Source organism: Capra hircus, chromosome 7, assembly GCF_001704415.2.
Source record: "Capra hircus breed San Clemente chromosome 7, ASM170441v1, whole genome shotgun sequence".
Lineage (NCBI taxonomy): Eukaryota > Metazoa > Chordata > Mammalia > Artiodactyla > Bovidae > Capra > Capra hircus.
The window spans coordinates 73,079,985-73,368,342 of record NC_030814.1 but is presented as its reverse complement, the minus strand read 5'-3'; the positions used below and the strand labels follow the sequence as shown (position 1 = coordinate 73,368,342).

The following is a 288,358-nucleotide window of genomic DNA, read 5'->3' as shown; positions in this document are numbered from 1 at the left end:
AAGTGATGTTTCTGCTTTTTAATATGCTGTCTAGGTTTACCATAGCTTTCCTTCCAAGGAGCAAACGTATTTTTATTTCATGGCTGCAGTCACTATCTGCTGTGATTTTGGAGCCCAAGAAAATAAAATCTGCCACTTCCACAGATGAGCCATCCCCCCGCCCCAGGTCAGAAGGCATCCAATATGCTACTGGGGAAGAGCAGAGGGCAATTATTGACATCTCCAATAAGAATGAAGAAGCTGGGCCAAAGCACAAACATTTTTCTTGACACTCAGCTGTGGATATGTCTGGTGGTGAAAGTAAATTCTGATGTTGTAAAAAACAATTTGCATAGGAGCATGGAATGTTAGGTCCCTGAATCAAGGTAAACTAGATGTGGTCAAGCAGTAGATGGCAAGAATGAACATCAACATCTTAGGAATCAGTGAACTAAAATGGACTGGCAAATTTAATTCAGATGACCATTATATCTACTACTGTAGACAAGAATCCCTTAGAAGAAATGGAGTAGCCACTATAGTTAACAAACAAGTCTGAAATGCAGTACTTGGATGCAGTCTCAAAAATGACAGAGTAATCTTGGTTCATTTCCAAGGCAAACCATTCTATATTACAGCAATTCAACTCTATACCCCAACCACTGATGCTGAAGAAGCTGAAGTTGACCAGTTCTATGAAAACCTATGACACCTTCTGGAACTAACACCAAAAAAAGATGTCCTTTTCATCACAGAGGATTGGAATTTAAAAGTAGGAAGTCAAAAGATACCCAGAATAACAGGCAAATTTAGCCTTGGAGTACAAAATGAAGCAGGGCAAAGGCTAATAAAGATTTGTCAAGAGGATATGCTGGTCATAGCAAACACCCTTTTCCAAAAATGCAAGAGACAGCTCTACACATGGACATCACCAGATGGTCAATACTGAAATTAGATTGAGTATGTTCTTTTCAGCCAAAGATGGAGAAGCTCTATACAGTAAGAATAAGACCTGGAGCTGACTGTGGCTCAGATCATGAGTTTCTTATTGCAAAATTCAGGCCTAAATTGAAGAAGTAGGGAAAGCCACTAGGCCATTCAAGTATGACCTAAATCAAATCTCTTATGATTATACAGTGAAGGTGATGAATAGATTCAAGGGATTAGGTCTCATGCCTGAAGAACTAAGGAGAGAGTTTCATAACATTGCACAGGAGGCAGTGAGCAAAACCATCCCAAAGAAAGAGAAAAGCGAGAAGGCAAAGCTGGTTTATACCCTCCCCAAATTCTTCATGGGCTGCATCACTTTCTGAGTAGCAACAGACAAATGGTACCCCCACACACATTTTCCCTCTCACTTCCCCACTCTTCCTCCTCCCTCCCCGGCCTGCCTCCTTCCCTTTCCAAAAACTGGTTTAGAAACCAGTACAGCATTATTTGCAGAATCAACAAATTAGAGTGCTACTAACTGAAAAGAAACCAGATCCCATCAAGTGCCTATGGTGTAACTGCATGTACATCAAGTTCAAAACCCAGCAACACTCGTGGATGATGTGAGAGGTCAAAACTGTAGTTTACTAGGTAGGGGCTGTGGCTGGGAGCTCTGAGGCACTAGTAATGGTCTCTCTCTCCATTTGGGTGCCAGTATACTATAATGTACTTTTCTGTATATTTATTCTGTGGTGGTGGTTTAGTTACTAAGTCATGCCCAACTCTTGCGACCCATGGACTGCAGCCTGCCAGGCTCCTCTGTCCATAGGATTCTCCAGGCAAAAACACTGGAGTAGGTTGTCATTGCCTTCTCCAGGGGATCTTCCCTACCCAGGGATGGAACCCAGGTCTTCTGCATTGCAGGCAGATTCTTTACCAACTAAGCTACAATTTGACTATAGAATAAATGTTTATTCTACTTGATTTAAAAAACAGTGAGGCGTTTCTGTGGGAACAAACTCCATTTCATCAATAAGACCCAGTTCAATCACACTAAAATGAATATTGTGTTCAATCCATTCCAAAACTGAGCACAGAAAAAAAAAAAGTCACAGGAGTAAATGAAAAAAAATCTATTATACCATCACATATTTAAATACCAGCATGAATGCTTATAATATTTCAGTATCAAATTATTCAAATATCTCAAACAGCAAATCTCAAATATTCATATTAATATGGGAGCTATTGCCTAAAATACTAGATATATGCAACACATGAGTTTAATTAGCATTTGAAATTTCTGACAAAGCCAAAGCATGGTCTGAGAGCAAAGGAGAAACTGAATTCTAATAGATCTTCTGAGATATATTGCTCAGAAAAATCCCACATTCTAACATTTCAACAAAAATTGTAATATAGGACCCAACTTCTCAGCCCAGATTCTGAACCAGTGAGTACAGGGGACTGCCTCTGCTGCAGTAGAAGAGACCATCTGCTCAGGGTAGCTGATAAGCCCCACCAGAAAGGAGGAGGCGGAGAAGCTCACCAAATAGGCAATTTCATACCCTCCTCCCCACCCCCAGGGTGGGAAGAAATGAGTGCAGGTTGAGATACCAAAAATACTCCAACTCCATCCTCATGGAAGGAAACAGCAGGTCCAAACTGCCTTACTTATGGATAACTAGATGTAATTAATAAATGTGAAAGCAACTTTGGGCTTCCCTGGTGGCTCAGCGGTAAAGAACCTGCCTGCCAAAGCAAGACACATAAGAGATGCAAGTTCAATCCCTAGGTCAGGAAGATCCCCTGGGGGAGGAAAGGGCAACCCACTCCAGTATTCTTGCCTGAGAAATCCCATGGACAGAGGAGCCTGACAGGCTACAGTTCATGGGGTCACAAAAGAGTCGGACCCAACTTAGCAACTATACAACAACAATAACAACAACAAAAGTACCTTTAAATGAGGTGTGTGCTAAGTCACTTTAGTCATGCCTGACTCTTCGCAACCCCATGGACTGTAGCTCCCCAGGCTCCTCTGTCCATGGGATTCTCCAGGCAAGAATACTGGAGTGAGTTGCCATGCCCTTCTCCAGGGGATCCTTCCAACCCAGGGATCGAACCTGTGTCTCTTGCATCCCCTGCATTGGCAGACAGGTTCTTTACCACTAGCTAAATGTCGTGGTTATTGCTAAAACCACACTTCATAATCCAAAGAAAACTGTGTTAGCCCATGTCACAGGCCCAAGTTCACAAAGAAGTGACTGAACCCCAGTGCTGCTTCTTCCTATGATTTGCCATGTGTCCCATGTTATACTGGGCTTGCCAGGTGGCTCTAGTGGTAAAGAACCCACCTGCTAATGCTGGAGACACTGGAGACCTGGGTTCGATCCCTGGGTCAGGAAGTTATCCTGGAGAAAGGAGTGGCAACCCACTCTAGTATTCTTGCCTGGAGAATCCCATGGACAGAGGAGCCTGGGGGGCTACAGTCCATGGGGTCACAAAGAGTCGGACACTACTGAGTGATTTAGCAGGCATGCATGTTCTATCAGACTTTACATCTAAGAACTAGTTAAGGCACACAACTAGCCCAAAACATGTGTGATTATGCTCACTGTACATGGGAAGTAACTGACTTGAGTTTGAGAAGTTAAGGATCGTGTCCACGGGTACTAAGCGGTGGGTATTCTCCTGTCTGTGGCACACCAGCCACTCTGCCTGGCTGCAGCCTCAGCACCACTATTTTAGGAAAATGCTGCAGAGGCACAAAGGAGCAAGGAGCTCCACGCGCAGGGGGGTGGAGGGCATGTTCATGGGGATGGTTAAACCAGGTGTCTCCATGGGGCCTGCAGGAGCAGCGGCTCAGGAGAAAACGGATGATTCTTTCAAGGACTGTTTCCCTGCCACGAGACTGGCACCTGCACCAAGGAAGGATCAGGCTGCCACTGCTGGCCTGAGGACCTCCATTCCACACTGCTGGGTGCAGGGCCACCCTGGCCTCAACGCAATTAGATAAATTCCTACATTGCTTCAAGGACCAACCTGTGTGATAGTCACTCAGTCGTGTGTTCGACTCTTTGCAACCATGGACTGTAGCCTGCCAGACTTCTCTCTCCATGGGATTCTCCAGGCAAGGATACTGGAGTGGGTTGCCATTTCCTTCTCCAGGGATCTTCCCGACCCAGAGATTGGACCCAGGTCTCCCACACTGCAGGCAGACTCTTTACATTTTGAGCCCCCAGGGAAGCCTAGATAAACTCCTACACTGCTTCAAGGGACCAAGCTAGAATACAGTACATGTGCCCTGGTGGAGCCCAGAGAGGCCAACTTGTCTACTGGGAAAGAGATCAGGTTATGAGAGGGCAATAGCTGAAAGTCAGGGACGGGAACAAAGGAAAGACCGTATGACATCATGGTTACAAGTCAGCCTTGGATGGACTTGGCCCTGCTCCCTCAGCTACAGCTGCACCCACACAGGCGAGATGCTGGAACTCTGCACCCCTCGGGCTGGCCATATGCAAAATGAGAAAAACAGAATTATCTCAGAGGCTTATTGTAAAATGTGAATAAGCATATGTATGCAAAGTATTTAAAACACTTGCTACATACAAAATGCTATGTAAGTTTTAGATGTTTATTAATAGAGATCATCAATAATAGGTAACATAAGAGTTAAGGCAGATTTGGAAGCCTAGAAATACACATACTTGGCTGTTTTGATTTGTTTTTCTGACTTATCAAGGGAGAAAGTAAACAGGGATGCTCAGAGTAGTATTACTTGAGCAATACGAAGTTGCTGATATTCAGCCAATTTTCTGTGCCTAAGCAATAGCAATTTCATATAGCTTGAGTTATGATTAATAGGAGAACTAAAAAGTTTGCTCTTCTGGTCCTTGAAGTGTCTGGACCTGCCTTGAATTTTAAGCTCAAGGGAATGCCAGAAGACTTCCTCCTGTCAGAAATTCCAGTCCATTGCTGAGAGTGTGGTGGCCAAAAGGTAAATACTCAGCCTGTTTCCGGAGAAGGCAATGGCACCCCACTCCAGTACTCTTGCCTGGAAAATCCCATGGATGGAGGAGCCCTGGTAGGCTGCAGTCCATGGGGTCACTGAGTGGGACACAACTGAGCGGCTTCACTTTCACTTTTCACTTTCATGCATTGGAGAAGGAAATGGCAGCCCACTCCAGTGTTCTTGCCTGGAGAATCCCAGGGACGGGGGAGCCTGGTAGGCTGCCGTCTATGGGGTCTCGCAGAGTCGGACACGACTGAAACAACTTAGCAGCAGCAGCAGCCTGTTTCAATGTGAACAGTTATTTTCTAAATATCCATCCATAAAGGTATAAAATAAATATGAAGTCTTTCTCTCCAACCTTCAATAACTGATGCCATCCCAAAATAAATAGTCTTAAGAGTTTCTTAGATATTTAACCAGAAAAAAAGTGTTGTTTTTACCAATATTGATTTTGATGCTTTTGAGAATTTTCACAAATGGGATCTTACCATGCATGCCACTCTTCTGCTTTATTTCAAGATGGACGTGGATGTCATCCCACTGTGGACACCATCCCACTGTGGACACAGGGAACCATCCTGGAGGATGGGAGGAGCGACCCTGAAGAGTCGGTCAGACCCGCATGTCTGTTTGGGAAACAGGTGTCTGTTGGGGAAACAGTTGTCAGTTGAGGAAACAGTTGGTCGTGTTATGAGAACAGTGACAGTCCTGTCATAAAATTAGCTAGAAGTTTCAAAGGCCAGAAGGAAAGAGATCTACCTGTGGAAAATCTAATTGCATAGATGTGCCCCTAATATTTTTTAAAGAAAAAAGTTCCTATTCATGACCTTTTTGGATCCTTCCAGTCCTTAGTTATGAAAAATGGGGCTGTAGTACTATCTTTGGCTCAGGGATGCACTAATTTTTTTAAAACCACCTGTTTCTTTGCAGGACATACCAGTTATTAGAAAAGGAACCCTAAAATTGACTAAATATCCAACACTCTTCGAGTTCAAAGAATTGGTCATAATTTATAATTTTAGAGTCAGCAAGACAAAGAAACACGTAAAACAATGTACTCTCAATTTGTAAGACACTGCCAGTTAAGTGTTTCTACATGTATCATGGGTAGACTTAACAGGTTCAACAGACAAAATACAGGGAACCCAATCTAACTTACTTTCAGATAGGCAATACTTTTTGGGGTATAAATTTGTCTCGTGTAATATCTGGGCATAATTATATTTAAAAACTGTTTATTATTTACTTTGAATTCAAACTTAACTGGTGCCCTGTATTTATGTGGTAACCATACTTCAAAGTTTCTTCCTGCAGCTCCAATTGTCCAATTCCCGTGGCCATAGGATTTTATTCCAAAACCCTCTAGCACTGGAACATCATTAAACCATAATGGAGAATTCTAGAGAGGCCCAGAGCTGGTCCTTCCTGCCATTACCCCATTCAGGACTGTGTCAGACATTTGCATCCATCTCATAACGACTGTGCCTCAATCACAGACCCATGAGGAAATGAGCAGATATTTGGATCCTCTCATATCAGAGAGAGAGAACCAGAGTAAAGAAGAATGAACATCTCTACTGTCTAAAAAATGTGTCATCAGAAAACAGCTAAACCAGCAGGGCTGCCTTGTGACCTCACTTCCTTTGGCCACAATTTTCTCCAATATAAAAAGAAGCCATTAGACTGGAATTCTTCAGGCTACATGTAACACAAAATATAATACTATTGCATTTTGTTTAATGCAAACACTAGGCTTTTATTCTTCAACCCTCAATTGAAGTTTCTTTTATATATGTACATATTTTTCATAACTTTGTCAAGCTGTTGGCTTATCTTTGACGCTTTTAGAGTAGCCAAAGTGGGCAGGTTTCCATAGACAGATCACATTGCCTCTCAATTAATTAATCATCAATTCAACCATGTGGGCTGGGGCGCAAGCAAAGCATCCATTTGTTTTGACACTTTAACTACCAGTTTGGATTAGCCATGTTGCTCATCAAATGAGTTCAACCGGTTGATAAAGAAAGGAAACAAACAGTTCACAGGATGTAGATTTGATTCCAATGCTAACCCATGAAAAGCGGTGATTAAGAGAGGGGAGAATGTGGAATAAAAGGGAAGCAGAAATGGTAAAGGAAAACGGGAAGAAATGGCTGAGATAGGCTGGACAGGGAGAAAACCAACAGTTCTCCAGACTCCTAATCCAGGTCGTTTCTATTAGGCAATTATTTTAATAACCCAGATAAAACAGAATCATAGTACATTTATCATTTGCAACTTCCTTTTTCACACCACTATACTTTCTGAAGACTTTTTTCATGTTAGCACTTACAGAGCTACCTCACTGTGTTCACTACTGTGTCCAGTGTCAATTTAAAGATATACCACAATTTATTTAGACCCCTACTAAGCCGCTTACCTTTACGGCTATTATAAACAATGCTGCTGTAAATATCCTTGTTCATTCTTTCTCATGCATATTCAAGAGGCTTTCTTCAGTGTAACTTCTGAAAAGTAGAATTTTCAAGTCAAGGAAAAGGAACAACTTTAACTTAAATAGACACTGCCAATTTGGAAAATGTCTGGAGGGTAATAATTTGTCTTCTGGGAGGGGACTGGGACTGGTGTCACAGCCAAAAGGAATTTTCACCTTATCTGGAATGCTTTAATTATTTTTTAAACAAAGGGAATGAGTTCACTTATTAATTATGCAATGAAAAAATAAATTTTAAAAAGCGATTTTAGGTACAGAACACATCAACATCTTAAATAACTTTGAGATTCAAACAGATTCAATCAACCTGCTCATTCTGTAAGGGTCCCATGAGGGGCAGTGTGTGTGGGGTGGGAGGGGAATAGCTGTCCTGTTGAAAGGAGGCCAAGCTTGCTAGATACCCATACACACACACACACAGAAATAAACACGCAGTCAAAAACGAACCCTTGATCAGGCCAAACACTTGGCTGCTGCATCTAAATCTGGTACAAGTTGCACTCCTTGGGGTCAGGGGTTTCTGAGGGAGCCACCAATGAGTGTTTCCCCACTCACGCTCTGAATATGAATAATTTAAACACAGAATTAATGGAGAAGCCAAAATGTCTTAATCGAATTGATTTTTTGTAGGTTTGAGGATGCAGATTCTATATGCGAGCAGGGGGTCCTACTGACAGTGATCCTCAGAACCAGGCAGACTTACTCACCAGTTGGGGGGGGCAGGGGTGGCGGGTGTCTGGAACTTGCAGCGGGGCTGCCCCATGTCACTGTGCCAGTCAATGAGGGTCCCAGCAGCGCTCAGAGGACACATTCAAATCTGGATAATTCAAAGAAAATCCATCAGAAGGGTGAGCAGGGAAAGTACTCTGAGCTGAGGAAGAGCACTGTCCGAAGTCAGTGCCCCAGGAAAAGGGCTCTGAAAGAGATTTAGCAAACAGGAGGTTTAGCGGGGCTTACTTACACTCAAGAGCTATGCCTGTTGCGGAGGGAAGAAGTGGAGCTGGGCCAGGGAGGTGCTGAATCCCTAAGAAGTGCCACCTAAAGCCTCATCTGACCCAGAGACTGGGATGAGCCTTCCCAGACGTCCTGCTTGATTGATGCAAGGAAGCTGGGCTTTTACCCTCATCACACACTGGATGCAGGCTGCCTCTGGGAGTGGAGTGTGACCTGCAGACATCATGACCTGTGGCTCTCTTTGCTGTTGTTCTTGTTTAGTCACGTCTGGCTCTTTTGAGACCCCATGGACTGTAGCCTGCCAGGCTCCTCTGTCCATGGGATTTCCCAGGCAAGAATACTGGAGTGGGTTGCCGTTTCCTTCTCCAGGGGATCTTCCTGACTCAGGGATCGAACCTACATCTTTGGCATCGGCAGGTGAATTCTTTACCACTGAGCCACCAGACAAGCCCTTCTGTTGCTCTCTTTGCTGCTGCTGCTAAGTCGCTTCAGTCGTGTCCGACTCTGTGCGACCCCATAGACGGCAGCCCACCAGGCTCCCCCTCCCTGGGATTCTCCAGGCAAGAACACTGGAGTGGGTTGCCATTTCCTTCTCCAATGCATGAAAGTGAAAAGTGAAAGTGAAGTCGCTCAGTCGTGTCCGACTTTTTGCGACCCCATGGACTGCAGCCTACCAGGCTCCTCCGTCCATGGGATTTTCCAGTCAAGAGTACTGGAGTGGGGTGCCATTGCCTTCTCCGTTGCTCTCTTTAGTGGAAGGCAATTCCCAGAGAGGCTTCATCTCAGAGGCACAAATCACTCCCATTCTCAGAAGCTGGGAGAATGAGCTCCTCTTAAAGGGGACCTGGCAGAGTCCCCAATGTACTCTCTAGGGTTCAGTCCTGAGCCACCTGGATCCACTTTCTTCAATAGTAAAATCTGGGAACACCTTCTCCAGGATTCTGGCTGGCCTGTTTTTCTGGGTCAACTTACCAGAGGAAGGTGAGTGACATGAAGTCCAGCTCCTGTTGCTGCAGCTGCTTTCCAGGTAACAGATACACACCATCCCTCCACTCTGCTCCTCATTTTAGATTCCTCTCCCCCTCGGCTAGCATCTCTGTGGGTCTAACCTGGCGGGGTCATCCTGGCCCTCATCAGCAAGATGATCTGAGCCCCTGGTCACTATGCCCTTCTCAGACTATGGTTACCCCTTCATCCATTTATTGTTAAAGTGGGCAAGGGGGTTCCAAGAGACACCCCAGTATGTTACAGCAGCCTTACCTCCTCCTGATCATTAGAGTCAAGTACTCCTACTGGGATGGAAGCTAGTTCCCTTGCTTGATAGACTGGCACAGGGTCAGCCAGTAGATAGAACTTAAGAGCTTATTGGGACACCCAACTGGATAGAAATGTTCTCCCTCTGGGAATCAAGCCCCCAAAGCCTAGAAATGCAGTAACAGGAAGCACAAATTCCCTAAGTAGGTCACTGAGAGTGATATAAGGAGAGCCACACCCACTTCTACGCCGATTCACGCTTGCTGCTGGGGACACTGCCCTCCATAACAGTTGTTGATGTAGGGTATATACTGTGTCCTAGAGGATGGTGCCAATCCTCACAGTTTAACATCTCTAAGCTGGATCTTCGTTAAGGAGCTATTTACACAGACAATTTCTGGATGATGCAGCGTATAATGAGGTCAGCAGATTCCAAGGTCATGTGCCCACAGCCACACCTCCTGGTCTATAACCGGGCTCTTCAGTTCACCGAAACCCTGTGGCAGGGAATCAGGCACTCTCTAAGTCCTCTGTCACGCAGATGCTTTCATGCAATTTCGTATCTGCTGTGCATGCTGATTCAGTCAAGACCGACAGCTGCTCCTTCCAAGAGCAGAGGGGTCTGATGTATTGACTTGCCACCAAGTGGCTGGTGGGCCTCTACAGGGGACGGTGTCAAATTAGCAGCTCAGTTCTCATCTCTGCTCCTAGAAAACTGGGCTTTCAGCAGTGGCAAACCAGCGTTGATGAGAGGAAGCCCATGCTGTTGAGTCAATGCACAGCTTTCATTCCTGATACCGTGACAAGAAGCGCACTTTGCCAGTACTGAGTATCCATCCAAGGACTGAATTCAGCTGGCTAAGTCACTTCACCACCTTGGCTGTTTAGTGCCTCTTCCATGGTTAACACATGCTTTCTGGTGAGCATTAATATCTGATGCGAAGTCTGTCACACACCATGCTCCAGCCCATGGATGCTTCCACAGGCTTCCCCAGCTCTCCTGGTCCTTAATCCTCCAATCTTCCTCTTTCCAGGCCTTGATCATTCAGATATTTGTTGTTACTTTGGGCTACTTCTCTTTCCATGCGTGAGTGAGTGCATGCTCAGTTGTGTCCCACTCTTTGCAACCCATGGACTGTAGCCCACCGGGCTCCTCTGTCCATGGCATTTCCCAGGCAAGAATACTGGAATGGGTTGCCATTTCCTACTCTAGGGGATCTTCCCAACCTTGGGACTGAACCCACATCTCCTGTGTCTCCTGCATCGGCAGGTGGATTTTTTAACACTGAGCCACCTGGAAAGCCCTCTCCTTCTATACATAGTGGTGGATCAGATACATCTCTCAAATCTCTGTTGGGAGGATTTCCCTTCACTCTTTCTTTCAGGGCCATCCCTGAATGGGACTGTAAGAGAGCAGCCCACTTTCAGTTTACACTCACATAAAAATCCAGTCCATCTATGAACCAGTGTGACCTTTTACCTTCAACATCAGATGGTCACAGGGGTCTCATTGGAGAAGGTCACAGAGAGGGTCTGACCTCCGGTTGACCAGAGAGATGGAATTAGGCAATGGGAGGCTCCCCACTCTCTGCCCCTCCTTGGAATGTAAATGCTATCCATTATTTCCATAGCTGGAGCCATTTTCATGAGCACAGCCTTGAAAGATCAATGTGTTTTTGAGACCCTCTGGATAGTATACATGGCTGTACTCAGTTAAGGCCTCCATACAAACTTTAGGATTCTACCTGTCTGGTTTGGAGATCTACTGGTCTTGACAAGCCTTCTATGTAAATTCCCTTGCTTGTGAAAACTACTACCTACCAATCTGTAGTAGTATGCCTCTTTCTTCTCTTTCCTTGCCCTGCCTGTTAGGGTGCTAGTTTGCTCATCAATAGACCTTCTCGTGCCCTATAGTCATAGATGTGAACTGAGGGAGAGGCATCAGTGGAAGGATGGGAGGGAACACACACCAGGCGACCTGCTCGTGTGGTTTCTGTGCCCCTGCCCCTGCTTGTGCCCTCTCCATGATGTAGCCCTTCCACTTGGCCATAAATTACAGTTGGGAGCGTAAGATCACACAATACAGCGGGTCTGACAGAGGTGTAAGGACCTCATGGATGTAGACCAGCCTCCTGGAGCTCAGAGCAGCATGGACAAGATTAGAGAGTGGATTTACAGGCAAACAGAAGGCATCGGGCATCCCCAAACCATGCCCACCCCAGGGGCAGAGCCTTGGGGGACCAGCGGAACTTGTTCTCAGTGGGTAACTCATTGCAAGTTAGTCTTCCCAAACTGACCAATCGGAAAGCATCTGATTTGCTGGAGTAGACTCCCTGGAGTACACTGAGTATAAAGAGGCAAACAGAGGTCAGACGTGCTTAGGGGAAGCCTATCCCGGTGGAAACCCAGAGTAGGACTAGAATGTCTGCTTTGATAGGTCTGGATTTCAGGCCCAGAAGAACTAAGTGCAGGCTACAAAGGGGAGGTCAAATTAACAACTAGAATGTTCCATCTCCATCGTTAGCCAACTCTTTTAGTGAAGTTGAAAACATGCTAGAAGCCTGTGCCGCCCAGAAAGACTGCCGCTAGCCACATGTGGTTACTGACCACTGACATGTGGCTAGTGTGATAGAGGAACTAAATGGTTTGATTTTATCATAATTAATCTAAATGTAAATGGCCACACATGGCTAGGAGCCATAAGAAAACACAGAGGCAACCTTGATGCTAGCAATAAAGACCTTCAGCAGCTCAATCATACAGGGTCCTATGGAACTAATGAAGCCACTGGATGCTTTACCTAAATCCCGTGAACTTGACATAGCAGACCTTTTTTGGACTGGGGTGTGGAATAAGCTGTGAAGTCTTTCAGGCCCCAGCCATACTAACCAGCTGTGTGATTGAAGGCAGGCTGCTTTATCCTTGACTCAATTTCCTCCCCTATGAAAAGAGAATCATACGTTATAAGGCTGTTATGAGTAGGAAATGAGAGGACATCTGTAAGGTATCTGGTTCTCAGGGGTCATTTCGCTAATATGTCTTCTGATGGCAGCCACCAGCCTCAACTCTCTCCTATGCCTCTTGTTTCTCTTTAGCAAGACCCCAGCACATCAGCTCCGTTCTTCGGTCAGAGCCTGCCATCCCACTGTGGAAGGGTGAAGTCCTCCACTGCGGACACTTGCGTTTACTGATCTCAGAGAATCAGTTCACGGGTGACTCAAGAGTATGAAATGGAGGGCAATGTGGTTACTTTGGTGGGGGTGGGGGTGGGGTTATTCTATTATCTCACAAACATGGCATTTCCTTCCATCACCATCCCAATGACTTGAACAACAAAATTGCCTAATAGAAATCAGCAGCCTCACTGCATCAGTGGAAGTGAGATTCTCACCTATTTTTGCTGCCAGCTCTTCAGAGTAAAAGTCTAAGATGAGAGGATGAAATTTGAAGTTGAGGGCCCTTATCTGGGAATTACGTAATTCCCTCAGGGCCCGCAGCCAGAAGCTAATTTTGGCAACTGACCAGGGCTTACTAGAAGCCTGTCCCGCCTGCCTCTGTTTGTGTGGCTGTTTGGCGCATTGCTTTCGTTTTGGTTTGGGATGTTGTGAGTGACATTTGGAGCCTGAGTGTTCTCAGGTCCGCCTTTTCGCCTGTTGATGGGGGAGGAGAGAGAAGCTCTTCCTTTGTTTGTGGGGCTCTTGATGATCTTGTTTCCTTTGTGGCAGGAGGGTCCTCGAAGTTCAGGAGTTCAAATTTTAATCCAGCTATGCTCTGGGTCCTGCTGATGAATTTACGTTTTAATTTTTCATCCACCGCTCGGCACCAGACATCACATAAATAAATGAATGCATAAATAAAATTCATGAAGCCGGGCTGGGGATTTGAAGCTGAGAGGTCTTGCTGCGTTTCAGGGACAAGTCTGAACATCAGAGCCTCCTCGTCCTGTTATTAATAACTATGCACAACCCTGTAACGAAGGGACAAAGTAGGTCAGTCCCAGCGGCACCAAAACAGAACAGTGGAGGACTTATCAAAGAAATTAGAAAGCCTGCCGTTGCAAGGCACGCTTTCACAGGCTTTCTTCTGGTGATAATCCTGAGAGTCAAACTCACGGCAGTGGATTGACTTTTCACCCTTTTCAAAACAGCAGCAATTCATCAGCAGTCAAGGTTTGTGTGGAAAAGGGTGGCGAGCGTTCGTGAAAATTAAAAGCATAGAGAAACTTCCACCCCAGTCTAATGTTATTCTTGTATCACTTTCTGCTCTTTCTCGGGGTTCTGTCTTCCTGTATAAAATAATAAAATAATTTCAGTTTCCTCTCAACTCCAAAAAGTCATTTTGTACTCATCTAGGGGAAAAAACAACACCCATATTTGGATAGAATAAGCCAACATTTCTTCAGATTACCCATATTTAAGTAGTTCTGGCAGTTTGCAAATCTTTGGAAAGATGAAGAAAAAGGGTTTGGTAATCTGCCATCTTAAAATAAGCTAAATCCCTGGAGATAAAGAAAAAGTGGGATTAATTAAAGTCCCAGTGTCTTAAAAGACAAACGGAATGAGTGAAGACCTAGAGCAAGCAAAAGGAAAGAAGAAATTACATCCTAACCAGATTATGGGTTTTCCACTTCAGAGGTTTTCCTCCAAGAAAAGCCCCACGTTAGAAAACATTTTCTCACAGAAGTTGTCTTAGCTGACCGATGCAGAAGATCCGAGTCCATCTTCTGGGCTGAGAGGAAGCAGACACTGTCCTCTCTGGTTCTAAAAATGCAGGTGAAACAAGGGGCCACATACCCAACATGCTGCACCTGGACAATACTTGTAAATTCCCTTCTCACTCATCTCCTTTTCCACCTCCATTCAGAGGGCCACCTGGGGGAGGAATCCTGCCTCTAAATAGATACCCAGAAAAAGCAAATAACAGTGCTTCTACAAAAACGTCTCTGCTAAGGACATGGGAACAAGTGCCCTGTTGTATATTTGCCCAACAGGCAGGATGGTCTGAGTTTCTTTTGCCCAAAGAGAAGATGCCTGCACTGTTCCCTTCCTCTACCTCCCCATTCCCACCCAGGTATCTGATAGCTCTATGCAATCAGGAGCTTATGCAGCACATAACACTAGTGTCATTATTCATAACACCTCTGCAAGATTCTTCTGCCTCCCAATGTCACTTCAGAGGGGAAAAAAATCCTCAAAGAGGAAAGGAGAGAACTAGGGCAGGTGGTTAGGAGCCGTGCCTGCTGAGCAGCAAAATAGCCCTTCTCACCTGTGTTGCTGTTCTTGGAGACTAACATATACACAAATTTAGATATATACATATGTGTGTGTGTATAGAGAGAGAGACACACACACATACAGCCCCTCCCCTGAATTAACCATCATAAGTGAGGGGCATGTCCTTTGAGAGCACTGGCTCCGCCCCTGGGCAGCTTCCTGTCTCTAGAGGCCAGCCCAGATGGTACAATCCTGGGCCAAGTCAGAAGTGGATCCTGTTTCAGCTTCTTCCAGATGCACAGTCTTGAGCAAATTACATAACCTCTTTGAGCCTTCTTTCTTTGTGTGTGGATAATAATACCTAGTTCACAGAGTTGATGTGATGTGCATTAGAGTGAAAAAAATAACAGGGTTGGCAAGAATGACCGTACCCGCCCTATTTCCAGCAGTCCCACTCAGGAGAGTGAAGACAAGTCTCCCTATCTCCACCCAGAAGCATTTAGGAGTCTTCAGGCCCTGGGTTCACGTCACTTTCTGAAAGTGAAAGTCACTCAGTCGTGTCCGACTCTCTGCGACCTCATGGACTACACAGTCCATGGAATTCTCCAGGCCAGAATACTGGAGAGGGTAGCCGTTCCTTTCTCCAGGGGATCTTCCCAACCCAGAGATCAAACCCAGATCTCCTGTACTGCAGGCAGATTCTTTACCAGCTGAGCCACCAGGGAAGCCTGAGAGTTCATGAGGCCCTGAGTTCACGTCACTTTCTCCTTTGGTGTATACAACAGCACATGAACACACCGAGTTCATCTCCTGCTACCCCTATAACAGCTAATTCGTCCATGCTAAGCAGTGAATGGAGGATAATCAAAGAAAGAGAAGAAAACATGCAAGACGTGTTTCAGGATGGGTGTCTCTCCTTTATCTTGAGTTGGAGACTGGAAGATACCTGGGTGGTAGTCAGAGACTAGGTGGTCCTGGAGAGTCGCCAATAACCCACCCATTCAGTGCCTGGTAGATATTTAAAGCAAGCAAAATTTTTTACATTTTTGAAAAGGGTGTTGACTTTTGAATCGAATTCAGTGTAGTTCAACAACATTCTCTCCCTTGACCTGTGTTGTCCCTGGGGGCAGGTGAAGAAGGTTGCCTTTAGTGCCTTTAATGCCTTAACTGGAAATTCACAGAAGTGGGGGATTTTGTTTCCTTAACTCCAGGCATTATAGGTGTTTGCACGCAGGCATGGATGAGCAAGGCAGCTGCACTGGACTCGCTTAACCTGCACATACCCCCAGTGAATTCTTGACTCTAGCCAACTAGCATCACATAAAAGCCAAACAGTTTTTTTGCTGACAGGTTGGGAAAAAAAAAAAAAAAAGAGGAGTGGTATTGGTTTTAAAATATGTTTCCTTCACTATTAAGAGTTCTTCCCTTTGCTTTTATCTCAAGTGAAATGGCTGTGCTCTCATTATAAAACTGCAGGAGATTGGGAAACAAAAGGAAATAAACTTCTGGTGAAATAAGAATTGCAGCAGCTTCCCCCACCATGCCCCCATAGCTGTGATAGAAGAAATGAAATACCTTTTACAGTTTCCTCAAATTATAACTCTGAGGAGGTTCACTTGACCCATTGAAAACGGTACCCCACTCTGCACACCCCACACTGACACACTGCACACGCCGCGCACACCCCACAATGCACACACTGACAGCGTGCCAGGCATCACACTGGAACGGTGTGACTTTGCAGGGAGCCCAGTGGCATGATTTTACTCTGTGCTGTCTGGCCTTTCTGTAGTGTGTACTGAATGAGAGAGCAGTTGACGGAGGAGTTTCCCTCCTTGGTGTGACCTCTGGGGCTTCTTGACTTCCTAACAAGGCTTGCAGAGAGGTCACACCACAAGATTGAAGAAGCTGGGTACCACAGTCCCTGGCAGTTCTCACCATTTGCAGAAGGAACACACATCCTTACCATTCTGCATGTTTGCCACTGAGTTCTCTGCACCCTCTCCAGGCAGATCCGGCTATTGTCAGTGAACACTGATGAGAATACCAAAGCCCAAACCTGAACTTTCTGCTAAACAAGAATCCATCTTTGCAGGGCTGGGAGGCCCCAGTCTTGGGAGCCAGATGAGCCTGCCTGATTTAGAGGCACTACCAATCTGATCCTTTAAATTGTTTCCTAGCAGAATGTAACCAGCTCTTTTGAAAGTCAGTCTGACTATAATTTGCTACTAATTGTAGTTTAAAATGAGCTGCTCTGAGCCCAGCTGATAGCCAAGCATAAATTCAAGTGGCTGCTCTCAGGATGTCCTTGGATTAAGGGGAGCTTGAGTATTCTCACAACTTGAGCTTCTGGAAACTGGATCGTTTCCATGTCTACCATATATATCACTTTACTCATCAAATTAAGGTAAGTCCCTAGATATTGGGAAGGCTAAGAATTATTTGGACAGTGTTTAAATTTCATCAAAAACAGCATCACAGTGGTGAACTGTGCATTTGCTTCTATTATACACGACTTCTGCTGGCTGCCCATCTTCTAAGTTTTTTCTGCTCCTTGAACCACTTACTCCTTAGGGCAATATTTGCAAAGTGTGGTCTATGGAGCACCCTGGCTTCTTGCAAAAATGCAGCTCCCTAATTCCTCCGGAACTATCCTACGGAATCAGAACTCGGGTGTGTGGTGGGGGACAAGCCCCAGGAATCCCCATTTAAAATGAGATCCCTGAAGGGGCTGATGCACACTCAAGTTTGAGAACCGCTGCTTTATAGAGAGATCAGGCTGGTTCATCACTGGGAGTTTTCAGGTCAAAAAACTGAGCGCTGATTGGAGCAAAGTTGAAACCTAGAGGACAGAGTGGCGTAGAGGTGCTAGGATGAGCCCCTGCACCTCCCTCCAACCCCACTACCACTCCACCTCTTGCCACACCTCGACCTTGGGCACTGAAGCGGCTGAGTCAAGATCACAGACCACCTGTCAGGGGTCTCCAACATTTGGTTTTGATCTCCTCCTCTCTCTCAAGCACACACCACTCCGGTCAGGCTGGTGGCCTCTCTTGTCCTCACAGCAGCCGTGTTCATGCCAGTCCCAGGTCTTTGCTCACTGGGTCTCCCCTTGCCACACAGAAGGTCTCACTCTTCCCTGTGATAATCCCAACCCCACATATCCCTCCTCACTCCATAGGAACCTTTTCTGTCCATTTCAGAACACTTTCATCTCTCCATCCTCTGAAACTTTTACTTCCCTTAAAACCAGTCTGGGGTTTTTTTTTTTTAATCTTTTCAATTATAACTTAATGATGATATTTGTATAAGAATTCATCTTGCCAGCTAGATTTTGAAATTCTCTAGGCAAGGAAACTATTATTCTTTTCAATATTTCCCTCAGATTTTAGCACTGAGCACAAAGTAAGCATAAGTGCAAACCTAATAAATTCTTGTGAAAGTACTGATTGATGGAATAACACCTCCCTGGCTGCCTAGAGGATTTGTGATAATTTTAGCCACCATGACCCCCCTACCATGTCTGGCCCCAGTCATCACCAGCTGAATCGGTGGTGCTGCCGAGGACACTGAGGCGCAAGAAACACGCATGAAGAGGAGGCCACTCAACCGGGCACTACTTGCTAGGCACCAACTCTATGCCAGCCATTGGGTTGGGTTCTGAGAACGCAGTGATCAGTAAAACATTCTCCTTATGGAGTTCTGGCCCTCAGGGTGGAGATAATTATTCAGGTGATCATAAAAGTCGATATAAGATGACAACATGATACATATTAGAAGACAAGGATATATGTGGGTTCTGAAAACAAGATGCAAGAGGACCTGACCTTCCCCATGGGGTCAGAAGCCGGGGCACCATCCTGGAACCAGAACTCTGAGCTTCCAGGTTAAAACTGTACAAATCTCCCCACGTTCTCCACCTCCCCTAGAATTTCAAGTAACATGACCTTCCCTTTGGGCGCATCCAAACAAACACATGCCTGAGTCCACAAGGCTGAATTGTGCCTGTCCAGTGATTCATCTGCCAATATTTGGCTCAATTCCTAGAATTCTCCTTGGACTTTCTGGCAGTAAAATGGGTATAATAGAGTCCTACTGAAAACACACTGTGAAGATTCAGGAATAAATGTAAAGCATTTGAACTCCTGGAAACATAAAGCAATCATGGCCCCAAGCTAGCAGAGATTTATTCCCAAATTTCTTCACTAATCAACCTCAGAAAAACGTGAAGGAATGAGGCTCAAGGGCTCTGGGTGTCTGCGTGTGTATGTGTGCGCACACATGCGTTTGCATATGTGTGCATGTGTGTACAACTAATAAATAAAACTCAGCTGCACAGTTCAGCTGCTCTCTTGTGACCTTCTGTGGTTGCAACAAAGGGACATTTCGAGGGTGCCACAAAAGAATTCTCTTAGGGAAATCTGGCCTCCTAATAGATGGCAGAGAGTATTGTTTAATCCTGAATAGCTTTGTCAGCAATAGGCAAATTCAACAAGACAGTTACCCTGAAAACTCAGTGTGTAGAAAAAGCAATAACATATGGAGACAGAAAAGTGTTTTTATTATCTTTCTCTGGAGCTTGCATAACATGTGCTCCACGTCGCTCTCCGGAGAGCATGTGGGAAGATAGAAGGGTGGCAGGGGGCCCAGGGAGTCAAGCAGGCCACTTAATATAGCCCTATCCAGTCAGGTGGTTGTGTGATGCAAACTCGCACATTGAAAACATTCTTTTCAACCTTTAAAACATGACATTCAAAACACCATTGTAATAAGACCCAGAAGATTTAAATAGATAATGCCTCTGATTTAATTTAACAAAAAACAAAACACTTTCAAAAACTAAATCTATTCTAGGAACATCTTTGATTAAATCTGACTTGCTTCTCAGAGCCATTTGACTATTAATCAAACTATAAAAGATAACTATTTTTACAAATATATGCTTTCCTGGTCCATCTGGATGTCTTTCTTTCCAATACTCAAATAGTTCACATTTACAAGACAATTTAATGATAAGAAGACGTGCTTACATTTTGCTTTCTATGTGTCCAGCAACTTCCAGAATCCTTGGGTATCTTGACTCATTTACTACTTGCAACAGCTCTCTAAGGAAGATGTGATCTCTACTTCCATTCACAGATGAGGAAATTGAGGCACAGAGAGGTTAAGCAGCTTACTCTCCATCGCAGAGGTGACAAATAATAAAGTCAGCATTTGAATCCAGGCGTGTGGATGCCAGCATCCATGTTCTTACCCTCTCTGCCATAGTCTCTTTCTGAGGCTTATTAGGAAGAGAGATGGCTGGCAGTAACTGCAATTGTCTTGGAATAGGCTGGAAAAATAGAGTATTTCTTGAGGCCTTCCATAGGTTAATTTTTAAAACTCTTGTTTAGCTAGATGGTTAATGATAAGGCGGCCACAAGTTATCAGCAAACTAAATGTCATGAAAGAACCATAGATAGCTCATTCGTACCACCTAAGTCAGAATACGCAATGAAAGCAAGGAGGAGAAAATGTTTGAGAAAACTGTCTTCAGAGAAAAAAAGCAATAAGTTAAAATTGACTCCCGGAGGTAAAAAGACTCTACTCTTTGCAATTTACCCAAGTGCTTGGAGGTGACTTACAATTCCCAGCCTACGCTCAGATCTGAGTTTAAAAGTGCTTCTTTTAGCAGCTCTTGCAGGATAAATTATGACTTCAAAGTAGAAATGTCTCCATTCACAAAATGGGTCGCTGACAAGAGCTCTAGGGTATGAAGAAGCTATAACAAGCAAAGAAATATGGCAACAAGAAAAATGAATTTTTAGCCCAGATTCTGCTTCCACTTATCTCTTTCACACTTTATTACAGTGAGCTTCATTCTCCCTCCCATCACAGTGGGAGGAGCACAGGAAAGGGAGCGGACTCAGTTAGAGCCCAAGGGTCTGGTCCACACAGAACGATGCTGGGAACAGTAGAGGCATCATGTATGTCTCCCAAGGCCTGGGTGGCTTTTGCAGTGAGAGCTGCTGGCCTGAGGCTGCATCATCGTGGCTGACCGAGACTTGAAGACCAAGCCTGGGGCTGGGAGCCTGGGCCAAGTACAGCACAGAAATACCCTAAGGGAGCTTTCCATGAGGTCTTTCTTAGACAAGAGATTCCAGGTCAGTTGAGGATCTGCACTGGCCTGCAGTTCTTGCTGTGTAACGCTGGCCACCTCTACATCAGGATGGACAGGAACAGCCAGCGTTGACATTTTTCAATGGTACACACAGAAATAGCTTTAGAAGTGCCAGTGTCTACAGCGTGGGTCTCTGGGCTTTATCTCTTCCCAGCCTGGCGCTGCAGCTCTTTCTGAGCATTGGAGCATAGCTGGAATTCACACCAGTTGGCTGAGGTGCTGACAGCTCATCTGGATCTTACCATTGTCCTCCTTTACCCTCCCAGGGTAAGAACTTTCTCTTATCCCAACGCCCAAGAAAGAAAATTTGTTGAAACAGAGCTCCATTTCATGACGTCTTGGTTCAGAGAGAATTTGTGAGAATTCCCAAGAAACCATGTCCTGCCTGTTGATGTCACTCCGTGAAAATCATAACCACCTCCAGACCGGGCTTTGTGCCAAGCACTTTAGTTCATCCTCACCTCTAACCTGGGAAAGAGATATTTTTGTTCCTGTTTCAAAGATGAGGAAACAAGGTACAAAAGGGTAATGATGTACCCTGCCCTAAAAGGTGCAAGGGTCAGGGGTCAAATCAAGAATTTGCTCTGAAATGGTACATTTCTTCCAAGGCATGCCGAATGCACTCCCCCACCTTGCTCTGCTTCCCCCCTGCCACACCCCTGCTTTTCTCCAGCCAAGGTACCTGCCTCAAGGTCACTGGGTAAGGCAGTAGAAAGAAAACATGATCTGATCAGTGAGTCAGTTCTGCAAGGCAACTGGTGTGACGGGAAAAACCTTCTCTTAGAACTAAGAAGAGGGCTTCTTTGGTGGGACAGTGGCCAATGCAGGAGACACAAGTTCGATCCTTGGTCTGGGGAGATTCCACGTGCTGCAGAGCCACTTAGACTGTGTGCCGCAACTACTGAGCCCACACTCTAGGGCCCACAAGCTGCAACTACTGAGCCTATGTGCCGCAATTACCGCAACTACTGAAGCCTGCACGCTCTAGAGCCACACACCATGACTACTGAACCCACATGCTGCACTTACTGAAGCCCTCTCACCCAGAGCCCGGGCTCTGCTACAAGAGAAGCCACCGCAGTGAGAAGCCTACGCTCCACAACAAAGCGTGCTGCTGCTGCTGCTAAGTCGCTTCAGTCGTGTCCGACTCTGTGACCCCATAGACGGCAGCCCACCAGGCTCCCCCGTCCCTGGGATTCTCCAGGCAAGAACACTGGAGTGGGTTGCCATTTCCTTCTCCAATGCATGAAAGTGAAAAGTGAAAGTGAAGTTGCTCAGTCGTCTCCGACTCTTCGCAACCCCATGGACTGCAGCCCACCAGGTTCCTCCGTCCATGGGATTTTCCAGGCAAGAGTACTGGAGTGGGGTGCCATTGCCTTCTCCGACAAAGTGTAGCCCCTACTAACTGCAAGTAGAGAAATGCACCGTGATGCAGACCCAGTGCAACCAGAAACAAATAAATAAAAATTTTAGAAAAAGGACTAAGAAGACATGGAGATATCTTCTCCAAAGAAGACATCCGGATGGTCAAACGGCACATGAAAACATGGTCAACGTCACTGATTATTAGAGAAAAGAGAAAGGGTTAGTTGCTCGGCCATGTCCGACTCTTTGTGACCCCATGGACTGTAGCCTGACAGGTTCCTCTGTCCATAGGATTCTCCAGGCAAGAATACTGGAGTGGGTTGCCATTTCCTTCTCCAGGGGATCTTCCCAACCCAGGGATCAAACCCAGGTCTCCTGCATTGCAGGCAGATTCTTTATTATCTGAGTCAAGAGGGAAGCCCACACAATTATTAGAGAAATGCAAATCAAAATTACAATGAGGTATCACCTCATACCAGTCAGAATGGCCATCATCCAAAGTCTACAAACAATAAATGCTGGAGAGGATGTGGAGAAAAGGGAACCCTGTGGCACTGCTGGTGGAAATGAAAGCTGATAGAGCCACTATGAAGACCAGTGTGGAGGCTCCATAAAGAACTGAAAATACAACTGCCATATGCTGCAGCAGTCCTACTCCTAGGAATATATTCCTACCTCTGGACAAAACCATAATTTAAAAAGATATTTAATGCATACACCCCAATATTCATTGCAGCACGATTTACAATAGCCCGGACATGGAAGCAACCTAAATGTCCATTAGCAGAGGAACTGATAAAGATTTGGTACCTACATACAATGGAATATTACTCAGTCACAAAAAAGAAAGAATACCATTTATAACAACATGGATGGACCTAGATAGAGATTATCATACTAAATGAAGTAAGCCAGGCAAAGATAAATATCATGTAACCTCACTCATATGTGGAATCTAATTTTTAAAACATGATACAAATAAACTTATTTACAAAAAGAAATAGACACAGATTTCAAAAACAAACATGGTTACCAAAGGGGAAACATGGCAAGGAAGTATAAATTAGGAGTTTGTGATTAACACACACACTACTATATATAAGATACATAACCAACAAGGACCTACTGAATAGTGCAAGGAACTCTGCTCAATATTCGGTAATGATCTATATGAGTAAAGAATCTAAAAATGAATGGATATATGTATAACTGAATCACTTTGCTGTACACCTGGAACTAATACATCATAAATCAACTATTCTCCAATATGAAGTTTTAAAAAGGAAAACAAATCAATAAAATGAGATTTGGGGAAAAAAAGAAAAGGGAGTGAAGAGTCTGTTAGCATGATTTAATATTTCCCTTCCCGTCATCCTACCTCCCCCCTCCACTTTCGTGGCAAACTAAGAAACAAAATAAAGTCAACACTTCAACCCTTCCTGCAATCTCGATTTAGCCAGAAAAACATTGAAATCAGACCCAGCTCTCTGGGAACAGAATATTATTGACAAGAGAGAGTGGAAAGAGTTAGCTGGGAGCCCAGCGAGGGGAAAAACTGGACGCATCAAGAGAAACAGAAATGAAAACAAGAGTGAGTTCTTTTATCTCTACTAACACACAGTGTCAAGATACAGATGGAGAAAAACATACGGGGAAAAATAAACAAGAAAAGTAAAGAAAGAGGAAAATTTTTGTAACTGTGTCTCCTCGGTGTCTTCAGCCACTGGCAGTCAGAGCTGATGCTCTGGTCTTGGTTGTGTAACACTGGCCAAGACTGCCTGTTTCTGGCTTTCCTTTCCCAGTTCTGGTCAAGCCGTAATCCAAACAAACATTCGCTCAGTTCCTCAGTCCACTGGCATCTACCCATCCTAAACTGCTCCTACGTTTTATGTCCATGACATACAAAGAAGCCAAAGGTAAGGACAAAAACTGCTATACTTCAGTTCAGTTCAGTCGCTCAGTCGTGTCCGTCTCTGTGACCCGTGAACCGCAGCACACCAGGCCTCCCTGTCCATCACCAACTCCAGGAACATTAGTCACCTGCTTTCTTGTTCGAAGACTTTTATTTTAATACTCAGGAAATAATTTAACAGTCACCTTTACATATTAACACACACACACATGCTTTCCCTGTGCTTTTTGAAAGATTTTGCTTGTATTGACATTCAAAAAATAAATGAGTAGGTGATAAACTGTAAAATTACTACTGCTGGAGTTCAATTCTGCCATCATTAACTATAGTCAGGCAGGATACAGACGGAGCTGACTCGGCATGTGGACTTGTCAGAAATAATGCAAATGTCACCTACAGGAAGAGCACAAATCATTTCCTGCAAAGGAAGCAATGACTGGGGGACTTATCTTACCTTTTTCTCTCTTTCTAGAAATTAGGAAACAATCTAGGCACAATCGTCAAGTCTGAGATCGCATCCCCAGAGTACGTTCTCACTTAGCTATGAGACCATCACCCAGTTTCTGTTAAATACACACACTGTAAAGGAGACAGGCACAACTATGGCACTTTGTATCAAAGTGAGTCTTTCTACAGTTAATTGGAACTTTGAAAATTCTCTGAACTCTGTGATTAATTTTTGATGAGAGCAGAAAACTCGAAAAATGGTAGATGATGTCCATACACTCTACCTTCACCTACAAGATGCGACGTGGAGAAACACAAGGAGTCGCTAATAACCTCCAGTGACATGTTCTTTATTTAATGCACTCAGCTACTTAATTAGTATGCCAATATCAATCTTTAAAAGAGCTGTGTGCAAAGTCAGCAGGGGGTCTGAGTCCTGATGTTATTTTTCCCACAGCTGAATAAATGATTTTCCCTACCACCACCACACTCGTAGGCTTGTCCTCATTAGTATGTATGAAATGAGTGGAATAAGCATCGGGAGATTTATACTATAGCATACCCAACTTAATTAATAAGAAAGGGAGCCAACTTTGAGAGGAGGAAGTACAGGTTCACAGGTTCCTATACTTCGGTGTGATTAATAATATAAATCCATCATAAGGAGACTCTAAAAGTGCCTTGTGCATTTTCTCTATTTAACTATTAACCAAACCTCAGTAACTTACAGATGTTCAGGTGCTATGATTCTCAGGTAGAGTTTGCAATTTAATCATAATATATCCTTAGCATCCCGACCCCACATCAACTCAGTCATTCAGGGAATAGTGAGTGAGTGGCCACCCTGGCCACTCTGCTGTGTACATGGGACACAGAAATGAACAGGAAGAACCAGATTTTTAGGTAACTTTCAGGTAAGTAGAAGGATGCATGCATGCTCAGTCGCATCCGACTCTGTGACCCCATGGACTGCAGCCCACCAGGCTCCTCTGTCCATGGAGACAAGGATATAAATAAATGTGATACAGGGAGGGGGGCTGTCGGAAGGGAGATGTGTGTATAAATTGCTAAAAAAAAAAAAAAAGCCTCAGGCAATGACACTAGGGAGAACAGAGCACAGAGGGAAGGTAGCTGGAGAAAGTTTCACTAAGGAGTAACTTTTTGCAGGACACGTGTCCATCTCAGCCCTTGATGCCGTGAAGGCAGAATTAAGTCTTGTCCGCCAGTGTATGCCTGCACCTAGGACAGAGTATGTGCACAACAAGATGTTCTAAATGAGCCAACTGTAAGTTAGAGTAAGTCTACCAGGCACAGAAGGATGTGACAGCATCTCAGGGCAGGTACACAGGCAAGGGTCAAACAGTTCTTGTATGGTCTGAGAATCACAAGTAACTTGTTACAATGGAGAATGTGGTTTGAGTGAGGAAGCGATGAAAAGTGGGACTGGGAAGGGATGATAAAAATCCTCGCTTATAAAACTGGGTAAAATAAATGGCCACCTTCCAAGAATTTTTACCCCACTAAAACCCAGAGGCATATCGGAGCTCATGTCAACCTCATACATAAATAAAACAAAATGCCAGCAGTGCCTTGATAGCCATTCCTGGGTTGTTCCTTGACCTGTTTACATGGCCAAAAGAAAACAGAGTCAGGAATCTCAACAACAAAAGCATATTTCTTTCAGTTTGGAAAAATGAAAAAGTTCTGGAGGTGGATAGTGTCGCTGGTTGCACATCAACATGGATGCACTTAATGTCACTGCACCGTACCCTGAGAATGATTTAAATGGTGAGTTTTATGCTACGTATATTTCACCACAGTAAAAAAGTGTTTTTGAGTACCAACCATGCACAATACACACAGATTTTATCTAGAATTCTGGTAATGCTTTGACACCAAGCTCATTGCAGTTAGTTCATTATTTTTTATTGAAACACACTCTCCTACAGGAAATCAATCCTAAATATTCATTGGAAGGACTGGGGCTAAAGCTGAAGCTCCAGTATTTTGGCTACCTGATGTGAGAACTGACTTACTGGAAAAAACCCTGATGCTGGGAAAGATTGAGGGCAGGAGGAGAAGTGGATGACAGAGGATGAGATGGTTTGATAGCATCACTGACTCAGTGGACATGAGTTTGAGCAACATCTGGGAGATAGTGAAGGACAGGGAAGCCTGGTGTGCTACAGTCCATGGGATCACAAAGAGTCAGACACAACTGAGTGATTGAACAACAACAACAACATACACACAGCCTTAAGTATACAGTTCAATGCATTTTTTTATATGTGAACACACCAGTATCCAGATCAAGTCCCCAGAGCAAGGTGTAGTCAACTGCCAGCACTCCAGAAGGCTCTCTTCTCTCCCCAGGCACTCTCCACAAAGCTAACTGCAGTCCTGATTTCTAGTTGAAGAACCTTTTTTCTTCCTTTGAATACACTTGTTCATCCCTCACTTTTGCCTGATTTTACTCTGTAGATTTTTGTGCCAATTGTTGGCACTGATGTTGAGTTTTCTATTATAGTATAAAGAGTCATCACAAACTTACTGACTTAAAACAACACAAATGTATTCTCTCTCAAAGCCCAGGGGTCGAAAGTCCAGGCGTGCATTAGTTGGGCCCTTTGGGCTTCCCTGGTAGCTCAGCTGGTAAAGAATCCACCTGCAATGCAGAAGACCCCGGTTCAATTCCTGGGTCAGGAAGATCTGCTGGAGAAGGGATAGGCTATCCACTCCAGTATTCTTGGGCTTCCCTCGTGGCTCAGATGGTAAAGATCCGCCCACAATGCGGGAGACCTGGGCTCAATCCCTGGGTTGGGAAGATCCCCTGCAGATGGGAAAGGCTACCCACTCCAGTATTCTGGCCTGGACTGTATAGTCCATGTGGTTGAAAAGAGTCAGACATGACCGAGTGACTTTCACTTTCACTTTGCTCAGGATATTGCCAGGGGCAGTCAAGATGTAGACCAGGGCTGCTGTCTGCATGGAGATGCAGAGCCCTCTTTCCAGCTCACTGCTTGGTGGCTGATTCATTTCTTACAGCTGAATTCCTGAGGCTCCTGGTTTCTTACAAAGTGTCAGCCAGGGATGGCTCTTAGTTCTTAGCTCCTAGATATCACCCTCAGGCCCTAGCCATAGGGCTCTCTCCTTTTCCAGCAGGGCACCTTCCTTCTTCAAGGCCAGGAGAATAAAGCTGCTGCTGCTCCTCCTCATCTCTTGTAAAGGCTCACTGGATTAGCTTACTCCCAGTCAAGGGCATTTCCCTTTTTGATTCAGTCAAAAATCAGCTGATATGGAGCCTTAACCACGTGTGCAAAATTTCTTTTGCCATAAAACATAACACAATGATGGGAGTAGTATCCCATGCTGTTCACAGCCCCATCCACACTTGGGGAAGGGACTGTATATAGCATACACACCAAGGGTAGGAGACTTGGGGCTGTCTAAGAATTCTGCCTGCCACAGTTGCTTTTCAAGTCATCTCACCTAATGGATAAGGCAATGAAATCATTATTTTTCTATGTAAGACATGATAGAAAACACAAAGGAAAGGAAAATAAAAAGTGTAATGCCATTTGCTATTATTACCAGATATAATCACTCTTAGCACTTTAGTAAATCTGCTTCCGGGATTTTCCTAAGCATTATAAATATACATATACGGGTATTTATAGAAGGGAGATCTCACTGTGTAGACTGTTAGTTATTTAAATTGAGTTTTCAGGCTGGTTCTTCACTGTGCACGTGGAGGCCTATTTTCATCTTCTGGGGTTTAACATACATTGCTGAGCAGCCCTACATTTATCTATGCAATATACTTGTATATATACATGTATACATATAATTCTAAATGCTGCCAAGCCAGAATGTGCAACAAATCAGCAAAGTATCTAAAAAGTCCTTCTTTCCAGGGGGCAAACATAGAGCAAATGGTCCAGGAAGCATCTTCTTCAGCTTACAGGTTTGCCCAACGGAGTTTTATTGATTGGTACAGGGGTCCCAACCTTTTTGGCACCAGGGACAAGTTTCATGGGAGATAACTTTTTCCCAGCTTGGGGGGTGGGGTAGTGGGTGGGGACAGTTCAAGCAGTCATGTGAGTGATGGGGAGTGACAGGTGAAGCTTCACTCACTGGCCTACCACTCACCTCCTGCTGTGGTGCCCAGCTCCTAACAGGCTGTAGACCAGTACCCACGTGAAGCCTCTGGGATGGCAGGAAGTGCAATGAATGAGCAGGTCAATGAGGTATGATAGAACTCATTTGTTACTAATTATTTTTCTCTTTTTCAACCTGTAGTGGTAACTGGGCTTTCATATAATAGGACCACTTAGGCCATCGGCACATAGGTTGGCCGAAGTGACTCATCTTGGCCACAAAATAGGAATGAAGGTGATGTGTGCCAGGGCATAACAAGAACTGCTCCGCGACTGGTGATGTTGGCTTCACCAGCTTGAAGAGCTGGTGAGCTGCTTCAAGATGGCAACTGTGTCAGCAGGGTCCCTGGACGACTAGCAGAGCATGCCCTCCCCTGTAAGCTCACACTGCACAAGGAACTAAATGTTGAGGACTTCCCTGGTGGTCCAGTGGCTAGGATTCTGCACTCCCAGGGCAAGGGACTGGGGTTCGATCCCTGGTCAGGGAACTAGATCCCACACGCCGCAATAAAGAGTTTGAGTGTCACAACTACAGATCGTGAGTGTCACAAATAAGACCTGGTGTAGCCAAATAAATAAATGAATTTTTAAAAACAGAAATGAAATGCTGTATGAAGCCACCAAGGGTTGTTTCCTACTGCAGCATAATCTAGCCTTACCTGAATAATACAAAAGGTAAAATGTGAGAAGAACTTTTTTATTTTTGTACATTGGAGCAGATTCAAGTTCATGCCTATTAAAATACCTCTCCCACTAACTTGCATTCTGATGTGTTTTTGTTCCAACGGAAGGGAGTAGGTAAAGGAAACGTGGATGTACTGAATGGTGCACACGGAAGCCTGTCCTCGGAGTGAATGTCTTCCTTCACATGTGACTTGGTAGAAAAGAAAAAGTTGAGAACAGCAGATTATCACACTGGGGCTGGCAGGAGGAAGAGCTGAAGTGCCTGTCCCCCTCAGTAAGTGTGTACCCACTGCTAATTTGTCAGCTTAGTTAGGATCTGAAAATGAATGTATCTCAACACATATCCAAGCTGTGAAAGTCTAACTCCACCAGCATTCACCCTTCAAAGTAGGACAACATTAAAAAATGACTTTAAAAATACATGAGTAAGTCTTTATGTACATTTAATTAGCCCTTTGAAGTTATGTCTAATTTAATTAGCAAAGGGTAGAGTCTCCTAACTTACTGCTGTGGCCAGTTACAATTCCAGGTGGCCAAGACAGGTATGAATTATGATATTTGCTATTAATATAAAAAGAAAACAGGTACAAACAAATAAAAACCTAGAACAAAACCAGTTCTTTTTAACATAATGAGGAGAGATGAGATTTTTAGCAGAGAGCAGAAAGAATGCTTTTAGACAAACTACAATCTAGATTCTAGTCAGGTGGCACAGTATTGTATTGGATAATGAACTCATCACCTGCCCCCAGTATCCATCCCCTCTCTTTGACTCACCTTTCTGATCTTTTCCCATGAGCCCTTGTGCTTTGAAGGAGTGAATGTGCCCTGCTCCTACTAGGTGTATAGCTCAAGCCTAAAATAATCAGTGTGATCCCCTTCCCTGGCTACAGTAATTGGCTCAGGTAAGGAGAAGGCAATGGCACCCCACTCCAGTACTCTTGCCTGGAAAATCCCATGGATGGAGGAGCCTGGTAGGCTGCAGTCCATGGGGTCGCTAAGAATTAGACACGGCTGAGCAACTTCACTTTCACTTTTCACTTTCATGCATTGGAGAAGGAAATGGCAACCCACTCCAGTGTTCTTGCCTGGAGAATCCCAGGGACGGCAGAGCCTGGTGGGCTGCCATCTATGGGGTCGCACAGAGTCGGACGCGACTGAAGCGACTTAGCAGCAGCAGCATGGATGGACAATATGGGAGTCAGTAAGACCAGAGGAGATGCTTTCTGCACCTTCCAAGAGAGAAGCATCCTTGCCCTTTTCTGAGAGCTTCTGAATATGACCATCTCTCTGGCTGTTTCCAAGGATACATGTTAAAGCAAGCATCCTATGAATTTGTCAGCAGCTCAACTACCACCACGAGGCAAGACCAGCCCCAGGATAAATCCACCATACTGGTGGGCAAAGAAAAGAAGCGGTGAGAAACCTGATGACGTTAATGAACCACTGAATTAAAGAATCCCTCAGAGTTCTGTCCCACCTGTAGGCTGCCAGCTCTACAGGCCAACGAATATGCTTCTAATGTTTCCTGAAGCCAGCTTTTGTTGGGCTTTGGAGTCCTTGTATCTAACACACACTTAAACAAATATAATTACAAATTGATTGGAAACCCAGCTGCCCAAAGACCTAGATGAAACCCCAAAATCATAAAGTAGTTGCCCATTTCAAAGCAATGGCTTTAAGCAGAAAAGTCTAAGCTTTCTAAGATGACAGATCATAGTAAGCTACCCTTGCAGTTCCAATTATTTTGAACAAAATGGTAAACTGTGAATAATTTTAGACGTGGTCTTTCTAGTGGCTTTTGAGTAAAAAGGTGTGATCAGGAAGAGAATAAGAGATTTAAAAAAAAAGAATATAGATCTGGCAATAAAAACAACACATTTTGCTTACCGTATGTCTGGCAGTATCCTAGGCAGTAGACAAATTAACTCACTTACTCTTCATAATAATTGCATAATACTATTACATTTACCTCCATTTTTTTCAGAGAAGAAAACAGAACCTTCAGAAGTTAAGCATGGTGCCCTGTCCCAGGTCCCATAGCTCATAAGAGCTGCAACTCAAGGGCTTCCCTGGTGGCTGAATGGTGAAGAATCCACCTGCCAATGCAAGAGACACAGGTTCGATCCCTGGCCCAGAAAGATTCTACATACCTTGGAGCAACTAAACCCGTGTGCCACAACCGCTGAGCCTGTGCTCTAGAGCCCAGGAACCGCAACTACTGAAGCTGGTGTAGCCTAGAGCCCACAGTAAGAGAAGCCACTGCAATGAGAGGCCCCCGCACTGCCATGAAGAGCAGCCCGAGCTCACTGCGACCAAAGAAAAGTCCGTGCAGCAACAAAGGCCCAACACAGCCGACATAAATAAGTAAAGTTTGTTTTTAAATGCTGCAGCTCAAGCCAGAAGCTGGCTCCAGTGCTGGCCCACCACCTCTGCTGCTCTTGCCTTTTCGGTCCTTAATTTAAAGCTGTCATTGAGATTTCCCACTACGATCCTGGGTGTTCTCTGTGTACTCTTTGTAACTTCCTTTGAAACTCAGCATGAGACATAACTAGGGTTCATCTGAACGAAGCACAATGTTCAGACAGGGACATACCTGGCAGAGCTAAGTAGACAGTGTTTGAAGTGATTCATGCCAAGGAATTAGGTAAACAGAGGGAGTTCTCCTGCCAGTTACTTGCACAGACTTCGCCACCACCTACTAACCTGTTGATGTCACTGAGAGCCAAAGTTTTTCTCTGTAAACAGATCCGACCTCTCTTTCTCACTCCTCTTTACAGACAAGGATATGAGGACAAAAAAGCACTTATTTGGAAGAGGATATATATATATATATTTTTTTGCTTACATGGTAACCTTGTTAGTTAAATCTAATCTAGCTAAAAAAGTTAACAAAACAAAATAATGCATTAAAATGTCTGATGGTAGAAATGGATGCTCTTATTGTTTTCATTGTACATGTAAACCATGAACTCCATGAGTTACATGAGACAGTCTTTATTAAGCTCTTTCTGCATCATCAGTAATCCTGGGTAAGGGACTAGAGAAAACAACAAAATATGTCTGCGGATGGTTACTCTTTTAAAATATTCACTTATATTTTTTTCTCTTTGTTTCTCATTTTATCCCAGTAAATCTCTCCCATCCCACCCCATTCCAACACCAGATCAGATCTCCATTCATTCAGGAAAAGCACACAATAGAGGAGAAAACAGGGCAAACCACAAGCTTTTGTGTCTTTGTTTTGTAAAAGCCCCAACCTATGGGGAGAGATTCTCTATTCATATCCTGAAGAAATAAGAATGGAGCCATTCCTCTCAACTCTCCCAGTTCCCGGGGCTTGGGGAAGCGTAGAAGAGGCGGAGGCCCAGGATCCGTCCCAAGGGCAGAGAGCTGCGCCTTGCATTAAGCAGTCCTCTAGGAAGGCTGCCAGCCCCCAGAGGGATGGCTACATTGTGCACACTGACAGAAATATAAGCAGCCTTCATGAAGATTCCTGGGCTCCCAGCATGACATGGGAACAGCAGACCATTAAAGCTGAGGACAGAGGCGACAGGCTCTCAGGCTTACCCTGTCTGGAGCGCTAACAGAGGGCCCAGTGTCCCCGGCCTCCCCAATCCTCGGCTCTGCGGAAGCTCCCAGAACCGTGGCACGGTGCCAGAGGAGGGGTGAGAGAAGCCCACGGAGAACTAAAATTTAGTTGTATTTTGCTTGTTGGCTCGTTTTTCCACAGGCTTCCCAGAATGGGCACATCATAGTCAGTTCTCAAGTTGAGCTACAGAAAGTGAGAAGTATTACTTGTGCAGCAGAGTTCGGGGTGTGGACCCCGTGGCTGCTAAAGAGAACTCAATCCCCTGCCCTAAGAGTTTATAATCTTCTAGTACCCAGAATACTGAGACCAATAACACAGAACGTAGCTTACATGATGACAATGTGGGGTAGGAGATGTGATTTGGACCTAGGCATCCAAAAGAAGCTCTCTGGAGAAGGTGGGCAGCTGACATGGTAACTCAGCAGAGGGTGTCACAGCAGGACGTGCAGGGCTGGGGGCAGACTCTCCAGGCCATGGGGCAGAAGGAGCCAGGATGGAGAGTGAGCATATATATTCAACCGCGACAATGAAAAGGAGATAATCTAATCAAATAAGTTGAGGGAATAGTGGATAACTAGAAAAATAAAAGTGGGCAGTCCTGTAGAAGGTCTTGAGAGCCTGGCTCAAGTCTGTACAACACAGGCAACAAAAGTCTCCAACTAGACTGTGAAATCTTTTTTAAAAATTATATTCTAAGAACTTCCCTGGTGGGCCAGTGGTTAAGAATCTACCTTGCAATGCAAGGAACATGGCTTAAATCCCTCGTGGATGAACTAAGATCCCACCTGCAGTAGAGCAACTAAGTCCATGCACCATAGCTACTGAGCTCGTGCACTGCCGTGAAAGATCCCGCGTGACGCAACTAAGACGCAAGGCAACCAAATAAATAAATGAATAATTTAAGATTTATATTTTAAGATGAACATGAAATTGATATAAAAGATTATTGATAGCCAAAACGGGGCTTTCCTGGTGGCTCAACAGTAAAGCATCTGCCTGCAATGCAGGAGACGTAAGAGATGCAGGTTCAATCCCTGGGTCAGGAGGATCTCCCGAAGGAGGGCACGGCAATCCACTCCAGGATTCTTGTCCGGGAAATCCCATGGACAGAGGAGCCTGGCGGGATACAGTCCATGGGGTCACAAAGAGTCAGACACAACTGAAGTGACTTAGCACGCACAAGTAATGTTACAGGCCCAAATCGTGTAATACATTGTGGCTTGCTATTTTAAGCTGCTGTTCACCTCAGTCCCACTGGAAATGGGTTGTCTTGGTTTGGGCTGGGAAAGAATTACAGGAGTGAAGAGAAAACAAGCGTTTCAATCCTCAGAATGCTTCATTCTTGTAACGTTCGGAGCTACTGCTGTTTTATGTCTTCTGACACTTTGACGCACTGCTGCACAAGGCAGCTAGGAAGACAAACAGAGCTAATTGCAGGAACAAAGCCACCTCAGAGTGCTTGCATCTGTTAGGGAAGGAAGAGAGAATACATACAGAAACAAGCAAGAGTTGTGCAAAAATTACCTCTGGAACATGAAATATATTCAAAAGGATTCAAGGAATTGCTTCAAAAAATAGCAGTCTTTAGAAGGAGAGTCCCGGGTTCAAATCCTGATCAGTCACTTAAAGACCACGGATAGCCTTGAGTATGTTACTTGCAAGACTGGCCCTTATGACCTCGGGAAAATTAGCAACAGATGGCCCTCTAGGCAGATGAAACTCCCAAGACGGCAGAGGGCCCATTTTCGACCCACACCCTCCCACTCACATGACTAGGTACCCACGTGCAATGAGCAATCCACACAGCTGTACATAGTGGCTCTATGACCCGAAATCTCAGAATTTTCATTTCCTCTTTATCTGCTGAAAGACTCTTATGGGGCTGTTTGGAGGATTACATTGCTACAGAGCAAACACAGAAAGCGTGCTACAAGTCTTTACTATTATTATTCATTTTTATTCATCTAAATCTTTCCTATTTTAGGGCAGAGATGAGCAAACTAACCAGCCCACCACCTGCTTTTCTACAGTTGGACAGGTAAGAATTGTTCTTATAGTTTTCAGTGGTCAGAAACAAAAGAAGAGTATTTTCTGACATGAAAATCATTGCTGTTTAGTCGTTAAGTCATGTCCAACACTGCAACCCCATGAACTGTGGCCCGTCAGGCTCCTCTGCCCATGGAATTCTCCAGGCAAGAATACTGGAGCAGGTAGCCGTTCCCTCCTCCAGGGGATCTTCCCCACCCAGGGAGCGAACCCACGTCTCCTACTCGGCAGGTGGATTCTTTACCACTGAGCTATATGGGAAAGTGAAAGTGAAAATGAAGTTGCTCAGTCCTGTCTGACTCTTTGCAACCCCATGGACTGTAGCCTACCAGGCTTCTCTGTCCATGGGATTCTCCCCTGGTCCTTTACAGAAAGGATATGCCGAACTCCAATTTATGCTGTTTTTTTTTTTTTCATCCACTCCAGGATTTGCTCTTCAATCGTTCCCAAGGATTAGAATTAAATCAAAATGATTTTCCAAATTCTGGAGCACCAGTTGAATATCATGTTGAAAAAGCATTCTTCTTATCTTTCAAAACACTGTCACCTCTTTTCATGGGTAATGACAACGTGCTTAACATTAATTCGCCTTCCAATATACAAAGATAGCTGCAGCACTGTGTTGGAGTCAGAGCAAACATGTGCCCATAGTGGCTGCCTAAGGGTTTGCTATATGTTAAATAGGTTCAAATTTGAAACCTGTTTTATAGTCTATGCAGACAGGTGCCAAGCAAACTTCAGCTGCCGCATGATGCAAACATCCAGATATTTGGAAACATCTGGATAACTGACAACGTTTCACTTTTCATCTGGATTAGGCAGTCAGCCTATTTCAGCTAATGAGAAGAGCCAAATATTATCAAGAGCTGTACTCTAGACACTAACATGGGGAAAGAGCCCACTTTCTCCCCAGCTTTTCCAAAATAAGATTCCTATTTGGCTTCATGCTTTTTAGCACATCCACTATTTCCCTCTTTGTTTCTTACCTTCTTTCCAGATCTTTTTTATTTTTTGGCCTTGACTTTCTTTCTAGCACAACCTCTACTGCAAAACTTATAGAGTATCACCTTCTTTCCCCATCTTCGGTCCCTTTTATCCCCAGAACAAAAACGACTGGCTTCATAATAATTGAAATTAGCCATTCAAACTCAGAGCTCAAGTCTCTGAAGGTGTACCTGGCTTTTCAACCGCCAGAGACTGTTTTGTGTCCAGTTGACTAGACTTCATCCATGGAAGGATCCAAGGTCATAGAGACAGCCTTTCATTTACCCATTCATACTTTTTCTATTATTTTCATATGATTTTTAATAGTCTGTTCCATGTTGTAACTGTATATAATACCTCTATGATATAAAACAGGCTTCTCTGGGCCACTTATTCCCAATTATGGCAATTACACCCTTTCCTTGACTTTGGCTATTTCAGGAGGTGGTAAGGGTCTACATTGGCCCACAGTCTTCTTTTGTGATAACATGGACCTTGCCAAGAAAATGCAACCCTCTCCCACTGCTCCCCTAAATTCTTGATTGATGCTCTGCCTTTATGAAGTCTTGCTGTGAACACAGCATTTAATCCATGACGCTCCTGTCAGGATGCCTTTTGCACATTCCCAGTGACAGATTTTGCATCTCCAAACAACCCTGTAGGGTTAGCTGTAGCTCCAGATCACATAAACAGGGATAGCAGCTGCAAAACTGTGAATTTTATTGTCTTTGCTCCTAAGTTGCCAACTTCATGTTTGAAGAAAAAGAGCAACAAAAGAAAATTGAAAATAATTTTTAAATAATTATTGCATGATTTCTGAAGGTGGTGAGGTGTGTTATGTTCATACAAACACTTGATTTCACTTCTGCTTAAAGATCACTATGAAAAATATAATTTTCCTGAACTCCTCTATATTTAAAGAAGAAAAACATTATGCTTACAATGCTAGATTGGTCCGCTTAATTTTAATGTTGACCAAGATCATAGAAAACACTAAATACAAAACTCCTAGAAGAATGTAAGTAGTGATGATGAAATAGCAACCAATCTGGTTGTGTAACAGGAAACTCAAGGAAGACCACTTTAACTTGCAGGTAAAATTACATGACAAATTATGCCATTACAAAACATTTCTGTAGAGCTAAATTGCCTTCCAGCACTTACTAGAGTCAGACTCCCACCCACTAAAGTCAGACCCCACTGAAACATAATCTGGATGCCTGTAGAGTTGTGTGTGTGAGCAGACAGAGTGGAAAAGAAGAGCAAGCAAACAGCAGCAATGCTAATATCAGTGATAGCAGCAGCTAGACAGTGCAAATGGCAAAACTGTGGAATTTGACCTAATTCTTGGAGCAATGACTCTGATTGATAACAATTAAAATGCATCAATATTTCAAGAAGAGCTTTGATTCAACTCCCATAAGAAAATGTCCTCCATGTGAAAGTTCAGAACTGTTCTGGACTATGTTGTTACTCCTATTTAGATAATACCCTTGAATCATAGTCCCGCCCCCAGGACAGTTATCAATAGTTCAGTGCCCACATGTAGATTGCATACTTTGAAGAATCTTCCCAAACTGCATAGTTGTGATCAAAACTGTAAAGAAAAGCCGACTCCAAGAAAAATGTAGGTCAATATTTAAACCCTCGATTTTTAAACTAAAAGATGGTTCCCATATGAAAAAAGAACAGTGTAAAAGGGAGGTCAATAGTTGAGAATTTAATTTGTATTAAAAACAGACCTAAAAGAATTATAGGTCCAATTAGTAAACTGGGTCTCAGTTCACATTTCTGTTTCCAGTGTAATGATGTATTTATTTAACTATCTTCAGACATTCTTTGCACTTGGGAAACAACAAATTTCTATAAACTATTGATGATCCTTCAAAGAAATAAAAGAATAATATGCAACTTTCTTCTCCTGTGTGCGCTGTGTCTCTGTTCCTGCTGCCTCAAATGAACCCTGGTGCCATCAGTTAAACCAAGCTGCTTCATTTACTCACTGTTCCATGTTCTGGGCGGTGTGCTCAGTGCTGCTGCTGCTGCTGCTAAGTCGCTTCAGTCATGTCCGACTCTGTGCAACCCCATAGACGGCAGCCCACCAGGCTCCCCCGTCCCTGGGATGCTCCAGGCAAGAACATTGGAGTGGGTTGCCATTTCCTTCTCCAATGCATGAAAGTGAAAAGTGAAAGTGAAGTCGCTCAGTGGTGTCCAACTCTTAGCGACCCCATGGACTGCAGCCCGCCAGGCTCCTCCATCCATGGGATTTTCCAGGCAAGAGTACTGGAGTGGAGTGACATCACCTTCTCTGGTGCTCATTGCTAGGGATTTAGAATTAAAAGGCACAGACCCTGCTTTTCCAGATCTCGTAAATAATACAGCCACTATGATAATAGTGTGATACAGATGAGCTGGACAGAGCAGCCCAGCCCTGGGGTAGTGGAAGGAGGAAGGTGGTGGTGGGATGCGTGGAGTAAACAGGCTTTTTCCAGGAATTAAGAAGCAGGAAATAGTGACAGATTTTATTTTCTTGGACTGCATAATCACTGCAGACAATGAATGCAATGAAATTAAAAGATACTTGCTCCTTGGAGAAAAGCTATGACAGACCTAGACAGCATATGCAAAAGCAGAGACATCACTTTGCCAACAAAGGTCCTTCTAGTCAAAGCTATGCTTTTTCCAGTAGTCATGTACAGATGTGAGAGTTGGACCATTAAGAAGTGCTGAGCGCTGAAGAACTGATGCTTTCCCATTGTGGTGCTGAAGAAGACACTTGAGAGTCCCTTGGACTACAAGGAGATCAAACCAGTCAGTCCTAAAGGAAATCAATCCTGAACATTCATCAGAAGGACTCATGCTCAAGCTGAAACTCCAATATTTCGGCCACCTGATGCAAAAAACCAACTCATTAGAAAAGACCCTGATGCTGGGAAAGATTGAAGGCAGGGGGAGAAGGGGACGACAGAGGATGAGATGGTTGGACGGCATCACCGACTCAAGGGACATGAATTTGAGCAAACTCAGGGAGATAGTGAAGGATAGGGAAGCCTGGCATGCTGCACCATGGGGTCACAAAGAGCTGGACACAACTCAGTGACTGAACAAGAACAACAGGGAGCACAAACTATGCTGGACAGGGGGTAGGGTTAAGAGACATTCAGGGAAGGCTGGGAACATGGTGGGAGACACCCAATAACACTCTTCAACTTGTACTTCTGATTATTCCCCCTCTACTAACAATACACTAGGCTGTAATGTATTCTTTTAAGATCTGTGTTAATATATATAGGTGCAGCACACTCACTCCAAGTGTTGTTATTATTTTGGCATCTCGGTATGTCCTCCCTGCCTATGGGTAGGATATCAGTTCCAGGATCCCCTCAGACAAGAAGACACCCAAATCCAGGGATGCTCAAGTCCCTTACACAAAATAGCATAGTTACCTTGGCTCTTGTACCCAAGGATTCCACATTCTAGGATACTGAGGGCCAACCATTTTTAATTTATCTTTTTCTCTATTTACAGACATTTAAACCATTTCCATTGTTCGGGTATTATTTCTGCTGTTAAAACAATGCTGCTGTAAACATTCTTACCACTCCTCCTTATCCACTTGTGAGAGATATTTTATAAGCAACACATCTAGAAGTGAAAATGTTAAGTTTTAGTGTATGTAAAAATTCAAATTTACTAGATAATTCCAGAATGTTTTCCAAAATGGTTGTATTCCCCCTTCACACTCTCTCCAATCCTACTGTCATTTTTTAATTATGAGGAGTCATACATGGCATATCACTTTTGTTTCAATTTGTAGAATTCTGGTCATTGATGAAGTTGAATCTTTTTTTTCAATACCTGTTTATTTCTTTTGAACTTCTTTTGATAACGATCTGCTTACAACCTTTACAGACTTCTACTTTTTAGTCTTTTTCTTATTGATTTAAAGGCATTGTTATAAACTATATTCTGGATATCAATTCAGCCTTTATTATATGGTATATACTCCTGCTAGTCCATTTTAACTTCAGAATGTTTCATATTATTTTTTATCTATATATTTTTCTTCACCATTGTTCTTTAAAATGAACCTGTTTAATAAATCATATATCCATTAAAATTAGCTCATTGGAAAACATACACACATATATTTTGGCCTCACTGTCAGAGAATCTTGTTACAGATTCAAATTATTTTTAGCATTACTAGACTTATGAAGCAGAAGTGCCCTTTGTAAAAGAGTTCTAACTGGACCATGAATAAGACATCTCAACATTTAGTAAAGTGATTTTCCCTAAAGCTTAATCACTATATTTTCAGCATATAGTTAAAATGTGCTTATTTATTTGCAGTAATTTTCAAAAAATCTTAATATTCTTTCTACATTAGTACATTCATTTTCAGCAGGTTAATGACATCTGCTTGAAAAAAAATCCAATACTTAATTTTTCTTAGAATGTGGCTAATTTTACTTTCTGAATCAAAAAGTAACAAGTTCCCATACTGAATTAATTTTTCTTATACCGCAACAGCGGTTCTTTTCAGTACACTTGATCTTAGCCAAAATGGCAAGAAATGATCATCATGGTTCTTTTAAAATGGCATATGTTAGCACTGACTTCATTTGATTAATATGTAACAAGCATATAGACCAGAAGAAATCAAATGTTCTGGCATTAAGCAAAAATGAAGTAAAATACTGCAGATAACAGAATCTTTCAATTTCCCTGGCAATGTTTAAACAATGCTTTTTAAAGCCTGTCTAAAAGATTATCACACCAGAAATGTCTACAGACCCTCCCTCAAGGAAATAGATGCAAGTAAGTGACACAGAATAATCAACATGAAATTTAACCTTTAGAATAAGGAGAATTGGTCAAGATAAATTTTCAATTCCCAGTTTGTCACTATGTAAAGTAAATCCACAAGAAGTGTTATTTTTCAGTCTGTATTTCAGACCCCTTTGTCCACTGAGTCTCTTGTGAGAACTACTTAGACTCAAAACACCCATGGTGGGTGGGTGGAAGGAATGAGCTTTGTTTTATCTTTGTTAGTGTACCAGTTTCTTTTAAAGGCTCTTCTGCAGAGCATAACAAGCCCAAAACAGGAGTGAACTGGCAAAAGGCAGATGAAGACTACATATAGGATCGTTAGCTCCTGAAACCTTAAGTTTTAAAGGAGTATAGATATACTTGTATCTAGAATTGAAGAGCTAGTTAATAACATCTGTGGGAGGGCTTGAACATGCAGGCATCACTATGCTCTGCTTCATTCAGTTAAGATTTGTATTTACAGATGGCTACCAGCCACACAAAAAGATGTTCAGCATCACTAACCATCAGAGAAACGCACATCAAAACCACCATGAGATATCACCTCACACCTCACACAGTCAGAGTGGCAGTCACCAAGAAGGCCACAAATGAAAAATATTGGTGAGGATGTGAAGACAAGAAAACCCTTTTACACAGTTGGTGGGAATGTAAATTGATGCAGCCAGTATGGCAAACAGTATGGAGGTTCCTCAAACAGAGCCAAAAACAGAACTACCATATGATCAAGGAATTCTGCTCCTGGGTATATATCTGAAGAAAATGAATGAAAACACTAATTTGAAAAGAACCATGCACCCCAAAGTTCATAGCAGCATAACTAAGATATGGAAGCAACCAAGGGCCTATCAACAGATAAACAGTAGATGTATACATATATGCATATATACACACAGTGGAATATTGCTCAGCCGTAAAAAATGAATTCTGCCATTTGCAAAAACATGGATGGATCTCAAGTATATAATGCTTAGTGAAATAAGTCAGAGAAAGACAAGTATTGTATTATCACTTACATATGGAATTAAAATAATAAATGAATGAGTGTAACAAAACAAAACCGACTCACAGATATAGAGAGCAAACTAAGGGTTACCAGTGGGGAGAGGGAGGGGTGAGAGGCCAGATAAGGGTAGGCAATTAAGAGGCACCAACTACTATGTATAAAATAAATAAGCTACAGGGATACATTATACACCACAGAGAATATAGCCAACATGTTATAACAATTTTAGATAGAGTATAATATATTAAAAAACATTGAATACTCATGCTGTACACCTGAAACCAACATTGTAAATCAACTATACTTTTTAAATTTAAAAAGAGATTTGAACTTAAAACATAAAATTGTAATATTTATGTTGAGATAAAGCTTGGATGGCAAGAAAGAGATGCGTGGCTGAAAGTTTCTTAGAATGACAGATTAAGTGAAGAGCTGGGCAGACTCCTTCATGTTTCCAACGGAGAAATGACTCTGTAACAACCTGTGATGACCTTTCCTCTGCCATCTTCTAGAGGCTTCTTGCTTAAATACCTCTTTCTCTATCTCCTCTTTAGGATACATTTCCTCAAAATATCTAGCTACCACAGGGGCATACACTGCCGTGAAAATACATGGCTATTTCATGCGACTCTGAGGGGCTCTCAGGTTCCAAACTATATGGAGAGAGGGAGCTGTGGAAAGAGCCTGCCACAGGCCTGAAATTGTGGGTCTGTTCTGTTGAGACTGAACAAATTTTTTACCCAACCTCAATAGAACAGCCAGCTCTATGAAAACCCTTGACTGAAGTAACTTACCACTTCAGCACGTTCAGTGGTTTTCTGAAGAAGTCAGCCCAGCAGCTCTGCATCCCAGCTCTAGGCCTTCCCCCTGTGAAGGCAGCTAATCTCCCTGAGTTTCCATTTTCTTATCTCTGAATCCCCTGTGCACACACTGCCTTTCAGCTCTGAGGGGCACAGCAAGGACAGTCAATGTCAAGTACCTGTTTGGCAGAAGGAGTGCTCCTGGAATCCAGCTCCAGTCAGTGCCTGGGGAGCATGCATTTGAGTCCCAAGCGGGTTGAGGACGTTCAGTGCTTCTGCCATCCCTGGAGGCAGTGTAGGCAGATGGTCAGCCACAAGGTGGACGAGGGCTGCTCACTCGCGTGGGACTGTGCGAAAGCAAGAGACGAAGCTTTGTGATCTTCAGCTCCTGAAATCCAGGAGTTTACTTTCTACTGCTGTATCATCTGGGTACGGGCTTGAAAGGTACACTGTCAGACCCCACCCCTGGCCTGCTAACTCAGAAAATCTGGAGATGGAGCCCAGGAATCTGTGTTGGAACAAGCTCTCAAGGTGATTTTGACATACTCTCATGTTTAATAACCATTGCATAGACATGCTGACTAACCCAATCAAGCACATAGTGACTATGGGAGAAATTATATTGGTTAAGTCACATGACTGGAGACAAACCAGCTATTCAGTTCAGTTCAGTCACTCAGTCGTATCCGACTCTTTGAGACCCCATGGACTGTAGCACACCAGGTTTCACTGCCACCACCAGCTCCCAGAGCTTGCTCAAACTCATGTCCATCAAGTGGGCGATGCCATCCAACCATCTGATCCTCTGTCATCCCCTTTTCCTCCTACCTTCAATCTTTCCCAGCATCAGGATCTTTTCCAAGGAGTCAGTTCTTCGCATCAGGTGGCCAAAGTATTAGAGTTTCAGCTTTAGCATCAGTCCTTCCAATAAATATTTAGAACTGATTTCCTTTAGGATGGACTGGTTGGATCTCCCTGCTGTCCAAGGGACTCTCAAGAGTCTTCTCCAGCACCACAGTTCAAAAGCATCAATTCACTGGCACTCAGCTTTCTTTATAGTCTAACTCTCACATCCATACATGACTACTGGAAAAACCATAGCTTTGACTAAATGGACCTTTGTCAGCAAAGTAATGTCTCTGCTTTTTAATATGCTGTCTAGGTTGGTCATAGCTTTTCTTCCAAGGAGCAAATGTCTTTTAATTTCATGGCTGCAGTCACCATCTACAGTGATTTGGAGCCCCCCAAAAATAAAGTCTCTCACTGTTTCCATTGTTTCCCCATCTATGTGTCATGAAGTTATGGGACTGGATGCCATGATCTTAGTTTTTTGAATGTTGAGTTTTAAGCTGGCTTTTTCACTCTTTCTTTCACTTTCATCAAAAAGCTCTTTAGTTCTTCGCTTTCTGCCATAACGGTGGTGTCATCTGCATATCTGAGATTATTAATATTTGATTATTGATTATTTGGTATTGATTATCAAGGTTATTGATCTTTCTCCTGAAGTATCAAGAAGCAACAGTTAGAACCAGACATGGAACAACAGGCTGGCTCCAAATTGGGAAAGGAGTATGTCAAGGCTGTATATTGTCATCTTGTTTATTTAACTTATATACAGAGTACATCATGTGAAATGCAGGGCTGGATGAAGCACAAGCTGGAATCAAGATTGCCGGGAGAAATATCAATAACCTCAGATACATAGAGGACACTATCCTTCTGGCAGAAAGCAAAGAAGAACTAAAGAGACTCTTGATGAAAACCAGCTATTACAACTAAGTAAAAACACTCCAGGTTATATTCCTCACAACAAAATATGTGGGTTATATTTTATAAATGGAATCTTGATTCCCAGTTAATACATGCTCCTTCCTCTATTTGGAAATGAAGATGGGGGGATTCTTAAAATGCTCCAGAATTTGGGATGTCATAATCCCATTGAAAAAGTCAAGTTTATCATCATGTGTGCATGCTTAGTTGCTCAGTCGTGTCGACTCTTTGCGACCCTGTGGATTGCATCCCAGCAGGCTCCTCTGTCCATGGGGATTCTCCAGGCAAGAATACTGAAGTGCATTGCCATGCTCTCCTCCAAGGGGTCTTCCCAACCCAGGGATCAAACTCAGGCCTCTCGCACTGCAGGCGGATTCTTTATCATCTGAGCCACCGGGGAAGCCCTTTATGAGTATAATCAAGTTGATATGTGAGATCCCTTGGTAAAATGTGGAAATGAAATCCCCTAAGTTTATAAATATTTCATAAACAGTTATGCAACACAGCTGAAATTACCAAATAGTAAACTCATAAGAAAAGTTGCAGTTGTATGGTGTTTCAGAATTTCAGCTGCCTAGCTTTCACAACAAGTGTGAGTGTGTGTGTCTGTTTCAGTGAAGCTGACCTTCTTTGATAATACTTAAATTTAACTATGAGATTTATTTTTAGTTTTTCCTTCTCACCTTTCCTTTGTTCATTAATGTCTGTTCAGACTTTACATCTTGTTTTGGCCGCACCATCGTTTTAGGTGCTGGAATAAGCAGCCTGTGATTCTCAACTGAAAAAAAGCAAGTTTTATGTGCTCAGGCTGAGCCATGAATCTGTCTTGTGATGACCTTGGACATTTTTAAATAGCCTAAAATCTTTACACTATGTTGTACAGAGCCTACGGTTTTGATTCCAAGATGATAATGTCTCACTTATCATGCCCAGCCTCATTAATTTGATGTGACAATCCATTTTTCTCTTAAAAGTACTGAATAACACATAATTATTTGTCCTTATTAAAAATGAATTAAAGCAAATTTTGTTTGAAGAATTTGCTGGCACCCATGGAGATTTCCCAAAGATCAGCAGAATCAGATTTAAAAACCACATTTCTGAGGGTACTGAAACTTAACCATTCTTAAGTAGCACACGCAAGAGCAAGAACAATGGAATTTTCTCCTCAAGGACTCTTTAAAAATTAAAGGACAATTTTGTACACTTATTTGGAATGTTTGATGCTAGTGGGAATCAGAATATTTCTATTTCAGCTGTACTAAGGAATTTTCTCTTTTTAAAGTATCAATAACAGGCTATGACTGTCACATTTCCATCATTATTCTCAAAATGTTGGACAGAATCCCCAACTAACAAATGGATTATTATAACATCTTCGAAACCCTATTTTGCTAGTCCTTAAAAACCCACATTTTCTCAACCTGGAGTTTCATATCACTTGCAGATTCCATTCATCAATCATTTAACAAACACATTTGCCCTCTCTTACTTTAGATATTTTTCTATTTGATTTTATTTCCCATGCCCATCCCTCCCTTGTATAAGCAGCCATTCTGATACATTTTGGAGAAGGAAATGACAACCCACTCCAGTATTCCTGCCTGGGAAATAACATGGACAGAGGAGCTTGGAGCACTAGTCCATGGGGTCGCAAAAGAGGTGGAGATAACTTAGTGACTAAATAACAACAATCCATGGCCATCCCTCCCTTCTATAAGCAGCCATTCTGAGATGTTTAACGTATGCCTTTTTATTTGTACCCTGCAGAATATGCATTGCTGTTCTGCATATATGTGCTATTTTTTAAGTGGCCTTGTATTATATATCAAATTTTCTTTTACCCCACTATCACTCAGCACCATGTTTTCAGATATTCTTGGGCTTCCCTGGTGGCTCACATGATAAAAAATCCGCCTGCAATGCAGGAGACCTGGGTTCAATGCCTGGGTTGGGAAGATCCCCTGGAGGAAGGCATGACAACCTACTCCAGTATTCTTGCCTGGAGAATCCCCATGGACAGAGGAGCCTGGAGGGCTACAGTCTGCAGGGTAGCAGAGTTGGACTTGACTGAGCGATTAAGCAGACACGATGCCACATACAGAGTCAGTCTACTCTTCCCAATTCTTGTATATTAATGGTGGAGCCTTTTTTCTAGTTATTAGGTATAAAGGGTCAAGCAAGAAAACTCATGGTTCCTGCTTCCACAGAGCCTGCATTCTACTTGGGAGAGTAGACTTCAAGGAAATAAACACACATGGTATAGTACAGTGTTCATCATTCATTTTTTTTCAATAAGTATTTATCAAATGCCTTCATGTGCTAAATATGATGTGAAGCACTAAGAGAATGAGACAGAAGAGACACTTGCCCTCAAGAAGCTTACATTCCAGAGGATTAGCCAAGACTTGCAGATGGTGGTAAGGATTTAAGGTCAATGGCAAATGGTTAAGTGGTTCTCTGCAACAGAATGATATGATGCCATTTGTATCTTTATTCCAGGTGCAGTATTAGGAATAATAGATTAGAGGGAACCAAGATGGGATGCATGGTCCTCCGTGGTGGTAAGGAATCTGCCTTCAGTGCAAGAGACCTGGGTTTGATCCCTGGGTTGGGAAGATCCCCTAGAGGAGGAAATGGCAACCCACTCCAGTATTCTTGCCTGGAGAATTCCATGGACAGAGAAGCCTGGCTGGCTACAGTCCATGTAGTCACAAAGAGCTGGACACGACCGAGTGATCAACACACACACACACAAGATGGGGTTCAGAGAAACTAGTTAGGAGGCTGTTGCAGCGAAACAGTTAAGAAACGACAGCAGCTTCAGCGGGTGTGGTGGCAGTAGAACAGGAAAGAAGAGAGGGATATGACAGATCTTGGAGCTAGAAGACAACATTTGCAAATGAATTACCTGTGAGAGGTGAGGAAGAATCAAGAAGGATCCTTGGTCTCTAGTCTGACAGGTGAGATGAGGAAGACTGAGTGAGACCCGAGATTAGTGAGAAAAGCAAAGCCCTATCTGGGTCATGCTTGTGCGGCATCTCAATGGAGGCGTCAAGCAGCAGTTGAGTGTGTCAATCTGATTTCCAGAGCAGAGCTATGGACTGAAGATGCATACTCCGGAGTCATCACATATGAATGGTCTTTAAAATCACAGAAATGAAGACAGAATCATCAAAAACAGGAGGGGGGTATTATAAAGCCCAAATGAATCCCAATATTTACAGACTGGATGGAGGAGGAAAAGGTCAGCAGGAATTGATAATGGAGCGCTCAAGGGGTCTCCTGTGTTTGAGCCACTTAGATGCCTACATGTTTCCCCAACGAATGCCTTGAGCCCAATCTCTTTCGGTGGAGAGCTGGGGAAGGATGCTGTAGTTGTTGTTATTCAGTTACTCAGTCATGTCTGACTCTTTCCGACCCCATAGATTGCAACATGTCAGGCTTCCCTGTTCATCATCTCCCAGAGTTGGCTCAAACTCATGTCCCTTGAGTCAGTGATGCCATCCAACCACCCATCCTCTGCTGCCCCCTTCTCCTTCTGTCCTCAATATTTCCTGCATCAGGGTCTTTTCCAATGAGTCAGCTATTCCCATCAGGTGGCTAAAGTATTAGAGCTTCAGCTTCAGCATCAGTCCTTCCAGTGAATATTCAGGGTTGATTTCCTTTAGGATTGACTGGTTTGATCTTCCTGCTGTCTAAGGGACTCTCAAGAGTCTTCTCCAGTACCACAGTTCAAAAGCATCAATTCTTCAGCCATGAGCCTTCTTTATGGTTCACCTCCCACATCTATACATGACTACTAGAAAAACCATAGCTTTGACTGTATGGACCTTTGTCAGCAAAGCGATGTCTCTGCTTTATAATATGCTATCAAGGTTTGTCATAGCTTTTCTCCCAAGGAGGAAGCATTTTTTTAAATTTCATGGGTCAGTCACTGTCCACAGTGATTTTGGAGCCCAAGAAAATAAAATCTCCACTGTTTCCATTTTTTCCCCATCTATTTGCCAGGAAGTGACGGTACTGGATGCCAAATGCCATGATCTTAGCTTTTTGAACGTTGAGTTTCAAGCCAGCTTCTTCACTCTCCTCTGTCACCTTCATCCAAAGGTTCTTTAGCTCCTCTTTGCTTGGAGAGTGGTGTATAAGAGTAACTGACAGTTAGGAAGCAGAGATGGTGCATGCAGACAAATCTTTCAAGAACGTGGGGATAAAGGGGACAAAAGAAGGCAGAGTGATATCTGGGAGGGAATTCTGGATTGACAAGAGGACTTATTTAGGTGGATAAGACTTGAGCATGATTAGAACATGACACACAGATGCACAGGATAATTGAAAGTGGAAAGCTGCTGAAAGTCTGAAGTTGGAACCCACGCCCTTGGGTAGACTCAGGCTGCTGGGGAGGGGAGCGGCAGCTCCCGTTGGATGGCACCTGTCGCGCACCTTGTCCTGGGTGCTACTGCGTGGATAAAATGTAATAAGAGGAGGAGCCAGCTTGAGAACTCTGCTTGAATGCGTTTCACAACGAGCAGAAGAAAAGGGGCCTCCTTGAAAAGCAATTTGCTCAAAGGTCACTGTCAGAGAAACTAGGCCTCAAAGCGAGAAAACGTCTATAGAACCCGGCAGAGACTCTGATTTTACATTGTCGCAGGGCAAATCTGAGTAGGAAGAGGCTGTCTGGTAGAAACCAATGACCCTCTTCTGTCCGGGAGGAGACCATAACAGGCCTCGACAGGAACCCAGAGAAACCATGCAGCCGTTCCTTGTGTCTGTCAAAAAGCTGAAAGCTCCCTTCTTTTTCCAGCTTAAAGAGACATACAGGGCAGAAAACAGATTGTCCATGGTAAGTAAAATTCAGGAATATCAGAATGAGCAGGCAGAATGATGAACCCAGCGGATGGTGGTCTGAAAACACTTGAACCCCTTCCCGCATTCGCTGGGCACAGACCAAGAGGAAGTTCCCTCTAAGACTTTATCTGTGAGTCTGAGAGGACCTGTGAGGACATTTTCACTTAGACCTTTGAAGAGACTACACACAAATTAAACAGGATTTAATAGCAGCTAAAGGATAGGTGCAAATATATCTAAATGTATTTCTTTCTTTAAATCGTAGGCTCAAGAGTACAACTGTTTAATTTTCCTAGGCATAGCATTCATAGCATTCTGGCACCTTCTGCGTTGACTTCTTATACACAGCAATAAATTTACTGAATCACATCCTGTTTTTCTGATCTTTATGCCATGGAGAGGTAGGTGGAACCCAAAGTCATAAACAAGAGGCCAACACTGACCTGGAGCAACAGTGTGGTGGGCAGAGTTGCCCAGAGGAGCTAAGCCCTCCTGCAGGGCTGGGCTCTCAAACTCCAGCTCATAAAATAGCATTGCAGGAAGTAAACATAGGCACAGTATACTGAGTTGTAAAGAACGCTTACTTGGGAATCAGGTTTTCAGGGCTGGCCCGCCACTCCCACCGTGGTATAACACTCTGCCACTAGGAAGTGGCCGGCCACCTGCCCACAGTGACTTGGGGCAAGTTACTGAACTCCCTGTTATTTCATCTGTAAAGTTCTCGGGAACTTCCGCAGTTCTTCATCTGCAGTTCCTCGGAAACTGTTAAGGTCTATCCCAGTTTCAAAAATCCCTTGACCTGATATATTAACCAGGGTTAGTTGGGTTTCAAGTGACAGAAGCAGACCTCAAACGGATTTAAATAAAAGGGGAGATTTATTGGTTCACATAAGTAACTGCAAAGCTACTGAGAGCCCACTAAGCACCTTCTGAGAAATGGAAAGAGGGACTCCTGTGTGAGGATGTGGCTCGACAGGCCTTTGTGTGAAAACAACAAAGAGAACAACAAGAACAACAAGATGGCCCTTCCTCTAGGTAGATGCTGACTGGCTCCTGGACCCACAAAATGGACTTTGGCCCCCTTCCTTGCTTTGGCTGGGAACCCTTTGCAAATCACAAGTTCCCTACAATGACTCCAAATCCAAGGAGAATCTGGTGTCAGGGCCAGCTGACCAAGGGGCTCAAACACTGTCACCAGGACTTAGTCTCACTTATTCTTCCTGGCTCTGCTTGCCTTTTGTTGAACCCGTTCCTCTGTGCGTATGCATGTGAGAGAAGATATACGTGGAAGCACGCTGTCATGTGCTGATTTTGGGATCTGAAGGTGGGGAGGTGCCATCAAGCCACATGGATTGAGAAAGCAGAGGAACTCAGGGTGCTGTTCCTAGAGAAAGGGCATGGATGCTGAGCTGGGAACAATAATCCTTGGGCTTTTATGCAACTCAAGAATTTTTAATCAGCTCACGAAGTAGTCTTCAAAGAGTTGAGCAGCTCCTCAACTTATTACATCAGCAGAAAGCTTGAAATGATGTCAGCTGGTGTCAACAATACTGAGGTGGACCTGGTATATTTGTGCATCGCTGGGGCCATCATTAATTGGCACAAGGCTTTGGAAAGCTATTGAACAATTTTAATCAATAGGAATAAAAACTGCTTGTATCATCTGGCCGTTAGCAATGCCTTTGAAAACTTATCCAAGAGAACTAACTCAATTTTAAAAATGCACTGTGTGAAAATGTTTACTCAACATTATCTGCGGTAAGTTGGAAACGGCTTAGATGCCAACCACGGGGGAACAGATAAGTAAATTCCAACACAACATAATTCCAACTGAATGAAATATTGAGAAGCCATTAAAGTGACAATATGAAGCATATATAACAAGTCTGATAAGTGAAAGAAGGTATGTACAAAAGTATATAACCCTTTAGTGACAACAGAAAATATATAAGCATATAGATGAAGCCTAGAAAGAAATACCTTCCCTACAAATGGAAAGCATGTTTTGTTTACAGTGGAGGGTAATCGAAAACTAGTTTGTCTAAGTTTTTTGCAATGTTGATATATTGTTTTACAATAAATAAAATTTGGTGAGAAAATTCTGCAAGAATAATTATCTCAATTTTCTCATAGGGGGTTTTGTGAGGATTAAATGAGATAATATATAAAATATTTACTGAGTGCCTGCCACATACTGAGATGAAATAAATGTTAGCCATCAGTATTAAGGTGATACAGAGGAAGGTGGTGAGAAGGAGAGAAGGGCAGTTACAGGTGAAGAGGGAAAGAATTGCCTCTAAAAAGTCAGTGTTTTATATAGCACATGGAACTCTGCACAATGCTATGTGGCAGCCTGGATGGGAGGGGAACTTGGGGGAGAATGTTAGTCACTCAGTTGAGCTTTCTTGGTGACTCAGACAGTAAAGAATCCGCCTGCAATGAGTGAGACCCAGGTTCAATCCCTGGATCGGGAAGAACCTCGAGATGAGGAAACGACAACCTACTCCAGGGTTCTTTCCTGGGAAATCCCATGGACAGAGGAGCCTGGGGAGAATGGATACATGTATATGGATAGTTGTGTCCCTTGACTGTTCACTTGGAACTATCACAACATTATTTGTTAATTGGCTATACTCCAATAAAAAATAAAAATATTAAAAAAATAGATTTAAAAAAGAAAAAAAAGTCAATGTTTTACCTACTATATATAAAATAGAAAAACAACAAGATCCTATTGCAAAGCACAGGGAACTATATTCAATATATATCTGTATCACTTTGCTATACACCTGAAACTAACACAACACTGTAAATCAACTATTCTTCAACTTTAAAAGCCAAAGTTTTAATTACGTATATAATATGTTCAGTTCAGTTCAGTTCAGTCGCTCAGTCGTGTCTGACTCTTTGCAACCCCATGAATCACAGCACGCCAGGCCTCCCTGTCCATCACCAACTCTCGGAGTTCACTCAGACTCACGTCCATCAAGTCAGTGATGCCATCCAGCCGTCTCATCCTCTGTTGTTCCCTTCTCCTCCTGCCCCCAATCCCCCCCAGCATCAGAGTCTTTTCCAATGAGTCAACTCTTCACATGAGGTGGCCAAAGTACTGGAGTTTCAGCTTTAGCATCATTCCTTCCAAAGATATCCCATTCCTTCCTTCAGAATGGACTGGTTGGATCTTCCTGCAGTCCAAGGGACTCTCAAGAGTCTTCTCCAACACCACAGTTCAAAAGCATCAATTCTTCGGCACTCAGCTTTCTTCACAGTCCAACTCTCACATCCATACATGACCACAGGAAAAACCATAGCCTTGACTAGATGGACCTTAGTTGGCAAAGTATGTCTCTGCTTTAACTGGAGCCGATTATACAGAGTGAAGTAAGCCAGAAAGAAAAACACCAATACAGTATACTAACACATATATATGGAATTTAGAAAGATGGCAATGACGACCCTGTATGCAAGACAGCAAAAAAGACATAGATGTGTATAACGGACTTTTGGACTCAGAGGGAGAGGGAGAGGGTGGGATGATTTGGGAGAATGGCATTCTAACATGTATACTATCATGTAAGAATTGAATCGCCAGTCTATGTCTGACGCAGGATACAGCATGCTTGGGGCTGGTGCATGGGGATGACCCAGAGAGATGTTATGGGGAGGGAGGTGGGAGGGGGGTTCATGTTTGGGAACCCGTGTAAGAATTAAAGATTTTAAAATAAAAAAAAAAAATAAAACAAAAAAAATAAAAAACAAAAAAACAAATCTATTTACCAGGTTTATAAACTTAAGTAAGATACCTGAGACTTTTTAAGACTCAGTTTGTCAAAGTTAATAATACCAGCCCTTATAGGGTTGTTCTAAAAAAAAAAAAAAAATACTATCTAGGTTGGTCATAACTTTTCTTCCAAGGAGTAAGCGTCTTTTAATTTCATGGCTGCAGTCACCATCTGCAGTGATTTTGGAGCACAGAAAAATAAAGTCTGACACTGTTTCCACTGTTTCCCCATCTATTTCCAATGAAGTGATGGGACCAGATGCCATGATCTTCATTTTCTGAATGTTGAGCTTTAAGCCAACTTTTTCACTCTCCTCTTTCACTCTCATCAAGAGGATTTTTAGTTCCTCTTCACTCTGCCATAAGGGTGGTGTCATCTGCATATCTGAGGTTATTGATATTTCTCCCGGCAATCTTGATTCCAGCTTGTGTTTCTTCCAGTCCAGCATTTCTCATGATATACTCTGCATAGAAGTTAAATAAGCAGGGTGACAATATACAGCCTCGACGTACTCCTTTTCCTATTTGGAACCAGTCTGTTGTTCCATGTCCAGTTCTAACTGTTGCTTCCTGACCTGCATACAGATTTCTCAAGAGGCAGGTCAGGTGATCTGGTATTCCCATCTCTTGAAGAATTTTCCACAGTTTCTTGTGATCCACACAGTCAAAGGCTTTGGCATAGTCAATAAAGCAGAAATAGATGTTTTTCTGGAACTCTCTTGCTTTTTCCATGATCCAGCAGATGTTGGCAATTTGATCTCTGGTTATAATATGTTAATACACCCTTATTCTAAAATATTAGAACATTATAGCTAACATGTCGGTTAAGTCTAAAACAACTGTCTTAGTCAGCTTGAGCTGCCATGACAAAATACCAGACTGAGTGGCCTAAAAAGAAACCATTTATTTGCTCACAGTTTGGAGGCTAGAAGTTCAAGATCAAGGTTCCTACAGGGTTTATAGGGTTTGGTTCCTGGTGATATCTCTTCTTCTGACTTGCAGAGGGCCACCTTCTCAGACTGTCCTCACATGGTGAAGACAGAGATAGAGGAGGTGAGGGTGGGGATACCAGGTGGCTCTCTGGTGTCCCTTCTTGCGTGCATGCCCAGTCACTCAGACGTGTCCAGCTCTTTTGTGACCCCCATGGGCTATCACCCTCCAGGCTCCTCTGTCTACAGGTTTCTCCAAGCAAGATCGCTGGAATGGGCTGCAATTTCTTCCTCCAGGTAATCTTCCTGACCCAGAGATCAAACCCACATCTCCTGCAGCTCCTGCATTGCCAGGTGTATTCTTTACCACTGAGCCACCTGTCTCTTCTTACAAGGACATTAATCCCATAAAAGTAGGCCCTGCCTTTATGGCTTCAATTTACCTTAATTATTTAATTCCAAATATAGCCGCCCTAGGGGTTAGGGCTTCAGCATATAAATTCTGGGGACATGGACATTCAATTCATAATAATATCATCCCCTCCATCCCACACCTAAATGCTTCTTCCCCAGTTATGTCTTCTATTATCAGTTCTCAGGTACAAGGACATTCTAGACTTTTTTCTTTAAAAAAAAAAAAAAACATAGACTTACAGGTTTTATAGAGAAAGAAAGAAAAGTGAAGTCGCTCAGTTGTGTCTGACTCTTTGCGACCCCGTGGACTGTAGCCCACCAGGTTCCTCAGTCCATGGGATTCCCCAGGCAAGAATACTGGAGTGCGTTGCCATTTCCTTCTCCAGGGGATCTTCCCAACCCAGGGATCAAACCCAGGTCTCCCACATTGCAGGCAGACGCTTTACCCTCTGAGCCATTAATTCTGACCAGTTTTTAAATCTTGTGTGTAGACCTCTTCAACTTGTTTTTTATAAAACATGCCTGGGTGAATTCTCAGACTGGTATACAAGTAGTTAGCTACTATGTTATTTTTAACTGCTGCATGATATTCTAAAATATGATTACCTGATCCTATCAGCTATTTTAAATAACTGCCACCATACTGATAAACATTTTAGTCATTTCTAGGATATTTTCCTAATTACAGTCTACCCTGCAATAAAAAACTTTTGTACCTGCCTCTCTGTGCACAAAGGTGAATGAATATTTTTCTAGCAGAGATACCCAGAAGCTGAACTGCTGGATCATGGAATATATACATTATCAATTTTAATAGATACTGTCAAACAGTCCTCCAAGGCAGCTATCCTAATTTACATTCTCACTAGTAATTTATGAGGCTGCTCGAACATACTTGTCACCATGTGAGAGTATCAAACTTTAATATTCTCTGCCAAGCAGATGAGTACAAAGTTATCTCATTGTGTAAATTTGTACTTCCCCGATTAACGTGAAGTCGAGCATTCTCTGAGATATATATCGGCCAATTGCATTCCTTCCAAAGTTTTGCTTTTTATGTGTTTTGTCCATTTCTTGTTATCAAATTATTTATCACTTTCTTACTCTCAATTTGTCTGGCTCCTTTATATGTTAGTTAGATGGCAGATACTGTCTCCCAACTTACCATTTGCCTTTTAATTTATATACTTTGAAAATGGTCAAAATTTCTGATTTTTTCGCTTAGAGGTCTTGCTCTTGGGGCCATAGAGGGCCTTTTCTGTCCCAAGATCAGTCCGCTCTCTTACGTGCTCATCCAGCTCGCTAACATTTGTGTATGTTTTGCTTTTAGATCTCTAATCCATCTCGAATTTATTTTTGAAAGTGGTGTGAGGTAGGAACTAACGCTACTATTGTCTGAATGGACAGCCAGTTGTTCGCATGTAGAGACTTGACTCTTTGTTAGAAGCTCAAGCTCTAAAAAGAGAAAACACTTTTGTGCCTCACTGTTTCTGGATGCAGCTCAAGAGGAAAATATACTGGTATGTAATGACATTCCCAACACGGCCCAGAAGAACAAGACCACACCCGTGGAAGCACAGACCCCAGGGTGCATCCATTCTTCATGCAACTAACACAGGTTAAGTAGGTGAGACTTCAGTAAGGCTAAACATTAAACCCGAATTGCTGCTGCTGAGTCGCTAAGCAGCAATTCAGTCGCTGCTGAACTGCTAAGTCGCTTCAGTCGTCTCCGACTCTGTGCGACCCCACAGATGGCAGCCCACCAGGCTCCCCCATCCATGGGAGTTTCCAGGCAAGAGTACTGGAGTCAGTTGCCATTTCCTTCTCTGAAACCTGAACTGAGAGCCGACTAAAATATCAGTGCCTCTCCAAAGGACACCAATGTTTCTATAAATCAAATTATCAACCCCTGCTTTATCTCTTTTACAATTAAGATTTTCCTCTAATTTGGTTTTGATTGAGTGAGCACACATTTAAACAGTTTTCTGAAATGGTGTTAGGGGCAGATTCACCAGAAGACACAAGTTACAATCAGGCTCTATTTCATCAAGTGAGCAGCAGTATTAGCCACCACACACCTCAAGGATGTTTTGGACTTCCATGTGTTTCTCGCAAGGGTTGACACAAGGAACCAGCTGAATATAACTCACATCCTTCCTTGGCCTGACTGCCCAGTGCAGCTGGTGGCCGCCACCAAAGGCCTGGCTCTGAATGCTGCCTCAGCCACATCGCAACTGCAAGACGCTGGCCATGTTTTCACTGGTTTCTATGCTTCATCTGTTGAATGGGGATAATAACACTACTCAGATATTAGAATTATTATAAAGACAAAATGGGCTAGTACCCACAAAGCTCTTAGAAAAGTCTGCAGCAAGACCAGTGTTCTACGGCAGAGGAAGGTTTCAGGCCTGCTGCTTTCATGACGCCCCACTCAATTTTCTCCTTTTTAAACTTTGTGTGTTGTCAGATTCACTTCCCTTTCCCATGATCAAGGACTTTCTTATTCACTTTCAAAAACAGAGTCTTTGTCCCGAATGTATTGTCGAGGCAAGTTGGAAAATGTCTTTGCTGCCAGCCTGAGGAGGAAAGCACCTTGATCCCCACATGCAGCTAGATCCCAGGGGATGTGCGATCCAGCCCCGGACCCTTCCATAGTCACCCTAGCTCCAGGTCCCAGCAGCCCTGCTCCTTCATGACACTGTGAGCATCTCGCCATGTTTACTGTCCAAGGACCTTTTCATGAGAGGCACTTTGCTAGGAGATTTCAGCTATCTATCCCAGATTTTAAAAAACTAAGGCTCAGGATCTCTGGGGTCACCTAGGTGTCCTGTGTCCCACCCCAGTGCTCTTTTACCACCCAGGCTTTCTCCCCCTCTCACAGAGGCCCTCATTTTATAGAATCTAGGCTTTAGTGTTAATTCAGAGGCTCCCCTGTCAACCCCACCCTGGGGGATGGTCAATTTGGGGGAAACCTCTGTATGTTTGGGGCTCTACCCTGAAACCTAAGAACGGCCTTAAAGCACCCAGGGTCCTTTGGTATGCCGTATCAGAGCAGAACCAGAGGCGGAAAGATTAGTCACTGAAGAGGCTGAGGACACAGGGGCCCTGCTCATTCTGCAAAAGTCCTGGAATGAGACAAGGACAATCAAGGGAAATATGGATGGGAGGAGAGCAGGGGAGACCCGCCCACTAAGCCCCAAGAAAGAAATGCTGGGAGGAAGAGCCAATATTGGATGACAACTAAGAGTAATAGAGATGGCCAGCAAGGCAGATATGGTTCCCCAGATCTAGAAGGCAGCCCCTCTGATGTTGGCAGAGGCAAGGTGCTCCATACACCAAAAGATAAGGCGTGCCAAACCAGGCTCATAAGCACTGTGCAAATATTTGATTTGTAAAATAACAATATAGAGGGAAGAGATCAAGTTTGCAGAGCTCACCTCCCCCTCAAACACATCAAAAATCCATCCACCAGAGACACAGAAAACGAAGCTATAGTTACCTAAAGGGGAAGAGTATGTATGTGCGCTAAGTCACTTCAGTCGTATCCAGCTCTTCGCAACCCTATGGACTGTAGCCCACCAGGCACTTCTGTCCATAAGACTCTCTAGGCAAGAATACTGCAGTGGGTCACCATGCCCTCCTCCAGGGGATCTTCCTGACCCAGGGATGGAACCTGCATCTTTTATGTCTCCTACAGTGGCAGGCAGGTTCTTTACTACCATCACCACCTGGGAAAGGGATAAATTTGTAATTTCAGTGAACAGATACACACTACTATATATAAAATAAACACCAAGGACTTCCCATATAGCACAGGGGACTATATTCAATATCTTATAATAACCTACCATGGAAAAGAATCTTTAAAGAATAAATAATACGCATAATGGAATCACTTTGCTGTACACATGAAATATTATAAATCATCTATACTTCAATCAAAAAATTCAAGCTAAAAAGATATATTTACTTGTAGAGAAATCCTCACTGAAAACAAACCAGAGACTGGAAGACTCTTTTGCCACCAAGCTTGTAAAGAAAAAATCCACACAGAGTCAAGGAAGAAGGGAAGAGAAGCGACTGATCACAGGAACTCTGCTCCTTGGAGTGGATACAGAAAAGGAGGGGATTACATAGACTCAGAGATCCTCCCCAGAGAGTGAGGGGTTCAAACCACAGAGTGGGCACGCCAGCCCTAGAGGCTGACCCTGGGAAGACGAGTCCGCTTAGCTGGTCTGAAAACGAGGGGAGCTCACAGGAGGGCTGTAAAAGAACTTGTGAAGAGTGCTCATATGCTTGCTTACTCCCAGGAACAAGGCTGAAGAAGCAGACGGACACTTCCTGGGCTCTAGCTGATATCCTGCCACCATCCCAGCACCTGCCCTGGCTCCTCTAGCTCCAGATTACAGCCCCCCACCAGGGTGAAGGCTGCCACTGCCAAGAGGAGTGCAAACTCAGGGAAGACAGAGCTGGCTCAGATCTAGTTCTGCCTCTGAACATGCGAGGGCAGCCAGTACTGCTGCTCACGAAGGCAATGGATGAGGAAACACCTAGAACTTTGACTGGCACACCAAGACCAACCCAGCAGGCTCCCTGGATCACATCTGGCACCTGCTCTGGGTCCTCAGGCTTCAGCACTGGTTCCCTCTGGGGCAAAAGGACCACTGCCTTGAGACGGGAGAATACACGCTTCACAGGAATAGAATCAGCTCTGACCTGACCCTCAGGGCTGCTCTTCCAGCATCCTGGGCTCTCCCCCTGCCCCTAACAGGGCACTGATAGCCACTGAGCGCAGGGGAAGACCTGGTTCATACCTGGCCCTGGCACTACCCCTCCACCTCCAGCCCCACCTCCCACCAAGGCAGTAACTGCCAGCACACCCTGGAGAAAGACATGACTTGTGTTCAACTCAGACCCAGCTTTCCCACCACAGCCACTGGGCAGACAGAGACTTCAATAAGAACGTTCCCTCACAAGGACATCCCTTCAAGACAGGGATAAGTAACTGGTTCTTCTAATTTCATAGAGATAGAGGAAGTTAAACATAATAAGAAAACAGAGGATTTGCTATAAACAAAAGAAAAAAAAAACCCTAAAGACGATTAATGAAACAGGTGAATAATTTACCAGATAGAGTTCAAAGCATTCATAATGAGAATGCTAACTGAATTTGAGAAAAGAATAGATGAACAGATGAAAATTGTAACAAAGAAATATGAAATATAAAAAAGAAACAGTCGGAGCTGAAGAATATGATACGCGAAATGAAAAACACACTAGAAGAAACGACCAACAGAATAGGGAACACAGAAGAACACATGAGTGATCTGGAAGACAGAACAATGAAAACCACTCAAAGCACTAAAAAGAAAGCAAATTCGTAAAAACAAATATACTTAAAAGGGCCTCTTTGTCAACATCATACTAAAATTCACATATTAAGGGTCTCAAAAGGAGAAGAAAGAGTAAGAGGTTGAAAATGTATTTGATTGAATTATGGCTGAAAACTTCACAAACCCAAAGACATCCAGGTACAAGAAGTACAGAGGGTCCCAAACAAGATGAACCCAAAGAGACTCACGACCGTCTAGACATACATGCAAGACCAGAAGCCATAAAATTCCTAGAAGAAAACACAGGACATTTTTTGACATAAATTGAAAATTTTCTGGGGGCTCTTTCTCTGAAGACCGACTCATTGGAAAAGACTCTGATGCTGAGAAATATTGAGGGCAGGAGGACAAGGAGGGGACAGAGGATGAGATGGTTAGATGGCATCACTGACTCAATGGACATGAATGTGAGCAAATTCTAGGAGACAGTGAAGGACAGGGAAGCCTGGCATGCTGCAGTCCAAGGGGTCGCAAAGAGTCAGACACAACTGAGTGACTGAACAACAATTGAAGCGAAAGGGAAAAAAAGCAAAAATAAACAAATGGGACCCAATTAAACTTTAAAGCTTTTGCACAGTGATGAAAACCACTGACAAAAGACAGCCTACAAAATGGGAGAAAATGTTTGCTATTGACAGGACCGAAAAGGGATAACCAAATACAGAAATAGCTCATACAATTCAATTGAAAAAAAAAAAAAGATAGGCAGAAGACCTGAATAGCTAGTTTTTTGAAGAAGACATACTGATGGCAACAGGCAAATGAAAAATTATTCAAGGTCACTAATCATTAAAGAAGGGCAACTCAAAACCAAAATGAAATATCAGCTCACACCTGTTAAAATGGCTATCTTCAAAAAGACCATAAATTATCAATGTTGGTAAGGATACAGAGAAGAAGGAACCTTTGTACACTGTTGGTAGGGACCTAAATTGATGCAACCACTATGGAAAATGGTATAAAGCCTCCTCAGAGATTGAAAATAGAACTACCATATGATTGAGCATTTCCACTCCTAGGTATAGATTCAAAGAAAATGAAAACACTAATTTAAAAAGATACATGCACCCATTGTTCATAGCAGCATTATTTACAATAGCCAAGATACGGAAGTGACTTTAGTGTCCATCAACAGATGAATACATAAAGAACCTGTGACATATATATGTAATGGAATATTAACCAGCCAGAAAAAAGAATGAAAATTAGCCATTTGCAACAACATGGATCTGGTAGGTATTATGCTCAGTGAAATAAGTCAGACACAGAAAGACAAATACTATATGTGATTATTTGTATGTTACATATCAAAAATGAAGCAAATTAATCAATATAATAAAATTAAAACAGACTTACAGAGAACAAACCAGTGGTTATCAGTGTAGAGAGGGAAGGGGGAGGGGCAAGATAGGGGTAGGGGATTCAAAGATACATATGACTACATATAAAATAAACTACAAGGATATATTGTACAGCACAGGGAATATAGCCAATATTTTATATTAACTTTAAATTGAGTACATGGTATAAGAATATGGGATCACTATGTTGTACAGTTGAAACTAATATTATAAATTAACTATAGTTCAATAAAATAAAATAATAAACAGTAGTTTTATATGTTATATATATTTAATAAACTACATATACCTTATATGCATATACATATTAAGGCTGTAGTTTTACCAGTAGTCATGTATGGATGTGAGAGTTGGACTACAAAGAAAGCTGAGCACAGAAGAATTGATGCTTTTGAACTGTGGTGTTGCAGAAGACTCTTGAGAGTCCCTTGGACAGCAAGGAGATCCAACCAGTCCATCCTAAAGGAGATCAGTCTTGGGTGTTCATTGGAAGGATTGATGTTGAAGCTGAAACTGCAATACTTTGGCCACCTGATATGAAGAGCTGACTCATTTGAAAAGACCCTAGTACTGGGAAAGATTGAAGGCAGGAGGAGAAGGGGACAACAAAGGATGAGATGGTTAGATGGCATCACCGACTCAATGGACATGAGTTTGGGTGAACCCCGGGAGTTGGTGATGGACAGGGAGGCCTGGCGTGCTGAAATTCATGGGGTCACAAAGAGACGGACACAACTGAGTGACTGAACTGAACTGAACTGATTAATATATTTTAATGTGCATGGTTATTTTTATTCATGTGGTATATGTATGTATATGGACATTATTTGAAGACAAAATTATAAAAGATCATGTGAGAACTTCTCAAAACATGAGACCAAAACCCAAGGGTTCTGCTGGGCACTCCTTTATATAAGCCTGCCTGGAAGACAGTAAGCATGAAATTTCCTAGTATTCAGCTCAACCTGGAAGGGAGGTTTTTAGGAATTAAATACTTATGTTCCCCCAGAGTCCCTCTGTTAAAGCCCTAACCCTCAGCAGAGCTCTATTTGGAGTACAGAGGTAACTCGGGTTAAATGAGGTGATAAGATTGGGACCCTGACCCAACAGGATTAGTGTCTTTATAAGATGAGACATGAGAGCTCACTGTCTCTGTTCTCTGCTCACACATCCCCAGGAAAGGCCATGCAGGGACACAGTGAGAGGGAAACATCTGCAAGCCAGGAAGAGAGTCCTCAGAAACCAAACCAGCCAGAACCATGATCTCTGACTTCTAGCCTCCAGAATCAGGAGAGAACATACTTTTATTGTGTATGACATCTGGTCTGTGACATTTTATTATGGCCGCCCAAGCTAATACTAAGGCCCACGGGGAGGCTGTGACGTGAGGCCAGCTGTCCTTTACCTCTTGGCCTGTGAAAGTGATCATCTGAAGTAACCAGCAAGTAGTAGCCAGAAACAGCCTCATCATCATACCAGGTACTTCTCATTCAGAACCTTCTAGCTCAGCATGCCCTACTTCTACTCTGACCGCCAAACAGCAGCACTGTATTAAGAGCAAAACACAAAAATGTACCAAGCGCTGCCTACTATAACATTAGACAGAGAAACTGCTAAAGGGAACTATGTATTTGGGAGCATTTCTCCAAAGAGACCTACTCACTTTGCTTTAAAAGTTACCTAGCATAGTCCCTGCAACCAGTGGTTCTAACATGATGACAACACACATGTTAAGGTGTGGCTATTCATTCAGTTACTCAACAAATAGGGATTGCATTTCTAGGATGTGGCAGGCACTGCTATAAGTGCTGGGGATACACTGGTACATGAAAGTCTGTTCCTGCCCTATTGAAGCTTAGTCTGAGTGGCAGGAAATAGACACTGTTAGTCACTCAGTTGCGTCCGACTCTTTTCGACGTTATGGACTGTAGCCCTCCAAGCTCCTCTGTCCATGGTGATTCTCCAGGCAAGAATACTGCAGTGAGTTGCCATGCCCTCCTCCAGGGGATCTTCCCAATCCAGGGACTGAACCCAGGTCTCCTGCATTGCAGGCAGATTCTTTGCCATCTGAGCCACCAGGGAAGCCCAGTGGACGCTAAACAAATAAGCAAGTAAATATATACATAATCACAGGGCAATAATGGCCATGAGGAAAATGAATTAGGTTAAGGGGTATCAGAGGAAGTATAATAGGTTGAGGATTTGTAACATTATATATGGTGGTCAGGGATGCCTGACATTTGAGCAAAGACCCGAACAAGGTGAAGGAGCGAGCACAAGGGATATATTAGGAAACAGTGTTTCTGGTGGAGAAATGAGCATAGGGCGTGATGTGGCGGGAGAGAGGTGGCTAAGAGGAGCTGAGGAGGACAGGTAGAGAGCAGACCACCAGGCGTGGATTTTGACTTTCACCCTGAGGAGGTGGGAGAGAAAGCCTTGGATGCTCTGGAGCAGAGGAGTGGCCAGACTTTACTGAAAACATTAACTTAATGGATCTTTCTGATGGCCATGTGGAGACTAGACTATAGAGGACAGAGTATAGCACATTCAGGAGTGGGACGACCAGTGAAGAGAAGACTCCAGATGAAAATGATGGTGGCGTGGACCAGTGTGATAATGGGGAAAGGAAGTTGTCAGACTCTGGATATATTCCGAAGGCAGAGCCAACAACGTCTGCTGATGAACGGGTGAAAAACATGGGAGAACGAGAGGAGTCAAGACGACTCTCAGTCGCTTGGCCTGAGCAGCTGGAAGGATGACGATGACCTAATGTGATCCACAGAGAGCAAGCTGATAACAGAGGCACCACAGCATCTGATTCACCATCCTTCAATAACGCATCAGTAGAAACCTGAGAGCCCAAGGACGACTCTCCCGCCACGTGAGTGGGTCAATACTACCATTCAACATTATTATATTATTATTATGTAAAATTATTATTACAGCTTACATGGTGTTTCGTAAGAAAAATAGCTAAACAGCTTTCTCCTCTCCTTCTCCCAAAAAAGTGACCAGAAAATGTATTGACTAAAAAAAAGTGAAAGTGAAACTCGCTCAGTCACGTCCAACTAACTCTTTGCAACCCCATGGACAATAGCATGCCAGGCTCCTCTGTCCGTGGAATTCTCCAGGCCAGAATACTGGAGTGGGTAGCTGTTCCCTTCTCCAGGGGATCTTCCTGACCCAGGAATCAAACTAGGGTTTCCTGCATTGTAGGTGGATTCTTTACCAACTGAGATAGACTCAGTTCAGTTCAGTCATGTCCGACTCTTTGCGACCCCATGAATTGCAGCACGCCAGGTGTCTCTGTCCATCACCAACTCCTGGAGTTCACTCAGAATCACATCCATCGAGTTGGTGATGCCATCCAGCCATCTCATCCTCTGTTGTCCCCTTCTCCTCCTGCCCCCAATCCCTCCCAGCATCAAAGTTTTTTCCAATGAGTCAGCTCTTCACATGAGGTGACCAAAGTACTGGAGTTTCAGCTTTAGCATCAATCCTTCCAAAGAAATCCCAGGACTGATCTCCTTTAGAATGGACTGGTTGGATCTCCTTGCAGTCCAAGGGACTCTCAAGAGTCTTCTCCAACACCACAGTTCAAAAGCATCAATTCTTTGGCGCTCAGCTTTCTTCACAGTCCAACTCTCACATCCATACGTGACTACTGGAAATACCATAGCCTTGACTAGATGGACCTTTGTTGGCAAAGTATGTCTCTGCTTTTCAATATGCTATATAGGTTGGTCATAACTTTCCTTCCAAGGAGTAAGCGTCTTTTAATTTCATGGCTGCAATCACCATCTGCAGTGATTTTGGAGCTCCCAAAAATAAAGCCTGACACTGTTTCCACTGTTTCCCCATCTATTTCCCATGAAATGATGGGACCAGATCCATGATCTTCATTTTCTGAATGTTGAGTTTTAAGCCAACTTTTTCACTCTCCTCTTTCACTTTCATCAAGAGGCTTTTGAGTTCCTCTTCACTTTCTGCCATAAGGGTCGTGTCATCTGCATATCTGAGGTTATTGATATTTCTCCCAGCAATCTTGATTCCAGCTTGTGCTCAGAATTAGGGCCTTTCAAAAGTTTGGTTAAACAAGAAAGAGGCTGTAAAGGGCCATTTGGAAAACAGAAATGACTCAATCGCTTTGAAGCATGGAAAGAAAGGGAGGGGAGCTAGGGGGAAATCGTCGTGTGTGTTTTTAGAAGTCTTAATAATACAGTTCATGACACAATATTTCTTAAGAAAACGGATGGGTAGGTTTTCAGTTCAAATGTTAAAATGGAGCATTCTAGTTTAAATTAATAGGCACCTGGTTATGAATAAAGGTATATTTAAGAGGTTTCACAAAGAACATGACATCAATTGTTCCACTTGTCTTAAATTCTGAAGTACCAATTAAGCGCTAGTACCTTGTGACTGAGTCATTTAAAACTCTGGGGAAGTGCTGAACAGTATGCTATTTATTTTAAAAGGTAATATTTAAGCTCATTTCCACCAAAAACTTATCTCTGGAAACATTAGTAAATATAGCTAGTTACATGTTGTCAGTGTTTTATAGGACTATTAACTAGAGACTTGCCCAGGTACAAAATCCAAAGTCAGCTTAAGACTTTAGGAAACCATGCTTATATTTTATACTTATAAGTATAGAGGCGTTTTCGGAGGATCATTTTGTATTCAAAGACATCATTTTTTTTATACTTCATTTAAAAATCTACATTAGATCCAAGTATATCATTTTTTTAAAGTGCTTTCATTGTCCGCAATCATCCAGCCTAAGTTTGACATTTAAAACAGCTGTCTTCTAAGATTTTGATGTTAAAACAAACAAAATACCCTTGGTTGTCTCCATCTCTCTAGTTATAAAATTTATCTTAAATACGCATTCATCATAAACAGCCTGGAAAAAAAATCTTTCAGTTGATATCAATTCAGTGTTTTCTCACATAATCTAAAAGCTAGATTTGGAGTGAATTTGAACCTATTAATAATTTGATATTAAGCTAAGCACAGGCCAGTGCAGAGCTTCCAGAGGCCTTCCACTACCTGGAAGCAAAGGCTTTGAAAACAATTCTCAAAAAATAAGTATATTTTACTTGTCATCATTCTTTTGGCTAAACAGCAAATTTCAAAGTGTTGTTTCATCATCTGGTTTATCTGGTTATGAAAATTTTAAATTATACTTAGCAAACTGAATGTTTAAACAAACTCATATTTAAAGCAGATACTTTTAAAAATCTAAACGGTAGGAGGAGGGACAATTAAAAGAGGTTAGAAGAGTAGAATAGAAAGACGAAAATAAGGTCAGACATAGCTTTGGCTCTGTTACATAACTAAACACTTTGATTAAATGTAAAGAGCTCTTGTGAGGGACAAAAACAGAGTTCTGGTTTACTTAACATTTATTGTTCATTCATGGCCTTCTTTCTAATCTACCATTCTCTTCACTTCCCAAACAATGATTTGATATCAGGAGGGAATGGAGGTCAAGCGGCCCTCTGGGACAGTGGCACAATTGTTACACATGGAGAGGGTGCCACCCGTGAAGCTATTCACGACGGGCAGACAGTAAATCACTGTTAGCAGACTCCAGCCTGCTGGGACAGTGGTCCCCAGAGATGGTCTTACATCGTCCCCAGGGGATTCAAACTATAGTTTTATCTCATTCCACCAGTGGTCTTTTAGGGTTACATTTCTATTCTTACTGCACCTCATTTTCGAGCATCTTGTTATGTAACTGTGATATTTACTCATCACTTATATCTGTAAACCCTTTTATCCTCATTCAAAAAACCAGTCAGACATCATACACTGAAAGTTCTATGATGGGGGGAAAGCCTAGATTTTGTTCATCTTGAGAACAGAAATCTCAAAATAATTTTCTTGTTTTCTTTTTTCTCCCTTTTTAAGTGGTGCTTAAAAGTGGTCCCATTCAACCATCTATTTCTTTTCCAACTGAATCCCTGAAAAAGAACTCATTGCTTTCACTAATTCACCCTGTCTTTTAGGTACCAGGCCCCTACTGTCTGCTAGGTGCTAGAGGTATAAGAAAAATGAAAGATATGTAGTCTTATGACTCAAGGAGTTTGTGATCTGACAGGAAAGAGAAGCATTCAATAAGCTACTGGACCAAAAATTACCTCTAGCTGTGACAGATGGACTGATTGGGCAGGGTACTTTAAGAACACATAGTAGAGGGGTTATGATGCCTTCTGGAGTATCAGGAAAGTCTGTTTCAAGCAAGAAACATTTGGGCTGAAACTTGAAGGATGGGTAGGAGTTAGCCAGGTAAAGAGGGGAAGATGATAGTGTTGCAGAGTAGGGGTGTAGTTACAAAGCAGCTTGGAACTTTCCACACCAGTGATTCTGTGAGGGAAGAAGGGGATGGGATCCTGGCAGAGAGACGAGACCAGAGAGGCAGGCTAGAAGTGAGTCCTGTACAGGCTTGAAGGTCCTATTAAGGTTTTGGGACATCACAGTGTTTTAAGCCAGGGAGTGACGTGATCAGACACGCAACTTTCACAGATCGCTTTAGCTACAAGGTAGAGGACAAGAGTGAACAGGATATTATTTATGTTAATTTGCGGGATAACCCCACCAAAAATATTTCTCTATATATTGGTTCTGGGTACATATGATCTATATATAAGTATAGGAAAAGGAACTATAAAGATGCGCAGGAAACTCAAGACCATGAGTAATATGAAGAAGTGGAAAGATAGTATTGATTCTGTGGACGCTAAGCTTTATACACCATGTTTTATTCCTTGCAATAAAGACAAGAAACAAATATGAAAGAATATGGACAGTTGCTAATTCTGGGATAGTAAAAACTGGGATGTTTTATTATTCCTCAAAATTTTCTGGATCTTTCAATGGCCTCAAAAGTTTTTTTAAAAAAAAGGAGGCAGGAAGAGAACCAGGAGAGAGCAAAGGCTATTTCCCAAAGGAAGGAGTGGTCGTGTGCATGGCTGCTAAGACTTCAAATACAATGAAAAGTTTAAAGTGTCCACTGGATTTACTGTCATGGATGTCACTGAAGACATAAGCAAAAGCCCTGGCAATGGAGTGCTTGGAATAGAAGCCAGGCAGGAACAACAAATGAGAGAGAAGACAGTGGCAATGGTGATCATCAACAGTCCTTCATCTTTGGCAGAGAGGAGAGGATACTGAAAAGCACAGAAGACCCAAGGAAGGCTTGCTTCTAAGGCGAGAGAGACTAAAGCCTGTTTACATGCAGCTGGGGAGATGCAGAAGAGATGGAGACAGTGGGGCAGAATTTCTGAGACTGTGTAAATGATCTGAAAACAGGTGGAGGGTTTGGCCTCAGATTGGAGGAGAGAACTGCCTCCACTCTAAGAGGAGATAAGCAGGAAATGACAAGTACAGAAGCAAGAAGCACCCACGCGATGGACTCTTTTTCAGGGAAGTAGAAGACACCGAAGGGAAGTTAGGGAAAAAAGTGACAGACTAACACAAAGAAAGGGAAGATGATGATGAAGCAGGTTCATGAAGCAAGTTAGGTTCACGACAGAGTGTACAGCCTGCTTAGATGTGTGCTTGAAATGTTTTTCTAGTAGGTTTCAGCTGCCAGACGCAAGAGCAGAGAAGGAAGGTATTTCTGTAATTTAGGACTGGTTTTCACTCGGATGGGCGTGACCAGAAGAACGAGGAGTCAGGGAGTTGAAAGTGTTCGCCAGAGAGACAGTTATTATGAAGCTCTCCTGGACACAGAGGGGAATGAAAGAAGCAGGGACTAGATGGACGGAAAGAATGGCAGGCGGCTTCCTGCAATTAGGGTGAGTGTGAGGAGGTGCGTAGGCAAGTAAGCTGGAAGGAGAGTCCATTGCGATTAAAGAGAGGATGTCAGAATTAGTGATTTAGAACCTGGAGCCTCTTCTGATAATAATGAAGTCCTGGAGTGGGAGGTAGAGGTGAGGAAGAACAAAGGACAGAGTAGATGAGGAAGGCAAAAAGCTGAGAATGCAGAGGCGTGGTTAGGTGGATGGCATGAATGGTGACAGGCGGTGGGACAGATGAGAGGACAGTAAGCCTGGTGCTAAAATCTTTAAAAAGTGGGGTAAAACAAGATCTGTGGACAGTAGTAACAACGTATTCATAGGGCACAGCCTCCAAAGGTCCAAGAGTTTCGGGGAGAAGGAGGAATCGTCTGACAAGCACCAAAGACACTAACTTCCCTTCATGATACTAACTTCACTTTGTGATAACAGCCTATTTGTACAAACTGTACTCCTCATGTAACTTCCAGGAACATCCACATGGAGTTGAGCAGTAAGTAAGCACCAGCAGACATTTCCTCCAAATTCACTACTCCATTCTGTGGTAAAGCTGCTGTGGTTTAGTCGCTAAGCTGTGTGCCTTTTGTGACCCCTCAGACTGTAGCCCGCCAGGCTCCTCTGTTCATGGGACTTCCCAGGCGAGAATACTAGAGAGGACTTCCATTTGCTTCTCAGCGGAATCTTCCCAGACCCAGGGATGCGACCCACCACTCCCACATTGACAGATGAGTTATTCACCACTCAGCCACCAGGGAGGCCAGAGGTTTTAGCAGAGATCATATCAAATAGCTAGATGTGATCTTTAAAAGAATCCTGAGTGAGTTCCCCTTTTCATTTCCTTTTCCTCCATCATACTTTTTCCAGGTGATGTGGGGGAAAGTAGGTGTGGTCTTTTGAGCACTGAAGAGGAGTTATGATGGGCTAGCTCCCAGCACTGACCCAAAGCAAGCCCCTTCTTTCTTCCGCCTCCGTCTGACCCCTGTGAAACGGTGGTGGGAGGTTTGAAGTGGAGGATGGCAAGGATGACAATGATGCTAGTTAATCTTTATAGATGCTAGTTAACCTTTATCTCTACAACCCCGCGGTTTACACTCTCCATCTCATTTAAATCACACAATCCCTGGGAAGAAAGTAATAGCGAATCCCCATTAACAAGTGAATCCACTGCTCCAGAAAAATTAGTGACTGCCCCCAAGGTCACCACCAGCTAGTAAGTTACCTAAAAACATCTGGCCTCCAGAGACTAAGGCTGTTCTCACTCCAGGCCACTTAACTACTAAACAGTCCAGGATTTCTTCTAGTCCTAACGCTTGGTGATTCTTTAACTCCCATTAACTTTTTTTCCCTGAAGGGACAGGGTAGACAGCAGACTTCAAAGGCTCTGGAAAGGCAGCGGTTTTACTTAAAAGTTAAGGCAGACTTCTGGGAGTCAGTCCGCGGAGCGCAGAAGGGGAAACGACGTCATGAGGTTTCTCAGGGCAGCTCCCCACAGGTGCTACCCCGAGGGCTTCAGGCAGAGACACAATAGCTGGCTTTTCTGCCAGCTCCCAGGGAGCATCTCTCCCCTGGCAGGTGGAAATGTCATCTCACCTGGTCAGGACCACGGGTGCCTAATTGGATGGTGAGACTCCAGATCTAGTCCATGCCAGGAAGATTCTGGGCGGTATTTCTCAGCCACGCAAAAAGTTAACTCAAATTCTTTTCTTCCTGTATTCTCTAATTTTAAATTACGTAAATTTAATCTCTTGCTTCTTGGCTCAGTAGTACTGCAAATTAAACATGCAAATATTAATAATGAAAATAATCCTCTTTAAAAACATATCTTGAAAGTCGATGTGGGGCATTTCCAATATATCCATAAAACAAACAAGACAGTTTAATTGTTTGTTTCTCCAAGGGAAGAAGCTAAACCCGGAATTAATTTGGTTCAGCCTGTGAAACAATTCGTTTGCTCTGCCTCATTCTGCCAATTAAAGAACTTTTCCCAGACACAATTAGCATGTAAACCAGGGGCAGAAAAGGAAGAAGGGGCCTCTGCGATCCCGCCCGGATGGAGACTGCCGGCGGCGAACCCCGGGGACGTCTTGGGCCAGACATGAGGGACCGCGCCAAGGACGCACAGACGAGCTCGGGATTGAACGTCGAAATCATGGGCGTTAAATAGTCGCGGCAGAGGATTGAGCGGTCACGGCTAGCCGGGATCCTTTCCCCGTGCCCGGACTGGATTCGAAAGGGATGTCCGCGAGCCAGTCGCCATCCGAACCGCAGAAACGCGCAGACAAGCCCGCCGCCCCCACGCCCCAGCCCCTCCGGGAGCTGGCGCCTCGTGAGGCGGGGGCTGCGCGCGCACCTACGGCCGGAGCACCCCAGCCCCCACCACCGCGGATCTCTAGCGGCTTTTGCCTGCGAAAGGTGGGGATAGCGGCCCCTGCTGGCAGTTTTGGCGAACAGCAGGGAGACGGACCTTTTTCCCTCAAACCATTTTCCTCACCTTTTCTAAATGGTTTGTGGACAATATCATACTGTTGTCACGAGTGCACTTATTTTATTCTTCATGAGCCCTCATTAGCATGCTTGTGCGTATTTTAGTTGCCTGTACGAAAGGCAAAAAAAAAAAAAAAACAGTGGGGGAAGGGGGTGTTATTAGTGGCCCTAGCCCCAGTTAGGGAACAGGTACAGTTTCTAATGCATTTATTTAAGGCAACTCGGCCTAAGGGGGACTGAGACCCTGATCTCCTTCCCAGTGCTTTCCTCGGCCTACCCCATAACTAGTAAATAGTGATCCGAAAACTGCTTGACCGCCCGCGCGAACCAAGTGAGAAGCCCCCTGGGGGGGGGGCGGGGAGCAACGTGCTTCTTTGCGGTCTTTGCGCCAGCAGGCAGGGAGCGCGCAACGGCCGGGACAGGGGGACGTCGTGTGGCCTGCCCAGTGGGCACAAGCCTTGTAACTGTAGGACTTTTGGGCCACTTAACTTTCAAGCGAACGGAGGAAGGCTGTGTCTTCCATTCTCCTCCTGATGGTAACACAAAAACGCCTTGGAAGAAGTTGCGATTTAGTTATTCCATGAAGCTGCTGGATACTCAGTGGGATTGTGTGTTATTTCTGAAGTTTACATAATTATTTCTAAGAACAGTGTACACAGTTTCTAAGTTTAAAAGCTGATGGTCGCTACCAGCATTCCTTGCACTATAATTTGCTTACTTAACATGCTTTATTAACGTGTGTTGTATGTACGTTAACTAATAGCCGAGTTCATATCGTCGAAGTGAATTTTTAAGTGTACCGGTTTCTATCCAACTCATCTGGGTGCGCAGAGCGTCCGTCACTTCTGGAATTTACCTCTTGATATAGTAATCAGAAAGGCTCGCCGTTCACTTACCCTCATCCTTTAAAACTTTTCCATTTAAAAAAATCGATGAACAAATCCTTTCTTGTAACTTGCTCCTACACTACGTCTATTTTTATTTATTTTTTTGATTTGGCAGGGCTCGGCAATGCTGTCGGAGATTTTTTCCCCCCAGCAAGAACAAATGCGGGGGTGAGGGGAGGCACGGACTGGGCTTCTGCGGGTGTCGCCTCCGCCGGGACCTCCACCGAAAGCGCCGCGGGCGGGCAATAGTGGTGGAAGGAAGCGGCGCTGACCAGTCGGTCAAGGCTCCACCTGCGGCCACAGCGCGTAGTTTCTCCCTCCGCCTCGCTCGCTCCGGTTCACACACAGAGACCGCAGCCCTCCTTCGGGTCGGAGAAGACGCCAGCCAAAGTAGGCGGGGTTGCAGGAGGAGAGTCCGCTTTGCGCAATCCAGTCCGGGACTTGGCTCCGCCCTGGAGCGGCGGCCTCTCCAGTGACAGAGGAGTAGTGAGCGGCACGGGGTGAGGCTGCAGCCAACTCCGCTCCCCGCGCACTCGGCTGCCCAGGCGCTCCGGACGCAGCAGCAGCGCTTCTCCGCGAAGCCGACCGCCCGCGATGCCCGCTTAGGAGCGGCGGTAGCGTCCGGCACCGCCACACCCGCGGCGTAGCGCTCCCGCTCGTGAAGCGGGGCTAGAGCGCGCACCCCTGCCCCAGCCCCCACCCCGCCCCCCACCCTGAAATGACTTGTTAATCGGCGCAAACACCACCGAAGGGACTCGCCGGAGTGGAATCCAAGTGAAATTTGGATTTGGAGAAGACTTTCTTGAACATTTCCTCCTTTCTTGTTGGTTTTTTTTTCTCTTTTTTCATCTCCCCGTCTCCGCCTGTCATTGGAAATGAATACGGCGCGTTTGCATCCCAGAAAGTAGTCGCTGCGACTGTACCCCCACAGAGACGAGCACCCATGTAGGAATGACAAAGGCTTGCGAAGGAGAGAGCGCAGCTCGCGGCCCGGAGAGATCCCCTCGATAATGGATTACTAAATGGGATACACTCTGTACCAGTCCGCTCCGAGCCCCGGCCGCCTGCCCGTCGATGCACCGAAAAGGTACGGCTGGGGCGCCCTGGTGCGCCCCACCTCCCTGGCGGTTCCGCTCCCTCCTGCGGGTCCCGGGGCCGCGGTCCGCACACCGTCTTGGCTTTGTGGTGCTCGCGTTTTATTTTGTCTTGTGTCTGTCTTCCGAGCGTTGCCCGGCCCTGGGGGAGCAGTCGCGAGCCCTGTCCGCCGCTCCTCTCCGCCCTGCGCCCCAGAGACCTCCGGGCTCCGCGTTGTGAGCTTCCCCACTCGCGTCGCGCACACGCCAGGCGCCGCCCGGGACCCCAACCGCGCGGATAGCTGCCTGGCCCTGGGAAGTGTGTGCAGTATCCCTGGGGGCTCGTCCTCACTTTCGGGCCAGCAGGCAGCAGAGAGGCCAAGAAAGGGTGAGATTCTCGGAAGCGCCCGGTCCTGGTGCGAAGGCAGGGGAAGGGGTTCTACCCTCGAGGGCTGGAGGAGGTTCGGTCCAAGAGCGCTGTTTTCGCTCGACACTAGGTTTGGGTTCGAGGTGGGAGGAGGGGTTCCACAGACACGGGGAGATGGGGGGGCGGGAAGCAAAGAGAGTCTTTTGTTGTCGACGCGGGGTCGGGGCTGGGCTCAGTGGAGTGCGGGAAACTTGTAATGGCCCTGGCACCCGCGCACCCTGCCACTTGGTGACATCCCGGCTCCCGCGGCCGCTGGGCACCAGAGGTTCCGGGCTTTGTTTGCTCGAATGAGTGGCCTCCTCCCGGTGTGGCGCGGCTTCCCCGCCCTGGGTCCTATTCCCCGCCGCAGCTCCCTCCTGGGCTGCGAAGACAGCATCTGTAGCGTCTGCGTCCCCCTCGGGCACAGAACCCCGTGTCGGGGGCTGGCGCCCGCTGAGCCCTCTTCCAAATACCTACGTGGTCCCTCTTTGGAAAGGAGGTGTCCCGGGAGGGGGAAGGGTGGGAAGACCTGGCTAGAAATGGCTCATTACTTGCTAACCAGACAAGACCTCTGCAGGGGCCCGGGGTTCTCGATTGTCCGGACTACTTGCTGCGTCTAGAGCGCTGCCTCGCTGGCAGTGGGGCGCTCCACTGCCAACCCAGCCCGACAGCGCCCACCCACTCTGCATGACCCCGCTGGGATGGGAAGTGTCTCTCCCCCCTCTCCCAGATGCTGCGCTTTTTTTCTCGGCTCCCCACCGTATTACACGGTGCATAGCAGGATCCCGTAGTCCGTTCCCTCCTTCCACGACCGGAACGGTACAGGGGGAGCCAGGGAGCAGTCCTAGCCTAGACTTGTGGGTATCGGGAAAGGAAACAGGATTCCGCTGTCTTTCCCGCTCCCTCGCCGCCACCACCCTCCGCCCAGCGTCTCCCCCTCTCCTTTTTTTTCCCCCCTGCACGGGGTCACTCGACCAGGCACTTCTGGAAAGTTTCTCTGAAAGCCAGGGATGGGGGGCACGACCGATTTCGGGCTCTGCACGTGCAACCCGCGGGAAAACGAACCCCCGGGGAGGTGGACAGACCGCCTAGGATATGGCTAGGAGGCAGGAGCCAGGAGCCAACCCTTCGGAGAGTGGCACCTCAGCCGATGGTCAGCTTGGTTGGGGTCGCGGTGCTGCACTTGCTGGACTGGTCTCTCAAGCAGTCGAACAAGGGGAGGGCGTGGGGAGGGGCGAGAAGGGGAAGTTTCCCAGCAGGACTCGGAAGCTGGTCCGGCCACTGTGGACAGCGGCTGGCGCGAGGGTGCGTGTCGACACCGGCCGGGGATCGCTGGCTCCAAGCACAGCATCTCCAGTGTCCTGCACCCAGCTCGCCGTTTTCCAGCCGGCGGGTGTTCAGGGAGGAGCAGAGCCGGGAGTCAGGTGTGCGTGGAGCCAGGGAGGCCCCGCTGTTTTCGCAGCCAAGGCAAGCACTTCCAAGGGGCCTCCCCGTGCCTGTATTGCAAGGAGCAGCCCCTCCAGCCAGTCCGCGTCGGTCCTTGGGAGAAAGGCGGCTGCTTAATGAATGTGGTCACCAGAGGAGATCACGGTGGGATCGTGGGATCGCTCTCTGCTTGGGCTGGATGGAAATTAAGTAGCAGCTGAGTGTGATCCATGAAAGGCTGAAAACACAGGCGTGTGAACACACACACGTACAGACACAGACTCTCTCACATGTACGCCCAACTTTCTTTGCCTCCAATCTGAAAAGACGTTTAACCATCAGCGGCAGTGTCCTGCCAGCAGGTCTCAGGAAAGCTATTTAATGCCCCCCAGCGCTGACTCTTAAGTCTTTCCGGGTAGGAAGGTCGAGTGCCTTTGCCTTGCCTTTCTCTAATCCTGATAATTGTCTGGTCTTCTTTCAACATACCTCTTGGGCATTAAGTCCATAGACTGCCATTCTGATGACAGCGAGCCGATTGTTGGTTCCAGATAATATGAATCTTTATTAAGATTTTTTTTCCCCCAAAGTAAACATGCTGGTACATATTTCTGAGTAGAACATCTGATTTTTCACACCCTTTCCAAATGACTACAGAGGTCAAGATTGCAAGTATTTTGTATGGTTTTTTAGTACCCTTTTAGTCTGCATGGAGCAGTTTTTATAGTAAGCTTTGATTAAACTACTCCAGGCATCAAAGTTAATTATTAACCTAACCTTAAATATAGTGGCAACACTGTGTGTCGCCACCTATTAACCTAAACTATCTGTTAAAAAATAATTGCACTATTTGAATTTGGCTTACGCATGCTTGTTTATATGGTAACTTTTATTTGACTCTTGAGTAACCACTACTCTCTATTATGTTGGTTTTAGGACCTTCCTAAATGAGGTGCTTTGCAAGCCAATCTGAAAGCAGAAATGAATAACCATCAGATTTAAACCTTTTTTGTGTTAAGCATTCTAGTTCATTTTTCTTATCTACACTGTGATGGCAATCTTCCCTAAATGTTCTGTTTTGCAGTTATTTCCCTTTAGAGATGGGCCACAGTCTCATAATGCATTTAATGTTCAACAGACACCTAAGATCATTATCTCAGGGGCTACTTGCAAAGTATACTCATTGGATAAAACCATCTAAGTTTAAATAAGTTAAAATTTTATAAGAACCAGTATAGAAACTCAAGTAAATGTTGAATGAGTAAAGGAAAGAAACAGTCCCAAATGGGTCACGTGTCTCCACTTGAAGGAGACCTGGGCACGTTTTTTTCCCTGCAGTGAAAAAGAAAAAAAAATCTGTGCCTTTAAGTAAGTGGTTATAATAAAGTGGCAGGAAGTGCAGCTCTTTATTTACACACACAGACACACACACACAAACATACACCCCTCAAGTTCTTTCAAAGTCTAGTGACTGCTTTTCCCATCATTAAAAAAATATAGCATTTGCATTTCGAGGAGGTGGATAAGATCGCCAGCCAAGTGTGTTGAATCAGAAGGATGGCAAGAATTAGGAAGACTGCTATCATCATTGAATACAAATAAGACACCCAAATTAAGAACTTGTATTAAATTCAGAATAAATCTTCCTGCTTTTAAAGGCTAATGGGTAGTTGCATTCCTTTATGAAATGGAAGGAAAAATACTGTTTTGGACAAGGAGGTAAGTCAGATACTTAAGGTTGTGTACATAGTGCTTCAGCTCTCTTCTGAGCAGGACAAAAGAGTAATGATGGGAGAAAAAGTTTTTTTTAGAACTAGATTGCCAAGAACTCATATATTCTCCCATCATATTTGTTTGCAGAAAGGAATCACAGAACAAGCCAAACTAATTGCAAATGCTTTAATTAGGCATCTGCCATTTGCAGCAGTAGAAAGTCTAGGAAAGTCTGCATGAATCCTGCACTGCCTCCCACCCTCCACACACACTTTTAAGTTCATCGCCCTCCTCCCAGAGCGAGTGTTCCTGGGTGTTCACATCTCCAGGCGAAGCCTGGAAGCCTCCTGTTGGGACCTCCCGGTGTCCCCCACTCTCTTGGGGTGCCCTGGAGCCAAGTTGTCTCTGAGAGATTTCTATTCCGGAGTGAAGGCTTTTCTCCTCTGCCTTAAAATATGCTACAAGAGCAACTGAGCTATTTCTCTACTGGCAACCACACAGCTGCCTCTTGGGGATATGGGAAGGGAGGGAAGGGAGGGAGGCATTTAATCCCTTTGAAATGGGCAAGTAAGATGTCATACCACACAAACCTCAAGGGGGGAAGGGAGATGAGGATACTTCTTAGGCTGGGACTATTACAGTATAGTTTATACACAAGAGTAGGGTATACACTCATTTCCAAGCAGATGAGTGCTTGCAAAACCTTTTTCTTACAATAATTCTAATTACACTAATGGAGAATGTCATATACAACTATTAATACTCTGATCTTTCCCAAATAACTCCTTCAGCACAGATCTTCCTCCTCCACATATGCCTTTCTTATCATCTTCTCCATCTTGGTAAATGGCAGTCCTAGCCTCTGAATTGCTTAGGCCAAGAAACTCAAGAGTTATCCTTGACTGTCCTCTCTCTGATGTCGTCACCTCACTGCCATGTTGTTGGCCCCACCTGCAGAAAGCATGCAGACTCCTTCCAGGCCTTCCACCTCGGTGGCCCTCGCACTGGCCAAACTCCTGTCTCCATCTGCCTGCCGGGGGATCTACTGGGCTAACCTCCCAGCTAGTCTCTCACCTTTGGTCTATGTCCCCTACAGTCTTTTCTCAACACAGCAGCCAAAGTCATATATATTTTTAAAAGCAAAATCTCATCAGGTTATGTGTTCTCAAATGCTTTCCCATCATATTCCATCAAAGCCAGAGTCCTTCTTATGGTAGTTGTGGACCCACATGATCTGCACTGGGGCCCCACCTTTCTGACCTCCACTCTTCCTTGGGGTCACTTGAGCATGCCCTCTCCTAATCTGGCCCTTTGCAGTGTCTTGCCCTTTCAAAGGCTTAGGGCATGCCTTTGCCCAGAAAGCTGAAGAATTTGCTTCTCCTCTCCTCCTGCAGGTTCTCTGCTCACATGTCGCTATCTCAGTGAAGCCTTTCCTGATCATCTTTCTTACTTCTCCATTTTCCCCCCAACACTCCCTATCCCAGTGGACAGCCTCAGGGTTTCTTTTTTTTCCTTAGGACTTTTCACATCCTGACAGACTGTCGGTTGTCCCCGTTTATTTTCTGTCTTTCGCTAGAACATAATGCCACAAGGGTAGACATTCTCATGTCTCCCTACTGTCTCCAGCACCTACACCTGTGCCTGTCACATCACAGGCCTTTCATAACAAGTACTTGTTGAATGAATGAAGAGGGAATCGTTTTGTGAACAGCCAATCTTTGTCTCTTTTGCCTGCTCCTGTTTCTCTGTGTGCCCATCAAATGAGACGTCTCTATGCCTTGATGAGTGTGTGTGTGTGTGTATGTGTGTGTGTAGCACTGTCTTCCATGTACACAGGTGATGTGTCTCATATGCCATCAGTGGAGCATCCCTTCGCGGTTGTTTTCCCAGTCTTGGTGATGGATTGGAGCCTGCCCATTCCCACACTCGCGCCCATCAGTCCCCGTTCTGTAGTTCAGAGCGCACATCTGTGGGACACCTGGTTGAAGCTGGAGGGGCTGTAAGTTAGGTGGAATCAGCCTTCTAAAAAACAGAGCTAAGAAGACAGCCAGCACTTACGGGGCTTGAGCTTTTGACCTTGGACTCATTTGTTCTGCATTCTAACCTCTGGCCACAGAACCTTCTTGCCTTTTAGGAGTTTGCTCAGAGTAGTTTTCAAAATTCAACTTTCCACCAGGAGGAATAAGCATGCCCATTAACTCACATTTCTGCCCGGTCCCAGTGCAGTGATGACTATTGTTGAAGATCCCATGCTTGAAGTCAGATGACCTGAGTTCTGGACTCATTACCACGGACAAGCCCCTTAACTCTTCTGAAGGTCGATATTGTAAATAAAAACTGTAAAGAGTAAAAATGCATGCTTTCTATCTAGTAGAAGTATAAGGAGAATAATACAAAATCATGAGTGTGATTGTATTTGGTAAAATATAAAATGCACTGTGGTTTGACAAGTTTGATGCTAACTCCCTTCTCATCTCCAGAGACCCCAGGCCTAGCAGAGACCCTGCTTCATTGTCATTTATAGAACAAAAGAAAGATTATACCTTGTGGATATCATTTTAATGTTAACCACATGATGAAATTAAATAAGGTCCTCAGACTCACTGAAAATAATCTAGGTTGTGTATGGATGGCAAATTTATGAATCAGATGCCAACCGTTTCAACTAGTGATTGTTTTCAATGTGACCATTAAATTAGGCAAGGTCATAGGACTATCACTTTGCCAGGCATTTTTTTTTTTTTAAGTAAGGGCATTTTTTTTGCTCAGGTAAGTTTTAAATAGTTCACATCAATGAAAGTACTGGGACCTCCCTGTGGTTCAGTGGTGAAGATTCCTTGCTGCCAGTGTGGGGGGTGGGGTGGGGCATGGGTTCCATCCCTGGTCAGGGAGCTGAGATGCCACATACTGTGAGGCACCACCAAAAGATAAACAAACAAAATTACAGACAAAATAAAATGAAAGCATTAATGCAGAACAGACACAGCAGGGTAAAGTTTTGATCTCTGCTATATACTATCTTCCCCATCAAAGGCAGGGCAAATTCATTAGGTTTTGTGGCATATAGTTTCTAAGAATGTGGAGGGACTGTAGACAGCTTTGGAGGTGATGCAGAGGTCACAGTCTTAGGCAGACAAAACACAGATCTGCATCCCCCCCCTTTTTTTTTTTTGCCATTTACAAATAGCCGTGACTTTGAGAAAGCTACATCTCTGTCTCAGTTTCCATTTGTCAAATGCTGGTGATGTTACAGTTGTTGAGGAGAGGAAATATGACAACATCTGTAGGATTCATGGTGCAATGCCTGACACACTACACACACTCATTAAATATGAGGTGTTATTTTTATTTGGGTGACAGTTGTCATGGAGAGTGCCCTGGTGGGGAGAGGACCAAAGGAAACAGCCTTTCACGTCTGCAACATGAGGAGAGGATGCAAAGGAAATGACCTTCGGACTGGAAAAGAACATTCACACCATAAGCTGGCCACGATGTCAGGGGTTCTAAGCAGAGGAGTGTGTGAAAGGGTCACTTGCGTGAGAAGAAGAGCTGGGATCCTTTGCCTAACTTTGGAAGTAGAAACATCACACCCAAAACAGGGAAGAAGAAAACAAAACACTGTACAAACAGCAGCAAACAGCTAAAGTCTGTATATCAACTAAGCACCCAAAGGACAGTTGTTTTTAAAAAATGATAGCTGTCACTAACACTGTGAAATACACAGCCGGTACCTACTAAGGAATCTGAGAGCACCCACATTTAGAATCTGAGAGCTGCCCATAATGGCCATCCAGGGATGAGCTGAATTGACCCCAAGGACCACACACGTGTCACAGAGGAGAAGCTTGGCTGTCAATCAACTCCTCCAGGAAGCTATGGCTGGGATCTGCATGAGTTTCTTCATGGTGGACATGTACTTGCCAGATCACTCTTCCGTGGCGAAACCTGACATAGTGACAGTTTGGGGGTGCCTGGATCTCCATGCCGAAGCAAACCACTACTTTGCCACGAGGTGGTGCAGTGGTAAAGAATCCACCTGCCAATGCAGGAGACACCGGTTTGATCCCTGGGTCGGGAGGATCCCTTGGAGAAGGAAATGGCAACCCACTCCAGTATTTTTGACAGGGAAATCCCTTGGACAGAGGAGCCTGGCGGGCTACAGTCTATGGGGTCGCAAAGAGTTGGACATGGAGACTGAGCACACCTTCCCCACCAAATGCAGAAAATAGTCAGCTGACCCCAGGGCAGAAAGGAATTACGCTACTGCTGATATGCTGATACACAACCTGAAATTTGACTCAAACGATAGCCATAGATGTCCTTATCAGTGAGAAGACGCTCACTCCTCAAGAGCATAGCAAAAGGGGCAATAAATTGTTGTTATCACTCCAGTTCCCTGAAGGAGTAAGAATCCCTCCACGGCTTAGAATTACAGTTATTTTCATCTAGGACAACATTTTTCTCTTAAATTTTGTAAGCAGAAAGAGGATGTACAGAGAGCAGAATAAATCAGCAATCCACAGGACCCAAAGACTGAAGGACCAGCTCCCGAGGAGCAGCCCGTGCGATGACCGGTGCTTTGAAAGTATTGTTAGTAATAGATGTTTCCACGTACAGCCTTCAGACCTGAGGCTTTCATTTAGTATGACTCAGCACTTTCGAGTGGTTTCCAACTAACCAGTAATTGCCATCTGCAGAAACTTTAATTCAAAGAATCCAAGCCAATTTGAAAACCTTAGCCTATGAATTTCTAAAATTGATGTTATTTATCCCTCTCTTATCCCTTCTGCCCTCACACGTGTTTAAGACCAAGCCTTTGGCCATCGTTTGATTTGAAGCATTTATAAAAGAGAAGAGCATCTGGCATTGAAACACAATGAAAACACACCACTGGAAAATAAGCATTTGAGGGACTGGGAAATAAAGAATCTGTTAATTATGGTTTCATGTTATATGAGAAATTTAAAGACAAGCTTGTCTGTGGATCCATTCTTTTTTCCTTTCTCCTATTCCCGAGTCTTTTTTTTCAGGAGCATATTCAATCTTTTCATTAATATTGCAGCGATTCCAGTGCTCCCCCGACTCCTGCCCCCGAGACTCTTACTGCCCTTGAATGAGGAAACTAAGAGAATACTGATGGAGCTGGTGAATGGAAAGGTTCCTTTCCTGAAAATGGAATGCTTTATGAAAAAATTGCACTCCGTAAAAGACACACAACAGTCCAGCGACGGTCTCTCCTTTTCACCCCAAGAGCCACTTGACCTCATTCATGTATTTTGGTGTATGAATGCATTTGTTCTCAGGCCTCAGAAACCCAGGTGGAAAACCAGCCTATAAAGCCTTGCATTATTCTAAAAACGTGAGCTCTGAGTTACTTTAAGAACATTTTCTGTAGAGTGAGCGCTAAATAGAAAACAAACTGTTTACAGCATTCTAAACTGGAGTCTACGTAGCAGGCAGGATGGCAGTTGGGTGGATTTTTATAAATACTCGTTAATGGTTTCCGAGATGGATTCTGTGCTAATTCTTCTCACATCATGAATGATGGCCCTAGCTAGACACTGTTGCTGAGATCTTCATCTATTAATCATGGAGGCTGCTTTCTTATTCGGTTGCCATAGTTTCAGGGCCTCAGATAGTGTTGGGGTGTCTTGGGAAAGGTTTGAGATAGACTAGGCTTGCGCGCCTCGCAGTGATTTTGGCAGCCATGGTCTTCTGAAAGCGCTGAAAACAACTTCTCATATAATTCAGTATTGAATTAAAAGAGGCGACTTCTGAGAGTGTCTCTCTGGACCTTGTTATGTGTGCATCCAGCTGATATTTACTCCAGGATCTGTCTCTCACTCAGTCTTGCTGGTAAAAAATTACGGTCCAGGGGCTGGTGTCACTTTCATCCTTGGACAAGCCAAAGGGTGCAAACCCTTCGTTAGGCTGTTCCTACACATGGAGGTAAATGAGGCCAGTCCTGACTTCACTCACATTTCAGTCTCATAATTGGGTTTTGGCTCTGCAGATGGCTAAATAAATAAAGTGACTTCAGGAGTGTTGAATGCTGTGCTTTGGTATGGCCATGTAAGCACTTAGTCCTTTCCTTCAGGTTTCACCTTCATTTTTTCAGGTTCGACACACATTACTGAAGGGCTAGGGACCATTTGACTGCGTTTTGCAACCCTGGCCCAGAGGTCTACTGCTTTGCCAGTTCTTGAGTGCATGAGCGATTTTTTTTCTTCCTGTAATTATAATATCTTACTATGTACAGGTGATGAGGAAAAGCTCTCGTCTGGGACACTGTGTGAGTGACCCAGTCAAGAGAAGATGTGGAGGAGTAAATTGGTACAAGAGGGAGATACACCACAATTTATGGGCTTCATGTGCAATAGAGAACACAGCTTTCCTTTTTTAGGTAAATCTGGCCTCATATGACAGATACGGGTACATGTCTTCCCGTTTTAGTTCCCATACTCCAAGTGGACTTTCAAGGATTCCTACCCATCTAAGCCCAGCCATTTCATTCCTTTGTAGATTAAAACATAAAACTATCTCACACTTGAAGCACACAGCACTGGATTCAGGATGTGCAACACAGCACATGAAAATCCAGATGGGTTCAGAAGAAGAAAACCTTGAATTCATTATAGATGGGCTTAATCTCGAAAATTAGTCATTTTTTTAAAAAACTAGGAAATGACAGGGCGAGCTTCAAAGCAGTCGTTTTAAATTTCCACAGATCCGGCCTGCCAAAATTTTTACTTACGATCAACAAGCATTTGTAATGCATGTGCCTATTAAATTGACCCCTCCCTTACTCAGCCACACTCAATGATTGATTTTAGAGGCCAATAATTTGAAGTAAATGAAAAGGATAACATGGCCTTAATTGCTACTGGCTTCACCAGGCTTCTGGGCACCAGAATTCCTTGTGGAAAAACACTTTAAAGTGTCACAGCAGTTTTTGATCATGTGGTCTGGCCTTACCCATAGGCCGCAATTATCCCCCAGCCCTTCCCCACCTCCCTCCAACATCCCTGGAGAAGCAAAGAAAACATGCGTGTGTAAATTCAGTATTACAGACTCTCGGTTATTTGGTAGGGTCAGAAAACAGGTCCTGCTCCTTCTATGGTGTTCTTACAAGATAGTTGTTGTTACTGTTGTTGTTTTTACAAAAGGCATAGAGTGGGAAGGACAAAGGGATTCATATTTCAGATCAGGAGCTTTTTCTGCTCCAAGGAGAGTTGCTGGGAATTGACTTTGCTGTTCTCTCGACAATCCAAGATGTGATTACTCTTCAGTATCCAGTCAGACACAACATCGCACACTATCGCACACCGGAGCCTGAAGAAAAGTCACAGGGCTTTTGTGAGGCTGTCAGTCAAATACAATGTAGACTTTAATTAACCTTAATTAATGATTTCTGATTACAGATTTTTTTTGGTGCCTCCAAGGCATCAATACCTTGGAGGCGGCATTCTGTTGGAACATTTTCAGACAGCAGGGACATGAGCATGCTTCCATTATCTTGTCGTGCAGACTGCATGAGGTTCCTACTTTATGAGAAACATGATTCTGTATCATTTGCAGAATAGTCATGTAAAGAATAAGATATCACTTGAGGGAGAGTTCAAACTGATAAGTGGTGCAAAGTGTTTTGAATCTTTAGAGGAACCATTTTTTAACTTAACAAATTGGTTGATATTTACTGGCACCTAGCTGGATTTGAGGCCATGCTTTACAAAAATAGAATGAGACTTTGAGTGGTGGACTTCCCTGGTGGCTCAGATGGTAAAGCGTCTGCCTACAATGTGGGAGACCGGGCTTCAATCCCTGGGTCGGGGAGATCTCTTGGAGAAGGAAATGGCAACCCACTCCAGTATTCTGGCCTGGAAAATCCCATGGACAGAAGAGCCTGATAGGCTACAGTCCATGGGGTCCCAAAGAGTCGGACTCGACTGAGCGATTTTCTTTCTGAGTGGTGGTGCCCCAGGTCTTTCAAATGAAAGCCATTGTATGCTGGTGGTGCAGGATCAAGTGGTATCTCCTTTGTCTGCTGTACAGAATCCACTCGCTAGTGCAGGAGACTTGGGTTCGATCCCTCGGTTGGGAAGATCCCCTGGAGAAGGAAATGGCAACCCACTCCAGTATTCTTGCCTGGAGAATTCCATGGACAGAGGAGCCTGGTGGGCTATAGTCCACCGAGTCACAAAGAGTCAGACACAACTTGGCAACTAAACGACAACAACCAAATGCTAACCATGGTGATTAAAACACTATAAGCGCTGGAGAAACTGACCTTACTTTTGGTTTACAGTACTTTTCCTTGTGTCATGCGTTTTAGGACAGATGTCAAGGAACTGAGCTATAATGTTAACACACTATTTACATTCAACTTTTAACCAGAGGGCCTAGTGAAAGTTAGGTATAATATATTCATGCCAACTTATGAGTTAAGTTTCTGTGTGAATAATCATTTTTGCAGCTTATCTGAAACTCTTAATAGCATATAACCTATCTGGTTGAGCATAATTTGTGCTTATGAATTACAAGTGCCTAGGTTTTACAATTAAGCTTACCAATCTAGAAGCATCTTTCATGAGAAATTACCTAAGTTAAACTGATTGATATTATTTGCTGTACTGTGTTCTAGGATAGTGTTTACCTAAAATATAGGCAAGATGGTTGTCCCCCCTGCATGCAATATGGTTTTACTTTTAACAGAAGTAAAGTCGACCCAGTGTCATGATCCCATGTTTGCCCAGACAAGAGGATATGCTACTAGTATCATCTAGAAAGCAGAGTAGTTTCCTCTGTAGCCAAGGGGAAGAAAACATCTTTTGGATACTTTTCTCTCTTAAAGGGATGTTCGGCCTACAGGGAAAAGTTTTCTATTAAAAAGGCAACTTTTATCTACAAGATGTTTCCGCTCATTTGTGATGAGGGGAAGTTCAACATGTTGAATATGCTGATTAATTAATTCTCCTGGGAGATCATGGAGGGTGGAGCTTTCGTTTTCATATTTTGTCCTGTCCAGAAACAAGACGTGTTAATACTACTCAAACACATCCGTTCCCAAGAATGAAAAGGACAACGTCACTGCCAGTACTGTTAGAAAACAGCCACTTCCAGTTCCCCAAGCAGATCCTACCACACGCCAGGTGTGCCAGCGGAGGCTTTAAAATGTTGTGAATAGCTTGACATTATCACGTTGTTATTGAAATGCAAATTCTCCAGCACAACTTGCAAAGGTTTTCAACATAGGCAATGTCTATTCTCGCTTATTGTCAACGATACCCAGCCTTCACTGGAGGGCTTATTCTAATAAAACTAATCACAGTGCATTTGCAGTTTTTCATTGTTTCTCATTGCCTATGTTTGAAGAGCTCGACACACCTCCCTGGAATGGTATCTTGCAGGGAGAGGACAGACTGACTTGCAACAGTGAGGTGCACACCCAGGACTGGTCTGCCCAGGAAGAATCATGCTGCTCAGATTTAGAAGTCAGGCTTACCAATGATGATCAGAATCAACAGTATTTAACAGTATTATTACTATTAATAAAGACCTTATTGTATAGTCCTTATATTTTTCTAAGTATGTTTACAAACATTGCCTCGTTTAAAATCATTACAACCTAGGTTACACAGGGCGGGTATTATTATGCCCAATTTAAAGATGAGATAACTGAGGTTCAGAGAGGTCAAATCATTGGCCTAACTGTATATGCCTCTGGGAAGGGAAGGGCTTGAGACAAGGTCTGAAGCCTTCTGAAACTGAGTTTTTTTACAGTCCATGACATTACAGTTTGCTGAATAGTTTAAAAAGAACTTGGAAATAATTTAGTCTTCCAACAGAAGATGTTTTCACATTATGCCTACTATGCAGATTGACTCCTGCCACAGAAAAACCGTAGAAGTAGCTTTCCGAGGACTCCACCCAAGGGCTCAGGCCTTAAGCTCCTGCTTCTCGATGCATGCCAACGCAGGTCTTTGTCCCCAGCAGCTCCGGAGTCTGTCATACAAAAAGACACCATTTGAAAAATGGAGGATGTTGTTATTTAGGATTCCAGCCCCGTTTGATAGTAGGAATAAAAACAAAGGTGGAAACTTTGACCCTGGTGCAGGGTACAACTGGAGGGACAGAGGGCTCAACCAGATATTCCTGCAGGAATATCCTCCTGGGGCTTGCAACCTGTACCTATGAAACAGAAACATGCTTTTAGCGAGGAATAAAGTAGATCATATGGCTCAACATAAATGGATTTTCCCTCCAGCCAAGGTCATTTTACTCCTCTGGTCCACACTGCTGGATGCAGTGAAAGCATCAGGTCCATTTAATTCAGCAGATACATATCTAGCGCCTAGTCTAGGCAAGATACTGCAGAGACACAGTGATGAGCTAGTTCAGAATCTATTGATCAATTGTGGCATAACCACTCAGGGCCTAGACAGCATATTAAAAAGCACAGACATCACTTTGCCAACAGAGGTCCATATAGTCAAAACTATGGTTTTCCCAATAGTCATGTACAGATGTGAGAGCTGGACCATAAAGATGGCTGAGGGCCAAAGAATTGATGCTTTTGAACTGTGGAGTTGGAATAGACTCTTGAGAGTCCCTTGGACAGCAAGATCAAACCAGTCAATCCTAAAGGAAATCAACCCTGAATATTCAATGGAAGGACTGATGCTGAAACTGAAGCTCTAATACTTTGGCCACCTGATGGCAAAGAGCCTACTCACTGGAAAAGACTCTGATGCTTGGAAAGATTGAAGACAGAAGAAGGGGGTGACAGAGGATGAGATGGTTGGATGGCATCCCTGACTCAATGGACATGAATTTGAGCAAACTCCGGGAGATGGTGAAGGACAGGGAAGCCTAGTGTGCTGCAGTCCACGAGGCTGCAAAGACATAGCAACTGAACAACAAAAACAACACTCAAGGCCAGACGTTGGGCCCACATACTATCCAGGAAGGTAGATGTGCAGAAAAAAATACTACAGTGTCTGAGGGCTGACTGTTCTCGATGTCCAAAGCAGTGTGGTAAGGATGCTGAGGACAGAAAGGATTGCTCTGTCCAGTCTGGGAGGAAGCACTTGAGCTGAACCTAAGGAGTGGACAAGATTTTAGTACTTAGTTGGCAAGGGGCAGAGGAGCAGTGGGGCTAAGAGAGAGGCAGGAGCAAAGGCCAGAGGCAGAGAAATCCAAGATTTGGCCAGAGCAGCAAGGGAAACTCCTGGTGACTGGGGATATGGCTGGAAGCCCCGCAGACAGAAAGAAGGATGGAGAACAGCCCATGGAGGTCTCGGCCCTGCTTAAGAGGTAGGACTCCAAGCTGTGGGCAATTTGAGCTTTTCAGCCAAATGTTGATGTCATCAGACACGTGTTTTAGAAATTTAAATCTGCTCGTGCTGTGAGTGGAAAAAAGGAAATGGATTCTGGGTGCAGTGACAAAGTTTAGCCTTCAGGACTTAGGGGCCAGTTGGACGTGTGGGGTAAGGGGGTGGAGGAGTGAAAAAAAATGGTTCCAAGATGTCACATCTGCGGAGCTGAGTGGATGGTGGTGACATTGGCCAAGACAGGCCAGGTTTAGAGACAAAAATTGTTCATTTTTAACGGCTATCAGAAACCACATGTAAATGACACATAAGAAGCCAAACACCAAAGCCTGGGACTTAAGTTCTATTGTGCTCATACCCAGCTTTGTAAAATGAGTGCTAAAGATTCTCAAATTAAGAGCACTTAAACTGTTGCATTTGGTCTGGCAGCTGGTACCACTTTCTCCAACATTAGGGAGGTTAATACCATGAGCCGAGGTGGATAATAACGAGAAAGACCGAAGCACCATTGAGCGCATCTATAAAGACTGGCTGCAAAGTGCAGGGCAAGCAAGAAGCTTGTGATTCACTCATGGAAGAATCAAGGCCCACATCAAGCCACCTGTTTCCTATTTTTTCCATTCTGAACAGTATGCAAGTCTTTGAATTCTGAAATTAAATGTACATGTGTTCGCCCCTTCCTTCCCTCCCTCCTCCCCACACTGCCGTGGGCATATTTATATGAGCGTTTATCTCTTAAGTTGCCTTGTACAACTGAAATGTTACAGGTGACGTAATTCACAAAACACAAATAACACCTAAATTGTGTTGTTTATTTAATAAGACGGTGTTAGCATACAGCTAGGCCTTTTCTGCTGCATGGTGCTAAGAAAAAATGTGTTGAGTAATATTTTATTTAGGAAGAAACCAACCTTCAACTCACAGGTGAACGACACATTACAGATTTCATTTTATGGTTTCAACCTTTGGATAAGTACTGATACCATATAGTTGTCCAGAAGAGTCCTCCAATGCCTTTAATGGTTGAAAATAACTAATATTTATGCTATAAAAAGGAACCCTAAAAAGATGGATATTCTGTCTTTACCCTTCACATTGCATTTTTATTTCAGAGGTTTCTGAATAAAACTTGTAACAGAAGAGTGTTATTCTCTAATAAAGTTTTGTTTGTTATTTTAAAAAGAAGTTGAATAACGGAAGTGAAACAAAACAGGACTAGAAACATCAAGCATCTTCAGGAGGGTTTAACAAATGAGTGAGTTTCTAGAAGGGAAAAAACATTTATGAAGTTATTTGAAGTCTTCTTTTAAAGGCATATGCAAATTAAACACTAAGGAATGATACGATGATTTTTTGTTTTTCACTGGGATGCCATATTTGAGCTGTTGTCTGTTGTGCAATGCCTAAAGACTGCGCCTGTGTAGGCTGACTTGTTTCTAACTTGTAGGCTGCCCTCTAGTGTTACTTAATCTCAGCACATCCACTTTTGTTCAGATCCCAGGCAAGGTGAAAAAACATACAAATCTCACCAGCCAGTTAGCAGCTAACCTAGCCCACCTAGAGACTGTCTCCAAATACAGTGTTAAAAAGTTTGAGGCCTGGTTTGAAATGTGGTAAACACGTTTAAATATGCCCATCACCAAAGCTCTTGATAGCAAAGAGGACAATATTGTGTGGAAAACACACACACTGATGACTGAGAATGCAAGTCCGACTCCATTATGATATTAATCATTGGACGAGAAGTTTTAGGACTACGTTATCCAATTAATTTCACTGATATTTTTCTTTTATGTCATGCAGAAGAGCAATATATGATAACATAAGCTCTGTCAAATAAGTCTACAAGACCTTTAACAAGTTTAACTAAAATTACAAATGTCAAGGAAGAATTTTCAGCCACCCCTGGGTGGGAGATGTTTGACCAGAGAGACTCACCTCAAAGTCTCTGGCATAATTAGCCCTCAGGGAAAGGTTCTCTAACTTCAATACACTATCCTATTACAGACCTTCAAAGAGTACATTTCAGCACTTTATAGATTATCCTCTGCAGATATTAAGAAGAGAAGCACGCACTGCAGCCTAAACCATGGCATTAAGTACTTTCTGACAGCACTGCCAGCTCTGCTTTTTCTCGGATGAAGAGCAAGCGTACTCCAGAGTCGGCAGTAAGTGGAGAGTAAATTTCAGCCTCGGTAGCTATATTTTGCCTGTGTAACCTTGGCATTCTCAGTGGATTATGGAGGTAATGTTACAACGTTCCGGGTGCATCGAGCTGATAGAAGCAGAGTGATGGACACGGACTTGATAGAAATGCTGACTGATGACAATGGTGATGATCATGTGCCTAAAGTTTGAGGCTAAGATCAGGAAGAATAACTGAGATCCCATTACTGCTGGAAACACACAGAAAGAAGCTGAGGGTTAAAAGTGCATTTAGGAGTCAACTTTTCTTCCAGAGGGGTATCATGACGAAGGAGTTACAAGTGTGAACTCTGGACTTTCCCGTTCTGTTGGCTGTGAGAACTTGGGAAAGTCACTTCACCTCTCTGTGCCTTGTTTGCCTCATCTGTAAAATGGCAATACTAATAGTACCAACCTCATGAAGCAATTCTGATGACTAAATCAGACTATATGTACCAGAAGATTGTCTGGTATATAATAAGCACTCAGTAAGAATTCGGAGAAGGCAATGGCACCCCACTCCAGTACTCTTGCCTGGAAAATCCCATGGACGGAGGAACCTGGTAGGCTGCAGTCCATGGAGTCGCTGAGAGTTGGACACGACTCAGTGACTTCACTTTCACTTTCATGCATTGGAGAAGGAAATGGCAACCCACTCCAGTGTTCTTGCCTGGAGAATCCCAGGGGCAGTGGAGTCTGGTGGGCTGCCATCTATGGGGTCGCACAGTCAGACACGACTGAAGTGACTTAGCAGCAGCAGCAGTAAGAATTATCTGGGTCTTCCCCAGTGGCTCAGCGGTAAAGAATCTGCCTGCAATGCAGGAACCACAGAAGATGTGGGTTGGATCCCTGGATTGGGAAGATCCCCTGGAGGTCGGCATGGTGACCCACTCCAATATTCTTGCCTGGAGAATCCTATGGACAAAGGAGCCTGGCGAGCTACAGTTCATAGGGTCGCAAAGAGTCGGACACAGCTAAAACAACTTGGCATGCACAAAAATTACCTATTATAATTTGACACCAAGTTCTCCCGATGGAATTGGGGAAATTCAGTGCTTCATGTCACTAGGAGGGCATCGCTGACATTGTAAGTTAAACTGAGAAGACAAGATGATGACGAGATGGCAGCGTCCGGATGAGTCTCTCTCTCTGCTTCCGTTGCCGTCTCTTTTTCTATGTACTTTTGTGTGTCGGGTCGTGATTTTAAATGGTTGATTGAATAATCCTTCATTTCGGAAATATTTTAGTGCGTACCTGCAATATGCATCCAGCTATATTATATATTAGTTCCTATGGGATGAGAAGTTAGGTGGGTAGATTTTTCTCCCATTCTAATTGTTCTTCGTTGGGTCTGGTGTTCAGCAGGTAGCCTGTTTTTATCAGGCTTATGCCACAAACCTTCCTGCACTCTGGGAACAGACTGTGTAGGAACTCCAAGGGAGTACTACTGAGGGCTTTTCTCACTGCGGGAGTTTTCTGTGTTAGAGATTGTGGTTAGTGTTACATTTGGAATCACAATATTCCAGAGAGAGCCCAAAGGTCTCTGGTACTCTAACCTGACTCAAAAATCAGTGTGTAAATACAAAAAGTTTATACAACAAAACTTCAAGATATATATGGCATTAACTACCTACCCCAGTAAACTGAAAATGCCAAATTGATCCATTGGCTTTAAGTGGTTGTTTTTCACAAAACCCAAGAACTGAGCACTGAACCGCAGAGTAGATGGATTGAAAAGTGAATCCCCAATCCAACCCAGTCTTCACCCCTGCTTCCCTGAGGTGCAATAAGAAGACCGAAAGGAGGCTGGGTGGTTAAAGCATAAACACAAGGGCCACGCTGCTCATTAGCTCTCAAGCAAACGCCAAGTTACTTCTGGCTTTATCCATTCAAAGTACTTACTCCAGTGGGCAAAGCCTAACTCACAAATAAGGGAGTTGCTGGTCAGTTAGGTAATGCGTTGGCGGCAGGGTACTTCCTGAGACAGATAATGGAGATGTCGGCCCCTCCGCCCCTGTGGCAGAGTGGACTCTGTTTGGTCCACCCAAACGCAGGACCATCTGACAGCTGTCTGGTGTTTCCTGTGAAATGGACTTGGGCCCTGGCCAGATGCTAGTGGACAGATGTTCACAACACAAACCCGTCACCCAGTAGGCGCTAATTGGGGCCTTCCTAATGATCCGAACAAATAAGGCAGGAATGGGCTGGATCTGCCGTGACCCTCCTGGGGCCCACACCCACCTTTCCCGGCTTGTGCATGAGGCTTTGTTGGGAAACCCGGCTCTCTCCAGCCTCAGGGATTTGGGGTCCCTGGACCCTGTGATATAATACCTCCACAGGGATAGTCAGTGTCTGCTTTGTGTGTACGGAGGCCTGTATGTAGGTACTTAGAATCCAATCCTTTCTAGAAAGTGGGCAGATCAGATTGTTTAGACTACATCACTCACCAAGGCAAGTCTAAGGGTGGAGAATTTTCTCCACAAATTTGGTTCCTGTGCAGTAGTTTTTGATACTTTACAAAAATTATTACCTTCATGGGAATCCTCAAACAGAATGTGTGCGCTCACACCTCTGGTTTACCTGGTTAGCTGCAGCGTACTTTTGTTCACATGTTTTGGATAAAATGGTTTTTAAAAAAGTAAGTTAGTTGAAAGTGAGTATTTCAGGGTCAAACTGGTTTGACAATGCCTCATTCATAATTAGGTGGAGTTGTTCCTACTTGTACAGACGACAATTAACTGTCTTTGATTTCAACAGTTCAACTGTCTTTTAAGTGCCTGGGGCCCTTTTTGAATAGGAATTCTCCCCTCTCTTCTCTCCATTTTGCAAGTTGGGCACAAACTAACTCCTGGCTTGTTAATAACAGAATGTTACCTATCCTGAGACTGCTAAATAATTCTTTATATAAGGCAGGATGTGGTGGTGCAGTGAAGGATCCGCCTGCCAGTATAGGAGACGTATTGGATCCCTGGGTCGGAAACATCCCCTGGAGAAGGAAATGGCAACCCACTCCAGTATTCTTGCCTGGGGAATCCCATGGACAGAAGGGCCTGGTGGGCTACAGTCCACGGGGTCGCAAAGGGGTGGACATGACTGAGCACATCAAGAAGGAGGAGGCAGGATATAGTTTTATAATAAGTGATTTAGAGCATCTTTTTCTGATGTTTCTGTTCATTGCTTGTTTTCCCTGGATTCAGATTGTATACCGATGAGTACTCAGAATAGAGACCCTCCCTAACTCTTGAAACTCGGTAGCCCACTCCCTACACATGAAAGCCTTCTTTCCCCCACCCTTTTCCAGAACTAAAGATCTAAGAAAGACTCATCCTTTACCCAGATCTTTCTAAAGCATGCCCTATACTAACCCAGCTAAAGAGGCTGGGCTATTCTGCTAGTCCTTTCTATAGCTGTCTATTATATATATATATATATATATATATATATAGAGAGAGAGAGAGAGAGAGAGAGAGAGAGAGAGACTTGGTTGAGTGTGGGAAAATATATTATTGTATTCATCCTGGTTGAAATTCTCTAGTTTTTTCCCTCTAACATCTTATCCTCCGATTGCTCTGGACCAAAACTACACTCCCTTCCTTTCCATTCTTTAGCATAGCTCCCACTCCCTTGAATGAAAGGCGGCTCAACTAAAGCAGCTAGAATATGCCCAGCAACCGGTGCTGGGTCCTATTGAGCCCATTGTTCACTCCCAGTACTGTGGAGCCAAATCTCATTTGATAGCACAGTGTGTTCTAGGAATTCCACTTCATCAGTACAACAGACCTTCTCTAATGCTTGCCTCTTTTCCCCATTTGCCACTGTCACCGGCAGCGCCACACAGCCCCGAGGCCGACAATTATAATTCACTTCTCTCCAAGGCTCCGCTCACCCTCATTGGCAGGGACCACGAGGCATCAGCTGCCATATTAAGCAGACGCTAATGACACTGAGTGTGATCAGCTACAGCAGTCGACGTGATGGTGCGTTTAAGATTTAATCCCTTTGAGGGACTGAACTTGGAGTTCAGAGGTGGTCTCCCTATAGTGGTTACCCAGAGGTTCATAAGAAATCTGGCTAAAATTACCGTTGGATTTTCAAGTGCTTAATGGTCAGTGAGGTGGCTGGCTGTGTGTGTTTAAATTGAACATATTAAAAAAAAAAAAAGTCTTCCCAATACAGTCACAAAAAATGAGCCTGATACACAGTTGCATACTGTGTTATTTGAATGTACTGTATGCATTTATAATCTACAGTTTTCAAAGCAGTTTGCAAATTCATAATATTGTCCTCATTTTCCCAATGGAGATATGTCCTTTGGTGCCTCACAAGGATTCTTGGGAAGAAGGGATGCTCTTGAGAGTCCACTCACGCTGCATCCTCGTCTGCCAGGAAGAGGCTCTCCTCCTGGAGACAGGGTCTCCATCCTTTCTTATTTATCCCTACATCCTATCCACATACAGTTTCACCCTTTCGACTCTCTAGTGGATTTTGGCAAGGAATACACTGGATGAAAATGTTTTCATTTTTGTCACCTCTGGCAGCATATGGTACCACTTATGAAATAATTTTCTATTGGAGGTGTAAAACTGCCCTTTTAATAACACTCCCTGGGGACTTTTCTGGGGGTGCAGTGGCTAAAACTCCACACTCCCAACCCAGGGAGCCCGGGTTCGATCCCTCACCAGGGTACTAGATCCCACATGCCTTAACAAAGATTGAAGACCCCATGTGTCACACCTAAAACCTGGCCTAGCCAAATAAATAAATTAAATACTTTTAAAAATAACACTTGCTGTAAGGAAGCGTGAGTATAAGCGGTTATCTGCCACTGATAGAAAAGCCTTTGAGAGAGGATGGGAGCTGCACCTGAATGACAGGCGCAAATGCCCCTCCCGTCAGTGCAGAGTGCTAAGTCGCTTCAGTCTTGTCCAACTCTTTGTGACCCTATGGACTGTAGCCTGCCAGGCTCCCCTGTCCATGGGGAGTTTCTAGACAAGCATACTGGAGCAGGTTGCCATTTTCTTGGGATCTTCCCAACCCAGGGATCGAACCCGGGTCTCTCATGCCTCCTGCGTTGGCAGACGAGTTCTTTACCACCAGCGCCACCCGGGAAGCCCGGCCCCACCTAAAATGGAGACCAGCTCACTTTCTCACCTTCCAACTCCTCAGGAGCTTACCTGACTTGCTCCAGGGCCCTAAGCAACTGAGCTGAGAGATGGGGAAGAGCACCATCCTAACAAGCCCAGCCTAGGAGAATCTCACTTCGTACCAAGTCAGTAATGGGCCCAGACAATGACCCAGTAATTAGTGCAAGGCTGTCAACGCTCTTGTCTATCCACCATCTCATTGACTCTCACAATACTCTGTGGCACTTGTCTTTGCTTTGGTTTGGAAAAAGAGAAGAAACCTTCTCCTCTTGAATAAAAAGACAGTCCGTGTAAAGTTAGATGTGCTTACTGTTTGGTCCAACTCTTGTGCTTTGTAATCTTCAGCTTGGCAAAGTGAAACATGTTGAAAAGGATGGTTGGCTACAGAATCCTTTTTTAAACAGAAATGTGAACATCAGAGGAAACCTGGGGCTGAGACTACAGTTATTTGACATGTTCCAGGAAATTTTCAAGAGTAGGAACAAAGACCGTGGCTCACCTCGAGGTGCTCTCCAGGTTAATCAGTAATTCTCTGACTGTTGTCGGTGACATGCAGTGGATGGTGGTGGCCTGCCTATGTTTTTTTGTCATCATTTTTTTTTCAGGTTCATGTAGATCACTGAGTCAGGCTCCACGGACAGAATCCTGTGACAGACTCTACGGAGAGTCCTTGTGGCAAACATCAGGCAGGTGTTTTTAAAGCCCTGTGTGAGCTGTCAGAAAGTTGATGGCTCCTGATACTTTGTCAATTCAGACATTCTATTCCTTAGAGGGATTATTGATGTTGTTGTAGCATGTCTGCATTTAATTGCCAAGAGGAAGCTGATAGAGCAAGCTTGCTCTGTTACATCCTCCAAGATACTTATTCTATCTGAACCCAATAACCAGGTCAAAACTTAGGGCTGGGTGGGAGGGAAATGACTTTAGCAAAAAAAGCATGTGCTGGAGAGAAGAGAGGCATCATGTCAGTGGTCACTGGCAGAGAGGCTGGAGCTTGGGTACAGAGTCAAAGTTCATCACTCACTGAGCTGTGTGACCTCAGAAAAAAGTCTCAGCCTCCCTGTGCCTCAGTTCACTCCTCTGTATAATAGAATGCTAATGGTGTCTGCTTCAGGGTTACTGTGAGGATTAAATGAGTCAATATGTGTAAATTGCCTTAAGGGTCTATTATATACTAAGCAGTGAAAGTGAAAGTCGTTCAGTCGTGTGTGACTCTTTGTGGCTCCATGGACTATACAATCCATGGAACTCTCCAGGCCAGAATACTGGAGTGGGTAGCCTTTCCCTTCTCCAAGGGATCTTCCCAAGTAGATAAGTGGTTTTGGGGGGGGTTTGGGGGGTTTTTTTGGGTTTTTTTTGCTATTTTTACATCACCACCCGCCCAAATCTTGTTTATATAAACATACTGATGAGGCATAAGCTACAAAGAGTGTGTGTGTGTGTGTGTGTGTGTATTCTGTATCACATTCACACGCGCTGTAGAATGGGATATAGAATTGAATTGACACAAATGGCAACATGAGCAAGTTTGCCCTTTCTGGCCTGGCCGACCTCATCTGTTTTAACACCTTCCCTGCACCCAAGGTCCCTGCTCCGTCACTCCCCTCCCTCCCTCCCTTCCTCCTTCAGATTCCTTCACCCACGTTCTCCTCAGTCATGGTCCGTCTCTCATCTAAGTGACTTTATGAACTCCATCAAGCCACTCAACTTTGAGGTCCCCGAGAACAGAGATTATACCCTAATCATTTTGCCTTCAGTTACTTGTTGAATGGGCTAACTGATACTAATATTTTAAATATTACGCTAACCCAAGACCTCTTTTGATGATACTGGATAGCCCACCTTAAAGGTGAGAATTTTAGGCATGACGTGTTTTGGGAAACTAGGTTGCCAAAGACCTACCTACCTAACCAGAATCGCCAGGGTGAAGGCCTGGGGAGCAGCAGGAGTCAAATGTCCCTCAGATGCTTGTGAGGATCTGCCCATTGGGGGAGCCCTGATTTAGTGAACTGTTCTAAGAATAATGTTCCCTGTGGTGTGAGAGGATTAGAGTCAAACTTCCTTCCCAGGGTTTGCTGCAGATGCCATATCTGTGTCTACACAGGGTGAAGTCCCTGGTAAACTTAAGGCACTCTTCTTACTGTTAGATTCTGAGTCCCTGGGAGCTGTGGTGGTGCTCGGGCCAAAGGGCCCAGAAATGTCTGCTAGGCACACTGACACACCGGCCCTTCCAAGGCTGGTCATTGGAGAGAATCCTTTGCTTTCGCTATGATTCAATAAGCCCACTTAAAGCCAAGATTTCAAGCCCATGGAGCCGGACATGGGGTTCTGTGGATCATCGATATTGTTAACATTAGCACTTTTTAGAGTATCATTTCACAGAGCTGGTTTCAAATTCAAGAATTAAATGGTAGAGTAACAGTGTCAGATAACCTCGGAGGGGATCATTCTCTTGGTAATCTCTCCTTTCTTAAAAATAATTCAGACACTGCTGACAGCATGAAATTTGTGACTAACCTTCAGTAGGTACATTTGTTTTGCTTTTAAAACACAGTTAAAGTGGTTTAGAAGTAGTCATAGAAGGAAATATCAGGAAATTAATTACCTGAAATAACTGAGGGGTATTTATAAGAACATCTCTATTTAAAATGCCTTAAAAAAAATAAACTGTTACCATGGACCCCTTTCTATACAAACCCTAAAGAGAGAGAGTTCCTTATTGTCTATCTGTACAAAGCTAGGATCCATCACTGAGTTAAACATGATCATAAGATGCCTGTTGAGAAGGCTTGTGACCGTCTACAGCCATACCACCCTGAATGCACTGATCTTGTCTGGTATTGGAAGCTAAGCAGGGTTGGGCCTGGTTAGTATGGATGGGAGAAGACCCATGACCAAGGAACCCATTCACAACCAAGTGACCTTGAATGTTTGCTCTCACCAAAGGTAGTGGCATTGACCTTTGGCAAGAAGAATTTGTGATAGTGTATGAATATTGGTTAAGAGTTCTGGTTATTGTGTGTTTACTTCTATATGCTCTGAAAATGTATAATTTACACACGGTATAAGTGACATGAGGGAAAACTCTCTTGCCCACTTCACATAAATGGCACATCCCATTTGTCGGCAGAAGAGATTCTGTGAACAAGAATTGGATATCTATGCCTCATTGAAAGTGAAATGAAAGTCATTCAGTCGTGTCCAGCTCTTTGAGACCCCATGGACTATGCAGTCCATGGAATTCTCCAGGCCAGAATACTGGAGTGGGTAGCTTTTCCCTTCTCCAGCGGATCTTCCCAACCCAGGAATCGAACTGGGGTCTCCTGCATTGCAGGTGGATTCTTTATCAACTGAGCTATCAGGGAAACCCTGGGTAGTATAATTTATCACTTATTATAAATAAAAATCATTTTTATTTCCTGTCTCCAGTTTCCGTCTCTTTACATTTTATTTCTCTGGTCAATGTTGGCGAGGTGACAAGAAAATTAACCTCTCTAACCCTCAATCAGAGGGTAAGCAAAATGGGTCACAGGGGGTTCCAGCTGGAGCCCTGCTGGGTCAGCTGCCCATCCTTATCCTCCCCTTCTGAATGTCACAAGGGTTTCACAGTAGTCTGGGCTCCTCCGGGAAATACACATAATCACCAAGATCCTTCTGCTTCTTATCTCTGTCCAGGCTTTAGCCTGAGTTGTGTTCTAGTATCTGAAATCTCCATATGCCGTGGGATGGTGCAGAACAGAATGTATCCTATCGTTAAGGCTAACCTCTTGGACTCCAAGGGAAACTTTTATTTCTTGATATAGTCCTCAAATAGAGGCTTATAAAGTATCCTCTTACTAGGCCCTTATATTAAGGGAATATAGCATGTGATTCCCCCCTCCTAATTTTCAGAGACATTTAAGAGATGATTTATCAGGTCTATTTTCTTATTTGCTTATAATGACTTTTAACTGTATTTTTAGTTGATTCATCAAGAGCTTGAAAAGTGCTTATCTGGTCTTCCCATCAGTTAGTTCTGAGAGCCTTTAAATTCATGGTTTACAATACTGTATCTATAAGATAATGCTTTAGTTATTGTACATGTTTTTCTAGAAGTAAGAACTGCCAACAGAGAATGCCAGGCCTGTCCCATTATTCCCTTCATTTTCAAGACAGCATTCATGTAAGAACAGAGCTTTAAATTGTTTTGGATAGTGACAAAAACCCGTTTGGTTATGAACCATGGATCACAGAATGGAACTGTGCAGAGCAGTACTGTCTTAAGGTGAACTGAAGCTGTATAAGCAAAGAGAGTAGAATTGCTTTTGTATATCTTCTGTTGACTTGGTAAAATCTGTGAGCAAGCCTGTTGGTTCCCTCGCCTCAGTTTTCCCATGGAAAGGGGGACTTTTTTGGAAATAGATCTTAAAACCCTTTATTTGGCTGAAGAAGCTGTATTAATAAAAATGTATTATTTAAGCATAGCAGCTTTTGGATAGTGTGTGTGTGTGTGTGTTCAGACGTGTCCGACTCTTTGTGACTATAGCCCACCAGGCTCCTCTGTCCATGGGATTCTCCAAGCAAGAATACTGAAATGGGTTGCAATTTCCTAGTCCAGGGGATCTTCTCAACCCAGGGATTGAACCCACGTCTCCTGTACCTCCTGCTTTGGCAGGCAGATTCTTTACCACTGCACCGTCTGTATATACCATTATGTCTCTATATTAAATTGAACAAAATGTAAAACAGATAGTAGGAGGCCGGCTTAATGATTCTTTACCATCAAAAAAACCTAGAGATGTATTAGAAGCTGTATTAACCCTCCAGAACCCATTTTCAAAGCAGTCTGTGTTAGAATGACACACACAGTTTCTGCCCTGCATGGCAGGAGCTTGAAACTTTTCTCCACATACCACCCCAAAGGAAGGTTTCTGCTCCAATGTGACAACAGTGTGATATTTACTGAAACACCCCAGGAGCCTTGAGAACCATTGTTGAGCTGACCTGGACATGGCAGCTCAGTAGGCACCATAGGGAGTGTGCCAATCCTCCTTGGAAGCAAGGTACATAAATCAAATCTCAAGTATGGAAAAGAAAGAAAGAAAAGAAAGTTGTCAAGGGTGGGGGGAGGGGCGAAGGCTTCATAACTGGCTCTCACTGTTCTGTAGTGCCCAGCTGTGCTGATGCCCACAGAGCTTTGGGGCCAGTTCGAGACCAGTCAGCCACCAGCTAGACAATAAGTCCAGCGCTGCCAGACATCCCTGCCTGCGGGTGTGAATGTAAGTGATAGGGTAGACAGTCTTACACAATAACTATGATAGCCATGGGGCCAGAGTCTTCCAGCACAAAAGGTATGTATGTCCAGGGATAAAGTTTAGCCCTTTTGGAGATGGTATTGATCTGTAGCCCCTAAAAGTGCTTTTCACTTCTCCCAAAGAATAGCGTATGTATTGCAAGGTTCTGGGTGGAATACACCTTAATTAATAGACTTGAATCATGTTCCCTCCTTGTTTGCAGAATGCTTTACATTCATGATGTTGACTCAAGGGATCATTTGGCTTCTTTTACTAAATATCAGATATATAGGCGTTTATATCACTGGATTTTCTTCTCTGGTTTAGATCCAAAGACATTAGTCAGTCTGAATGCTTGCTTCTTGGTACTACTGTTATGAATAAAATCTTCTGTTACAGAGGCTTCACAAAGAGATAAAACAAAGGCCTTTTCTTAATCAGCATATGACTTAACAGAATACTAGTCAAATAGTTCAATAATGAGAAAAAATAAATGCTTTTAAAACTTTTCACCTTAAGAATATATAAAAACCACTTATTTCTGATAACACATTCCAGATTGGCTGGTGTTTGAGGAGTTAATTCCTAAGTGTTAACTTCATGTTTGAATATTGAAAAAATAAACAAACATAAATGGAGTGTGAATATATTTAGAGGGTTTAGCACCTTGGATTCCGTGACTGGGGGTCCAATTGGGATGACCAAAAGGAAAAGGATCAAAGCAAATATTTCCAGAAAATGGACTGTGAGGTTTTTCAGCCATATCAGGGCTCTACCTCACTAGGATATTCGGTACACATGTCCATTTCTTTAATGCCAGTAGAATAAAAAGGATAGATTTTTTTTTAAGCTAATAGTTTCTTTTTTTTCCAAAATCCTTTTCAATATCTTTATAGAGTAGCAGGAAAAACTGATGCAGAGGCAGCGAACAGGATGACTTAATGGAAATCAGGCAACAAGCCTAAGGAAAAAAGTAGGTTTGGAACTGAAAATAAATTGAACACATAACACCTCTCCATTCTGTTCCCTTTTCTTTTTGTTTTTCATGAGAATCTATATTTATGGAAAAGTCAGCTGATTGCTTATCAAGTTGAAGCTTGTGTTTGTTCAGACTAGTGATAATGAGCAATAAAAAGAGGTGGGCATGGCTAACACGCAGGGAGATGAAATCAGGGAAAATGGGTCCACTCGGGATGTGAGTTTTGAAAGCTCTTTAATTCTCCCTTGTGCTGTGATGGTCACTGGAAGAGGTTAGGATAAGGATCTGTGTAATAGGATAAGGATCTTTGTAATTGGATGGGGGCTTCCCAGGCAGTCTGGATAGTCTTCTGGCTGCAGGCAAGAACTATCAGTCATCATCTACTTCCAGCCCTATGATCCAGTTGACAGGTGACCTACAGCCTTGCTCCTGGAAGTGTGGCCAAGAGACCAGCAGAATTAGCATCACCTGCAAGCTTATCAGAACTGCAGGTTTTCAGGCCTCTCTACCCTACTCCAGTACTCTTGCCTGGAAAATCCCATGGATAGAGGGGCCTGGAAGGCTGCAGTCCATGGGGTCGCTAGAGTCGGACACGGCTGAGCGACTTCACTTTCACTTTTCACTTTCATGCATTGGAGAAGGAAATGGCAACCCACTCCAGTGTTCTTGCCTGGAGAATCCCAGGGACGGGGGAGCCTGGTGGGCTGCCGTCTATGGGGTTGCACAGAGTCGGACACAACTGAAGTGACTTAGCAGCAGCAGCAGCAGCTACCCCACCCTCACCCCTGGCCAGACTGTCTGGAGAGGATTCTGCACTGTAACAGAGTCACTCAATGATGTTTCAGAGCTACTGGCCTAAAGGATATGTGGATAAGAGGTATGAGGACACAGTGGAATGTGGGGTGCAAAAATGGGGGTCTTAGAAAAGGGAGGAACAGTTTTAGCTCAGCAGCTAACTACATTGTAGGGATATGATGGTATTTATTGGTAATATATATCTTTCAGGATATAAAGCAGGGTGTCTTGAGGAAGTTGTTAACTTGGACTTTGACGTACTTGTACCCATGGAGTCATGAGGGCCCCGTATTTGTCTAATAGCCCCAAGGCCACGTGGGCAAATAGAAGTGCGGTCAAAGCACTGGATGATAAGAGTGATGCTAATCTCCATGATCTTTAGGATTATGGCTGTTATTAGGTTTCAGAGCTTTGACTCAGAAACAAGACTCCCCCTCTGGTTTCCAGCAAGTACTTATTACTGAAATGACTTATTATTTTATTAAAACTTCCTGCCTCCAAAATGCTTTCCAGCCCTTTAAAGACAGTCTTCGTCATCATAATAACCTCGCTGGGTAACTCAGCACTGTGTTCCCTGATCCTAAGTCAAATGAGGATTTCTACCATCACTTCCACAGTTTTGCTGAACAGAGGAAGCAGATGAGGCTGTGAAGATGTCAGGAGAAAGCGATGCCCCTCTGTAGAGCAGTCTGTCCCCACACCTGAATAGCCTCTTCACGCCCACATGGGGAGACGAGATCAGACCTTCTCTCTTACCTTTCCACTCTGGGCCACCATTTTCCAGAGCAATCAAGTGATTAGGTGGTATGTGAATACGCCTCTTAAACAGTTTCCTGTAACAGTGGAGGGTGAGGCTGCAGATAAACGCTTGCCACTTCACCTTGTATGTCAAAGTCTAAAAGCAATAAATACAGCACTAGAGAAATATTGACTAGAAATGACGATATCGCAGTAATTGCAGATCTATTGTTTTGTCCTTGCAACATTTTGATGTAATTATTTCAGTCCTGTTTGGCAGGCAGAATCCATTCTGAGAGTCAGAGGAGGTCTCTGCAGAGAGGTACACAAGGAGACTGCACATTGCATCCATGCCCTGGTGCTGCCTGGCCTCAAGCTCAGCAAGGTGATTCCTCAGTGAGCTCACAAACAAACTCTGAAAAGAAACGGCCACCCCTAGTGACAAAGGGTGGAAGAAATGCCTTCAACAGTAATAAACCAGAAGTGTAAACATCTTGCTGGAAGAAGGACTAAAGTCTACTCCCAGCTTTTCCAATAGACAGATCATTTCTTGGAAACACTAGGAACCAAAGAGAATTCTCTTTCTTCCCCCATCTCTACCAAGGTGCATTTACTCTGCATGATAAATTCTGCGGAGGATACTGACTGCCACATCATCAAAGACTGACCAAATGGATTTCAGGAGCTGCCCAAAACGTTGAAGAGTTCCGTGACAAGAGAAGGAGAAGAGAGAATCTACGAAGTTGACCACAAATGGGAAAAGCATTAGTTGGGTGTGGATCTGACCACACTGGAGACTCCACCAAGAGTGTGGAGGCTTACCCGCATCATCTGCACACATCTGTCCACTTTATCGTAGTGTCCCATTTCCGTTTTCTTCTTCCAGCCTAAACTCATGTCAGTAGTGGGGGCAGGATCTCTGCTGGCTAGTCTGGATGTGATAGCCCTGGGAAGGCAGCAGACTAGTTGGATTATAAACCTTTGGAGAAGATCAAAAAGTTACCACATGTTGGCCGGTCTTGACCACTCAGAATTAGGAAATGAAATTCTTAGTCTTATTTAAAAGGTTAGTAAGTCCAGAGATTAAAGAGAAGCTTTGTTTTTAGATTAGTGGGTAATATTATATACAGTATTCTATAGTAGAGCCTGTGAGGGTTCAAGAGTAATGAGAATTACTCTAGGAAGAAAGACGTATTTTCAGCAGAAGGTAGGTCAAGAGAAAAACAAGACTGAGACCCATCTCCAATTGCAAAGATGATCTCAGAAGAGGTGAAAGGGGTTCCGAATGGAAGAAAACCTCTCCTGATCTGGGTCACCTGGTACTTGGGCTCCATGTGTGGAAGGGCACAAGGGGAGGGGGGGTCTTACCTAACCAAGGGAACTTGTAAGGACTTTCTAAAAACATGAAGTAAAATTTAACTAGTTATGAAATACAAAGGCTGGACTTCTATGGCTTAAGCGAATTCAGGTTTAGTCATAACCGAAAAACCAATTACAACCCCTAATAGTTGAAAAATGAAGTTGACATCATCTTGAAAGGAAAAAGCTAGTATTTTCAGGGCTTAGAGGGGAAAAAAACCTTCATCTTCATGATATTCTGCCTGGGCTTTGTGAGTATTCAAATAGACCGACATTCACAGAATCTCAGTGTTATAAGTGGCAAATGATGCTATCTCTGACAGGACAAAAAAAAGTCAGGGAAATGTTTCAAGTGGTGCTAAAGCCGCAGGCTCTGGAGTAAAGGAAGCGGTTTCCAGCCTAAAGGAGTGAAGAGATGGAGAAGTGAACGAAGCAGAACCGAGCAGAAGAGGCTCTGACGCCCTCACTTCCTTGCTCCTGGGACAATTCAGCCACATACGCTTCCTGTTTCTCCAAGCATGACGCAGGAACCAACTACCCTCCCAGCAGCAGGGACGGAATTTTCAGAAAACATGGGGAAGCAATGGAGTGGGCAAACCCCCATGCATTTCCCAAGATACAACATGTGTTTCTACATGGGAGAAATTGGATAAGAAAGCATCTTGAAAAAGTTAAGTTTCTTCTGCCCTAGATATCCATTCATGTATAAGATGTTACCAAGTTCCTCTAACTATTAATTAGCATTTGAACTTACAATGACAACAATGTGAGCTTGGTACCGACAGGAGGAACTTGTGTGGGTTTAGCATAGGATCACACACGGTAATTTATCCTTTATTTAGTTACATTAGTCCAGGGTTCCTACCTTTTAAGAATACCACTTTCAAATGTCCTGGAATACTAGTTATCACTTAAAATATATATATAATAATAATTTTGGTGACTCTACCTTCCCCCTCCCCCCTACACAATAATCACAATAGGACTTCTGAAAACAAACACAAGTTTAGATCAAAGACCTGCAGGATGAATTTGGATTCTTATTTTGAATATGTAACACGCACTAGACACAGTGATCATCGCTAATTAGCATTCTGTGTAGCCAGGCTGGCATGTGATTCAACTGTTTGTGTGTTCGTTCCCCACCTGGGCCACCCATCGACACTGATCCACATGAAAGCTATCAAGCAACTGCAGCTTGAGAAAGACGTGATCTTGATCTGCCCCAGTTAGAATCGGGGTTGGGGTGGGGGGAGCCACCTCCCCTGTAAGCCATTTTCATTGTCATCTTCCTATTAACGTGCTCATGATTTTTTATTGTCTTGGGATGGATCGAGAGCTTTCAGTGTTGTTAAAGGAAACTATTATTTACACAAGACTTTTTCCTGTCTGCTTTCTGTTGTGCAGAAATATACTGTCATCTAAATGCCAAAAGATGCTGATCTGAAGAATTTGTTGGCTGGTATGGGTGCCAGTCAGATGAGAATAAACTGCCAGGGAAGCACAAGTACAAAATGTTAACTTGGGCCAAGTTTGTTTCTCTCTCCCTCACTCTTGACGTTAGGTATGTGACACACAACGTCAGTCTCTAAAACAGGAGGGACGTCTGATCACAGGCAAACAGGGACTCTCGGGACAAAACTCTAGTGTCCCCTCATGCCCCACCCCCTTATCTTGCCATATCATGGTTCTGACAGTGAGAGATTAGCATGATCTGTGCCAAAGATGGGGGAATTCATTTCTTTTGCTTCAGGGAACAAGAAGGGGCTAGCCACTTCTAGTAGAAGTGGAACAGAGCCTTAGCCAGACAGTAGGGGATCTTCATGAACACCTGCAGCAGGAGTTCATCCAGGGATGGAGGGCACAGGGCAGGAAATGGCCTCTGTGCTGCAGCGTGTGGTGATGACGCAGTCCAGTTTGGCCTGCACTTCCTATAATAATTGTTCACTCATCTACTTTACAAGTGGTATTTGAACTGATGGTGAATCAAAAGAATGATAATGGATACTTTCCCCAATCAAAATAGAATATATGTATGTATGTGTATATATATGTGTGTGTGTGGCAACCCACTCCAGTATTCTTGCCTGGAGAATCCCATGGACAGAGGAGCCTGGCGGGCCACAGTCCATGGGGTCTCAAAGAGTCGGGCATGACTGAGCAATTAACACACACACACACACACAGCAATTAAACATCCTGCTAATGTGGCCTACCTGTATTTATTACCATATGCCAACTCATATACTTTTGTGGGTGTTTTTTTTTTCAATTTTTCCTAGTATTTTTTTCTAAATATACTAAAATTTCCAAGAAGGTGAAAATATGACTACTGTTAATAATAGCAACAATCATTAACAACCAATATATTTTTAGTACGTGCTATTTGTTCACGTAATCTGTACAGCACCCTTAAAGGTACTTGTGACTATGATCCTCATTTTTTAGTTCAATGAGTTGAGATTCTGAAGAGTAAAAGGATGTTTCCCTAGGTCACACAACAGGAAATCAGCAGTGCTAGGTGTCCAAGCCCAGACTGGACTGCTGGCAAAACCCATGATCTGGTCTCCACTGACTCAAACACCATCTTACATGTGAGGCTTGTGGAAGTTTCTCTGTCAAGTATCACTGTCTTTGGGCAGGTCATTTAACCTCTCCAGAAGCCTACTCTTCAGGAAGAAGGCTTCTTCCCTGCAGCAGACGTACTGGATTAGATGTTTTCTGTGGTTTTAGCTTCTATTTGTTGTTGTTCAATTGCTCAGTCATGTCCAATTCTTTACAACCCCATGAACTGCAGCACACCAGGCTTCCCTGTCCTTCACCATCTCCTGGAGTTTGCTCAAACTCATGTCCATTGAGTGATGCCATCCACCCATCTCATTCTCTGTTGTCCCCGTCTCCTCTTTCCCTCAATCTTTCCCAGCATCAGGGTCTTTTCCAATGGGTTGGCTCTTCACATCAGATGGCCAAAGTATTACAGCTTCAGCTTCAGCATCAGTCCCTCCAATGAACATTCAGGACTGATTTCCTTTAGGATTGACTAGTTTGATCTCCTTGCTGTCCAAGGGACTCTCAAGAATCTTCTCCAACTCCACAGTTCAAAAGCATCAATTCTTTGGCACTCAGCCTTCTTTATGGTCCAACTCTCACATCCGTACATGACTACTATAGATTGCATTATGGTACATAACTTCTATTACCATCTTACATAAGAAATGCACTTACTATGAACACAAGCTGTAGTTTCCTATCAGTTGGTCTCTGAGTGAGCGTGTGTGTGTGTATGTCATTGTTGCCAAAAGATTTTCATCAAAAGCAAAGGAATCAACATCCCTACCTTCTAACTGCTGCTCAAGCTGCTTCTGGCTAGGTAGGTATTCCAAATACTGGGCTGCTCTTATTATGGACTCGGGTTTTTTTAGGAACGCCTATTCTTTTTCACAGATGCTAATACACCGTCTTGCCTCTCCTAATAGCCCATGAGTCTTGAACTTGGAGCCAGAAAAGTACTGCCTTTGTAAAGCACAAAAGAACACCAGTTTGGGTGTTTTTTTTTTTTTTAATCACACAAGGCCTGAATAGAAAGTTCTTGAGCCATTCAGAGGCCGCTTGCATTGTACGGCTGCTTCTTGACTGCTGAGAACAGGGCCCCGCTGACAGTGCGCTACCTGAAGGAGACGCCGCTCAGGAGTTGCAGGACCTGGGATTTCTGCCAGTGTCCTCGGAACACAGAGGGCCTTTTTCTTGGTCCAGCCCCGATAAGCATTTTGCAGTTTGTTGCTGGTCATGGCCTGCCAGCCAACATTTGTTTCACAATTTTATTGCCACCCTGTCTTCCCAATGTGCTGACACTTGGGGACTTTTTCTTTTCCTGTTTCGGTCCCACCTCCGTGAAATGTACAGCGAGACTTTGATTGGTCATAGTCCATGCCCAGTTAGCAATGCATCACTGTGTGAACTGAGTTCCCAGGACTCAGCCTCCCTAGGACAATGTCTCTTTCTTCCCCCAAGCTGATGGTAAATATCTGGATGGCCTCATCTATTTAAAACCAGCCAAGCAGGCATTCTGTTGCGGGGAGAGGATTCTTTTGTTTGTAAGTAAACAATGGGCCCGATCTTCCTTACTAAAATTAAATTCCAATCACTCTTAAAATAATACCAAAAAACAAATCTGATTGCAATAGTGGGGTGGAGGAAGAGGAAGGCAAATTTACTGGTGCTGGTTGCTGTTCCCCCATGCTGCCTACAGTGAGTTTTCTAAGTGATGATTCTGGAGAATTCTTTAATGCAGAGGAAATGACTGTGTTCTCTCAGGTAGACAGGGCTGAGTGAACTCAAAGCCAGACAGGCATCTTTATTTGAAATCATTTCCTTTGAGATATACAGGATTGAGTTAATTGAGTCAGCATTTCATTTTTAAATAGTATTTTTTAGTGCCTAAAAACTAAAGGGCTACGCAAAATGATTACCGTATCTTGTTATTTTTGAATGATGCAGAAGTCCCCTGCTGTCAGGAGTCTCTGTATAGGAAAATCCAGACTGGAGAACAATCAAGGGAGTGGGTGTAGCCTGTTTCACAAAATCATTATAAGTCTTCAGCAGTTCTGCTCCCATAGCTACATGACTTTTTAAAAAGCTGAACATTCGTTGAAAGGTGCTATGTACATATTTCCAGCTTCTGCTTCAGCTCAGCATCAGCCCCACACTTCAGGGTGTACGGGCCCCCTGAACCTAGTAGGATATCCATATGCACAGTGATGCTTTATGACTCCAGCTGAGCCCCAGCTGACAGGTTGCTCTCATCAGCCCCCTTGGGTTGACAGCAGCCTTGATTCCTGGTTTACATTCCCATCTAATACTCGAAACATCATCGATCCAATTACCTGTGTTTCTGATTGGATACAAAGTCAGGATAACCGAGATATTACCTGGATCACAGTTTCACCTTGTTCAGAAGCCAGTGATCACGTGCCTACCACGAAACTCCTGCTGCTCACTCATATGTGCTCACAACAGCATCCTCCTGCCACAGGCTTTTGCTCATCACTGCAGTTTCTATTCATCTCCACCCAGATCCTTCCTGTCCTCTCCCTCTAACCATCGCAAAGCCAACTTTGCATTTGTGCAGACTTGCAGTTCTGCACCCCCCAGCTACCCAGCTTCCCTGTTTCCCGACAAGGTCAAGACCTTATTACTTGTTCTGACTTTGGCCTCCCTGCCCCTCCCACCCCCAACCCCCTGTGCTCACAGCTATCCTGCCACCAAGTTGCCCTTCTTCCTTCTTCAGGCCACCCTAGTCCCTGCTCTTGACACAATGTCTGTGCTTTTCTTTGGACTCTCATTTCCTTATAACAGCACACGTGTTTATATGATGCTGAGTGCTTTTACCCTCCTGGCTGTGTGGCCCGATTTGTTGTTGTTTAGTCACTAAGTCTTGGCCAACTCTCTGTGACCCACGGTCTGTAGCCCGTCACACTCCTCTGTCCATGGGATTTCCCAGGCAAGCATACTGGGGTAGGTTGCCATTTCCTTCTCCAGAGCGTCTTCCGAAACCCAAGTATCAAACCTGGGTCTTCTGCACTGGCAGGCGGATCCTTTACTGTTGAACCACCACGGAGGCCCCATGGCCTGATTTACCTACAGGTAGATACGAGGAGGCAATTCCAAGCCTAGAAAGCGGAAAAGGTGAATTTCTTCAGTTGCTCTTCATGGAGTTGTATCTCCAGTTAGGTTTCAGTAATCTTCTAAACAGGCCCTTTGTTGTAAGAGTAGAAGGTCTATCTGCTCATTCAGTAACTACCTGCCCAGCACAAGCTCAGCACTGGGTGTCAAGTGGTAAATGAAAAGACCATGATCTGCGGATTTAGGAGCTCACAGCCTAGTGGCCACAAAAGATGAACCCAACCAGTGAGCAAGTGAGTTCATTGCCCATGACTGCCCGTGGTCGGCAGTTGTGAAGGGAAAGAAGGGGGTTCCATGAAAAAGATCAAGGTGAAAGGAGGGGTGTTGGGAACCCACACAGACAGTTTGGTCACAGAAGTCTTGAAGGAGGTAGCATTGGAACAAAGATCTGGAGGAGAAGGAGCAAGCCAGGGGAGACAGAGGGATGAGCTCTCCAGGTTGACAGAACCACAGGTAAAAACAGCACCATGCAAGAAGGAGCTCCAGGATATGTAAGGACCCTTGAAGCCGGCTTGACTGGAATGTGTTGAAGAACGGAGCAGGGCTCCCAGGAGCTGAGCGTGCAGGTCTGTGGGTTCAGGAAGTCTGTATTTTGTTCCAGGTGCAATGGGAGCAGCGAAGGGGGTGATGAGGAACCTGACTCATACTCCATACCCCGTCGGCAGAAAGAGGGTGGCTGCAGAGGTGGAGAGGAGGGAAGAAATTCTAGCTGTGTAGAAGAATTAGCAAGGCTGGCAGAGACAGAGCCACTGGATTCCAGAGTTAGTCTCTGATGGCCTTTGCGAGGGCAGCTTTGGTGTAGTTCCAGGTAGGGGGACACATACCTCTGTGAGTGATGGAGGTTGGGATGTTTAGAGGTGGGTCAGAGCTGTATTCACCCTGTTGAGGGGTCTGGCAACAAAGGTTAAGGCCTTCAAGGGAAGGACAGAGGGAGAGAAAGGTTTGTTTGTAGCAGGGAGACAGGAGTGCCTATGGGCATGTCAGTGGGTTGGAAGAGGCGAAACTTCCAGAGAAAGGGCAAAGAGATGGCCGCCTTCTTGGGAAGGGTGGAGAGAATGAATCCGGAACAGGGGCAGGCAAGTCTTGAAGCAAGTGGAGACTGGAAAGAGGGAAGCCTGGGGGTGTGTGAGGAAGGGAAGAGAGAGCCAGTGGCCACCTGGCCTTGGTTTTATGCCCCCAGTAGCAAGCGGGAGGATTGAAGCTGAAGCTCTAATCTTTGGCTACCTGATGGGAAGAGCTAACTCATTGGAAAAGACCCTGATGCTGGAAAAAATTGAAGGCAGGAGAAGGGGGTAACAGAGGATAAGATGGCTTGACGGCATCACCAACTCAGTGGACATGAATTTGAGCAAACTCCAGGAGATGGTGAAGGACAGGGAAGCCTGGTGTGCTGCAGTTCATGGGATCACAGTCAGACACAACTTAGCGACCGAACAACAAAACAAAGGAAGTAGGGCCTCCACCTAGACAGGGGAAGAGGGTAGGAAGGGTCTGGAATCCCGACTGCCTCGCCAATCCAGAGAGGCGCAGCTTTCGAGCAAGAGAAAGGACTGGAGAGCACGGAGCAGCATTGCTAAATTTGTTTTGCAGCCGCTGCAAACAGCTATGTACAATTTTTCTCCGGCAGTATTGCTTCACTCCAGAGAAAAGCAGCTGATGTACTTTGGAAAGATTTTCAATAACAAGGGCTTTCTAAATAACTTTCAGCTTAACCAGGAAATCATTCAACCAGCACTGCCCCCCCCCTCCCCCAAGTATTCCAGTTAGTCAAAGTTTCACTGAGACATGTCAGCATTGAAAAATGCCGAAGGCATCTAAGTAGGAACTGACTGAAAAGGCGTCAGAAATCACAGAGCAACAATGGCCAGTCTCTTTAAAGGCTAGCTGTTTCAAACCTGCCATCTCTAACGCATAAGGGCGCCACAGGTTCAAAAGAGGAAAAAGAAAAGAAAGAAAGCCACAGCTCAGGGTAGAAAGAGTGTCCATTCAGAGCATTTCAAGACCCGTGTGTTTATTTTGTGGACCGGGCATTCTGCAATATTAACTTCAAAATTAACCACTACCTCTGCACAGTCTGCATGAACAGTCAGGGATTCCGATGGCCAAAAGGTTACTAAGTAGGTGTGACACAGGATTTATCTAGAAACAGTACTGTAAAAATGTGTAGCATGCAGATTGGAGCCCAGTTAAGGTGTGCCAGTGAGCTGCTGGCAGAGGGCATGGAGAAACCCGATCCTGCACTTTGTAAATTATAAACTGTTTACACTTGTCATCTCAGTCTGGGACACTTTTTAACAATTGGCTTATGTGTGACAGAGCGTGCCGAGCCAGCAGCGTCAGAGTAACCGCATCCCGGGGCATTCTGAGTGACGTCCGCTGGAGCTTGGGGGAAAGTCACAAGGCGCCGTGATGTGACAGGGGTGATGACCTTTACCACCAGGCTGTGGGTGCCTTTAGGAGAGTAACGCAGTAAATGTCTCCAGGAGCAAAGCAGGGCCTTTCCACAGGCTGACTGGGCCAGTTATGCAGGTATACCATTCTGAGGAACCCGAGTGTCTCCCGCACTAGCCTCCAGGTCCCACAGTTCTCCAAGCTGGAAAGGTCAGCTGGAAAAGGCAGGATTTATAATAGCAAACTATCATCATTTGAGGACTTCTCTGGTGGTCCAGTGGTTAAAACTCTGCCTTGCAATGCAAAGGACATGAGTTCTATCCCTGGTTGGGGAACTAAGATCCCTCCTGTGGGCAGTTAAGCCCATGCACCGCAGGTAGAGAGTCCTTGAGCTGCAACGAAAGCTCCCACATAACACAAAGATCCGACACAGCCTAATTAATTATTTTTTTAAGAAAAGGAGATACAGAGGTGGACTGGCCAGCGGGATCTCAACAGCCTAGGGACCAGGGACCTAGAGACACCTCCTGGTGCTCAGGGGGGAAAAAACGTCATTAAGTCATGTCTATCTGACCCACAAAACTGTAGGAAGAATTGTTTTTTAAAAACTTTGTCCCCCAGGTTTCTCCACTCTAGACCCTCCTGTTTCTGACCCCCAGTCTCCAGTACAATGCCCTACACCTAAACTAATAGGCACTTATTAAATGTTTAGCAAATTTAAAATTCAGGAAATGACTATGATCAGAGGGCAGTATATGTAGTAGTTAAGAGGAAGTTTTGGAGTCAGCTTGCCCAGGGTTCAAATCCAGTGTGTGACCCTGGGAAGTCTCCTGGCCTGTAAAGTGGGGATAATAATAGCATGTGCCTGGAGATGTTGTGGGGATTAAATGAGTCATTACACACACAGAGTGCTGAGCCTGGTGCATGGTAAACACAGTAAAACATTATTATTTTGCAAAACGAAATTCCTCTTGGGCAGAGGGAACCCTTCTGAAATATACCACCTATAATAAAGGTAAACATGTATTTTTACGTGTTTGGTCACTGATTAAGAAAGATTCTACAACTTCTGCATTTTCATTACCCTGTTCCTAAACGTAAAATTCTCAGATTAATATGAGATTTTTACTCTTCAGAAGACCAAAGGGTTTAAATAAATTATATACAATTTTATCTTTTAAAAAAAATCAGTATGAGCCTTTTTAAAAAGTAAGTTAAGCTTCTAAAATAATTTTTCCTCTAAAAAACAAAAACTTACCAGATTCTCTTTGGAAACAGATTCATGTCTAGATTGCCAAATTTCACTCTTAATACGGTATGGAACAGCTGAGTTGTAAATTTTAACCTCCCAGAACACACACACTTGTGATGGGAACATGGGAAAGGACATTTATCTTTTCAGCTGCATGAAAATGAAACCCACAATATTTGAGTGAACTAAACGAAAAGTATATATTAAAAATTAAGACCATGTGTAACAGGGAGTGTCTATATAACTACAACATTGAAATTTGGATAGTTAGGCTATTATAATGTCCTTTACCAGTTGCTGGTAAGATAGTGCCTTTTATATTAGAATGAAAGCAATGAAAATTTTCATTCTAAGGTATTCAGGATTTACATTTAGCTCAAATGGATGTGCAGCCATATTGAATCAGAAGCACCTTGTGATTAGGAAAATAAAAGCACTGAAAGAAAAGGGGGAAATGCTGATTTTAAATGCTCACGTAATCCCTAGTTTTAGGCCATACAACAGCTCTCTCATGGATGTCTCTCCACATACCGAAATAACGGGTTGAAATATAAAGTAGTCCATGAATCACTATTCACACTACCTAGGTTCTTTGTTCACATTCGCCAGATTATTTTTTAGTTTTGTTGATGTTTTATTTTAATGCCTGCAGTTAATAACCACCCTTAGAGACTGTCTATGTGTCCACCTAGTACGTGGCAGAGCTTAGATTATTATGCTGAAGGCAGTTTTACAATCAGAATCCATTAGTTAATTTAACACAGAGCAAAACTCATTTGTCTCCTTCAGTGCAATTCATACTCAGAGTGACACAGGGTCAGGCCTTATCTGGTGGAGGGGGACAGCGAAATTAAAGTCCGTGGGTCCCGGCCATTCACAGCGGTGGGATGGATGATTATCAGGATGGATATAATTGTACAGCCGCAGCAGTCCCCTACAATACACTGGCTATCTGCCCAGTACAAAGGTTTAGATCCTTAATTTGTTGCCAGCCAGAACATCTATGAAGGAGCTATGTATTTTCGTGCACCATCAGTCACGACTTAGATAGGCTGCTGCTGCTGTTTGCATTTTGGAAGCTTGGCAGCTGTCAAGCTCCTGCCTAGTTTTTGGCCAGAAAGATAGGACGCAGGGCTGTGGAAAGGCTTTTAGTGGCGGAAGTGCACCTCTGCCCGGGTCCTATCTCAGGCTCATTAGCTGAGTGGATATTTGAGCCTTGTTTCAAAGGTGTACTTCGATACAGAGTCATCTGTTTCATTAAGTTAATTTACCTGAGCAGGCTTTCCTGATAATCAGCTCAATGATAATACAGCTTCTGCGGTATTCACTCAATTCTAAAGACAAACGAGGATGGGATGAGGTGAGAGGACTGATGTGCAGGGTACTGGGGTCTGCGTACATGCACTTGCCTTTCATGGGACACTTCCAGAAATTCACATCATGTCCCTAAGCAAGCAAGAACCGTGGCAGGAAGTTTACCACGGCTTGGTATTTGCTTTTGGTTTCAAAGGACGAAGTTGGAAAATGAGAACAAGAGCATGTGCTATGTTAATCGCTTAAGAATAGTATCCAATTGTTAAGAAAGGAAATGAAGGAAAGGGAAGCAGTAAAAAAAGGGGGGGGGCTATGCTTTTGTTGATTAGGTGTTTAACCTCCAGTGATCCTGGAGAGAGTAAATTGTTTTACAGCTAGATTCACTGAAATGATATGGCCTAAAGGAAATGATATCTCCAACTTATGTCCTGTAAGAAGCTGTTAATTAAAAATCCACATTCCCCTCCCCCTCCCTTTGTTGGTTCTCTAAGTTGTTCATTTTTAATAAGCTTTTGCTTTGTGGTATTTAGACTTGAGTGTTATTATATTAATGACACTTGAGTTGGATTTCAGCCTGTTAGACAGATTAGTTGAGAGCTGTTTGGATGTTAAAATTTAATCTTATCTAAGGTTTTGTGGTCTCAGGGTTGACTTTTAACTGAAAGTGCTCATCAACTTTCACACCATGCAGTTAACAGACCATCTAAGACTAATCATTAGACTTCATTAGAACCACAACTGGTTGACAAGGACAGATGAAACAGTCCATGTTCCCTACCCCTTTCTCCTAGCACGGAGCAAGAATATCGGCTCTCAGGAGAAAGATGGAGAAGAATTTCTTCTCCAACCTCATTTATACTTTCATCTTTCCCTGGCCTGCTGATTATAAAAGATCACTTTCTGACAGTGCTTTGGTGAGAAACATTTTCCCCTCCATATAGGAAAAAAAAAAAAAAAACCTTATATTTCCACGCTTTGGATCATTATAAACAGTTTATTTTTATTGAGCAAGTCCCAAATCCAATTGTTTAATCTGGCAATAATCATCTTTTGGCCATGTTCAATCTTCTTGAGCCAACATATTGGAAGATCCAACTCCGCCCATTTCTAGGGCAGAAATGGTCAACTGCTTCGTTCTGATGACAAAATGTTGAAAGCCAAGTATGACTGTGAAGAATTAACCTCTGTTTGACTGATATTATTCTGGTAGGAGCTTGAAGCAACAATTTAAACTTCACTGTCAGGAGTAGATAAAATAAATATCTTCGTTTCACACCCAGGGGAATCTGGGCCAGCTACCTCTTTCCCAGTTCTTATTTCATTGTCCATGTAATTGAATAAAATATATACTCTAATGTAATATTAAGATCACAGATTTAATAATACAGAACTTGGGGAATGCAAAATTTACTTTTCTCAAGATAACAATTTCTTCCACGTGCTAGGCATTACATGCACTTAAGCTGTGCTTTCAGCAATGTAACTAGGTCAGGGATTTCGTATACTATGGAGGTGTTCCTGTCATTATGTGAATACCAGTGTCTTACAATTCATGTATATTTCAAGAGCCAGTATTTGCAAATAGAAAGGCCAAGCCTGTGTTAGTCTGCTGCTGTGTGTTACCAGGGCATGCATACATAATAAGGTTTCTGAGGCCAGTCTGCATGAAAGTCTTTTAAAAAGGAGGTTGGGTTCAGTCTATAGTAACTGCTTCATGGCTCCAATCCATTATGAAGTGAAAGAAGCAGGTAAATCTAAGCCTTTCTGGAAAAACTCAAATGTGTGGCATTTTCCTTATAGTACATTTGTATTTGGACTTTATCTTGCAGTTTGTGTGATTGACATATGTCTCCCCCATAAATTGGAAATCCTCTGGGGACAGAGATTGTGTATTTGATTATTCATTCATTGATGCATTTATCTATCTACCAAACCTTTGTTATTTTGTTAGCCCTTGCCTACTGGGTTCACTGTCCAGTGGTGTGGGCAGATCAGTAAACAAATAATGCCAGTTTGACTGTTATGATAGAACTCTTTCAAGTGGAAGAAAGAAGAGAGACATTAGTGATTAACTGTCAGTGGGGATCAGGAAAGACCTCACAGAGGAGGTGATGTTTGAAGAGTGTCTTAGGGAAGGGAGGAATTCCAAAGGCAGAAAAAAGAATGGGATGGAGAAGTAGGCTGGGTTGGGAGGATGGCAATGAAGAAAATATTGGGGAAAAAATCCCCCTCCCCTCATAGATCAGTTGGTAAAGAATCTGCCTGCAATGCAGGAGACCCTGGTTTAATTCCTGGGTTGGGAAAATCCACTGCAGAGGAGGAAGGCTACCTACTCCAGTATTCTGGCCTGGAGAATTCCATGGACTATACAGTCCATGGGGTCTCAAAGATTCGGACATGACTGAGCAACTTTCACTTCAGTAGAAGGGAGAGCAGTGCAAGACAGATACAAAGGATGGATCGATGAGGAGTAAAGAAGGCAGAGAAAAACCAATAATGGCCAGTTCAATTAACTGAATTGTGAGGATTCTCATCCTATTGTTAGGAGCTGTTCAGTAAAACCCTGGTGTATATTCTTAATCCTGGGCATAGGTAGGAAAGCTAAGGTTCTAGGGCAGGGCCCTCACCAAGGAATACTAGGTGAAAAGATTCCAGAAAGAAATCTTAAAAAAAAAGAATTTTTTTTGTAATCATTTTGGCCATGCTGTGCATGTCAGGATCTTAGCTCCCTGGTCAGGGACCAAGCCTGCACTTTCTGCAGTGCAAGCACATAGTCTTAACCACTGGACGGCCAGGGAAGTCCCCTTCAGGAAGGTTCTTAGGGCTGCTTCCTTCTCAAGATCTTATACATCAGCCAGCCCTCATCAGTATACTAGCCACAGCACCATGCCCATCAATATAGACAATAAATACTCAATGTATTGTCTATTATAAGAGTTTTTTCCTTTGAGGTGTTTGTAAAGTAGCTGGAAAGAGGGTTGTGAGCCTAGCAGATAATGACTAACACCAAGGACCATAGGCTCTCCCTCCTTTTCATAATGTCATGGCCCCGTGCTTCCAAAGCAGTACAGCACTCCCTCCCCTGGAGAAGTCATTAAACCGCCATGACAGTTCGGTTAAGCACCAGACTGCATTTGCCGTCTTCTCAGAATGGCAGCGATGCATAAGTGAATCAAGATGTGGGTGACTCCAAGGCAAGACACAGAAGGTTATATGCGGTTGGGAAGTTTGGGGAAAAGAGGCAAAATAGGAGCTACAGTGAGGAAGTATTTTTAGGAAACGAGTGATGTATAAGTACAGTATACAAAATTCAAAATGCTGAAACGTGAAGATAGAGTTTCCTTATGCCAACCCCAAGCACAAAGGGGAATGGAGAAGAAAATGGAGGCATATATTAAACACCTCTTCAGGGTCCAAAGGCTTTTAGTCCTAAAAATAACCAGACGAAGAGAAAGTATTACTATCTACTTTACAGGAAGCTTGAAAAGTTAAAGTGAAAGTGAAGTCACTCAGTCGTGTCTGACTCTTTGCGACCCCATGGACTGTAGCCTACCAGGCTCCTCTGTCCATGGGATTTTCCAGGCAATAGTACTGGAGTGGATTGCCATTTCCTTCTCCAGGGGATCTTCCCAACCCAGGGATCGAACCCGGGTCTCCCGCATTGTAGACGGGCGCTTTACCGTCTGAGCCATACAGGAAGCTTACAAATATTAAATAGCCCACCCAAGGCCACAGAGCCATGAACAGAAGGAATCAGCTGGAAGCCCACTAGAATTACCTGAAAGCAGAGGAATCCTCAGTGCCTAGGACCTGCCTGGCACACAGTAGGTGCTCAGCAAATCTTTTCTGAAACAGCCCAGACTTCTAAGCCTTTGTTTATGGCGTGGGCAAGATTGAGTCAGTCACAGAGAGAAACATACATTCTCCTGGGAAAAAGAACTGCATATCAAGGGTTAGGGTTAGGGTTAGGCAAGGGGGCAGACATTCAATGGGAATAAATAACAAAGTAACAGCAGTAAAAACTAACATGATTAGGAAGATGAGGAGTGAAAGCGAGAGTACTGTCTGGATTGTTACCCAAAATATTTTTTTCTTATACTAGTATAAAAATGTCATTGCAACAATAGCCAAGACAAAGCATAGAACCTCTGACCCCTAAAGAACAGCTTCTAAAAATTAAGTGTGTGTGTGTGTCTTTATGTGAGTACAAGTAGTCATACACACATTCCATTGAGGTTAGAAATCTGTGAAAATAAGTAGACACACTGAAAGCTGTCTTTAACCCTAGCTGTAGCATTTGCTAGTGGAAACTCTGTAATAAGTGTTGTGTTTTTGGTGGTGGCCGTGATTTTTGTTCAAAGTTCTGACAGCTGCCCTCTTGATATTTATGTGTTTCTTGTTAGGGAGCCCAAGATGCACAACTGTGAGCTTGTAATGAGGGAAAGAAGACAATACAAATAACATGAAAAGGGGAGATGAATTGCTTATCGCCAGAGAGACAAATCACATATTCTATGCTGCTTTAATTGGAAAACAGTTCTTTTCAGGGGGTTACTTTCTCTTCAGCTGAGATAATTAAGTCTGGGCTGACACTGGTGACCAGCTCCTGATGATATATAGTCACTTACTAACAATGCAGCAATCAGTAATCAAAATTTATATTTCGCAGGTTACCAGGGCACTGTCGAAAAGAAAAGCCGTCCTGATAAGGCTGCGAGATAGGGTTCTAATCCAGTGTTCACGTGGCCTCTACTCCATAGCATCTGGGTGGGTTAATTAGATCTGCTTTATTTCAACTCTTGTCATAGAAGAGAACGTACCTATTGTCTGTGTTTACATTAGAAATACTTTGCAAGCCCCGTGCTAGAAAAGAAGTTTCTGCAGGGCTCCCTGTAATTTTGAATGGATTAAATTATATTTTGCTAGTGGTTTGGCATGAGGGTGGGTGGGCACGAAATACGCTTGGATATTTGAAAAGCCACTCCATGTGGCTGGCACAAATACAAGTTCTCTGAATCATGATTAATTATCCCTGGCTGAAGCTGAAGGCATTGCAATGAAAGGGATTCAGATTGTAATTTGGAAGCCATTTGTGTTTATATCAGCAGTTCCCAAACTCGTCTGCTCACTTGAGTCACCTGGGGATCTACTAAAATTTCCGAAGTCCAGGTCACACCCCTGGGTCACAATCTCTGGGTGTAAGACACAGGCATCCTTAATGCTTAAAGCTTCCCAGGCAACTCCAGTGTACAGGCAAGTGTGGAAAGCACTGTTTTATGCCCACAGTGTGGTCTATTCTCACATTTAGCTGTGGATAGGGCTTCCCAGTGGTAAAGAATCCGCCTGCCAATGCAGGAGACATAGGAGAAGCAGGTTCGATTACTGGGTTGGAAATAGCCCCTGGAGGAGGAAATGCCAGCCCACTCCAGTATTCTTGCCTGGGGAATTCCATGGGCAGAGGAGCCTGATGGACTACAGTCCAAGGGGTTGCAAAGAGTTAGACAACCTAGATAGCATATTCAAAAGCAGAGACATTACTTTGCCGACTAAGGTCCGTCTAGTCAAGGCTATGGTTTTTCCATTGGTCATGTATGGATGTGAGAGTTGGACTGTGAACAAAGCTGAGCACCGAAGAATTGATGCTTTTGAACTGTGGTGTTGGAGATGACTCTTGAGAGTCCCTTGGACTGCAAGGAGATACAACAAATCCATTCTGAAGGAGATCAGCCCTGGGATTTCTTTGGAAGGAATGATCCTAAAGCTGAAACTCCAGTACTTTGGCCACCTCATGCGAAGAGCTGACTCATTGGAAAAGACTCTGATGCTGGGAGGGATTGGGGGCAGGAGGAGAAGGGGACGACAGAGGATGAGATGGCTGGATGGCATCACCGACTCAATGGACGTGAGTCTGAGTGAACTCCGGGTGTTGGTGATGGACAGGGAGGCCTGGTGTGCTGCGATTCATGGGGTTGCAAAGAGTCGGACACGACTGAGCGACTGAACTGAACTGAACTGAGCATGCATGCACAGGGCGGCAGGTACTGGTGGAGTGTCAAAAAGAGAACATTCATGTTCCAATAGGCAGCCTTGCCTCCAAGGTTCAAGTTGGAGTTGAAATTCAAATCAGAAACTACTGTCTCCCACTGAGAGACCTAGAGCCCCAAGAAGAGCAGTATGTGACCCACCTGGCAAGAGAAGCAACTCAGTGATTGAAATGGACTTTTAGGAGAATGGAAACCAAGGAAGGAAGCAATCAGCCTTTGCCCCCATCTCAGCACGGAGCTCAGTGTTTGCTGAGTAAACAAGTGAGAAGAGGAGCAAGGAGGAGGCTGTCCCGCATAGCTGCCCTCCTGCAGAGGGATGCTGGGGGAGGGGGAGGGACACTTCTCACCCAACATATCCCGTGGGTACAGTGGGTACCTTGCCATTCATCCCCCTTCACTCTTCTCATGAAGGTTTCATTCTTTCTCTAGTCAGTGACCCCTCTTCTCTGGGAGAAGGCATTCTGGGAGAGTCTCTGGTGATTGTTCACAGAAGAGAACACTCATTCCACTTGTAAAAAACTGGGCATCCTCTGGAGATGCTTTGGAAGCAGCCTTTGCCATGGGATGTGAACGCCAAGAAAGGGCAATCATGCCAGAGAACATGCGGCCAGGAGCTGCCAGAAGTGAACAAGCAGAACATCAGCTCCCATACACAGCCCCGTAATCTTGCTTACAGAAAGTAAAATTTTAAATATGAAGGGCATTTGCTTTGAGTTCATCTGATGCTTGGTATTCGACTTCATCACGTCCTGCCTTTCTGACTTGGTTACATTTTTATTTGAAAGTTAATAAATTAGGCAGCCATTCATATGGCACACAGGGGGTGATTGTGGTGTTATATAAACGACCAGCCGCCATAGATATTCATCTGTGTCACAGATGGAGTCACGACCGCTGACCCTACAGTGCCTGTAAACGTATCTCACCCTCCTCCTGTATTCCAGAACATTACCACTGGCTGAACATGCTGTGAGGGGACGGGATCCTGGGAAAAAACTGTGCGAATTGGCAGGTAGCACCAGGCCTGTGTTCCAGGTTTGCCTTTGGAGACACAGATTTTAAAAAATAACTAGTTTTGTTTTGTTCCAAAAATGAAACACATACATAAGGGAAAAAATTGAAAAAAAAAAAAAAACATAAAAGGACACAGCATAAAAAGTGAGTTTTTCCCCACATCTGACCCCCAGTCCTTCCCCCTGTCAGAGACAACCACTGTAGTTGCATATGTAACCAAGCTGAAATATTCACCACAGTTTTAAAAAATTAGTCAGTCTGACTTGTGTTTCAGTTTTCACTGAAAATTTTGCCCCTTTTACAAACACTACAGAACGCAATGCACTGATATATAAAAATAGTCAAAGCCACTTGGGATCAATATCAACAAATATTTAACAAGTGCTTTCAGTGTACAAAACATTGCCTAAGCAAGCCATTTCGAATGAGGATTTCACACATATATATTTCCTAGTTTTCTGGTGTATAATCAACTAATCTAATTTAATGTCTTTGTACTAAACCCTTTTCTCAGAAATCAAGATCAACCCTGTCTTGCCCCCCACCTCTACCCTCTCATTTATCTTCTCATCCTTTCACACGTTCTTTGATTGGAGATCTGTTTTAAGGCCAGACATCTGAGTGGGTGGTTCATTCATGGCCAGAGTACTATCTCTCATACCTTCTCCGGATGGACTGGCTCAAGGATCTAATATTCCCCAAAGAAATAAAACTTTTCCAAGTTGAAGAAAAAGAGGAGCTGCAGAGTTTTGTGCTCAAAGACACATACGTGTTGGAGGATGGGAGACGGTCCGTGACAGAACTGATGTCCCCATCCACCTCTCGTCTGCAGAGGGGGAAACAGCCCCCGACTCTCTACCCCACGGGAGCACTCTGGGCTGACTGAAGATGGGAGACCCCCAGCCCCCTCTGACTCCAGCCAGCAACATCTGTCTGTCTTCTCTCCAGCTGGCTGGCCCAGCTGCTGTGTTGTCAGGAGAAAGTTATGAGTCACTGGTAAGGGATTTGAGACAAGAGTGGAGTTAAATCATCTCTTGGGGTCTGTGTGTCATTGGCAGTTGAGCCTTAGTAACAAGCCAGTGGATGACATGCATCTCTAGGAAGGCCACACACCAGAACTTAACTGTATCCCACACTTCAGGATTTTCTGTGAGCCTTACAGAGATGGAAGAGGCTGGGCAGTATGCACACGGAATATTCCCAGCCCAGAAGGCTTCTGGTCATTAGGTTGTGACCATCTCTCTCCTTGCATATACTTTTTGGCTACTAACCCGTAGCCTCTACAAGCTGTTCAAACTGGGATCCTGAATGAATGAAGCCTGGTCAAAGCCCAACAACATCCTCTTTGATCCTTTGATTGCAGGCACGTTATTTCATCCTAAGAGCTTGAGTCAACAGGAGGATTGTGCTGGACCACCTGTGATTTCCTGCTGTAAGCAGTGCTTCCTCAGTATGTGGGAGGAAGGACTTATCAGAGGATCCAAGAATCATCAACAATCAGCCTCCCCACTGGGACCTTCGATGTCTAGTCTAGCCTCACATCCGATGTCTGACCCCATGCACAATATTCCTTCTGTCCCAGCCTTCCTCTGGCCTTCTGGTCCCTTAGGGGAGCCAGTCCACGTTTGTGTTACTAGGACTACTAGAAGGTTCCTCCTTATTTTCAGCAGAAGTTATCTCCTCATAATTTCTGTCCACTGATCTTCGTTCTGTCCTCGTAACTTTCTCCTAGGTGTTCCTTCAGATATCTGGAAATACCGCTCCTTGCCCCTTGCATCTCCTCTTTCCTTTGTTTTTAACACTGATCTGTCAGAAACTGTTCCGACCTCTTCCTTGGATTAACATTTATTCATTATTCAATGAATAATTGTTGGGAATTCCCTGTTCCTGGATGTGGATACCGTAATTAACAAAAAACAAACTTGCCCATACAAAGCTTACATTCTCATGGAGGGAAGGGACAGACAGAAACAAATAAGAATATAAATGTAGGAACATCAGTGAGAGACAAATCCATTACAGAGATTTAGAACAAAGGGATAGAAGAAAAGGCACTGGGCTGTTTTCAGGGTCAGGGAAAGCCTGTTGAAGGATATGGCATTTCAACTGAGTTCTGAAGGACAAAAGTGAACCAGCTACATAAAGACTGGGATAGGGGAAGATTATTCTAGGAGCTGCTGCTGCTGCTAAGTCGCTTCAGTCGTGTCTGACTCTGTGTGACCCCACAGACGGCAGCCCACCAGGCTCCCCCCGTCCCTGGGATTCTCCAGGCAAGAACACTGGAGATTCTGGGGGCAGGGAGCGGCAAATCCAGAAGCAGGAGTGAGAGCTGTGCATTTGAGGAAATCCAAACTGAGAGGTTGGAGCAAAGTGGGCCATGGTGAGATGAACAAGACTGGGTCTGGGAGATGGGTGACGCCTTTTGCACCCAGGATAGAGGGTTTCAGCTCTGTTGTAAAAGCAATAAGGAACTACTAGAGTTTTATGCAGAGGAGGACATGATCTGATCCATGTTTTTAAAAGACCATCTGTTGCTGTATGGAGAGTGAAAGGATGGAGAACCAAGTGGAAGCAGGGAGGTTAATTAGGAAGCTACTGCGGTAGTCCAGGCAGGAGCTGACGGGGGGTTAGATGACCGTAGGTTGTACACAGAGAAGAGGGCAGATTCGACAGGTGCTTTGGTTGTAGAATCAACGTCGTTGTTGTTTAGTCACCAAGTCATGTCCGACTCTTTTGCGACCCCAGCCGGCCAGGCTCCTCTGTCCATGGGACTTCCCAGGCAAGAACACTGGAGTGAGTTGCTGTTTCCTTCTCCAGGGGGTCTTCCCAACCCAGGGGTTGGACCCTCGTCTCCTGCATCAGCAGGTAGATTCTTCACCACCGAGCCGCCAGGGAACCTGGATGTTGCCTCTCAGTGCTGTGAACGCTCATCATCTCCTTTTACGTGTACATGCTCTCTACTTTGCTACAGCTGCCCGTGTATCTTCTGTGTAGTCGTGGGGCTCCTCAAGGGCAGAACCCGCAACTGACCTATGGCCGGGGTCTCCCCTGCCACCCCTGCACAGTGCCTTGGTTGCTCGTATCAGACTCCTGAGGGAATGAAGGGATGAGTGAGTCGAGGTGGAACCACCAACAAAGGCAGTTTCTCATTTCACCTTTGGTGCCTACACACTTGTACGATACTTTCCTCGTGCCTCGTGTTCTTACTGGTAACCCCCAAAACATTAAAGAGATAATCCATGATGTACAAAAGCTATGCTCCTTTGAAGTAAAATTATTTGCATAACGTAGGAAAATGACGAATCACGACCCTCAACCTTCAAATACACCTTCTGTGTGAGTAGAGGGGGAGGCATCCGAATGCCCCTCACTTCCAGATGAGGTAGCAATGCCCGGGGGGCAGGGATCATCTTGCCCTCCTGCTCGGGAGCACCTTGCTCCCTCCTCACTGAAGATTCCAGAGGCGATTCGGCCTTTCCTGTCTCAGTGCTGCTGGAAAGGACCGATTATTAAATCAGTTAATGCGAGGAGCACACTGCCTGCTCTACCTAACATTTCGGAATGACTTTTCTGTTTCTGGTCTTCGGAGAGATAACAATTGTGTTAACTGAGCAGGAAGACTATTGCTATTAGGGTAGGAAATCACTCTGCTTTAGACTTCACTTTAGTTATTCAGAGTGAACGGTGGACTCTCTCTTTCAAGAAGTTCATGCATTATGCCCTCTCCTTGTGTTCCATGGTGGTATTTCTTTCCATCTCACTGCTCAGACCTTAGAGTCCTCACCAGGGAAAGCCTGGGTGACCCAGAGGCACCTCTGTGCTTTCCAGTAACCAGGCAATGAGGAGCTTTCAGAACCATCTGAACCATTCCTTCACCTCCTCCACTTCCTCCCTTGAAAGGTGAGCCCGCACGTGCAGGGTTCCTGAGTGACCAGCCGCCCCGGCACGCCTGCTGGGCTCAGCCCAGGTCACACATTCGCTTTCTCTCTGATTTATCACATCCCTTTTGTCTAACCCTCAGCGCTTTAATTTGGTTTCTGCCTGTCACCCTCAAGCTTATTGAATAATTTCACTTTTCCTCCTGATTCTGGTCTCTCTCGCAGAGATGGTAATTATACCGATTTGTCTGCTGGGCTATTAATTACGGGAATTGTGGCTTATTTATTTATTTTTAGACTCAGAGGCTAATTGCTGATGGCCATGTGCTGTTTTCCGCCCCCAGATAATTTGGACTGCAGTGATTAACCTGGTGTCCAGGTTACCTGCTATTAACCATCTGCCTCCATTTTATCCCAGAGTTAGAACTGATTACCATTGTGCCCAATGCCCAGCATCCCGTCCGTGAGGAAGAAAGGAGAGAACAGTGTGTAGAGGAGCCCCTCAGACAGGAGGGCAGGAGAGAATCACTTCCTCCTCTGCCGCCCCGCCCATTGCCCAAGATAAGAGTTGTCCTCCCAAAATATTTTTGAAATTCAGCATCTTCATTGTATTCATTAATCCTGCAACCTAGTTGTATTCTCCATGAAAAAAAGAATTGCAAGTAATGCAGGTTCAATCCCCTGGGTTGGGAAGACCCCCAGAGGAGGGCGTGTCAACCCACTCCAGTATTCTTGCCTGGAGAATCCCATGGACAGAGGAGCCCGGTGGGCTACAGTCCATGGGGTTGCAAAAGCGTCGGACACGACTGAGTGACTTAGCATGCATGCACATTTAACAAAGCAGAGGGCAGGCCCTGCCAGCCCACGGTTCCCACTGATTACAGGGACTGGAGAAAGCCATTACCAGTGTCATTCCATGGGGAAGAGAAAAATTACAGGCTACAGACAATCCTTTGGAGAAACCACCACCAAATGCACAAAAAAAGCCTTTGAGGTCTTTCCATTTGGGCTTCCCTCATAGCTCAGTTGGTAAAGAATCTGCCTTTAATGCAGGAGACCCCAGTTCAATTCCTGGGTCAGGAAGATCTGCTGGAGAAGGGATAGGCTACCTACTCCAGTATTCTTGGGCTTCCCTGGTGGCTCAGCTGGTAAAGAATCTGCCTGCAATGGGGAAGACCTGGGTTCGATCCCTGGGTCGGGAAGATCCCCTGGAGGAGGGAAAGGCTACCCACTCCAGTATTCTGGCCTGGAGAATTCCATGGACTATACAGTCCATGGGATCCCAAAGAGTCGGACACGACTGAGCGTTTAACTCAGAGAGGAGGGAGTACGGCACCGCCTGAGGTTGGCTCTTCAATGGGAGGAACGTCCTCGCCAGGTGAGCCTGTCACCTTCTGCTACTGCTGGATGTCACCACTCGCTCACGAGAGCCTTGGAGCCCATCTCTACCAAGATCAGCCCTGCTCTGTGAGCATCACTCATCTGCGCAAGCCTGCCCAGTCCCTGGTATGGCTGGGAGCCTGGAAGCCTGTCGTGATGAGCACAGAACAGAGGAAATTGAGACTAGTCGACTCCGTCAGCAGTTCCTAATCTCTGAATTATTCTTGCAAGCAAAGTATAACAAGATATACAGTTTTTTCAAAAAATGAAATCAGATTGCATTTTTTAAATTCTGTGAGAATCTCACAATACACCTAGGGATAATTAGAGAGCTCCATGCGTGGTTATGTGCGTGCTCAGTTGCTCAATCATGTCTGACCCTTTGTGACCCCCATGGACTGTAGCCCGCCAGGCTTCTCTGTCCATTGGATTATCCAGGCAAGAATACTGGACTGGGTTGCCATTTCCCTCTCTAGGGGATCTTCCTGACCCAGGGATTGAATCCTCATCTACTGCACTGGCAGGTGGATTCTGCTGTAAAAGATCTCCTTCCCCCACCCCCCCTTTTTTTTTCTTGTTTTTAAATCTCTTCGAGACAGAGGAATATAATTCTATAGTCTCTTTATCAAAACCTTTGAAACAGATGTGCGTCAGAAAATTTAAAATTTTTCAGATTTCAGAAAGGTAACTTGGAACATATCTCCCAGTGCAGGCAATATCTAGTAATCAGCTTATTAGTGTTTTTGCAGTGAAATGTATAAATATTAATCCTAAGAGAGATAGAGTGTCAAGCCACTGGAAGTCAAGTTTTGTCACCAAATGAATAGAAAAAAAAAAAAAAAACCTCTTGATTTGGTGGGGGGGGGCATTTTTATTGTTTTGTAATTGCAAATAAAGGATTGTATACCTGTATTTTAAACACTAATTTGCTTGTCTTTCTATAAACTAAGGGAGAAATGAGGCATTTTTAAAACCAGCTCCCACTGCCAAAACACTTCAACTGGATGCTGACCGCCTTCATCTCAGTGGATGGGATTTCAGATGGTTCTGTGCAGTGACCTTTAGGCCACCTATATAAGGAATCGAGTCACTAAGTGGTAGAAGCATTTAGACAAACTCATAATTTCCTGGAACTGACTCTCAGTGGCCTTAAGGAAGCCTATTTTCAGGATGTTTAGAAACAGTACTTCATTTTGAAGGTAGGATTTCACATTAAAAACAGATAAACACTTTAGGGAGTGGGTATGTAGTAAGTGGGTAAGTAGTACTCTCTCGACCCCAGTCCAAACTGATCCTGTCCTAAGTAAATCACGCTGGACTAATGAGTCATTTTCATATGTGTAAAGAACATGAACAAAGCCAGTAAAGATATTTACTCCAGAAAAGTGCAGCGATATCTACCAGATACCATAATAACCTGAAATAGGTTTAAATGTATGGCTTTGCAATTTCCCTCTAGTTTAATGGGACATAAAGTGGACTGTTTTTTTTTTTTCCTTTTCATAAATGAAATGAATTTCCTAAAGAATATAAGAGAATTATGGAAATTCAAGAGACAATGCTTTTATCTCATTTCTGTTCTGGATGTGTCTACACAGAGAGACAGATAGTCCGCTGCGTATGGAGATTTCTATTGCCGATGAGTACTGGTCAGCAGTATCATGCTATGTGATGGAACAGATCCTGAAATTATCGCGGGTCTAAAATCAGAAGCTTGCAGTCAGATATAAACTCCACTTTTGGCTTCCAGGGTACTGGGAGAGCATCAGCGTTCATTGAAAGAGACAAGAAATACGATGAAAGATGGCATGCGTAAACACCAGAGAATCTATTTCAAAAGTTTAGTTTAAGGAAATGGTTTATACTCCCTGATCTTAAACTCCTTACCAAAAACAGCAGTAAGCATGTATAGGATTCTGTCGGCTTCAGTCTTTTGTGCTTGGTGATTTTGTTATTTGGGACTGTTATTCGGAGCTCAAAAGGAAAAACTTGCAAGTTCTTAATTCGCTCTCACGTCTGCGGTGGACTTTCACTCCAAAAACGGGCATGATCACGATCCCTCAGCCACCTGAGCCTCACAGGTATGGCTGGGAGATTCTGTTTTCTGTAAGTTATACTGAGAGCAAACACGGGAGTAATTACTAGGGAGAATCATCTTGACGAAGGGCAGCCATTGCTCTGTTTTGATTTAAATCAACTCAGGGTTTTGACAAAGGTTCATGACTGGAAAACTCCAGTCAGTAATAGCCTTCATTTGTTCCCTTTAAAGTTACTCTGCAAATATCTTTCTAAGGGCTGGCCCAAATTGCCTTCAATTTAGGCATGTTAGTTTTGCCCTCTTTCATTTTTAATGAAATCACAAATGTGTAGAAAACCAGTGAGAGTAATATGACAATAACTCATATACTCAGCACCTTGAAAGAATAAACACCAATATTCTCAGCTATTCCCTCAGTTTCCCCCGACACCACTTTTTCTTCTTCTGTCATATTATTAGAAGGAAAAAATAATCAGATACCATCTTCTGAGCTATGCTCAGAAGATCTACATTCTGAGCTACATTCTTTAAACTGAACTTTGGGAAAAAAAATCCAGACAAATATTTGAAATTCCTTAAGCAGAGAGTGAAACGGCCCCATCTGAAAGCATCTGAAAGTCTGATCAGCATGGAATCACCCATTTCAATGCCCTGCTCTCCAGACCCAGCCCTTAGACCAGAAATGTCCTCCAACCTGCCTCTCCTCTAACCCCCACCATCCGCGGTGAACAGTCATGCAACCTGCCAAGGCTTTCTGCAAACAGAGGTCTCGCTGAGCATCCCGCCCACGTTCCTCTGCAACACCTGCACCCTCCAGCTAGTATTCCCCCAACAGAATTTTAATTTCTTTTGTAAAAATGACTGTCTAGGTGTTCTATTTTTGGACAATGATCTAGAACTGTCAGGCCCACCTACTAGGACAGCAAGGTCCTGAGGAGGCGAACAGATCTAGTTTTTTCCATCTCTGGCTGAGACACAGCATCCACCACAGAGCCTGGCTCCTGGCAGAAAGCAGGGAACCAGTAAGAGGGAGAGCAAGTGATGGAAGTAATGAACATCAGGCAGAAAGCCAAGGAGAAATGAATGAGCCTTGGCTTCCTTTCCGAAAGCCACGTAACATAGGGACCGAGCTCAGGGCTGGCGTCCGGAGTCCTCAGTGGCTGCTCAGCATTGCCACTTCTCCACTGCACTACATTTGCCAAAATGATCTCACTTCTCAGGGCCTCAGTTTCAACAGCAAAACAAAGCAGGTATCTGTTCCTATCTCTGGAGCAGATGTTTGAGGGCAGCAGTATTACAAAAGTCGGGAAGCACGGAGATGGCAGGGAGCTAGGGTGTGATGTGAGTAAACATGGTTGGGATGGAGGCAGCTTTCTGAGATCAAGGGAGTCTGCCACAGTCTTTTCTGCGTAGATTGCCAAGATCATGCTTGTAACTGCGGAGCCCTAACGAGTCACGAGACTGTATCTGAAACAGCCAAGAAAAAGTGCACTAAACACGCTGCCTCAGGCATTGGTGGGGTGGGGAGAGCCTTGCTAGAAAGGAAGAAAATGAGCATAACGAAGACTTTATTACCTGAAAGACCAGACTTGCCTTCTCTCCTCCAAAGTATCATAGGTTTACAACCAACCTTTATTTTTCTTAAAAAAAAAAAAAAAAGAAAAAAAGATTTTTCTAAAAGGACTCCTGAATTCACAGCTGTTTTCCTGCTCCTTTGTGACAGTGGTTTCAGATCTAAAATAGGACACTTATTAAACACAGTCGATATTTATTACTGCACTCCACTGAATGCCATCATCCTTCTCCAAAATGTGTTGAAGTTCAGTCTGTGCCACTTCCCTTTCCCCTGACACGGGAGCTTTTATGTCTCTGTTAATGGCTGAGAAGAGGAGGAGAAAAAGATCAGATGCTTTACTTGAAGGCTAGAGCTGTTTTTCTCACGTGCATAAAACTTGTATCTTCACGCAACATCACCCAGCAGGTGGCCAACATGACCTGTGAAGACTGGGTCCAGTAGACATTTCAACCAGACCAGCAGGTCCCAGTCGTCCCTACCTCCATGTGGGAGGGACTCTTCCGCGGCCATCCCTGTCACGCTGCATCCCTTGGAAGAGGGAGGCCCAGGCCAGGGAAGGACACCTGCTGTTTAAACACTCCTTGATTCTTGAACTGTCCCCTTGGTACAGGAATAACCTTCAATCTCCAGCATTCAGCAAACTGGATTTTCTGCACTGACAGCCGCTCCCCACCTTTTCTCTGAGCGGAGGTTCCCTACTTGGACTTGAAGAGTGTCCAAATCTATTTATCCTCTCAGCTCCTGAAACAGGCAGCTTTGTTTTCACCCTTCATCGCAGACAATGTTCTCCATGATGTATTTATTTTAAAACATCACTCTTGAGGGGGCTGCCAGCAAGCAAGTGGTTCTATTTAACACAGAGGTGTCACAAGCTCATCTATACCTCTTAAAACTGTGGTCGAGAAGCATTTGAATCTTTCTACCACCTTCAGCCTGCAATCACCAGGCCATAAAGTAGAATGAGCCTTTGCATGCCTACACCTTTGCAAGCGACTGTGTGCTCCTTTTATAGATTTTTTTTTTTAATTACTGAAGCCATTAGGGACTTTCAGCTACTCTGTCCACCTAAGCACAGATGTATCAACCTATATCCAACTGTGACCATTAAGCGCAGTTTCCATTTATGCCAGCCTCTCTCTCTTTCCAACCTTCCGTCTGTTCCCCTTTCTTTGACATGCTAGGAAGGACATCCACTTTGGCATCACATAGCCCTGGCTCAACCCAGGTGGTGCTAATTAATGGTAAAGAATGCAAGAAGATGCAAGAGACACAGGTTTGATCCCTGGGTGGGGGAGATGCCCTGGAGGAGGAAATGGCAGCCCACTCCAGTATTCTTGCCTGAAAAGTCCCACAGACAGAGGAGCCTGGCAGGCTATAGTCCATGGGGTCACGAAGAGTCGGACATGACTCAGCCACTATGCGTGAGCCCTGGCTTGGCTTCCTGGCTTTCCCCATTTACTGATGGGCTGTAAATATTGACTGGACATGTTACTTATCCTTTGCGAGCCTCAGTTTCCTTGTCTGCACAATGGAGAGGATATGGCCTGTCTCTCTGGCTTGCTGTGATATTTAAATAAAATAACATACATGTGTGTCTCACATAGAAGGTGCTCAATAAGCGTTCACCTCCACCCCACCCTTCACCAGTGTCCACACCAATGTTTTCCTTTGCACTTGTGAGAGCGTTGTGATCACATGTTTTAAATCACACAACGTGAGCTGTGTCATGTGAGATAGACTCTCCCTCCAGAGAGGAAGCTTAGTGGCTGGAAGGAGGATGGGAGTGATGGAGGGAAGGAGAAAGAAGAGAGAACTGCTTCTCCCACTGAAGACATAGAACTCCAGCTGTTAATCTGGGAATTCAAAGAATCCCAAGAAAAGCTGTTAAAAGGCAATTTTTAGTATCTCAACTGAAGAAATGAGCAGATGTTTGTGGAGGGCTGCCAGTTTTTATGTGCGTTCCCTCACAATCTTGAGAAGCGATTTTAGCCACTTTCGTGATGAAGCTCAGAGATCTTCAGCATCTCTCCAGAGGTCCCAACTCATGAGTAGAGCAAAGGCATTCAAGTCCTATGTTCCTGCCCTCTGCTCCCACCGCCTCCCTATATTATTAGCCATCCTTTCACTTCAAGGAAAAGCTTTACGCCAGCTTCACTTCAGATTTTTTCAAGATAGTCATGTTGTAAAGCCAAAGATGAAGAGGGCAGAAAGCTGGGCAGTAAACATGAAAATGTCATCCTTAGACTAAAACCTGACTAGACTCCAAATGTGACTCAGGAGTAACAGCAGCGATCTCGTCAACCAGGTCAGAACTAGCTATGGGCCTTGAACTTTGTCCTGATGTTGACAGTAGGCAGCGTCACAGTTCTTTTGCCCCAGTGTGAGGAACTTTCCACAGGTGTTGTCTACTGCAGTCCTCAGTGAGCAAAGCTGAAGAGAGCCTGTTCCATTCCTCCCGTTTGCCACATACAGAACCAGTGACACAATATGGCCCCTTGAGTTTCCAAACCATATGCAATTTAGGGGCAACCAGGAAAGGATACTGGCTTCCCTGGTAACTCAGCTGGTAAAGAATCTGCCTGCAATGCAGGAGACCCAGTGCAATTCCTGGGTTGGAAACATCCCCTCGAGGAGGGAAAGGCTACCCACTCCAGTATTCTGGCCTGGAGAATTCCATGGACTCTATAGTCCATGGGGTCGCAAACAGTCGGACGTGACTGAGTGACGTTCACTTTCAGGAAAGAATACAGAAAAAACCCAGCCCTACTCTCTGGAAAGAGCATCTGCTAGGTGCATGGAGTTTGTTCTGTCCCCACCTCTGTGGTCATCTCAGAGCGGGGCCAGCACAATCGCCCCTAGAGCCCAGCTGCCTCTCCCGCTGCCTGGAGCCCCAGTGCCCACTCTGCCTGGACTCCTGCTCCTCCCATCCCAGCCCCACACCTCCACAAGGTGTCCGTGGCCTTGCAGCATCCCAGTTCAGGGTCAAATCACCATCGCATACTGCAGAACCACCTAGAATTGTAACTGCTCTAGTCTCAGAGCAGTTTGGATAGGCCATTATATTTCATATCCCTTCACTGTGCAGGCGAGGAAGGCAGGAGTCAGCGCGGCTATGACACTTACCCAGCGCCACACCTTCCGTCTATTAACGATGGCGTGAACTAATGATCACCTTTTAAACTTCCTATGACATTAGTAGAAAATGCGCTTTTTAAAAGAAACGTTAGCAAATGCTTTTCCTCACAGGAAAAATAAAGGGCTACTACCATCATTTCCTCTTTATTTCTAGGCTACACTTGAGTTCTCATCAAGAGCATTTTGCATTTGCATGTTTCCAGATAAATTATTTTCTCCTATTACCACTTACTATTAAAATGTTCACTGGGTACCAACATTCTGGAAGAATGGTTGTAACAAATCAGATGCAAGCTGTATCCCTACAGCCAAGTCCAAGTACAATGATGCTGCAGCTGAACACATAGATAGTACGTGGAACAGCCCACTTGGGTCTTTAGAAACAGCAATGCCCATTGACTTGCATGTCTCAACAATACCTGGGGTTTCTATTTACACCCCCGCCCTTGTCATATAGAAGTCATTGTGTCAGTAAAAGCATGAAGTGAAGGGGATGTCACAAGAACCAGAAATGGTTATGAAGTCAAAGAATGAGATCACAAGTGGTCACATCTTCCTTCTTATTAATCAGGTTAATTTCACAAGTGCTACATGACCGAGTGCCACAAGTGCCATGATAAGCCCACCCAGCCAGAGAATTGCTCACACTTTGCCCAATACTAGTTCCAATCCTCTACCCACTACTCCCCAAATCCTGCCCCAGAAAATTCTACTTGGGCTCACAAACTTGTAGGATTTGGACAAACTGACTCACAGAGAAGAAAAACACTAAATTAGTTGCCAACATTTAGAAAAAAAAAAAATAGGAGATTTAACATACAACTTTAGATTTCTGGCTTCTTAAGGAAAAGAAGAAACCAGAGAGCTGGATTTGTGGGCCAACACTGCACCAGGCCAGCACTCCGGAGCTGCGTGGCTGCTGTCCACGGGAGAGGGGCCAGCCCTCCCCCAGTGGAAACACTCCCACCATTGTCTTAAGAATGTCTTTTATATCCATTAACTTCGTCTGCCTATTCTTAAGGCAGTTTTCCAGTGAATTCTGTGGGTTAGAAAAGTGTTGGAATATCATGTTTTAGGGATGGTATATTTTACAGGGGTCATTTCTCTTCTGGCTAAGAATAATGGAAGGCTGAGATGATGTAGATGGAGAATTCAAGCATAATAAGCTTATTTTTGAAGTGAATGTTTTTGTTTAGAATCCTCATATTGATAGTCTTCCCAGGAGCTAATATTCTGGGTAGCTGATCAAGTCTAAGTCACTTTCAGCCTATACAAGCACAGGCACAGAGAGGGACACTGACAAGAGTCTACAGATGCCTATAAACGTGCTGTATGTTGTTTAGATGCTCAGTTGTGTCTGACTCTTGCAACCCCATGGACTGTAGCCCACCAGGCTCCTCTGTCCCTGGCATCTCCCAGGAAGGCATACTGGAGTGGGTTGCCATTTCCTTCTCCAGGGGACCTTCCTGACCCAGGGATCAAACCCTTGTCTCCTGCTCTGCCACTGTGCCACCTGGGAAACCCCATGCTACACTTTACAGAGCTTCCAGATCACTTAAACAACCCCATAGCAGCACCTCGGCTAGCTCAAGCTGTTGAAAAGCAGTGGAAAGTTCTTATTTGTTTTTCTTCTCCTGGGCTAGTGCAAGTCTGTGTGCTGTGGTCTTAGCAGGGAGACTCAGCCCGTGTTCAGCAGGATAGAAAATGACAATGTGATTGAATTGGGATCTCTCCACAAAGTCATTGTTTCACCAGGAAAATATATTGTCTACTTATTTACAAGGGTTAGAGCCCAAAGTTGTGTACAAAGGGAATGATACATCAAAACCTCAGCTGAAGAAAATTATAAAGCATTCACATGGGCTAGACAAGATTAACCAGGACTGCCAGAACACTTTCACCCATATGATGTACATGTTGAAAACCTGATGATATGATGAGAGGAAGACACATAAAACAGATATTTTTCCTGGTATAGAGCCCTCCTGTAAACCTGGAGATATTTAAATAACCCATCTCAACCATGATTGGGGCAAGGTATAAGGATTGAAAAAAAAAAGCCATTGGATTGCCTAAGAGATTTCCTCTTCATGTGTTGCTCTTCCTGCCAGCATCTGGGTTTGAGAGTGTTGCATCAATCCATGCAGTTGTTAAGATGGAAAAAATTAAAATTGGGAGACAGATTAAAATAGTGGGACTTCGTCTCATTAGCTGGAGGACATCTGTACAAAGATGGATGTAATTGTGGGAGGATGCAGACTCCTTTCTCATGTCAAGAAAAGTTAATCTTTAAAAGGATACAGATTTTCTTAAAGATTTCTAAAGGAATGAGAATCGGTTGTTGAGTCTCCATTATTCTTCTGCGGTGTGCTGCAAACTCTCAGAGGTGAAGGCTCTGTACAGTACTATGATATTGCTCTTGAGCCCTTGGTAAAGGTTGCCACTTCCTCTTACCCGAATACTTTCTGATTGGGGTCTGCTTTATGTCTTACTTACTCCTGTGATTGATTTCTCCTCCTTAATGTTATACTGAACAGAAGCCCTGACAAGCCAAATCAGGGCATCTCAGAGCTTCCCTTTGGGTTTAGATTCTCCAGAATAGGAAGAACTGGCAAATGAGTGAATGGCTAGAGCAGTGCTTTTCGCCTGTCTGTAAATACACATTTGCATCTCTGGGTAATGGACTGCCCTGTGAACAACTAATTATTTAAAGTTTAATTTTAACCTGCACATCAGCAATGGAGATATGGAAAGGCTTAGGCTTTTCTCTCAACCTCTCTCCCTCTTTGATTTTCAAGGTAAGGCAAATTAATTAATGTGCGCTTTTCGACTGAACAAATGATTAAGACCCAGCTGTGTCTGTGAAATTATCAGTTGCGATGCAACACTTGGGGCTTGTTAATGCCTTTTTTGGGTATGAAGAAGAGACACACAGGTATCTAATATTAAGTGTGTTCCAGAAAGAGTCAGTTAGCAGTTTGTTTGCCAAATTAACTTTCAAAGACATGTAAGTTGCTAAGTGTGACTTTATTACACCCAAATCTTAAATGATTGATGGACTACTGTGAAATAACTTTGTTCAAAAAAGACAGTCTTTGGCAGGCTACTTCAAAGACGTTACGAAGATAAAAAGATATCCCCACTTTACATTAATTTCCCTGATAGATCAACAGTTATTTGAAATATGCCTGAGAATTACGCAATATGTTCTGTCTTATGACTTTCCTCTCACTGTATCCAGCAGCCCCACATGGGAGTGTTTCTACTTCTAATGATGTAGATTTTTTTTCTACACATAAAGAGCATCTTTAAGAAAATGCAGATGGGTAGAACAGTATATCTAGCATTTTTATTCACTACCATTTCACCACATGGCAGCATCTGACACTAAAATATACAAAGATAGGGTTTTTTCAAAGTCCACAATACTATTCAGGATGTGGATTCAGATGCTGCCTGTAACGTTCTCCACAGAGTCGGAAAGGATCCATTTCTTTCTTTTTAAACACAGACTGTGTGATTTTATTTATGTCTAAGGTCACTATAGAATTACTGTAGAATTACATAACCAGGAGTGAAAATCTCAACTAAGGGGTCAAACGGGTAATGGAAATCATTGAACTGGGCCAGTACAGGTGTTGGGGGTCAGGTGGGGTGGTGGTGTTTGTGGCTGAGAGCATAATGCTTGAAGGAAACTGTCATTTAGGTCAGTATGTCAGATATTCTGATTTTTATAAAGAAGGGTAGAAACCTTCTAATTTTTCAATATTGGGGAATTATTTCAAAATTCTGAAAGATCCTGGGCTGGCCACACAAAACATGTCTGGGGATGGCATGCTGCTCTAAACCTGCTGAGAAGAAAAAAAAAAAATGTGTTTACATTAAAAGGGGGGGAAAAAAGCATTCTCAATTATGCACATTTTTTCAGAACGTCATTTCATGATTGTGAAATAGTCACACATAATGACCTCACGATGGCTCAGGGCAAAAGAACCAAGACTCTGAGTCACTGGTTTGGGAGAAATTTTGCAAAAGGGCTCCTATGCATGAGGGAGGAGGGTGCAATGGGTGATAAGACACAGGTTCCTTCTGCAAAATACCATCACGAGTGTATCCACAATGAGAAGGATAGAACACAGAGGCCCCTTTCTCTAAAATTTATCTTCAAGGCCATTTGATTTTATGGAGTGGAATAAAACTGACTTGCAAAAAAAAATAAAAGAAAAGAATAAAACTCCCTTCTTTGCTCTTTGGCAGGGTGAAGTAGAGAAGTCAAGTCTCCCCGCTGAACTACTATGAGGTCAGAAGCCTTGCTGCTATATTTCACACTGCTACACTGTGCTGGGGCTGCTTTCCCAGAAGATTCTGAGCCAATCAGTATTTCGCATGGCAACTGTGAGTATCCACCTCTCTCTCACTCTCTCCCTCTGTGGGCACTTGTGCCTGTGTCAACCGGCAAAGCTCACACATTAAACATTTCATAGAAGAGACTTGTTAGTCACTTAAACTTGTGTGGATGGCATGCATGGGGGCGTGCTAAGTCGCTTCAGTCGTGTCCAACTCTTTGCGATCCCATGGACTGTAGCCCTCCAGGCTCCTCTGTCCATGGGATTCTCCAGGCAAGAACACTGGAGTGGGTCGCCATGCCCTCCTCCAGGGGATCTTCCCCACCCAGGGAGTGCCACCTGGGAAGGTGGATAATTCAAGTCTAGTCAAACTGGTGGGATGACTGTTCTATGACTCCAATAAACAAGGTTGTGGAGACACACTTGTGTGAGGATTTAAAACATCCCTCAGTACCTCCAGTGAAGTCTCAGTTACTACAAGGAGGCTGTGATCACGCCTAGAAACCAGCTGTGGGAGAACATCATGGTCTTCTGGGTGTTGCCAGGACTGCACATTTTCATAGGGTAACTAATACAGAGGCATTGTTACAACAGAAAAGAAGACTGGGACAAAAATTAACTTCTGTTTAGACTCAGAAGTATATCATTGCAAGACTTAAAGTGCTTCTGAATTCCCAGGGGACCTAGTTTAACTGTTCATAACTTTTTTTTGATCTCTGCTTCAGTATCGAGGGCAGAAAGCACCATGATGAAAAGGTCAGGTGACTCCTCAAAAGAGGATCATTCTACCTGCGTGTGGAATGAAATAGACAATTAACTACTTTTTTTCCTTTTCTCCAAAAGATAAAATATTTTATCACAGTAAAGGGGAAAGCATTTTACCCAAATACCTATCTTCACAGTGGTTATCCTCAAACATTGAATGAACCATTAAAAAGGTATTTGACAGTAATATTAGGATACTAACGCCGTCCACCCAGCTTTCTGCCGGAAGGTCTAGGTTGTAAAAAGAAGTAATTTTACATGAGGGTGAGGTGGCAAGGCTTTACACCTCTAATTAAGAACAAAAGTTAGGGTATGACTAAGGACCAAACTGTGTAGCTTGAAATCATCATTCTTGAAGTGGCGTGTGTGCGTGCCAAGTCGCCTCAGTCGTGTCCAGCTCTTTTGTGATCCCGTGGACTGTAGCCCACCAGGCTCCTCTGTTCATGGGGATTCTCCAGGCAAGAACACTGGAGTGGCTTGCCATTTCTTTCCTCCACCTAACTCAAGGTACTAAACCTTAATAAGCGTTTATCTCCATTTGAGATAAGTATTCTATCTTCGGTGGCCCTGTGCAGAAGAGACCCCAGGAAAAAAAATGAAGAAAGAGACCCCAAATATGCTGCTGAAAACCATACTTCAGTGGACACTCAAATCTTTGACAGGACAGAGACAGGAATTAATTGTTTTAGCAACTTCCTTGATGAATGGGTGGATAAAATTTCAGAGCAGTGGAAGGGAAAGTACAAGATAATCCCATACCAAGCATGGTTGTGAGTAAGATATACTGATGCTCTAAGAGTGAGTCAGAGTCAGAGGTTACAGGGGTTTAAGGTGTGTGGGTCAGAGCATTCATCTATGAATGGATTTTGAGTCATTACTTATACCTCTCACCCCTCAAAACAACTGCCTCTTAAATGTGACTCATCTTTTTCCCCCCCTTAGTTTCTCTGAAGGACCGCCAGTGCTCTGGAGATCATAGGTTTAAAGGCAGAGAGATTTTTGAGATGTAGGTATTTCCAAAGGTCAGGTATTATTACAAATTGCCTATTCTCCACTGAGGAGAACTGCAGAAAAGGAGAAATACGCTCGCTGACTCTGCAGGTCAGGGAAAATTCCAGATCACCCGACTGGCTACACTCAGTTTGACCCTGTCCTGTCAAAGTCTCCATTTCTATGAGATTAGCCAATTGCTTAACTTGAGAGTGAACTTCCCACAGTTCCTAGAATGCCAGCCGACCTAGCGGAGCTGCCTTCAATAGTAGATTATTCCAGCTGGACGCCTGCGGAGACTGTATTTTCCTTCTGGCTCCTGGACGAGGGCTCTTGCCTCCAGACCACATTGCCTTTGCGGTGATTGATGGGAAGGCTGCTTTGAAATAGTTTTGTCCGGAGACAAGATCTTTGGCAGACTGCCCCTGAGGCTTAGCACTCTAAAGGAGATGAAAAGAAAACTGGGGAAGAAAAGAGCACCTTCATGTAAAGGGTTCACTGGCAAGTTTAACCACCCACCCCCCCCTCCCCAGAAAGAGGGACAAGTCAGAAAGAGTGACACTCAGAAACCTAAGCCCAGGCTTATTAGCATCAGGAAATGAAACTGTAACTCAATTATCCTTAAAGAGCACTTTTCTATCACAACATTTCCTAAAATAACAGACCTGCGTGGAAATGGAAAACGGTGGCACGGTTGGACTTCAAAATGGTTTTGTTCGGCGGCCACCCACTTCCGCCCGCCCCGGCGCTGTCAATTCTTGGCTTGATTTCCTCTTCCCTCTCTTGCCCCATGTCCTCTTTTCACAGATACAAAACAGTATCCGGTGTTTGTGGGTCACAAGCCAGGACGGAACACCACGCAGAGGCACAGGCTGGACATCCAGATGATTGTGATCATGAACAGAACCCTCTACATTGCCGCCAGGTGAGCCCCCTTTCCCCACGTTTGCCTTTGGCGCATCCAACGGTCCTAATACCTAAATGTCCACACTCTAAGCTATGCTAAGTCACTTCAGTCGTGTCCGACTCTGTGCGACCCCATAGACGGCAGCCCACCAGGCTCCCCCGTCCCTGGATTGCCGCCGGGTGAGCCCCCTTTCCCCATGTTTGCCTTGGGAGCATCCAACGGTCCTAATACCTAAATGTCCACACTCTGCCTCATAGTAAAGATCGTGACATTCCCAAAGAGAGTGTTACTTCACTTAAAGGCTACTTTCATTTGTCAAACAACCATTCTTTCAAGATTTCCTGTGTCCTTTTAACTTGATGGTGTGGATCTGGATAGAAATAATTGCATATTTTGGAGTTTAAACTCAAATAATCCACTGTTTATCTTGAACATTGTGTATATATACATATATATGTATATACACACATACAGTATACACAGATATTTACTCAAGCATAGGGTAAAGTGTTCTCTCCTTGATACTTGCTAAATTAAGTTGAACGTGTCAACATGCATCAAATTAAGTTGAATGTGTATGTGGGTGGGTGTATGTTAAACCTGTATTTTTGCAGATAATATATAGTATATATTATTACTTTAGCAGAATGGCAGCAGCCACCCCGTAGAAGTTTTTGATAGGAATCTAGTTCAGAAAATACTCATCCACTGGAGAAATGTTATTCAAACAGACCATGACTTAAGGATAAATAGCCTGGCAAGAATACTACCCAGACAGGGTTCATATGGATTTAGGTTTTGTTTCAACTCTAAACTTACCTGGACCACAACTTCTCTGGCTGTTCAGTGTCCTCTGTTACATAAGACACTAGAGTAGAATTTCTTAATGGTGTCCCCTGGGATTCTAAAAATACATGATCCGCCATTGGGGACAGGGGTTGTGGCTTATTCAAAATATGTCTAAATAAACAGCAACAAGGAGCACTATCTTGTGGGGTCCACTGTGGTATAACCTGGGTCTAGACTGATGAATAGTTTTACACTGGGAAGGAAAAATAAAGATTATGTTTTTAGTACCTGTCTGGCTGTGCACACAAGTAAAGTAAATAACAACAGTGCTGGTTCCTTCAAAGCACTTAGATGTTCTGAAAATACAAGCTATACAATGTAAAGTTAAAAAAAAAAAAAAACCACTGGCTAGATTAAAATATCCTACGAGTACCCTACATTTTGGTCCCAGGGAGCAATGCCAAAGCACTTTCTAAAAATTCTACTTCACAAACACTGAGTACATACTTCTTGTATGTGCTATATAAATTGCAAATATGGTTGTAAGTTCTTTATAAATGTTAATTCATTCAATCCTGGGGCCAAAAAAAGAAAAACCCCTTTGAGTTAGAGCTATTTTCATCCCCGTGTATACCAGGAGGAAACCAAGGTACACAAAGGTGGAATGACTGGGTCAGAATGACAGAGGCAGGATTTGAACTGGAATAGTCTTTCTCTAGAGTCTAGGTCACTACTCTCTGTGCTCTGCAGCCTACTGAGCCCTAGAAGGCCTACTTGTCCTGATAATAACCTGCTAATAGCTTTCCCCAAGAACTGTAGCCACTGTGGGTATTCATTAAAAACATTCCAATGAGTCCCCAGTAGCCACCTCGCTGGGAGAGTATTCAGTTCAGTTCAGTCGCTCAGTTGTGTCCGACTCTTTGCGACCACATGAATTGCAGCATGCTAGGCCTCCCTGTCCATCACCAACTCCCGGAGTTCACCCAAACTCATGTCCATCGAGTCAGTGATGCCATCCAGGCATCTCATCCTCTGTCATCCCCTTCTCCTCCTGCCCGCAATCCCTCCCAGCAACAGAGTCTTTTCCAATGAGTCAACTCTTCGCATGAGGTGGCCAAAGGATTGGAGTTTCAGCTTTAGCATCATTCCTTCCAAAGAACACCCAGGACTGATCTCCTTTAGGATGGACTGGTTGGATCTCCTTGCAGTCCAAGGGACTCTCAAGAGTCTTCTCCAGCACCACAGTTCAAAAGCATCAATTCTTCAGCGCTCAGCTTTCTTCACAGTCCAACTCTCACATCCATACATGACCACTGGAAAGTATTAGCTCCCTCTTAAATACCATTTTCAGTTTCCTAAATGTAACAGGGATGGAAGATTACATTTGTACCCAGTTAGCTAAAGGCTGGTCAAAACAAATGATTAAACATTATATCTGTGAGAAATAGGCTGACTCAAGACTCTTCTATGAATTGTTCACTTTGCAACCCAGTCTTTAGGGGGAAAAGAAACATAACCGACTACCTGATGACTTTAACTTGGCTGTAAAACAGTCCAAGGGGCACCAGAGTTAGGAACAAGGTGCTGTGCAGACTTCAAGGTGACCAATATTACACCTTGTTAACACCAAGACTGTTTCATCCTAACTCCTGACCCTAAGAAAAGGAGAAAGGCAAGAAGGAAAAAAGGAGAAACAGGTTCACTTTTGTAACACTGTAAGACAGACTCATCTTTGGTTAAAGGTCAAATCTTGACCTTGGTTAAAAGTCAAATCTGTAACAGCCTAGCACTGACATGTTGGTTTTCACTTTGTGCAGTCACTTCCCTGGAGTACGCACCCCTGGAAAAATTCCTAAATGATTTCTGTGGTTTGCATATTTAGGGTCTCTCCTCTCTCTTTAGTTTCACATTTCCCAACAGAGACCCAAGAGATCCACGTTCCCAGGCAGCCACTAACATGATTTAAAGTGAAATCTTTCCCCAGACTCAAGTCATGCCAACATAGTTAAGTGGTGCTCACCAGAGAGGGGAAGAGGAAGTCCTAGGACTGAGTCAGTTTGTGTTCAAGTAAGAGCAGTGTACAAACCCGGGATGCACGCACGGTGCTGGGGAAAAACCCCTGACTCTTGATATGTGGTTTAGCATAATGCATCGTTCTGTGTGTTGGGCAATGTGATCTCTTGGAGACTGAAAAATATTGCCACTGTCCAAGGGAGATTTCATTCATAGAATTTTGATTTTTAAAAGGGTCCCCGGTTCTTCTAGACAATGGGTGTCAGCTATCAGAAGCCATGTCCCCAACCAGAACCCAGGGACTGAGTGAAACTTGATGAGCAATGCCCCTTTTCAGTTCTGCTTTATTATTATGCATTTTGTAAATTCTCTTTTTGTTGTTTAATCTCTGAACTGCTAATTAACATAAACAGGCCATGCCAAAGGGCGGGGGGGGGGGAGGGGAGTGGCAATCAAGAGCTTTCTGAGGAATTGCCAGTGCATATTAATCAGATGTTAATTTACAGTTCATACGTTCAGCTCCTACTTAAAGTTTTGAGGAGAGGCAGGGCCAGAAATAATCTCGAGTCATCTCAAAGCTGATACCAAAGTAATAGGCAATTCCACTCCAATAATGAACCTGACCCACAGCACCGCCAATAAAGTCAAACAAGCAATAAAGGAATGCCGTAAAACTGCCTCGGAATTAAAGGGCAGAGCAGTTCTGGCACCCTACTGGAGTCTGAAGAACTTTCCAATTCAGCAGTTTACAAAACAGGCTCTCTCTCCCCCTCACCACTCTTACACACACATACACACTCACACACACTCACAAGGGCAAGGGAATTTTATAGGCCAACTGCCTTACCCCCTCCTTTTATTTTCATAGGAGAAAGCCTGTTTTTATTTCTGTTTTTCGCTGTTGTTCTTTCCCTAAAAGTAGTAGCAAACAGATTTCCAAAGAACTGGGGGGGGGGGAAATGGAAGTAAATCCTGACAGCAGATAATTCCTTTCTCTTTTCTTTCTTCCCTTCTCCCCTTTCCCTTTCTTTTAAGTAATGAGGGGCCCTGAAAGTCTGCACGGGAGCCTTGAGGTCTTGCTTTAAAGCTGTGGGTAATTTTCCAGCCCCAGGACTTCCTGCATTTTAGAAAAAGTCAATGTTATTTCAAGGGAAAACGAGCTGTTTTGCTTTCCCTCACTAGCCCCCCATCTCCTCAGTTGAATGTAGCGCTTTTCTTTTCTTTCTTCTGAATTCCAGACAAAAACGCCCTTGTGCTCAGCTCACACAGAAGGGGATGTTTAAATATAGCCCCACACCTGAGCTGCTCATTCTGTTTCTCCCCTTCCAAGGGGAGATTGGCAGCGAATCATAAAGACAACCAAGTTCTCAGCAAAACAGGAAGGTGAACAGAAGCAAGAAATGTAAACTTTAGCTCAAGTACATCTTCACCTTAATTGACCATCACTGTGTGTAAAAGAGTGGCTTCTGGAAATAATTTTACCTTTATCGTCTTCAGTCTTGTCAATCAAATCATCAAAGGTAAAGCTGAAAATATGTTTTCGAAAAAGTGATGGAGATAGACATTAGCTTTTTGTTAGCTCTCTTGATGAACAACTCTAGCATGTTGAATGCCAAGTGAGAGGGCATGCGAACTCATCTGTGTGCTAGTTTGGAAGCCTGTTTAACTTCCAGACATCTCCCACCTAAACTACGGACATACATACAGATGTTACTGTTACGGGATGCGAGAGACTACTGGAAAGTTTTCATAAAAGGTGGCAAGATCCCATGATTTCTCTGAAGGTGCTGAATGTGTTCCTGAAGCATCTCTTAGAAGCTGAACCCTCCCCTTCTTCTTGCCCTCTGATCTTGTTTTTAATAACATGGATGTGGATTTATCTGCCTTGAATGAGACATGGACTCATTCAGGAGAAAACGCACTGGCTTGACTCTTGCGTCTAACATTGTCTTAATTCTTCTTTGTTTATAGGGACCATATTTATACTGTTGACATAGACACCTCACACACAGAAGAAATTTATTGTAGCAAAGTAAGTAGTTTTAAAACCTTTCAGAAATGAAGGATCTTAGGATGGTTCTTGGAGAGAATATGTATTGTAAATGCATTGACTGAGATGACATGGCTTAGAATAATTGGGAACATTTTATGAAATTTTAATTTGGGGATGAGTTAGGGCTTAATATGAAATGGTTATGTACTTCATATTTTATTCATCGATTATGTGCACATAAACATATTGGAATTTTGGGTAATTCCTAAATTCGTTGGATAAAATAATGGATATTCGTCCAGGAAAAGATCAGTTTCCATACGTAAACTTTTGTCCCACAAGTGATTTCACTGTTATGTTTCCATATCTTGCAATATTAAGTTTGACTTCACTGTTGTGGTTCAGGAATTTGATCATTATCCATTTCAGACAGATATAAAATATAACCAACGCTTTCTTATAACTCCACATGGAGGTATTTTAAGTTAATAAAGTCTGCCCCAGAAGTAGATGATCCCTTCAGCACATGAATTTATGTGAAGGAGTGTAACCTGAATTAAATCTTTGTCCACCTAAGGTGAATGTCCCCTTTATGTTTAAGAAAATGACTTCCATATTTTAAGGAAAGGCCTGCTTTATGGAAACTGATTTATCAAGTGAAAGGAAAGGGCAAGGACATGTATTTTATCAAAATGAGCATAATTTAGCAAGTTAATGTGGATATTTTATGTGAAATTTCCACACTGTTGTTTATTCTTCTTTCCTTTCTCCTTCATCTTTTTCTCAAAGAGAAGAAGATCATTTTGTAGTCTAATGAATAGATAGGGGTTCAAAATTAAATGAACACTTCCATTTCTAATCTTTTGTTGTTATGGTGAATTAATCACGGAGAAAGGGTGTGGAAAGCTTTCAATAAATATATGTTCAGCTTCTAGTCTCCCCCAGGGAACTCTTACTTCTAAAATCAAATGCAACAACGTCTGGGCTCTAATTGATTTCTTTCTTGATCCCTGCAGAAACTGACATGGAAATCTAGACAGGCTGATGTAGACACATGCAGAATGAAGGGAAAACATAAGGTAGGCAATTTTCATTTCTTCTGCAGCTGCCACTTTGGGTTAAGTTCTTGACTGTTATCTCCAGCCGCAGACCCTGATGTGGAATGGCTCACGCTAGTCCCTTTTCCCCCAGTAATTGCTTCTTCCATCAACTTATTGAAGGCTTTAATTTGCAAAAAACAGTTTGCTTTTAATGTGATGAAACAGTATGACAGCTGCGAGGGCTGCATCATGAACTATTTAGGGGGCACCAGGGACTTTGGACCCCAAACTGGCTTGTGCTGAGTCTTCTGAGTACACTTGCTGGGAGCCCGCCTCGTGGTCCATAGCCCTCAGAAAGTCTGCAGGAGAGCCCAGAAAGGCTGCCGCAGACACAAGGGGTCTGCGCCTCCCGCCATAGAGCAGCATAAAAACACACTCCAGCGGCAGACCTCATGTATCAAGGGACTCTGGAGCCTCTGGCATTAAAATTAATGTGACGGGGTGCTGCTACGTCCTGGCTTGCTTTCCTTTGGTGGCACAAACACACACCTCCTGTTCTTATTTACTGTTGAAAAGCAGTTGTTACTGTCAGCATCATCTTGGGGGTAAAAACATGAGGAGGAGCCGGGACTTTCCCAGGAGAACGCCCCAGCCCCTGCATTTTCACCTTGCTCTCAGCACATCATGGCCCACGGTTGAATGGGTTTCTACCCTGAGCTGGACACCCAAAAGTTTGAACTGTTTTTCAGGATGAGTGTCACAACTTTATTAAAGTTCTGCTGAAGAAAAATGATGATACTTTGTTCGTCTGTGGAACTAATGCCTTCAACCCTTCCTGCAGAAACTATAAGGTAAATGATGTTTTGTCTGTTGGAACCACACAGCCCGGAGGTATTTCATAATTTACTGTGATTGTGCCCGCAGTCACCTGGGGGTTAATTCAACACCACCTGGGTTCCTCTTGCTTGTTCCACTTAATGTAGTGCTCCACATGACTGATCCTGAGCAGGCTTCTAAGCTTCCTGTTTGTTCAGGATTGACTGACATGGCTTTAAAGAGCCTACCCGGCAAAGTATGTTTCTGTTAAGACCCTATTCTCTATTGTTCAGAATGTCAGCCAGTGTACCCCATAGACCATGTGGGTTTCCTCTCTCTCCCTTTCTCCTTTTCCCTCCCATCCCACCATCTCCTCTCTGAGCACAAAAACACACTTATACTGTGAACGATTTCCATTTTAAAAGGGATCTCAAAAGCATGCCATTGGAAACTGTAGACATTCCTCTAGGTAAGATTTTCAAGAACAAAGGAATTTAATTCCGTTCAGAACTCGGCTTACTTGACCATGGTCTGACTTATCTTGGCCTTCATGCAAATCATGCAAAGGGGAAAAAGATTAACCCTTGCAGCATTAATAAATCAAGTTAGTTCCTCTGATAATGGTGTCACTGCAGGAGTGGAGGTAAAAATGACCTGAGGTCTTGACCCCACATCTTTACCTTTCCTTGTCCCTCTTCCGGCAGTAGCCTCTTGTTCAGCAAATACGTGCTCCCATGACTAGGAACTGACACTGTAAAGAGAGATAGGAGGCGTCCATTCTTAGTGAAGCCAGACACTGAGAAAACTCAGGGAGAAGAAAGCTTCAGTCCATGGGTTTGCTGCCATGGTGGCATAATACAGAGCATGATGGAAGCATCGCAGAAAAGTGCTTACTTCAGCCTGAGACGAGCAGTCAGGGAAAGCTTCCAGAAGGAGGTGGACAGCCCCTCTCTTTGAGTGCTCCCTCCTGTTGTCAGGACACGTGGAACATGAACACCCCAGCCCAGGAGAGACCCGAGCATCTGTGATTGCCCAGAACCTGACATAGTGACTCCAAACAGGTGTTCAGTTCATTTTTTGTGGGGTAAATAGTGAATGAGATAATGCCTAACCTCAGTCTTAAAGAAGTAACCAAATGAAGGGAGCGGGGCATTCCAAGTAAGGGAACAGCATGAACAAAGGCATGGAGTAAGAAACTGTCTACTGAGCTTGAGAAACTTCATTTGGTGCCAAAGTGTTGGACCTTGAAGTGACAAGTGACAGTCAACAAGAGTCTGCAGAGGTAGGTGGCCCCAGGGATGAAGGGAAGAGAAGAGATTCAGGAGATACTGAAGTGGCCAAAACCAGGAGGATTTATGTTGTTGTTGTTGTTGTACGGAAGAAACCAACACAGCACTGTAAGGCAATTATCCTCCTATTTAAAAAAAAAAAAAGGATTTACTAATTAATAAGAAGCACAGGATAAAGAGAGAGAGGGGTTAAGAACTACTGTGAGACCATCTCCTGGTTGGGTGGATGGGGCGGCCATCAATGTGGACAGGGAGGACAGAAGAGCGGTGGGGTGGTGAGAACATGGGGGGTTCCATTTTGCATATGCTGAGTGTGCCTGGCACCACAGATGGCAGTGCCTACAGGACATGAATAGACAGCTCCAACAAAAAGATGGACGGCTCAGCCTTGATTTAGGGAGAGACACGGGGATGTCTAGATTTGGGTTTCACCAGCATAAAGTAAAACCTTAGGGATGAGAAAAGAAATGATGGGCTGCTGTCAGGACCAGAGGGCTCACCAGCCTGAGTTAGACAGTTTTAAAAGACTTTGCCTTGGCACAGCCAGAGGGAGAATCTATTTTACCCTCATGCTCATCTTCCACGTATGTTTGGAAATGGGCACCAGCAGGGCCAGCATTAGGGTGAGATAAGGGAGGCACTCCGATCAGGAGCAACATGCGAGGGCACACCAAAAACAATTCAGTAATGGGGCTTCCCGGGCGGCAGTGGTGAGGAATCTGCCTTGCAGTGCAAGCGGCATGGGCTCAGTCCCTGGTGCGGGAAGATCCCACACGCTACGGAGCAACTGTGTACAACTGCTGAGGCCATGAGTCGTAACAGGAGAAGCCGCTGCAGGGAGAAGTGCACACCGCAACTGGAGACTACCCCCTCCCGCTGGCTCTTAGTAAACGGAGAAAGCCCACTTGCAGCAATAGGACCCACCAGAGCCAATACATAAGTAAATGATTTTTTTATAAAATTTAGCAATCAAGATACATGATATTTCCAACGTGGTATTTTTATAAGTCTAAACGAATGCCCAAAATGTGAAAGTGTTAGTCACTCAGTTGTGTCTGACTCTTTGCAACTTCATGGACTGTAGCCCACCAGGCTCCTCTGTCCATGGAATTCTCCAGGCAAGAATACTGGAGTAGGCAGCCATTCCCTTCTCCAGCAGATCTTCCCAACCCGGAGATCGAACCCGGGTCTCCTGCTTTGCAAGCAGATTCTTTACCATCTGAGGCACCAGGGAAGCAGAGGATGAGATGGTTGGATGGCATCACCGACTCAATGAACATGAGTTTGGGCAAACTCCAAGAGATGGTGAAAGACAGGGAAGCCTAGCATTCTGCAGTCCATGGGGTCACAAAGCTGGACACGACTGAACAACAATGCAAAAAAATACTACCACTAGATACTAAAATTTCACACAATGACAGGAGCTAATTCAGGTGCTAAGAGGCAGCCAGTAACGGCATACTGGAGCTCTGACTTTAATTCTGCCACTTAATATTCCATCCCTGTGTGTCATTGTTTAGGACTCATTAAGATGAGTGCTTTGAACAAATCCGAACGAATTCCCTAGCTGGAGACCTATCTTCTATGACAAATTACAGGTTTCCTTGGCACTGTGTTACCCAGCCTGCAAGGGATCCAGCTCCTTCTTCCCGCACGTGTTCCATTCCCCAGGGTGCTCCACCTCTAAGAGGTGCCTTCACCTCCCCCTTGTTCTAGCCACACCTGCTGAGACATGTTCCAGGACCCCAGGGCCTCTCAGGAACAACAGACAGGATATACCTAGCATGGAGAATGGCTGTGAGAACTCTTGGCATTGCTCAGAAAAGTGTTTTCAGACTCTCCGGGCAGACTGGGACTTTCCCGAGGACATGGGACATAATGTATTTGGCTTCAGAGAAAATGGACAGCCTATCTCATAAGTGCTTTTTAATCACCAGATCAGGACCAAAGGGTCAAAGCAAAAACAATAGCCAGTCTTCCACTGAAAGACCCAAATCACAGAGTTCAGAAGCATCAAGTGAAACTACTTTGAAGCAGGAAGGTGACAAAATTTTGGTCTCTGCTTCTGCACCATGCCCTGACTTCCACAAGTTTTATAAAAGAAGTAAGCTGAATATATTAGAGAGATTAGAGCCCCAAATAAGATTATCCAGGGAAGAATTCTGAAGGCTGTCCATTATAAATCTACAACTACACTCCGTACCTTTTCCCTCCTGTTTTCTAAACCTCTTGAACTTCTGCACAAGTCAGGCTGGTTCTTAGTATAATTATCTCTACCCCACGGTGATTTAATTTCCCTGGGGCTGTTGTTAAGTCTCAGATTTGATGACTGCTACAAGGATTAGTTCTTACTTCAGGGAAAGAGGATTTCACCATGCCTTTGTCTTGTCTCTGGACTTTCCAAGTTCACAAACCAATACATTAATTCCTCATTGCTTCCCATCCGTGACTAGCTATAGCTGTGGCCACTTTTTTAGAAGTAGGTACATTTTAAAAAATATATCCCCCTCGTATATTATTGTTTCCCCATGGGCAGGATTACAGCCTGCAACTGCTTGGGATACCAGCATTTCTGTTGCATCACTGTATAGCGGGTATCGCTCTGAATACTTGTCACAGACTGCAGAGTCTGTCGCAGTTAAACAAGAAGCTCTTGTTGGAATAAAATATTAGGAAAAGACTTTCATAAAAATGTGCCAGGGAAGAGTACATCTGCTTTAAAGGGTGTCTAACTTGAACATCTTTCTCCTAAAAATGTATTTCTAACACAACTACTTTATGTGATTCTCAGCCACAGTTTAAACAAGCATTATGGCCTTGATGGGGGAGATCCCAAAGTGGCTGCACATACAAAAGGCCTGTCCTACCCTTGAAAAGTTTCTGTGGGTTGAGGGCAAAGGGCACAAATGACTGGACTATACTAGCGACTGCTCAGTAAGGATCTCACTCTTTCCTCCTGGGCAGCGACTCCAGGCTCCTTGATTCAGGCACTTCGATTTTAATGCTAAAGAGCATTTCACAGATCCTTCCTCAGTGCTGTCTTGGGTTTGTCTTCTTTCCGTTTTCATACATGGAGTCAAACCATGCCACTGCCAGATGATAAACAAAACACCCTAAAACCATAAAGAAGACTGAAATACAGAGGAGTCAGAACATTAGCACTGTGGAAGATATCACTGTTTGGTCTCTGTGATGCTGAGACTGAAATGCTAGGAAGCTCTCATGGTGTCAGGAAGGGAGGGTAGGAGGAACCCCTGAATTATTGGTCTAGATGCACTGACAGTTGGCTGATCAACAGAGGTTCATTTCCTGCTCACATCACAGTCAAGTGTGGGTCAGTCAGTGAGTTTCTATTCTGAGAGGTTATTCAGAAAGCCAGCTCTGTCCTGCTTATATGTCTGCCATCTCTTGTGATCTCCTAGGATCTTGGAATTCTCCACTGGATCCTCTCTAGGATCCAGTGAAGAAGATGGAAAGAGAAGGGAAGAGTGTGGAAAGAGAGCAAGAGTGGAGGATCTGGGGAGGTTTTCAGGGGCAAGACCTAGAGGTGGGGCAGAGCCTTATACTCACACCCCATTGGCCAGAGCTCAGTCATGTGATCACACCTGACTGCAAGGGAGGATGGGAAATGTAGTTTAGTGTGATATGGAGGAAAGGGAAATGAATTTGTTGAACAGCTAGTAAGGCTTTGCCTCACCTGCAAATGCCTATGAGCCAGGCAGGTAACTTGTAAGAGTGAAGCAAGCAGCATGTCAATACAGTCTATGGGTAAAGGGGTCTTGGTGCTAGAGACTATATGCCGATCTGAAGAAAATGGCAGGGGTGGCCATTACTCAACTATAGCTTGCTGCCCCTTGGCTAAGAAGGGCCGGAATTGACTTACCCACATGTTCAAAAGATGCAAGAAATCCAAGTTTTCATATGCAATCTGCCTTTTTAAGAGAGAGTTAGTTTTCCTTTTTCTTTTTCTAAACATACTCAGATGACCAAAGAGGCAGGCTAGTAATAACCTCTAGGGTACAGGAACAAGCCTGGGTTGGGCAGGAGGAGATGGGAGTCAAGTTGCAACCACACTGCTCATATCTGGGGCCCATGGGAGCCTCTCAGCTTTTGGGCCACTCTTTCTCATCTACATAATCTGAAGATCAGACATGTTTCTGAAGTAGGTGCAAAGGCCACCTGAGCTCTGCTTGCATCCGTGTTTTTGTTCATGCTTGCTGATGCCATACTATTCTCGCAGGTAACCTGAGAAAGAATTCCAGAGTCTTCTCCTAGAATTTAATCCACAAAGGCAAGACTCTTCTGGCAAAACAAAACCAAAACTGAGGTCATTCTCTGTAGAGTTCATGACTTAGCAGATAATTCTAGGGGATGAGGGAATATGTTTTCCTGGTGAATACCTCAAAAATCCCTTTTCCAAGGAGAAAGATGCTTATTTCTCTAGCATTCCAGGAGGATATGGGAATCTCTTTATTGTCATGGTTCTGAATCAAGCAGACATGACTGATTCTTCTGACTCTCCTAGCTACAGAATCTTGGTCAAGTGACTTAATCTCTCTCAACGTCAGCTTCCCCATCTGAAACCAAAAGACTTAACCTTAGAGGGCATTTGAGTATTATTTGCACCAGGCATATAAATTGCTCAAAAAATTAAGTGCTCTGTAAATATTAGTTGCTGTTATTATCTGTCGGTTGTTGTTCCTAATTTAGTCCTATCATTTCATTTAGATGGATACTTTGGAACCTGTGGGTGATGAATTTAGCGGAATGGCCAGATGCCCTTACGATGCCAAACATGCCAATATTGCACTGTTTGCAGGTAAATGACCTGATTTCCTGATTTCTCCTCATTGCCTTTGTTTTCGTGGGCTCAGCCTGTGGCCCTGCAGGATTTGCAGAGTCACAGTTAACTTTGATTCTCTGGTGACTACTGTAACTAAGAATGCCTTTTCCATTGGAAATCATATGGAAATTGTACTTTTGTTTTTTTGTTGTTGTTCGGTCACTCAGTTGTGTCCGACTCTTTGAGAACCTATGGACTGCAACACACCAGGCTTCCCTGTCCTTCACTATCTCCTGGAGTTTGCTCAAACTCATGTCCATTGAGTCAGTGATGCCATCCAACCATCTCATCCTCTGTCATCCCCTTTTTCCTCCTGTCTTCAATCTTTCCCAGCATCAGGGTCATTTCCAATGTGTTGACTCTTCACATCAAGTGGGAAAGTATTAGAGCTTCAGCTTGAGCATCAGTCCTTCCAATGAATATTCAGGGTAGATTCCTTTAGGATTGACTGGTTTGATCTCCTTGCTTTTTTTTTTTCTCCTCTCCTCGCTTCTTAGACAAGTCTTTGCCATGCTTACCCATGCTTCTCTGCCTTCAGAAAGAGTAACAACTTTGCACTGAACATGCGGCATACTGGTTAGGGCGTGTCTGGGCTGAAGTAACAGAAAATCCCACCTCTAACCCCCAGTGTGAACTGAGTATTTAAGGTAGGGTAGACTTTGGGGTTGCTTTGATTCAACAACTCATTCATCTCATCCAGGACGTAGGTCCTTTTCATTTCTCTGTTCAGTTTTCTTTCTTTCTCTGAGGGAGACTGGCTGTTCTCACAGTCATAGGATGGCTGTTGGGTCTCAATTAGGGCTACATGTCCTTTTGTCTGGGCTTCTCAGGTGGAACTAGTGGTAAAGAACTCACATGCCGTGGGTTTGATCCCTGGGTTTTGAAGGTTCCCCTGGAGGAGGGCATGGCAACTGACTCCAGTATTCTAGCCTGGAGAGTTCCCTGGACAGAGGAGCCTGGCAGGCTACAGTCCATAAGGTCGCATAGAGTCGGACGTGACTGAAGCAACTTAGCACATACACACATCCCCTTGTCTACATGTAGAAGGGAGAAGGAAAGAGATGAAAGGAAGCTTCTGTAAGCTCTCTCGGCTACCAGCACATCTTCTCAAATATCATGACCTCATGAGCTTACATGCCTGTCTCTGATAGAACTATAGTGGCCGAAGGGATGATGCTGATGATCAAAGGTTGACCAACACTCCCCATTGCTGCTCCTTCCTTCCATTGCAAAGGATACAGAATGAAAGCAAATAAGCCATGACTTTCAGATGGGGGTTTTTGTGTATGTGTGTGGGTGTTTTATTGATAATTAGAAATTTATTTAGGAATTCATTGCCAGCTGTGCTCATTGAGGTGGGTGTAGGGAGAAGTATTGGTATAGGAGCTCCTCCAAAGGTAGAGCATTCCTAGCAAGCAGCCTTGTAAGAAACACAAAGTCAGGTAAACCTATTTGTAAGCATGGGTAGGGGCAAGGCCACTGGAAAGAGTGCTTGAGGATTATATTCTTAAGTGCCTAACTTCTACTGCAGCACTTTTCTGACACGTGGAACCTGCATTAGGAATAGAGCAATGGAGGTTGTGGACTGCAGTGGAGAATGTAAATTTAATAAGGAAAAAGAGGCAGCCCAAGGTAGAAAGAGGAGAATGAGCAGAGTGCCTTCCGAGGCCACCAACCTTCCAAGAGCAAGCCCCATGAAACCATCTTGTGGCTGCCACTCCTCCTCCCCAGAAGGTGTATCTGAATCCATGTTCACTGAAATGCTTGAAAGCTCTTAAAACTTCCACCATTATAAACAGAGGATACTTGTTGCCCCTGAATAGTTGTCATATTACCAAGAGTGACAAAATAGTACTCTATTTTATGAGTAAAAGTTCTGATATCCAGTTTAAAATGTAAGACAAAGAGTATGGAGGAGTGTTCAACAGCAGTAACCACACACACACTCACACACACACACAGCTCACACACACACACACATACACCCCACTGTCGTCTCCTCCTCAGGTATATCCATATGACCCGGAGCTATGATTCTATATGAAAAATTGTGATTTTTGCAGACGTGTATCAATAGAAAGGTTTGCCATCTGCAGCCAAAATCTAACCCAGAGGGTCAACACGTACAGATATACGACTGCCAATAGTGTAGATATGAAGACAGCTCTACCTGAAACTGAGCAAATACCAGTTAAGACCAAAGAAAGTGAAGTCGCTCAGTCGTGTCCAACTCTTTGCGATCCCATGGACTGTAGTCTACCAGGCTTCTCTGTCCATGGGGTTTTCCAGGCAAGAGTACTGGAGTGGGTTGCCACTGCCTTCTCCAGGGGATCTTCCTGACCAAGGGATTGAACCCAGGTCTCTGGCATTGCAGGCAGATGCTTTACCCTCTGAGCCACCAGGGACCGAAAGTAGACCTCAAAGACTTTGCTTTGGTATGTTTATTTAAAACAACCGTTTGCTTATCCCATGAGGGTTAGAGCTTAAAGAGAACTGTGATGTATATAAGCCACTTCTGAAGATGCTCTGAAAACCACAATTAATGACGACAGGTAACCCATTAAAGCTAAGCCAAGGAAACTATTTTTTATATTGAATGTAATTATTGTTTCCATTTCATCTACACAGATTTTACTATTCCAGAACAGCCCATTTGATTATCTGTGTAAAGAATGCTTGCTAATCCAGGAAAAGAACCACAGATTTTAAGGATTCGTCTTTAATCATCTTGTCTCTCTTTTGCCTTGGATGTATCCTCAAGCAGAAGTCCCAAAGAGCATGAATTCTTAAAGAAAAGTCCAGTTTGAACTCAGCATCATCCCTTCCCCCTCTTTATTTTGGCTTTTTGTATATCAGAATGTTCTCAGTTTGAGACTTTGGAAATACTGAAACAAGTATCTCTTAAATGGAAAGCCAGATCAGTAGAACTTAGTGGCTCTCCTGATTGAGGTAAAGAGGAGCAGAGACTCAAAAAGGATGCATATACCAATCTTCTTTTTTTTTTCTTTTTTTTAATCGGAGTATGATTACATGTACAATTTTAGTCAGCTCTTTTTTGCTTACGAATCCTCTTTCTTCAACGTCCCTCACTTGCTTAGGCTGCGGACTTTGTTACTTCTGCTTGTACTTAAATTTTTCTGGAGATACAATCAGCCTCTATCTTTCCCGGGGCCCCTACCTAATCCAGTTTACCATGGTATGGTGGTGGCTGGAGTGTCCAAGCGGCCTTGGCCTTGAGATTTCAGTCAAGGTCCATCTAATGGGGTGAAGCAAACATTTTTCATTTACCCTGTTCCCTGAGCTGCTGCTGCTTAGAAATTGCCGTGCAATTTAAAAATGAAAAACGTTTCATCTCTTGTGATCCCAATTTAAAATGGTTAGGAATGTGGGTCAAGTATTTTCCTACGACTCTTGGATTTGTCCCAGTTGTCCTATCGTATTTGTCTGATATAGGAAAGCCAGGTGGGGATGTCTCTATTATTCCCCCATGCCCACCATCTTGCTCCAACCCTATTCTCCTCTCCTCTTTCTCTTCAAAGATGGAAAACTATACTCTGCTACAGTCACAGACTTCCTTGCCATTGATGCAGTCATCTACCGGAGTCTTGGAGACAGCCCAACCCTACGGACCGTCAAGCATGATTCAAAATGGTTAAAAGGTGAACAAACAATTAAAAAAAGAAAGGAGGTGTGGTGGGGGAGATACATATCTTGAAGGAGATTTAGCGTCTGAATGGTCCAGATTGTAGTTTCGTTTTAGCAATGGCTTCTCATGGACAGGAAGGTGGAAATTGCATCTCTTGCCCCAAGTTGATTTATTACCTCCCCTTTTCACTTCCCATGAGTTTCTGGAGTATTATCAAAACTACCAACACCACTATAATAGAATACATCACATTCATCTTTCCTGCTTCAAGCTCTCATTTCAAAGTCCCACATGAAACCAACTAAACAAAACACTTCATTCATAGAAGGGAAAGGGGAATTCAAGGTGGTGGGGGACAGGAAAAAAGCAGTTCACAACCCGAATGAGTCAAGGTTGACAAGGCAATGTGTACAAAATCTATTCTGTAATATGAGCCTTGTATTATAGAAAATAAAATTACAGAGATATGCAAAACTCATTTATTCTTCATTGTTCATTGCAACTGCTTCTGAAAGATTAAATCTGTAGGCTTAAATGCTTTTGGAAATCATTAAGCACGTGCATGTGTAAAGTCACTAGCAACGGTTAGTGTTAACCAAATGTCTAATGGCCCTACAATTTTATTTCATAATACGTCTTTGGTTGCAACTGACTGCAGTTCTTTTAACTCTGTGTGACACGCCCCCAATTAAAGTGCCCATTTGTCCACAGAACCATATTTTGTCCAAGCGGTAGATTATGGAGACTACATCTACTTCTTCTTCAGGGAAATAGCGGTGGAGTACAACAGCATGGGAAAGGTAAGAGGGGAGGATGTCTTAATATGCGGCCAATGTGGTTATGAATGGCTTTGAAATAAAACCATAAATCTAAGGACAAGGTTATCATTTTCAGAAGACCCAGCAAAGACTGGTGGAAGTGAAACATTTTGCTTCCTTGAACCCCTATATGCTTTTTCTGACTAGTAACAGAATACAGGGAAACCTCTTAAATACATTGAAAACTTAATGAACAGATGAGTTTCAAGTATCTTAAGAAAGATGTGGTTTCCAGGTCTACTCATCAAGTTTGTTTTTGTTTTGATTTGTTTTAAACTGAGCTGCTCTACAGAGAGAAACTATTCAATACCTATAAGCAAACCCAGGGTCTTGACTGTATTCATTGCAAAAAGCAATAGAAGACTTAGGGGATGTCTATTTCGATTATTTTTACCAGAGAGTGGATCAAGACCACTGAGTTGGAGGGCACAAATTCAATACCAGGGTGGCTTGCACAGTTAGAGGAATTCAGAGCATGAGAGGCAGAGCCCAGAGGCAGCCAGGGAGGATGGCAGAGATGGCGCATACAAAGTACGCTTTTGTTTGAGGAAATAAAAAGCTAAGCAGTCTGTATGGAAATGAGTGTATGTGCCTGGGAGCTGATCCCCTGAAGGATTTATAGTTCTGTATTAAATGCCACAGCCTTATCTTTCAAAACATGCTGTTCCAATGCTGAGATTTTCCCTTTTTTTTTTTTTTTTTTTGCCACTGATTTTAGAAACACAGGATTAAATGAAGCATCTTGTTCTTCTGTTTTTATTTTTCTAAGAAAGGTAAATTCTACCAAGATCTCCATGAAGAGTAAGTGCATTTCATCTTCTCCGTGTTTTCCCTCTGCAGGTAGTTTTCCCAAGGGTGGCTCAGGTTTGTAAGAATGACATGGGAGGGTCTCAGAGAGTGCTGGAGAAGCAGTGGACGTCTTTCCTGAAGGCTCGCCTCAACTGCTCCGTCCCCGGGGACTCCCATTTTTATTTCAACATCCTGCAGGCAGTTACCGATGTGATTCGTATTCATGGCCGTGATGTTGTCCTGGCAACCTTCTCCACACCTTATAACAGGTAACCATGCCCTGGCGGTGCAGACTTCATCGGTCCTTCCCGGCTTCCTTTTCCCAAGGGGTTCTTGTCTAATACACAAGATTTGCAACTGATGGAAACACTGCCATTCGCTACTTGTAACTAACAAGCACTTAACACTCAGTTTTCATCCACAAATGAACAGTCAGTATAAGTGCTGTTAAAGAATTTTGAAGAAAGTAATGAGATAAATTATTCCAATATCTTTTCAGATGTCCGGGATAGAAATACTATTCATGTGTTATTTCTCAATCCCTCTAGTTATCTTGAAAAGTGAATACCGTTGCCTTCTTTTTACACTTGAGGAAACTGAGTTCAATTATACTCTCTGATCTAGGTAGTCCACAGATAGAAGCAGCAGCTTTGGCATTCCAGAATGTTCCTCTTTTCTAGGTCACCTAACATTTTATTTGACTTTTAATATTTCTATGACTAGATCAGTAATTTTTGAAAAATACTGGATATGTATTAAAATGCTACAGGGTGAAATTTAGGAAGCAAATGAGTCCATCTTGCATCCCACCTGGCTATCATCCTGTCAGAGGAACCAGAATCCCAACCACAGCACCATTGTCTGATTCTGGGGGGGTTTATTGAGGATTTAGGTTTCCCTGGTGGTTCAGTACTAAAGAATCCACTGCAATGCAAGAGATGCAGGTTTAACCCCTGGGCCTGGAAGATCCCTTGGAGAAAGAAATGGCAACCCACTCCAGTATTCTTGCCTGGGAAATCCCATGGACAAAGGAGCCTAGTGGACTACAGTCCATGGGGTCACAAGAGTTGGACATGACTGAGCGACACCACCACCACCTCCATTGAGGATTTACAAGTCATCAAACATTGTCCTGAGAAATACTGAGTCTCAGCCCATTCATTCCTATTTTGTATTTATTTAAGCTAAGACACTGAGCTATTAAATGGCACACTAAAAACTGTCCCTGGAGCAGTGGACACGTGGAGACTAAAGAATAGAGGAAGAGGGACACTATGTTCCTGGCACTCGGCTCTGCCAGACCTCGGAGTCCTAGCACCATCCTGTGCAAATGATCCCCACTCCGGCCGCAGCCAAGAAATTGAGTGCACGTACTAGACTGTGTACAATTCTGCCTGTTCTCTCTGATCTTCTGCTAGGAATCCACTGTCTTGTTTTGGATTATACTTTTTACAAAGACTTTGAAGAACCTGATGAAAGGCTAGATGACAGGAACAGACCTGATGAGACTGGAGGACAACAGCTAGGAAAAAATGCCTAAGAACTGGGTCAAGTCTAAACAGAGCAAGCTGAAAGATGAAATAATGTTCCTCAGTTATACAGAGGGCAAGAGTCAAGAGTCCCCCACTGAAGACATCAGAAAACATAAACCTATATTGCAGCAAGTATTTAGTTAGGTTTAAGTAAGTTGGGACCATCCGAAGGAATTTTGAGACTTGAGAATAGGAAAGATGTAAAAATTCAGGCCTTGACTGCTTGTCCTTTGGAACCCATGTATCTAGCAGTGTTGAAAAAGAAGCCTATTCTGGAACATAGGAATGTAAGTGCCAATGGAATTTCAGAGCACATTTCTAAATTTTTTTTAATGTTTTTTGAGAAAATGAGTTCGTGATTACAACAAAGTAGGAGATTCCAAGAGTACTGGAGTGGGGTGCCATTGCCTTCTCCGAAATATTACACATACTCCATTTAAAGAATTTTCTTTAAAGGTCCCTAGGAGACATTCAATAAGTGCATAGTAATGCAGTCTCAGAAACTATATCTGGTCAGTAAGATCAGAAAATGGCAAAAGTATGCAGGCCAGTCTTCATCTACAAATGGCAGTCCCTCTCTGATTACTCCCTCTGGTTTCATCCCTTTCCACCCCATTCTCCACACATTCCCACTCCACCATGTCAGGCTGTCTCAAATCCTTCAGGGGCTCCTCTTGCCCTGAAGATAAAGCCCAGCTCCCTTGTTGGCATGGCATGGAAGCCCATCGTGGTCAGGTGTCAGCTCCGCCTCCAGTGCAGAGGGTTGGCTGAACCGCTCATGCCCTGCTGTCTTGCCCAGTCTGCTCCCCCAGCCTATCTGCTAGCCCACTGAGCCCCTGGGCAGGCTCCAAGGCTCAGTTCCAATCACATCCCCTGGAACTCGGCACGTGCCTTTCATATATACTGCCTTTACCAGATGGTCTTGGAAAAGTTGTTGTTGTTATTATTATCACTGCTGCTGTTGCTTGCCACCACACTGAATTATCAATCAGCTGAGAGCATGATTTGTTATTTACTAAGCATTCATGGCTTGAGATTGGGGATTCCATAAATATATGTTGAATAAACAGAAGATGGGAATAAAAGGAGGGGATAAACTAGGGAAGAAAAAAGAAAGGATTTTACACATGATTCTAACATTAGGAAGATTACAAACCCTACGGTATCTTTAGCAATTATGAAGTGCCTCATAAAATACTTCAAAATTTATCCTATTTTTCTTAATATTTAAAGTAAATGTGTACACCTCTTACTTTTAGGAGAGCAAGATGTGAAAAGAGTCTTACAAAATTAAATAATGTTAGGGGCGCTGAAGTTTCAAAACAAATGGAGATCACTGTCTTATTATAGACTTAAAATTGTGAATAATACATACACACACACATGCTACATACTTTAAAATTCATCCTGCCACTCTGTTTTAAATAAGCTTTCTAATCCTCCCCCATTTCTCACTTAGTAATAATTCAACAATTATTTTGTGAAATTAAAGATGGCATAAAATTCTCCTAATCATACATGGAGTGTTTTCCATATCCTTTTGACATGTGCAAAATCTGGACCAAATCATTCTCTCTGCCCTGTATGACGCTGATGCTGGCAAGCACCTGTGTCTTGCCCTGGGTGCTTCTGTGTGCAGTGACCCACTATCTCAAAGCCTGATTCAAACTGTTGGCCAGCCAGTGCCTGAAATTTATTTGATCAAGATCAAGGAACAACCATAGAAACATACACAGGTTCAAGTAGCGTACCTAGATGAATGAATAATTCATGTCTTCTCACCATTGATGAAAAACAACCCCAAACTCCTTCCAGGAGCGCCAGGCAAGAACGTAATTATAGGTAGAGATTACTGGTGTTATTATTATTTAGCACTTAATCGGGCATTTTATTTGCAAAGCATTGGTGCTTTAGAGATTTAAACTGTTTAGTCTTATGCAAATAAACAGGAAGTAAAATTTGCAGTGTACAGTGACTAACATAAAACATGTTTGGGTTCCTCACACATTCATTCTCACTACTGACGTGCTTGACTTGAGGAGCCAAATTCAGAGAAGGAATATGTGGACAGCAGGGACACTCTCACTTCAAACTTTTACAAATATCGGAGATGCAGAGTGTTGTCCAAACATTTTATCTTTGGTTTAAAGTCTGGTAATTAATTTCAGGGAATTCATGAAACTTGAAAATCACCAGGTCAACCATTCCTCCTCTATAAACAAAAGCAGTGCCAGACACAAGACCAAAACAAGGGGTTTTTTTCCCTATGATTTTGCTTTAACTAGCCCTTTCTTTAAGACCAGTGAGGCAGATTTGATTCACTGAAACATTCTTATGCACTAGGATCCCTTACATTTAGAGTGTTCAGAGTATGAACATTAAATTTCAACTGCCAGTACTAGGGAAGCTTCTTTGGTATTGTTTTCCAAACTGCATGCGGAACTGTTGCGTAAGTAACACTTTGTATGAAATGTCCCATCGCAGCATCCCTGGGTCTGCAGTGTGTGCCTATGACATGCATGACATTGCCAATGTCTTTACTGGGAGATTCAAAGAACAGAAGTCTCCAGATTCCACATGGACGCCAGTTCCTGATGAACGCGTGCCTAAGCCCAGGTATGTGCCCATGTTTATCAGGCTCTTTTAAAAATCCAGAAGTGGTGCACTTAGCTCCCATGATAATGAGTATCTTGGGCTTCCCAGGTGGCACTAGTGGTAAAGAATCCGCCTGCAAATGCAGGAGATGTAAGAGACGTGGGTTCAATCCCTGGGTTGGGAAGAGCCCCTGGAAGAGGGTATGGCAACTCACTCCAGTATTCTTGCCTGGAGAATCCCATGGACAAAGGAGCCTGGAGGGCTGCAGTCCACAGGGCCACAAAGAGTCAGACACAACTGAAGCAACTCGGCACACACGCAATGAGCATCTTATCAACTGCACACCAGGGCCTTCCATGCTGGCAGATACAAATGCCAACACAACAGAAAGGACTGTGAGGCCATTCACCTTCATTCCCTTAAGCAAAACGCCAGATTACCCAAGTTATATGCAAAGCAGGGACTCTCTAGTCTTTCACTTAGACTGTGTATCTGCGGATTATCCACTGTAATCCTTGGATGACAGGAGCCATCTGCCCCAGCAGCCCCAGTAGTCGATAGCTGAGGAAACTGAGGCCCAGAGAGGTACAGAGGGTGCTGTGCAAGTTTGTGGGGAGATGACTTCCACCACTCCTCCCTGCTTCCCTTCAGTTTCACGGAGACCATGTCTTCCAGCCTTAATAAAATGTAAAATATAAACGGTGTTGGGTGGATTCTGTGACTAGACTGGATCAGAGCTAGTCCTGAGCTAAGGGCAGGTAGGGATCAGCAGGAGCAGTGGGCCATTATTAGGATGTCTCTGGTCTGAGGGTTCTAGTCTGTTTGGGGTCTGGATATACTGTGAATTCCCTCATCCTCAAAACATGCCCCAAAAGTGCTTTCACGGAGAACCTATTGTCCAGAGACTATCTAGAGACTTTTGGTCCTGTGTAATTTCCGTCAGATCTGCACACTAAACCAGTCCAATACTCTGTCCACCTGATATGAACAGCCAACTCATTGGAAAAGGCCATGATGCTGGGAAATATGAGAGCAGGAGGAGGGGGCAACAGAGGATGGGATGGTTGAATGGCATCACTGACTCAACAGATATGAGTTTGAGCAAACTCCAGGAGATGGTGAAATATGGAGAAGCCTAGCACGCTGCAGTCCATGGGGTCGCAGAGTCAGACACAACTGAGTGACTGAACAACAAACCAGTTTATTCATTTCTCTAACTGGGACGGGATGAAACCCTCTCCCAGCCCTGTGCCTGCCCTCTTTATGTTCCACACGCGGCATACCTCCCTTTGTTGTTCACTCAGTCGTGTCTGACTCCTACAGCATTTGAAACCCACATTATGAATATACAGAAACATCCCTGTGTGTTCGCTTCCTCCACTTAATCTGTGGAAGGAAACCCAATGTCTTTTAAACTTTTTTGGTTTCCAACTGTTTCCTCCAACATCCAATTCCATCCCCCAAAAAATACCTGACTCACTGAATTGAATGACCTTAGATGATATGAATCACTGTACCCAGACAGACACCCCTATGATCCATCCTTTTTCATCCCCTGAACCATCTGGCATGTGCCTTCTCTGTTACTAAAGGAGAACAGGCTAATTGTAAAAAACATTCCCTGGCAACCTCAGGTGAATTCTCAAAGGCTCTAAGTCAGGTGGATTCTCTAAAGGAGTGTTGACTACCTTCCAGGCAAGCAGGACGCATACTTTAAGTGGCCTTCCACTGGTCATCGCTCCACATGCAGGCCTGTCTCTCTTACAGACAGCAGGATGCTCTCCCTGGCTGGCTGGGTTAGTGCCGTGAAAGCATGTGCCCAGGGCTAGGTCCTGCCACTGCTGTCAGGGCCCACTTTCCCCTCCTGCGCCAGAGGGGAGGCCAGGAGTCTGGACAAGACCACTGCTAGAGTCTCCCTGATCTGACTTTGCTGAGAAGTCCCTTGACTCCTGAAACCATGTCATTTCTTCTAGAAACCAATCTTGAGTGTCATTGTTCAGCGTGTTTTAAAATGACTTTTCAGACAAGAATTTCAATGTAATTGGCTTTTCACGCCTACCCAAATCAAATGAAAGCAATAAAAAAAAAAAAAAAACAAAAGGTTCCCTGACCTTCTGGTAATGACAGAGGGTTACACTGAGTCTAGCAGGTAGGTTCAGTGGTAAAGAATCCACCTGCCAAGCAGGAGAGGCAGGGTCAGTCCCTGGGTCGGGAAGATCCCCTGGAGAAGGAAATGGCAACCCACTCCAGTAATCTTGTCTGAGAAATCCCACGGACAGAGGAGCCTGGTGGGCTACAGTCCATGGGGTCGCAAAAGAGACGGACATGGTTTAGTAACTAAACCACCACCGCAAAGCAGATTACATAAGGCCAGCAACTTTCTGAACACCTTTGTTTGCTATATTTGTGAAAAAGTCAGCCTAGTTGTCTCCTTCTGTGAAACAAATGCCTCTAGAACTCCTAGCAGGGTTTTAAGACACGCAGAGCAGTCCCAGGGACGTGCAAACGTCTCACTTGTTTCAAAACTCTCACTTGTTTTGAGCTCCATCACTGTCTGTGGAGTTTGTTTGTGTTTCTGGCGGGGAAACCCGGCTGCTCTCAGCCAAGGCTGAACCGTCCTGGCTCAGGCTTCTCTATGGAGCATGGAGGCGGCCCCGAGGCAATCTAAGCATATTTTTGGGTGGCATTATGCATTGTTCAGCTTCCTATTCTCAGCCTCCAATCTATTCTCCCTCATGCAAGTTGCACAGAGAAGCAGTTCATTCAAAGAATTTGCCATAAAGCATGATAGAAGCTCCCTCCCTTTGTTTCTTTGTAGGCCAGGCTGCTGTGCCGGCTCCACCTCCTTAGAAAAATACACCACCTCCAATGAGTTTCCTGACGACACCTTGAATTTCATCAAAACGCACCCGCTCATGGATGAGGCCGTGCCGTCCGTCATCAACAGGCCGTGGTTCCTGAGGACGATGGTCAGGTGGGTGTCAGAAAAACCGCATCCTTACTGGATTTCCCCTGTTGCCACCCATGATCATTGGACCTGTCATCGGTGGAGCATGATTTGAAGTGCCATGAACCCCTTCTGTCATCCTGGCCTGGGTTCAGTTCTGAAGTCCTGGGTGGTTGCGTGGATGCCACCAAACCCCCATAACCACATTCCCAGTGAAAACACAGTTCAGAGAGTTTCAGGCTACCTGGACCCAGACCAGCAATTAGAGGAAGCAAAGATGTCTCCTTTGCCTTAGCTGCTTAATTCCAGGTGTGTTCAAGTAGAGGAGCGTGAAGACAGTCAGTCAGTGGATGTACACACCTGTTTGTTGTGGTTGCAAAACACGGTGCAGATTCCATCTGAGCACTGTCTCTGAATTGTTAGCTGTCACAACAGGCCTCCCTGACAGCTCAAACAGTAAAGAATCTGTCTACAAGGCAGGGGACCTGGGTTCAATCCCTGGGTCAGGAAGACTCCCTGGAGGAGGAGGGCATGGCAGCCCACTCCAGTATTCTTTCCTGGAGAATCCTATGGACAAAGGAGCCTGGCAGGCTACAGTCCATGGGGGTCGCAAAGAGTCAGACACCACTGAAGCGACTTTGCACGCACAAAGTACTATAATGGTTCTTGCCCGTAAGATGGAAACCATGGTACAAAACTGGCAGAAGAGTCCGTTTTCCATTTCCTGCCACACTGCTTAAAGAGAAAAGGGTATCCATGGGCTGCTGAACTGCTATGGGATTTTAGAGAAGGAAGATGCCGTGTAGGACTTACCTAAGAGGATGATAAGGACTAACGCTCTTTACCTTTGGCTTTACATGATTTTTATTTGGCTTATATATCCTTTTATTTATTAACAGTGCCATTCGCACTCTACCCCGCCCCCGCATCCTTCAGAATTCTCAACCCCTCTGTACACAATCCAAAATCTTCCCCACCTGACGTTTTGTTGACAAGTCTTGGCACCTCAGAGGAAGAGTGTGGGAAAACGGTAGCCAGGGCTTTTCTTTTCAGTATTCAGTGAAGCGTTAGTGGTTAGTGCGAAATATTAAATGAGTTCACTTATTTCTTCCCCTCTTCATAGGAGACATCAGTCCCCCCTTGTTGCTTATGGAAGGGATAATTGCTGAGTGGTTTCAGATGGTATGGCTACGTATTTATTATGTAACTTGGCCTCTGCAGATACATACCTCTTTCCTCCCCTTGGAGCCACACTAATGCTCTACATATGGAAATAAAGGAGCAGAACAGCTTGAGAGCATTATTTATATGCATATATTTTTCTTGAGGGTCTTACTAGAAAGCTCGATCACAGTTGTTTGAAGTGGAAAACGGGGACACGTTAATGAAAGACAACAAAGATATAAAAACTATGATCCTGTCATTTTAGATACCGCCTGACCAAAATTGCGGTGGACACCGCTGCTGGCCCGTATCAGAATCACACTGTGGTTTTCCTGGGATCGGAGAAGGGAATCATCTTGAAGTTCTTGGCCAGGACGGGAAACAGTGGTTTCCTAAATGACAGCCTTTTCCTGGAGGAGATGAGCGTTTACAATCCTGAAAAGTGCGTAGAATGTTTGGTTCTTTTCCTAGTAATTATTTGTCACGTTATAATCTTTTCCATTCAGAGAAATCATGGTAGCCTTAGATTTTATGCAATTTAGGTGACTTTTAACATTATTTGTAAAAATCCTTTCATACATTAAAAGCATTATTTTCTCCTTGCTGCTAATGTGTGCGTTTATATAGGTAAATACATATATTGTGTATTTATGTGTGTGTATGTGGGTGCACACATAAGGATCCATTGCTTCTTCAGTTAGATCAGATGAAGAGATCTAACCTCATAGGCTTGGGGTGGGGGGGCGGGTGTGGCAGGTGGTGGCAGGAAGAAAAGAACTAACCCAAGAGAGACTATGAATGATATTATCCTGCCTTGAAAACTTAGGTGCAGCTATGACGGAGTAGAAGACAAGAGGATCATGGGCATGCAGCTGGACAAAGCCAGCAGCTCTCTGTATGTTGCATTCTCCACTTGTGTGATCAAGGTTCCCCTTGGCCGGTGTGAGCGGCATGGCAAGTGTAAAAAGTATGTATTTGCCTCATTGATCATCAGATGTTCACGGTGCTTAGGGAAGAGTCCTAGGTAAGCTCACAGTCATTCTCTTCCTGCAGAACCTGTATTGCTTCCAGAGACCCCTACTGTGGGTGGGTAAAGGAAGCAGGTGCGTGTGCCCATCTGTCGCCCAGCAGCAGGTAAGGAGCCCGAGACGTGGGAGAGTTTAAAGTGGCCTAAACGTAGGATTGACTGTGCTCACACACAGCACTGCCGCTTGGCCTTCTGTGCACATACCTCATCATTGCGACTGCCGGCCATTCTCCTTCCTTTCCCCATTTCATAGAATACCCCAACATCACACGTGGCAGACTTCCAATTGATTAATCATCCATCCTCAGACTGAGTAAAAACAGAGAAAAACAGCACAGTGGACTTTAAGTATTCCCTGGGGAGAGGGACAAGAGGGTACGTGCCTTGCTCATCACAGTGCAAGAACGGCAGAGAAAGGGAGCATGAGGGTACCGATTAGGTTAGTGATATGGTCTGTCCCAGCCATAGCAAAAGTGGCTCCTGTAATTGACCATCCAGGGCTGAGAACAAACCGCAGGGCATTTGTTAATAAGCAATGCATTTGTGCTGCAAGCATGGTGTACACATCCAATAAACCTTTCTCCTGCACCAGAGAACAGCTGACCCTATTCCTCATTAGGGAGGAAATCAATTCTTGGCATTCCTCCAGCAGATCAGCTAGATCAAGCCAGTCTACCACGCATGTGATTTTGGTGCTGAGAATTGTTACCCTGACTTCCAGTGCTTGGATGGTGTCAGTTCAAAGGCTTTATGCTTTTACTTCTGTGGATTTGAAATCCAAAATAACATTTGGAGAAATATTCAGTGCATGTCCTTGACAGGTTATGGCATTTCAAGGAAGATGCCAGATGCCAGCACAGTTCTTTCATAGTCATTTCTTCACTTCCCCCAATCCACCAGGCAAAAGGAATTGTCCCAACACAATGGGAGAGCCCCCTCACCCATTTGAGAATAGCAGCTTAAACAGATAGAATAGCTGATTGACCACCACCTGCATAATTTGAGGGGAAGTATTCCCATAAACAGAGCTGACGGAAACTGTAAAGTCTGACCTGGAAATCTGGCTGATGCAAAGGGTTGACTCACCATGCAGTATTAGGTCAGCTTTGCAAGTAGCAATACTGGCACACTACAGGGTGAGAGCTTTATAGCTTTTCACGGGGACCTTGAAGTGACGGAGGAAGGACCTCAGAAGCGCACAGTGAGGGAAGCTGAGAAATGGCCTACCTCCTTTCTTTAGTCAAGGTGCAACAAAGGTAATAAGGCTGAATTTTAAGAATCATTTTTAAGTCAGCATGAGAACCCAGTTGTTCAAAATATGTGCAACTCTCCTTGGAATGTGGCCTCAGGACCGGGTGAATCCTGGCTTTCATTACAACTAGAAATCTTTATCCTTTGAGGCTGAATTTGATTTTTGACACAGCATAAAAACACTAGAAACGAACACGGCAGATTATTAGATCAAGGTGTGACTGTCAAAGTAGTTTTCCGAGATGGCTAATAAGTAAACTCTGAAGGTGGTTGCAAAATCCGAGTTTTGAGTATGTTGCAGAAAGAAGAGCAGAGTTCCCCCCAAAAAACAAGACTCCTTTGGACTCTTCCAATGTGTTTATTTATACATGTTGATGTATGGCAAAACCAATACAATATTGGAAAGTAATTAACCTCCAATTAAAATAAATAAATTTATTTTAAAAAATCAAATTAGATTCTATTAAGATCAGTCCTTTTGGGGTACAGAGTTCATGCAGCCCAGAGGTGAGCTGGTGGACTTGAAAGGAGAGTGAACCTGTAGAGAAGCATGACCGCAGTGCCCCTGAAGACGGGACGTGGGGCCAGGTGTGAGCCAAGTACCCACATGGGCTCAGCAAAACACACCACCGTGTCCTGTGTCCTCTCAGAGGCCCCTTAGAGCCACCAACTGCTGGGAACACGTTGCTGTACAAAGCCATTTCTAAACAAAGAAATAGGTAAAGGTCTAGGGAGGCAAGAGTTGGGGTGAAAGAGAAAGGAGAGAGGAAAACGCTTTTCTTAAGGTGTAGACTTCTGTATCACTTACATCAGGATGTTGGTTAACATTTTTCAGATGTTTCAAAAATGCTCAGGGCATTAGCAGCAAAGAGTGATATAGGTAATCCACAAACTTGTTTACCCCCTAAATAAAACCTGAATTGACTGCCCAAACCATGGCTTCTCCTTGGAGATTCACAAAGGACTCATTTCTATAAACTTCGGAGATAAATTTTCAAGCTGTTTTATCTATTTCTTTTTATACCTGGCACTCAGTTTTTCAAACTGTGTTAGTTGCTTTAGTGAAATTTAAGATGCATGCTGGAATAAAGACTCATATCATTGAATCTGTTTCTATCTTCTTCTCCTTCCTTCCTTTTGAAGACTGACTTTTGAACAGGACATAGAGCGTGGCAATACCGATGGCCTGGGGGATTGTCACAGTAAGTGGAGTTTTTATCCATGCTTGTTTTTGGATATTTAGTCGATAAAAGATGCTTTTATAGAATGGCCTAGAAACATGACCCCACATGTGAAATTGAGTGCAACTGCCTCTAAAACATGCAAAAATAACATAAATCACCTTCTAAATATCAGAGAAAATAGTGTCTTTTGAAGCCACAGTTGTCAATGCTGTAGCTGAAAATGCTGGCACCTAGTTCGTTATCATAAATGTGAAACAAATTCCCTCTTGAGGATGAACCTGTAGCAGAACAGTCAGCTGTATCAGCATTTCCACTTAAAAACCAGTTTTACCAACACAACACTGTAAAGCAATTTTCCTCCAATTAAAGAATAAAAAACTATAAAAAAAAAAAAACCAAAACACCACTAGTTTTGTTGTCTTTAAAAATACAACATTGGCACAATGTTTAGACAAATGATTTAAAAGGTTGATCACTGAACTCTGTTTTTCCAGTTGAGTGGGACACTATTTACTTTTCTTGAACATATTGGCAAACAAAAGTAATTATTTTTTAATTAGACTTACGTTTATTACCATTTGCAATAAAAACAAATGTTCAGAAAGAACCCACTAAGTACAAAGTGATTCAAAATACCCTTTTTATAAGAACTGACCTACTATGCTAAATCTCAGGGTTCATTTCAAAAGTTATTCAATTCAGTAACTCAGTCGGGTTCGACTCTTTGCAACCCCATGAACTGCAGCACGCCAGGCCTCCCTGTCCATCACCAACTCCCAGAGTTTACCCAAACTCATGTCCATTGAGTCGGTGATGCCATCCAACCATCTCGCCCTGTCATCCCCTTCTCCTCCCGCCTTCAATCTTTCCCAGTATCAGTGACTTTTCAAATGAGTCAGCTCTTCACATCAGGTGGCCAAAGTATTGGAGTTTCAGCTTCAACATCAGTCCTTCCAATGAACATTCAGGACTGATCTCCTTTAGGATGGACTGGTTGGATGTTAATATTGTAGTTAGAACTTTATATAAAGGATCCTAGTCAAAACTCTGCCCAGCTGTTCAGTGATCTGATTAATATCCATATTCTCTTGAAAATGCTTTATTAACACTAATTTAGAGAATGCCATACCCTTGAAAAATGTTTAGTTTGCCATGTTTCAAAATGTTATATGTGATGAATTTTCAAGAAGCTTGTATTCAGAATGGCACCAGAAATAGCTCCTAGGGGAATGAAACTCTTATTACTTCTGATACTTGATTCGATAATGAAAATCATGGATATAACTCTCCATCTTTGAGCCATGAGTCCTGAAATGACGGACTCTAAGGTGCCATTTAATACCTTACCTTTTCTGGAGAAGAGACATAATTAAATAAAGAGGGCTACAGACAGCCTCATCTCCAAATTCTTGGTCATATATATTTTGGGTTTGCAAATATATACTGGCAAAAGCTGCTTCTTTTGTCTTTTTCTTACTATGTCCTCACACACAAAATCTGAACTAAGAAGTAGACATAGGAGACAGTGGCATCACCGAAAGATCTGTTAGGTGTGTACAGCTAAACAATGTGATGTTTGATTGGTGGACCTTAGTCAAGTTGACCCTTTCCAGTGTCATTTTTAGGGAAAACAGACTTTCGTCTGTATGTGTGTCTATGTGAGTGAACTTAATTAGCTGACATCAGTGAATGTTTTCTTCATATTTTTATGAGTTGATGATAAAAGCATCTGTAGAAAAAACAGGGGTATCGATGTGGGTTGAATAGGTGCACAAATGAAAAGTGGGATCGTGTTACTGGCTCCCTGAAGTGCAAGCTACACCACACCCGGGTCCCAGCGCGGAGCTCCGGGCAGGCCTTCAGGTCCAAGGTCGGAGATTTACCCTTCAGTCTCAGGGGTCCAGGCTCCATGTTTTTGTGTCCCCCATAACCTGACACCCCATTCCCAGTGAGGCACATAGGGTGCCTGCTCCAGGCAGCAGGTAGTGACTTTTCTAGTGGCGTCTCTCATCCTGGGCGCTCACTGGAGCATGACCTACTTCTGTGAGTTGTTACCTAGTCACACGCAGGCATTCATAGGACTTAGATATCTGGTGCACAATGACTCTCGCACAGAAGTTTTAGGGGAAATGAGGAAACCATAAAGAGCCAGTATCAGAGGCTGAGGAGCAGGCTGAGTGAACCCATGACATGACCCAGATACACAGCACATATATACATGCGTGCGTGCACACAAACAGGATGTTACCTCTATGTGTGATTTTTATTTTTGTTAATTTCCTAACTTAAACCCCTGCTGAGGTCAGAACATTATGATACCGGACAGCTCCTCACAGCACAGTTGGGAGGATGAAATGAGAGGGACTATAAGGAACAAGTGCTTCGTAAGTGTGGTCCAGAAGTGACTCATCTTATCCACGTACACGTCCCTCCTGATGGAGCAGGGCTTATGTATAATCGCAGTTACCCTTCTCTGCACTCACGCTTGCTTTTTCTCTGCCTCTTGGCAACAAAGGCATGACTTTGAGGAAGCCCACTTGGTAAAGAGACACAGGGGTATGAAACTGAACCAGATATGAAGCATCTTCTGTTACAAGCAGAAACTAAAAAGCACTTCCTTAGTCTAGGCCTTGTATGTTAGCGCAGCTCTGTATCAGCTCATTCCCACTGATTACAAAAGTCACATCGAGCAGCGTGTTAAACATTAACTCACTCACTCCTCCCTTTTGTCTTTCAGATTCCTTCGTGGCACTGAATGGTAAGGAAGATGTTACTGATAATTTAATGGCAATGGAAATCTATTTGTGAAATCCTATTTCACTAACCCTCTTGAGTATTTCCGAATCTTATGTTTCTTTTTCAGTTAACTTTTAAATTCTCATTATTTTTTATAGACATTTCGACTCCTCTACCAGATCATGAAATGTCTTACAACACAGTCTATGGTCAGTTTGTGGTTTGGTTTTGTTTTCTTATTCTTCGAGCCACTCACCCTGTGGTAGTTTAGAGTTTTCATTCCCAAACATCATGGACCAGATCCTTTGCTACTCCAGGGCCCCAATTCACTAAAATTATTCATAGCTTTCATGATGCTTCAAATATTTCTCTACATATATGAGACAACTGACGTGTGAGAAGGAGTCTTACATTTTTAATCCACGTAACATGAAATATAATCCACATAACAGGAAATATGCCAACCTTAGGGAGTTTGGTGAATGCATTTAATGAGTTCTTGAGGGAGAAGAAATTGCTTTTGGACATAAGTACATCCAAGATAGAAGAACAGTGCTTATAAGTAATAGGCCACAGCTCCCTACCTGATTCCCCAAAATGCTGACTTTCAGAACAACATCCTCTGCAGGAAAAGTCCATACAGAATGCAGATAACAAGTTCTTAACAGGCAAAACTTTCCAATATAGCCATCAAAATTTAATCATACCTGGAGTATGAATTTGTAGACCTATCTTCAGTGACATTTCTTTAAATGTATATAAGGAAGAGTTATGTAGTCAAAATGATGTGCAAACAGGATCTATCCCATTGTTCCTGCTCTGAAATACACAGACACTATACTAAATAAAGCCCGCAAGTCCATAAACAGATATTCTGAGCTCTTTATAAGGAAAGTGAATATGTAGTTGAAATGTTCCAGTTCCTTTTCTCAAAGCTTCCCCAAATGTTTATTAAGGTAAACTATTCATGTGGTTTTATTTTTAAAGATAATGAACAGCACATATGTAATGGCAAATTTAAGCTTCTGTATTATACCGGGGACTACAAGTTTCATTGGTATGCAGACATTTTATCATTTTTATGTTTTGAAATACATAACAGTAACAGCTCCAGGTCAGTCTTTCAACATAGAGGTAGGTAACAGAGGAAGAGAACAAAATAAAGGAAAGAAAAAAGAGAGGAAAAGAAAGCAAGGTAGATTTAGGATTCAGAAAAACAGTTCCTAATGGCTGCAAATGTGTTTAATAGCTCTGTGGAAACTGTCACTCCTGTGTCTAACTAGCGTCAATAAAACGCCTCCTTGAAAGTCCTAAAGTTTATCTTATAAATGGTGGCTGTACAGATACAGAAAACAACACCCAGTCTCTCCTGTCATGAAGTGAGGCAGTGTGGAGTCAATAAGCCCACTAAATTCATCCACCTTTAACCTTCTCTCATCTCTGATTCAACCCAGAATACTGAACCCCAACAACTAGGAGAAACATTCCTCAGGAGGCGAGTGTCATGTAGCTCAGTGTGCCCTTCGGAAAGAGAACCCAGTTAGCATCTGCTCTTTTCAATATCATACTTTGCAATCATTTCCTGTAATTGAATAATATTTATCAGATGTTGAGAAATTCAGGTCTTAAATCTCCTTGAACCAGCAGGCTCCCCAGCATTCATCAGTCGGACTAAGGCCAACTTTAACTCCCAGGTAGTTTCTCATATAGATAGAATAATTAAAGCATGGGATGCTCTTCGATTTATGGATCCCTCTTCCTGCCTTTACGAAAGGAAAGGAACTTATTAATTCCTCCACATTAACACTTTAAAGGACAATCCCCATTGGCTCCATCAGTGGTTTCTGTGATGACACTAAAGAAGAGTTGGAATTTTCCTTTCAGCTAATAATTCTGTCCATTTCAGGCCCAGTCTCTCCAGTGTAAAGTGGTTAGATGATTAACTGACCATCAAAATGAGGGCTGGTTCAGTCAGTACTTACAAAAGCACAGGAGACTTTATTTACACCAACTACTGCAAAAGATGCTTATTTTGAATCTAATAAACCTAGAAGAGATTTAATTCATTCATTTGCAGACATCTGCTTAGGGCCTACTATGTGCCAGGCACTAGACTAGGTACTCTTTTTGTACCATCAAAAGAAAAACCAAATAGCTGTTTTTATGAGCCCAGATATAAACAAGGAAGCCAACCCCAAAGTCCAAAGTGCACCCACTGTGTCTAGCCATGTCCTTTACATGTTCCCATAATACTGAAGCCCAGTGGCTGAGTACAGACTCATAGAGTGACCCACAGAACAAGTACTGCCTAACTCTGAAGAAAAGAATCATTCAATAACCCATGCAAACTCTGCATGGTAGAAGCTCTCTGCAATACCGATTACATATACAAGAACCCCTTTTTAGTGAATTGGACCCTGACTGTCTTCTTCTCTCATCCTCTCTTGTACTGATTTAGTGCCTCCTCTGTGTCTAATTGGCTACCATCACCTTTAATAGGTTAGAGTAGTTTGAAGGGTCTCTAACCTCTGGAATTATTAATACAAAGACTTGTAGATATAGAGAAACAATTTGATGCATACTGGAGTTAACTTTTAAAATCTATTTCTTGGTATATTGTAAGAATAATACATAATTAGCTCCACTGATTAAAATTATGACTTTTCGTATTGGATTAACAAGACAAAATTATAGGTTCCAAATTGTTGACCTGTAATACCATATCCACAAATGATTGCCTATTTTTGTTGCATGATTTCAGTTACAGTCTCTTAGGGAATGCACAAAAGCAACATAGCCCATAGAATCAGACTCTAAGAAGAAACATGAGTGATACCTATTTAACAGTTGGAGAGGTCGTAATAACAAGGTCAGAATAATACACTTCTTTGATTTCAAATGAAGGACGGCTGCTTACGGATGCTTTCACATGGTAGTTCTAAAATTCCTGAGAATCAGGCACTGCTTTCTCCGACTATCTACTTCCACCACTGACACACACTGTCTGTCCTCAAGCATACGTTTCAAAGATTACAAGCCTCATGCTGCTCTATTTTTTTCTTCCATTTGAGTATATACGATGCATGGTTTCTCTAGATTTACATGGAGAAAACGGAGATGTGGTGGGTATTAAACTAACATTTCAGCAATAGGCAGAAGCTGATTTCTCACATTTGCGCGCAACATTTTCCTACCTAACTACCATCTGGTCCATACTAATTTCCTCTCATAGCCATAGCTTTCCATTACCAATGACTTTTCCATGTATTTGCAGCATATGGTCCAGGAACTCTTTTCTACAGAGAATGTGTCCCTTAGGCATATATTTCCCCTAGATTACCGTATTAAGAAATGTTCTGCCTAAACCATACTTATGGCATTACCATAAAATTGCCCCTTGAACACAGTTAAATTGAAAGCGCTCAAAATGCATATCAATTCAGGTAAAAGAAGTTCTTGCTGCTTGGAGGAAAGGCTTCATTTTTCCTCCCCCTTCTTTCTGACTCACTACTAAGCTACTTCTCACTGTTTGGGTGCTGAAGTCTCTCTTAGGTTGACAGTATGTTTCATGAGAGCATGGTTAATTCAACAGCAGAAAATAGAGGCTATATTTTAGACCTCAATATAAGCATAAAGGAAGTAAAAGAAAGTCTGTATTTCCAATTCCAGGTTATTAATTTTCCTACTCGTGTTCTCTTATCAGTATTGGGAGATGAAATGTGAAACCCAGAAATGTAAAAAACAAACAATCTAGATGCAAGCATTCTTGAGTTTTAAATGAACATGTTTTTAGCGGTTGGATATGAACTAGACTCTTTGCAGCAAAGCAGATATTGGAAGCTGTGTAGAAGCCAAACAAGCCCTACACAGAAAGAGGCCTCTTAAATGTTACCAAAGCTTTGTGGTAACATTTTAAATGTAGAGCTCCCATGGAAATCCTATAGCTTAGATACTCACTTGGCTTGCTTGCTTTTCCCCGCTTTAGTCACACACACACGTTATATATATAACCATGTATGTATATGGTTACATGGTCTGTAATTTACAGTATTAAAGTCTCCTGAAAATCCAACTTGCAATAATAATTGTGAAAAAGAAGAATGCAGTGCATTCACTAGAATCTTTCTTTCTGGTGGCCGGCATTTTATTTATCACATGTGTGGTGATCACAGCCCGAGGCAGCAGTCACTTGTGAAATCTGTCCTACTTTCTACCAAAGGCATCAAGTACACGTTCACAGTAGTTCCCTGATGTCTTTTTAAAAATTGTTCAAGAGGTTGCTTCTATAGGTAAGATGGTTTAATAAGCCAAAGACTCCACTTGAAAATCATAGAGAGGTTATTTTTTATTTCCACCAGAGAGAACAGGTAGTGGGGCTTCTTTAAATCATTGTGACAGTTTAGATCAAAGCACCAGATGCGATCTGCATTTAACCTTGTGGGATGATAGAAAGGAAGGCTTAGCAACGTATTCACAGGAAATGTCCAATTTCTGCCATAACTCCCAACCTGGCCATCCTTCTTCTAGCATTATCCTGCAGTAGGCGACTCTGGATCTCAGGAAGCTCTCCCTTTCTAGTCTGAATCGTATTAGTCATGGTGGCCTCAAAACCCACCTCTCACGGGTATGAGTCAGGAGACCATGAAACTTAACTTGGTTTGAGTAAGACACAAAAGGCAAAGCCATAACAAGGCAGAACAGTTGAGCCCTGTATTCCAGACAGGAGGGCTAGAGCAGCTCCCTTTAGAAAGCGGAATGCCTGTGAGGCTGCGCTGCTGCCAAATACTAGACACATCCTCCGTGGGAGAGGCTCGGGGCAGCTGAGTTGTCTGTGACAGGGCAGAGACTCACCCACTACCATACACCTGCCCCATCATCATAAATGTCACCCCCAGAGTGGACACATTCTGCCTTAGTGCTGCTAAGGGAATACCGAGGGACTCTGATATTTCCTGAGCACCTACTATGTGTCAGACACTGCTAGGTACTTTCAGCATGATGCCACTTTATCTCCCAAACACTGGAGGCCTCTATTTTGTGCACAAGGAAAACCAAGGCCCAGGGAGGTTAAGTGATTCCCTCGGGCTTACCCAGCAAGCAGGAGAGACAAGACCTGGCCCTTCACCCCCTAACTGCAAGTTCAAGGGCTCTTCTGCCGAATCCTACCACCAGCCTTATTATGTCTAGGGCAATCCCCTTTGAGTCTTTTACCGCCAGCTTGGGTGTCCCACCTCCTGGCCTCTGAGCAAAGAAAAAGCAAGGGTCTCCGGTGATGTCTTCCCTAACTGTATTTGTGATGAAAACAGGGCACTCCAGTTCCCTCCTGCCCAGCACCACCACGTCCGATTCGGCGGCTCAAGAGGGGTATGAGTCTAGGGGAGGAATGATGGACTGGAAGGAGTCACCCGACAGCACAGACTCTTTGGGGGCAGTGTCTTCCCATAATCACCAAGACAAGAAGGGTAAGGCCTTGGAAGCACCTCTTCCTCTGTGGGGAGAGGGAGGGAGGAGCGGGGAGGACTGTGTAACTGCTTCCAGCTGAACCGCAGCAGCGTTTAAGGAACGGACCTCCAACATACTCTGATGGAAAGCGTCTCAGAAAAGACTGCAACCCAATCCTCTGTGCTAGGCTTGATCCGAAATGATTCCCCGACCAAGGAGAAACCACACAAAACAAATAACACATCCTCTCAGCTTCCTCCACCCAAGAGAGGCATGGCTTGGCCCAAAGTGGACACTGGCTCCTAAAGTCCGTTTCCACTCCTCTTAGCTCATCCAGTGATTTTTGGATCCTCTTTTTTCCCCCCATAATAAGATGAAATGCAATGCGGGCTTTGGCAAGTACATGGAATTGCAGTCAAAGCCCGTTTAATCATGAATGGAGAAGTAGCAGAGTGAAGTCTTTTCTGGCTGGTCCCATCCCTCACCCTTACAGGGGGCTGAATCTGAACAGAGCCGAGGTTCTGAGACGCACTTAATTGCCCTTAGAGGACAACAGCTAAAACAAAAAATATGTTATTTAATCAAGCAGAATTGCTATGCATTTAAAATGGAAAGGAGGCCGTGCTAAATGAAAGGGACTCTGCTGTGAACTGTCCTAAATTCTCCCCGGCTTTCTTTGCTAGAAACTAGAGACAGGAAATGTCATCTCTTTTCTCGCCATTTGCTGCTTCTGGTAACACATCCTACTTTAGTCGCAGCTGCAACCAAAGAGGCCTTTACTTGTCCAAAAACCAGTCCTGTAAATCAGAGACTGAAAAGCTCAGTTATGTTGTGAGCTGTTTCTCCCAATTCAGCATTGTTTACTTCTGTATGTTTTCAAGAGTTTCATCCAAGCGGGGGTTTGAGTGTCGAGGGCAGACCAGCTCTGGTGACCTTTGGAAGACAGTCTCTGTCCTGTCCTCCCCCACAGGTTTCTGTATACATACTTCCATCTCTGCTTTTAGAGAATGTTTGCTCGGCAGATTCACGCTAAATTTTCATCCTTTTTTTTTTTTTTCTGGCGGCTCCTCTCCTGAGAATGCCGTACACTCAGCTGCTACATGCCAAGCCCATGTGGGACGATGCAGCCCCTTTAACTTGTGAACTTACTCCCTTAATCGATTTTATTATTCTCCTGTAACTTCTTACTGCTAATATGTCCTGCCCCCCCATTTTTTTTTTAAAGAAGCTGGTGTCTCGGCAGCCACTTAAGTTGGTGAGACCCCTGCTCTTCATCATCTCAAGACACCACCATATCCATTTGTGACAGGGCAGAGCTATCACCGCAGGCTATACCAGCCCTAACATGTGCCGCTATTTGTTTTGTGTGGCTCCCGACCATAGATGTGTTAGTCTTGGCCGACTACTCAAGAAGAGACAACACAGTAAAAATCACATTGTGTTTGCCCACTGCAACTTGCTGAAAAACCAAACAGCCTTTCCAGTAAAGCATTAAATATGTCAACCAAATATCTAGCAGTTGGTTATAGTCATTTCCTCCTCACTTCCCCGAGACGGATGGCGAGAATTTTCTCCAGTCGTTAACTCTCCCGGGGGATGGAGGTTATCAAAGAGTCCAATTAACACTTTGACAGATCATTTGAAAATTCGGCATTGTTCATTCTCTTGGGTCTTATTATGAATATTGACAAAGCTGGAAGCAGTCTACAGATTGTCAGACAATGGTGGCAGAGGTGATTGCATGGGTGTTTAACATGATCACTGTTCTCGTGCTGTTAGCTCTTTGCCTTGCCCTGTCAAATTGGAGCTTCATTTTTTTGACAACTGATTATGTATTTGATGGGGCAACGACAACGAGTTGTTATGCCGAAATTGAAAAAAATTAAAATGTGATGTAGCTTAATGTTCCTTTTACCATGATTTTTTATGATTTTGATTTCCATTTTGCTCTGAAGTGGTTTTTTTTCTGTTGAATGTTCATGATTTATTTCCAACTTAATGTTCATGATTTATTTCCAACTTTTCTTTGGTTTTGCCAAGCGCTGTGTGGTATGACTTGGTGATGGCGTGACTCTGTTGGAAAAGTCTTGTTTCTTTTCTGACTCATGATGACGTCCTTTAACTTGACCCAATCTGTGATCCCCTTGCTTCTTTTCATTCCCTGATGTGGGTGCCTTAATGATGTCACATCCGTGCGTGCAGCATCTCCTGGGATGCAAGAGTTTTGTGGGTTTTCTGCGGGCCTCTGATGGGTCCTCTTTTCACTGGGCCGATTGTCTCATGGGAATGTGACATTTGTGTGCCCTGGCTTTAGGAGCTAAATATACTCTGGAATTGTTTCTAAAATACCACACATTTCCCCGCTAAGCAGAAAATGGTATCTGCTGACCAGTTAGCTGAAGAGGAATCAAGTGTCTGGTGCCCTTTTTACTTTGGCTGCTGGGCAGTGGGGGGAAAAAGCCAGTGAGCAGATGAGCCCAGAGCTCTGCTCTGCAGAAATGCTGAGCACCACTGGGCTGGTCCCCTCCTGGTCTCGCTTCATCTTCCAAACAGTTCTGCATTTCCAGAGTATGTTTGCTTACCTTTTTCTTTCTTTCCCTTGCTGTGTCTTTCGTCTTGATTTAATTCTGTGCGTCCCCCACATTCTGTCAAAGCACCGTTCCTCACCTTGCAATCTAACCCCCTTCTGCTACCATTGTTCTCAGCCTCCCCTTTTCAAAATATTAATAATAGATGCCAGCCCTCTGCCCCTCTGCGGACCGTTCCAAGGCTCTTTCCTTCTACACTGGGGGGTAGTGTTCCGACACTGTTTGTGTATATACAGTCATGCTAACAAAGTGTGAGAAGAGACCCGCAAAGCACACAGAAGCATTATCACAGAAAATGAAGTAATTTTCTCTCTCAGTAACTGGCCTTGCCCTTCATTACCCTACTGGCCTTGTCTAATGTCACTTGTCCTTGTTGCTTTTCTTTAGAATTGCCTGATATCTTTCAAGCCCTAGATTCATTAGGAAAAAACACAGCCAACTGCCCTGTTTTATCTCTGGCTCCCTAGATGTCTGGAGCCTCTACTAGCCAGCCCTTTAATCACCAAGCTGATAAATTAGAAGCAGCCCTGGCTACTTCTTTCTTGGTTTTGCCACATTTAAAAATATGTATTATTTATTCATCCTATAACTATTGAGGTGGTAATGGGTAGTTACAAAGAGGCTCTAACTACCTATGAATAAGAAAGAAAATCCAGTTTATTTTTAGATTTGGCTTGTCTCCCCTCACCACCACCCCCCCTTCCCACAGCAAAAGAAATAAGAGCTTTCTTTTCTAGGTTGAGCAATAGAGAGAAGTAATAGCCACTCTTGTGCCTCGTTTCTGACCCAAAGTAACAGTCCTCTAAAACCTGATTTCGAAGAAGACTGCAAGATAGGTGAGGGGAGTAGCCAGGACAGCTCTGCCAAGAGAATTGTGGAGCGTAAATGTCCGATGGACACAGGGACCACTGCCCTCAGGACACAGGAATAAGCCAGATGAGAAGAAAATCTCCTTCAGAGCTTATTTTCCAGAGTTCTCGTGAGTTCTCAGAAAGCTGATGAAATAGTCGATATGTAGAAAAATGTTCCCATTGGATTGGAAGTGCCAGAGCTGTAGTATGCATATATATTTTGGGAAATCTTTGAAACAAGTTATTATCACATTATTATATTTAGTCAAGAAGATGTGCTCAATTCAGACCAGGAAAAGATGTAGAAACAGAATTTAAATTAGAGATCAAATGAATAATTTAAACTAAAATGTACAGCAAATGCTGAATATATTTTAATCAATGTACAAGCTGTTTTGTAAGCAATTTTTAGTCTGGGAAATAATATTCCCATAAGATTCAGAAGGTCTATAAAGGCTGCTGAGTATACTGTCCACACTTTCTAACAATCCTGAATGGAACTGCATAAATCATAGAGTTTATCAACAATCCTCTTTACAGCCAATTCTTTATTCCTCAAGTACATCATAGCCTCCAAGGAGGACACATCTTAGGTCACATCTTAGAAGAGATGATTTAAATGACTCAGAGACATCATGGCCTTCAATACCAAATCATACGGTGGAAAGTCAATGCCCTTGTCATTTCTCTTTCCATCTTCTTCGTTCTGTCAACACAAAAGTCTGTTTGGTGCTTTAACAACTCCAGAAACTCACTGCTACCCTTTTGAGAAGACAGAACAGGCTTTAGATGGCTTTGCCATGCAGCTGAAGCTAGCTGGAACTAACTCTGTTTTACTTTCAGTTAATTTGATTTGGGGGCTTCCCAGGTGGCTCAGTGGTAAAGAATCCACCCGCCAAGGCAGGAGACACAGGAGACTCAAGTTCGATCTCAGGTCAGGGAGATCCCCTGGAGTGGGAAATGGCAACCCACTCCAGTATTCTTGTCTGGAGAATCCCATGGATGGAAGAGCCTGGTGAGCTATCGTCCATGGGGTCGAAAAGAGTCAGACACAGCTTAGCGACTGAGCATGCAGTTTCATTTCTGTGGTTACCTTCTAGTTATGAAAAGTGACACTTTTTCCCATTTATGATAATGATATAAACTTTCTACCTGAAACACATTTTAAGGGCAATTTCTATAAAATACTAAGTAAATGTGGATGTAGGAAGTAGAGGGATACAGGAATACTAAAAGTAAATAACACTGTAGGTGAGACTCCTTGATTTGCAGCACTATTAGCTGACGACTAAACTGTGGGTCAGAGAAGGCAATGGCAAGCCACTTCAGTACTCTTGCCTAGAAAATCCCAGGAATGGGGTCGCACAGAGTCAGACACGACTAAAGCGACTTAGCAGCAGCAGCAGCAAACTGTGGGTAACTCTGGCCTGGAGCAATTAACAGAGTACAGTGAGGATTAAATTACCATCAAAACTGTGCTTCTGGCATTTGGAAGAACGAGATTGAATGAGGATGCTACCTTATACTGGCTGGGCTCTGACCGCTTCAATTATACGATCTAGTGCTCTTCTGATTTCTCTTCCAACTACAGAGCTTTGTGATTAGAGATGAGAAGTTTGGTCAAGTAGGAATCAAGAGCATGATGGATTTAGACTAAAAAATTAGTCATCCTAGGCTTGTTAGGCATCTGGAGAGATGCTTTCCAGACCAGCAGTGAGCATCCAAGTATAGACGACAGCTCGTTACTTCCCTAATTGCGGCCCAGGGACAGTTTACCTCCAGCTCTTGCACTTTTCCAAGATCTGTAAGGACTCTTGTGCTACAGCGCATCCGGCTGGCCTGGCAATAACCTTTCCTTGACCTTTTCTTTCCCTTTTCTCTCTTTCAAACTTTACCTACTGTGAGTCCCAAACCCTAGAGTCAGAGTTTCATTGTGAACAGACTAAGAAACCCCATTTTCAGACAGCATATTTGGTAACAGAGTCTAGCCCAACTGCTTCTGCATTTTAACCATCTGTAATGCTTAAAATGCCAACAAAGGTCCATATAGTCAAAGCTATGGCTCTTCAGGTAATCATGTAATGTACAGGTGTGAGAGTTGGATCATAAAGAAGGCTAAGTGCCAAAGAATTGATGCTTTCACACTGTGATGCTGAAGAAGACCCTTGAGAGTCCCTTGGGCAGCAAGGAATTCAAACCAGTCAGTCCTAAAGGAAATCAACACAGAATGTTCATTGGAAGGCCTGATGCTGAAGCTGAGGCTCCAATACTTTGGCCACCTGATGTAAAGAGCCAACTCATTGGAAAAGACCCTGATGCTGGGGAAGACTGAAGGCAAAGGAAGAGGGGGCAGCAGAGGATGAGATGGTTAGATAGGATCGCCGACTCAATGGACAAGAATTTGAGGAAACTCCAGGACACAGTGGAGGACAGAGGACTCCACGGGGTGGCAAAGAGTCCGACATGACTTAGTGACTGAACAACAATGCTTAAAATCTAATGGATGAAGCTTTTAAAACATCTCATTTCTCCCAATGGGGAAAGAGATCTCTTGGCTCCTAGCAAGTCATATGCAGGTGATCATATATACACAGAAAATGATTGCTGATGAAGGTAATAAAGGCAGAAAAATAAGCATCTTTTCCTGACTCGTAAACTTGGACTGCACTTTTTTTCTGCCATTTCTTCAGTAACATTAAATAACAAAAATGTTTTCTGAGGAGTCTTCAAGCAAAATTTATTACTGGCTCCACTGCACAGTAGTGGATGCCAATAAGGAGTTAGAGGCTAAACTGGAGATAGACAGAGTTCTTGTCCAAGAAATATCAAACTGCCAGACAGATGAAGCACACACAGACACAAAAATGCACCAGAAAGTCTTTACGACCACTGTTATCCTCATTCACAAGGCAAAATGGTGCACAGCAGCTTTAGAAAAAGATATTAGACAACTGAAGACAACTTGGCTGAACACGTCAAGGACACAGGACTTGGGAACAGTTTCCCAGCCCCTTTTCTTTAGTCGCCCCCTTCAGTACCAGTATTATAGCAGTCATATATCACTTGACAGGGAGGATGAGGGAAAGGAGGTGTCTTTGGTACAGAACTCATATTTTAAAATTTTGTGGAAATGCTGGCAAAGGTGGGCTCTTTTTGAACACTCTGAGCTTTATTTCAAAAAAAAAACTAAAAGCTCAACAGTAATTTTCATAGTTTTTACTAATAAAACCTATAGTATCACAGCCATTTTTAAATGTGCTAGAACAGGACAGTCTTGGAAGCAAAAGGGGTTCGGGGGGGGTTCTGTTTGACGGGGAGGGGGCTGCCAGTGGGGAGACAAAGGGCTGCAACTTCCACTTAACAACCAACAACTAACTCAGCCAGGTGGGAGCATGCCTGGCGAGGCCCAGGGAGATGGGGGACCGGTGGCTGTTTTCCCCACAATGCTTTTGAGTAAGACTTCACTTATTTCTGGTTTTGAGAGGGAGAGGAAAGGTATCCTTCAAAATTCATAAGAAATTTGGCATCTACGTCGTTGCTGATAAAGAAAAATACAATTCATGAAATGTAGTCCATTCATATAGTTTTAAATTTGTAAACTGTGCTATACCTGCCCCTTAAAGATTTACTATCATTGTTATTATGCTCTGTTAAACTGTTTTAATCTCCAAAAGTTTAGAGTGAGTCTGAAGAAGAGTGATGCGTAACGAATAGATATGCATCAGCTGGGGGTGGAAGAGCAGGGCTGCTAACATTAAATACAGAGTACCCAGTTAAATGTGAATTTCAGAGAAACCATTAATAATTTTTAGTATAAGTGTGCCCCACCTGTTTCATGGGACATGCTTACACTAAAACATTATTATTTATCTGATGCTGAAATTTAGCCAAGAGTTCTGCATATTGATTTGCTACCTTAGCAATTCTATTGAAGAGGCTGCTGATAATTTATTCAGTAAGTATATAAGATTTAATCTGTAGTCTACATTTGCCCTTTAACTCTTAGGAAATTTATAGTAACCTTTATAAGAGCAATTAAAGTAAAAATTTCATTCTGGGAAAAAATATTTTCATTATATCTAATTCCAGAGAAATATCACTAAAAGTTGTATATGTGTTTGGATATTAGGGTAATTGAAAAAATTATCACTAAAAGTAAGCTTTCAAGTGTCACTTTTAAGTGAAGAAGGCTCAGAAATCAAATTGTTCCTAAACAAAGACAAGATTAAAACCACTGTTTCTAATTTTAATTTAACCTCAGGTTTTTTATCAACTATTATGTAACTATATGGGGTTTTTTCTTCTATAATTATTTGGATGCCTTTTTTTTTTTTCATTTCTCATTTCCATGACTTTGAAGGAGATGAACTAGAATCCAGAGAGCACTAGAAAATAATAGTCAATTTCACAGTTAATTTAATCTAACAGCAAGTGTAATAATGGTGACACTAACCCTAGTCGCAAAGAAAGCCATGCGTTTCAGTCACTCAGTCGTGAGCGATTTTTTGCAACCCTCTGTCCCTAGGATTCTCGAGGCAGGAATACTGGAGTGGGTTGCCATTTCCTCCTCCAGGGGATCTTCCCAACCCAGGGACTGAACCCAGGTCCCCTGCAGCTCTTGCACTGGCAGGCAGATTCTTTACCACTGAGCCACCTGGGAGGCCCCAAAGATGTAGTAATTTAACCACACTGTAGTAACATTAACCCTAGCTCAGTTGGTAAAGGGCCTGCCTGCCATGCAGGAGACCCAGGTTCAACTCCTGGATCGGGAAGATTCCCTGGAGAAGGAGATGGCAACCCACTCCAGTGTTCTTGCCTGGAGAATCCATGGGGCCACAAGAGTCAGACACGACTTAGCGACTAAACCACCAACCCTAGTATCAAAGGGAAAACAGCAACTTTCCTTCATTTCTTTCTTCATGCATTCAAAACATTTGGCAAACATGTGTGCTATATGGGAGCCTTCTGCTGAGTGCTACAGTACAGGCTGATCTGATTCACAGAGCCTATACGCAAGGAGCCTGCAGATTAGCAGGGGGTTAGCAGGGGCCCACAGGCGGCCTCCTGGCTAGCAGTGTGGCATGGCAAAGGCTGAGAGTTCAGAGAAGCACATAAAGGGTCAGAAAGGGAGCTGATATTGAAATGCTAGTCTGCAACCTTAAAAGTCACGCCCAGGGGTTTTGGCTTTACCTGTAGGCAGCGGGTGGGAGGGAAACACAGAGATCAAAGAGACTGACAGATGATAGATAAATAATAAATTGATTATTCAGTCCTATAGATTGTTAATTACACATACACAATATGTTTGGAAAATGGAATTTTCATCAGTTTTGAATCTATAGTATTTTTCTACATATCACTGGCACTTTCTACAGCTGTTTCATGCCGAACTAAGACCTCTGTGCTGGTAAAGCTGAGCCCCAGACTCTGCCTTCTCTGTCACTGGGTAAAACACTGGGGCTCAGGGCACACGCCAGACTTCATCCAGAACAGATTTTGAAATGGGGGGCCAAGAGGAGACTGAGAAAGAAATGATAATATAATTCAGGGTGCCACCATTTGGGGCTTCCCAGGTGGCACTAGTGGTAAAGAACCCACCTGCCAATGCTTTTACTAAATTAATATTTCTTTGTCACCTGCCAGAAAAGGAATCTATTGGTAGTCTCTGATGTTTCTTTGAGGCACCAAGGAAAATGATCTATTGTGAGCCGGCCAGGCACTGGGCTCTCTACTGGATGACCTGGAAGGTTCCCTGTGAGCATGGGCGTTTGGGGGTGGGGCAGCGAGATACCCACGTGGTCAGCTGTAATTGTTCTTTCAGCCGCACAGGCAGAGATGTAGATTTGATCTAATTAATTTTGTATCCTCTTGACAACTTGCTAAATTTATCTGGGGTCTTGATGAGATTATTGTGGAAAGGGTAGAAGGAAAAGAAGTTAAATGTCAGCCATGTAGAAAGCTGTTTCGTCTCCCTGCCTGCCTGAAAGTGCACACCAATATTTGAATTTTCTCTTCTAGAGATACCAATTAATCCTTTTATCTTCACCTAACATCATTTTCTAAAAAAAAAAAAAAAAAGGACTCAAATTATGATTAGAGAGACTTTAATTTTTTATTTTAAAATCAGCAACTTAAATCTTGGGGTGTTAAAAAAAATCAGTTCACCTCTAAAAGTGCTACTTACTTTAATCTGTAGCTACTTTTTTAAGCCACATCACCCTTGACATGAATTCATTTTGCCCCATCTTTTCCTTCAGTCTTTTCCCCCCCTTTCTCTCCTATCTTTTGCACAAAAACACACACAAATGACAAAGTTTTCTGACAGCTTAATGGAACTTTCAAGGACTACAGGGACTAGGTTAGGCATGATCATATTAACTGAACATCTGGTGTAGTTAAAAATGTGCTCTTTAATTGGCTCAACTGCACTGTGTTCAGCTAAAATTTGTTTTGTCCTCACAGTAAAATTGGGAAGAGTCAGTGTGTATTTTGGAGCACATATACTAATGGGAAAATAATACTAGCTTTGTCTCAGAACTCTTTCTGATAGCCTCGTTTCTTGGAGTTAAAAAAAAAAAAAATGCTTGTTATATACAGGTTTGACTTTGCAAACCTCACTGCTCCACAGACAAAGTAGTCTAGCAAGGGCAAAATGGTGGAAACAGGGAAATTTCTTGAGGATAGCCTCTCTTTTCTTGACGTTATACATGAGAATGGCCTCAAAAGCTGCAAGAGTTGGTCAGAATACATAATTCATGCCATTGCTATAGAAGGAAAGAGGATGGAAGCGCTGTATCCACTCGGTGGTTGCAGGGAGACACAGGCTATGCAAGTAAAGTCCTGCCAAGCGTGTGACTGTGCTGCAGGCCTGAGCAGACCCACAAGAACCCCATCAGACATCAGTCTCCCAGCACTTCAGTCACAGAAAGACTCTAGAGTCAACCAGTGAGACACAGATGATAAATTCACATATATTGGGTACAGAGAACACGGGCTCCTCATCTGTGTCAGAAAGCTAATTACGGGTGATATGAAGGTTTGTCATCCTTAATTAGTATTTCTTAAGCTCTTGTAAGTCTATAGCTGAGTGTTACCTTTGTAAAGAGATTCCTTTTTAATGGGACAATAGGAATTTCCTACTGCAATTATTTTTAAAATTTGTGTTTTTAAAAAAGATGCACTCTTTTTCAAATATGTATCTGCAATTAGATTTCTCCACTGAAGGCAGGCACAGCCATTAGGAACTGTATAGAGATAATGGAAGTTCAGTACAATCACCACAGACAGCTCTCATTAGGAGAGAAAATGATGTCAAGAAATTTACAGGGCAGCACACTGCGTTACGCCTAACCTTTTGGACATATTAGAGCCTGTCATTTCCAGTCCTACCGCCTCTTGTTATTCATAAATAATAGATAACACTGGACACAGTCATCTGACATTTGTTAAGGTAATAAATATACCCTAAGTGCTGACGGGTCTTGCACTCCGTGATTTAAAAGCACACAGCAGAAATTTAATGTAACTTAAAATGTCTTATATAATTCTATGGGTTTGCAGATTCAGTTCAGCTCAGCAGATGTGTAAGCACCGAGCTCTGCTGAGTGCACTGTTGTAAAGCAGGACCTTCATTTGAGGAATAGAACATGAGCTCAGGTCCCCTACTTCTATCCAGAAAAGAAAGGAAAAGAGTCTTCCTGAGTTTTTTATTCTCTGGTCTGATCGTGGCGAGGTAGGGGAAAAGATCCCCTGAACCAGACGTCCCTTGATGGCTGTGCATTGTTTGAGTGGAGGAGATTTCAAGGTGACATGGGATGCAAGCTTTAAAGGAGGATGCTCTATGCAACTATTTAGTAGTGAGTTCCTACCAAACTTCTCTTTCCTCTGTCCCTGAGACCCAGTCCTGACTGGGCTCTCTAGTACTATCCACTAACTGAAGGCCCCTGGGACAGAGATGGGGAGCATGGGAAATTCCTGTGACTTTATGGTGGGGCAATTAAAGAGACGGTGGGCATTTTCCCAGCAGCTTCTGGCTCTAGCAGAAGGGGCTGATTCTGTTACAGAAGTAGTGGTGCAGTGTTTTACGCCATACATCAAGCTTTGGTCAGATGCCAAGGGGACGTGTTAGGGATGTACTGTTCTCGCCAATAAAATCACATCAATTTTGTATTCTTTGTCAGAATGTGGCAACTGCAAGAAAATGTCATACACAAGACCTACTACAGATTCATACTCTTGTGAACATCAAGGAAGATTGCATTATTATATTTTTTATTTTACAAATAATTTAGCAAGTCTGGCTATACATTGCCTCAGTGCTGTCTGGGGTTGGACTTCAAAGTGAAACACTTTGATGTTGTTCTCTGGAATATTATTCCTATCATTTAGGGCAGTGCCTCTCAAGCTTTAGCGAATGTATGAATCATCTGGAGGCCTTGTTAAAACACAGATTTCTGAACCCAATCTCCAGAGATTCTGATTCAAAAGTTCGAGTAGGACCCAAGGATTTGTATTTCTAACAAGTTACTAATACGGAGTCACCCTAATTTAGGACACTTTTCAAATTGTATGGGCTATCTTATTTAAGGTCTCTCTCCAAGATTCTGTTATATTTTTAAATCCTTATTTCTCCATTCTTGGCTAACACACGTGAACCCAAACAACGTTTTGCATCAAAACGGTTTATCTGGAACCACACAGAAAGCAGGTAACTTGTCAGTTGGAAACACTCGCCTTACATTATTAATTGAGCATTAAATGTGTCCTGCACAGTGCCAAACGCTTTACATGAATTTGTTTATTCAATCTATTTAATCCATCCACAACACCCATCTCAGAGTCAATACTACTGGGGCTTAGAGAGATTGAGTGACTTGCCTAGGAACACAACTAGTTAGTTATAGATCCAAGACTGATATCCAGGTCTTTATGATCTCAAGATTTACATTCTTAACCAATACCCAGACTCATCTGTAACCCAGATTCCACGAACTATATTCCCAGTAAGTTTAAGTTTTAAGAGTATTCAAACAAACCTGTCTCCTTAACAGTAAGTTTAAGAGTATTTAAACAAACCTGTTTCCTCAAATTTGTTTTATCTTTGCATTGCAGAGAAAAAAAAATCAGAGTGCTACAAAAAAATCCCAAAGAACAACCCAAATTCCACAATTTTATAAGACGATCTACTTCCTTATTTTGTAGCTTTGATGTCTCTTAAGAGAACAAAGGAAGATGGAACCGGGAAGCTGGAAAACAGAAATGCTTTGTCTGGTTTCCAAAACTTTAGATGTTGGGTTTCTAGTCTTCCAAGAAAGAAAACCTCAAAAAGAAGGAAAGTAAACCATGCAAATTCTGCTTTAAAACTTGGCCCATCTGAAATAGTCATTACCTTTACAAAGACAGTGACAGTTTCAACACATGGAACCACAGGTCAACATTCCAAAGCATGGCTTTTAAAAATGATCTGATCACGACCCCCATTCTAGACCTCATCTCCGCTCTGGGTGCAGTCCTCCCAGGGGCAGGGCCGAGTCTAAACTAGTGGGGCTGAGGAGGAGGAGCCAAGCAAGCACTCCCCCTGGCACGGAGGGGAAAATGAAGTTCTATGCTCATCCTCCCTTTTCTTCCTGCGATGGCATCCCCACAACAAATAAAAATGCATCAGTTTCAGAGGTGATAGGACTGGAAGTGGATTCATCCGCAGACGACCACAGGCAGCATCATTTCAATATGGGAGTTTTAAAATAGCCTCTGAACTGAGGATATTAAACAGCCAGGAAGCTGTCTCTACTGTGGCGTGGTCAGTCATTAACTTGATACCTCTGGAAGACAGACCATTGCCCCTTCTAGTACCTAATCTTCGGCCTGCCAGAGGGGGAAAAAAAAGATTTGAAAATAAAAGAAAAAGGGAAAGTCTGAGTTATAAACTCTGAGCCCATTTCCATGGCTGCTGGCGGGTCCGGTTATTCCTAAGCCATCTGGTTCGCATTATGCCGTGTAAGACTAGAAGGCTGCTTCCTGCCGAGATAACCACAGAGAGCTCCCCCTGCACTTTCCGTGTGGTCATCTCCATGGGCCGGGGTGTGGCTCTGAGAATAAATTATCTGCAGTTAGGTTTTTCCCCTATTTGTTTTTTTCTCTCTTAGCAGGGATTACAGCGGGTCCTCTGTGGTTAGCGGCCGCGATGCTTGGCCCGTGACTCGTTCATTCATTCATGCTGCCTTGCAGGACTCTGAGGCTGGCATTTTGGTGCACTTAAGATTTTCAAACAAGAAAAATTGGGTTGTTGGATTCCATTCACCCAAGTTGTTATGAGGATTTCAAGGAAATTACAGGCTTGTCTTGCTATAAAGCAGAAGCAAGAGTCTATTTTTAGGGGATCCCACTCCAGAGCTTTTCTTGGTATTTTGCCATCTTTCTTAGCTCTCAGGCCCAACACGAACCCCGCTCTGGCTCAGTGGTGGAGGAAATGTCCATCCTCCTTTTTGCCTTTGCATGTTTCTCTAAAGGACACAGAGAGGCTTTGTTGTCTTTGTGGTCACCGGGTCCGCTTCACACAGATGCCTATTAATCACTTCACTATGGAGACAGACACATCCATCATATCACAGCAGCTCCGAAACAGGCAGTCCAGTGAACAGGGGTGAGAGGGGAAAGCGTGCACTTAACCATTTCAAGGTTCTGACAGTCGAAGACCTCATGTACTCAGCAAGGTAACTGGAGCGGGGATGGGTAAGGCTTTTCCTTTGGTACTTAGTTTAATAGGTGCGATAGAGTAAATGTATTTCTCTTTGTTTGGCTTCATTTTTTTGATAGGACAGGTAACATCTCCCAGCCATGTCTGTATGGTGCAGGGGATAAGTATAGTTCAAGACAGAGTCTTAATTTTAATAACAGTGATAATAAATTCAAGTAGGCTGGCTGTGCTTTTGATGCAAAGGTACTGACTCTTTGAAGCCTGTAGTTTCTCAATAATGGATTCAGTGTGGAACAGATAAGCTGAAAGTCAGCTTTCTCAGGCAAGAAGACCCTTGAAATCACAGGTAAATTAATCAGTAATTTTCCTTCCAAACGGACATGTCTTCTAAACATCTTTTTCAGAATTTCAAGGCTTTTCACCGCCTGCTTCCAAATGGGGTTCAGCTCTCACTCCTATCTTCCCCTCCAAGTACTCATTCAGGCATGCATTCGTTCACTATTTATTTAACAGCTCTTTACTGAGCACCTGTATACCTGGGGGTGCAGCCGAGCAGAAAATCTCCCCTTCCTGGAGCTGTCTGGAGCAATTTAGGGGTAAAAAACAGAGCATCATAAGAGTGATGACTTTAAGGGAGAGAGGTACAGAGGTCCGGGAACCCTTAACAGAAGGAAGAGCTAAACTGGCTTGAGGGAATTAGAGACAGTTTCTTCATGTCATCTGAGACCTGAAGGAGTTCGGAGGGCTGGGAGGTGAGCAGGGGCTTTCTGGGCAGAGGGAACAGCCTGTGTGAAAGCCCAGAAGCAATGAGAATGCAGCAGAGAGGTGGTGCCTAGAGCTAGGAGGCTAGAAGGCAGCTGGACCACTGGCCATCACTGAACACAGCCTTCGCGTTCCTCCCCTCCATGCCTTGGTTCTTGTTGCTCTCTCCACTTGGGTTGACATCCCATGCACTTAAAGACTTAGCTCAAACGTCAGCTCCTATATAAAGCCTTTGCTCACCCATGTTCAGTTCAGTTCAGTTCAGTTCAGTTCAGTTCAGTCGCTCAGTCGTGTCCGACTCTCTGCGACCCCATGAATCGCAGCACGCCAGGCCTCCCTGTCCATCACCAACTCCCGGACTTCTCTCAGACTCACGTCCACCGAGTCAGTGATGCCATCCAGCCATCTCATCCTCTGTCGTCCCCTTCTCCTCCTGCCCTCAATCCCTCCCAGCATCAGAGTCTTTTCCAATGAGTCAATTCTTTGCATGATGTGGCCAAAGTACTGGAGTTTCAGCTTTAGCATCATTCCTTCCAAAGAAATCCCAGGGCTGATCTCCTTCAGAATGGACTGGTTGGATCTCCTTGCAGTCCAAGGGACTCTCAAGAGTCTTCTCCAACACCACAGTTCAAAAGTATCAATTCTTCGGCGCTCAGCCTTCTTCACAGTCCAAATCTCACATCCATACATGACCACTGGAAAAACCATAGCCTTGACTAGACGGACCTTAATCGGCAAAGTAATGTCTCTGCTTTTGAATATACTATCTAGGTTGGTCATAACTTTTCTTCCAAGGAGTAAGCGTCTTTTAATTTCATGGCTGCAATCACCATCTGCAGTGATTTTGGAGCCCAGAAAAATAAAAGTCTGACACTTTCCACTGTTTCCCCATCTATTTCCCATGAAGTGACCCATCCATATTAGGTAGAAGCAATCATCTCATGATGCTTCTGGGCTTTGGATGTAGTTCATGTGCACACACCTATCTTCTCCCGTACTGGATCACAGACTTTGTGCCTCCTTCATCTTTGTCTCCCCAAAGCCCACCAAGGGACTTTCATCCATGCTCAGTAATTGTTTGCTGAAGACAGCCACAAGGTGCGTTTGGTCAAAACCTTGTTAGTCCAGGAGAGGACAATCAAGGTGCCAGCAACATCACAATCCAGCCCTGAGTTAGGAGAGTATCTTTTCTGAGGCATGTTGTTCCCAAGCCTGGCACTGGGCATCCTGTGCAGACTAGAGGCAATGGGAGAGAATCTTTGAGCTACCAAAAAACATTATTTAAATAAGAAACTTGATGTTTGACATTTCAAAGTGCATGGACATTGTCATCATAGGAAAAATCAGAACTGTGTTGGGTTTCCTCTTATTTTGCCATTTATAACTGCTCTTATTGTGAATTCCATATTGTAGGGCCTGGAGGGTGGGGTTGTTCATAATCTTTTCAGCCTCTAAAGAGCTTCACACTGCCCCTCTGAGACCTCCTTCCAGCAGCCTCTGAAAACTCTCTCAGCTCAGGAAAAAAAAAAAAAGTGGAGATTCTATTCTTTCTCAGTTCTGCCAATTTAAGGCATGATTTCAGAGAAATCTTTGAGCCATTGTGTGTCTAGCTTCCTGCAATAGGAAGGTGGAAAGAATAACCATTTAGCACCTCATGACTGGTGAGAAATAGCTGGCGGTTAATGAATCAATGCAAAGGGTTTCTCAGATACTGTTTTCATTACTAATGCCCCATTTTCAACTGGTGAGACCAGAAGGCCCAGGGGTTGGTAGACGATGGTATTCCAACAGCCCAGGGTGGAAAAGGCATCACCCTACAAAGGCCCTTCTACTTGCCTAGGGTCTCCCTGCCACTCCTGGGGCAATGATGTTCCTCCAACCCCAAGCCTGAGCCCTTTGCAAAGACGCATTGGTTTTGTATTAGCTGATTTCTCTGGAGCACTCAGTTGTTACAAATAACCCATTTACCTTCATCCTCTCTTTTGGAATTATCCCAGAACAAGTATCTTTTTACTTTAAAAACAGTTTATCCTATTGTTACTTTGAATACATATTGAGCACCTTTATAGATTTCTTTCATTTAATGGTTGTTTGTATGATTATATTGTTATATGGGGATATAGTTATGTGATTTCAAAAGCAAATCACTTCAAAGATGACCCACCAAGTTTAGAAGTCTATTTAAAAACTGTCTCTAAATGTGTTGCAAACTCATTTATTTAATAATTACTTAGTAAGTGCCCGACCAAGAGCCCTGGGGATGGTGAGGATTATAAATGCATATAAAATATGTACCCTACCCTCAAGGAGCTGATTATAGGATTATTACCCCACCAGGAGTCTAACTAGTAATATGCATGAGTCCTAAGTCATTTCAGTAATGTCAGACTCTTTGCAACCCGATGGACTGTAGCCCACCAGGCTCTTCTGTGCAAGGGATTCTCTAGGCAAGAATACTGGAGTGAGTTGCCAAGCCCTCCTCCAGGGGATCTTCTCAACCCAGGGATCAAACCTGTGTCTCTTTACATCTCCTGCACTGGCAGAAGGTTCTTTACCACTAGCGCCACCTGGGAAGCCCAACTATTAATATAATCACTGTGTTTTGCTCAACATTTCCCACTGTTGTTGTGTCACTTATTTCAAAATTCAGGGCCTATAGGCAATCCTGAAACAGGTACATGTTCCCTGATGTTGCCTCAACATATCAACCTTTTGGCAACATTTGCACAGCCCAAGGTTTGGAGCTGGGAAGAACACGTCTACCCCTCCTCTGGGAGACCCACAGCAAATGGAATCTAATGGCAAAGCTGTGACTGTCACTCTTAAGCCCTCCGTGAGCTACTAACCCCTCATCTCTCTTTGGTGGCTTCCTCTGATCTTTAGATGTGTCCAGCAGACTGCTGTACTTAAGCTCTTTCTTAATCATTATTTCAGCTGATTCTTGTAACTACACAGTAAGGCATCAAGATTAAGGGTGTTCACCCCACATTACAGATGGAAAAAACTGAGGCCCAGAGACATTATCACTTGCTGGGTCACCCAGCAGTAAGTAGGAGCCTGCAACTCCAGGCCTTTGGAGATCTCTAGTGTTATACTACCCTCAGCCTAACTGACAGGTCTGGTGTGTTCAAGTCTTCACAATGACCATCTGTACAAAGCTGACTTAATCATTTCCACAGATGCTGCTTTGCCCTTTTCTTATGATATAATCAGAAAGCTTTAAGTTTGGAAGGCATCTTCCAAAAATAACTTTTCACGTCTTATCTTCTTGACTTTGCTTTCAACTTAATCTCTGATCTGTTTCTAACTTTGGACACGGGGTTTCTGAATTTGCACAAGCAGAGGAGGGAAACCACCTGTTTCAAGGTAGCTATCTCAAAGCCCAAGAAATGCAGAAAGGTTTTCGAAGACACTATTTACATAACAAAATGAGCCAAAGAAAGCTGTCTGAGACTATTTTTCTCAAAGGTCAGACCCTGCTTGATTTGTTAACAACCAAACACCTGAACTCAAATGTCACGCACTAAAAGAGTTTTTCCCAGCGAAAGAGCAAAGGGGGTCCGAGAGACTCGGATAGTTAAGGACCTTCAGACATGGAAAACTATTTGGGAACTAAAAGCAAAGTTAAGAAGCAATGCATATACTTTAAAATTTTGCAGTTTTCCCGATTAAGCAATAAATGAAACAAATGGATTGCTCTAGCCTTCTGTGATCCTCTTAAACTGAGATGTTAAGTTAAACTGTAAATTGACAGTCAACTGTAGATCACTACCTATCACAGGTATGAATTTATTGGGAAGCCCCCATAAATACAGCTGCCAGAAGGGACCCAAGAAATGCCCACTGCTATGAAACAATCTACCTAATATCTATATTGGGTGGGGCCTAGCCTGTGTTACACCCCCACTGACATCACCAAGTCAATAAGTGAAATTAAGCCCATTTTATTCACAGGTGTGCATTTCTGTGCCATCATATGTAGGTGGTTAAAAATGATGTTCAGTAGAACACCATGCAAAACCAAAGTTGAAAGAAAATTGGTTGCTATTACAAGGAAGAAATTCTCATTAGCGCACTTCCTTGGTATTAAAACATATTTGGATGCAAGACACCCCACTGTTTGGGGAGCTCCACAACCTAAAAAGGTGTGAGTTTTAGCTGAATTTCCTGCTGGTTTGTTGCCTCTCCGTTCATGAAGTTCATGAAGATAAATCGTGAAATATTTGACCAGTGTCACATTTGGAAATTAGTCAGTGTCTGACCGGTATTTTCCCTGGTTGAGTTTCCTCCCTTGCCCTTCAACTCCAAGGGCATTTGTTTAATCACAGAATCTTTGTTTCTCAAGAGATATTTGCTGTTTCTATAATATTTATTCCCCTACCTGCAGCTGCAATCCTTTGTCACAGGACAGTCATTTCCCCAGCAACCAACTGTGATGTCATGACTGAGGGGATGAGGAAGTGCACAAAGAAAAGAGAAACAGAATGCTTTCTTCTCCAGGCTGAGTTTTCTGAGTTTTAAAACCGTCGCTTCACCAATCAAAATATTTTAACAGAAAAACTTCATGACAAAGCTGCATTTCCTCAGGGTCTCAGGTGTCACACACAAAGCATTTCCGTGTAAGGGTTGTGTGTTGCGGGTTTGGGAAAGGGTAGAGATTTTTATTTCATTTTATTCTCATTCTGTACTACTGATATCTGCCAGTAAAATACATTAAACATATTCCAGAAAGAGTTGATTTAGTTGATGAAAAATGTGTCTCCTGAGACCAGAGAAGGTACATTTTCTGTCTTACTATCATTTCCATAATGGGAACAATGTTTACATTTCCTCAGCCCATGTTAGAGCCTCTAATGTATTCATGTTCTTTCACTCTCCAGAGGCAGGAATTGAGGTATTTGATATTTTATTTTTTCAGCTACTGCATCAAGCACTTAAGATCTGACAATTGTGATGTGTATTCTCACTTGGCATTAAAAAATAAAAGCCTCAGTGTTTGCATTTGATTAGAGTCTCTCAGCTTGGTGGCTGATTAAGCAGGAACAGGGAAAGCCACTTTCTTCAGAAACACAGCATCTTGGTTAATGTAGTGTAAGATTACTGACGGGCAGAGTCACATAATTTTTATTAAATTGAAGAGATAAGCTCTGCTGAAGAATCTCACCGTGACAGCAAACTCTAGCTGTAATAATGAGACCTGACACTTCTCAAACCCACTACAGGACCCCAAATGGTCCTACTTTGAAATATTCTTTCAGCTCAAGTAGAGGAAGAGCTTCATTCAAATATTCAGCCTATTTACCTAAAATTGAGTTTTTTTACATGGGTTTGTTTGTTTTTGGAGGCGTGATGCAAAATCAGCATAAACGTTTGTAATCTATGGGCTTTAGCTACTCTCTTTCATTATAAATGATACCCACTGTCTTTCTCCCTGTTGCTTGAAATGTTAACCTAGCTGTTCTCCAGACAGAGGCCATGAGGCTCACCAGGAAGTAAGTCATCAGCAAACTCCCTGGAAGCCTAGAGCAGTGTGCCATTTGTTCATTTAACATGCATAAAAGTATTGCCTGTTTCCCCAGACTCAAAATACCTCACTGGCACTTTTATGATGGGGAAGATTGAAAAAAAGATGAAAAGGGAAAGAGGATTAGATTTTGGAAAGGAAAAAACCGCCATATTCCACGGACTGAATCAACTTAGAAAGAGCCCATTACTTGAAAAGAGGGGAATGCACCTTTTCAAAACAAAGAAGACAATAAGGGAAGTCTATTTACATCCTAGGGGGTGGGGCGGGGAGGATTAATGAGTTAATGTTTGGCAAGAGGGAGCCTCAAAGACAAGTTCTGCAGAGGTGCCATTGTCACTTATTACTGTTATTAATTAACAGGGTGAATGCCAAACACAGTTAATTCTCGGGGTCTGCTCTCATTTCTTCACACCATATGCGATGTCTTTTGCAGGAGTGATTCGGGAGAGCTATCTCAAAGGTCACGACCAGCTCGTTCCTGTCACCCTCCTGGCCATCGCGGTCATTCTGGCTTTTGTCATGGGGGCCGTGTTCTCGGGCATCATCGTCTACTGCGTCTGCGATCACCGGCGCAAAGACGTGTCCTCCGTGCAGCGCAAGGAGAAGGAGCTCACCCACTCGCGCCGCGGCTCCATGAGCAGCGTCACCAAGCTCAGCGGCCTCTTCGGGGATACCCAGTCCAAAGACCCCAAGCCAGAAGCCATCCTCACGCCACTCATGCACAACGGCAAGCTCTCCACTCCCAGCAACACAGCCAAGATGCTCATCAAGGCCGATCAGCACCACCTGGACCTGGCCGCCCTGCCCACCCCGGAGTCCACGCCAACGCTGCAGCAGAAACGCAAGCCCAGCCGCGGCAGCCGCGAGTGGGAACGGAATCAGAACCTCATCAACGCGTGCACCAAGGACATGCCCCCCATGGGCTCCCCGGTGATCCCCACTGACCTGCCCCTGCGGGCCTCCCCCAGCCACATCCCCAGCGTGGTCGTGCTGCCCACCACACGGCAGGGCTACCAGCACGAGTACGTGGACCAGCCCAAAATGAGCGAGGTGGCGCAGATGGCGCTGGAGGACCAGGCGGCCACCCTGGAGTATAAGACCATCAAGGAACATCTCAGCAGCAAGAGTCCCAACCACGGGGTGAACCTGGTGGAGAACCTGGACAGCCTGCCCCCCAAAGTCCCCCAGCGGGAGGCCTCCCTGGGCCCTCCCGGAGCCTCCCTGTCGCAGAACGGCCTGAGCAAGCGGCTGGAGATGCGTCCCTCCTCGTCCTACGGGTTGGACTATAAGAGGAGCTACCCCACGAACTCGCTTACCAGAAGCCATCAGGCCGCTACCCTCAAAAGAAACAATACTAACTCCTCCAATTCCTCCCACCTCTCCAGGAACCAGAGCTTTGGCCGGGGAGACAACCCGCCCCCCGCCCCACAGAGGGTGGACTCCATCCAGGCGCACAGCTCGCCGCAGCCCTCAGGCCAGGCCGTGACTGTGTCGAGGCAGCCCAGCCTCAACAGCGCCTACAACTCACTGACCCGGGCGGGGCTGAAGCGCACGCCCTCGCTAAAGCCGGACGTGCCCCCCAAACCCTCCTTTGCCCCTCTTTCCACATCCATGAAGCCCAACGACGCGTGTACATAATCCCCGGGGTGGGGAGGGGGCAGGTGTCGAACCAGCAGGAAAAGGCGAGGCGCCCGCCCGCTCAGCTCGCCAAGGTTCTCCACGGCTGAGTACCCACCCGACCAAGACGGCCGCGGCGGCGCCCGGACTCTGAGTCCCTCCCTGGGACGCAGCGCGGGGAAGGGACTGTCGACAATTGGGCCGTGCGGTTCGGTGAAGGTTCGCGACGCGACGCGGGACTCACCTCCATTTCTCTTCCTTCGCTCTTCCCCCACGCCCTGCAATAGGTTGGACTCACGAAAGACTGCAATCAGCATCACAAACATGAGCCAAAAGCACACATACCCGCCCCTCCACCCACGCCTACCGAGTGCGCCTGTGCGCGCGCGCGCGCGAACACACACACACACACACACACACACACGCACACACACACGTGGATAGCAACGGCAACATCGTGTCCATGACTGCACGGGGCGCTGCCCAACTGGGCTAGCGTTCCCACCTGCAAAACACATTTTTTTAAAAATGAGAATTAAAAAGACAAAAAAAAAAAAAAGAATTCATTGATAATTCTAACTCAGACTGTAACAATGGCAGAAGTTTACTATGCGCAGATACTGTGAAATGCCCACCAGTTACAGCTTTCTGTTATAACAGATGAATGCCATGCTGGGCAACTATGTCATAGATTTCTGCTCCTCTCTTTTAATGAAATAACGTGACCGTTAACGCAAATAACTCTTTATTTATTGTTCACTTTTTTTTTCCATAAGGAAAGGACTCTTCCACATACCATCCTCTGAACAGCTCTTCAGAAAGCCCCCTTGATAGTTAAAACTATTTAACGTGAAATCCATTAACTGGAATAATTGAGTTTCTTTATTTTTACAATAAATTCACTGAGTAAATAAGTCGGAGCTGGAATTCTGAGCTTTGTGTTTGGACTGTCTGATCTCTAGCTAAAGAAAAAACACTTTAAGAGGGGAATATTTATTTAAATCTACCAGCTTAACTTTCTGGTCAGGTCCCTGGCCTATAACAGGCAAAAGAATATTTTGTTTAAAAGTCCTTCCAGATCCTAACTTCTAAAGCAACCAGGAGAGGAACTTTGAGAATGGCACCTCGTGTCCCATTGCTGCCAACATAGCTTTGTCAAGGGTTCCTACTTTCTGTGAAGGCACCAGCCTGTGAAACACCATCTCATTTCACCTTGCATGTGAGACAGCAAACAAAATCTACCAATGGTGTGAACTAATTAATATGCTGGCTGCTACCTTGCATAAATTAATGGTTTGATCACACAGGTTTTTCGTGGGGTTACATCTGTGAATAGCCTGTTTTCCACATGTAAATTTGTGCCTTACACCCTGAGTTGTGTATACTTGTAAACTGTCATTCTGATAATCTTTTCCCTCTTTTGGAATAAATGCAGATATTTATTTGATCCTCCCTCCCCCCACCCCCACTGCAGTCCTCTGGAAGATTAGCATCCAGCTGAGAGGAGGAAGATGCAGTAGTGATGGTTATAGGAGAGCCAGGTGGCACTGCAGCCCGATTCACACTTCCATCTAGTGGTGCCAACCCCAACCACCCCTTGGCCATGCTGCCAAGCATGGATCCCAGTATTGTGGGTGGCAAATCCTCTTTCTTCCTCCAGAGCTCCCTGCTTCCCTTGTATTCTCAGATCATTTCAACATGATGATGTCCTCATTAGCCAGCGGAAAAGGGACTAATGTCCCAGTCCTCATTTCTGCTGTGTCCACTGCCAGGAGAACACGCTGTGTAAGGCTGGGCAGGCACCTGGGGGTAGTCTCCAAGCCATGTGCTAGGCACACATGTGCAATGCACACAAAGAAATTACATGGAAATAGATGCAGGCAGGCTGGTCCCTGCTGTGATTAACGAGTAACTACAAGTACAAGGCCAACCACAATGGATGCTGCAAAAACGTTGACTGGGGCAAAAGGTTTTTAATTTTTTTTTATTTCATTATCCTTTTGTGGCTGTTGTTTGTAGGGGTAGGGGGTGGGGGGTGTGTTTTTCCCCTTGGTTTTCATTAGCTCAAGCACACACAAGGGACTTTTGTTTACTTACCCTGTTGCAAAGAACTGTCAACATACTGTAAACTGTGAGCATTGTTGTTGGTTGTTATTGTTTTTTTAAACCGCTAAACAGTATATCTGGTGGCCTCTTTGTCTCGTTTTCATTTCCAGTTCAATCTCTGGGTTTAGTTTTGTCTCAAAAAGAAAACTTCTGGAAAAGACAATCTGGGTTAACTTTGAATTGGCTGGTGGAGAGTGGTACCTCCATAATCAGAGTGAGACCTGGGTGTGTACACGTGCACGACCTTTTTATTCCAGACATCCCTTCAGTTTTGCTCTCGTTTGGAATAGGTGTTTGTTGTTCTTGTGTTGTTATGCTTTTGTTTTGTTAATGGAATCCATATTCACACCCTGTGAACTCTGTGCCCTGAAACCACGAAACTTCGCTGCAAAGAGAGATATTGTCTCTTTCCGTCTATTTTCTTTAAAAATGGGGAACTTAGGAAGATAATGGGTATAGATCAACCCTGCTGCCTTCTTCCCCAAGCTTCACTCCCACTAGAAATGAGGTGCAGCACCCACCGCTCTCTCTGGTCCCCATGTGCGGGCATCGATGCCTCAGCTGTGTTACAGAGACCCGTGTCTGCCTCCACCCCTCCCTGCCTCCCACAACCCATCAGTCATGGTGTTAACCCTAAAATGCCCACAGGTATTGAGGTGGTCTTCTGCATTGAAGTATTTTTCCCGTTTTCTTTTGTTCCCCACAGCGTGTGGGGGGAGGGTCCCTAAGCCTGAGTGTGCCTTTGCTCTCCACCCTTGCTAGACACTGGTAGATGCAACCAACTCAGATTTATATTTGTTGTAAAGTTGTAAAAATATTGTGATGTCACCAATTTTCCTTCCATCTCCACATCCCCTAACATCTGATTCATGACTTAATGTATGTTGTAAAAAAGTTAAAAAAAGAAGAGAAAAAAAAGGGAAAAAAGACAAAAAGGCAAGGAAAAGGCTCTTTATTACTTAAAAGTAATAAAACAAGACTGTTCTGCATTCTCTTTTGTGTCCTGAATGCTTTTGTTTATCTCATAATTTCCTCCTATTTTGCCCCTCCCCTTGTGGGCTCAGATGCTTCTCTTTCCATCTTTATTTGGCTTCCAAAGCATAAATCACAATGTAGTTAGGCCCATTTGTTTGCAGTACCCACACCCTGCTCCCCAAATTATTGATGTGTTTTCTCTGCCTGCACCCAGCCCGGAGCAGGATTGGAGCAGAAGCCACCAGTAATTAAAAGGCAGAGCACACGTTGACTCCCTCGATTCATTTTATGCATTTTCTTTTTATGGGCTTGTTCATCATCAAACATTTATGGTAGGCTTGATAGTTTAAGAGATCAAGGCTAGGATTTTAGTATGTAAGGTCCACTAAAAATAGATCTTTGCACAGATGTGACTTCAGCCTTTTTACATATTAATAAGGTAGAGGGTGCCAGATTTTACTCCTTGTTAGCATCTATCTCTTATAAGCCAGAAGACACGGCTGGAGGTATATTGCAGCGCAGCACTTGGTTTTTATTTTGCAGGATAGCATTTTGAAATGCCTAGATCAGGTTTTTTCCCCCTTCTGGCGTATTTTTAAAACAGTTATTTAAATAAGTCTTCAGCTGTAGTAGTTTACTGTTGACCTTCTGAAATTATTTTTTTCAAGTGTTTTGGGTCAGTTTGAATGTGAAAAGCTGTGGCTGGACCTCAGTTTACACCCCTCAGTGGTCTGGTCACCTTTTACTAAGTTATTTCCAATTATTTTACTTGAATCCCACCCACTGGGCCAAGTGCTATCAGACACAAAGTTGACTAGAATATAGTCCCTGCCTCCTAATTTATAAGGAGGGGTGGACATGGCCTCTAAGACTGGGTGATGGGAACAAAGTGCTGAGGGAAAGGCCCAGAGATCTGGGGCTCTGCATATGAGCTGGTCCTTATAGAATCAGTTCTCTGGACATCTGACCCGGACAGAAGGGCTAACTTGTACAAAGGTGCCAAGGGCGCTGTGATTGCAACACAGAAAGTTGCGCGAACCTGGAGTGGGATCTGTGAAAGAGCCTGGCCAGGGCAGGGCTGGGAAAGGGGTCAGATCAGGAGAGGCCTGTGTACCATAGGCAGGATTCTAGCTGATGGGCAGTGGAGTGCATTAGAAGTCTAAGCTGCAAGCACATGTGTTTGTGTTTAGAAAGCTACCTGGCAGTAATGTGGAAAATGGACTGGTTCAGGAAGAGGCTGCTGACTGTCAGGCAGTGTGCCAAGCAGCATGCCAAGTTGGTAGGAGCAATGCATGAAAACCCCACATCCAGTTTTGGATTCTTTTGGAAACAGAACTGACTCAGCTCTGTGACCATTCCTTCCTTGGCTGGTCAGAAGAGCTTCCTTCTCCTTCTGTGACTGACAGGTTTGTCCTGTCCAGTTATACCCAAATGTCAAATGGAGAGAATGACCAACAGCTTGTCAGACCCTTCTGTTTTAAAAAATGAGGAAGCCGTAGTCCATTGAGTAAAAGGATTTGCCCGTGATCCTAAAGCTGGTGGTAAAAACACAAATTTATTGCCTTTTACTATTCAGTTCAGTTCAGCCACTCAGTCATGTCCAACTCTTTGCAACCCCATGAACTGCAGCACACCAGGCTTCCCTGTCTATTACCAACTCCCGGAGCTTACTCAAACTCATGTCCATCAAGTTGGTGATGCCATCCAACCATTTCATCCTCTGTCAACCCCTTCTACTACCTTCAATCTTTCCCAGCATCAGGGTCTTTTCCAATGAGTCAGTTCTTCACATCAGGTGGTCAAAGTATTGGAGTTTCAGCCTCAGCATCAGTCCTTCCAATGAATATTCAGGACTGATTTCCTTTAGGATTGACTGGTTAGATCTCCTCGCAGTCCACGGGACTCTCTAGAGTCTTCTCCAATGCCGCAGTTCAAAAGCATCAATTTTTTCAGTGCTCAGCTTTCTTTACGGTCCAACTCTCACATCTATACATGACTCCTGGAAAAACCATAGCTTGGCTAGAGAGACCTTTGTTGGCAATGTCTCTGCTTTTTAGTATGCTGTCTAGGTTGGTCATAGTCTTTTAATTTCATGGCTACAGTCACCATCCACAGTGATTTTGGAACCCAAGAAAATAAAATCTGTCACCGTTTCTTTTTTTCCCCTTCTATTTGCCATGAAGTGATGGGACCACATGCCATGATCTTAGTTTTCTGAATGTTGAGTTTTAAGCCAGCTTTTTCACTCTCCTCTTTCACCTTCATCATTAGAGTAATTCTAGCTTAAAAGACCTGACACCTACTACTCCAAAACTGCATCTCCAAATCACTCAGCCATCCTTCTGGAAGCCATTTGGACACGCCTCACTCTTCCCCAGCTGAGCATCCCAAATTCCTTCATCAAGGTTGAGGCAAAGGGATAGGCTGAGGTTCAGACCACACTGACAAGTACGTAGAACAGTCCTGCCTACTGTGCAACCTGAAACTTGAGATGGTGACTTTCACTGAAGTCGGCTTTGTTCTGGTGGTGAAGAGGTGACCAAAGCTGACCAGATGCAGCCTATATTTTAGCTGCATTTTAGGCCCTGAGGATGTCCCTGCTCAGACCTGAGATGTGCATCAGGTAACCTAGCTTCTTAATTGTGTTTGCTTGCTTGCCTGTTATAGGGTCGGTGGCTTCTGCCAAAAGTTTTTAGATAGCCAGCTCCCAGGAGTGGCTGTCCCAGTACAGGCTAAGTATTTCATGGGGCCAGGGTAGGTATTTCATGGTGTCTTAGACCTGCCTGCTTCCCTTAAGTACAGTGTCAAGCAAGCACAAATGTGTCTCATTGTTCAGTCTTGTAAGTTGGCAGAAGACATACAAGACTCACAGAATCCACAAGGCCTAGGTCTGACTGCCAGAACAAAAGCTCTTTCCAGAAAAGTCATTCAGCAAGTGAAATAGAAGTTGTCAGAGGGCACCTACAGTTTCAGACTCTGGGATATTTTGCATGAGGGAAAGGGGTGAGGGAGATTTCAAAGAACCCTTTAGTAACAAAATAGCACAATTAAGAGCTTAATCCTTGTCCAGGCTGAACACTGTGACAGCTGGGTGCTTGGACTCAGTAACTCTTAGAAACCTGCATCTCACGCCCTTCTGAAACCCAGATGGTGACGTGTCTCTTGTACAGAATTGGGAAGGAAGGGCTCACAATTATTGATCGGGCCTGCCAGACAGATGGGGATCTTCAATATTCCATTTAGACTATTGTGTATCCTCAGCTCCAACCCCTAGGGGATGCCTGGAGGTGGGGGTGGTCAACCTCAACAGAGGGTTAGGGCTGAACTGATGCACATTAGACATGACTGGGCAGACAAACGTGCAGATGTCCCTCTGGCGAATGGAAGTGAAATCTGAGCCAATCCAGAGAGGCAGCTGAGTGGTGGGGAGTTCCCCAACCCCCTCGGTAAACACATCCCTGCACACATGTGCACACAGCTGCTGTGACAAGGCTTTTCCCCTCTTGGTGTCTAAAACCAAACGTGGCCACAGCGGTCAGAACCAGTGCCCACTGAACGTGGACCCTTTGGGAAGGCTTTCCTCCCTTTTCCTGATAAAACATGTGTTCCATCTCAGCACTTTGTAGTCAAAAGTGAACAGTCATAAGGGGCTTCCCAGGTGGCTCAGCAGTAAAAGAATCCACATGCAGTGCAGGAGATGTGGGTTCGATCCCTGGTCTGGGAAGATCCCTGGGAACAGGAAATGGCAACCTACTCCAGTACTCTTGCCTGGAGAATCCCGTGGGCAGAGGAGCCTGGCGGACTGCAACCCATGGGGTCACCAAGAGTCAGACATGACTGACTAAGCGTGCACACACAAACTGTCATTAACCGTAGTCACAGGAGTGGGGGCCAAGACCTTTGCAGAGTGGCCTGGACACGGGTCACCAGCAGCCCACAAGCACTGGCAGGTGTTTTTAATTATTCCTAATCTGCTTCAAATAGAAGGAGATTCTCTCTCGAGAATCACTAACATCAAGTGATTGGTCCCACATTATTGGTCCCACTGACAGAGCTGCAATAATGGTTCAAATAAGGGGATGTTAATGAAGGCGGAAGTAGGACACCATGAAATTGAAGGCATTTTTCTCATTGATGATTTTCAGTTAAAAAAAAAAAAAAAAAACAGATGAAGGTGACATTGGACACGACACCAGTGCCAGGCAACCAACACGAAAAGAAACTCTGGCAGGATTCCCAGGGGTCTCCTAGGATGAGAAAGATGATGAAAACTCTGTCTGAGAACGAAACGCTCTCTTTTATCCTGTTCATCATGATGCCTGCCCTGACCACGTTACAGGGTGAAGAGAAAGTGGGTGATCTCAACAAACTTCTTTCTTCGGTATGGACACTGAACATTTTGCAGGCCTGATCCGTGTCAGCGCAGAAGCACAAATCTCAAAAACAAGGCTAATGCTTGCTTCATAAACGAAGTGGAATGGCACCAACCCAAAAGAAGCAGGCCTTCTGACTGCTGATGAAAATGACAATTTACATTGGGGGCATTTTATAGTCTGCAGACATAATCTTATCCATTATATCATTAGATCTTCATCGCGGCCTAGTGGGGTGGGCAGCCACATATATGATTATCTTCGTTTTACAGAAATTGGACTTTGGAGACAAGGGATGTTACTGGAGCAGTGATTGACATTTTTTAAAAAAATGCAGTCATGTTTCTAAAACCTGTGTGTTGACATCATCTCCTCAGCTCTCTCGGGGACATCTCAGGTTACACAATTATTCTGCTTCACCAAAGGGGGAAAGCCTCCCACAGCATTTCCCAGGAGAGATGGTTACAACAATAAAAGTCCCCAAAATAAAGGCGAGGTGCACACGTTCTATTTTGAGGGCATTGTGCTCTAATATTTTTCCATCATTAAAGAACACATCTCTTCCTTCCTGCGTCTGCAAAGTCCTGATGCCAGCCGGGTTATAAGGAACTGTCCACAAAGCAGGAAAAGAAAGAGCTGAAGCCAAATTCTCTGACCTCCCTTCTGGAGACGCACCCTGCCACTTCAGGGGCGGTGACGCGGGCCGCCTCAGTGGAGGAAAAGGATGAAAGGCCCGGCTGTTATAGCTTCTTCTTCCTATCCAAACCCCAAGAGCACAAGAGAATTTTAAGAAGCTTAAGAGAACGCAGGATTAATTCAAAACACAGAAGAAATGTCCCGTATGTAGAAGCATAAAGACTCTGCTTACCCTTCCTTTCATAGAAGAATGAGGAGAAGTAAGTATAGAGGAAGAGGTAAGTAAGAAATAGCTCTGCTGGGGGACTGCCCTGGAGGGACAGTGGTTAAGAATCTGTGCTCCCAATGCAGGGGGCCTGGGCTCAATTCCTGGTCAGGGAACCAGATCCCACACATCACAACTGAAAAAAACGATACTGCATGCTGCAATTAGGGCTTCACAGGTGGCGCTGGTGGTAAAGAAGCTACCTGCCAATTCAGGAGACGTAAGAGTCGTGAGAGATGAACATTTGACCCCTGGGTCAAGAAGATCCCCTGGAAGAGGGCATGGCAACCCACTCCAGTATTCCTGGTGGAGAATCCCATGGACAGGGGAGCCTGGTGGGCTCTGGTCCATAAGGTAGCACAAAGTCGGATATGACTGAAGTGACTTAGCACGCACACATGACGCAATTAAGACCCAGACTAAACAAAACAATAAGTAAATGGTTTTCTTTAAAAAAAGAAATATCCCTGTTGACTTCTCACGTAAGCCCCTTTGGCCACTTCGGCACTATGGATATCAGCTAAACAATTTGACTCCATTTCTGATGTCAGTGGTGGGATGATTCAGTTGAACACCTAGACAATTCTCCCAAAAGGAGACAGAAGGTGATGGCCTCCACCTAGGTACCCATCTTCCTCTGTCACATCACTGCCCATGGCCACCCTGGAGTTCATAGGGTACGTGGTGCACAAGGGCCAGGTCCATCTCGTCCGGAATGGGTGGCTGGCCTCCCTCCTGCCCTGGGGGCAGCGTGACCCAGCCAGTCACTATGCAGGGCTGTTCTACAGCACTCTGAAGAAGCCAGCATCTTCACTCACCTCCTGACTTGCAACCTCAGACAGATTCCACTTGGAGGGAGAGGAAAATCACCCCTCTTCTTTACCCCACTGTTACCTTTCTGCTTGGTTGATGGCTTGCTATGTTTATTTACCAGTTAAAATCCTGATCCCAACCCACAAGCCTTTTCTCAGTACACAACTATGCTTTCAGCAAAGATGAAGGCTTGGCTGGCACCACCTTTGGTAGCTCTGGTACAAAATATATACATAATTCTAACTGCTATGGGGTGCTGTTTACTTAATTATGTACTCAAAAAACAGAATGACCTTTGAAGCAATTAACTTTCCCTGATCTAGAGGGTCTGAACCAATAATAGGTGACTTTGTAAAGGAAGTTTTTCTATTCCAAAGTGTGTATTCCAGGATAATACCGACTGCAATTGTTGTGAAGACATGCCTCCTCCATCCCTGGGGAAAGAGTACATTTCTTTTGTGAAACAAAGTTGTCTATAGACGTCTGACTAGGTGCAGGCTGATTCAAATTCTTATTGGTGTTTAATTTTAAGAACCAAAGATGTGTCCCTCTCTGCTTCCAGGGAGAAGGCCTATGATCACATTTCTGTCTTGGGGAGAAAAGATAATGTGTTAGACTTACATGAATGAATAGAAACAGGTAAATACTCATATTTCCTTCTGACTTTGTAATTTAAACAGTGTAAGTCAGTAGGGAAGGGCTGTAATTGGAGCCAGAGTAAAGTGAGGTGAAAATTACTAGGTGTTAGAACATCTGCCTCTCATTTTAATTAGGTGACTGTAATAGCAAGATCAAAAACTTTTCCTTGTCACTCAATCTGTTGAGCTTTCTAATTGAGAAACCAAAGGGCTTGTTTTGTCCGCAGGAAAGAGTGACCCAAAAAGATCCTCTCTAATTACCTGGCCAGAGCAGCTGAAGAGCCTGGGCCCAGGGACAGAGCAGGGCTCAGTGGGGGTGGTGTCAGGAGGATGAGATGCCCCACAAAGGCCAGCCCCTGGGGGCTTTTAGGGACAGTCAGCCCTCATTTGGTGACTTAGAGTTCTCACTTCTCACCAGGCAAAGCAGCTGAGAAGAAAGTGCCTCGCATTGTGAGTCTGTGGGCCTACTCTAAGCCTGCCTCCCCAGTTGTGGGCTGGTCATTCAAACTCTTGGCATCTTCCTCTTCCCATCTGCGAAGTGGACGATGACAGCGCCCCTGTCTACTTTGCAGGAGCGCGTTAAAGTCACCCAAGGTAAACGTTTACTGGTGCTGACAAAATGCAAAATCCTACTGCATTCTTCTTCCCCAACTTGGCATCCAAAATGAGGTCCTAGTCCTTTAAATCTTCCGATTAAATAAATGACTTTGAGTCCCCATCCTGCTGATAATGGAAACGTCTCTTTTTTCTCTCTCCCCTAACACTACTTATCTGAAAACAAAAGCAGCCAGCCGGACCTGGTTAAACAAAAGCCCTGCTTGGCCGGAGAGAGCGCGGGCTCTTTCTTACTGGTGTGGCCATCTCAGCCACATGACGCCTGCGCAGAGGCCAGGGCCTCCCCAGCCTACAGTGCTGTTCTCCTTCTCCATTCCTAGATGGCTGGCTGGGGGGACCCGGTAGTCCTATCACTGACTCCTGCCTTCGCCGCTCCCAGGACTCTTCCTCTCCGCTTGGCCCCAGTGCAGTCTCTGGGCTAGACAGCCTGGCCTCCAGAACAGGCCCCAGAATGCGCTGCAAGGAACACAGCTGCAAGGTCACTCACCGCCTTGGGTGCTGAGGCAATGTTCACGGCATCCTACGACGCCTGGTGGCCCTGGGTCACCTGTCCGCTATGGTGACTTGCTGTTGCTGTTCAGTTGCTCAGTCGTATACAACTCTTTGTGACCCCACGGACTGCAGCATGCCAGGCTTCCCTGTCCATCACCAACTCCTGGAGCTTGCTCAAACTCAGGTCCATCAAGTCAGTGATGCCATCCAACCATCCTCTGTCTTCCCCTCCTCCTCCTGTCTTCACTCTTTCCCAGCATCAGGGTCTTTTCCAATGAGTCTTGTACTTTCTGCCGACACCCCCATAGCCCCATTCCCTGAGCACGCCTGCAGTGCTGCCCTGTCCAGGTCCACAGCATTTCCAATCTCGGCTCCAGTTGGCCTGGATGGAGGAACTGCTCACTCAGTTCCCAGCCCATCCCTGAGCCACATCCCAAGAGTTTGTGACTTTTTTTTTTCAAGAGAAAAACTGCTTTGTTACCCCTGTAAAGCATGGTGCCAGAAGTGTCAGTGAGAGTCAGTATCATGTGTCTCGCGGTGCTGAAGACGTAGTGCGACACCCTTCTCTTGGAGAAGATGAAATCAGAAGTGGTGGCTCAATGATACACTGCTTGTCCGTGTCTAGAGCTGAGGGCAGGAAGCAGGCGTCCCAATTCCTAATTCACTGCCTGACACCATACGCTGTGAAGTACAAATTTAACTTCTGAAAAAAAAGTAACAGCAGAACTTGGAGGCTGAAAAAAGAGACAGAAGTTCATTTCACTCTCATAGAAAAGCCCCAAAACACACGATCCAGCAGCTCTGCAGCTTTCAACATGCTCTTTCTTTCTTTGGATCTGAGAAGCTCTTCTAATTGTGCCATTTTCTCAGTCAACGGGAAGAGCAAAGGAGAGTAGAAGGCACGCTGGAGCATTCCCAGCCAGTTTTAAGAGCTCATCCCAACAGTTGCAAGGAACTCTTCAGCACATCCCAGGGACAGGAATGTAACTGCAGAGCAACCCAAGTGATGGAAACTAGGAAATGTAGACTTCAGAGGCTTGTGCTCAGTGAAAACTCAGAAGTGTGCTGGGACTTTAAAAAAGAAGGGGAAGGGACTTCCCTGGTGGTCTAGTGGCTAAGACTCTGCTCCCAATTCAACAGGCCCAGGTTCAATCCCTAGTCAGGGAACTAGATCCCACACGCCACAGCTAAGAACCGGTGGAAATGAAACATAATCAACCACGAACTGCTACATCAACACTTGGTTTAGGTAGCGTGCATCCACCAAGCCTTCCTGAGTTCTCACGCAGAAGTGGGCTTTCCTTCTCTTGTCCCCCAAGGCAGCCTGTAACTTCTCATTTGTACCACAAACCCATTGGAAAGATCTAATTCTCCATTAGACTGTAAACACACCAAAGGGCAGGAACTGAATCTTTTTTTACCTTTGTAAGTCCACAGTCAACAATTGAGCCTGATAAATTGTAGGTACACAAGAAATTATTTGCTAAACTAAGTTATCATCAGAGATAAGACGGTAAGCGTTGAGTCTCCACACACATCCACGCAGGAACAAAGTTACTGCTAGCAGTTACCACGGTTGTCATAACAGCAGCAGCACTGATCACACACTCACCAGGTACCAGACCCTGGGTTATGTGTTTTCCCAACTTTGCTGCTGCTACTGCTAAGTCGCTTCAGTCGTGTCTGACTCTTGCGACCCCATAGACGGCAGCCCACCAGGCTCCCCCATCCCTGGGGTTCTCTAGGCAAGAACACTGGCGTGGGTTGCCATTTCCTTCTCCAATGCATGAAAGTGAAAAGTCAAAGTGAAGTCGCTCAGTTGTGTCCTGACTCTTCGCGACCCCATGGACTGCAGCCCACCAGGCTCCTCTGTCCATGGGATTTTCCAGGCAAGAGTACTGGAGTGGGGTGCCACTGCCTTCTCCATTTCCCAGCTTTAGCTCACTGAATCCTCACAAGAACCCTGCCTTTGTCAGTGCCGTATGACAGATAAGCCAAGTGAAGCGCAGAAAAATTAAAGAACCTCCACACTCACTGAGCTGGTGATGGGTAGATAACTCCCTAGCCAGTGCTTTTAATTAGCTTATGTCTTATGAGGTGAGGTGGGCTAAGAGATACTTTTTTAACATGATAAAGAGTGCTTATCAGACACCAGGGCTTCCTGGGTAGCTCGGTTGGTAAAAATAATCCACCTGCAATGCAGGAGAACCCAGTTCGATTCCCGGGAAGGGATAGGCTACCCACTCCAGTATTCTTGGGCTTCTCTGGTGGCTCAGATGGTAAAGAATCCACCTGCAATGCAGAAGACCTGGGTTCAATCCCTGGGTCAGGAAGATCCCCTAGAGGAGGACACAGCAACTCACTCCAGTATTCTTGCCTGGAGAATCCCATGGACAGAGAAGCCTGGGGGGTACAGTCAGTGGGGTCGCAAAGATTCAGACATGACTGAGCGACTTACACACACACACCAGACTCCAAGAGACAGCCAACTCTGCAGGAAACTAAGTGATTAATGACACAAGGGATGGGAGTCAGACTAATCCCTCAGCGACACTCTTCCAACGGTACAGACAACACGGAGCAGCCCATCCCGCAGCTACGCCATATGCTCACGCCCACGCCAGTGCTGCAGGGACGCTGGTCCTATTTTCCAAAGGGCTTTTGCATGTGAGATGAAGTTAGCAACTGAAATTTCACATGTCCAAAACAAACAAATCTTCCAATACCCTGAACCCTGGAGCCTCATGAGAGCCCCACCCCAGTACACACTCAAATACTTACATTGTCTGCAAAATCACAGTAAGAACTAAACACACAATGATAGTGGAATAGAAATCAGAGATTACCCCAGACAGCAGAGTGGGCATGAGGGGACTGTGAGTCTGCAATGACCCTGGAGACACACAAGTACATCAGCCGCGGACACCAAGCACATACCTGCTGAATATTAGGGAGAAGGAGGTGGGAGAGGGAGGGAGGAAAAGATGATGGAAGAGGAAGAAAGGATGGCATGAAGAAAGGAGGCAGGTTTGCTTTTCTTTTTTGATGTTCTATGTAAGTAGTAAGAAGAATCTCCTAAAACCATCATAGGAGTTTTTTGTTTTTTTTTAAGCAACTTGAGTCTGGGGGGTGGGAGACATGATTTGGAGGGGAAAAGACAACGAGATTTGATTCCACAGACACTTCAGAAATAATGGCATAATCTTATCCGTTTTCAGCAAATACAATCTGAAGCATTCAAGCCTTTGATAAAGGTGTATCACCTTCATTGGTGCAGCAAACTGCAGATTAAGCTTTTTTTTTTTTTTTTAATGCTGTTCAAATTGCCAGTGGAGCAACCTTTTATGAGATATGATGGTTCAAACAATTTTGCAAAGAGCAGAAGACAAAGAATACGTTTTTACACTGAACTGGTTTCCTAGGAAACACTGAAAAAAATGTAATAGGATATCTTTTAGAGGTAGTTCAAGGACCAGGGCTCTTCTTTACTTATTTTTTTTTTCTTTTTTTTGAGCCATGTTTAATATCTGCCTCTCCCTCTCTTTGCAGTGGGAGCTGGGAGGGTAGAAGAAGCTCTCTCGTACCCAGAAGCCCAAGTGTCCTCTCATTAATTGAGTGTGCGCTCTACACAAAGGAAAAATATTTGAGCCAAGTTGAGCCTTCATTACTCTCTGCAGCAATGTGAAGAAATTAAAGGGATAGAACTTGAATCTTTTGCTCTACCATTAAAAAAAGAAAATCTCCAAATCCCAACTAAGAAATTAATCAGGGGGGGAAGCCAACCCACTCTTTTTCAAATCACATCTAAATTAATCTGTTTCAAGGTCTTCAAATACCATTTATTTTAGGTTCATTTTTACTCTGGCTCTTCATCCATCTCTGTGATGTGCCAGCATAGGCAAGCTGACAGAGTGAGCCTGAATTAGCAGGCTCACACATTTCCCAAGTTCAGACACAAGATCAACCAGGGTCTTGAGGGGGCAGAGAAGCTCTGGGTGAAGAGTTGGGAGAATCCACAGGTCAGGAGCCTTTCAAGGGGCAGGGGGTGGTTTGCAATGACAGCTTCGCTGGCCCTCATTTCCATCAGTCATCACTCATGTCAAGCGGAAGTCAAAATAGGAAAAGTGAAGGAACATCTGGGCTGTGTGGGAAGGAGTTCCATTTGATTTTAAAATAAATAAGGTATCAAAGCTTCAAGTTTTACTTATTCAAAAACTGGAGGCGAAAATGTTGGCTTAAAGAAGTTTCGGATCTTTTTGTGGGTGGGCAAAGGGGAGAGGGGGACGCAGCCTCATAAGAACTTCCTCACTTAGGAGTGCCCTCACCCCAATGCCTCCTTCAAAGACCTGAGAGAGCCCAGAGAAGGCATGGGGCAGAAGGATGGCGGGTGCTGGTGGAGCCCCTTCCAGCATCAGCAGACCACCTACACCCCACCTTTCTTCACATCCCCTGAATTGGGGAAAGGGTGACACTCTGGGAGAAAACCTCTTCAAGCTGAAAACAACACAACTGTCTTCCTTTCAGGATCTTTGGGAAGAACTGGTGTGACAGTCTTGAGGCTCATCCAGACACAGAGTAACTGCCTTTGCAAACAGAATAGTGTGACGGCTTCCGCAGGGAAAGGGAAGGACTCAGAATCTGAGGCCTCTCACTAAGATAAGAAACTGTAGGCTGCTCAACCAACAGATGCAAGCCGACATGCACAATGCTTCTCCTTAAGGTTTCATGGGACTCAACCCGTGCTAAAAGACATGGCAGGCCCCAGAGGGGACCCTACAACCCCACTCTATAACTTTCAAATGCAGGTTGAATTGGTTTATAGTAAATATAAAGAACCACATTGCTCAGTCACTGCAGTCGTATCCAACTCTCTGTAATCCCACTGACTGTAACCCGCCAGGCTCCTCCGTCCATGGGATTCTCCAGGCAAGAATACTGGAGTGGGTTGCCATTTCCTTCTCCCCTGACCCAAGAACCTCATTTGAAGGTGGGAAATTCGATTTTAATAGAGCTTATGGAGATACATGGGCAGGGGACAAAGCAGCCCTCCCATTTGCCTTCGTACATGGAAAAGGCAGGTGAAAATGAACAGAGGCCACACATGGTAGCCTTTGGGTAGTGTAGATATTTAGATGTCCTGCTTGTTTGCTTCTTTTTTTTTGTTTTTTTTCTGATAATAGCATCCTACTTTCCTTTTGGAGAGCTAATGCCCCCTTTGTTACGGTCTTGATGGGACCATACATTAAGGTTGTTTGTCCTCCTCTAAACAAGAGGAACTGAAGCTCCAGTATTTTGGTCACCTGATACAAACAGCCAACTCATTGGAAAAGACCCTGATGGGAAAGACTGTAGGGCAGAAGGGGAAGAGGGCATCAGAGGATGAGATGGTTGGATGGCATCACTGATGCAATGAACATGAATTTGGGCAAACTCCGGGAAATGGTGAGGGACAGGGAGGCCTGGTGTGCTGTGGTCCATGGGGGCGCAGAGTCGGACAACTGGGCGGCTGAACAACAACAACAACCAGGAGGTAGACAGGTGACCCAAGCTAGACCAAAGCCTTCTTCCCAGAATCGTAAGGAGAAGGATGTTCTCCGTGGTTGGCACCGATGCCTGAATGAAAGGAGCGTCACCAGATGCACCCTTGAAAGTCCATCACTGTGATGTAGCCCCACAGCTGCCAGCTGCTTCAGATGTTGACAGGAAAACACCCCTGTGCTGTAAAGTCTAGGATAAGTGCAGTTTGAAGGGGAGAGCATGTGGTAAAACAGGAAGTAGCAGCCACTGTTTGAGCCCTCCATCTACAGCAGGTAGGCCTACAGGCGGCGTCAGTCAGCTGTATCATCCTGGAAGGCCTCTTGGAAGGCATGTTGAATAAAGGCAGTGTTTAGTCAGCTTTGGTTAATCGCGGGGCTGGGATAGGGGGCCTTCTGGACAAAGCATACAACTTGGGGACCAAACTAACACAACATGTAGGTGTTCTTGTTGTTTAGCCACTAAGCTGTACCCAACTCTCTGTGACCCCATGGACTGTCGTCCACCAGGTTCCTCTGTCCGTGGGATTTTCCAGGCAAGAATCCTGGCTGTGCTGGGCTGTGCTTAGTGCTAAGTCATGTCTGACTCTTTGTGACCTCATGGACTGTAGCCCGCCAGGCTTCTCTGTCCGTGGGATTCTCTAGGCAAGAATACTGGAGTGGGTTGCTATTTCCTTCTCCAGGGGATCTTCCCAATCCAGGATCAAATTCATGTCTCCTGCATTGGTAGGCAGATTTTTTACCTCTGTGCCACCTGGGAAGCCCAACCTGACACAGATTCAATTAAGTAAAGCAGGAGTTTGTTAACAGGATGGCAGGGTTTCACAAATCCCAGATGCAAGGGTTCATTGGGCCACATGAACGCCCAGTCCCCAAAACTAGTAAGTCAAGTGCTCTCTGTGTCTCAGGAGCCCCTCAGTCTCTGGTGCTCTGTCTTAGTTTATTGGCAGAGATTGCCCTGCAATCTCTGACTCTCTTCACACAGATCTAAAGTGGCCACTCCACAAAGGCACATAAACCCCCAACACACATGACTTCTGGATTCAAACACTTGGCAAGAGACTGACCACACTCTCTGAGTCTCCGCCTTGGAACTCATGGCTGAAGCCCACAGCTGGGGGGGATGCCGTGTCAGTGGAGGCCCAGCAGCCATCCTCTCTGGCCAGATCAGAGCCTTGCTGCATTCCCTGGAGCCTCTGTGCTGATTCAGGAGTTAGCTGCCCACTGAAGAATGTCTTGGGTACCATCTAAGGATAGAAGGAAGGAGCATAGTCTGATTTTTCAGTTTGATGATCATTATTTTTAAGTTTGGGGAAAATTACTCAGCCTTTCTGAGCCCAAATTTCCTCATTTTTAAAAAGTAAGTTTTTAGGAAAGAATTAAATCAGAGAATTTAAGAAAATGCTGGCACACAACAATTCCTGATAAACAGCATCCATCTACCCCCCTTGCCTTGCTGCACAGGGGGATCAGAGGACAGGGGCCTTCTCCTGTGATTTTTTCATGGCCCTGAGGTTTCAGACACAGGTAGGGACTGCTGGATTTTCCTTAGCCTTTTTGAGGGTCTGTTTCCACTGTAAATACAAGTTCACTGGGCTTGCGCTAACATCCTGACTCCGCATGTGAATGCATTAGGCTGAGTGGCAACGCTGTAAGCAGTCTCTGGGCCCTGAATGTGTCTGAACAAACATGACATCCCATGTGGATAATGGGACTCCACAGGTGCTCGGTATATTTTTACTCTTTAAACATTAAAAACGGAAATAGAGTTTTCCCAGGATATCAGAGCCCCAGATATCAGATGAAGAGGGAGATTCTCAACAAGTGCCTGGTATTCAGAGATGGGGGCCAGTAGGGGAGGGACGGGACATTAAATAATAAAGTCTCTCCTCTTGGCTAAGCCTCACTCTGCTTTAGTGTTACGTTGACAAGCATTGTGGCCTAATTCTAATGACCACTTGGAAAAAGAGGCCTTTCCCCAAAATGTCTGTCAGAAAATCTGAAACTGATTCCTTAGTGAGCAAACACTGATTACACATCATGCTGCTGGCTTCTATTCTAGTGGCTGGAAAAGTGGGCAAGATCTGGTGATGCGGGGCCCAAGGAGAGACCAGAGGAGGGGCCCCCACCTGGATTGTGGGGCTGGAGGGGCCCTCGAGAGGGCTTCCTGGAGGAGGTGGCCCCCAAGCTGGGTCTTCAAAGGTGAGTAGGAATGAGCTGAGTGAGTGGGGCTGACAGTTGGATCTCACGATGGTGGCATAAGGGGTTGTTCCATGAGAAAGAGACAGCATGTCTTAACAAAGGCCCAGCAGAATAAAGCTCCTGTAGAAATCCACAAGCATCCGTCTTCAAATCTAAGACAGACACATTTCTTCAGATGCTTAGGTCTCTGAAGTCAGCACACATTACACAGTCAATTTCTACACATAGTGCTGTTTTCCCCTGAGCAGTCTCTTGCTCTAGTACGCACAGGCACACATACACTGTAACCAGTGTTAACAATCTGACCTGTGCTCTCACGTACTTTCTCTTTGGCAGGATTCTTTTCAAATACGGAATCTATCTATATTTCCATTGTCCATATACTGCTAATCGCAATAATTACATTCACTAGATCTCCAAGTGAATAGTGATATTGAACTTCACGATATTTTAAACAGTATATCGCATTATGTATTTACTTGTTCGCATGTCAACACGGCTATATTACATAAACTGGAAGCTCATCGTTAAAACTTGACATTATTTTTATTTATTAGATTCCCAGAAGTTGGGTTACTATTTTAAAAGTGAAAGTTGCTCAATCGTGTCTGAGTCTTTGCGATCATGGGTAGCCTTTCCCTTCTCCAGGGGATCTTCCCAACCCAGGGATCGAACCCAGATCTCCCACACTGCAGGCAGATTCTTCACCAGCTGAGCCACCAGGGAAGCCCAAGAATACTGGAGTGGGTAGCCTATCCCTTCTCCAGTGGATCTTCCCAATCCAGGGATTGAACCCAGGTCTCCCACACTGCAGGCAGATTCTTTCTCAGCTGGGCTACCAGGGAAGCCTAAATTAACAGTTGTGCATATTTTGGTATTAATGATTATTTCTAAAAATTACTCAAAAATGAGCCTTTAATTCACAATAACACTAATGTCTTATTTTGGGCTGCTATAACAAAATACCATAATTTAGGTGGCTTATAAATAACAGATCAGGTGCCAGAATGATCAGGTTCTGATGAGGAGCCTCTTCCGGTGCTGACCTCTAGCTCTGTGTTATAGGCTCACCTGGCAGAGAGCAGAGAGAGGGCACGGCTCGCTGGTAACCCTGACAAGAACATGAATCCTGGATGAGAAGACTTATCTGGAGCCCTTCTAACCCTAATTATTTCCCAAAGGCCCCATCTTCTAAAACTACCACATCATGGGGCATAAGGTTTTGACATAGGAACTTTGGGAGGACACAAATGTTCAGCTCAAAACAACCAGTCACAAAGGTAGTTCTCCCTCTCCCCGCACCGTGACCACCCTTGTAAGGTCTCTGTCTTTTTAAGTTGAGTTGATCTTGTGGGCAAAAAGGTTCATTGCTTTTAGGATCCCTGAATACTGGTAAAATTTTCAGTGTGCACCCTGCATGCATGCTAAATTTCTTCAGTCATGTCTGACTCTTTGAGACCCTATGGACTGTACCCTGCTAGGCTCCTCTGTCCATGGGATTCTCCAGGCAAGAATACTGGAGTGGGTTGCCATGCTACACCCTCCTCCAGGGAATCTTTCCAACCCAAGGGTTGAACCCATGTCTCTTAGGTTTCCTGCACTGGCAGGGGGATTCTCTACCACTAGCGCCACCTGAGAAGCACCAGGTATAACCTATAGTAAATAATAAATCCTTTATATCAGGGCTTCTCAACTTCAATGGTATTAACACTGGGTTGGAGTTCTCCAACACATCACTGTGTTATGTGAGGCTGTCCTGTGCATTGGGACAGCTCCCTGCCCTCTGCTGCACACTGTAGCACTTGTCCCTTAGTTGCAGCTACAAAAACATAATAATAATGTCTCCACACATTGCCAAATGTACCTTGGGGTCAAATCACCTCTCTTGAGAACTGCCACTCCATGTCACTGATAGTGGTTCTGCTTCTGTGACTGAACCCAGAGTGTGGTCGTCATCTTTATCATACACTATCTTCAGGATCTCCTTCCTTGTTCTCTTCTGTTCATCAGGCTGTGCATTTGTGTCAGTACTATGCCTGCATTAGTTATGGTAGTTTTAAAGCAGGTAAAGCAAAACCATCGTACTGTTCTCTTGTCAACCTTTCCTCGGCATTTATCATGTATTTATTCACCCACATATGACGTAGACATCTCTGACCGGGAACAACATCCCATTGAAGCCATCCTGTAGAGAATGGGTTTTTAAACCAGAGTTCCTGACCCCCTTGAAGTTGTATGTAAAATTACATGTGTACATGTGTGTCTTTGTGTGTGTCCAGAGATGCTATGAAAGGTGGTCACTCTGAAGCGTAATATTTTTCTAATCACCCTACCTTTTCAGAATCTCCTACAAAGCACATGGCAGGCAAGTCAGGGAGATCCATCCACAGTAAAGATAGATGCAGGAGGGCTTCTTGCCTGGTGGCTCAGTGGTAAAGAATCCACTTGCCAATGCAGGAGACACGGGTTCAATCCATAAGTCAGGCAGATCCCATGTGCCAAGGAGCGGCTAGGCCCATGCACCACAACTTTTGAGGCTATGCTCCAGGGCCAGGAACCACAGCTACCGAGCCCCCGTGCCACAACTCCTGAAGCCCTTTCAGCCCTAAAGCCCAAGCTTCACAAGAGAAGCTGCTGCACTGAGAAGCTGGCACACCACAACTAGAGAGCAGCCCCCACTCACCACAACTAGAAAAAAGCCCAAGTAGCAGTGAAGACCCAGCACAGGCCCCAAAAATACAAAAAATAAAAAAAGATGAATGCAGGGGCCTCCCCTGGAGATCCAGTGGTCCCAGGTGATTCAGTGGTTACGAATCTGCCTTGCAATGGAAAAGATTTGCAGATTTGATCCCTGGTCAGGGAACCAAGACCCCACATACCACAGGGCCACTACTGATCCCACGTACCACAATGAAAGATTCCTCATGATGGAACAAAGCCTCCATGTGCTACAACTAGGACACAACACAGCCAAATACATACATGCAGATCGTTTTAAAAAAGATCAAGGCCTTGCCTGCACAGAACCTATTCTCTGAAATCTGTGACAGGTGCTCCAGCGAAAGGACAAGTCAACGGACTTTATTCCAGCAAGGGATGATGTAAGCAGTGACACTGCCTTGCAAGTGTGACCAAGAATCCCGGGTGTGCCTTGGAGGAAGGCAGGAGCATACATCCACAGATGGGGTGGGAAACCTCTGGTGTTAGCAGCAAGGCTGTTGTGGAGCAACATATGAACACCATATCGTGTCCTCACCTCCCATTTATTATTTATGTCCCACCTGCTTCCAAAAGGATGTGACATGGCTTTCAGTGAAAAGCACAGATATGAAAGAATCATGCAACCTCTAAAACTAAACTTAGGAGGTGAGAGCCAAGGAGGCATAAAGGCAAAAGAAGGAGGCAGTCTGTAGAATAATTATATCAGGAAGCACTGGCTTTGCTCTGAACTTCCTGTCCTCCAAGAGAGAAAAAAGAAGGCAAACACAATGGTATATCGTTTCCTTTAGCTAGTTACAGGAAACAGACCATCAGGAGAGGCGTTAGCCATCCCCTGGGAATTCTGGCCCTTTTGGCCAGTGGAAACCTAAGGAAGGGGAGGAGAATGGAGGCGAGTCCCTCCCCGAACATCCGGCTCCTGCAGGGATGACATGTGTCCATTTAAAAAGGGCTGTTTCTGGTATCTAAAGAAAAGCTGCCCTTGTCAAACTGTTAATTCTGCTCATCAAATATTTACTGAATAACAGACTGGTTCCAAATTGGGAAAGGCTGTATATTGTCACCCTGCTTATTTAACTTATATGTAGAGTACATCACGCAAAATGTCGAGCTGGATGAAGCACAAGCTGGAATCAAGACTGCTGGGAGAAATATCAATAACCTCAGATATGCAGATAACACCACCCTTATGGCAGAAAGTGAAGACCTAAAGAGCCTCTTGATGAAAGTGAAAGAGGAGAGTGAAAAAGTTGGCTTAAAGCTCAACCTTCAGAAAACTAAAAACACAGCATCTGGTCCTATCACTTCATGGTAAATAGATAGGGAAAAAATGGAAACAGTGACAGATTTTATTCTGGGGGGCTCCAAAATCACTGCAGATGGTGACTGCAGCCACGAAATTAAAAGACACTTGCTTCTTGGAAGAAAAACTATGACCAACCTAGATAGCATATTAAAAAGCAGAGACATTACTTTGCCAACAAAGGTTCATCTAGTCAAAGCTATGATTTTTCCAGGAGTCATGTATGGATGTGAGAATTGAACTATAAAGAAAGCTGAGTGCCAAAGAATTGATACTTTTGAACTGTGGTGTTGGAGAAGACTCTTGAGAGTCCCCTGGACTGCAAGGAGATCCAACCAGTCCATCCTAAAGGAGATCAGTCCTGAATATTCATTGGAAGGACTGATGCTGAAGCTGAAACTCCAATCCTCTGGCCACCTGACTTGAAGAACTGACTCATTGGAAAAGACCCTGATGCTGGGAAAGATCGAAGGCAGGAGGAGTAGGGGACAACAGAGGACGAGATAGTTGGATGCCATCACTGATTCAATGGACATAAGTTTGAGTAAGCTCCGGGAGTTGGTTATGGACAGGGAAGCCTGGCATGCTGCAGTCCATTGGGTCGTAAAGAGTCAGACACAACTGAGTGACTGAACTGAGCTCTGGCCAGACTCCAGACTAACACTTTAATGTTGAGAATAAGAACCTGGTGCCTTCGTTCAAGGATCTCATGGTCAGGGAAGGTAGATGTGAGCAAATAATTAGAATGAACCTCGATATGTGTCCTGAAAGACAGATGACCATCAACATGGAAACACAGAAGAGAGACATGAACTTTACTTGGGAGGAAGGCCAGCATTCAGGAAACTAGGAGGAGGGAACAGGAGGCTTCCCACCTGAGGGCCTCCTCCAGGCAGAGGAAGTACAGAGGCAGGCAACCAGTTTTATGGGAAAGGAGCAGGGTGGCACACCTAGGGTGTGGAGTGCATGGTCATGGCGGAACAAGAGGAGGCTTGAAATTTTGGCTGCAGTTAAATCATGAAGGGCCTTTTATGTGAGGCTAAAGAATCTGGGGCTTGGCATGAGAACCATCAAAGATGTTTAAGCAGGGAGCAACGAATTCAGATCATGGGTTTCCTCTATTTGCTTAAGATCCTCAAAGCCCACAAGGCTGATGGAGAGTCTAAAATTGGCCAACAAAACCTCACCTGCAGCAACCAAGAACCGAAATGAGGGCATTGCCTGCAAGCTTGGTGTTCTTTTGTGAAGCAGAACTGCGTGTCCTTCCTCATAAAACAGATAACCAGGGACTCTGGCTCAGTGATCCTGCTCAGGCATAACCAAGAAGAGGTATCACATCAGCAGCAGGGGGCTACTTCCAAGAATAAATCTAGGCATTTTGGAAGAAAAATAGAAAAGCCAAATTGGGAACCATCTAACAACTGTTCCTTGGAGAAGGACACACAGGTACTTTCCGCTCCTCTGTGTAGTTAAAGGAACAAAAGCAATAGCCTGTTTCCCCTTCATACAGCAGCTTCCAGTGGGACAAAAAGCCAAGTGCAGCACAGCTGAAGGAGGGATGGGAGCTCAGAATGGGTTAGGGGCCAACATTGGGGTTCTAGGCAGAGACCAGCGGTTCTGGGGGCATGTGGACAGGAAACAGACCTGTTTTAAAAGTGTAGGGGGCTAGCAAGGAAGCCAAGAAGAGGCAAGACGTCACAGAGCACAGGTGTCCCTGCTCTTCGCAGGGAGAGAGATGGGGCCGCTCATCTCTTCTGCCTCTGACAAGGACCTCATTCCCTGCTCCTCGATGGCCAGCCTCCCCTTGAGAGCCCACCATCCTTCACTGGGACAGAGCTGTGAGCTCTACATCCTTCACTGTGAGCTCTACAGATGAGCTCACAGCATATGTTCTGAGCCCAAGGAATCTTACGGGACAAGGACTTATTTCCACAGTTTGAACAGACAAGTAATTTATGATCCCAGGGACCCTGAAGTAGGAGCAGGCTGCATTCCAGTCATGACACTCTCATCTTGTGACTATCAAGACCTCACTGCATAGATCCTAAGCATTAATTGAGGCCCACTATTTGATACAGTAAGTCCTTCCACAGGGCTCTGTGATGTCGTAAGTTTGTTTACTTTTTTAAATTCCAAAATGATGTTATTTGTCCTCTGCTCTTTCTGAGAAGCAGCCTGTCACAGCCTCCCATGGCTTTATGAGAGCTCCCAGACAGCTTTGCCAATGACCATTCAACACCTCAGAGCTCCCAGAATCCCTTGCAGAGATGCTGCTTGGAGCCTTAGTCTCAGCCAGTAAATACAAAATTGCTTGCTTCTCCAAGCTTGTCTATTTTACCCTCTGACCCCCATTTGGGCTGAGATGCCTGGATACCATTTTGAAAAATGGCTACTGTAAAAGGATGCATGCTAAGTTGCTTCAGTCGTGTCTGACTCTTTATGACCCCATGGACTATAGCCTGCCAGACTCCTCTGTCCGTGGGATTCTACAGGCAAGAATACTGAAGTGGGTTGCCATTTCCTTCACCAGGGGATCTTTCCGACCCAGGGATTGAACCCGTGTATCCTGCGCTCCTGAACTGCAGGCAGATTCTTTACCCCTGAGCCACCAGGGAAGCCCTGTAAAAGGACAGTAATTCATTATAGGAAAACCTTAGAGTTCTCCCCGGACAAACTGGTGAACTCAATACAGTTTCTGGTTAGGACCCATCCTCCTTTTAGCAACCTTATCTCATTTAGCACTGACCCTACACTCTCCAGGGCTCAGGGTCTTCTTTTCCTCTTGAATCCTTTACCCAGATTTGACTCTTATCAGTTTCCATGTTCCAGATCTTTCCTGAAGCCCAGCCTTCCATCAAAACACCCTGTGTCCCATCTCCTTACACCCTGAACTCTAATTCTTCTAATGGTGGAGTGGCGCTGCTGCAAAAGCTCCTTCCGATGGCAGACTGCTGTTTCCGCCCTAGAGCACACCTTTAGTGCCTGTGCCGCTCTGCACCCCTCCCCCATGCTCTCAGGTTCCCTTTGCAGAACCTCATCTCCGCAATGTGTGCCATCTTAACAGGACGTTCGCTCAGGATGACCCGATCTGTCAGGAACAAGAGGTGGACACGGGACCATAACCAGGCCAATCTGGCTTTCCTTGACAAAAGTGACCTGAGGATAACTCAACAGCTGGAACCAGCTGACCCAAAAGTAGGGTTCTATGTGCTGGCTATTTAGAGTTCCAGGCCTGCCCTGTTTCCTTTCTTGTCCTTTCTCAGGCCTGAATAATTACCCAGGAAAAGTCCAACCACACCTCAGCTTTTTTATTCTCTCTTAGATTCGTTCACAAGGCACAAAGCCCTAATCCCATTTCTTACCTGAAGGAATGGTCAACTGTGGACATTCTAAGAAAAGGAAGCCTTGGAAGAGACTATTTCAGAGAAAGTGGCCTCAGGAGAGGCTAGGTGCGCTCCCTGAGAAAAGAAAATCCCAGTGGATATTTCTGGTGTAGCCTAGCCTCTCCACCAGCAGATTCCATTGAGGGGACATTCAAAGGGCTGGGGGTGACATTTGACATGTGCTAAGACCTTGGCGTGAGGATCCCACTTGTTTTCTGGTCAGGGGGGATGACTCTGCCGCCAAAGCCTGGCTGGGCCCTTGCTGGAGCCCTCCTGAGGATGACACCCCTGGACACGCGGGCAGCTGTGTTTTCAGGGCATCCCTGCCAGCAGTGCAGGCCCAGCTTAAACTGGAGGACATCCCCACAGGGAGCCCAGGAAGAAGCCAGCTCCCCCACCCTCCCTGAGGAAGCTCTGGCTCCTGGCTCCCATCCTCCTAGACCAAAGGGGGAGAAATTAAATCAGCTGCGCTCAGAGGCTGACTCCCAGGAAGCAAAGAACACCCCAACTTCAGGATCAAGTCCTTACACCAGCCCCTTCCAGTCTCATACAAGTAAAACTCCACTTCTACACCCAATCCCACAATGTTCTTTTCCACTTTTTTTTTCCCATAAAGTAGGCCCTTCACATCATGTAAGCACAGACCCCCACGAAACCTGGCTCTATCCCCAGTGGGATACAAATAGAGGAAAGAGCAATGAAAAGAGGAAACTCATCAGTGGGAGTTCTCTGCACAGAAGAAATAGAAGAGAATGGTAAGCAGGGTGTAGCAGGACCCGCCCTTCTTTCTGTATCACAGGGAGATGTCCCTCAGTACTTCATGGGGACCGTGGGCAAGCAGAGAAATACGCATGATGGTCCCTGGGGCCAAAGGAATTAAAGGCCGATGCAGAAGGGCCGGGCACTACCAGGTAACCAGGAAACAGGTGCTTCCTCTCTGAAAGGGGCGCCGCACCCCTCTTCCTCGGCAGGAGCTCTCTCTGAACTCAGCAGGACACTTTACTGAAAGAAAGGTAGCCTACGGCAGATACGGTGAATGGGCAGGAAGAAGCAGCTTTATTTAATCAGCATGGTTCCTTGTCCCAGACACACTCGGGGCTGGGAGAACAGACCTCAGAGTTTAGGTCTTCAGAGGATGTCTCCCACGGACAGTCCCACAGAAGCGGTGCTTTGTTCTTATCCAGAACAGCTGCCAGTTTATGCTGAGCTCCCGTGAGAATCAGAAAAATCAGAAAGTTCCCTACTTCTGTCTTGATGGTGCGCCAGGCAGACGACGGTTTGCGCCTGATTCCTGGCTTGGTGAGTGGGGCACACCCGGGATTCCAGTCCTCACCCACCCACCGCCTCCCTAATGCTCCCTGCTCCGGGGCGCCCGGGTAGGGCCCCTGTCCCCAGGAGCCTCCATCCCTCTTCTCCTATAGCCCTTCTCCGAGCCCTGCTGCTTCCCATCCCCTGCCCCCATCTGTTTGGAGTCTACCTTCCCCATGGGCTTCCCTGGTAGCTCAGCTGGTAAAGAATCTGCCTGCAATGCAGGAGACCCTGATTTGATTCCTGGGTCGGGAAAATCCCCCAGAGAAGGGATAGGCTACTCATTCCAGTATTCTTGGACTTCCCTGGTAGCTCAGCTGGTAAAGAATGTGCCCACATGCAGGAGAACTGGGTTCAATCCCTGGGTTGGGAAGATCCCCTGGAGAAGGGAATGGCAACCCACTCCAATATTCTTGCCTGGAGAATCCCTAGTGGGCTACAGTCCACAGGGTCACAAAGAGTTGGACACAACTGAGTGACTAACACTTTCACTTTCCCCATGGGAGACAAGTCTGCAGGCCTCCAGGAGTTATGTGAGGTGGTGCCCCTTCTCCTCTGCTTTCTTCAGAGGCTGCAGAGTGGACAGAAAAGGACTCTGTCTCCGGTTCAACAGGAACCTCCTTTAGCTTCTCCACCATGATGGCTCAGGTCCCCTTATGACTACCTAGGAGCAGACAACTTCACCCAGTAAGAATCTGCTTTCTCCTGAAGTCAATAAAATCTAGCTTCATGTAAAGTATGCTTTTTTTTTTTTCAATAGTTTGGGTCTAGTCTCAGAGAAAAATAATCCTGGCACTATTATCTTCAAGAAAACGGAGCCATCTCCAGTTTCATCTTGATATGAAATACCCTACCCACAGACACAGATGGAGGGGAAACTGCAGTATGTGACACTCCAACATGTTTTCCAGGCTCAGCAGAAAAATAAAGCTCTAGTCCCTTTGATTATTTTTATTTACTTATTTGGCTGTGCTGGGTCTTAGCGGAGGTACTCAGCATCTTCAGTTGCAGCATGTGAACTCTTACTTGTGGCATGTGGGATCTAGTTTCCTGACCAGGGATCTAACCCAGGACCCCTGCGTTGGGAATGTGGAGTCTTAGCCACTGACACCACTGGACCTTTAGTCCCTTTTCTGCACCAGTAATTCACTTTGTTCTACTGCTTCCCTGGAAAAGTTACTGAATATATGAAACATTTATTATGGATGATGAAATTTATAAGGTAGTTATCAGTTAGCTATTGCCATAATAATGTTGCATTAACTCACAGGCCTATGACCAGAAGCGTGTATTTCTCCCTCTGAAGATCAGCCTGGGTTCAGCTGGACTTTACACCAACCTGCAGGCTGGGTCCAGATCTCTCCACAGGTTTTCCACCCTCCTTGGCCCAGCAGCTTTTTGAGACATGTTATTCTCATGGTTTTAAAAAAAAAAAAAGTGGGAGTGCAAGCTCAACCATGAAAACACATTTCAAGCCTCTGCTTACGTCATGTCTGCTTATATGCCAACAGTCATAGCAAGTCGCATGGCCAAGAAAAAACTAACTAGGGCAAGCCCAGTATCAGTAGGGCAGAAAAATATATTCTGCCTCTCATAGAAGGGACATGGGAAATGGCACACAGTAAGGGGTGAAGAACTGAGAAACCATCTACCATAAGGAGGGAGGGTAAAGGGAAGGATGGCAAAATAAATAATATTTTTAGAGATCTATTTTGTGCCAGGTGTTGTCCTATGTGTTTCAGGCATAAGAAGCCCATATTATAAATAGAAAACAGACATCTAGATGGGAATGCTGGTGAGCAACTGAGCCTGGATTCACACATGAGTCTAACAGACCCCAGACTCTGCCAAGGGTTAGAGAGCTGGAGGCATCAACCTCTGTCTTACTCTTGCAGGAACACAGATGGATGTTGAGCGAGGAGAGAGGTAAATAAACGGTGATCTTTTCAAACCCAGGCTTCTCCCAAAGAGCCTGAAGCAGGAACATTGTGTTTGAAGTAATAATTGGAGTCCAGTGGCTGAGTCTTTCATCATTTAGACTGTAGTCACTGCTTGCTCATTCCAACCCTCTTGCAGGCATCGACGTTAGTCCTAGACTGTATGAGTCATACAATCTTGCCCTAAATTCTACGCTATAAAAGGGTCAGGAGTCATTTTCAAGTTACAAGTTCGGACTTTTACATGTTCTAATTGCTTCCTTACATTTGACTCATGTATTAATGCAGAAGATGGTATAGGAGGAACAGGATAACGTTTTCAGACAGGATTCACAGGTGTAGCTGTGAGTCTCTAGGATGCTCTTAGGGAGAACAAAGCAGGTCACAGAAGTGCAGGGGTCTGGTGGTGAGTTAGTTGGTGCTCAATAAATATTGCCAAAAAAATTAATCTATCAACAAAGATTATCTACCTGTGCAGTCCAGCTGTATTGTACCATGGGTGCTGGTGACTGGAAGGATGTTTAGAATTCGTCTAAACCACCAGCAGGCTTCCCTGATGGCTCAGACGCTGAAGAATCCACCTGCAATGTAGGAGACTCTGGTTTGATCCCAGGGTGGGGAAGATCTCCTGGAGAAGGGGACAGCTACCCACTCCAGTATTCTTGCCTGCAGAATTCCACGGACAGAGGAGCCTGGTGGGCTATAGTTGATGGGGTCGCAAAGAGTCAGACATGACTGAGTGAATATGCTACCATTCAAAGAGAAACACTACCTCTGAGGTTTTTTTCCAACCTGCTTTCTCATTCTTGTCCTTTTAAACATGGAATGACATTCTGATGGTTCCTCCATATTTACTGATGACTTGGGCTCATGTGTTAGAACCTTCCCTGATCCACAAGTCCCATTGTTCTCCTGGAGAACTTGGGTGCAACTGCGAAAGACCACGTAGTACCCGAGCTTTGCAGCTCCCAACTCTGTCCACACTAGCAGCCTTACTCTTCCCCACATCCATCCATCTCCATTACTCAGGCTTTAAACCTAGGGCATCATCCTCACCACATTTTCAAACTGCCGATCAGAGACAATGGTGAGTCATGAAGGCAATGTAGTGAGCTGTAGCATTTTTACAAAATAGAAAAGAAAACATCCAAGATCATTGCATATAATAAGGGCATATCTCAAGAAACTTTTGCTTGAATTATACATACTTGATAGGCATACAGAACTGTGGTGTCAGATTTTTTTTTCCTGAGAGTGATGGTCAAACAAGTTTGAGAAATACTTCCCTTGGCTTTTCATTCACAGAACATTCCATTTTTAAAATATCACTCTCTCATAGCCACCAGTTATTATATCTCGTTCTCTACTCTTCACACACTCATTGCTGCAGCTCTTTTGCTTCCATGTGACCCATGAGCATGGCAGGTAAGAAACTTAAGAACAGGAATAATGCCCCATTGAAAATCTCCTAGTCCATCCTGTCCCCTCTGAAACACACACACACACAATACTGTACTGCACACACATATGAACTGTCTAGTGCACACAGGGTGTGTGTGCATGCTCACGCTTGAATGGAAATTGACACAAAAGGTAAGTTTCACACATGAGCTGATATGGAACAGAACAGACACCACATGTGGTTATGGAAGGTGATCAGAAGCACAAACATGGGAGTTTGCAGAAATCTTAGGCAAGGAGGTATGGACTTGGAATTTGAATTAACTTCATGAAATTAATTCAAGATGCAGGCAGATTTCTCCTGTTACCTGAGTCATAACCCAAAAGAAAAAAAAAAGCCCAATGTTAAAAACTCAAGCCATAATCTAAACTTTGACTCAATGTAGACTGTAAATTCAAAATTTCCCTTGGGCCACTGGATATAGCAGGACTTCTCAACCTGGGGTACTATAGACATTTGGGGTTGGATAATTTTTTATTGGGGAAAAGGGGGGCAGCATCTCTGGCCTCCATCTACTAGATGCCAGTAACATAATCCTTCCCCACTTGTGACCACTGAAACTGTCTCAGACACTGCCAACTGATCCCTGGGGGTAAATTCACCCCAACTGAGAACCACTGGTATATGATGATGGTATAAAAACAATGTCACGAAGTGTCTCATGGGTGATAAGTGCCTTTCCACGCATGATTTCTTCTGGCCTACATAGCAGACCTGGGGAGTAAGACAGGCCCCACAGGAACGTACCATTGCCCCCCTGCCTGGGGCACCTCAGTGCTCTTGGAATCTCAGCCTCAGTCTTTCTACTCTGAAGCAGACAATCTGTGACTTCATGTAGTTGAGTCAATCACAAAATGAGCCACTCCTTACCCTATTCTCAGTCTTCCAGCAATGCTGAGATGAGAATCAAAATACCAGGAAACGACAATGTTTATAGGAATCTAAATCAGTGCAGCCACTATGGAGAGCGGTAGGGAGGTTCCTTAAAAAACTAGACCTAGAGCTATCATATGATTTAATAACCCCACTGCTAGGCATATACCCAAGCAGAACTCTCATTCAAAAAGACTCATACACCCCAATGTTCATAGCAGCACTATTACAACAGTCAGGACACAGAAGCAACCTAACTGTCCATAGACAGATGAATGAATAAAGATGTGGTATATATATATATATATATATATATATAATGAAACATTACACAGTCACAAAAATGAATGAAATTATGCCATTTGCAGCAATATGGATGAACCTAAAGATAGGTGAAGTAAGTCAGACAAAGATAGATATCATGTGAGACAGATTATATGTGGAATCTAAAAAAATAATACAAATGAACTTATTTACAAAACAGAAATAGATTCACAGATTTAGAAAACAAATTTATGGTTACCAAAGGAGATGGGGGAGCAGAGATAAAGAAGAGTTTGGGATTAACATATACACACTATTATATACAAAACAGATAACCAACAAAGTCCTACTGTATAGCACAGAGGACTATATTCAATATCTTATAATAACCAATAAAGAAAAAGAATCTGAAAAATAATACATATACACATGTATGTTGTATGTATATATATGGGCTTCCCTGGTGGTGCACTGGTAAAAAATCCACCTGCAATACAGGAGGTGTGGGTTTGATCCCTGATCCAGGAAGATCCCCTGGAGAAGGCAATGGTAACCCACTTCAGTATTCTTCTCTGGGAAATGCCATGGACAGAGGAGCCTACAGAGGCAGGCTACAGTTCATGGGATTGCAAAGAACTGGACATGATTTAAGTGACTGTGGCTCAGATCATGAACTCCTTATTGCCAAATTCAGACTTAAATTGAAGAAAGTAGGGGAAACCACTAGACCATTCAGGTATGACCTAAATCAAATCCCTTATGATTATTCAGTGGAAGTGAGAAATAGATTTAAGGGCTAGATCTGATAGAGTGCCTGATGAACTATGGACAGAGGTTCATGACATTGCACAGGAGACAGGGATCAAGACCATTCCCATGGAAAAGAAATGCAAAAAAGCAAAATGGCTGTCTGGGGAGGCCTTACAAATAGCTGTGAAAAGAAGAGAGGTGAAAAGCAAAGGAGAAAAAGAAAGATATAAGCATCTGAATGCAGAGTTCCAAAGAATAGCAAGAAGATATAAGAAAGGCTTCCTCAGTGATCAGTGCAAAGAAATAGAGGAAAACAACAGAATGGGAAAGACTAGAGATCTCTTCAAGAAAATTAGAGATACCAAGGGAACATTTCATGCAAAGGTGGGCTCAATAAAGGACAGAAATGGTATGGACCTAACAGAAGCAAAAGATATTAAGAAGTGGCAAGAATACACAGAAGAACTGTACAAAAAAGATCTTAATGACCAAGATAATCATGATGGTATGATCACTCACCTAGAGCCAGACATCCTGGAATGTGAAGTCAAGTGGGCCTTAGAAAGCATCACTACAAACAAAGCTAGTGGAGGTGATGGAATTCCAGTTGAGCTATTTCAAATCCTGAAAGATGATGCTGTGAAAATGCTGCACTCAATATGCCAGCAAATTTGGAAAACTCAGCAGTGGCCACAGGACTGGAAAAGGTCAGTTTTCACTCCAATTCCAAAGAAAGGCAATGCCAAAGAATGTTCAAACTACTGCACAATTGCACTCATCTCACACACTAGTAAAGTAATGCTCAAAATTCTCCAAGCCAGGCTTCAGCAATACGTGACCCATGAACTTCCTGATGTTCAAGCTGGTTTTAGAAAAGGCAAAGGAAACAGAGATCAAATTGCCAACATCCGCTGGATCATGGAAAAAGCAAGAGAGTTCCAGAAAAACATCTATTTCTGCTTTATTGATCATGCCAAAGCCTTTGACTGTGTGGATCACAATAAACTGTGGAAAATTCTGAAGGAGATGGGAATACCAGACCACCTAACCTGCCTCTTGAGAAATCTGTATGCAGGTCAGGAAGCAACAGTTAGAACTGGACATGGAACAACAGACTGGCTCCAAATAGGAAAAGGAGTGTATCAAGGCTGTATATTGTCACCCTGCTTATTTAACTTCTATGCAGAGCACATGATGAGAAACGCTGGGCTGGAAGAAGCACAAGGTGGAATCAAGATTGCTGGGAGAAATATCAATAACCTCAGATATGCAGATGACACCACCCTTATGGCAGAAAGTGAAGAGGAACTAAAAAGCCTCTTGATGAAAGTGAAAGAGGAGAGTGAAAAAGTTGGCTTAAAGCTCAACCTTCAGAAAATGAAGATCATGGCATCTGGTCCCATCACTTCATGGCAAATAGATGGGGAAACAGTGGAAACTGTGTCAGATTTCATTTTGGGGGGCTCCATAATCACTGTAGATGGTGATTGCAGCCATGAAATTAAAAGACACTTACTCCTTGGAAGGAAAGTTATGACCAACCTAGATAGCATATTAAAAGGCAGAGACATTACTTTGCCAACAAAGGTCCGTCTAGTCAAGGCTATGGTTTTTCCATTGGTCATGTATGGTTGTGAGAGTTGGACTGTGAAGAAGGCTGAGTGCCGAAAAATTGATGCTTTTGAACTGTGGTGTTGGAGAAGACTCTTGAGAGTCCCTTGGACTGCAAGGAGATCCAACCAGTCCATTCTGAAGGCGATCAGTCCTGGGTGTTCTTTGGAAGGAATGATGCTAAAGCTGAAACTCCAGTACTTTGGCCACTTTATGTGAAGAGTTGACTCACTGGAAAAGACCCTGATGTTGGGAGGGATTGGGGGCGGGAGGAGAAGGGGACGACAGAGGATGAAATGGCTGGATGGCATCACAGACTTGATGGACGTGAGTTTGAGTGAACTCTGGGAGTTGGTGATGGACAGGGAGGCCTGGAGTGCTGCAATTCATGGGGTCGCAAAGAGTCAGACACGACTGAGTGACTGAACTGAACTGGACTAAGAGACTAGACAACAATATATATATGTATAAGCATGTATAACTGAATCACTTTGCTACATACCCACAACTAACACAACATTTTGAATTAATTACACCTCAAGTTAAAAATTAAAAAAAAACAGGAAATATGACATTGAAAGTGCTTTGAGGAGCCAAGTTTGTACATTTCCCTTCTGCCGTGAATCAACACAGATCATTAGCTTCATTCACAGAAGGATGAGGCCCAGAGAAAAGAAGTAACTTCCCTATCTTGAACATGTATTGGGGCGCCCCTGCTCTGGGCTTCCTCTGACCCAGAGACAGGACTCTGGGTCTGTCTGCCAATTACAGTCCTCATCTGTCTGCATCCCAATTCCAAATTCCTGGGAGCAAATCACAGTGGGGCTTTCAGGATGGCGGCACTGAGAAACTCCAGAGGACGCTATTCACGCAGTCCAGCGAACTCCTACAGCCCCTGGTTTCCTAGCATGAATAGGGCTTCAGAGGGCACCCCAAGGATAAAGAGCAAATCTCAAGACAAGGTGGTAACAAACTGGACAAGCACCCCAGAAGGTGTCTACTGAAGTGACCTCCAGTAAGTCACTAGATGTCTTGGGGCTTCAATTCCCTCATCCCAACTTGGCAGTTTTATAACATGTCCCCCCAGTTCCTCGCCACTCTTCCCACTGAGAGGTACAGGCCTCTGTGCCTCCCCCGCAATCTGGGCTTTGTGACAGCTGTGCCAGCAGAATCTAGCACAAATTCTGCTTTGCCAGTGTCCGAACCCAGGCCTTTTAAAACACAACAGAATTTCACTCTATGTCTCTTGGGATACTCATTCTCAGGACCCAGCCACCATGCTGTGAGGAAATCCAACTAGCCCCTGGAGAAGCCCAGTGGAATGCCCAGCACCACTTGGCCAGCCAGGTGAGTGAGCCATCTTAGAAATTCATCCTACCGCTTCCCATCAAATTGTCTCAGCTTATCCCTCGTGGAGCAGAGGCGAGCCTGCCCCACAGAGCACTTCTCAGATTGCTGACTCATGTGGTGAGGATCTGCTTATCGGTGTTTTGGGCCCATGTTTGGGCTGGGCTGAGATGCAGCAATGACCCAGAGCCCTTGCATATTCTCAGCCTTCCTTGTGGAAGTGTTACGGCACTCAAATGAGAGAGAAAGCATGAAAGCTGAAAATTCTCCATAAACTCAAAGAGTGTCAGCACAGCTTTTATTTTGTATTATTCCAAGGTAAACAGGCAGCAATGCTGTGGTTCTCTCAGCCAAGTCAGCTTTGGCCCCAGTTCAGGGAAGAGGAGGTGGTTGTGAAGGGCAGCAAGTACAGAAGGCAGGATGGAGGAGGAGCGGGAGTGGGGAAGGAACCACACAGGCCAGGATGGGACGGGATGCTGCCGTTTATCATCTCAGGGCTGAAGGTGACCTGGGGAGGCTGTCTGAGACCCTTCCTCCAGACAGATACATGAAGAATATCGATCTTATTTTAAAGGTGCTATGAGGAAACAAATGTCAGTGTCTAACAGTAAGTTTGAGTTATTCTGTACTCTCTGTCAGGAAATTCTAAACCAAGTCCCTCTGGTTTCCTTTTGGACCCATACCTTTGGATTATGGTGTCAGTTACATTATGGAGCAAAACTAGAAAGTCTGAAGGGGAAATAATTCAGAGAGAGGAGCAAAAAAATCAGCCCGGTTCAGCGGGCACCTGTGCCTTCAAGGACGTCCTTGGCCACAGTGAGTCTGGCACAGAGAGTGCTTCCAAAAGTCTCAATCTTTGCAAAGGGCGGTTGTATGGCTATCTTTTTAAACAATATTTTCCTTATCTTTTTAAAGTCTATTTCACACACTGAGCAGAAATCTGATAATCCAAGTTCCAATTTAATGACGGAAATCAATAACTTACTTTGTACATCAAGGTGTAAAAACCACCAAAGAGATCTTTCTGAATCAAATTCATTGCCTGGTTGTTGCCCTTCAGTTTTACTCCTTTGCGATTCAGTTAGGCCTGAGTTTGGCAGAAATGGCCTTTGACCTTCCTACAACCCTGGATCTGCTGAAAAGCTGCAGAGGAGTGAGTTGCAGCCGAATATGTTCTGGAAATCAAACACAATGTCAGCAGCTGTGCTCCTGCAGCCATGTTAGGACTGTGTAAAGTCAAGACAAAGCAAATGGACTTATTCACAAAATAGAAACAGAGTCACAGACTTCGAAAACAGACTTATGGTTCCCAAAGGCGAAAGGTAGGAGGTAAATTAGGAGTTTGGGATTAACATATACATACTACTATACATGTTATAGTATATATACATACTACTACATAGTATATATACATAGTACTACTATATATAGATAACTGAGACTTCCCTGCTGGTCCAGTGGTTAAGACTCTGCACTTCCAATACAGGGGGTCAGGGAATTAAGATCCTGCATGCCACATGGCATGGTCAAAAAATAAAGACAAAAACAGATAATCAACAAGGACCTACTGTATAACACAGGGAACTCGACTCAGTGCAACCTATATAGGAAAATAATCTGAAAAAGAATGAGTATACGTGTAACTGAATCACTTTGCTATATACCTGAAACTAACACGACACTGTAAATCAACTATACTCCAATATAAAATAAAAATTGCATTTTAAAAAGACAGAAGCCAACTTGGTAAATAGTGCTGAAAATGAAAGGAAAATTGAGTTTTGAGGACACTGTCTGAGGTTCATGCTCAGCCATACCCAAAACCAGCCCTACCCCTGTGCAGTGTAGCCTGAGAAGTGAAGTTGCTCAGCCATGTGTGACTCTCTGCGATCCCATACGCTGCAGCCTACCAGGCTCCTCTGTCTGTGGAATTTTCCAGGCATGATTACTGGAGGGGGTTGCCATTTCCTTCTCCAGGGGGTCCTCCCGACCCGGGGTCGAACCCAGGTCTCCCGCATTGCAGGCAGACGCTTTGCCCTCTGAGCCACCAGGGAAGCGCCGCCAAGGAAGTGCAGTGTAGCCTACAAGAGTCAATGCCTTCTGGTTTTGTTGAAAACTCTTTGAGCTGGTTCATGTGTCACTTGCAATTAAGAGCCCTAATGAGGGTTCTCCTGGTGGCTCAGTGATAAAGAATCTGCTTGCCAGTGCTGAAGACACGGGTTCGATTCCTGGTCTGGGAAGATCCCACATACCACAGAAAAGCTAAGCCCATGCACCACAGCTCTTGAACCAGTGCTCTAGAGTAGGAGCTGCACCTACTGACCCCACACGCCCTACAGCCTGTGCTTCGTAACAAGAGCAGCCCCCACAGCGAGAAGCCCGTGCACCACAGCTGGAGAACAGCCCCTGCTCTCTGCAACTAGATAAAAGCCCGCAGAGCAGTGAAGACCCGGCAGAGCCAAAGATAATAAATAAATTAAAATTAACCGAATTTAAAGAAAGAGCCCTAACCAATCAACACACACAAAGAAAATTTCCTGAGGTGACTGAGGCAGGAAAACCACATAGTGAATAGGTCTCTCTGCCCAAATATTATAAAGACCCCCCATCCCAGCGGGAGCTCTTTTATTTTGCCTTCCAGCCACCTTCTCTGGGCCAGAAAAGGGCACTGGTAGGAGACCCTTGGGCTTCCACTTTATTTTCCTTCTCAGTGCTGGGCCTCCTGCTCCTCACATCACATCAGTTCACCTGCTCTCATCCTCTCTCTCAATCTCTAGCCTTGCCATCCCCTTCTCTCCTCTCTTTCTTTCTCCAGTTAGTTTGGACCACAGCAAAGCATGCTCATGAAAGAGTCTGAGGGTTTCAAGTAATAAGATACAAGGGATTAAAGTTTTGGAAAACGTACAGCTGCATTCAAGCCAGCTCATAAAACCCAGCAAGGCAGCAAAGGGCACAAGCTGCCTCCAGGTGAGTCCACTTTTACTCTAAGCACCAGACCCATGAAGGAGCAGGAGAGCAGCCACCCCACCCCACTCCAAAAGTGCTGCGGCTACAACAACCTCACTCTCCATATTTTGGGGAAATGCTTCATTTAAAAATATTCTATCCCAAAATATACAAGCAGCTCATGCAGCTCAATATAAAAAAATTAAAAATGGGTGGAAGACCTAAATAGACATTTCTCAAAAGAAGACACACAGATGGCCAAGAGTCACATGAAAAGATGCTCAATATCATTCATTATTAGAGAAATGCAAATCAAAACTACAGTGAGGTATCACTTTATGCCAGTTAGAATGCTGCTAAGTCGCTTCAGTCATGTCCGACTCTACGCGACCCCATAGACAGCAGCCCACCAAGCTCCCCCAATCCCTGGGATTCTCCAGGCAAGAACACTGGAGTGAGTTGCCATTTCCTTCTCCAGCGCATAAAAGTGAAAAGTGAAAGTGATGTCCCTCAGTCGTGTCTGACTCTTAGTGACCCCATGGACTTCAGCCTACCAGGCTCCTCCATCCATGAGATTTTCCAGGCAAGAGTTCTGGAGTGGGGTGCCATCACCTTCTCCACCAGTTAGAATGGCCATCATCAAAAAGTCTATGATTAATAAATGCTGGAGATGGTGTGGAGAAAAGAGAATGCTTTTGCACTATTGGTGGGAATGTAAACTGACACAGTCACTACAGATAACAGGATGGAGATTCCTTTAAAAACTAGCAATAAAACCACCCTATGACCCAGCAATCCCATTCCTGGGCATACACCCTGAGAAAACCATAATTCAAAAAAACACACGGACCCCAGTGTTCACTGCAGCACTTTTTACAATAGCTCGGACATGGAAGCAACCTAGATGTCCATCGACAGATGAATGAACAAAGAAGATGTGGTACATATATCCAATGGGATATTACTCAGCCACAAAAAGGAATGAAATTGGGTCATTTGTAGTGATGCAGATGGACCAAGAGTCTGCCATAAAGAAGGAAGTACATCAGAAAGAAAAGAATAAATATTGTATATTAATGCATATGTATGGAATCTAGAAAAATGGTACAGATGAACCTATTTCCAGGGCAGGAATAGAGACGCAGATGCAGAGAACAGAATGTGGACTCAGGAGGGGAGGGGAAGCGCGAGACGCATTGGGAGGTTAGGATTGACAATACAGCGGTGGTGATGGTTTAGTTGTTAAGTTGTGCCCAACTCTTAGTGATCCCCATGGACTGTAGACCATCAGTTTCCTCTGTTCATGGAATTCTCCAGGCAAGAATACTGGAGTGGGTAGCCGTTTCCTTCTCCAGGGGCCCTTCCCAACCCAGGGAAGGGTTCATCTCCTGCATTCCAGCCTCCTGCATCTCAAGCGATTCTTTACCTCTGAGCCACCAGGGAAGCCCATGCATGTATACATATACACCACCACGGGTAAAATAGATAGCTGGCGGGAACCTGCTAAAGCACAGGAATCCCAGCTCAGAGCTCTGTGATGATCTATAGGGGCAGGATGGGGGTGGGGTGGAGGGAGGTCTAAGAGGGAGGGGGTATATGTATATGTACAGCTGATTCACTTCGTTGTAGCGCAGAAACTAACACAACATTGTAAAGCAATTATACTCTGATAATAAAATATATATTCTATCTTGTGGCCAAACCATGTATCTTGATTTGGGGTTCTGGAAGCATGGCTACTGCTCACATTGCAACAACTAAGCAGTCTGGGTTCTCAGGAAACACACCTCTCATGACAGATAGGCATTGCCCCAGTGTCACTCAGGGCCTGTGTTGTCACTGTCCTTTCTAACACCAGGGCGAAGGGTGGACGCTGGCAGATTCCAGCTCTTAGGACCCCAAGTACAGACAGCCCCATGCAGAGGAGGAAAGCGTTCTTGGTCCCCTTGGGCCTTGATTGCCATAGTCTGGCCCTCAGATGATTTATAAAGGCCACACAAATACTTTTTATTCCAATTATCCTAATTTAAGGACATTTTAGGAAACTATATAACTAGAAAGTAATTTGATGGATATGATTGCCTGAGAGGTGGCCAAAATACAAATGAGTCAAGTCAAAATATAAAATAAATAATAGCTCAGTGATCTATTGTAATGACAAAAATCATAAAGGCGGCAGAGAAAGGAAAGACATCTAGCAAACTCTGCCCTTAGTTGTCGCTCTAATGTCTTCAGAGGAGTCTGTTTCTCTGGACCACATTTCTTCAGTGTATTTTGCCTTGTTTTTCTTGCCTTCAACCCTCACCCACCTCCCCACAGAGCAGAGAAATGTCGCATTTGGCTACATAAGAACAGTGACCAGGCTACTGGGCTTACAGGAATCTCTCCACTCTGCTGAAAGAACAATGAATTGCATAATGAAGTGTGCCCCATTAGTGGCTGTTCTTTTCAGTTGCTCAGTCGTGTCTGACTCTTTGCGACCCCATGGACTACAGCACGCCAGGCTTCCATGTTCTTCACTATCCCCAGAGTTGGCTCAAACTCATGTCCATCAAGTGAGTGATGCCATCAAACCATCTGATGCTCTGTTGCCCCCTTCTTGTCTTGCCTTCAATCTGTCCCACCATCAGGGTCTTTTCCAATGAGTCAGCTCTTCGCATCAGGTGACCAAAGTATTGGAGCTTCAGCTTCAGCATCAGTCCTTTCAACCAATATTCACGGCTGATTTCCTTTAGGATGGACTGGTTGGATCTCCTTGCAGTCCAGGGGACTCTCAAGAGTCTTCTCCAACACCACAGGTCAGAAGCATCAGTTCTTTGGCGCTCAGTTGTCTTTACGGTCCAACTCTCACATCCGTACATGACCACTGGAAAAACCATAGCTTTGACTAGATGGACCTCTGTCAGCAAAGTAATGTCTCTGCTTTTTAATATGCTGTCTAGATTTGTCATAGCTTTTCTTCCAAGGAGCAAGCATCTTTTAATTTCATGACTGCAGTCACCATCTGCAGTGATTTTGGAGCCCAGGAAAATAAAACCTGCCACTGTTTCCATTTTTTCCCCATCTATTTGCCATGAAGTGACAGAACCAAATGCCATGATTTTAGTTTTTTGAATGTTGTTTTAAGCCAACTTTTTCACTCTCCTCTTTCACCTTCATCAAGAAGTTCTTTAGTTCCTCTCTGCTTTCTGCCATTAGGGTGGTATCATCTGCATATCTGAGGTTATTAATATTTCTCCTGGCAATCTTGATTCCAGCTTGAGCTTCATCCAGCCTGGCATTTCACATGATGTACCCTACATAGAAATTCAACAAGCAAGGTGACACTATACAGCCTTGATGTACTCCTTACCCAATTTTGAGCCCTAGTGATTAGGTGATCCCAGTACACACTTCACATGCAGACTTCACACTGGGGCACATAATAAAAGGCTCATCTGCTCACAACTTTATTCTGACTGTGGTTCAACACTTTTTAAACTTGTTCTAAGTGAAGAACGGTGCTGGGTGCAGTGGTGGAAGAGGAGTGGGGGGTGAGCCGGGGAGGCTACACTCTCCACGCTCGGTGTTCACAGGAGGAACGATGGCCAAGCCACACAACCTATTGCATCCACAATTTTCTAGCCTAGTGTGGTCAGCTTCCAGTTGTCCATTCTATGGACCGTGTACCTGCATCTCTGATCTACACATATTGCTAAGCTAGGCAAAAGAAACTCAGTCCATAGCAATAAATTTGGGGGAAAAAAATAGACTTGGAGTCTTGGAACTAGTTGTTCACCCTGCAAGATGCACCAGAAATCAAGCCAGGAGCCTGAATTTCAATATCAGAAAATCTGGACTCAAGTCTTGATCACCTGTCTTATTGGCTGCATGATGTTAGTTGACTCATTTCTTAGGTCGTTAGCCCCAGTTTCCTCATTTTATAAAGGTAGAGGGCTTGTGGCTCAGTGGTAAAGCATCTGCCTACCAGTGCAGGGGACACAGGTTCAGTCCCTGGTCCGGGAAGATCCTATATGCCACAGAACAACTAAGCTTGTGCACCACAACTATGGAGCCTCTGCTCTAGAGCCTGGGAACTGCAACCACTGAGCCCATGTGCCATAATGACTGGAGCTCACAGACCCTAGAACTTGTGTTCCACTACAAGGGAAGCCACCACAATGAGAAGCCTGTGCATGGCCACTAGAGAGGTAGCCCCTACTCACCACAACTAGAGAAAAGCCAGTGCAGCAACGGAGACCCAGCACAGCCAAGAACAAACGGTTTTTAAAAAAGAAAACGTAGATTACCACCCCAATCTCTCCAAGTCCTTGTGACAACTCAGATGGATTAATTCACATAGAGCAGTTGGCTCATGGTTGACAAATACTGACTGCTCGTTCCCTGGTTCCTCCCCCTCCTTCCTTCCCGTGGAAAGCCCATGGGAGGAAGGAGAGGGGACCGCCAGGAGGCGGCTGGCGGGACACTGAGATGTGGGTTTTGCAGGCAGAAAGCTGCAGCTCTATTCTCTCGCCCCTGCCCCTCCAGCCCTAAAGACAGGGCCACTCTGTTGTGTTCTCAGGGAAACCTGCTCCTTTCACACCATCTGGCTTTGGAGGGCAGAACCTAAAAGGGGAGACGGGTCAGGCAAGGGCAGAGAATGCTGAGCTAAGACACGCAGCCAAGGCTGTGCTTCCTAGTGGGCTCTGCCCAGGGCCTCTCCTTTGCCAGCGGCTACATTCTGGATTTTCTCTCTCGTGGATGCTCTCTCCAACACACCAGTTTTGGCAATCAAACTCCCAGTGATGGGCTAGACTGTTGGTGGGTCACACGGCTTGGATGTTATCCCAGACTCTGCGCAGTCTGGATGGATGGTCTGCCACAGCCACGATGTGGGGCATGTGATTCAACTGTAGAGAGGAGACGTTTAGATGCTTTGTCTCCTTTATTATTATTTTTAAAGTGAATATAATGTCACTAACAAAAAATGGAGCAGAAAACTGAAAAGTTTCCCGAGATAACCACTGGAAGTGAATTTTATCTGGAAGCATTTCAATTTTCCCCTGTTAAAAACTAAATTACTGTCACTCTGATTTCTCATAAACCGTTTTCTCTCAATATAACAATGCATCTGGCAAGTGGCTGCGATAAGGAGCATCCTGAGACAATCCAAGGCTATAGGTTCTGGAGGAACCCCAAGTTCTGGAGGTAAAGGTGGAGCCTCTCTGAAGGGTGGTGCTGGCCACATCCACACATGTCCCAGGTTCAAGTGTGACCTTCAGAGCCCAGTGCTAGTGAGGTAAATCACACACTGTCAGGAACCAAACAGCTGCCCCTTTCTTGAACTCAAAAACTAAGCAGACAGGAGGACTAGAGATTTCAGGCTGCAGATTTCCGCAATCACAGGATGACAGGCAAAAACAGGTACAGAAAATGGACTTAAAGAACCATCTCTCTACTGTGTTCCATTAATACAGCCTGAGTATTTTTCTCCAAAGGCAAGGCTTCTCAAGGGCTGTCCATTCTGCGCGCCTCTGCATTTTGCAAAGGGGTGGAGTGGGGTTCATAATGACTCCATATCGGTATGAATTAAAGTACTATTTAATTAGTACATTGAGCATTTAAACGACTTCTTTATGATGCATAATTGATAAAGTTTTGGGTACACAGCTTTGCTGAGTCACTTTAAAAGTTTCAAGGCCTCGGATGACAACTACACTTTCTCCAGGCACTCGGCGTCCTGCCACGTGCTCTTTCGGGGCCGGTTCCACTGAAGAGGGTAGCAGTTCTGGGAGCTCCCAGGTTGGTGACTTTCAAAGCAAAAACAGCTGCCTCACAGCTGCTGAGAAGCCAGGGCAAGTCCTTGTCTTCCTGCTGCCAACTCAGGAGGGAAAGACAGCAGCAGGTGTGGAAAGCAGACCTCGTCCTCCAGGAGCCAACAGAGCAGAAAGGAGCGGCTGGTTGGAGTGCACCACAGCGGGGGTGAGGGGAGGGCTCCCCCCACGGCTGGTGCCTCTAGCCACAGAGTCAGGGAGTCGCAAGCACCTGGATGGGCTGACTTCCTGTCAGGAAATCTCCTTGGCTGCCTTCACCAGTCACAAGTCTGCAGCCCAGGTAGGCTGAGTTGACAGAAAACCTGAGCCTGGGGCAAGTTCATCTTTGAGGCTGTGTGAGTTTGCTTGTTGCTGCTGTTCAGTCACTGAATCATGTCTGACTCTTCGCGACCCCATGGACTACAGCACGCCAGGCTCCTCTGTTTGGAGTCTGCTCAACTCCCGGAGCTTGCTCAAATTCATGTTCATTGAGTCGGTAATAACCATCCAGTCATCTCATCCTCTGTTGTCCCCTTCTCCTCCTGCCTTCAATCTTTCCCAGCACCAGGGTCTTTTCCAATGAGTCAGCTCTTCGCATTAGGTGGCCAAAGTATTGAAGCTTTAGCTTTAGCATCAGTCCTTCCAATGAATATTCAGGACTGATTTCCTTTAGGATGGACTGGTTGGATCTCCTTGCAGTCCAAGGGACTCTCAAGAGCCTTCTCCAACATCACAGTTCAAACGCATTGATTCTTCTGCGCTCAGCTTTCTTTATAGTCCAACTCTCACATCCATACATGACTACTGGAAAAACCACAGCTTTGACTAGATGGACCTTTGTTGGCAAAGTAAGGTCTCTGCTTTTTAATATGCTGTCTAGGTTTGTCATAGCTTTTCTTCCCAGGAGCAAGCGTCTTTAAATTTCATGACTGCAGTCGCCAACTGCAGTGGTTTGGAGCCCAAGAAAATAAAGTTTGCCCCTGTTTCCACTTTAGTGTTCTAGGGCTGCTATAAAACTGTACTGCAGATGAAGTGGCTCAAACAACAGAAACCTACTTCCTCACAACTCTCGGGGCTAGAAATTTGAGATCAAGATGCCACCAGGGTCAGTCTCCTCTGAGGCCCCCTGCTTTCACTTGGTAAGTGACCACCTTCTCCTGTGTCTTCACACAATCTTTGCCCTCATAGGTCTGCATCCCAAGCCTTTTATTAGGCTGCAAATCATTAGGGCCCAACTCATGACCTCTTTTTATATTAAGTACATTTCCAAAGATCCTACAAATACAGTCACATTCAGGAGGTTAGGATTTTAATGTCTGAATTTGAAGGGGAACAAAACTCAGCACAGGGTTCCCTTGCAGCTCAGCTTGTAAAGAATCAGCCTGCAATGCAAGAGACCTGGGTTTGATCCCTGGGTTGGGAAGATCCCCTGGAGAAGGGAAAGGCTACCCACTCCAGTATTCTTGCCTAGAGAATTCCATGACTGTACAGTCCATGAGGTCGCAAAGAGTCGGACACAACTGAGCGATTTTCGCTTCACTTCAAAACTCAGCACATAACAAAGGCCTTCTCTCTCTAGATTTCCTCTCGCTCTGCTGTTCGACCCTCACCTGAGCTTCTTCCTGTGCTTCATGTGAATCCAAACACTAGATGGATGCTGTTGGGACTGACCATGAGAGCTGATGGAGAAGAGAGACATTAGCTAGGCCAGTATGATTCCCCTTCTCTCAGGAATATAAACACAAAATCTGGAGAGAGGCTGCCCACTGGTCATGGAAGGCGAGAGAACACGCATGAACAGGAGTTGGTGAACCACGCAGGCTGAAGATGACTTCTGACTCCACTGCCCGAAGCCTTTGAGCCACTGGGGACACAGAAATACCTCCCAGACCCAGTTGCCCAGAGCAATGTCCACACTGGAGTTTGCGTTCTGAGGTTTCTGAACAATTACACAAGGATCCAAAAAATAAAACCCCTTGTTGCTATGTATCTACCTCTAACAATGGCAACAAAAGATACCTCCAGGATAGTATAGATATAATACAAAGCATATATGTAATTTTTAACTTTCTGATAGCCATATTAAAAAAATGTAAAAGAAGTCAGTAAAATTTAAATAAATATTTTATCTAACAGATTAAGTTCAAAATATTATCATTTCAACATGTAATCAATATAAAAAAGGTTAATGAGAATGCATGTGCATATATATATATAATGTTCACTCCAGGATTTCCTGGAGAATCCCATGGACAGAGGGGCCTGGCAGGCTACAGTCCAAAGGGTCAAAAAGATCCAGACATGACTGACTAAGCACAGCACATATATATAATGTATTATACACAGAGACATACATACCCACACACACACATACTCTGGACTATGCAATTCTAAGGCACAATCCCAGTTGGGGCCTCCAACCCCACCAAGCACATAGGTAAAGCCATTACATGGATTGCTCAGGTCCTAAATTTGGCTTTTTCTTTATTGTCTCAATTGAGTGATTCTGTTTCTCTAGAATCCCAACTAGAGTGGAGCACAAGGACATGTTTACTTAGGAGCTTATGGAGCACCCTTGCTTTTAGATTTGGAAATAAGAGAAATATTGAGATGATTTGCAATCTGGGATAAAGTGCCAGGGATTCAGCATCATGTGAATTTATCCAGCTTGCACCGTGGAGGTAGGGCAACTCTGGAAATACAGCATCCAGGTTTGTCTGTTAAGAAAGCTGCAGCAGGACTTCCTTGGTGGTCCATGGGTTAAGACTCTGCACTTCCAAAGCAGGGGACACAGGTTTGATCCCTGGTTGGGGAAGTTCTACATGCCGTGCAGTACAGCCAAAAATAAAAATAAAAATGAGGGAACCCTTCTACACTGTTAGTGGGAATGTAAATTGCCACAACCACTACAGATAACAGTATGGAGGTTCCTCAAAAAACTAAAAAAGATCCATCGTATGACCCAGCAATCCCACTTCTGAGCGTATACCTGAAGAAAGCCATAATTCAAAAAGATGCATGCACTCCAATGTTCGTTGCAGCATCAAACTAAATGCCTATCAATGGAGGAAAGGAGAAGGAAGATGTGGTACCTATGTACAAGGGAAAAGTAGCCATAGAAAGTACCAAAACACCGTCATTTGCAGAGATGCGGATAGACCTAGAGGGTGCCATACGGAATGAAGTCAGAAAAGCAAACATTGTATACTCTCTCTTATATGTGGAATCTGGAAAAATGTTAGAGAGGAACCAAAGCAGAAGAGACACAGACGCAAAGGACAACCATATGGATACCAAGGAAGGGGGTTGGTGCGATGCTTTGGGAGATCGGGAGTGACACACACACTACTGTGTATAAAATAGGTAACTCACGAGAAACTCCTGGAGCACAAGGAGCTCTACTCGGTGCTCTGCGGCGACCTAATGGGAAGGAAATCGAAACAAAGTGGATATGTGTATATGTGACTGATTCCCAAGCAGACACCAACACAACATTGTCGAGGCAAAAGTGTGAAAATGGTAGTCGCTCAGTCGTGTCCTACTCTTTTGCAACCCCTTGGACTGCAGCCCTCCAGGTTCCTCATCCATGGCATTCTCCAGGCAAGAATACTGAAGTGGGTATTCTTCTCCCATGTCCTTCTACGGGGGATCTTCTTGACCCAGGGGTCAAACCCAGGTCTCCTGCATTGTAGGCAGATTCTTTACCATCTGTGCCACTAAAAGGCAACTATACTCCAATAAAAGTTAAAAATTAAAAAAGAAAATATTGGTCAAGGGTAAAGAAAATTAAATAACACGTATTTGAGTCCTCAAAAATGTTATTTACATATATTTTATTTCTTAATAAATTTTATCATAAAAAATGAAGTGCTAAGTTAAAAAGAAGAATAACAGAAAGAACTCCTGTGTGCCTTTTATCCAGATTCCCCAACTGATAACATCTTTCAAAAAAAACGAAAGCGATTGTAGAGTGGACTCTGTTATCCCCTTCCCCCTTACAGATGAGGACAATGAAGCTGAGAGGTGACGTGACTTATTGAAGGTCACTCGCTAGTGGGTAGTAAGAGCCAAGACTCAAACCAGTTCCCTCTAATTCCCAAAGTGGTACTGTGCATGCTATCCTGACTTCCCTGGTGGCTCAGACGGCAACGTGTCTGTCTACAATGTGGGAGACCGGGGTTCAATCCCTGGGTCGGGAAGATCCCCTGGAGAAGGAAACGGCAACCCACTCCAGTACCATTGCCTGGAAAATCCCATGGACAGAGGAGCTTGGTAGGCTACAGTCCATGGGGTCGCAAAGAGTTGGACACGACTGAGCGACTTCACTCACTCATGCTACCCAAGGTTCCAGGGACTTGGGTTTAAAAACAAGTGTTTTAGAAAATAAAATCTATGGTAAAGTGGGAAGTGTTGCTGTTATTGGGGTAGCAGCAGATCATTCAGGTCCTAAGCTCAAGCACTTTGTCCATTGGGTACCCTTCTACCTCGCAGTGAGCAAGTGATCCCAGTACTGGGAGAAACTCTGATTACTTTACCCTCCTGCTCTGCTGAGAAGCCTGGGGTCAGGCCAGCCTGGTGTTTTGAGTGGGAAGGTGTTGAGTGGGAAGTCAAAGCTATTCTCCTTGATGGGCGGAGCCAGATGAGTAAGATGGTGTCTGTTGCCGTGCAGAGTGTCTGGGAACAATGGCGCCCTCCCAAGCTCTGGGATCTGCCCTCGGGATGCCACACCACCTGTGCAACGATCCTCCTCCCCCCTCCAGTCTCTGGAACTGCTCCTGTCTTAGACCCAGCCCAGGTCTCCTGATCCCTCAAATGTATTAATAGACTCACCTGTGTGGGTCTGAGTTTAATTATACTTGTCTGGCAAGGGATTTGGGGAGATTTAATTTAAGGCTGGTGTTGAATGCTTTTAAATTATGTTAAATTTTCGGAGGCACCCAGGTGCAACACACATCTTTTATAAATTACAGAGCAAATGCTGTGGAGGCTGGGTGTACAGAAGGGCCAAGGATCAGAACAGATCCCCAAAGGATAAGATATATTTCTGGCAACGAGGAAGAGCTTAACGCACACCTCTCATTATTGTTAATGGGAGCTGGGTGTTCAGCTCATTCTCCGGACACCCGTACCATGTAAATTTAGCTCTTGGAATTCAGTTGCTCACAGCTCCCTGCCCGCCCGGTAGCACTGAGCCCTGGTGAAATGTGTGTCAAGTTCTTCAAAACAATTATTGCTGCTAGAGGAAAAATGATCAGCCAAGTACTCCGATGTTAACACTCCTCAGAGCTGGAAATGGAAATGAATTCTGGAAATGTTTGCATTCTGTTTAAAATGAATCTGCAGACATCTTGGAGGCTGTGTGTAAAAATGGGAGGAGGGATTTTTACCAGATGATAATGAGCTTAAGAGGGTGCTAGCAAGGTGTAGAGGCCAGAGCAATGATGTGACCTTGGGTGAGGTACTTAACCTCTCTGGTCTCCTTTTAGGGGTCTAACTCACAAAGGTGTTCAGATAAGCGATAAATGTTAGAATCTAAATAATGATACAAATCATTGGGAAGAGTGCTTGAAGACTCATCAGGTGTGACTGAAATCCTCCCAAATGAGCAAGGCAGCAAGAAATCAGAATGAACCCTCCTGTTCACTCCTGGGCCCCCTTCACTCCTGGGGCCACGGTGGCCCAGATCCTATTGATTCCTGGACAGAGAGATAATTTGAGGGAAGAATCCAAGGATAGGATTGGAGACCCCTCTACCAAGAAGATTCCACTTGCACTTAGAACTAGAAAACTCTGACAGTGACCCCAAGGCATGGACAGGAAATATATTTTTAATTTTATTTACTTATTTGGCTGCATTGGGTCTTAGTTGTGGTACATGGGATCTTTAATTACAGATGTGAACTCTTAGTAGTAGCATGTGGGACCCAGTTCCCTGACCAGGGATCAAACCTGGGCTCCTGCACTGGGAGCACAGAAGCTTAGCCGCTGGGCCACCAGGGAAGTTCCTGGACAGGAAATTAACAGGGGGCTCTTTATGTCGTCTCAGTTTTGGTTAAGATCCCAGAGGCAGAGAAGCATAAGAGAACACTAGGAGTCAAGGAAGCTCCAGTCCAAAGTGGGGTGCTTGACCATTACGCAGGCCATTGTGAAGATGTCCACCAGCCATCATCTGCCTGGAGGACTCCAGAGGGTTGAGGTGAAGGAAGCTTCCAGGTTTTCTTTGGAGAGGCATGAGAGTGTGCCCTGAGTCTGCAAGTCTCCATCCTACATTGGGGTCGTGAAGGAGGGCTGAGGCTTTCCCCCTTTTCAATTCAGCTGATAATAGCTTCAAAAGAATCACTTGGAAAGTCTGATCTGTGTCCCCTGGAATGCTTGGGGGATAGAGGCTAAGTCTGGCTCACTGCTCAAGAAGTCCACAGGCAGAGGCATGCTGAACCAGCCTGGTGGTGGAGCAGAGAGGGTTCCTGAACACTGACTATACATCCACAATGGCCATCTCCCCAGGATGAGATGTGGGACCACAGGAAGGGACCTGGCCTAGCAAAACATCTAAGACCCAGCCCATATGGGCCACCTGGAAGGAAAGTAGAGCCAACAGGGCCAGTGGACTACAGGGGCTGAAGGAGAAAAGGTGATACCCATGGCAGTTGAAGGCTCCCAAGAATGTCCCCCCATAAACCCCACATGGGGCCTGATGGGAACCTGTCTACCCAAGAGGCAACAGCATGGGTTATAGCGACACCAGCCAAATATGTTTTCCTACCCCCATCTCTGCTCTCTCCACCCTCTCCAGGCTCTGGAGGAGCCAGAAGCAGCCTGGTAAAGTGAAGAGGAGGTGAACAGGACAGTGGGGATGGAAGAGAATCCAGCCAACCTTCATCCATCTCCCACTGCTCAAACCTAAGCTAGGAGGACAGGGCTTTCCTGTTTCAGTCAAGTTTGCTTTTTATTAAAGCAGACTGGGTACTTTTAATTACTGAACTGTAACTATTCTTAAAACGACCAGAATTTATGTGTGTGTGGCCTCACCATGTGGCTTGCAGAATCTCGGTTCCCCAACCAGGTATTGAACTCAGGCCATGGCAGTGAAAGCATAGAGTCCTAACTACTGGACCATTCAGGGAATTCCCAAGAAATTTTATCATGGATGGATAAAAATTGGTACAGAGAATGTTTCTGGAGAGTCAACAATGAGAAAGGGCTGGTGCTGAAGCTGAAGCTCCAATACTTAAGTCACCTGACGCAAAGAGCAAACTCACTACAAAAGACCCTGATGCTGGGAAAGATTAGGGGCAGGAGGAGAAGGGGATGACGGAGGATGAGATGGTTAGATGGTATCATCAACCCAATGGACGTGGGTTTGAGCAAACTCCGGGAGATGGTGAAGGACAGAGGAGCCTGGTGTGTTGCAGTCCATGGGGCTGCAAAGTCAGACACGACTGAGTCACTGAACAACAATAAAATTGTTTTCTACCTGCACCCCCCAAGTTTGGGTCAGTCAGTGTGCCAGTCACACATACTGCAGGGACAGCCATGTGCTTACAATGGTTTTCACCCTGTGGACGGGTCTGACTTGGTGGGAGCGATCACCTCATTCACCAACCCACGAGGGCAGATGAGACGGCCAGCAACACGATGCAGCCACTGTTCCCGGGAGCCAGAGCTTAGAAAGGTTTTGGGGTACACTGACTCTTCCCAGTCCCCGAATGTTTAGTTGGTGTCCCAGGATAAATGCATTTCCAAAGGTGCTTCACCATCTCTATAATAGATGTTTGAGTCATAAAAGCACGTGTGCTTAGTCGCTTCAGCCATGTCCAACTCTGTGCAAACCTATGGACTATAGCTCACCAGGCTCCTCTGTCCATGGGTTCTCCAGGCAAGAGTACTGGAGAAGGTTACTGTGCCCTCCTCCAGGGGATCTTCCAACCCAGGGACTGAAACTTTGTCATTTATGTCTCCTGCATTGACAGGCGGGGAATCTCATTTCATATATCAATTGTACAGTAAAGACCAAAGGGGTTAAGGCCTTTGCTAAAATCACCATTCTTTTGGTTGCAAATGACAAAAACCAAGCCAGGAAGGAAGGAAGGAAAGGACAGCAGGCAGTGAAGGAAAAGAAAAAGGCAAATATGTAGAACGTTTATTAGCTTCTGTATCTGAGGCATTATTTGCACAGGTAAGGCTGTATCTGGGGCTTCCTTGGTGGCTCAGATGGTAAAGAATCTGCCTGCAATGTGGAAGATCCCAGTTCGATCCCTGGGTCGGAAAGATCTCCTGGAGAAGGGCATGGCAACCTCCTCCAGTATTCTTGCCTAGAGGATTCCATGGGCAGAGGAGCCTGGTGGGCTACAGTCCATAGCAAAGAGTCAGACACGACTGAGCAACTAACACTTTCACTTTCAAGGCTGTATCTAGGTGCTCAATTAACATTATCCCAAACATGTATGTTTCTTCCATTTCTTGACAATGCATTTGCTTTCCTGTGAACAAAGATGGCCACCAGTAGCTCTAGTATTCTACCAACTGGGCAATCCCAATGAAAAGGAGTAGTTCTAACAGACGTCACAGCTTGAATTTCATTGACCTGGTTTAAATTGCATGCCCAATGCTGAACTAATCACCATAAGTCTGAATGTCCTGGCCTAGAACATTCCTTGGGGCTGGGATTTGGGATCAGTCCCAGGGAAAACATGGTAAGTGAGTGAGAAAGAGCTGGTACTTGAAGATGAGGACATGGGTGATGGGCAGGCAAAAACAACAGATGTTCACTCTGGACAGAAAGCTAGTAAGTAAATGGCAAAGCGTGGATCAGAATGTACATGTTTTGATTCCTAAACGAAAGATTTTTGTCGGTCCAAAGAAATTTCACTGAAATTTATATTTTTTATAAATTTGTATTATTCACTAGTATTAATAGGTAAATTAATAAATTCACTAGTATTAATAGGTAATCCAAAAACTCAAGAAGGACCTGTTAAAAATACACCCATGTAAAAAATATCATTTCACACACAAGACAGCAAATGAGACCACTGGCCTCATTGTATTAGTATTGTTCCAGAAAATAATTTGTCCTCTAATTGACTCTGACACTTGAGAAAGCTCTAATTTGATAAACTCCTGATTCAGGATTACAAAGCACTGTTGCTTTCACATCAGTTCAGTTCAATTCATTTCAGTCATTCAGTCATGTCCAACTCTTTGCAACCCCTTGAATCGCAGCATGCCAGGCCCCCCTGTCCATCACCATCTCCCGGAGTTCACTCAGACTCACGTCCATCGAGTCAGTGATGCCATCCAGCCATCTCATCCTCTGTCGTCCCCTTCTCCTCCTGCCCCCAATCCCTCCCAGCATCAGAGTCTTTTCCAATGAGTCAACTCTTCGCATGAGGTGGCCAAAGTACTGGAGTTCAGCTTCAGCATCATTCCCTCCAAAGAAATCCCAGGGCTGATCTCCTTCAGAATGGACTGGTTGGATCTCCTTGCTTTCTGACAACACAGCCAAATGTATTCTTCAGTGCTCTTGGGAGTTGTCAACCCATCACCGTGAGGTCCAAACGTGAAGAGATGAATATGGCTTGTGGAAGGGACAGAGCTGTTAATTTGTCAGAAGAGATCAAGAGCATAAACAGGATGTCTAATGGGAAGTCCGGAGTTTTCTTTTGTTTATATTTACCTGTACATAAGAAAAGGAAGCTTTTTTTTTTTTTTGCATAGAAACAACACCTAGACTATTTTTAATCCTTATCTTTGCTACACAGACGTTCAGACGCATCAGTTAAATGAGTGGATTCTGGCTGGCGGTCAGGCAAGTCACTAATTCTAAACATGCGATGCTTTACCTGAAGCACAGAGGCACAGAAATAGGAAGAAGGTGGGCCATGGAGTGGTATTTCCATAATCTCTCAGTGACTCCTTTCTTCCTGAATGTTAAACTTGGGACTGGAAGTCCAGACCCTGCTGGGCCACGACCTGAGATGAAATGAGAGGCAGCTGAGAGTTGGAGGGTCCTATGTCCGGAGTGCCTTCAAGGCCCTGAATGTGAGCTATGACATCTGAAGCAGACAAACTGAAGATGGTTTGTGTTATTTAAGAGCCTGGACATCAGTGGATACAATTTTTGATGCACTTAAATCAGAGACTTCCCTGGTGGTCAACTGGCTAATACTCCATGCTCCCAACACAGGAAACCTGGGTTTGGTCCCTTTGGGGAACTAGATTCTGCATGCTCTAACTAAGAGTTTGCACACCACAACAAAGATCAAAGACCCCACGTGCCACAACTAAGACCCAGTACAGCCAAATAAGTAAGTAAATAAATATTTAAAAATAAAATAAAGCAAATCATTGCATGCACACAAAATCCCTGAGAAAGATGGGTGCCCCTTGATCTCCCCAAGAAGAAACCTGCCCCTTAGAGGGGTGCGTGCACGCTAAGTCGCTTCCTTGTCCCACTCTTTGTGACCCTATGTACCATAGCCCGCCAGGCTCTTCTATCCATGGGATTCTCCAGGCAAGAATACTGGAGTGGGTTGCCAAGCCCTTTTCCAGGGGATCTTCTCCACCCAGAGATCAAACCAGCATTTCTTAAGTCTCCTGCATTGGCGGCTGGGTTCTTTACCACTAGTGCCACCAGGGATGCCCCCCTAGATGGATAAGTGATGCAAACATATGGTCTCTCAGTTACCAATTCATACAACAGTCTGGCCTAAGGCCAAGCGTTCAGTGAAGGCCACTTTAAAGTTTGATCAGCTTCCATCTATCCATCTATATGTCCATCCACCTAATGAATCTTCCCAAGTTCCCGTGTATCCCAGGCTGTGCACGTGAGACCTGATCTCCAACATCTGGAAGCATCAAGCATCAGGGAAGCACGCACTGAACAGCAAATGGTTCCAAGGGTGCTGAGGATGACAGGAGTGAAGGGCCGGGGCGTGCCCACGTCTCCGGGTCCTGCTTTCAAGAACCACTACTGCCCCAGGTGTGGGGCTCAAAGAGGGTCACAGCCAACGGGGGACAACAGCTGGAAGGAGAGGGCTGCCCCACACAGAAGGCAGGCTTTGTGCTGGCCCCGTGTGGAAATGCTGACTGGCTTTCAGATGGATTTCCTATCATTTATCTTCTTATCAAAAGGTTTAATCACTTCCTGCTCTCCTGCCTGTATGGGAATAATGAGCTTATTCTCTCCTGACCAATATAATGCACAATAGAAACAGTTCAGAGACTCCTCTGCCTTCTAAAATGAATGTTTTTATTGTACGCACATCATCAGAGTCACAGTAAAAGGTGTGTTTAAAGAAGAAAAATAAATCTCAGGAATCCCATGCATGCTCTTGCACATTGCCTGCTGTCCTTTGTGAAGATGAATTTTATGGGAAAATGAGTTGTCATGTCATTTCCACTCAACGCTGAATATATTTTGACATGTAAGAGAGACCTCTGGCTTCTGGAGAAGAAAGCAGGCTCTTTCAGGATTGTCCGCCTGTCTGTCTGGAATAAGAAAGTGCTTATTTGTGCAGAGTTGGGGTGCTTAAGTCTCGTTCTGGAAACAGTTAAAAATCCAACATTATACTCCTGGATGACAAGGTCTACCTCATATACCTTGATGCCTCAGTTAGCTCACCCCCTAAACAAAGCCCCTTTCTGTGAAGTCAGACATAATAAATACAGCCGAAGCAGCGTGGAGCCAGAGCTGCTCTGAGAGATGGAGGCTCCCAGGACCCCTTTGGCCTGTCCTGTGCAGAACCATCAAGTCTCTGATATGATTCTGGCTTTCCAGATTCCTTCCTCTGTCCTCTCTCCCAGGTCAAAGCTGGGGCCCTCATCCTCACTCCACCAGCAAAAGGTGAACCAGTCGTTGCATCCCGTGAAAGAATTCATCACTGACACTGTGGCTTCAACAGTGTTTAACCTTTCCTCTAACTGTATAATCAAGTGCATTTTAGGCACTTAAAAGTGAGTGAAGGGACTTCCCAAGGTGGCAGAGCGATAAATAATCCACCTGCCAATGCAGGAAACACAAGAGACACAGGTTCGATCCCTGGTTCAGGAAGATTCCCTAGAAGGAAATGGCAACCCACTGCAGTATTCTTGCCTGAAAAATTCCATGGACAGAGGAGTCTGGTGGCCTACAGTCCACAGGGTCACAAAGAGCTGGACACGACTTGGTGACTGAGTACACACACACAAGTGGGTGAAGAGGTATTAGGGGACAGAGCTGATGGGCCCTAAAAGACCTCAACAGCCTTATGACCCAAAATGTGGTCCCTGGACCAGCAGAATCTGCATCCCCTGGGAGCTTGTTAGGAATGCAGATGCTCAGGCTCCAGCAGCTGAACTGGATGGGAATACGCACTGTAACAAGACCCCCAGGTGGTGCTGATGGCACTGATCAGGGCCCACTGTTTGAGAGCTACTGCCTAAGAACTAGTCAGGGAATCAACATCCCTTGAGTTTCCCCTGGGGTGTTTTCTATTGGGGGTTGAAGAGGCAGTTAATGAGCTCTCATTTCCTTGCGGACAGAGGTGACCAACTAGCAGCGCAGTACACCCGGGGTGGAAAGCTCACTTCCCACTCATTGCTATCCGCTGTCACCCAGATCCAGCCTCTCCTGCATCGCACATCCCCTGCACCCCCTCTCACACTGCTCAGGCCTGCCTCTCCGCCGACGGGATTTCCAGCCGAAAATGTCAGGTACACAGGAGAGGGTCCCAGCTAATTATCACAACATAATTGCAGAACCAAACCAGGTGATTTAAAGTAGTATGGACTTAACAGTCTCATGTCATATACAAAATCAGAATATGAATCCCCCCCCCAAAAAAAATCCATCAGGAACTGCATAATTTTAAGACCAGCAGAGACCCTTGGAAACCGTTTGCATTTTTCCCACATGTCAGGCAATAGAAATGTCTGCCATGCTTTTTCAGGATCTGTAATCTGTGAACCTTCTTAATGTTTATATATATGAAAGAGTCTGTTAGTATATTGGTGACTATTTTGGTAATATTAATCATTACTGATAGAATTTATTATCTTAAGAAAATCTGATATAGAAGTAGCACTTAAAAGAGCCCTGAATGGGGATGTTAATGGGGGCTGATAATAGGGGCCCCCAAATCAAAATCTTGGCAAGAGAAGTTAGATGTGGCAAAATGCCATGATAAAACCCATCCATACACTCTGACATGCTGTTAATGCAAGAAAAGGCTCTGCCAAATATTAAAGATAATGCTGGGGGTGGGGAGGCAGCTTGAAAGCGAGAGGACAACATAGTAATTACAGATTTATGTGCTTCTGGAACACAGCCCCCTGACTTCACATTTGCTGCTATGGGAAAAGTTGTCCTGAATTATGCAGGATCTTCATAAAAGCACGGGATGCATAAAATGTGACCGTGACATATATGAGAATATTTCACTCCTCAGGCCCCTGAAGCCAAAAATGCATCCTGATGTGTCTAATGTGATTTCTCTCCTAGGTTCTAGAACTCATCTCCTCTGCTGGGAGAGGAGGCCTCACAGTCTCCATCTGTGCCCTGGGACCCCCCTCCACCCACCCACACACCCACATACCCACACTATGTCCCACATAGTAGACATCCAATAACATGCTAATTGCCAACAAGAGAGTTGGTTTGTAATTCATTCTTTGCTGTTGTTTTTTAATCCAGGCTGGTAATACTTTTGACTTTTAGCTTTGAGCAGGACTCCTGTCTGCTCGGCCAGATGGGTGTTTTACTGGTGCCTCAGTTTCCCATCTTTGCAAAGAGATTGGTCCCCAGCTGAAAGTCGTTGCTTGGAGAGAGCTCTATGAAGGATACAGATGGTGCCCTTCAGAAGCAAGGAGGGCAGGGGCCTCAGTTATGCCTCCAGCAGTGGGAAAGGGTGTATGCGTCCACCCACACTTCTGTGCCCACTCTCATCCCAGGGGTGGAGGGAGGCATCACAGGTGGACACAGTGGCCCCATTCTTTCTCCCGCTGTGAGACAGGTACTTGTCTCTCCAGCAGCGGATACACAGGGCTGGAACTCGGGAGACAGGGAGGATCTGCTCTGGGGTCTCTTCTGGAAGTGGCAGGTTAAAATTGTGAGTAATAAGCTCTGTGTATTAAGAGGAAACAGCGGATGGAGGCTGAAGATGGGAGACACTGCCTCAGGGGTCAAGAGGGGGAAGACTAAAAGCTAATCTGGGAGGTGGGGTGATAGCAGCCCGAATGGGACAGCCTTTCTGCTGCTCTTATGCAAACTCCTCCTCCGTCCCCACCCGGAAGGAGGGTCAAGAGGCCAACAGAGAAGTACAGAGTTGAACCACATGACACTGCCATTTCTAGGCACAAAATGGTTGACTGTGGGCAACTTCATACAATTTAATCTAAAACTACCTGATGGGAAGGTTCGAGAGGGAGGACATGGGTTGTTGTTGTTGTTCAGTCGCTCAGTCGAGTCCGACTCTTTGCAATCCCATGGACTGCAGCACGTCAGGCCTCCCTGTCCTTCACCATCTCATGGAGCTTGCTCAAACATGTCCATTGAGTTGGTGATGCCATCCAACCATCTCATCCTCTGTCGTCCCCTTCTCCTCCTGCCTTCAATCTTTCCCAGCATCAGGGTCTTTTCTAAGGAGTTAGTTCTTCACATCAGGTGGCCAAAGTATTGGACCTTCAGCATCAGTCCTTCCAATGAATATTCAGGACTGATTTCCTTTAAGATTGACTGGTTTGATCTCCTTGCTGTCCAAGAGACTCTCTAGAGTCCCCTTGAGAGTCTTGAACCATAGTTCAAAGGCATCAATTCTTCGGCACTCAGCTTTCTTCATAGTCCAACTCTCACACCCAAATATGATTACTAGGAAAACCATAGCTTTGACTATACAGACCTTTGTCGGGAAGTAATGTCTCTGCTTTTTAACATGCTGTCTATATTTGTCAGAGCTTTTCTTCCAAGGAGCAAGCGCCTTTTAGTTTCATGACTCAGTCACCATCTGCAGTGATTTTGGAGCCCAAGAAAATCGTCTGTCACGGTTGCCATTTTTTCCCCATCCATTTGCCATGAAGTGATGGGACTGGATGCCATTTTCACTCTCTTCTTTCACTTTCATCAAGAGGTTCTTTAGTTCCTCTTCACTTTCTGCCATAAGGGTGGTGTCATCTGCATATCTGAGGTTATTGATATATCCCCCTGCAGCCTTGATTCCAGCTTGTGCTCCATCCAGCCCAGCATTTCTCATTATGTACTCTGCATAGAAGTTAAATAAGCAAGTTGACAATACACTACCTTGATGTACTCCTTTCCCAATTTGGAACCAGTCCATTTTTCCAGGTCTGGTTCTAACTGTTGCTTTTTGACCTGCATACAGACTTCTCAGGAGGTACATAAGGTGGTCTGGTATTCCTATCTCATGAAGAATTTTCCAGTTTGTTGTGATCCATACAGTCAAAGGCTTTAGCATAGTCAAAGAAGCAGAAATAGATGTTTTACTGGGATTCTCTTGCTTTTTCTATGATCCAATGGATGTTGGCAATTTAATCTCTAGTTCCTCTGTCTTTTCTAAATCCAGCGTGAACATCTAGAAGTTCTTGGTTCACATACTGTTGAAGCCTAGCTTGGTGAATTTTGAGCATTACTTTGCTAGTGTATGAGATGAGTGCAATTGTGCAGTAGTTTGAACATTCTTTGGCACTGCCTTTCTTTGAGATTGGAATGAAAACTGATCTTTTCCAGTCCTGTAGCCACAGCTGGGTTTTGCAAATTTGCTGGCACATCTAGTGCAGCACTTTCACAGCATCATCTTTTAGGATTTGAAATAGCTCAGCTGGAATTCTGCCACCTTCACTTGCTTTGTTCATAGTGATGCCTCCTAAGGCCCACTTGACTTCACACTCCAGGATGTCTGGCTCTAGGTGAGTGATCACACCACCACGGTTATCCAGGTCATTAAGATCTTTTTTGTATAATTCTTCTGTGTATTCTTGTCACTTCCTCTTAGTATCTTCTACTTCTATTAGGTTGATACCATTTCTGTCATTTATTGTGACCATCTTTGCATGAAATGTTCCCTTAGTATCTCTGATTTTCTTGAAGAGATATCTAGTCTTTCCCATTCTGTTGTTTTCCTCTATTTCTTTGCACTGATTGCTAAAGAAGGCTTTCTTATCTCTCCTTGCTCTTTTTTGGAACTTTACATTCAGATGAGTATGTCTTTCCTTTTGTCCTTTGCCTTTCGCTTCTCTTCTCTTCTTTCTCAACTATTTGGAAGGCCTCCTCAGACAACCATTTTGCCTTTTTGCATTTTTTTTTCCTTGGGGATGCTTTTGATCACTGCCTCCTGTTATGAACCTCTGTCCATAGTTCTTCAGGCACTCTGTCTATCAGACCTAATCCCTTGAATCTACTTGTCACTTCAACTGTATAATCATAATGGATCTGATTTAGGTCATACCTGAATGGCCTAGTAGTTTTCCCTACTTTATTCAATTTAAATCTGAATTTTGCAATAAGGAGTTCATGATCTTAGCCACAGTCAGTTCCCGGTCTTGTTTTTGCAGACTGTAGAGAGCTTCTCCATCTTCGGCTGCAAAGGATATAATCAATCTGATTTCAGTATTGAACACCTGGTGATGTCCATGTGTAGAGTCATCCCTTATATGTTGGAAGAGGGTGTTTGCTATGACGCATGTGTTCTCTTGGCAAAACTGTTGCTCTGCTTCATTTTGTACTCCAATGCCAAATTGGCCTGTTACTCCAGATATCACTTGGCTTCCTACTTTTGCATTCCAGCCTGCTATGATGAAAAGAACACCTTTTTTTGGTGTTAGTTCTAGAAGGTCTTGTAGGTCTTCCCAGAACTGTTCAGCTTCTTCAGCATTACTGGTTGGGGAACAGACTTGGATTACTGTGATATTGAATGGTTTGCCATGGAAACAAATAGAGATCATTCTGTTGGTTTTGAGATTGTACCCAAGTACTGCATTTCAGATTCTTTTTTTTGACTATGAGGGCTACTTCATTGCTTCTAAAGGATTCTTGTCCACCGTAACAGATAGAATGGTCATCTGATTTAAATCCACCTATTCTTGTTCACTGATTCCTAAAATGTCAGTGTTTACTCTTTCCATCTTCTGTTTGATCACTTTCAATTTACCTTGATTCATGGACCTAACATTCCAGGTTCCCATGCAATCCTGTTCTTTACAGAATCGGACTTAACTTTCATCACCAGACACACATTCGCAACTGAGCGGAAAACCACAATCACAGAAAACTAACCAAACTGATCACATGGATCACAGCCTGTCTAATTCAATGAAACTATGAGCCATGCCATGTAGGGCCACCCAAGATGGACAGGTCAGGTGGAGAATTCTAACAAAACGTGGTCCACTGGAGAAGGGAATGGCAAACCACTTCAGCATTCTTGCCTTGAGAACCCCGTGAACAGCATGAAAAGACAAAAAGATATGACACTGAAAAATGAACTCTCCAGGTCAATAGGTATCCAATATGTTACTGGATAAGAGCAGAGAAACAGGAAGGAATGAAGAGGCTGAGGACATAGAAGCTTCCAAAATTTGCCTGTGGTAGGAGGTGGGTATGTGGATGGTGGTGAACAGAGAAGCTGAGCTGCAAGGGAGGCTGTAGACAATCAGGGCAGGAGTGGAGTTCAGAAGCCACCCTGTCCCTCTGAGTGACCAGGCGGGTTATTCCTCTGCATTGCCTCCATATCACCATTGCCCTCATCACCCTGCCTTGCAATGATTTGTTTTAAAGGTGCCTCCAGAGGGCAGGGACAGTGTCAGTCTGCTGTGCATTCCTAGACCCTACCTGGGCGCCTGACACCAGTGGAGGCTCCAGTAAAGGGTGACTGAATACAGCAGATGCCTACTCAATAATACAGTGTACCTGTGGAAAACTAGTACCTAGCTAGGAAGGAATAGTACCTTACAGAGGAAGGAACAGTATATCCTAAAAGTATTAGATGACTAAATGTGTTGTTTTCATGGAACATCTCCCAGGACTGGTGTTTCCCAGAAATATATTTTGGTCATTCAGACAGGAGTTGAGCTAAAATATATCTATGCACATCTACAAACAAGAAATTAATAGTGTAAACTAGATTTCAAGGTATGTGTGTGTGCTTAGTCGCTCAGTCATGTCCGACTCTTTGCGACCTCATGGACTGTAGCCCGCCAGGCTCCTCTGTCCTTGGGATTTACCAGGCAAGAATACTGGAGTGGGCTGCCATTCCCTTCTCCAGGGAATCTTCTCGACCCAGGGATCAAACCCGGGTCTCCCACATAGAAGGTGGATTCTTTACTATCTGAGCCACCAGTGAAGCCCCAGATTTCAAAGTAGAAACAGTAAAATACTTAGCAGGAAAAAGAACTGTTTCTAAAGACCTGAAAAGTATTTCAGAAACACCAAGTACATATAAATATTAGTAATTCAGAGAATATTAATAATAATTCAGTTATTCATTAAAATAGGTTCCCTCATGATATCTATGATGCAAGACTAGATTAGCCTAGTTGGAGATATATACTTGAAAGTAATATGACTGCATGGCCTCAACTACTTTCTAACTTTTCAATAATTCAAGCTACTTCTTATCACTTTCTTCCATACTTAAAGGTTTTAATCTACCTATTCAATGCACTAATTCATTTGAAAATCTGTGAAAGATATTGTGCTTGGTATCATGGGGCTACAAAGATGAATTGAGAGGGAATTTGCCTCCAAGGAGATTTCTATAAGAGGTGCTAAGCCAGGTGGATGAGATTAAATGAATATTCTTCAAAGGAGAATGTGATAAGTGGTATATGAAAGACAAAGACAAGCACTAGGGACTTCTGAGGAAAGGAGGTTGCTTCCAGCTGTGGGATGAGAGATGCTTTTCTGTCTGGAATTCTATCTGGGGAGACAGGCTGTTGGTGAGGAAGGGCAGAAATAGCAGGAGGAAAGAGCATCATCTTCTGGGTACCCTGGGTCATTATGTTAAGACATTTGAGTGTGTTTGTAACATCTGGCAGCCGAGATCTGGGACTTGACTCTGTTAGCCAAAGCGAGGGACCAGAGGACTGACCGGCGAGCAGCCAGTGACAGTGGGTGTGTCAGCAGCAAACTCATCAAACGGGAGTTTATAAGAAGCTTTAATGGAGAGTTCCAAGTTAAAAAAAATAAACATGTATGTTGAAAATGTGAAATTCTCAGTTTGGCTCTGTCTGCCGCACTATTAAAATGCTCCACTAATCCATACCTGAGAGTAACCAAAGAAATCCTGGCAAATGCACCAAGCGATTTGCCAAGGAAATGAGAACGGAAAGTGCCCTTTGGATTCAGGCTATTTAAAACAGCATCGGAACAAAATTAATGAGCTGTGTCATTTCAGTGTGAGGACACTGGGAAACGTCCTGGCCATATTATGTCAACCTCACACTGCGTCATCATTCATGGAAACTGGCTCCAAAGAGATGCCACCACATGAGCGGCACACGAGCAAGTCAACAACAAAACACGATGCCTGGGCTTTCCACAGATCACAGCCAGTATTTCCACCAGGACTGAACACCTTCAATTTTCCTATGAACCCCAGGCATAATGTCAGGCAAAAGGACCTTAATTTGAATCCAGATCCTTTTTACCTCAAACCCAGGGCTCCATAGAAGTCACACCTTTGCTCAAAAAACACCAGCTCCTGGGACTTGCCTGGCAGTCCAGTAGCTAAGACTCTGCAGTCCCAAAAGCAGGGGGCCTGGGTTTGATCTCTCATCAGGGAACTAGATTCTACATGCCAACCTGGCATAGCCAAATAAATAAATATTTAAAAAAATTTTTTTAATAAACACCAACTCCCCACTTCCTCAGGATCTTGGGTCCTTTCTCTGTAAATGAGGGAGCAAGAGATAAGTCTGCTCATCTCACAGAGCCATTCTGAAGTTCAAATGAGAAAGCAGCTTTTCAGCTCTGAAGGAAGGACTTTATTAACAGGCATGCTTTGATGAAGAGATGAGAGCAGCGCAGGAGCTGTGCAAAACCTGGGCTCTTCTCCAAAAGCAGAATTGGCACCTCTGGGACCTCATGGGAAGGACACACCTTCAAGGGGGTGGCAGAAGGAAGTGGCCCTGAAACAAGCTGTAGGAGGAAAAATACTCCTCAGGCTCTCCAGTTTTGTCCAAGGCTACTTCTGGTCCCACAGGGCTCCATGAGCAAGGGCTCAACCAGCAGAACCCCTGTAATAACACCGCCACCCTCACTGGCCTAGTCCCAGGCCTCCAGCCAGGTGCGGGGTCTGACGGATGGGTCGGAGCAAGACCACCACCAGCCATCTTGCCAAGGAATGAGGCCTGGGTCCATGAGGCTGTCCTGCCACCAAAAACATATCCAAACAGATGCCAGGAAGCCCTCCTTTCTCAGCTAGCAGAGGGGCTCAGTGGCTTCCCACAGTTGGCACAATAAATCAGTCCACCAGCTTCAAGGCCAATAGGGGTCCCTGTTATCAGAGGCCAAACTCAAAGCTGGTGCCGCAGGGTTTATCTTCTGGTTAGTAAACGCTGGTTGATCCAGAGCCTGTTCTCCCAGCCCCGCTGGATGTTCTTTAGGGAGAGCTGGGCATGAAGCCTCGGCCATGGTCTCCAGGCCAAGTCTAGGGCTGACAGAGAAGGTACTACATACCCAGCAAAGCACAAATCTGGAGGTTGACTTTCCCCTGTAAAGAAATAATGGGAGAAGGTCAGGAGGGGCTCGACCTAAGTTACCCCGAAAACAGCCTCTGCCTTCTGCTCAGCTTGGGGATGGAGAATCGCTCTCCACAGCTTTGGGTTTCCTCCACTGAAAGCTCTAATCAGATTTTTCCTGGACTTAACTCCCAGCAGGCCTTTCACTGGGTGTTAGCAGGTCCGTGAACTTCCTGAGATTGTCTGTGATGTGTCTGTATTGTATGTGTACATAGCAAGGAGGACACCTGCTGGTCCCCTATCAGGCTCTATTGGTCTTATTTCTTGAGTGCTTCCCTGGTGGCTCAGAAGGTAAAGAATCTGCCTGCAATGCAGGAGACCTGGGTTTGATCTCTGGGTTGGGAAAATCCCATGGAGAAGGGAACAGCCACCCACTCCAGTATTCTTGCCTGGAGAATCCTATGGACAGAGGAGCCTGGCAGGCTACGGTCCATAGAGTTGCACAGAGTCAGACATGACTGAGAGACTAACAGTTTCAATGACCCCAAAATAGTTAAGAACTGTTGCTCCAGAAAGGTAAACCTCCTCTGTAATTCCTTTCTGAGAAGCAGGGCCCTTTGTGTCCAAACCTCCAAGAACCATTCTCGACTGCCTAGAGCACTACCTGCAGACAGGGTCTATGCCATGGCTCTCTGGAATTGGTATTTACCTCTTCAGAAATGGGCAGGGCTTTCTCTCTGATTCTTATGGAACACTGTTCCCCTTCTCCCTCAGAAAACAGGTTTCTACAAGGGTGGACACACTCAGTTACCTCATAGAGGAGGTACGGACCGGATGGGGTAGCTGCAGGGGGCCTTCTCAGGGACAGAGAGTGCGGTCTGCCAAGAGGCCCCAGGGCTGGATTCTGCTGCTGACTAGCCCCAGGAAAGGAAGATAGCAGTTTGCACCGAGCTGAGTGTGCTACAGAGCCCTGTCTTAAAATAAAGAATACCCCCTGAGGTAAACAAGAACTATCAGAAGGCTGCAGTGACAGCAGCCACCCTAGCCAGGACAGACATGGTAACAGGAGAATGGTAAAGAGCTGGCTGAAAACAGCACAAGGATGTACCCAGATGGAAAACATTTTCGGTGCAAAAACAAAACCCCCAAACAAACAAAAAATCAGAAGCCAGGGAGATCTGGGCAATAGAAACACAAAAAAGCCCTCGGAACACCTCTCCTTCTGTCTGTCCTGAAGAGATGTCCTGAGGGTCCTTGGAAACCAGGAGGACTCTCTGGGGGTGGAAGGGGGTGGGGGCGGGATTCAGTGCAAGCCCGGGAGCCCTGCAGCATCGTGGCCGTGCTGCTACCCACTTGGGAACCCAAACCTGGGAAAGTCTGCCGTTAAGAAAAGCTTCAGGTCCATGTCATTCCCATGGGACTCACACATACTAGAGGAAATCTCTCTTCTCAGCAGTTCAGCACATCCTTACTGCAGTCACCTGCTTCTTTGATGGCTTCCAGGTGGTCAGAGGTAAAGAATCCACCTGCCGATGCAGGAGACAGGCATTTGATCCCTGGGCCAGAAAGATTCCCTGGAGAAGGAAAGGGCAACTCCAGTATTCTTGCCTAGAGAATTCCATAGATAGAGGAGCCTGGCAGGCCACAGTCCACAGGTTTGCAAAGAGTCAGACATGAATGAGTGACTGAGAACGCACACACGCCGCTTTTTTGGAGAAAGAGGGAGTGTGGAGAACTACTTTTCCTACCGGTTCCCTATGTTTTTAGACATGAGACTTGCTGCTGGCTCTTTTTCTTGAAGGCGAGTTGGGAGTTGGGATACTTCTGCTAAGAATAATGTATACAATATGTTTATTAATATTGAAAGTTGTTTGTGATATATTATCAAATTTTCGAAAAGGAATAGAGTCGACCACACAATAGTAGATTCACTGTGATTCCATTTGCATATAAAAGTAAGGTGAGCAGGGACTTCCCTGGTGGTCCAGTGCTTCCATGCACTCAGCCTGGGTTCAATCCCTGTTCAGTGAACTAGATCCCACGTGCCACAACTAAAGATCCCAAATGCCACAGTGAAGACCGAAGATCCCATGTGCTGCAACTAAAACCCAGTGCAGCCCCTCAAAAGAAAAATGAGCAAACAAAATTGTCTAAACCCAAATCCATGCATATAAATATGTACATACATATGCATAGTCTATATTTGTATATGTATATACACATCGTGCATATATACAAACAAATACATAGATTATTATGTGCCTAGAGGTTAACATCGCATAACTCTCAGTAGTAGGATTATGAGTAATGCCTTTTTCTGCATACATTTTATGTTTATTTTAGAACTTCTTCTACAATAAGCATACAACAATTTTTTTTAATTAAAAGTAAAAAATGCTCAGCCACTTCTGCCAGGAATACATGTTAGTAAGGTGGACAGGTGTGAGGGCAATTCACTAGGATATAAACTGGTGCTGGGGGTCCACGCAATTCTGAGAGGAGCATTCTAACATTTATAGTCTAGCACTCAGCACTGGTGCAGCCTGAGGCAGATTCGTTTCCCTGTGTGTATTTCAAACAGCAACCCCTCAGACACAGAAAGGAGACAAAACAGAAAAGTTAAGTGACAGACCTGAGGCCCCACAGGGAGATGTGGTGAGAAGGCATAAGGCAAATCATCAAAAGCTGCCATTTCCCACACAACACCCTAGCTATCCAAACCACCCACTCGTAAGTGGACTCGATGTTTCCAAAAATGTTGAGAAATGAATCCACATTATAGAAGGCAGAATCTACAATCTCCTTCAGTGGAGCAGAGACATTTGAATTCAGCACAACGATTCAGCTCAACAAGCTGGTTAAGTGTACCGTGTGTGTGTGTGTGTATGTCTGTGTGTGCTCAATCACTCAGTCGTGTCTGACCCACCAGGCTCCTGTCCAGGGGATTATCCTGGCAAGAATACTGGAGTGGGTGGCCATTCTCTTCTCCAAGGGATCTTCCCAACCCAGGGATTGAACCCATGTCTCCTGCATCTCCTGCATGAGCTACTTGGGAAGCCCCTTAAGTGTCCCCAGCTGAGTTCTAAAAAGCAAGACCCTCCCCCAATCTTCTAGAAATAACAATGTCAACAATGACAATATCTTGCTCTTGCAAAACAATTCTTATATCAACTGTTCACTCTCTACAACAGCATTATCATGCAGATATGATTATTACCATACTCATTCTACCAACGGAGAAAGTGACGCTGAGGGACACAACCAGGACTTGACCTAAATGAACTGACTCTCTTCTCCAGGTACATTACTGTAGCAATCTAAAAACAAAACTCATTCACCAGCAGCCAGTTATTCCAAATATGCATGACAATGTTTGATATTTAAGCAGAGGAAAGGGCGCAATCACACAAATCGAATTTATCCTCTTGTCTCCTTATACAATCAAATGAAAGTTGCTGATACCTTAAAGTGTACACACAAGTTTTCGTTGGATTTTGTTTTGTTAGGCCCTCAGTGGAATGTCTGGTCTCCTAATCAACCTGAAGCATGGCCTTTCCTCCTCCGGAGCCATCTCTCTGGGAGGAGGAAGCACACTGCTGGAGGAAGCTGACCCGGCCTTGGTCCCGGAGACTGGGAACCAGAGTGGCCCTTTTATCCCTCTCTCACTGCCAGGGCTGTGTTGCCCCATCCCAGGCCCTTCTTGGCAAGAGCTTTTGTGGGCCACAAGAGGAAGAGAGGGTGTGAGTGATTACCCCCTTCATTTCCCATTCTCTCCAAAAGGCCAGGAGGTGCGTGCTTCCTTCCAGCCCCTATGTCAAAGGCTCTGAGACATCCTGATGCTTTTAAAGTAGAAGCTATGATCTTAAAGACTAACCCAAACAGTGCTTAAACGAGAGCAGAGAGTACTCCCGGGCTCCTTTTGTGCTGAACCCTAACCCTGGGAGGACAGGAGTCCTTTGCTGAGGGGCGGAGGTCCCGGGGGGAACCGGATGCTGGCTCTGCCAGCGGCGGCCTCCAGCCGGCAGGACCCTGCGGGGCTCAGGGAAGAGCAGTCAGTGGAGCAGCACGTCTCGCCTGCTTGTGTGTTTCGTTTGGCCAGTCCTCAGACGTTCTTTATTGTTTGTTTCACTTTAGAAAAAACGAATTCACGTCTTTCAATTTAATTTTTTGAACAGGCCACATATTTAGATAGCTCAAAAACAAAAATAATATGAAAATGAATACCTGAAGAGAGCTTGCCCACACCTGTTTTTTAAGTGTCCTTCCAGTTGGTTACATATATTTATTTCCTCCCTTTCTTACTGAATAGGCATTCTCAACAGGTGACAGCTGGTTTTCAGAAGTGAAAAATTCTTACTCTTCTTATGTCTAAATCACAGATATACAATATACATACAGCACATAAACTGATTAGACATGATATTAAAATTTCATAGCGGTGGCAATTAGGAAAAAAATGTCTTAAAAAAGGCTTGGGAGGGGGATAATGAAGCAAACGATTGTTACAGAAAGTAGTATACAATAGATACTGATCTATACCTTGTGTTTTTTTTTTTTCACTTTACAATATATCCTAGAGATCCTCCCATGTTGATTCATACAGATTTACCTCGTTCTTTTTTATCGTGATGTATTATTCCATTGTGCAGATGTACCAGTATTTGTTTGACCAGTTCCCTATTAATAAATACTTGAGTTGATTCTAATCTTTGGCTATTGTACTATCGCAGTGAACAGCTTTCTGCGTCCACTGAATATATGTATAGGTGTATCAATTTATAGATGCCTAAAAGTGGGGTTGCCAGGTCCCAGGGTAAATTCCTCTAAAATGCAGGTGGAAGGGACATCCCTGGTGGTCTAGCGGTTAGGACTCCACCTTCCAGGGCAAGGTGTACATGTTCAGTCCCTGGCCAGGGAGCTAAGATCCACATGCCTCTGCCAAAAAAACCAAAATATTAAAAACAGAAGCAAAGACTTCCCTGGTGGTACACTGGATAAGAATCTTCCCACCAATGCAGGGGACACAGGCTTGATCCCTGGTCCAGGAAGATCCCACACGCCATGGAGTAGATAAGCCCATGTGCCACAACTATTGAGCCTGTGCTCTAGAGCTCAGGAGCCACAGCTACTTCCTGAGGGCCCTAGAGCCCACATGGTGCAACAAAAGAAGCCACCGCAATGCAATGCAGAGTGGCCCGCTCGCCACAGCTAGAGAAAGCCCACACCTCGCAACACAGACCCAGCACAACCAAAAATAATAAATAAACAGCAGCAACACTGAAACAAATTCAGCAATAACTTTAAAAAAATGGTCCACATGAAAAGAAATCTTTAAAAAATAAAATGCAGATGGACATTGCCATACGCCCCACCATTCTGTAATTCTGTCATCTGCAAGCCATAAACAGTTCAGCTACTCTGTCCACGGCTTTGTCCCATACCTCCTGAGGGTCCTGTAAGTGGCTACTGGACTATGGGCAAGGAGGTCACAGAGGTCCGGGGTCTTCTCTTGGTTGTACTGTGACCAGGGTGTCCCCAGTCCCAAAGAAGCCCAGTGTACCCTTAGTTAAGCAGAGAGGGGCCCTTTGTGACCATGCTTCGGGCCAGGAAGGGAACACTGCATCGTGGATGATGCAGGAGGTTTCAGGCAGTCAAAGAGGTTATTTCCTGGGATGACGTCAGGCCATGGCGTGGGACTTTCTGCCTCCAACCTGTGAGTAGGCAGCTCCCAGCACAAGCTGAACACAGCCTAACCTTGACTTCCTAGCCTGGGAGCAGAGGGCCTGCGCAGGGAGGTTACACGGAGTGTTCAGACTCCCACACATTTCAGTTCTGTCACAATTCCCCTCTGGCCATCCAGTGCAGGAAGGGAAGTCACACTCCATGGCTTCACTGTCCCCAGACACTGTGGGGATCACACCTCCTCCATCACACACGTTGGCGCTTTGTTGTTGCTGTTGTTCAGTCGCTCAGTCGTGTCTGACTCTTTGCAACCCCATGGACTGCAACACGCCAGGCTTCCCTGTCCTTCACCATATCCCAGAGTTTGCTCAAACTCACGTCCATCGAGTCCGTGATTCGAGCCCTGCTCCCACTTTAATCTGCAGCTCAAGAGACATTTGTGCTTCACACCTCAATCGACTCTGTGAAGATTTTATTTGGTCCTTAAATTATTTAAACCAACTTAATCATATTTGCTTTCAACAGAAATCCACTGCATTCACAGGTTTGAAAGTGGATTAAATGAGGCATGTGGCTGGCTGCTGCTTGAGGCTCTATCCGAATCCCCTCCTGGACACGTCATCTCATCGAGGGACACACATCCCTTACCGACATTTTTTGTGGCATTTCTCACGTCTAAGCTATTGCTGGGCAGGATCTTGACTAATTTATTCAAGAACTTTCTCTTCTTCCTTATTTCCCAGTCAGACTCCCAAATCCACCTGGTCTTTCCTACACAGTTGTATAAGAAACTCAGAACAGCCATCTAGCTCTTCCAAGATGACTTTTTGGTTGAGTTGAATGAATTCAAATAAACAAACAGCAGCCACCAACATGACAAGGACGAAGCGGGAACAGTGCCTCCCCTCCCGCCTGCTGCTTCTCTCCATGAAGCTGAGAGCAACAGAGTTTTGTGCCACTGAGAAGTATGCTAGACATGCCAAACTGCATCAGTTGTGAATAGTCACTGTCCCATTTGCTTCGACACACTGTAAAAATTACAAATTTTTCATCAAGAAAGAAGAACTCTGAGCTAGTCAGTATAGCTCAGCTGCCCTGACACTTCCATCACCCACATTCACCTGGTACCGGCCACCTCTGCCCCCTGCAGAGCAATCTGTGGGGTGCCACTGGCAGGGCCAGTGTGGGCACACACATTCCTCACTCTCTTTCAGTTGATCAACATTTCGGACAGCTTCCATCATTTCATTCGTGGTCACAAGAGTGGGAAAAGATGTCAAAACAGAAATTGCTCCTTCTACTCCCTGGTGATTTCCACTGTGGTTATTTTTCTCCAATTTCTCTCTCTCTATCCTCTCTTTTCTAGCACTACATTTTCTCTCACTTGCTCAAGAATCTCAGAAACAGGCAGAACAGAAACTAGCATGGCCTGCTGCTGCTAAGTCGCTTCAGTTGTGTATGACTCTGTGCCACCCCATAGATGGCAGCCCACCAGGCTCCCCCGTCCCTGGGATTCTCCAGGCAAGAACACTGGAGTGGGCTGCCATTTCTTTCTCCAATGCATGAAAGTGAAAAGTGAAAGTGAAGTCGCTTAGTCGTGTCCGACTCTTTGCTACCCCCTGGACGGCAGCCTACCAGGCTCCTCTGTCCACGGGATTTTCCAGGTGAGAGTACTGGAGTGGGGTGCCATTGCCTTCTCCGAGCATGGCCTAGACTTCGTAAACCACCACCAGGTCCTTTTATAAAATGACTGTGAGGTTTATGGACAGCAGTACTTGTGCGAGGATACCTCTCAAAATTTTAGGGGTTACACTACGTCTATGGGCTTCTCAGGTGGCTCAGCGGGAAAAAATCATCCTGCCAATGCGGAGATGCAAGAGACACAGGTTCAATCCCCAGGTCGGAAAGATCCCCTGGAGTAGGAAATGGCAACCCACTCCAATATTCCTATGTGGAAAATCCCATAGACAGAGGAGACCAGTGGGCTACAGTCCATGGTGCCACAAAGAGTCAGACATGAGTGAGCAATGGAGCACTACGTGTATGAGAAACGTTCCATGGCTCTTCTCCAAGGCCCTTCCCTGATGCCAGATGTATCTGAAACTCCAAATTCTACTTTTAGTCACACCTCTGGCTTTCCAGGGTCAATCTCTGCATAGTGGCCAGGGAATACCACCAGATGCCAGGTACTTGCAGACAGGCCTCAGCCCAGCAGTGTGTTATTTCTTAATGGCCCATTGCTAGAAGTCTTGGTTTGGGCTATGGACTCTTGATACTGCTTCTGAGCAACAACAGTGTGGGCTGACGTACTGAGATGGAAAGGATGCTCATCTGATGTATTATGTTTAAAAAAGTATCTCAATACCATCATCTGAAGCCTAAGTCAATTTTATTAAGTCCCTATAGCTTAAAACTAATGAAGGAAAATGGGATCAATTTGCTAGGAATGGCAGTCTTATTTATTCTTTGGCCGTGTATATGTGCTCATTCACTCAGTTGTGTCTGACTCTTTGCAACCCCATGGACTGTAGCCCATCAGACTCCTCTGTCCACAGGATTCTCCAGGCAAGAATCCTGGAGTGGGTTGCCATTTCTTCCTCCAGGGGATCTTCCCAACCGAGGGACCAAACCCATATCTCCTGCATTGGCAGGCAGATTCTTTACCATGGAGCCACCTGGGAAACCCCTGTGGCCATCTGCTTATTTATAAATAGACATTATCAATATACAAAGTAAATCAACATGTCTCAATATACAAAGTCATGTGGTGAAGCAGAAAGATAGACAAGATGGGACCCTGCCATCAGAAAGTTTAAAGGAGAAGATATAATCATAATGATAACAATAGTAACAATTAATAATAATAAACAGCTAACATTGCTAAATATTGCCAGTCACTGCTGTTCAACATGGATTTGCTCAATTGATTTGCACAACAGTCCTATACAGTATTTAATTATCCCATCTCATAGATGAAGAAGTTGCACAGAAGGTCTAGTTAATTTGCCCGAAGTCACACAACAAACACCCAAGCCAAGGTTTGCATCCAGAAAACCTGCCTCCTGAATCCACACGCATGTCTGCTCAGTTGATCAGCTGAGTCTGACTCTGCAATCCTATGGACTGTAGCCCTCCAGGCTCCTCTGTCCATGGGATTTTCCAGACAAGAATACTGAAGCAGGTTGCCATTTCCTCCTCCAGGGGATCTTTCCGACCCAGGGATCAAACCCAAATCTCTTACAGCTCCTGCATTGGCAGGGAGATTCCTCACCAGTGATCCACCTGGGAAGCCCCGTAAATCCGCATACTTAACCACCATACCAGGAAGCTAGACAACCATTAAATGATGCATAAATGAATAGGATACATAAAACATGTCACAGTAAATAGCTATGGGAGGGTCTGCCCTGGTGGTCCAGTGGTTGAGACTCTGTGTTTCCACCACTGGGGGCACAGGTTCAATCCTTGGACAGGGAACTAAGGTCCCACATGCCATGTGGTGTGGCCAAAAAAAAAAAAAAAAAAAAGCTGTGGGAATCCAGAGGAGATGGAGAGCCCCTCTGGGTAGGGAACAGGGGCACTGGGGTCTCAGTCAAGGCTTCACAGAGGATCTGGCATTTGTGTGCAAATTTAAGAATGGATGAGTTTGGAAAACCAGTACTAACCAGGGGAGATTTTCAGGTAGAAATGATGTGGTTGACGTGGCCTTGGAAGTGACAGAGAAACACAGGAACAGTAAAACATTCCGCTGAAGAGTTAAGTGAGTTATGTGAGGCAGAACTGAAAACAGTTTAGAGAGACAAGGCCATGTATTGTATACTGTAAAATAAATCTTCCAAGCATTACAGGGTTCATTTAGGTCTGATTCCACGTAAGTGTTAGTTGCTCAATCATGTCCAACTCTCTGCAACCCCATGGACTGGGGCTCACCAGGCTCTTCTGTCCATGGGATTCTCCAGGCAAGAATATTGGAGTAGGTTGCCATTTCCTTCTCCAGGGGATCTTCCCGAACCAGAAATTGAACCCAGGTCTTCTGCACTGTCAAGCAGACTCTTTACCGTCTGAGCCACCAGGGAAGCTCTCTCAGAAATTTTCACCAAGTCCTCTAACTTCCATTTACAGGGCTTTAGGATTTCCATATAAAGAAGCATATACATGGCAGGATGGAGGAGCATCTGCCTGGGGGTGCTAGGAAAATGACAGGGGCTGGAGGTACCTGTCAGTGGAGTATTAAACCCAGGCAGTCACCTCTCTGCTGTCACTGCAAATGCTCCTAGAGAAACATAACTTTTTATTAGCACACTTAGATGAGGCCCGAGCTGATGCCCCAAACTGGCTCCGTTCCCTTTTTAAGGTGAAGTGTCACCAAGCTCCAGAGAGAAAGGGCTTGATCTCTGCAGATGGCTGCGCAAGCTGGCCACATCCTGTGCCCAGAGTCTCAGATGCATGCTCTGCTGGAGACGGCTGGCAGCTTCTTAAGTTTAATGGTTTGTCCCCCAGCTGAAAATAGTCTTCTCAAAGTAATGCAGCCTCTGGTGCACTGCTGAGGGCAGCCCCAGCCCCAGGGTTCCGGCACAGCAATTTACTCTGAGGAGAGCTGGCACCTCCCTGGCCTGGACAACACAGGTCAAGAGGTGAAGCAACAGCAGGGCCAGCCCGCAGCTCGGTCCTCACCCAGAGCAGAGGATGTACACGAGGGATGCAGGTTTCCACCATCCTGACACTGAGGAGGCCTGGCCAGCAAGGGCAGTGAGAGACAGAGTGGGATGAATGAGGTGCTCACTGGTCTCCTGGTTTACACAGGCCCTCAACTGTTCATTTGATTAAATAGCTAACTTAGGTGAACAGGCAGTAAGAAGATAACATCAAGTGCTTCCACTTCCTCTGGCATCTCCTTCTTGTCCTCAAAAGAGTCCCAAGTTTCATGTTTTGGGGGTGTTTTTTCCCCTGGTTTTGTGTTTTTTTCTTTTTTAATTGGAGGCTAATTGCTTTACAATGTTGTGTTGGTTTCTGCCATACAACAATGTGAATCAGCCATAAGCATACGTGTGTCCCCTCCCTCTTGAACCTCCCTCCCACCCCCCACCCCATCCCACTTCTCTAGGTTGTCACAGAGCACCAGGTTGAGCTCCCTGTGTTATACAGCAACTTCCCACTAGCTACCTATTTCACATGTCTAAAACAAACTCAAAATGAATTAAAGACCTAAATACAAGACCAGAAACTATAAAACTCTGAGAAGAAAACATAGGCAGAACACTCTGACATAAATCACAGCAAGATCCTCTATGAACCCAACTCCCAGAGTAATGGAAATAAAATACAAAAATACAATGGGACCTTGTCTTGCTTTTTAAAAGGGAAATTAAACAAATCTTCGGCACACCATGTGTGAGATAGAGGAGAGGTATGTGGTCTTTGCAAAAGGGTACCTGGCATTCTTTTCTGTTCTGCTTGGATCCTGGCTAAAGGAAGGCCTCTCACTAGCAAACAGGGCTTCAGAGCTGGGCCAGGAGACCACAGGAGGAGACCACCACGGGCTCTGCTCTCAGCAGGCACCTTCCGCCCAGGCAGAGCATGATGACACAAAGAAGGCGGCAGCTACCCTGGAATAAACCCCTCATCCAAATTGGGGAAAATAAAGTATTTCTTCCACATTCATTTGTCAAGCATCTCAAGCAGACTGAGGTGAGAGAGAGGGAAAAAAAAAAAAACAGAACCCAAAATAGCACAGCGCTGCGTGGGAGGGATTAAAAAAAAAATGACGGTGCTCTGAACAGTGACAGACAGCAAGGCTTCGGTTCATCACTCGGTAATAAAGTGCGCCCCCCGGGAGGCTCCCTTATTCCACTCCACTTCCTTCTCCACATCCCTGTGTTTTCTGCACATGAATATGTATACTGTCGTGTATTTGACTTTGAATTTGGGTGTTTTTGCTCATCTTGTCCTGCCCTAGATTCCCACAGCTGTGCTGCTGGGTGATGGTTGTGCTGGCCCATATGTGATGCCAGAGCTGGAGGTCTAGGGCTGCACCAGGGGGACACAAGTGTGGCCCCCACCCAGCCCTGGCCCATATCATCCAAAGACCAGGTAAGGCTGTGGTCCCTTAAGGCACACACGCACATCCCCCAAATCTGGGAAGTGGGATTCTCTGATACCTCTTCCTACCACCAGCTGGCAGAAGCCAAGCAATAATCTGCTCAACTGAAAGCAAGCTGCTGCTTCTCTCACTTCCAGCCACACAAACCGAAGCTGCTTTGCATCTTTGCATCTCCATCATGCCAATGTTGTGATGAACCGGTTGTTCCTCCAGTGGTGGTCATGTGCACAGATTCTACCTCCTCTCCATCAACCCCAAGGCCGGCTTGAATAGTCCAGGAGCTAGGGGAGCAGTAGGTGTTTCTCCCTCCAAAGTTGGGGTGTGAAGGGTCCCCACCACATCATTCGCGTGTAATCTCTCTTAGACACAGTGTGACCACCCAACCTGCACACAATGAAGCTCCACAAATGTTATGCGCTGTAGACACTGGATTAGGCAGGGTTTGGCTGGAGAAGCAGAAACATTCTAGATGATTTACACTTGGATATCAGAGTTGGCGGGAGTTAGACCTCCTTCAGTGAAGTCATGCCATTTGCACGGCCTCTGCATCTGTGTCTAGTGTTGGATCTGAAGTTACTCTGGGTCAGCTAGACCGTCCTCGGAAAAGGAAGCAGATGTGGATGATGGCAAGGGCAAACTGGAACCTACAATACACTGAGATTCATATGACCCACTCCAGTGTTCTTGCCTGGAGAATTTTCACGGACAGAGGAGCCTGGCAGGCTACCGTCTACGGGGTCACAAAGAGTCGGACACGACTGAGCAACTAAGCATAGCACATGACTGAGCGACTAAGCATAGCACATGACTGAGCGACTAAGCATACATAGCACGTGACGTCTGGAACCCCAGGGAGATGCCGCTCTGTGTCTCGACACCTGGGTGCTCTTGGTGACCTGCAGAAGCGGGGATTCTACGGAGCTGGCCCAGGCCTTGGAGAGGCTGAAGGAGATCTGGTAGGAGTGGGAAGATCTGCAGAGCTGGGTGCTGCCCCGCACCTCCTGGGTTAGCCAGCACATCGGCATGGGTGTATACAAGCTGCTACCTTGCTCTTGCCTTGTAGCCACATTCAGGGCTTAAGAACTGTGGCTCCTGGAAAAGGGAACCCTCCTACACTACCATAGGCATGTAAACTGGCGCCACCACTGTGGAAAATGGAACGGAGGTTACTCACAAAACTAAAAGCAGAGCTGCTGTAGGACCCAGGAATCCCACTCCTTGGGCATGTATCTGGACAAAGTTACCATTCATAAAGACACATGTACCCCAGTGTTCATAGCAGCACTATTCACAATAGCCAAGACATGAAAACCACCTAAATGTCCATCAACAGAGGGGTGAATAAAGAAGATATGGTACATATATGCAATGCACTATTACTCAGCCATAAAAAAGGAACAAAATAATACCATTTGGAGCAACATAGATGAACCTAGTGATTATTATACTAAGTGAAATAAGTCAGAAAGAGAAAGACAAAAGCCATTATGATATCACATATATATATAAAATCTAAAATACGACACAAATGAACATATCTATGAGACAGAAACAGACTCAGACATAGAGAACAGACTGTGGTTGCCAAGGGAGAGGGGCAGGGGGGTGGACTGGGAGCTGGGCTTAGCAGATGCAAACTGTTATATACAGAATGGATAAACAAGGCCCTGCTACATAACACAGGGAACGATACTCAATATCCTGTGATAAACCATAATGGAAAAGAATATGAAAAAGAATGTGTATATATATAAAACGGAACCACTTTGATACACAGTAAAAATTAACACATGGTAAATAAACTATACCTCAACAAAATAAATTTTAAAAAAAGAACTGTGGCTCCTGCTTAACCTCCACCTTCCAAATTTTACTCAAAATGTCTCCTGTGGCCAAGGCTCACCTAGAACCATGTGGCTTAGGGAATTTGGCGGGGAGGATGGGCGGGGGGGGGGGCGGTGCTGCAGCTTCAGGTTCCTAAGTTGCTACAGTACAAACCAGTGAAATACTTGCTAAGGGAGCTGTGACCTTCCACCTCCACACCTCTTCCCCACACCTGCAGAAGAAATACCAATCCCAGTGCAAAGCATTTGTTCTCATCAGCTCCTATTTGTGTTTTGCTCACCACCATATGCCTGAGCCTAGTAGGTTCTCAGTCAAATTTGGCTGAACGAATCAACGCCAGAGATGATCAAGGCAAACTCTAATCTTTGCACAAGTCTTCAGCCCACTTTTTTTTTTTTTTTAACATCAATCTATGAGTAAACAAGCATTTGCTCAACACCTGTTTTGAACCAGACACTAACCTGGGTACAGGGGGAAATGCAAGGAAAGAGAAAGAGCCACCCATGACCTCAAAATAGTAGCCAGGTGGTTTAAGAGGTGACACAGATTCATCAAAAGCTAATTAATGTCATGGCATTACATTTGGTAAGGAGACAAAGAGTGCTAACAAATTCCTCTATAAATCATGACAAGTGACTTCAGGAAGCCTTCCTAGAGGAGGTGAGACTTCAGTCAGGGCATGAAGATAGATGGAGGAAAAGGGAGAAAAAGCAGAAGTCAGAGTTCAAAGGGCCTATTTGGAATAGGGGGAGACCCCAACACAGCTGGCTTTTTGACTTTGTGTGGAGGTGCTCAGTTGCTTAGTCACGTCCGACTCTTTGTTAGCCCAGGAACTGCAGCTCTCCAGGCTTCTCTGTCCATGGGATTTTACTGGAGTGGGTTATCATTTCTTCCTCCAGGGTATTTTCCCAACCTAGGGACTGAACCTGTGTTGCCTGCATCTCTTGCATTGGCAGGTGGATTCTTTACCTCTGTGCCACCAGGAGGATAAAAAGCCAGGGCTCATGTCAAGGATGATATCAGGAAGTGATCCCCCCACCTCACTGCCTGAGCTTGTCCAGCACTGGGAAGAGAAAGTAGGCCCTGCTGATTCTCAGTGATGATGAAAGAGAGCCAACACTCACTAAGCATCTACAGTGTACCGGGGCTGTCACATCACTCAAGCCTAAACTAACCATTAGGTAGCTACTATTTTCCCCACTGATGGATGAGGAACCTGAGTCTTAGATGACATTCCGTGCCCAACCATCAAGTGGCAGAACTGCATTCTGAATCCATGCCTGTGCTTGCAGCCCTGTCCCTAAGCTGTCCACCCACGCAGAGACTGTCACCGCCAATGACCACTCCTCCCTAAGTGCTTCTAGGCTGCCCAATCAGGCCAGCACTTCAAAATCCCAGTGACCAAGATGCTACTGTAAATACTAAGTGACCAATCAAAACTCATGAGGGCCTTCTTTTGTTAGCGAATTTCAGTTATGATTAGACAAAGAAATAGGCCAGAATTTAAACTGGGTAAATGAGAAAATTCTGCTAAGAAAGTGGTTTTCTCTCCCCAGGAGGGTGGACTGAAGAGACAGCCTACATGGTGGTAAAACACGTATTCACCTTGGAATGAATACTTGGTACCTCTTTGCTTTTTAGTGTACAAGGGTTTTCCCCTGTAGATTATAGGTTTCTTTTGTGGAACATGTTTTCAGTTTATAAGTTGAAAAGCACTCAGTAATGCTGTAATGAAACTCGGCTTGCACACAGAAATTGTCACCTAAGTTCCCAGCCTGTGACAGCCTTCCAAACAGTTCATTGCTGCCTCCAGTTTTGGGGGGAGGAGATCGCCTACATCCCCCATCCCCCACCCAGAACTGCTCTAGCAAGGAATGGCCAGGCTGAGGCAATGAAGCAAGAATGAGAAAGCCTGGCAAACCAGTAAATGTGTCAATTTATTTGGACTCCCTGCAATTTAGAAGTTGATTTCAAAGAAAAATTGCTTCAGGCCTCAACTCCTTCTGTTGTTGCCAACTCTGGCCCATTTTTACAGCTGACTGACCACTGGCTAGAAAGGCAGGTCTCCGGTAGTCCCGGCAGGCCTTGATGGCTCCTTGCTGTCCCCGAGTACAAGTCACAAGTATAATTACAGCTAATGGAGACAGGTTGGGGCAGGCCATGCCCCACACAGCCCTCACCACCTGCTTCCCCAAGGACTGAGCTACAGCTTGCACAAGCAGCTGCTTTGTTGTGAATCCCCGGTCAACAGCTGACATGATTCATGAGACCTTCACACTCCTGCACTGCAATCCCCTCATGCCTCTGGAACCTTCTCTGCTAGCCCTCACATACAGCCCCAGTCACTGGCTTCACGTTCTCCCACCCTCGTCCAACGCGACCTCTAAGGTTAATTGCGCTGCCTCCAGGCCTCCACCCAGCAGGAAAGTCAACAGTCTGATTTCCCTGGGAGGGACTGGCCAGTGTGGGACAAGAAATCTGCCCCACTCCCCACACATAAATCCTAGCAGACATCTTTCTCTTCAGCAGCTTAAAATCTGAGTATGTCTCATTTAAAATCGATCTCACTCCCAATGTCAGTCTGAAATTAGGGGAAAGGGGTTATCAGGTGGCTCTGCGGTAATAAAGAACACATTAATCTCAGCTGAGTTTCCAGAGAATTTTTTTTTTTGGTTCAGAAAGGGTAGTTATTTAAATAGAGTTGTCTGGAGGGTGAAGATTTAATACATTGTCCCCTCAACAAACTCTTTAAGAACCCATTAACAGCCTGGATTGTTCAGAAGGGTGATTCCTCTACATGGCCTAGCTCAGGGCGACTGGAGGATGTACTGTATCAGTTCAAACAGAGCCTGTTCTGAGGAAAAAAGGCAACCTGGGGGAGCAGCAGCAAGGAGCCTCGGCCTCAGGGTTACTCCAGGCTGAGGTAAAAAACCAGTAGGAGGCCAGAAGCAGACAGAAGCCGCCACCTGCAGGCAGGGCCCTGTGGACTGAAGGGTGTAGACCAGATGACCTTTCTCCTCCGCTGTACCCCAGCCCTGGGCTCCCTGCCTGAACTTTCTTCCTTAGTGAAGAAAGCCATCTAGACAAACGGAGATAACCTTTCCAGACCAATCACAACCTTTCGCTGGGCCATTTGCATGCAATTCTAACAGAAAGGTCACCCAGAAAACTCCGTGGTCGGAGCCTCCCTCCAAACAACAAATGTGACAATTAAAACAAAGCACCCTTCTCATTTGATGGGCGTGGAAGCAACTGGGCTGGCCCAGGCCCGTGACATTTGTTACCTGAGAGAAACAATAGCAGCTCTGTAGGCACGTCTGGCCGAAAGGGCAGGAGCTGCTGCCGGCTTCTCCGTTCGGCCGACAAGACAGGGGCCCTGGGAGACTTCCCACCAAGACCGCAGGCAGTCTCCAGTCTTCCACCACACCTGCCCCGGCCTCCCGGTGTGCGCATGCGCGAGCGCCTGGACGCGCACGTGCGGGTGACAGCCTTAATCTGATTCCAGAGCCAGGTTAAGAGCCAGGAGCACAGGGCAGGCCGCTAGGTTGTGAGTGTGGCTCTTTTTCTTCCACTCTAGAAGAGCCATATCGGCTATGGCTTTGCCCTTGAGTTCAAAATGTATATTTAACTGTTAGAGCCAAGGACATATTTCTCACCTTCTCCTAGCTTTTTCCAGCCTCCTACAGAACCAGGTCTCCAGTGGGAGTGGCAGTTTAGGGAGAGCTTATGGCTGCTCTAAAGACTCTCAAATGCCTATAAGTGCCGGCTGTATTGGTGGGTAGTTGGTGCCCGCTTGGACCATGCTCTGTTCAAAGAGAAACCAGTCCACGTAAAACCCTTGCTGCTTAGGTGTGTACTTTTGAACCATCTCGCTCCATCCGTACTCCTGCACAACTCACTGGACCAGGGCTTGGAGACCTGCCACACACAAAAAATCCAATTACCTTTCCAATTACCTATGACCCCTGTTTCAAAAAACATAAAGAAGGAGAAAATAATAATTAAATTTCTCTGTCTCACTAATATGAACCATGAATCAGACAAGACTTTCCTATTGGCAGAAGAAATGACTTCTGAAGAGTCATGAAGTAAATGTAGAGCTAAAGAAATCAAAATTAAGAATGAGCTAAGGCTGTGAGCACCAGGAGTCACTAATGGTGGAGAGCGAGAGGGAAAGAGGCCATCACACTGAGTATAGATACAGTTGTTCCTTGGAATCACAGGCATTGATTCTGGCCACCGCCCATAGTCAGCCCTCAGCACCTGCCAGTTCCACATCTTCAGAGGTGGATTGTACTATATTTTGTCCTACAGGAGGAGTACCTGAGTGAGGACCCTGCTGGAGCCCCTTTGAATCTTCCGTTCCATTTCCAGGCGACCCAGCTATGCCTTATTTTCTGACCTTGGTTTCTGGCTTTCCTCATTGCTCCCCACACAGCCCATCATCAGTTCCCCCTTCCAGGTGCGCTGTTCCTTCCCTGAAAACTCCCCTGGATAAACACAACAGATATCTTGGGGAGACCAGGCCCAAGTTTCCCCAGGCCCCAAAAGAAAAGGGTGATTACATTAAGAACACATTTAATCATTCCCGCTCTGTTTGATTAAAGGAAGGCAAACAAAAGCCCTGATTTATGAGGCAATCACCAGACCCTGCGAGGATGATCCAGGCAGGCAGAGGCAGTGCCATTTATACAGACTGAAAAACCCGATTGCCTCAGAGGGAGAAAGATGGCATCTGATCTCTCCTGTCAGAACGGCTGTCCATTTGGAGATTCAAAACATACCAGTCATGCCAGGCAGCTCTCACATCTCTCTCTGGGCAGGGCCACTAGGACAGGCACCACAGCAGATGTGGCCTGAGAAGGGGTCAGAGCCCTGATTCCTTTAGATTGACATCAAATGAGAAGCTACAGGAAGTTTAGGCGGATTCCTATTCCAGGCTGGGTGTCAGTTACTTCGGTGTTTTATCTTCTCTTCTGTTTGATTTACAGTGAGCATGCTCTAGGCTAGGAAGAATGCATGGTATTTTTATAAAATTCAAGAAGTTTCTAGGCCATGAAATATTCTTCACAACTTGTCTGAGGAGGCAGGCAGGGCAAGGGTGACGCAGACCATATAGTGTAAAAAGACCTCCACTAACCAGAATTCAAGTAACCCAAACTTCTCAATTAATCAGACATTTTACTGTTTACTTTTATAAACATAAAAGGTGATATGACCAAAAATATCACTTTAAAAGTGTTAAACTAGGTGGTGTCTTACAAGCTGTGCTTAGAGAGCTCTAAAATGGTGACCGTGAGGTACTGTGGCATCTTGAATCATGTGAAAATGTGTTATGTTCATCAGACTCTAATTACTAAGGCACAAATGTGGTCACAAATATTTTGGGAAGATTTGCAACAACAAAAAATGTTGCTATTTTGTTCTCAGGGAAGCAGGGCATGAGATGCTTAATTTGTATTTATTTATTTATTTTGGCTGTTCTGGGCCTTTGTTGCTGCTCAGGCTTTTCTCTAGTTGTGGCGAGTGGGGGCTACTCTCGAGTTGCAGTGCTCGGGCCTCTCATTGTGGTGGCTTCTCTTGTCTCAGAGCATGGGTTTAGGGCGCATGGGTTTTAGTAGTTGCACCTCCTGAGCTCTAGAGCACAGGCTCAATACTTGTGACAAACAGGCTTAGTTTCTCTGCAGCATGTGGGACTTTCCCAGACTAGGGATCAAACCAGTGTCTCCTGCCCTGGCAGGCAGACTCCCCACCACTGAGCCATCAGGGAAGCTCCAGCATTGGACGTTTAAGTGACCATCTTTGTGACACCAAACATTATTTTTAAGACTGTACTATAACAGCTTAAACATTATGTCCTCAGAGAAGAGGAATCATGAGGAATTTGTCCAAATGCCTCTGAGGTAGACAAGGGCCTCTAGCACCCAAAGGCATGGGTGAGCCATTGGACATAAGCAAGTCTTGGGATCTGGACACGGGGTCGAGACACGGGTTCGAGCCTTAGCTTTAGCAGTCAAGGAATGACCTTGGGAACCCCTCGTTTCACTTTTCTCAGCTATAAAACAGAGAGACTCTACTAATGTATAAAATGATTTATCTCCAAAGATCATCTTTCTTCTGAAATCAATAATGCTAGGAAAACACAGCGCGCGCGCACACACACACACACACACACACACACACACACACTAACTCCTCTCAGAACAAAACCCAAATCTATACCACAGTTGGAGAAAGAACTCAGAGGCTGCTTGTCTTCCTTTTAGCCCTAAACCCAAAGCAAGTTGTAAAGGGACATACAGTGGGCTGAATCCCATGCTTTGCACTATAATTTTGCCCCCCACCCCAAGGGAAAATCCACCTGAGATGACCACCTTGCACATCCAGTTCTAGTTCTAGTTAACAAACTTCTTTCTTTGATACAGAAAGACCTTGAAGTTTTCAGCCTGTCACTCAGATTTGATGCTTAAGGATATCTTCCTCCCAGAGACCTCCTGACCAGACTTGAAATTATATAGCTCTGAAGACTTCTTTCTATCCCTACGACCCTTAATCCCAGACCAGACTCAGGAGTTCTTCCAAGTCCGTTTGAAAGAGGGGAAGTAGGAGGCTTCATCTGGGGAAATGACGAGGGGCTTCCTTCCTCTTGGAGCTGAGTGAACTCCCTCTTCAGGACTCCCACGGCCTCAGAGGCCAAGGTCAGGGGCCAGAGAAATGGGCAGCATCAGGTTTCCCTTTAGACCATAGACAGCAGGTTTGATTCCAAACTCAATCTATTGCAACAGATGCGTCATCTCACACAATCAAAACGAGAGTGACAATATTCCTGATGGTTATTCTCTGAGGCTCTTTCAGGTCACGTAACTTGAACAACTGATTTCATCTACTTAAGCTTTAGTCTCCTCATCCATAAAATGGGTTTTAGAAACAGTCCCCACTTCATCAGGTTGGTATGTTAATCCAATGAGATAATTCACGCCAAGGACGTTGATGTGTAGGAAGTGTTTAATAATATGTAGCTCTTGTGTTTGGTGTCACTCAAAACCCCTTCTTTCTTTGTCCCCGCCTCAAAACCCCCCTGAGGATAGGGTATCATGGGAACTAAATTTGATATGACCTACATGCCTGCTCTAGAAGAAGGACTGGGGGCTGCAGAACCTTCTGGTTTAGGAAGGGCATGGAGCAGTTCACTGGCTATGAGCCAACAGCTCTGATTTTTGCACCTGTGATTTCACAGCACTTGGTCCCAAAGCAGCACCTCTGCCATTATAGACAGAGGTGAGAAATGAGTCATTTGTGCCGCCCTCCTCAAAGCCCTGATAATTTCAGTCACACCTATGCTTATTAGTGTCCCATGGGAAACACTAAATAAACTTTTAGCTGGGGGTTGGGCATTCACATGAACCCCAGCTGAATCAGAAAAGAGGAGGTTGTATAATTCCACACACAGAGGCATAGCCAGGGTCTTGGTGTGATACCTGTGGCTGAACACATGGGGTAGAGGACACGGCCATCGCGTCACTCATCCTGCCTCTGCTGTTTGCCAGCTGCAGAGCTGCGGGCAAGTCACTGAACCTCTCCAAGCCCATGTATCCACCTTTATGAAGAAGGGAAGGTAAAAGCCTCGTGATAACTCCTTGCTCAGTCATGCTGGAGACCCTGTTCTGGAGTTCAGTACTGGTTGCTGTTGAGTCCTCTGAGCTTCTCTCGAAGACCCACTGATGGCTGGCAGGCAACCCTGTTAATCATCGGCTGTCTCTTCACCAATAGCAACCACAACCATCCTCCCCTTGGATGGGTCCTCAACTTGCCTGACAGGCACGGGCAGTCCAGCCCCTAGAGATTCTAAATCCTACACACTTTCATCCTCACATGCCAGCCTGGGAATAAGCTGGGGCCAGGAGAGCAGGGACTACTTTCTCTTGATTCCACTAGAGATCACATGCTCCTCGGGACAGTCTGCATCCAGCTTGGAATGTGGTGGGGATCTGATGACTCAGGGAGGTGGTGGCTCCGAAAAGTGATGCAGAAAATTTTCCTCCATCTCTCCTTCCCTTGACTACCTCCAGTTCCTCTAGTGGAACTTCCCATCCCCACTCTGATGTCCTTCAAGTCCTGGTCACAGCATTTCCTACCTAGACTTAC

The 288,358-nt window shown here is 44.5% G+C and overlaps 1 protein-coding gene across 3 annotated transcripts; it reads left to right on the top strand.

Annotated features, from left to right (window-relative positions):
* SEMA6A (semaphorin 6A) lies at positions 72,959 to 204,328 on the top strand. 3 transcript variants are annotated; one of them, XM_013965389.2, is made up of 20 exons: positions 72,959 to 73,577; positions 138,868 to 139,005; positions 141,519 to 141,636; positions 146,392 to 146,452; positions 147,430 to 147,492; positions 148,203 to 148,304; positions 154,287 to 154,377; positions 157,941 to 158,060; positions 158,759 to 158,847; positions 159,706 to 159,923; positions 163,671 to 163,802; positions 166,600 to 166,755; positions 168,158 to 168,334; positions 168,719 to 168,859; positions 168,946 to 169,026; positions 171,314 to 171,372; positions 174,092 to 174,112; positions 174,249 to 174,299; positions 179,397 to 179,552; positions 200,390 to 204,328. In XM_013965389.2, the coding sequence occupies exons 2-20, from the start codon at positions 138,906 to 138,908 to the stop codon at positions 201,592 to 201,594; spliced, it is 3,141 nt and encodes a 1,046-aa protein (XP_013820843.2). In that variant the 5' UTR covers positions 72,959 to 73,577; positions 138,868 to 138,905; the 3' UTR covers positions 201,595 to 204,328. The 3 variants fall into 3 exon arrangements, with proteins under 3 accessions (XP_013820843.2, XP_017906151.1, XP_017906152.1); XM_018050662.1 differs by lacking the exon at positions 174,249 to 174,299 and having other exon boundaries at positions 200,390 to 202,487; XM_018050663.1 differs by lacking the exons at positions 174,249 to 174,299; positions 179,397 to 179,552.

Excerpts from the sequence above, each read along its gene's own strand:
- SEMA6A (XM_013965389.2), top strand. The coding sequence starts at position 138,906 with ATGAGGTCAGAAGCCTTGCTGCTATATTTCACACTGCTACACTGTGCT. Across the intron at positions 141,637-146,391 it reads ACCCTCTACATTGCCGCCAG|GGACCATATTTATACTGTTG; the intron begins GTGAGCCCCCTT and ends CTTTGTTTATAG. Across the intron at positions 168,335-168,718 it reads AGCGTTTACAATCCTGAAAA|GTGCAGCTATGACGGAGTAG; the intron begins GTGCGTAGAATG and ends TTGAAAACTTAG.